The following is a 288,358-nucleotide window of genomic DNA, read 5'->3' on the forward strand; positions in this document are numbered from 1 at the left end:
TGAACAAGAAACATAAGATAAAACGTCAAGAATGGGCCAAGAAATATCTTAAGACTGATTTTTCAAAGGTTTTATGGACTGATGAAATGAGAGTGACTCTTGATGGGCCAGATGGATGGGCCAGAGGCTGGATCTGTAAAGGGCAGAGAGCTCCACTCCGACTCAGAGGCCAGCAAGGTGGAGGTGGGGTACTGGTATGGGCTGGTATCATCAAAGATGAACTTGTGAACTTGTGGGACCTTTTCAGGTTGAGGATGGAGTGAAGCTCAACTCCCAGACCTACTGCCAGTTTCTGGAAGACAACTTCTTCAAGCAGTGGTACAGGAAGAAGTCAGTATCGTTCAAGAAAAACATGATTTTCATGCAGGACAATGCTCCATCACATGCAACCAACTACTCCACAGCGTGGCAGGCCAGTAAAGGTCTAAAAGAAGAAAAAATAATGACATGGCCCCCTTGTTCGCCTGATCTGAACCCCATAGAGAACCTGTGTTCCATCATAAAATGTGAGATCTACAGGGAGGGAAAACAGTACACCTCTCGGAACAGTGTCTGGGAGGCTGTGGTGGCTGCTGCACGCAATGTTGATCGAAAACATATCAAGCAACTGACAGAATCTATGGATGGAAGGCTGTTGAGTGTCATCATAAAGAAAGGTGGCTATATTGATCACTAATTTTATTTTATTTTTTTACATGTCAGAAATGTTTATTTCTAAATTTTGTGCACTGATATTGGTTTACCTGGTGAAAATAAGCAAGTGAGATGGGATTATATTTGGTTTTTATTAAGTTGCCTAATAATTCGGCACAGTAATAGTTACCTGCACAAACAGATATCCTCCTAAGATAGCCAAATCTAAAAAAAAAACCACTCCAACTTCCAAAAATATTAAGCTTGGATATTTATGAGTCTTTTGGGTTGATTGAGAACATAGTTGTTGATCAATAATAAAAATAATCCTCTAAAATACAACTTGCCTAATAATACACAGTGTATTACAAATGAACCAGTTTATAATTTTTTTAATTAGTTTTATATTTTGTATTACTCTTATGATTCTAATAATGGTATTACTAAAATCTCTATACCTAAATCTGTTGATCCAGAAGAAGGAAAAAACCCCAGGACACATTCAGCCAATTTGCATCACGGGGAAAAATTCCTTCTTGACCCTGTCGCAAGAGGTGGATGATGATGAGACACAATTGCCAGCTAGTCAGGAGGAGGCCCAGGGAGTGTACGTGGAAGATGAGGTGGTGGACAATGAAGTCACTGACCCAACCAGGAAGGTGACATGCATAGCGAAGACAGCAGCGCAGAGGGGTAGCACTACAACATGCAGGAACAAGCAGTGGGGTGGCCACAGACACAAGGTGGGCAACTGTTCCCCAGAACACCAAGACGAGGGAAGTTGCCAGTCCAACTGTTAGGTCTTCCCAAGTCTGGCTCTTTTCTAAAGACTGTCCAGTTAACCCCAAAAAGGCCATTTGCAACATCTGCCATGCCAGCATCAGCAGGGGCAGCAAAACTACCAGCCTGATCACCACCAGCATGCTCAGGCATATTACAGCAAAGCACTCGACCAGTTGGGCCGAACGCCAGGGTCCAGAAAACGTGTCTGCGGGTGACACCACTCCCTGTTCCACTGTTGTGCGTGCATGCCAATCCCCTGTCCATGGCGCAGGCGAAGAGGCCTCCCAACCTGCATCTGACATTTCACACTTGCAGCCACCACCATCAGCAACCACGTCCTTGTCTTTGTCCCAGTGCTGCATTCAGTTGTCCCTACCACAGCCCTTTGAACGCAAGCACAAATACGCAGCCAACCACCCACAGGCCAGAATACTAAACTACCACATTTCTCAACTGCTTGCACTGGAAACGTTGACTTTTAGGCTCGTGGAAACGGAAGCTTTCCGCAACCTCATGGCAGCGGCCGTGCCTTGGCACTCAGTCCCCAGCTGCCACTATTTCTCTCGGTGTGCCGTCCCTGCCTTACACAAGCACGTGTCCCAGAACATTGCCCGTGCCCTCACCAACGCAGTTACTGGGAAGGTCCACCTAACCACGGAAGCGTGGACAAGTTCTTGTGGCCAGGGACGGTATATCTCACTGACGGCACACTGGTTTAATATAGTGGAAGCCAGAACCCTGTCGGACCTTGGGACGGAGCCTGTCGTTCTGACAATGAAGATTGCGTGCCCTGGGTCAATCAGGGTTGCCCCCACATTCTACAGCACCTGCACCTCCTCCTCTTCAGCCTCCATCTCCAAAATTACATCAGTTGGAAGCTGGAAGCACTGCAGCACTGCCTCGACCAAGCGGCAACAAGCTGTGCTGCAACTAATATGCTTAGGTGACAAACCACACACCGCTGCAGAATTGTTTAATGCTGTAACAGAGCAGGCAGATCTGTGGCTCTCACCGCTGAACCTACAGCCAGGCATGGTCGTGTGTGACAATGGCTGGAACCTGGCGGCGGCTCTGAGGCTCGGCAACCTCGCACATGTACCATACCTGGACCATGTGTTCAACTTAGTGGTTCAGCGGTGTCTCAAAACATACCGGGATCTGCCTGAGCTGCTTTTGAAAGTACGCCACGTGTGTGCCCATTTCAGAAAGTCAGCAAGAGCTTCTGCTGCCTTCACAGTTCTTCAGCAGCGTTTGCAGCTTCCAGCTCACCAACTGGTGTGCGATGTCACCACGTGTTGCAACTCTACATTGCATATGTTGGGAAGGATTTGTGAGCAGCAGAGGGTAGTTGTTGAGTACCAGCCTCGGTATTCAGGTCAGCCTCCCCACATAAGAGCTGATGAGTGGGCATGGATGTCTGACATCTGTGCCATCCCCCAAAACGTTGAGGACTCAACCAAGATGGTGAGCGGAGATGACGCCATAATTAGTGTCACCATCCCACTTCTCTGTCTACTGAAACGCTCGCCGCTCACATTTAAAGAGGAGGCATTGCAGGTGGAGCACCATGAGATGGAGCAAGGAACTATACAGGGTGATGCTATACAGCCCAGCCTCATCTCATTGCAGATTGGGTGATGATTATAGATGAGCGGTGTTCGACTAGAACTGTTCGCCAATCTCAAATTCGAGCTCTTTTGGGCGGTGTTCGAGTTGTTCGACGAACCCGAACGATTTGCAAAAAATTCGGCTGTTCAAGGTTATGTTCGATAACTGTTCGTGCACCAAAAGCGTGTCCTGCATGTCTGGCGCTATTTAGAGCACCAATCATGCAGGGATTGTCTGCCACTCACTGTAATGCCACAGCCATGGTGGTTGTGGCATTACAGTGATTGCCCAAATCGATGGGAACAGTGCTCACAGTGAAACATGAAAAGCCGGCAATTCAGCAGCGGCATACACCGGTACCCGACAATTTAGAACAGAAAGAATAAAGCATCACACATAGATTAGATAGATAGAAACATGTCAGTCACATATATAAGAAGTACAGTGACAGTGTTGATTACTGTACTTGTCATTTACTGTAAAGGATTTATTTAAAAAAATAATAGTGTTTTCATGCACCGTCTCTTTAAAAAGCCGGCCGGCATTTCAGCAGCGGTACCCGATAATTTAGAATAGAAGGAATAGAGAATCACACATAGATTAGATAGATAGAAACATGTCAGTCACATATATATGAAGTACAGTGACAGTGTTGATTACTGTACTTGTCATTTAGTGTTAAAATAAAGGATTTATTTAAAAAAAAATTGGCGTGGGGTTCCCCATAATTATAGGCTCTAGCAGAGGTTAAGCAGACGGCTGGGGCAGATGTTTGAAGCCTGGGAAGGGGATAATACCCACGGAGCTTCCCAGGCTACTAATATCAGCCCCCAGCTGAATACCTAGCCTTTACTAGCTATTAAAATGGGGGACCCCCCCAAAAAATGACGTGGGGTCCCCCCTATTTTAATAGCTAGCAAAGGCTAGGCAGACAGCTGGGGGCTGATATTAATAGCCCAGGAAGGGTGCCAAGAATATTGGCCCCCTCCCAGGCTAGAAACACCAGCCGTCAGCCGCCCCAGAAATGGCGCATCCATAGGATGCGCCAATTCTGGCACTTAGCCTCGCTCTTCCCACTGCCCTGTAGCGGTGGCAGTGGGGTAATAGGGCTGGAGTTGATGTCAGCTTATAATGCCAGCTGACATCAAGCCCAGGTTAGTAATGGAGAGGCGTCTATAAGACACCCCCATTACTAACCCCATAGTCAAAGTTAAAAAAAACACAAACACCCAGAATAAAGTCCTTTAATTGAAATAAAGACACAATTCTTTATTGTTCTAAATTAAACCATACTTACCATCACGCCCATTCCAGCTGAAGCCAATGTCTTCTGCAATAAAAATAAAATAATAAAGCAACATCATCCTTACCTTTCCATGGTTCCCACAACGGCTTCAGCTCTGCTACATTCACATAACAGGCTGGATCGCAGCAGAAAGCTGCCATCCAGCTTGCCATGCCGCACACATTGAGAAGCGCAGGCATGCTTGCGCTCCTTAGTGTCTCGCTGTGACAGCATCCAGATGAGCCGAGGTCATGTCCAATGAACTCGGCTCACCTCATGCACGTCACTGACAGCGTGGGAGAATTCTCCTGCGCTCAGCGCTTCAGCAGGAGAATTCTCTCACGCTCACCGCATGCGCAGGAGAATTCTCCCACGCTGTCAGTGACGTGCATGAGGTGAGCTGAGTTCATTGTCGGCTCATCTGGATGCCGTCACAGCCAGACACTGAGGAGCGCAAGCATGCCTGCGCTTCTCAGTGTCTGCGGGATGACAGGCTGGATGGCAGCTTTCTGCTGCGGTCCAGCCTGTCATCTCGATGTAGCAGAGCTGGAGCTGTCCTGGGAACCATCGAAAGGTAAGGATGATGTTGCTTTATTATTTTTCTTTTATTGCAGGAGATCGTTGGCTTCAGCTGGAATGGGCGTGATGGTAAGTATGGTTTAATTTAGAACAATAAAGAATTGTGTCTTTATTTCAATTAAAGGACTTTATTCTGGGTGTTTGTGTTTTTTTTTAACTTTGACTATGGGGTTAGTAATAGTGGTGTCTTATAGACGCCTCTCCATTACTAACCTGGGCTTGATGTCAGCTGGCATTATAAGCTGACATCAACCCCAACCCTATTACCCCACTGCCACCGCTACAGGGCAGTGGGAAGAGCGAGGCTAAGTGCCAGAATTGGTGCATCCTATGGATGCGCCATTTCTGGGACGGCTGATGGCTGGTGTTTCTAGCCTGGGAGGGGGCCAATATTCATGGCACCCTTCCTGGGCTATTAATATCAGCCCCCAGCTGTCTGCCTAGCCTTTGCTAGCTATTAAAAGAGGGGGGACCCCACATCATTTTTTTGGGGGGGTCCCCCATTTTAATAGCTAGTAAAGGCTAGGTATTCAGCTGGGGGCTGATATTAGTAGCCTGGGAAGCTCCATGGGTATTACCCCCTTCCCTGGCTTCAAACATCTGCCCCAGCCGTCTGCTTAACCTCCGCTAGAGACTAAAATTACGGGGAACCCCACGCCAATTTTTTTTTTAATAAATCGTTTATTTTAACACTAAATGACAAGTACAGTAACCAACACTGTCACTGTACTTCTTATATATGTGACTGACATGTTTCTATCTATCTATCTATCTATCTAATCTATGTGTGATGCTCTATCTTTCTGTTCTAAATTGTCGGGTACCACTGCTGAATTGCCGGCCGGCTTTTTTAAAGAGACGGTGCATGAAAACACTAATATTTTTTTGAATAAATCCTTTACACTAAATGACAAGTACAGTAACCAACACTGTCACTGTACTTATTACATATGTGACTGACATGTTTCTATCTATCTAATCTATGTGTGATGCTCTATTCCTTCTTGTCTAAATTGTCGGGTACCGGTGTATGCCGCTGCTGAATTGCCGGCCGGCTTTTTTAAAGAGAGCGTCTTCTGAGCAGTTTGTCAGCTTTTGAACAACTTTGAAGGTGTTTTCTATGTATTTCTATGTGTTTTTGTTTGCCTGCCATTGGTTTTAACGGTGTTCGACGAACAGTTCGACGAACATCCCGGTGTTCGACGAACCGAACCCGAACACTACGGGGGTGGCTCAACACTAGTGATAATAAGGAGGAGGAGGAAGAGGAACAGAAGCTGTTTTCCTGTGCTACAGATGGTACTACCCACACAACATTCATACAGTCTGTTCAGCGTGGATGGCCTGAGGAGAGGGAGAACGAGGAGGAGGATGAGGAGGAGAGCATGAACAGTCGTCCTCTTGGTCAGGACAGTGAAGTCTTGGCTGTTGGCCTGGCACACATGGCTGACTTTATGTTCAGTTGCCTTTCCCGTGACCCTCGCATTGTACGCATTTTGAGCAACAGTAATTACTGGTTGGTCACACTTCTAGACCAACGCTAAAAGGAGAACTTTCTATCTCTTCTTCCCGTGGTGGACAGGTCTAATAAAATGTTGCAGTACCAGAAGGCCCATGTTAAAGAATTAATAAAAAAATTCCCATCTGTAAACGCTGGAAGCAGAGGTCACAATTTGTTGGACAACCAAGAAGTACAGGCGAGGGAGACACAAATACGATGCAGCAGAGGCAGGGGAACACTGTCAAAGGTCTGGGACAGTTTTCTCAGACCCTCCCAGTGCCCGGCCCCTGATGTGCGGGGTACTCTGACATGGAGGGAAAAGTTTTGGAAAATGCTGAAGGAGTACCTTGCCGACCATACCAGTGTCATCCGTGATTCCTCTGTGCCTTATAACTATTGGGTATCCAAGATGGACACATGGCATTAACTGTCTCTACGCCTTGGAGGTCCTGGCCTGCCCTGCCGCTAGCGTTTTGTCAGAGTGGGTTTTTAGTGCCGCCGGGGGTATTATAACTGATAGGCGCATCCGCCTGTCAACAGAAAATGCTGCCAGGTTGACTCTTTTTTATCAAGATGAATAAGGGCTGGATTGGGCCATACTTCTCAACACCACCGGATGATAACAGCAGTACATAAAGTCAAAGCCAGTGGGGGTTTTTTTGGGAGGGAGTCTATTCCCATGCACCACTTCACACCCAGACATGGGTATACGCTTCATGATATTGTCTGTTTTATGTCACACTCCTCCTTCTCCTCATCCTCCACCACCAGGGTGACCATCATGCAACGCCCACATAATTTATTTTTAAGGGTGTTAATGATGCCGGTAGGAACTTTTTTTAGAGGCCTACCTCTAACATTCTGTATGTTATACAGTATGTTCATGTATAAAGTGTGTTCATGTATATCCCCAGGGGTAAATGTTTTTCAGCCCATGCAGTTAGTGCATGGGCATTACCAGTATAGGAGACCCACTCCTTAATAATGGGCAAAATGTTTTAATGATTCCCTCCTCTACATCTCTTCAAAGGGGTATTGGAGAGCATCCTAATTTTTGGCAACCCTTGCAGTCACTGCATACGCAATAACAGTATAGGAGACCCACTCCTTAATAATGCGAAGGCCAATTCAAATTGATTCCAATTCTACAATATCAACTCTTATCTGAAATTCGTGTATGGGGGAGCTATCGCACTATGGATAGCGTATTACACGCATCCAGACAGGGATAATTGCCTTATACTGCTTGATGCTGCAACCAAACAAAAAAAAACGAAAAAACTATTCTATTCCCTATTGATAGCGCTTATAGCTGCATTTAGACTAGGGACAGGTGCTAGGTATCATCAGCTGGAAATGAGTGTTCATTCTGGTCACATACATATCTTCCACAGTGCATAACTTGATTTATTTTTCCATGCACTCATTGACCGATTCATAATTTTTAACGGTGATCTGTATTCGGAAACTCATCAAAGCAGGCAGGGTTGCTTGCGTTTGCTCACAGTTTGCTGCTTACATGTACCTAAAAAATCCTTCAGGGCCGGTTAAAATCTATTTTTTATTGTCCAATATTACCTCTCTTATCTGCGATTCATGTACGGGTGAGCTATAGCAGTAGAGAAAGTGTCTTACAGCCATCTAGTCAGGGATTATTGTATTATACTGTGTGCTGCAAAAAAAAATATTCTATTCCCCATTGATACCGCTGTTAGCTGCATTTAGAATAGGGACAGGTTCTAGGTATCATCAGCTGGAAATGAGTGTTCATTCTGGTCATATACATATCTTCCACAGTGCATAACTTGATAGATTTTTTTTCCATGCTCTTATTGACCGATTCATAATTTTTAACGGTGATCGGTACTCTGAAATTAATCAAAGTTGACAGAAATTCATCAAAGTTGGTAGAAATATTTCAAATTTGACAGAAATTAATCAAAGTAAAAAAAAAAAAAAACAACCTGATTTAATGTGTCCAATCGCAGTTTCTGATCTATCCCCAAGATGCCTTCTCGCCCTATAAAAATAGTGGAGGCCATCTGCTCGCACTCTATAGATTGTGAGGGCCGTCTGCTGGACATCCATACATTGTGAGGGCCGCCTGCTGGACATCCAAATTTCAAACTTTATAGAATATATATGAAAAAGAAAATTTGACCACCTGAGATGGATACGTTATATTTCAGTAGCAATATACGCTTATGCAAAGCATAGCCGGCTGATGGCCCTCTAACAATAGTGAGGGACGACTGCTATCCCTCTAACAATAATAAGGGCCCACCTGATGGCCTTTTAAAAATAGGCTTTGTGACTTTAAGAGTCCCTCTTTCATAAATGAAACAGGATGCGTCTGATCATGTCTCACACACCACATGGCCAGATAAGACAGTAAAATGTTAAAATTACATTTATTGATTTATTATTTAGTGAATGTATTTTTCACTGTTGAAAGCAATGCAAAAGTGCAAAACCGCATTAAAAACGCTACGTGTGAACATAGCCCAAGGTGCGGAGGAGCATTTTTGTTTTTGGTTATTTATTTTGCCTTATATACAAGTCATTACCCTGAAAAGAATGTTCCTTAACATTTTTTCCAGGAAAATCCATTTTGGCTTTGTTTTTTGTATGTTTTATTGTCAGTCCGTAAAAGTGGCGTAATACTCTGACAACATTGCTCACAGCAGTGACCTGGGAGTCAGAGATGCTTCCAAGAGTCTTCCCCATGCTGTTCCCATGTCTTTTGAGCACTGTTTCTATCAATTTCACCAATTTTTATGCCCCGTCCAGAACTCCGAGGGGGTCGCCGGAAAAATGCTCGAGTTTCCCATTGACTTCCATTGGGCTCGTTACTCGGGTCAAGCACCCGAGCATTACAATTTGCTCGACCCGAGCATTTTAGTGCCTGCTCATCACTAGTTCTATCAGATTAAGGTCCGGGGATTAGGGTGGCTACTCCATAACATCAATTTTGATGGAATGGAACCAAGATTTTGCTCGTTCACTGGTGTGTTTAGGGTCGTTGTCTTGTTGAAAACCCATTTCAAGGGCATATCCTCTTCAAGTATTTTAATATATGTAAACTGGTCCATGATCCCTGGTATGTGGTAAATAGATCCGCCACCATAGTAAGAGAAACATGTCCATATCATGATGCTTGCACCACCATGCTTCACCATCTTCAGAGTGTACTGTGGCTTGAATGCAGAGTTTGAGAGTCGTCTGAAACTCTCTGCGGCCCTTGGACCCAAAAAGAACAATTTTACTTTCATCAGTTCACAAAATGTTTCTCCGTTTACTCTTTAGGCCAGTTAATGTTTTCTTTGGCAAATTGTATCCCCTTCAGTACATCTTTTTTTAACAGTGGGACTTTGCGGGGACTTCTTGCTAAGAGATTAGCTTCACACAGGCATCTTCTATCTGTCACAGTACTCACAGGTATCTTGAGACTGTCTTTGATCGTCCTGGAGCTGATCATTGGCTGAGCCTTTGCCATTCTGGCTATTCTTTGATCCATTAGAATGGTAGTATTTAGTGTTGAGCGAGCACTAAAATGCTCGGGTGCTCGAAGCTCGGGCCGAGCTCGCCGTGATACTTGGGTGCTCGACCCGAGCAAAGAGTCCAATGTTAGTCTATGGGAGACCCGAGCATTTCTGCGGTGGCACCCCCGGCAGTCTGTAGAAAGCCTAAAAAGTGCCCAAAGCGATAGTGACAATGCTCAAAAGACATGGGGACAGCATGGGCATCGCCCCAGGAAGCATTTCTGACCCCCAGGTCACTGCTGTCAACAACGTGGTCAGAGGTATTAAGTCACTTTTAAGGGCTCACAATAAAACGTTCAAAAACGAAACTGAAACGGTTTTCCTGTGAAATATGTTAAGGAACTTCCTTTCCAGGGTAAAGACGTGTGTATAAAGTAAAATAAGTAACCAAAAACAAAAATTCTCCTCCACACTTTGGGCTATGTTCACAAGTAGCATTTTTTATGCGTTTTTGCACTTTTGTATTGCTTTCAACCGTGACAAATGCATTCACCAGGAAATGTCATTTTAACATTTTACAATCTTATCTGGCCATGTGATGTGTGACACATGCATACAGTGCTGAAAAGACATGGGAACAGCATGGGGAAGACCCTGGAAGCATCTCTGACACCCAGGTCACTGCCTAAAAGTGTGCCCATCAAAAGTGATCCTTTTCGCATCAGAAGATGCAGACTTGCAACTATCCCCGTGCAAGTCCTTGTCCCAGGGCAGTGTTCAATTGTACCTCCCCCATTCCTTGCAATGCAAGCGCAAGTATGCAGCCTGCCACCCACCCACCCCCAGGCTGCAATACCATACTGCTAGCTTGTTTGCACTACCTCATGGCTGCTTCGGCAGCGAGGTATCCATACTCAGTCCCCAGCCGCCCGGAGGCCGGATGTCCACGCTTGGTCCCCAGCCGCCAGGGGGCTGCCGGGTATCCATACTCGGTCCCCAGCTGCCCCGCGGCCGGGTGTCCACACACGGTCCCCAGCCGCCTGGGGGTGGCCGGGTGTCCATAAACGGTCCCCAGCCGCCCCTATTTCTCCTTGGAACATCCCCCCACACACTTTTCTTAGCCCGGCCTGCTTTAGGGCAGCATTGGACGAGCCCACCAGAGAACCAGACTCCTCCGGTGGGCCCTGGCTTCTCCATCAGGGGAGTTGAGAGCGCCAAGGTGAGGAGCATGATGATGATGATAGGAGTTAGCATCTGCTTTGTTTTCTTGGAATGCAAGCGCATGTATGTAGTAGCGGCTAGGCCTGAGGTGGTCAGCGTTTTGGCGCATATCCTACATCCTCCGAGGATTGCTGGATGTTTTCCTGCTGCTATCCCAGTTCTATGACTCCCGTTAATACAAAGCTTCAGGTGATGAATGATGGATGAGGTGGTGGCAAAGGGGAAAGAGCAGGAGGAACAGGGACCATTCACATCAATATCAGGCCAGTCAACCACACATGTCTAGTAGGATATGTTTCTGTACCAAAAGGAGAGGTTTGGCTACACAGTTATAGGGCATGCAGTGAGTGCAATGCTTACCAAAAATTTCGAGGCACTCAAATGCCCCTTGGAAGTGACATGGAGGTCAGAGGGCCTTAACTAAACTGTTTTTTCCATTTATAGCAACTGGGTCTCCTGTGCACTGTTGGCCTAAGCAGTGAATGGAAGGCTTTCCAAAAATTATGAGGAACTGCAATGCCCCTTGAAATGGACGTGGATTACAGTATACTAAAAACCTTCTACCCATTATTGGGGAGTGGGTCTCCCTTAGTGTTCGCCTATGCATTGAAAAGCAAAAGCTGACTAAAATTAGGAGGAAATGCAATGCCTGTTGGAAGAATGGTGGAGTTCGCAGTGGAATAAAAAGACAATATCAATACCCCTTGAAAAAGTGGTGGAGGTCGCAGTAGCTTAACAAGACGGTTTTAATGCCCCTTGGAAGAGACGTGGAGTTCGCAGTAGCTTAACAACACAGCTTTAATGTCCTTTGGAAAAGTGGTGGAGGTCGCAGTAGCTTAACAAGACGATTTTAATGCCCCTTGGAAAAGTGGTGGAGGTCGCATTAGCTTAACAAGACGGTTTTAATGCCCCTTGGAAGAGACGTGGAGGTCGCAGTAGCTTAACAAGACAGCTTTAATGCCCCTTGGAAGAGACGTGGAGGTCGAAGTAGCTTAACAAGATGGTTTTAATGCCCCTTGGAAGAGTGGTGGAGGTCACAGTAGCTTAACAAGACAGCTTTCATGCCCCTTGGAAAAGTGGTGGAGGTTACAGTAGCTTAACAAGACGGTTTTAATGCCCCTTGGAAGAGTGGTGGAGGTCGCATTAGCTTAACAAGATGGTTTTAATGCCCCTTGGAAGAGACGTGGAGGTTGCAGTAGCTTAACAAGACAGTTTAAATGTCCCTTGGAAGAGACGTGGAGGTCGCAGTAGCTTAACAAGACGGTTTTAATGCCCCTTGGAAAAGTGGTGGAGGTCGCATTAGCTTAACAAGATGGTTTTAATGCCCCCTGGAAGAGACGTGGAGGTCGCAGTAGCTTAACAAGATGGTTTTAATGCCCCTTGGAAAAGTGGTGGAGGTCGCATTAGCTTAACAAGATGGTTTTAATGCCCCCTGGAAGAGACGTGGAGGTCGCAGTAGCTTAACAAGATGGTTTTAATGCCCCTTGGAAGAGACGTGGAGGTCGCAGTAGCTTAACAAGACGGTTTAAATGCCCCTTGGAAGAGACGTGGAGGTCGCAGTAGCTTAACAAGACGGTTTTAATGCCCCTTGGAAAAGTGGTGGAGGTCGCATTAGCTTAACAAGACGGTTTTAATGCCCCTTGGAAGAGTGGTGGAGGTCACAGTAGCTTAACAAGACAGCTTTAATGCCCCTTGGAAAAGTGGTGGAGGTTGCAGTAGCTTAACAAGACGGTTTTAATGCCCCTTGGAAAAGTGGTGGAGGTCGCATTAGCTTAACAAGACGGTTTTAATGCCCCTTGGAAGAGACGTGGAGGTTGCAGTAGCTTAACAAGATGGTTTTAATGCCCCTTGGAAGAGACTTGGAGGTCGCAGTAGCTTAACAAGATGGTTTTAATGCCCCTTGGAAGAGACGTGGAGGTCGCACTGGAATAAAAAGACAATATCAATGCCCCTGGGAAAAGTGGTGGAGGTCGCAGTAGCTTAACAAGATGGTTTTAATGCCCCTTGGAAGAGACGTGGAGGTTGCAGTAGCTTAACAAGACGGTTTAAATGGCCCTTGGAAGAGACGTGGAGGTCAGAGTGGTTTAACAAGACTGTTTTAATGCCCCTTACAAGAGCCATGCAGTACAGCATATTAAAAACATTATTCCCATTATTTGGGAGTGGGTCTCCTATAGTCTTTGCCTATGCCTTCCAAGCAAAAGCTGCCAAAAATTAGGATGGAGGAACTTGCAATGCTGGCAACACGGACCACGGTCACCCTGGTGGTATAGTGGTGGTGGAGGCTGAGAATAAGGAGAAGAGCAAAAAAAAGCCGAATTGAGGAAGCGTATACCCATGTGTGGGTGTGAAGTGGTGCATGGGAATACACCTCCCGAAATAACACAGTGGATTTGACTTTATTTTACTCTACTGTCATTTGGTGGTGATGAGAAGTCTGGCCTAATCCAGCCCTTGTTCATTTTGATAAGGGTCAGCTTGTCAGCATTGTCAGTTGACAGGCGAGTGCTCTTATCAGTTATAATTCCCCTAGCGTCACTAAAAACACGCTCCGATAACATGCTAGTGGCAGGGCAGGCCAGGACCTCCAAGGCGTACAGAGCGAGTTCATTCGAAGTGTCCAGCTTAGATACCCAATAATTAAAAGGCCAGAGGAATCACGGAGGACGCTGGTACGGTCGGCAAGGTACTCCCTCACCATCTTTTGAAACTTTCCACTCCATGTGAGAGTACTCAGGGCCTGTAAGCTGGGCGGATCTCAGAAAACTATCCCGGAACGTTGACAGGGTTCCCCTGCCTCTGCTGAATTGGAGTTGCGTCTCTCTCGCCTGTACGCCTTGGTTGGTCAACGAACTGTGACCTCTGCCGCTAGCGTGTTCAGATGGGAATTTTTTTAACAGTTATGCAGCAAGGGCCTTCTGGTACTGCCCCATTTTTGTAGACCTCTCCACCTCAGGAATAAGAGAGTGAAAGTTCTCCTTGTAGCGGGGGTCTAAAAGTGTCACCAACCAGTAATGTCAGTGTCACCCAACATTTTGGCAACGCAAGGGTCACGGTTAAGGCAGCGTAACATAAAGTCAGCCATGTGTGCTGTTACGGATCCGGGTGGTGGAACCTCTGTGCTGCATTGCAAGGAGGGACCCAGAGGGGCGTAACTAAGTATCAACTCGGACCAACCTAGGTCGTACGGCGGCTAAAGACTCCGTGACCAGGGAGGGACCAAGCAGAGGGACCAGGTGCTACTCTGGGGACGACGCTGTAAAAGAGCAGGTGACTCCCACGGGTCAGATGGCTGGGACTGACTGGTATAGCAGAAGGGCACAGCAGGCAGGCTGGTGGATGGACTGGCAGACACGGCAGGCAACAGGCGGGAGGCTCTAGGTAGGCTGTCAGGTGGTCACGGCAAGTGACAGGCAGGAGCCTCTAGGTAGGCTGTCAGGTGGTCACGGCAAGACAGACTGTCGGGCTAGGAAGTAGTCAGGCTGGCGGACTGGACTGGTAGTCAGGCTGGCGGGCAGGACTAGTAGTCAGGCTAGCAGAGGGACCTGAGGGCTGAAGCAGATGTAAGTACACTGTGCATCAACTATTGCTCGGGAACCTCCATATTGGAGGAGGTGCTTTAAATATGGGAGGACCTCCACCAATTGGCCGGGGACTCCTTAGGGCGGCGCGCGCGGCCCCTTTAAGAGGGAGGGAGCGCACGCGCGCGCCCTAAGCACAGTGCCCGGGAAGCTGCGTGCGCCGACAGAAGCAGGAAGAGGAGCGCTGGAGGACGCCGGGCGGGGAGCACGGCGGTGAGAGAGACGGCATCTCTGCCTGGCAGGGGGGAGAGACGCCGATGCTACAGTACCCCCCCCCCCTTTACGGCCCTACTTTTTTAGGCCAGAAAGAAATTTTTCAAGGAGAAGCGGGGCATTAATGTTCTCCCTGGGTTCCCAAGTTCTCTCCTCTGGGCCAAACCCCTTCCAATCCACCAGAAAAAAGGTCTTTCCTCTTACCCTCTTGGTGGCCAGAATGTTATCTACCTCAAAAACGTCCTCAGCGGAAAGCGGAGCAGGGGGAGTACCTGGATTGTTGGAAAAAGAATTAAACACAACTGGTTTGAGGAGAGATACGTGGAAGGAGTTGGGAATCCGTAAGGTGGCAGGGAGTTTTAACTTGTAGGCCCTGGGTTGATTAGTTTGAGGACTTCAAATGGACCGATGAACCGAGGACCCTACTTGTAGGAGGGTATTTTGAGCCGAACATGTTTGGAGGAGAGCCAAACCTTGCCTCCCGGATGGAATTGAGGCGGATCCAGACGTCTCTTGTCAGCATATCTCTTCATCCGCTCGGAGGACTGAAGACGTGCGGGCCTAGTATTTTCCCAAATGGTGGAAAATTCGCTGACCAGAGACTCCGCAGCAGGGTCGTCCACAGAAGCGGAGACGGGAAACGGAATCCGGGGATGTTGACCATAGACTATAAAGAACGGGGACTTGGAAGTCGATTCGCTCTCATGGTTGTTGTAGGAGAATTCGGCCCATGGTAGGAGGTCCACCCAATCGGTATGGTGAGCATTAACAAAGTGCCGGAGGTAGCTGGTAAGGGTCTGGTTGATACGCTCCACTTGTCCATTGGACTGTGAATGGTAAGCGGAGGAGAAATCCAGGGTGACATCCAGCAGTTTACACGTAGCTCTCCAGAAGCGTGAGGTGAACTGAACCCCTCGATCTGACACAATATGGAGGGGTAGGCCATGGAGACGGAAGATGTGAAGGAAGAAGTCCTTAGCCAGCTCTGATGCAGACGGGAGACCAGGCAGAGGGACGAAGTGGGCCATTTTAGAAAAGCGGTCGGCGACCACCCAAATGACTGTACAGCCGGCAGAAACAGGGAGATCTGTAATAAAGTCCATAGCAATGTGTTGCCAAGGGGCAGCAGGTACGGGAAGAGGCAGGAGATGACCGGCTGGAAGATGTCTGGGAACTTTGTTGCGGGCACAAGACGAACAGGCCGAGACGAAGTCTACCACATCTTTGCGCAGGGTAGGCCACCAGTAATGCCGGGTAATGAGCAGAAAAGTTGTCTTCTGACCGGCATGGCCGGCTAGTTTAAATGAATGACCCCAGTGAAGAATCTTCTCCCGATCTGGAACCGCTACAAATGTCTTACCGGGTGGGAGATGAGTCAGATCTAAAGGGGCCATACTCATCACTTTGGAGGGGTCGATGATGTGCATAGGCTCCTCCTCTAGATCGGAGGACAGGAAGGATCGGGACAAGGCGTCAGCTTTAACATTCTTGTCCGCTGGGCGGAAATGTAGGATAAAGTCGAAGCGAGTGAAGAACAGAGACCACCGGGCCTGACGCGGATTGAGTCTTTGGGCATTCTGGAGATATGCAAGGTTTTTGTGATCAGTATAGATGATCACTGGGTATAGAGCCCCTTCAAGCAGGTAACGCCACTCCTCCAGCGCCAATTTGATGGCTAGCAGTTCTCGGTCTCCTATGGAGTAGTTGGCTCAGACGAGAAGAAGAGTTTGGAGAAGAAGCCGCAGGTTACCATTCTCCCGGATGAAGAATTTTGGGTGAGCACCACTCCGGCTCCGGAGGAGGAAGCATCAACCTCCAGGAAGAACTTTTTGCTGCAGTCCGGACGGTGCAGCACAGGGGCAGAGGAGAAGGCTTGCTTTAAGGAAAGGAAGGCCTCCTCAGCTTCGGGCGGCCATACCTTGGGATTTGCTCCCTTACGGGTGAGCGCAGAGATGGGAGCAGTCCGGGAAGAGAAGTGCGGGATGAAGAGACGGTAGTAGTTGGCGAAGCCCAGGAATCACTGAATCGCATTCAACCCCTCCGGACGGGGCCACTTTAAGACAGCAGAGAGATTCTCGGGGTCCATTTGTAGACCTGCCTGGGAGATAATATAGCCCAGGAACGGAAGGGAGGTCTGCTCGAAGAGGCACTTCTCAAATTTGGCATAGAGGTGATTCTGCCTGAGCCTAAGCAGGACCTGACAAACATCCCTCCGGTGTGTGGGAAGGTCCGGAGAGAAGACCAAGATGTCGTCCAGGTACACCACCACGCAGGAATATAGAAGGTCACGGAAGATGTCATTGACTAATTCTTGGAAGACGGCGGGAGCATTGCAGAGACTGAAGGGCATCACACGGTATTCATAGTGACCGTCCCGGGTATTGAATGCCGTCTTCCACTCGTCTCCTTGACGGATCCGGACCAGGTTATACGCCCCACGTAGATCCAGCTTGGAAAAGATCCTGGCGCCCTTAAGGCGGTCAAACAACTCGGAGATGAGCGGCAGGGGGTATTTTTTTTGACCGTGATTAGATTGAGTCCTCTATAGTCAATACAGGGGCGTAGCGAGCCATTCTTCTTCTTGACGAGGAAGAATCCGGCTCCAGCCGGGGAGGTAGATTTCTGGATGAATCCCCTGGCCATATTTTCCTCAATGTACTCTGACATGGCCTGGGTTTCGGCCGACAACGGGTAAATACGCCCACAGGGTGGAATGGCTCCGGGTACCAGGTCGATCGGGCAATCATATGGCCTATGAGGTGGCAGTGTCTCTGCTTCCTTTTTGTCGAAGACATCTGCATAGGACCAGTAAGGTGCCGGTAAACCGGGTAGATTAGCCGGGGTGGGTGGAGTACAAACCGGGCGGACCGGGACCAGGCAGGTCTTATGGCAATCCTGCCCCCAACGGAGAACTTCACCGGATTGCCAATTCAGCACAGGTTCATGTTTCTGAAGCCAGGGTAGACCTAGCAATAGGGAGTGAGAGACCGGAAAGCACACGGAAGGAGATCCTCTCAGAGTGCAGCATTCCCACCTGCAGGGTTATAGGTTCTGTGACGAGCAGGATGGTCACCGGAAGGAGTCTTCCATCCACGGAGGCGACTGCCAATGGTTCAGCCAGAGGTTTGGTGGGAATGTGATATTTCTCTTCCAGGAACTGGGAAATGAGGTTCCCAGCAGCTCCGGAATCTAGGTGTGCCATTTCAAAGTAGCGGTTCTCTCCCCAGGAGATGTAGACAGACAAAGTCAGGGAAGGAGAGGGTTTACGTTTGCCTAGGATGACCTCTCCGAGCGGTCCTAGACACTGGCGTTTCCAAAGGCAGGAATGGATGAAGTGCTCCTTACTGCCACAGTAGAAACAGCTCCCCTCGGCTCGACGTGACTGTTGGCGAGATTTGACCATCTTGGTCTGGTCGACCTGCATAGGTTCGGGCGAGCGTGCCCGGGGAGTTGCTAATTGACAGGCAGGTCTCTGGAAAGTAGGAGCAAGACAAGGAAATCTTCGCTCCCGGGTAGTCTCTTTAGCACGCTCCAGGAAACGGATGTCGATCCGGGTAGCTAGCGACACCATCCCTCATCCAGGGAGGTAGGAATGTCCCGGCCAGCTAACTTGTCCTTAATCCGACCGGAAAGGCCCTCCCAGAAGATGAACACCAGGGCCTCGTTGTCCCAGGCAAGCTCAGAAGCGAGGGTATGGAACCGTATGGCATATTGGCCCTCGGTGAGACTCCCTTGGCGGATACGAAGCAGAGAGGAGGCAGTAGAGGATTTTCGTCCTGGTTCATCGAAGACTTTCCGGAAAGCAGCGAGGAAAGACAATAGATCGGACACCAGGGGATCCCCTCTCTCCCACAGGGGATTTAGCCATGCCAGTGCTTCTCCAGTGAGGTGAGACATGCCACCTTGGCCTGTTCGGAGGGAAACTGATGTGCCAAAAGTTCAAAGTGCAGCGTGCACTGGTTTATGAAACCCCGAGCTAGAGCAGGGTCGCCTCCAAAATGAGGAGGTGCAGAAAGCCGGGGACCTGGGTTGGATGCCGTGGTATTGGTGGGCAGCGGCGCTGCCGGAGCGGAAGTCGCATGACTCGAGGCGGGCAAAGGTGGAACAGTGTGTACAGGCGGGAGTTGACACTCTGCAGGAAGTTCAGGATGGTTCCCTGTTGGGATCTCTGACGAGAAACCTCCTGGTACAGGTCAGAGAGCGAAGGAGCTTGGGGGCCACCGGGTTCCCCCAAACTGTTACGGATCCGGGTGGTGGAACCTCTGTGCTGCGGTGCAAGGAGGGACCCAGAGGGGCATAACTAAGTATCAACTCGGACCGACCTAGGTCGTACGACGGCTAACGACTCCGTGGCCAGGGAGGGACCGCGCAGAGGGACCAGGTGCTACTCTGGGGACGACCTTGTAAGAGAGCAGGTGACTCCCACGGATCAGATGGCTGGGACTGAGCGGTATTGCAGAAGGGCACAGCAGGCAGGCTGACAAGTGGTCCTGGTGGATGGACTGGCAGGAGCCTCTAGGTAGGCTGTCAGGTGGTCACGGCAAATGACGGGCAGGAGCCTCCAGGTAGGCTGACAGGTGGTCACAGCTAGTGACAGCAGGAGCCTCCAGGTAGGCACGGCAGGTAGCAAGCAGGAGCCTCCAGGTAGGCACGGCAGGTAGCAAGCAGGAGCCTCCAGGTAGGCATGGCAGGTAGCGGGCAGGTGCTTCCAGGTAAGCAGGCGGGCAAAGCCCATAGACTGACTGGCGGACTGAACGGAAGACAGACTGTCGGGCTGGGGAGTAGTCAGGCTGGCGGACTGGACTGGTAGCCAGGCTGGTGGGCAGGACTAGTAGTCAGGCTAGCAGCGGGACCTGAGGGCTGAAGCAGAGGTAAGTACACTGTGCATCAACTATTGCTCGGGCACCTCCATATTGGAGGAGGTGCTTTAAATATGGGAGGACCTCCGGCAATTAGAAGGTGCTTAGAAGCATCAGGGTGAGGAGGAGTATGCGGTCGAGACTCACGGCTACTAAAACTTGACCATGTGGAAGACAGACCGGAGGTGGTGGTGCCCAGGTAACTGGAAGTATTATCTGCTATCCAATTAATAACCTGTTCACACTGATCAGTTCGCAATACTGGTGTTGTAGTGTGCTTCCCTAGTAATTCGGTCAAGAAGTGGGAGCGAGAAGATGCGTCTGTTGGTCGTGGCACATTTTCACCTTGGCCACGGCCCCGTCCTCTACACGCACCATCACCAGAACGTCCAGTTCCACGTCCCTTGCCACGCGCCTTGCCCATTGTAAATGAAGTAAAATAGCTTACACTCGCACTATCAATGGAAAAAGGGTAATAAAAAGGAGATTAGAACCGTGGAAGAGGAAAACCACAGTTCTATTTCTCTGGCCTACACCAGAATCTTTTAAACAGATTTGTGACTGAACAGACAGGGAGACACTATTACTGTTTTTTTTACGTAAAACAGGCCAAAAGCTGGATAATACAGAGATTTGAACAGTGGAACTGCAAAACCACAGTTCTAATTTACTGGCGTATACCAGACTTTTTTAAATAGATATATTTGGGGCTGAATAGTCAGCGACACACTCAAACTGTTTGTTTTATGTAAAAAAGGCCCAAACGTGGATAATACAAAGATTTGAACCGTGGAACTGCAAAACCACAGTTATAATTATGTGGCCTACACCAGAATCTTTCAAACAGATATATTTGTGTCTGAACAATCAGGGAGACACTATTACTGTTTTTCTTTACGGAAAAAATACCAAAAGCTGGAAATTACAGAGATTTGAACCGTGGAACTGCAAAACCACAGTTCTAATTTACTGGCGTATACCAGACTTTTTTAAATAGATATATTTGGGGCTGAACAGTCAGCGACACACTCAAACTGTTTTTTTATGTAAAAAGGCCCAAAAGTGGATAATACAGAGATCTGAAACGTGGAACTGCAAAACCACAGTTATAGTTATGTGGTGTACACCAGAATCTTTCAAACAGATATATTGGTGTCTGACCAGTCAGGGAGACACTATTACAGTTTTTTTTCCGGCAAAAAATGCCAAAAACAGGATAATACAGAGATTTGACCTGTGGAACTGCAAAACCACAGTTATATTTTTCTGGCCTACACCAGACTCTTTGAAACAGATATATTGGTATCTGACCAGTCAGGGAGACACTATTACAGTTTTTTTTTACGGGAAAAAATGCCAAAAACAGGATAATACAGAGATTTGACCCCTGGAACTGCAAAACCACAGTTATATTTTTCTGGCCTACACCAGACTCTTTTAAACAGATATATTGGTGTCTGACCAGTCAGGGAGACACTATTACAGTTTTTTTTTACGGCAAAAAATGCCAAAAACAGGAAAATGCAGAGATTTGACCCGTGGAACTGCAAAACCAGTTATATTTTTCTGACCTACACCACACTCTTTTAAACAGATATATTGGTGTCTGAACAGTCACAGACACACTCAATTTCTTTTTTGGGTGGGAGGGAATACCAAAAGGTTAATAAGACGCGTATTTGGACAATCTGACTGAGGAAAAAAAAAAAAGCAGAATTTAGATGAAAGAAAAAAAAATTTTTCCTGGCCCCTGAGACCGGGGTGATAAGTCTAGCAATTTGACCAACAGGAGCACACAGGACTGTAATGCAGCGTTTGCTGGTATAACCACTTTGTCTCCTATACAGCCTGCCTGCCTGATATCTGGGATGGATAATAGTCCTGAGAAGGTCTGTTTGTTTGATTTGGCAGGCTTTAGAGACCCTACACTACCTATTTCGCACTATATATCTCTCCCTAACTCAGCAGCACTCTCCCTACCCCATCTGATCCGGAGCGACTGTGTCCAAGATGGCGGCGCCCAGTTTTAAATACTCGAGGTGACGCTGTGCGGCCAGCCAATCACTGTAATGCCCACAAACAACATGGCTGCGGCATTACAGTGACTGTCTGGCAATCCCTGCATGTTCATTGGCTCTGTAAAGAGCGCCAAACGTGCAGGGCGGAGACCCGAGCTCCCGCCCGAGTAACCCGGAAATGCTTGGTGCTCGCCGAACATCCCGAGTAGCGTGATGCTCGGGTGAGTAACAAGTAGTGTCGAGCATGCTCGCTCAACACTAGTAGTCTTCCATTTTCTTCCACGTCTCTCTGGTTTTGCTTTCCATTTTAAAGCATTGGAGATCATTTTAGCTGAACAGCCTATCATTGTCTGCATTTATTTATAAGTTTTACCCTCTCCAGTCAACTTTTTAATCAAAATACACTGTTCTTCTGAACAATGTCTTGAACGAACCATATTTCTCAGGCTTTCAAGGAGAAATGCATGTACAACAAGTGCTGGCTTCACCCTTAAATAAGGGACACCTAATTCACACCTGTTTCTTCACAGAATGATTGACCTCACTAATTGAACTCCACACTGCTATTATTTTCAACACACCCCCTTTCAATTAATTATGCAAATACACAAACTCAAAAACATGCAGATCATGAGTGCTGATTCTGTTGGTTTTCTTAGAATCTACTGCACCAACTGGTAAATTGTTTGGCATGTGGTAATATAATTTATACCAAAATCCGTGATTAATCTGGTTAGTCATATTGGACTGCTACTATTTTGAACACTACTGTATGTGTTTATAAACAGCGCAGCATATGAACGGCACATGAAAGCAACTGTGCAACCCCAAACGGGTCTTTGTCAAGCAATTTACAGAGTACCAACAATCAATTATTTATAAAGAAATTTAAATCACTTCCTGACTTATACAAAAATATAAAACATTGGAGACATCTAAATGATCATTAACCATATGTGGTAAAATGTGCTAAAACTATACATGGTGTGCAGCAGCTTAAACTTGCATCATTGTATTCCAGGGGAAGGATTTACTCTCTGTGCTTCTTTACTTCCTCCACTGTGTGGAACTCACTGATTTGCCCACTCCAGATCAGCACTCACATAACTGCAAAACCTACAATAACGTGACCAAATCACATGACCCGAGGCGATCCAAAGTCTCAGGCGGCCGCGTCACGGGATTTACTATCTCGCAAGAATGAAATATACAGGCTGCAGTAATATCAAGCAGCCACAAGATGACAGTACATACAAACTATATAAGGATTTAATTCCAGTCACTTATATGAGGTTCAGCCTAACAAACAGGAAATCTCTTATGGTGTGGGCACCATGCAAATCAACACACAGAACTGAGGCTAGTTATGTTTTATTTCCATTTATTATTCATTTAATTTTACTAATGTCATATTACACATACAGTACTGTGCAAAAGTTTTAGGCAGGTGAAGAAAAAATGCTGCACAGGCTGTGTGCACACAATGAGTTTTTTACTCTGCGTATTTTCTCTGCAGCAAAACCACAGCATCTTACAGTTCCAGCAAAGTGGATGGGATTTATAGAAATCTCCTGCTCACTGTGCATTTTTTAATGCAGCGTAAACTGACCTGCGGTGCAGGTTTCAAATCCGCAGCATGTCAATTTCGTCTGCGGGTACGCTGAGTTGTATGTGCAGATTTTTCTTATAGCTTTGCATTAGGTGTGGAAAATCCACAGATAAAAAAACACATGCGTTTTTAGTGCATTTCCATGGCAGAATTAAAAGCACATGTAATTTGCATATGATTATATGAATAAAGTTCTGTCAAAGCCGAATACCAGGAAGTATCAAAAACAAAATGGCTTTATTTAAAACATGACATGACCAAAAAGAGACAAAACTTCAGCGTCAAAAGTGATAAAATCGCATGTTCAAAAAAACACACACAAAAACGCAATGAAAAACCGCAAGGTTCAGAAATGTTGCCGAAAATTTGCAGCATCAAAAACGCACCAAAAGCTTATCGTGAGAATGTAGCCTTAGGTTCTGTGCACATGTTGCATTTTTGTCAATTTTTTTCTGTGCAGATTTGGCACAAAACTTGAAGTATTTCCTAATACCAGTAAAAGTTATCCTTGGCAGGGGAAGATAGAAGGAGGAAAAAGAACAGAGAGCGCTGCCTGAGCGTAATAATTAATTGTAACACTGTGAGGGGGTGAAGTGTATGTAATGAACTCACCCAAAATGGTTGTGCTGGACAGGCACAACACTGGCAGAAAATGTAGAAGAGGACTGGAGTTTCTCCACCGGTATGCTGCTCATCCAATGCCGTGGTAGTGTGCTTTTCCTGGTCCTGAAGCCGCTCCACATGGAGGTATACAAGGAGAGAAGAACTTGGGATGGCGCTTCAGTTTGAGTGTGGAGATCAGACAGTCTATATATCCATATTAGATTTATTGGTTTTATAAGCAGATTTTTCAGTCAAACCACATTTACCATAAAAAACTTTTAAAAACACAATACGTTTCAACTTTTATGAGTCTTCATCAGGTGTAAAAGAAATAGTGACATGAAGAAACTTTTATACCTTATACTTAATTAGTTGTGGGTGGAGTGTTCCCTTTCACAAATCCCAATCATCAGTATCTAAAATGGCATCAGACACAAGGAACCAGGTATATATATTACCGAGACAATGTTATTAAACCAGAATGATACTGATACAAATATAAAATGCATAAATACATAATCAAAAACAAACAAAAGAAAAAAAAAAAATTTTGATTAAAAAAACTACCTATGTTGGATTCTCCATTTGAGTATTAAAAATATAAATATCATGAGCATTTGACAATATTTGACAATGACAACATAGACATGATGTGACTGTTTTTTTTTTTTTTTCCTGAACCACACCCAATGTGAGCATGAGAACCCTTTGGACTTAATTCCCCTCCGTTCACATTTACTTTGGTTCGATGCGACTCTTTTTCCCTGAGCCACACCAGATATGAACGTGAGATGGAATTTAAAAGGGCCTCCTTGCAAAAAATGTTAATACACAATAAAAATATTCAAGGAAATCCATTGACAGACCATACACCTCACCTAGGATAACATGGAACAAATAGTAGTAAAAGAAAGGAGGGCAAAAAGAGGAGGAAGAAAAAAATAAAAATAAATAAATAAAAAAAAAATCACAATTTTTTTTAAAATTTTTATAAGAGGTACCGTGTTTAATAATTGAGTTAGGTCACCGCCTGTCTATGGTGTCATTGTGAAATGCTCATGATATTTATATTTTTAATAACATTTTTAATAATCAAATGGAGAATCCAACATAGGTAGTTTTTTTAAGGGAATTTTTTTTTTTCTTTTAATATGTGTTTTTCTTTTGTTTTGTGTTTTATTCATGTATTTATGCATTTTATATTTGTACCAGTATCATTCTGGTTTAATAACATTGTCTGGGGAATATATATACCTGGTTCCTTGTGTCTGATGCCATTTTAGATACTGATGATTGGGATTTGTGAAAGGGAACACTCCACCCACAACTAATTAAGTTTAAGGTATAAAAGTTTCTATATGTCACTATTTCTTTTACACCTGATGAAGACTCATAGAAGTTGAAACGCGTTGTGTTTTTAAAACTTTTTTTATGGTAAATGTGGTTTGAAAACAAAATCTGTTTTTAAAACATAAAATAAATCTAATATGGCTATGACTGTCTGATCTCCACATTCAAATGGAAGCGCCATCCCAAGTTCTTCTATCCTTCTAATACCAGTAAAGTGAATACAATACCTGAAGTATCAGTGTACACGATGCTTATTTTTTCCTAGCAGATTTTTCTGCTGCAAATACTGAACATGTGTACATAACGTTACAGTTTATTTTTATCATTTGCAAAGTCATGGATTTCATAGGACTATAGTCAGGTGTATGTAATCTATTGTGGTCATTCAAAAGCTTCTCCCCCTTCTTTTTCAAATATGTTTTCCTTTATTCACATCACACACTTTATTTATTACTTTTCCTGCCTTGATTTCTACACCCTTTAAGGCCGCGTGCACCAGTATTTGTAATTCAAAATCAGAGGAAAAGTATAAGTCTGGAGTCACACTCATCAGCATATAAAAAATAGGTCAGATGTTGATCCAGAAAAATAGGACGAGTGTCATGCGAATACAATGCGATTTTTCCTCAACATGTCTATGCAATCCATATGAAATGCGTTTTTAACATCAGCTTTTACATACAGTAATTTTTTGTGTCATTTAAAGCTAGTTTTCTACAATCTTATATACAGAGATAGATAGATGATAGCTAGATAGATAGAAATAATAAATAAATAGGTTAGATGTCCTGTAGATATTTAATGCCACAAGCCCCTTTCATATAATAAACTAGCACCCTTTAGTGCCTTTTATGTGGCATTGACAGCAGCATTTAACATGATAACGCGCGATTCCAACCACAGTTGTTAAGGGCGCATGACAGCTGATCAAATCAGCTGTCATGTGCTTGGAAAGAAGTAGGCTCAGCGCCAAAGCCCGCATCAAAGAGAGGGAGACAAACTTGGATGTACCTATACGTCCAAGGTCATAAAGGGGTTCATTTAAAAAAAGGCATGGGGTCCCCCTTTATTTTTAATAACCAGCTAAGGGAAAGCAGACAGCTGTGAGCTGGAGTTATTAGTCTAGGAAGGGGCCAATATCCATGGAGCTTGTCAGCCTACTAATAACAGCTCACAGCTGTCTGCATAGCCTGTATTGGTTATTAAAAACGGGAGACCCCCCAAAAAAATGACATGGGGCACCCCCCTATTTTTAATAACCAGCAAAGGCTAAGCAGACAGCGGGCTGATATTAATAGGCTGGGAAGAGCCATGGATATTGGCCCTTCCCAGACTAATAACACCAGCCCTCAGCCGCCCCAGAAATGACGCATCCGTTAGATGCGCCAGTTCTGGCTCTTAGTTTCAATTCTTCCCGATTTCCCTGGTATGGTGGAAATCGGAGTAATGGTTTTGGGGTTGATGTCAGCTGTGTAACGTCTGCTGACATCAAGCCCAGGGCTTAGTAATGGAGAGGTGCCTATCAGACACCCCCATTACTACCATTACTAACCACGTCACATGCATGTTTTTTCTTTCACCCATTGACTTGCATTGGCAAAAAAAACCTTACTCAATTAAGCAATAAATAAGGACATATAGTCCGAAACGTGTGACCTGGATGACTTGATTTTTTTGACTTTTTCCAAATAAACATCTATTTTTATTTATCCGGATGCTGGATTTTTTCTCCTTCTCTTGATGCTGGATAATGGGGCATTTGCCTGTTTTACTGTTGATAGCTTTGGGACTCTGCATGCTCTAGGGCAGATTTATATGTACTCTCTTAATTGGTATACATGTTCCTATTTTGAGGCCTATAATACATTTGACCTTTTTCCATCATACTTTAATTGATAAAGTATGATGGAAAAAGGTCAAAAGGAATTAATGCAAATGGAATGAAATAATGAAAAATGACATTCTTTCAACTAAAATGTTGCTTTAGCCTCAATTATTTTTAATTTCACAAGCGGTCATGAGAGAAAATGCACCCAAAAAATGTGCTATTGAATTTCTAGTGAACGTGACAATACCCGGAATATGGTCAGAATCTACTGTTTGGGGACACGGCATGGTACTGAAGGAAAAGAACGCCATTTTACTTTTGGAACACAGTTTTGATTGGAATAAATTGTGGATGCCATGTTGCACCTGTAAAGCCAAAGTACTGAAATTGCACAAAACCCCCAAAAGTAACCAATTTCAAATGACGTAAATTTATAGAATTGGGACGTGAAAATAAAAAATTAAGTGTTTCAATTCCATGAATTGTTGCTTTCAGCCATTATTTTTTCTTTTCACAAAAGTAGCAGACCCTAAAATGTATAAAGCAATTTCTCCCTAATACAATAATACTTCATATGTGAAACTACTGCTCAGGCACACTGTGAAGCTCAGAATGGAAGGTGTGCTATTTGACTTTTGGAGCACAATTTTGGCTGTAAAAAATTGTAGATACCCTGCCGCATTTGTGGAGCCCCCAAATGCTGAAACAGCAGATACATCCCCCACAGTTGACTGTATTTTGGAAACTAAATCCATCAAGGAATTCATCTATGAGTGTATTGATCTTTTTGGACTCATAGGTGATTCACAAAAGTTTATAACATTGGGATACAAAATTAGGAATTAGTCCTACCGGTAATTATATTTCCAGGAGTCCATCATGACAGTGTGGCGCCCCTGAGGGTTCGACCGCCACAGGGATGCTGCACTTCTTTAATGGAGTGTAGTGTTCCTCCTCTGAGGTAAGAACAGTGTGATGGTCAGGACCCTTCCTTCACATCCAACACCACACTTCTCCCACCAGAGGGGGCTAGAATGCACTAGGTGCTGCCCTCCTGGTTACCGGGAGACTGGGGAACCAAGAGCTAGGGGAACCATTTAGTGGGTGTGGGTGGAGGACTCACATTTTAGTGACACTTAATAATTTCATATTTAATACACAGCCATCTCGGCTTTTGGTCCTTTTTAGTTCTTTTGACTGTCTTTGTATTGTGATCTCCCTCCCTGAGCGTGGATCCTGTGTGGGCCTGCAGAGGACGGAGACACGGCCCTCATACCTTAGCCTTTGGGTCGAGGGACAGGTTGCAGATAATGAATGTCTCTACCCGGTCAAGGACCATGACCAAGAAGGCCCGGAGCTTAAGAGTGTAGCTCCACCGCAAATGGATCCCAGGGAGGATGCAGACGGAGCGGTATACGCCACCTGTCCTCGCCTACCTGATATATTCAGAGTGAGTCCGGCTGCAAGAGGGGTACCGGCCCCCGACACCCGACCTTGCTACTCCATGTCCTGGTCAGGAAAGCCCGGTAGGCCCTGAGGATCCCACCGGGTATCGGAAGGAGCGGATGGAGCCGCCACCTGTGCCCCTTTTTCTGAGAAGAGCTCAGAGGGAGACCCAGCCTATCTACACACACAGACAGGAAAGGATACGGTCTGTAGTTCAGGAGTTGCCTTCCTTCTGCCATCTCTTATGTGAGTAAAGCCTTGGAAGTTCACCCCTATGGCCTCCGGACTTTCTTTAATCGGCGCTACACTGCACGACACAGACTTTCTAGACTATTACCCCCGTCATCCTGTCTCTCTGCCCTGAGGCCTTGCTCCGCCTGTGGGGAGTAGTAACATCGTCGGCTGCCCTAACACCAGGCCTCAGCGGACTGCGGCAGCGCTGGTGGCCTTCACCAGGTGCCACAGGTGGCGTAGTCGAAATCAGCCAATAAACCCGGATAAGCCCACACCATCATCCTTTTTAAATTGTGACGGCCCTGAGCATGGAGCGGGTCCGGGCCACGGCTGCACCCCAACTCTCCATCACAGGACCCGACTCCGAGTCCCCCATCTCACAGGGTAAAGAAAAGGGCTTCCGAGAAGAGGCGTCACAAGAGCACGACAGGAGGTTGTCCTTCTCATCCTCTAGGGACAGGAAACACGAGAGGTTAAAAGCCTCCCCTTCCACCACACGCTCAGTGCTTTTTTTCAATTACCACTCCAGGATGGATGAATTTTATTCTGCTTTATTGAACTCTCTTACACAAATGTTTTGAGTTGCACATACTCATAAGGAATTCGGGGAGGGAATATAATAGTTGTGTCATGATGGACTCCTGGAAATATAATTACCTGTAAGATTAATTTCCCCAGGACATCCCTCATGACAGCACGACAGGAGAAATGCCAAATCAGATGGAAAATTTTAGGGTGGGACTACAGCCTGAAGGACTTTTCTTCCGTAGGCTAATTGTTGGGTAGATGATATGTCCAACTTTTAATGTCTACAAAAGGTGTTTATATTGGCCCATGTTGCGGCCCTACAGATCTGGTCTATAGATGCTCCTGCCCTTTCTGTCCAAGAGGCTGAGATTGCTCTAGTAGAGTGTGCCTTAATATCAAGTGGAGGCTCTTCTCCTTCTAAGCCATATGCCATGGAAATAATAATGCTAAGGTTATTCTTGAAGCTTTTTGCCCCTGTTTCTTCCCTTAGGTAGAAAGGATGGGTCGAGTTTGAAGATTATTCGGTCATCCAGGATACGTAAATAAGGGTCTGTTGTTGACAGAGCCTGAATCTCTCCCACTCGCTTGGCTGAGGTTACGGCTACTAGAAAGACAGTCTTCATGGAGAGTAACCTTATATTAGTTTCCTCCTGAGGTTCAAAGGGGCTCTTACATAAGGCTCATAAAACCAGGTTTAGGTCCCATGGAGATACTAACCTTGTTATTGTAGGTTTTAACCTAATGACTGCTTTCGCGAACCTTGCTATCCAGGGATGGTCTGCCAGAGGGTAATCTAGAAAGGCGCCAAGAGTCGAGATCTGTACCCTAAGAATGCTGGGTCTTAAGCCTTTCTCGAAACCTAGCTGAAGGAATTCAAGAATTTTTGTAATGTCGAGAAATGTATGTTCTGATGTGTTAGCGGACCCTGGGATAAAGGGTCGTGTCTCTCCGGCAGGGAAAAAAGTTCTTCTATGGCCATGTGGCTTAGTAACATGAACCAGCTTCTTTTAATCCACCAAGGGGCTATCAGAAACACTGTAGCCCTGTCTTCCTGAATCTTCCTCAGAACTTTGGAAATTAGTGGAAAGGACGGAAACGCATGTAGCAGGCCTTCTCCCCAGTTCTGGGACAAAGCATCTACCCCATCGGGATCGTCTCCTGGTTTTATAGAAAAAAAAATTCCACCTTTGCATTCTTGTGAGTGGCAAAGAGATCTATCAATGGGATTCCCAAGCGGTGGGTAAGTTGGTGAAATACTTCCTGATTCAGTTCCCACTCGGATGACCAGATTGTCTTTCTGCTGAGGAAGTCTGCCACTAAGTTGTCTGTGCCTTTGAGGTGGACTGCCATTATGGAGGGAACTGTTATCTCTGCCTACCAGAATATATGTCCAGATAAGCCCTGTAAGAGCTGTCCTCTTGGGCCCCCTTGGTGTCAAATGAACGAGACAGCTGTTATATTGTATTCTTTTTTTTTACGTGTTTTCCTCTGAGGACATGTTGAAGTTGCTGGAGCACTTCCCATACTGCCCTTAGTTCCCTGTAATTGGATGATTTTCTGCTCTCTTCTGGGGTCCAAGTACCTTGAACATACTGACCCTCTACTTCCCCACCCCAACCTAGTTGGCTGGCATCTGTGGTCATGAGTATATACGGGGACTGAGTCCAGTATATTCCTCTTCGGAGATTGTTTGGAGATGTCCACCAAGTTAAAGAAGACTTTAGATCTGTGGGAATCTTCATTCCCTTGTCTAGACCCAATGGTAGCCTGTTCCAGTTCCGCAGGACTGCCTGTTGTACATCCCTTGCGTATGCTTGGGCCCACTGAACACTTGATATGAAAGATGTCATGAGTCCTAGAATCCTCATGGCGTACCTCACAGACACTGTTCCTCTCCTTTGGATCAGACGGATTCTTTTGCTGACGTCTTCCATTTTGTCTATAGGAATGGAGGACGTTTCCAGATGTGAATCTAGGAGGACCCCTAAAAATGCTTTCTGCATTTCTGAACGTAGTTTGGATTTTTCCCAGTTTATACACCAACCTAGGCTTTTTAGCATTTGAATGGTCTGGGCTAGATGTTGCTTGAGCAGTGGTACTGAGTCTGCTACCAGAAGCAGACCGTCCAGGTATGGTATGATGATTATACCTTCCTTCCTTAACCCCTTTACAGCCTGGGACGTATTAGTACGCACCAGCCTGTAACCCCCAGTTCAGTGAGGGCTCCGGCGGTGAGCCCGCACTGAACCGGGCACATGTCAGCTGATTCTTACAGCTGACATGTGCCCGCAACAGCTGCGGCTGGAATCGCGATCCACCCGCGGCTGTTGACATGTTAAATGCTGCTGTCAATCTCTGACAGCGGCATTTAACATCGCCGCGCCGGGAGCGCGTCACTTACACCGCCCATCGGTGACCACGTCACGTGATCGCTGGTCACCGATGCATGGGCATGACACCCCTGCATCTGCAGCAGACTCCAGTGGTTGTCATGAGCTGATCTCCTATGGAGACTATAGAAGCAAGCAAAAAATGAAAAAAAATGTTTTTAAAAATCATCCCAATTTCGCCCCATTCAAAATAAAATAATAAAAAAAAAAAAACACATACACATATTTGGTATCGCCGGGTTCAGAATCGCCTGATCTATCAATATAAAAAAAAAAAGAATCCGATCGGTAAACGGCGTAACGAGAAAAAAATTCTAAACGCCAGAATTATGGTTTTTGGCCGCCACATCATTGCAATAAAATGTAATAACGGGCGATCAAAACGTCGGATCTACTCCAAAATGGAATCAATGAAAACTTCAGCTTGGCGCGCAAAAAATAAGCCCTCACCCGGCCCAAGATACTGAAAAATGGAGACGCTACAGGTCTTGGAAAATGACGCCATTTTTTTTTTTTTAGCAAACTTTGGAATTTTTTTTCACCACTTAAAAAAGAACCTGTACATTTTTGGTGTCTACGAACTTGTAATGACATGTAGAATAATAATGGCAGGTCAGTTTTAGCATTCAGTGAATGTGGTAAAAAAAAAAAAAAAAAACCATCTGTGGTATTGCACTTTTTTGCAATTTCACCTTACTTGGAATTTTTTTCCTGTTTTCCCGTACACGATATGGTAAAACCAGTAATGTCGTTCAAAAGTACAATTCGTCCCGCAAAAAATAAGCCCTCACACGGCCATATTGACCAAAAAATAAAAATGCTATGGCTCTGGGAACAAGGGGAGCAAAAAACGAAAATGCAAAAAACGGAAAATCCCAGGGTTGCGAAGGGGTTAAGGCTGCTGCTATCTCTGTCATTAACTTGAAGACACGAGGTGCCGAGGATAGGCAGGCACTGGAACTGGAAGTGATGAATTTTTCCCTGATATCTTAGCACAAATCTTAGGAATGCATGGCAGGCAGAATGAATGGGCACGTGGTAATATGCGTCTGTTAAGTCCACTGTACACATTACCGAGTCCCTTTTTGTTAATGGAATGATCGTTCTTATAGTCTCCATTTTGAATTTTTTGTACTTTATACTCCGATTTAGGGGTTTCAAATTTATGATTGTGCGTAATTTTCCCGAGGTTTTTTTTTAGAGAGAAAAGAGTAGAGTAATGGCCCTGCCCTATCTCTAGAGGTGGTACTGGCTTGACTACGCTGGTTTTTAATAGACCCCTGACATCCTTCCAGAGTCTTTCCAAGGCAGCCAAAGTCTGAGGGACAGTAAGTCGATATTGATGCGGTGGGGGTGGACGAACTCTATTCTGTAGCCTATTCCCACTGTTCTCAAAATCCATGGATTTCCTCTGATGGACCGCCAACCCATGGAAAAGAACCAGAGTCTCCCCCCTACTCCTATGGCATCAGGGTCTTCATGATGGGTCTGAGGTAAATTGAGCAGATTTCCCCTTATCTCCTTTGGGATAACGCCACCTCCCAGATTTACCCTTCCCTCTGTAATCCTGGTTCTGTGATGCTCGAGGCCTATGAAAGGAGTGACATTTTCTGGGTTTCTCCTCCGGAAACCCCTTTTTTTTTAAATCCGAGGCTCTCTCTAGAATTTTATTCAGAACTGGCCCAAAAACATTGCCTCCTGAAAAGGGGATTGCACAATGTTTATTTTTGGAATGGGAGTCCCCTGACCAGGATTTCAGCCATATAACCCATCTTGCGGAATTAGATAAGACACTGCTCCTAGCTGAGAACCTTACAGATTCTGCGGACGCATCCTCCATAAACAGGGTGTTTGATTTTAGTATGGGAAGGGAATTGAGGATGACCTCCCTAGATGTATTAGATTTTATTAATGATGACAGTTTGTCTATCCAGAGAGACATGGACCTGGCTATCGAAGTTGCGGCTATATTGGTTTTAATGACATCGGCTTTTGCTTCCCAACTTCTCCTTAGGAGCCCATCTGCTTTTCTATCCATGGCATCTCTAAGGCATGATGAATCCTCAAATGGAACTGAGGTCTTTTTTTGCCACTCTGGCCATCAGAATGTTAATTTTAGGGACTTTGTCTCAAATTTTGACCTCTGGGCTAAAGGGAAGCCGGGCCCTGAAATCCCTCGGAATGGTCAGACGTTTCTCCGCATCCTCCCATTCTTCCAGGATCATGGATTTTATGTGTTCGTTGACCGGGAACACTCTCTTCCTTTGGGTTCTTTGTCCCCCAAACATTTCATCTTGTATAGTATGTGGGACCTGGGTATCCTCAACTCCCATAGTATTTCTTACGGCTTTTATTAACTCGTCCGTATTTTCGGAAGAGAAGAGATATCTCTTCCGGTCTTCAGAAGGGGTCTGCGTGGATATTTCTCCTGTTTCCAGACCCTGATCGGAATCATAAGTAAATTCTTCCTTCTCTGATAATTCCTTCATTTCCCATCTGGCTCTTTTATGACGGGATGATTCCTGAACAGCCTGAGGCGGCATAGGGCTGGAGACTGTATTTTGCACTTCATCGCAGATCATAGACCGCATGTCAGCCATAATAGTGGATTGCTCCTCCTTGAGGACTTTTGCTATACAGTCTGCGCTTCTGATAGCTGGATATTGCATGTAGGGCATCTCTTTGGCTTTTTACGGGTAGATGCACTTAATCCCAAGTTGCCCCACTCCTAAAATTTTTTAAAAGAGACAGGAGAACTTTAATAATTAAATACCCAATTATAATACTAGGGAGTATTAGAAGGGACCTCCGCTGTAAACCTACACTGCCCAGGGACTGCTCAGATTATGCCTCGCGCAGGATTGGAATCCATGGTCAGAAAAAGACACATCATACATAGGGATATGTACCCTTTTATAAGGTCTTACCTTGTTCCAGGTGGTAAGTGGAGGCCGCCATCAAGGTTTTCTTGTGTTCCACAGTGGTACGCACACTGTGCCGACCGGATGGAAGGTTCCCCTCGAAACCGGAAATGCGTTCCTGGCTGGAATGCATCCGCGACATCACTAGGTGTCCTTACCGAAAGTGCGCCCTCTGATGGAGCGCACGCCGCACGCTCGACAGAGGAAGCCTGCAAGGGAATGTAGCATGGCGCTGAGAGCCCTCCTGAGAGGGAGGTGGCGCGTTAGGAGCAACATCCCGCTCTACTGACGGGTTGAGGGACCTCTTGGACCTAGTGAGGGAAGGGAAGAGATGCATCCCCTCCGATCCGATCCCACTGGGCTTCTAGGTAGGAATCTTCGTGCTCATGCGCACCTCTCTGCGTCTGTCCTGCTAGGGACAGGAAAAACACTGAGGGTGTGGTGGAAGGGGGGGCTTTTAACCTCTCACGTGTTTCCTGTCTCTAGAGGGTGAGAAGGACAACCTCCTGTCGTGCTGTCATGAGGGACATCCTGGGGAAATTAAAATTTAGTTTTTTTCCATTAAAGTTATGCTGTAGCCCCAAATTTTTCATAGTCACAAGGGGTAAAATACACTGCTAAAAAAAATAAAGGGAACACTTAGACAGCAGAATATAACTCCAAGTAAATCAAACTTCTGTGAAATCAAATTGTCCACTTAGGAAGCGACACTGATTGAAAATCAATTTCACATGCTGTTGTGCAAATGGAATAGACAATAGATGGAAATTATTGGCAATTATCAAGACACCCTCAATAAAGGAGTGGTTCTGCAGGTGGGGACCACAAACCACATCTCAGTACCAATGCTTTCTGGCTGAAGTTTTGGTCATGTTTAAATGTTGGTTGTGCTTTCACACTCGTGGTAGCATGAGACGGACTCTACAACCCACATAAGTTGCTCAGATAGTGCAGCTCATCCAGGATGGCACATCAATGCGAGCTGTGGCAAGAAGGTTTGCGGTGTCTGTCAGCGTAGTGTCCAGAGGCTGGAGGCGCTACCAGGAGACAGGCCAGTACACCAGGAGACATGGAGGGGACCATAGGAGGGCAACAACCCAGCAGCAGGGCCGCTACCTCCGCCTTTGTGTAAGGAGGAACAGGAGGAGCACTGCCAGAGCCCTGCAAAATGACCTCCAGCAGGCCACAAATCTGCATGTGTCTGCACAAACGGTTAGAAACCGACTCCATGAGGGTGGTATGAGGGCCCGACGTCCACAGATGGGGGTTGTGCTCACAGCCCAACACCGTGCAGGACGCTTGGCATTTCCCACAGAACACCAAGATTGGCAAAGTCGCCACTGGCGCCCTGTGCTCTTCACAGATGAAAGCAGGTTCACACTGAGCACATGTGACAGACGTGACAGAGTCTGGAGACACCGTGGAGAGCGATCTGCTGCCTGCAACATCCTTCAGCATGAACGGTTTGGCAGTGGGTCAGTAATGGTGTGGGGTGGCATTTCTTTGGAGGCCCGCACAGCCCTCCATATGCTCGCCAGAGGTAGCCTGACTGCCATTAGGTACTGAGATGAGATCCTCAGACCCCTTTTGAGACCATATGCTGATACGGTTGGCCCTGGGTTCCTCCTAATGCAGGACAATGCCAGACCTCATATGGCTGGAGTGTGTCAGCAGTTCCTGCAAGATGAAGGCATTGAAGCTATGGACTGGCCTGCCCGTTCCCCAGACCTGAATCCGATTGAGCACATGTGGGACATCATGTCTCGCTCCATCCACCAACATCACGTTGCACCACAGACTGTCCAGGAGTTGGTGGATGCTTTAGTCCAGGTCTGGGAGGAGATCCCACAGGAGACCATCCGCAACCTCATCAGGAGCATGCCCAGGCGTTGTAGGGAGGTCATACAGGCACGTGGAGGCCACACACAATACTGAGCCGCATTTTGACTTGTTTTAAGGACATTACATCAAAGTTGGATCAGCCTGTAGTGTGTTTTTCCACTGTAATTTTGGGGGTGACTCCATATCCAGGCCTCCATTAGTTAATAAATTTGATTTCCATTGATGATTTTTGTGTGATTTTGTTGTCAGCACATTCAACTTTGTACAGAACAAAGTATTCAATGAGAATATTTCATTCATTCAGATCTAGGATGTGTTATTTGAGTGTTCCCTTCATTTTTTTGAGCAGTGTATACGTATGATTTAATCCACTGTTTGGACACACAGCAGAGCTTGTAAGGGAAGAAATGCTATTTGGCTTTTGAAGCGCAAATGTGTCTAGAATATTTTGTGGGTGCCACTTTCAGAGCCCTTGAGGTACTAAAACAGTAGAAAATCCACCAAAGTGACCCTATGTAGGGAAACTACATCTAGGGTTGTACTGTGCCTTTTGAACTCAAAGGTGCTTCACAGAATTTTATAATGCTGCGTTGTAGAAAACAAAACTTAGTTTTTTTCTACTAAAATGTTGCTTTATCCCCATGTTTCATATTTATAAGAGGTAATACTGGAAAATGGACTCCACACTTTATAAAGCAATTTCTCCTGACAGTGGCAATACCCAATATGTGGTCAGAGACTACTGTTTGTGCATGTGGCAGGGCTCAAAAGGGAAGAATCTCTATTGGTTCTTTAGTGCACAAAATTGGTAGTAATAGTTTTTGGTCGCCACTTACAGAACCCTTGGGGTGCCAGAACAGGAGAAACTCCTCCCAAAGTGACCCCATTTTGGGAACTAAATCCCATTTTGGGATGTAATGAACATTTTTACCCAGTTGTTTTGCCAATTTCTTCATCAGTGGGCTGTGTGAAAATGAAAAATTACATTTGTTACAATAATAAGTTGACTTAGCTCTAAATGTCTAATTTTTACCATGGCTAATATCAGAGAAGTACACAGTAATTTATTAGGCTATTACTTCCCAGTGCAGCAGAATCCTATATATACTACTATTTTAGTTTTCTTTAGCTTTTGCTATTTTTGCACATTAAAAACACTTTTTTTTTTTTGAGGGTTTGCATCAGTTCAAGTAAAGAACATGCATACAACTGTGAACATTTGTTTTTCTTTTTATTGTGAAGCAGACCACAAATAGGACAAAATAACTAAAAACTTCAGTGTGCATATCTATTGACCCCCTAAAGTCATTACTTTGTAGAGCCTCCTTTGGCGGCAATTACAGATGCAAGTCGCTTTGGATAAGTCTTTATGAGCTTTCCACATCTTGCCACTGGGATCTTTGCCATTCCTCAAGGCAAAACTGCTCTAGCTCCTTCAAGTTAGATGGTTTCCTATGGTGAACAGCAATCTTCAAGTCTGACCACAGATTCTCAATTAAATTAGTATTTGGGTTTTGACTAGACCACTCCAAAACATTTATACGTTTCTCCTTAAAGGGGTTGTCCGGGCTTTCTGTATAATTTGTGTATGTACCTTGTCTACAGAATTCTGACAGTTTGTAATATTCTCCCTGTCAGCATTCTGTATGGTGTCCTAGATATCACACCTAGTCATGTGAGCACTGCAGCTATCTCCTGATTTTGGAGAAGCTGCTCACTCCCCAGCTAACGCTTTCCTGTCTGGCAGAGACTGGTCGTTGATGTCACAACAGACACCCCTCCTAGTATCTGCCAGACCCTCCCCCTGCCTCCTGCTGCATCCTCCCTGTGCAGTACACAGTGCAAGGCAGCAGTGGAATGACTCAACTGATTGTACTAACCAGGAAGGAAAAGGCTTCTACATAGGTGAGTATAATGTGCTGTGTGCATCCCTCATCCACCCATCCCTCCCTTATCCATCCATCCCTTCTCCATCCATCCCTAATTCATCCATTTCTTCCTTATCCATCTCTCCATCCATACACACGTCACTATAGACTGAGGTTCTGCAGCAGCTGAAGTGTGTTATGTGGTATATATGTAGATATACACACATACTTACACTCTTGCACACACATATCACGATAGACTTCACTTCACAGTATTCATATGTCAGAGGTGATGTGGAGACATGTGAAGCTCTCACCACTGTGGATGTGCTGCGGAGTGCAGTGATTGTGCTACTTTCCGCAGATGAGAACACAGGACACTGCTCTGCTATTTCCAATACTGGAGTGATGATAGAGGTCAGTGTTGGGGCAGATACTGACAGCCAATGAGTGTGCAGTGGGCAGGTAGAGGACTGAACTGGACACTGAGGCCGGGTGGTGCCAGGTCTGGCTGTGAGGTTAGATAATACAGCACAGGGAGCTGTCAAGTTTGGTAGAGCCGCAGGTAAACTAAGTGGGTGCAGGGAATTAAGTGAAATTCAGGAGGAATAACAGGCAGAAATAAAAAAAAAATTATAGGGGTGTTGTATATTACAATACAGCACATTTTAGCTTAAAAAAATTGGATTTTGGGGTCAGACAACCTCTTTAAACCACTCAAGTGTTGCTTTAGCAGCATGCTTTGGGTCATTATGTAGTTGGAAGGTGAACATCCGTCCCAGTCTCAAATCACTGACAAACAAACAGGTTTTGCTCAAGAATATCCCTATATTTTGCACCATTCATCTTCTCCTTGACTCAGACCATTTTCCCTGTCCCTGCTGCTGAAAAACATCCCCACAGCATGATGCTGCCACCACCATGTTTCACTGTGGGGATAGTGTTCTTGGGGTGATGAGCTGTGTTGGTTTGGTGCCAGACATAGCGTTTACCTAGGTGGCCAAAAAATTCAATTTTGGTCTCATATGACCACAGCACCTTCCTCCATACATTTGGGGAGTCCCCCACATGTCTTTTGGCAAGCACAACACAAACCTTACAATTTTTGTGTAAGTAAAGGCTTTTTTCTGTCCACTCTTCCATAAAGGCTGCCTCTATTGACTGTACAGCTTATTGTGGTCCTATGGACAAATACTCCAGCCTCTGCTTGGGAATTCTGCAGCTCCTTCAGGGTTACCTTTGGTCTCTGTGCTGCATATCTGATTAATGCCCTCCTTGCCCCGGCTGAGAGTTTTGGTGGGCAGCCCTCTCTTTGCAGGTTTGTTGTGGTACCATGTTCTTTCCATTTGATGATAATGAATTTGATGGTGCCCTGGGGGATCATCAGAGAATGGGATATTCTTTATTTTTTTTTTATAACCCAACCCTGACTTGTACTTCTTAATAACTTTGTCCCTGACTTGTTTGGAGATCTCCTTGGTCTTCATGGTATAGTTTTGTTAGTATTGCCTCTTGCTTAATGGTGTTGCAGCCTCTGTGGCTGCAAAAGGAGTGAATACATATGCACATTGCAATTTATAATTATTTGAGCCCATAAATTTAATTTATGCCTATATTTTTCTCACTTCACTAACTTAGACTATTTAGTGCTGATGCATCGCACACAAATCAGATTCCAAAAATATTTAAACACACGTTGTAATGTAACAAAATAGGTAAAAAGCCAAGGGGGGTGAATACTTTCACAAGAACTGTGTAGGGGGCTTGTCTTTTGCAGGATGAGAAAGTTTTTAATGGTACCATTGTGGACTACATAGCATTGTTTTGATCAATTTTTTTTCTGGTTTTTGGGTGTCCAAGTAAACAAAAACCAGCAATTCATTATTTTTATTTTTTTCTTCGCCATTCAAGCAGTAAAAGGGACAAGACAATTTTATTTTGGGTCAGTGCGATTACAGTGATACCAGATTCATACCGCTTTTTTATGTTTTGCTGCTTTTGCACACTAAAAACTATTTATTACAACAAATAATTTGTTTTTGCATTGCCACATTCTGATAGTTATAACTTTTTTTTTTTTTTCTGACAGAGCCGTGTAACGGTTTTCATATTACTGGATAAGAATACTTTCTCACTGACACATTTTCTTAAATTAGTTTTTTTTATCCCTTTTAATAAAAAAAAAATTTGTGCCAGTATCATGAAAATACAGTATTTCTATGATTTTTTTTTATTTATTTATATTTTGTTTTCCGGTATTCACTGTACTTGTTAATTAGTAGGACAATTTTATAAATCGGGTCGTTCCAAACATGACGATAACAATTATGTGTACTTTTTTATTTACTTATGTTTTTCCATAAAAACAATGTTTTAGTTGGGAAAAACATTTCCATTATTTTTCGTATTTTCTTAATTTTAAAATATTTTGAGGGTTTTTTCTACCTTTTTACTTACTACAGGATTTCAAAATTCACTTGTCTAATTGCTGGTCTAATACCCTGCAATACTTGTGTATTGTAGGGTATTAGATCTATCAGTGTAAGGCTACATTCATGCAACCATATTTTGGTGGCCCGAGAGCTGGAATAACACGGATCCTAGTGCTGTTCAGATGATGTTTTTTTTTTTTTTTTATATAAAACCCAAATGTACGATTGAAAAAAACTTTCAGCATCCACTAAACTCACCTATTCAAGTCTATGGGTGTGCAAAAACTTGTATACCATATGGATCATCTGTATAACATCTAATTTTTATGGATACATTGTTATTATTAACATAAAGAACTGGTTTTGCTCTTGTAAATTTTATTCACTGCAGATGTAAAAAAAACAAATACCATACGGATAACAATACAGATGAAAAATTGTCTGATTTTCCAGGATGAAAATCAGATGTCTTTTTTTTCATAGTCATGTGAATGGAGGCATGTTAGACAGGCCACCCTAGCTGGATGACCGCAAGGCTATTGATGGCCTAGGGTCATCTTAGAAACCATCGGCACCACAATATCGTGGACTTCCATTGAGGTTATAGAAGGGACTCCATCCCTCAAATAGTAGCCATCTACAGGTGTTGTTGCTGTTGACAGTGGCATCTTAGGGGTTAAACAGTCTTGATGTTTGTGAACACAGATAACAGCCGTTGCGGCACGATGACATCCACTGATGATGAAGCGAGCTCTGCTTGAGAACCAGCAAAACTAAGGTTCATGACCAAGGAATTGAATACAAGTTTAAATAGCCCCCTTTTTTGCAACCTGAAAACAAAGGAATAAAAAAATATATTTGCTATCGCTGTGTCCATACACTCCCGTCCTGTCTATCAAAATATAAAATTAATTAACCCATATGGTTCACACTGTAAAAGGAAAAAACGTAAGCACCAGAGCTAACGTTTCATGTTACTGTTTCTCCCCCCAAAAAATGCTATCAAAAAAGATCAAAACATTATGTACCCCAAAATGGTACCTTAAGGCTATGTGCCCACGATGCAGAAATGAAGCAGAAAATTTCTGCAGCATTTCTGCATCTCCCTGGCAGAAAAAATGCATGCAGATTGTGCATGCGTTTTTCCTGCAGAATACATGCGGATTCACATGCAGATTGACAAGCGCTTTCCAGGCGATAGCATCACTTGGAAAGTGCTTGACAACTAGGTCACACTGTATAAATCCATGCAAACGGCATGGATTTATACAGTGTGAACCGTAAAAATGAAAACAAATAAAGCTATACTCACCCCCGGGGCCCCGGTGTGTGCAGCAGCGCTCGTTCCTGTCTGGTTCCCGGCTGCCGGCATATCGCAAGACAGAGCGGTGAAGGGCCTGCGGTCACATGGCTGTGACGTCACCGCAGGTCCTCAAGCGATGCCGGCATTCAGAGAAAAGCCGTCGGAAAGGTGAGTATAAACTTTATTTGTTATTTTATTCTTTTTTTACAGGTACAATGGTACCCAGGTCTGGATGAGAGTCTCCTCTCCTCCAGAACTGGGTACCATCCGCACATAGAGACGCATAGAAGCCACTTGTAAAAATGTACAGTCGCGGTTTCTATGCGTCTCAATGCAAGTCAATGGCGGGAGTTCCGCTGCGCTTCCGCAAAATTAAATGACATGCTGCGGATTTTTGTGCGCAGCATAAATGCTGCGGAAAAATCCGCAGCATGTGCATAGAACAAGCGGAATCCCCTTGGGGACCATGGGGGGCGGATTACCTAGCGTTTCACAAGCGTTTCCGCTACGGAAATTCCGCAGCATAAACGCTTGAAAAACGCTACGTGGGCACCCAGCCTAAAATTATAAGGCTGTGTGCCCACTATGCGTTTTCCAAGCATTTATGCTGCGGAATTTCCACAGCATAAACGCTTGGGAAAACGCTTGGTAATCCACCCCCCATGGTCCCCAATGACAAGCCGCAATGTCAATGCCCATGCTGCAGATTTTTCCGCAGTTTTTATGCTGCGCTCAAAAATCCGCAGCATGTCCATTAATTTTGCGGACACGCAGCGTAATCGCCACCATTGACTTGCATTGAATCGCATAATATCTGTGTCAGTACATTTGTACACACGGATATTATGCGTTTCTATGTGCGGATGGTACCCAGGTCTGGAGGAGAGAAGACTCTCATCCAGACCTGGGTACCATAGAAACTGTAAAAAAAAGAATTTAAAATAAAAAATAAAGTTTATACTCACTTTCCGATGTCCTCCCGGTGTTTGGTCCGCTCCGTCCGGTCTATTGCAATGCTCGCGCTGTTGTGAAGGACCTGCCATGATGTCACTGAGTCATGTGACCCATCACATGGCTCAATGACGTCACCGCAGGTCCTTCACAACAGCGCGAGCCGCCCAACACATTGGACGCAGCAGAGAAAACATCGGGAGGACATCGGAAGGTAAGTATAAACTTTATTTTTTTATTTTTTACCATTCTTATTCTTTTTTTTTTAACTAACTTGGTCACACTACTATAAATTCATGCCTGTTGCATGGATTTATATAGTGTGAACAAGTTGTCAAGCACTTTTCCAAGTGATGCTAAAATCGCTTGGAAAAGAGCTTGATAACCTGCATGCGGAAATGCATGCAAAGACGCTTGACAAACGCTTCTACCTGGCGGGAAAAACGCATGTAAAATCCGCATGCATTTTTCCTGCCAGGGAGAAGCGTAAAAAATATGCAGCATTTCTGCATCGTGGGCACATAGCCTAAGTCAGTATGCAAAAAACAAGTCCTCATAAGAATCTAATAACAATATGAATTTCAGAAAATGGCGGAACGTAAATGTAAACATTATACAGATTCCAGACAAGAAAAATAATTTTTAATTTAGATGTGAATAGTGAAGAAAACCACAGAGCCGAAAATCAGTAAAAGATAAAAAGAAGGAGTCAGAACAAAACACATAAATATTCATTAAAAGGTCAAAATGTAGAATATATACTGTACATACTGATTTGATCTTTATTTTCTCACTTCTGGTGAAAGATGTTTGTTTTCATGTTATGATTTAGAGTTACTGTGCCACCTACTGGCGGAAGTTTAAAATTACAGTTCTATGACAGTTACTGTCATTTTATATATTCTATGCGCTACAAAGTGTTGCCAGCCAGAAGAGTCCCGGTTCTGAGGCCCCTGATGATCAGTAAAAAAAAAAAACATCTTAAGCACGTAGCTCCTGCATGATCTTGACTTAATATTGAGCATGTACCCCACTCTGTGCTCTCTCTCATCAAGGAACTGTGGACTTCAGAGCGACATCTTAAGTGATCGGTGGGGGTTTCAGTACTTGGACCGCCACTGATCACTGCAACTACAGGCAGCACTTGTAGTATGTAAAAACTTTTATAAAATGATAGCTACCATTTAAAATCACTAAATTGTAATAATCTGTTATGGCGGAGACACAAGCACATTGTACGTTTTGTTGGCTTGTTTTCAAGCAAGATGTTTTTTGCTTATTCAACGTACATAAAAGTAAAGTTGCTTAGAAATTCTTCTGTCATAATTTTTATTAGTTCTTATTGAATTGCTGATGTTCTCTATTATTTCCATATCAATTGTTTTCTTTCTAAAACAGAAGACTATGCATCCATCTACAGTGGTTTGAAAAAGTGTATGCCCCCTTCCTAATTTTTTATTCTTTTACATGTTTGTCACAGTTAAATGTTTCAGATAACAAAATAAATGTAAATATTAGACAAAGAAAACACAAGTAAACACAAAATGCAGTTTTTAAATGAAGGTCTGTATTATTAAGGGAAAATGAAATCCAAACCTACAGGGCCCTGTGTGAAAAAGTGATTCCTCCCCCCTTAAAACATAAATTAACTATCTATCAGTCTGTAGAAGGCTAGAAAGCCATTTCTAAAGCTTTGTGACTCCAGCGAACCACAGTGAGAACTATTATCCACAAATGGCGCAAACTTCCCAGGAGTGGCCGGCCTACCAAAATTACCCCAAGAGTGCAGCGATGACTCATCCAAGAGGTCACAAAAGACCCCATAACAATATCCAAAGAACTGCAGGCATCACTTGCCTCAGTTAAGGTCAGTGTTCATGACTTCACCATAAGAAATTGGATGGGCAAAAATGGCAAGCATGGCAGAGTTCCACTGCTGAGCAAAAAGAACATAAAGGCTCATCTCAGTTTTGCCAGAAAACATCTTGATGATGGCCAAGACTTTGGGGAGAATACTCTGTGGACTGACGAAACAAAAATTGAACTTTTTGGAAGGTGTATGTCCCATTACTTCTGGCGTAGAAGCAACATATCATTTCAGAAAAGGAGCATCATACCACCAGTAAAATAGGGTAATGATAGTGTGATGGTCTGGGGCTGTTTTGCTGCTTCAGGACCTGGAAAACTTGCCGTGGTAAATGGAACCATGAATTCTGCTATCTACCAAAAAATCCTGAAGGAGAATGTCTGACCATCTGTTTGTGACGTCAGGCTGAAAGGCACTTGGGTTATGCAGTAGGACAATGATCCAAAACACACCAGGAAGTCCACCTCTGAATGGCTTAAGAAAAACAAAATTAAGACTTTGGAGTGACCTAGTCAAAATCCTGACCTTAAGGATACGTGCCCACGATCACGAATAGCAGCTCACCTGCGCTGCGTCCGAAACGCTGCATTCTACAGTACAAGCACAGTGGATGGGATTTATAGAAATCCCATGCCCACTGTGCTTGTTTTTGACGCTGCATAAACTCACCCGCGGAATGGGTTTACGAGCCGCAGCATGTCAATTTCTGTAGTGTAGATGATTGAATGTCATTACATGTCGTGGGTCCTGACAAAACAATACAGCCCTAGTACGGATTGAGATGCTGTGGCATGACCTTAAAAAGGCGGTTCATGCTCGGAAACCCTCCAATGTGGCTGAATTACAGCAATTTAGCAAAGAGGAGTCTGCCAAAATTCCTCCATAGCGTTGTAGAAGACACATTACCAGTTATCACAAATGCTTGATTGCAGCTATTGCTGCTAAGGGTGGCCCAACCAGGGGAAATCACTTTTTCACACAGGGCCCTGTAGGTTTGGATTTATTTTTCCCTTAATAATAAAGACCTTCATTTAAAAACTGCATTTTGTGTTTACTTGTGTTATCTTTGTCTAATATTTACATTTATTTTGTGATCTGAAACAATTAAGTGTGACAAACATGCAAAAGAATAAGAAATCAGGAAGGGGGCAAACATTTTTCACACCACTGTGTGAGCATTTGGCTTCAGTAATAATTGTTTTACCTGGCTTAACAACATATCCATTTTCAAGAAAGTGGGCCCCAAGCTATGTAAAATACACAAGATAACAAACTCAGCAGGTACTTACCCTCCCTGGGTTCAGCACTGTCTTCCCACCGCTGCTACTGGACTGGTGTTTTGACTGTAGCGTTAACATCACATCAACAGCTTGATTCACCACTAGCAAACATAGACCTCTGAAATATTGCCAAAAGGTATCAACAAATATCTAAAGATCATAGAGTGACAAATGTATGGCATTTACAGTTATATGAAAAAGTTTGGGCACCCCTATTAATCTTAAGCTTAATGTTTTCTTAAAATTGGTGTTTTTGCAACAGCTATTTCAGTTTGATATATGTAATAACTGTTGGACACAGTAATGTTTCTGCCTTGAAATGAGGTTTATTGTACTAACAGAAAATGTGCAATCTGCATTCAAAAAAATTTGACAGGTGCATAAGTATGGGCACCCTTATCATTTTCATGGTTTAAATACTCCTACCTACTTTTTACTGACTTACTAAAGCACTTTTTGGGGTTTTGTACCCTCATTGAGCTTTGAACTTCATAGCCAAGTGTATGCAATCATGAGAAAAGCTACTTAAAGTGGCCACTTGCAAGTTGTTCTCCTGTTTGAATCTCCTCTGAAGAGTGGCATCATGGGCTCCTCAAAACAACTGTCAAATGATCTGAAAACAAAGATTATTCAACATAGTTGTTCAGGGGAAGGATAGAAAAAGCTGTCTCAGAGATTTAATCTGTCAGTTTCCACTGTGAGGAACATAGTAAGGAAATGGAAGAACACAGGGACAGTTCTTGTTAAGGACAGAAGTGGCAGGCCAAGAAAAACATCAGAAAGGCAGAGAAGAAGAATGGTGAGATCAGTCAAGGACAATCCTCAGACCACCTCCAGAGAGCTGCAGCATCAACTTGCTGCAGATGGTGTCACTGTGCATCGGTCAACTATACAACGCACTTTGCACAAGGAGAAGCTGTATGGGAGAGTGATGCGAAAGAAGCCGTTTCTGCAAGCACGCCACAAACAGAGTCGGCTGAGGTATGCAAAAGCACATTTGGAGAAGCCAATTTCTTTTTGGAAGAAGGTCCTGTGGACTGATGAAACCAAGATTGAGTTGTTTGGTCATACAAAAAGGCGTTATGCATGGCGGCAAAAAAACACAGCATTCCAAGAAAAACACTTGCTACCCACAGTAAAATTTGGTGGAGGTTCCATCATGCTTTGGGGCTGTGTGGCCAATGCCGGCACCGGGAATCTTGTTAAAGTTTAGGGATGCATGGATTCCACTCAGTATCAGCAGATTCTTGACAATAATGTTCAAGAATCAGTGCTAAAGTTGAAGTTACGCAGGGGATGGATCTTTCAGCAAGACAATGATCCAAAACACCGCTCCAAATCTACTCAGGCATTCATGCAGAGGAACAATTACAATGTTCTGGAATGGCCATCCCAGTCCCCAGACCTGAATATCATTGAACATCTGTGGGATCATTTGAAGAGGGCTGTCCATGCTCGGCGACCATCAAACTTAACTGAACTGGAATTGTTTTGTAAAGAGGAATGGTCAAAAATACCTTCATCCAGGATCCAGGAACTCATTAAAAGCTACAGGAAGCGACTAGAGGCTGTTATTTTTGCAAAAGGAGGATCTACTAAATATTAATGTCACTTTTCTGGTGAGGTGCCCATACTTATGCACCTGTCAAATTTTGTTTGAATGCAGATTGCACATTTTCTGTTAGTACAATAAACCTCATTTCAAGGCAGAAACATTACTGTGTTCAACAGTTATTACATATATCAAACTGAAATAGCTGTTGCAAAAACACCAATTTTTATAAAACATTAAGCTTAAGATTAATAGGGGTGCCCAAACTTTTTCATATAACTGTATATAGGAGTATAATGTGGGTTCAATGTCATATTTAAATATAGCACACACAAAAAAAGGAACAACTTATCAAGAACTACTACAAAAATAGATATAAGTATACTTTATTTATTTTAATATTAAAAACAACACATAAAATCAGAGATGGCGAAAAATAGTCGGTGGCACACACAATGTACAATTAGATCAAAAACATGATGACATAAAAGAGTTGCAGTAATTAGACCATATATCCACAAGAAACAATTAATTATAATGAGGTAGTTAGTAGTGGAATATCCTTATATAATACTGGCATCATCATCACACTATATAAATCCATGCAACAGGCATCACAACCTGCCATGTGTTTTACTTATACTACTGTGGATGGAGCGCTGATGTCATGACAGTCAAACGCCACTGAGTGCGTCTGAGGGAGGAGAGATCACTGCAGAGCACCTGGGGTGCATAATCGGCAGAAACCCCCACAAGTGACCCCATTTTGGAATCTTTGGAAAATTAAAGAATTAATATAGGTGTGTGTTGACCATTTTGTACCTATGAGCTTTATAACATTTGGATGTGAAAATGAAAAAAGTTTTTGCCAGTGAAATATTGTATTAACCCCAAATTTGTAATTTTCAAAAGGAATAACAGAAAAAGTACACAATTTGTTCTGCAATTTCTCCCCAATATAGATACCCTTTATTTGGTAAAAAACTAACGTTTGGGTACACAGCAGGCTTCAGAAAGTAAAGAGCGCAATTTGACTTTGGGAGCACAAATTTGGCTGGAATAGATTGTGGACATATTATTGCATTTGCATAGCCGCTGACAAACACCTATGGCCACACTCCTTATAGTAAGGCTTATATGCATACTCCTGGACGAATCATTTCTTTGCAAAATGTGAGTCAGGTGTGATGGTCCCTGGTCTTTGATCTCTCTGACTGATACTGCCATACATATATGGGTATTATACTTTATTTTGATATTCATTGTATGCTATACATGTAATCTAGAGATGGCTTATTTTTCAGTAGTTTGCTACCTGCTCAGGCCATAAATTCTATTTTTAAGACCCACTTTAGCACATATATATGAATCGTGTATGTTCAATCCAAGCTTTATCAATTTAATTATGAGTCTGTGTACCAACTTTGGTCTTTCTATGTATCTTTATATATTTATATCAGGGGTCCCCCCTTTTCTTACCTTTGTTGTCTCATTATTTTCATATGCCATTTTTGTTCTGATTTTATGTATTCTAAATAAATGTGATGTTCTTAATATACACTACTCACAAAAAGTTAGGGATATTTGACTTTCGGGCAAAATTTCAAGATGACCCTAAAATGCACTCAAACCTTTTCAGGTGAACTTAATGTGACCTTCTCTAAACATTTGAATGCACATGTCCAACTGTTCAATGTTTCAGTACGTTTTGCACAACTTGCTTTTCTCTAACAAGGCAAAATTCACAACAAGTGTTTGATCCATGAAGCGCCCAATAAATTTTGGGGTTCAATTAGAATTGCCATTTAAACTGTCCTCCACATCACGTTGTTCACATTTTGACATCAGGAGACCAAGACGACACCTAACAATTAGTCAAAAGGTCCTCGCCATTCCGAGGCTTCAAGCAGGATGTTCTCAGACGGAAGTGGCCACTGAGCATAGAGTGCCAGAGTGTCATCAGTGGGTTGCAACAGAGATACAGTGAGACTGGAAGAGTCACAGAAAGTCATAGAAGAGGACGTCCTTTGGCCATATCCCACACTGATGACCGCTTCATTATGAACAGTGCCCATTGGAAGCGGATGATGAATGCCACACAACTTCAGGCACATTTAAGGGTTGCGTGGCATTCATCATCCCAAGTGCCACGTCGGACCATTCAAAATAGTTTACATCAACGTGGTCTGACCACACCACCAGGCACAGGAGTCATCGTCTTGCTGGACAAGAGACCAATGGGCCTAAGTGCTGTTCACTGATGAAAGTCGATTCACATTGAGCAGAAATTGTAGCCGTCAATGATCTTGGAGACGTCAAGGAGAGGAGAGCGCTATGCATCAGCCACTGTTGTCACCAGATGAGCTTTTGGTGGTGGTGCTACTGTGTGGGCAGGTGTGTTTAGCCAATACAAAACTGCCCCACACTTTGTGAATGGTACAGTGACAAGCCCCTACTACTTGAATAACATCATTAATGTAGACATTGTGCATCTGCACGAACAACACAAGCCTAATTTCATCTTCATGGGCGACAATGCTCCAGCTCATCAAGGTCACATCATTAGGGGACAGCTGCTGGAGACTGGGGTACCTCAAATGAAGTGGCATGCACTTTCTTCAAACCTGAAACCCATTGAAAACCTATCGGATCAGCTGAGTCAACGTGCAGAGGTCAGTAACTCTGTACCAAACCTAAATGACCTGAGGGCCGCCCTTCAAGAAGAGTGGGATGCCATTCTCAGTAGTAAATAACTCGTCTTATGAACAACATGAGACGTCGCTGTCAAGTTGTAATTGATGCACATGGCCACATGACAAGTTATTGAGACGTTGACATTTTTTGGGGGTATACCCACCACTGTTGTTGGCTTTTGTTTCAATAAATTGTTTGAGATAAGGAAATCACCATGGCATGCTTCTACTTTAATGCCCTACTTTCATGATAAAATATCTGTAGCGTCAGCGTCCCTGCCTCCTGCTAGGCAGGGACGCTGTTCCCCTCACCTCTCCACTCCGTGCCCGGCGTCCTCCTCCCGCTCTGCTGGCAGCGTGCGCTGCTTCCCGGCCACTGTGTTTAGGACGCGCGCGCGCTAACCCTCTCTTAAAGGGGCCGCGCGCGCCGTCCTAAGGAGTCCCCGGCCAATGGCCGGAGGACCTCACCATATATAAGGCACCTCCTCCAAAATGGAGGTGCCCGAGCAATGTTGTTGCAAAGCCTTCACTCTGCTTCAGCCCTCAGGTCCCGTTGCCAGTTACCTGCCAGTCACCTGCCAGATTCCTGCCTGTTACCTGCCAGTCACCTGCCAGATTCCTGCCAGATTCCTGCCTGTTACCTGCCAGTCACCTGCCAGATTCCTGCTTGATACCTGCCTGATATCCGTGTACCTGCTTGCAAGCCTGCGGTCCGACGGTTTGCCTTCCGACACCTGTCAGTCTGTCTATGGACCAGCCTGCCCGCTCACCTGGGAGCCCTCATCTGCTACCTGCCTGCTAGCCTACCTGGAGGCTCCACCGTCACTTGCCGTGACCACCTGCCTGTCCAGAGACTCTTGCCTGCTCACCTGGGAGCGCTCACCTGCTACCTGTCTGCTAGCCTACCTGGAGGCTCTGCCGTCACTTGCCGTGACCACCTGCCCGTCCAGAGACTCTTGCCCGCTCACCTGGGAGCGCTCACCTGCTACCTGCCTGCTAGCCTACCTGGAGGCTTTGCCGTCACTTGCCGTGACCACCAGCCAGTCCAAAGACTCTCGCCCGCTCACCTGGGAGCGCTCACCAGCCACCTGCCTGCTGTCCTTCTACCCAGAGACTGTCCCTGTCACTTGCCGTGAGTACCCGTCCTTCTACTCAGAGACTGTCCCTGTCACTTGCCGTGACTACCTGCCCTTCTACCCAGAGACTGTCCCTGTCACTTGCCGTGACTACCTGCCCTTCTACCCAGAGACTGTCCCTGTCACTTGCCGTGACTACCTGCCCGTCTTCCCTGGGAGCCACCCGCTTCCTTACAAGGACCGCCCCCTTGTATAGTTGCTCAGAGGTTCCGCCTCCCAGACCCGTTACAATATCACTGTAGTGTGAACTTTTTACGTTTTCCATAAAGTTCGCCAAAGCCAAATATTCCTAACTTTTTGTGAGTACTATATTTTGGCTTGCATTTTTTATAAATTTGGGTTATAGCCACTGACATGTAAAAAAAACAGCAGAAACCTCTAAACACACACACAACCCCATTTTAGAAACTAGACCCCTCAAGAAATTCAACTTGGAGCGTGATTAACATATTTAACCCACATGTACAGTGGGGAAAAAAAGTATTTAGTCAGCCACCAATTGTGCAAGTTCTCCCACTTAAGAAGATGAGAGAGGACTGTAATTGACATCATAGGTAGACCTCAACTATGAGAGACAAAATGAGAAAACAAATCCTGAAAATCACATTGTCTGATTTGGAAATATTTTTTTTTCAAATTTTGGTGACAAATAAGTATTTGGTCAATTACAAAAGTTCATCTCAATACTTTGTTATATATCCTTTTTTTTCAATGACAGAGGTCAAATGTTTTCTGTAAGTCTTCACAAGGTTGGCACACACTGTTGCTGGTATGTTGGCCCTTTTCTCCATGCAGATCTCCTCTAGAGCAGTGATGTTTTGGGGCTGTCGCTGGGCAATACGGACCTTTCAACTCCCTCCAAAGATTTTCTATAGGGTTTAGATCTGGAGACTGGCTAGGCCACTCCAGGACCTTGAAATGCTTCTTACAAAACCATTCCTGGGTTGCCCTGGCAGTCGGCTTGGGATCACTGTCATGCTGAAAGACCCAGCCACGTTTCATTTTCAATGCCCTTGCTGATGGAAGGAGGTTTGCACTTAAAATCTCACGATACATGACCCCATTCATTCTATCATGTACATGGATCAGTCGTCCTGGTCCCTTGGCAGAGAAACAGCCCCAAAGCCTGATATTGCTACCTCCATGATTCACAGTAGGTATGGTGTTCTTTGGATGCAACTCCACATTCTTTCTCCTCCAAACACAACGAGTTGTGTTTCTACCAAACAGTTATACTTTGGTTTCATCTGACCATATGACATTCTCCAGTACTCTTTTGGATCATCCAAATGCTCTATAGCAAACTTCAGATGAGCCCGGACATGTAATGACTTAAGCAGGGGGACACGTGTAGCTCTGCAGGATCTGAGTCCCTGGTGGCGTAGTGTGTTACTGATGGTAGCCTGTGTAATGTTGGTCCCAGCTCTCTGCAGGTCATTCACTAGGTCCCCCCGTGTGGTTCTGGGATTTTTGCTCACCGGTTTTTAGATCATTTTGACCCCACGGGGTGAGATCTTGTGTGGAGCCCCAGATCGAGGGAGATTATCAGTGGTCTTGTATGTCTTCCATTTTCTAATTATTGCTCCCACAGTTGATTTCTTCACACCAAGCTGCTTGCCTATTGCAGATTCAGTCTTCCCAGCCTGGTGAGGGCTACAATTTTGTTTCTGGTGTCCTTCGACAGCTCTTTGGTCTTCACCATAGTGGAGTTTGGAGTGTGACTGAGGTTGCGGACAGGTGTCTTTTATACTGATAACAAGTTCAAACAGGAGCCTGTACTACAGATAATGAGTGGAGGACAGAGGAGCCTCTTAAAGAAGAAGTTACAGGTCTGTGAGAGACAGAAATCTTGCTTGTTTGTAATTGACCAAATACTTATTTTCCACCAAAATAAAAAAAAATTCTTTCCAAATCAGACAATGTGATTTTCAGGATTTGTTTTCTCATTTTGTCTCTCATAGTTGAGGTCTACCTATGATGTCAATTACAGGCCTCTCTCATCTTTTTAAGTGGGAGAACTTGCACAATTGGTGGCTGACTAAATACTTTTTTTCCCCACTGTACTTCACAAAACTTTAGAACATTTAACTGTGAAAATGAAAAAATTTGATTTATCCAATATTTAGATTTGAGAGTCCTCTGTGGTTGATACCTTTTAATGGCTACCTGAAAAGATGGTAACAGGTTGCAAGCTTTCGAGACTACGCAGGCCTCTTCATTAGGCTAGTATAACCCAAGATCTGAAGAGTCACATATTTATACACAATAGGGCACAAAAATAATGCAATATATGAGACAGGTGATGAAAATCAGAGCTATTGCTATGGTAGAGATAAACATTTCTGGCTGTAAATATTTTAGCAGTTCATAGATAAGAACTGTGAAAGTTTTATTGTTTGGTGCAGTGTTGTGATTACCTCACAAGTCTGATGGGCACATTCCTTAGTTGATGTAGAATGACATAAATCCATGTGACACATTCATTCCTGCTCTGAAGGTGTCAAGGGTCACCATTAGTTTATATTCCGAGACTCTCCTTTCTCTCTGAGATTTGAAGTTACTTTTTAATACCAATAATTTCATGACTTTGATGCTGTGATCAGGGGAACAAAAATGCATGGCTACAGGTAGATCTATTCTTTTTTCTTTTATTGTGTGGCGATGATGATTCATCCTTGTCCTAAGTTTTTGCCCTGTCTCCCCTACATACAGACACCCAGCTGGACATTTGGTCCATATAATTAAGTACACTAAATTAGATGTGATACAGCTGAAAGTACCTGGGATCTTGTAGTCCTGATGTGAGTTGGGCATTATTATTATTATTAATAATTTATATAGCGCCATTGATTCCATGGCGCTGTACATAAGAAAGGGTTACATACCAAATACAGATATCACTTACAGTAAACAAACTAACAATGGCAGACTGGTACGGAGGGAAGAGGACCCTGCCCTTGCGGGCTTACATTCTACAGATCTTCATCTTGTCTGTGGTCATTATAAACGGACAGGTTTTACATTTTTTCTGGTTGCAAGGAAAGATACCTGTGGCTGGTGGAGATGACAGGGAGCTTCTGACAATGATGCTTCTTAGATTTGGGGGCTGCCTGAAACACAGAAGTGGGGGTTCTGGAAATATGGATTGTAATTGGGCATCTTTTTGTAGTAAAGGTTGTTGTTTCTGTCCAGCTCTCCTTAGCGCCTCCAGATTTCGATTGTAGGTTGCTACTAGAGGCACCCCGTTGCTTTCTTGTTTGGTTTTGTAATGTAGAAGATAATTCCTTGATATACTGGTGGCTCTTGTAATCTGGTTCTCAATTGTTCTTGGATGGTAGCCCTGATTCAAAAAGGTCTTTCTGAGGCCATCAAGGTGTTTGTCTCTATGCATAGGGTTGGAACATATCCGATTGTATCTGATGGCTTGGCTGTAGACAGTAGAGTTTTTTATGTGTTTTGGATGGAAACTGTCTCATTTAAGATATTTTGGATGGTCGATTGGCTTCCGTTACATGGATGTCTCTATTTCATTGTTCTGTAGCTTGATGATGGTGTCCAAAAAGTTAATTTCAGTACAGGAGTAGTTGAGTGTTAGGTTGATGGTGGGATGAAATCGATTAAAGTGTTCATGGAACATCTTCAGCTGTTGCTCAGACTCCATCCAGATGATTAAAATATCGTCAATGAAACGATAGTACGCCTGAGGCCTGATGGGATATGAGGACAAAAAGTCACTTTCAAGCTTGGTCATGAAAAGATTTGCGTACTGTGGAGCCATTTTACTTCCCATCGCTGTACCAGTTTTCTGTAGATATATGTTATCATCAAATTCAATGTAATTGTGGATGGGGATGAATTTTGTCAGTTTCACCACGGAATCAGCATCAATTCCTGTATTTTCCATGAAGATTTTGCCAGTAAAATTGTTTGGGATGCAAAGAAAAACCCACAAATAACATCAGCTGAAATTCAGGACTCTCTGAAAACTAGCGGTGTGGCTGTTTCAAGATGCACAATAAGGAGGCACTTGGAGAAAAATGGGCTGCATGGTCGAGTCACCAGAAGAAAGCCATTACTGCGCAAATGCCACAAAGTATCTCGCCTACAATACGCCAAACAGCACAGAGACAAGCCTCTAAACTTCTGGTACAAGGTAATTTGGAGTGATGAGACAAAAATTTAACTTTTTGGCCACAACCATAAACGTTACATTGAGAGGTCAACAAGGCCTATGATGAAAGGAACACCATTCCTACAGTAAAGCACAGAGGTGGATCGGTGATGTTTTGGGGATGTGTGAGCTACAAAGGCACAGGAAACTTGGTAAAAGTTGAAGGAAAGATGAATGCAGCACGTTATCAGCAAATACTGGAGGCAAATGTGCACTCATCAGACCAGAAGCTGCACATGGGATGTACTTGTAAATTCCAAGATGACAATGATCCAAAACAGAAGGCCAAGTCGACCTGTAATTGGCTACAGCAGAACAAAGTGAAGGTTCTGGAGTGGCCATCTCAGGCTCCTGACCTCAATATCATTGAGCCACTCTGGGGAGATCTCAAGTGCGCAGTTCATGCTAAACAGCCCAAGAATTTACAGGAACTGGAGGCTTTTTGCCAAGAAGAATGGGCAGCTTTACCATCTGAGAAATTAAAGAACCTCATCCACAACTACCACAAAAGACTTCAAGCTGTCATTGATGTTAGAGGGGGCAATACACAGCATTAAGATATGGGGTATGTGAACTTTTGATCAGGGTCATTTGGATGTTTTTGGTTGTTTTTGGTTTGCCAATAAATGGCTTCACCCAACCAATAACCATGAGTGGAGAAAAAGTTTTTTTGTTATCATTCATATTCTCTGAATCAAGGCCAAGAAAGGAAAAATTCTACCGGGGTATGTAAACTTTTGAGCACAACTGTGTATTATATTATATATACAGTGGGGGAAATAAGTATTTGATCCCTTGTTGTTTTTGTAAGTTTGCCCACTGACAGACATGAACAGTCTATAATTTTAAGGGTAGGTTAATTTTAACATTGAGAGATAGAATATCCAAAAAAATATCAAGGAAATCACATTGTATAAATTAGATTTTTTTTTTGCATTTTGCAGTGAGAAATAAGTATTTGATCCCCGACAAACCATTATGAGTTCTGGCTCCTACAGACCAGTTGGACGCTCTTAATCAACTTGTTACCTGCACTAAAGACAGCTGTCTTACATAGTCACCTGTATAAAAGACTCCTGTCTACAGAGTCAGTCAGACTCTAACCTCTACAACATGGGCAAGACCAAAGAGCTTTCTAAGGATGTCAGAAACAAGATCATAAACCTGCACAAAGCTGGAATGGGCTACAAAACCATAAGTAAGACACTGGGTGAGAAGGAGACAACTGTTGGTGCAATAGTAAGAAAATGGAAAAAATACAAAATGACTGTCATCGATCTGGGGCACCATGCAAAATCTCACCTCGTGGGGTATCCTTGATCATGAGGACGGTGAGAGATCAGCCTAAAACTACACGGGGGGAACTTGTTAAAGATCTCAAGCCAGCTGGGACCACAGTCACCAATAAAACCATTGGTAACACATTACACCTTTAAGGTTTAAAATCCTGCAGTGTCCGCAAGGTCCCCCTGCTCAAGAAGGCACATGTGCAGGCCCATCTGAAATTCACCAATGAACACCTGGATGATTCTGTGAGTTATTGGGAGAAGGTGCTGTGGTCAGATGAGACAAAAATTTAGCTCTTTGGCATCAACTCAACTTGCCGTGTTTGGAGGAGGAAGAAGAAGGATGAGTACAACCCTAAGAACATCATCCCAACCATGAAGCATGGTGGGGGAAACATTATACTTTGGGGGTGCTTTTCTGCAAAGGGGATATGATGACTGCACTGTACTGAAGGGAAGATGGATAGGTTCATGTATCGCGAGATTTTGGCCAACTACCTCCTTCCCTCAGTAAGAGCATTGAGGATGGGTTGTGGCTGGGTCTTCCAGCAAGACAATGACCCAAAACATACAGCCAAGGCAACAAAAGAGTGGCTCAAAAAGAAGCACAGTAAGGTCATAGAGTGGCCTAGCCAGTCTCCAGACCTTAATCCCATAGAAAACGTATGGAGGGAGTTGAAGCTCCGAGTTGCCAAGTGACAGCCTCAAAATCTTAATGATTTAGAGATGATCTGCAAAGAGGAGTGGACCAAAATTCCTCCTGACATGTGCGCAAACCTCATTATCAATTACAAAAAACCTCTGACTGCAGTGCTTGCCAACAAGGGTTTTGCCACCAAGTATTAAGTGTTGTTTGCGGATCGAATACTTATTTCTCACTGCAAAATGCAAAAATATTTTTCTAATTTATACAATGTGATTTTCTTCATTTTCTTTTGGGGATATTCTATCTCTCAATGTTAAAATTAACCTACCCTTAAAATTATAGACTGTTCATGTCTGTCAGTGGGCAAAATTACAAAAACAGCAAGGGATCAAACACTTATTTCCCCCACTGTAATTATATATCTCACACACACACACACACACACACACACACACACACACACACATAGTTGAAACCAGAGGTTTACATACACTATATAAAGACACATGTTTTTCTCAATATCTGACATGAAATCAGAATAAACCTTTCCCGTTTTAGGTCAATTAGGATTACCATAATTTTTAATATTTGCCAAATGCCAGAATAATGAGAGAGAGAATGTTTTAAGGCATTTTTATTACTGCAAAGTCAAAAGTTTACATACATTTCATTAGCATTTGGTACAATTGCCCTTCAACTGAATGACTTGGGTCAAACGTCTGGGATATCCTTCCACAAGCTTCTCACAATAGTTGGTCAGAATTTGGCCCCATTCCTCCTGACAAAACTGGTGTAACTGATCCAGGTTTGTAGGTCAACTTGCTCGCACCTGCCTTTTCAGCTTTGCCCATACATTTTCAATAGGATTGAGATGAGGGCTTTGTGATGGCCACTCCAAAACAATGACTTTGTTATCCTTAAGTCACTTTGTTACCATTTTGGCAGGATGCTTCGGGTCATTGTCCATTTGGAAGGCACATTGCTTCAGTATTGCCACATAATCATCTTTTCTCATGATGCCATCTATTTTGTGAAGTGCACCAGTCCCTCCTGCAGCAAAACAACCCCGCAACATGATGCTGTCACCACCGTGTTTCACAGTTGGGATGGTGTTTTTAGGCTTCCAAACTTCTCCCTTTTTCCTTCAAATGTAACGATGGTCATTATGCCCAAAATTGTTCAATTTTAGTTTCATCAGACCACAGGACATGTCTCCAAAAATTAAGGTCTTTGTTCCTGTGTGCATTTGCAAACATTAATCTGGCCTTTTTATGTTTCTTTTGGAGTAATGGCTTCTTCCTGGCAGAGTGGCCTTTCAGCCCTTGTTGATACAGTACTTGTTTCACTGTGGATATTGGCACAATCTTACCAGCTTCCGCCATCATCTTCACAAGGTCTTTTGCTTTTGTCCTTGGGTTGATATGCACATGTCGGACCAAAGCACGTTCATCTTTGGAACACAGAACCAGTCTCCTTCCTGAGCGGTATGATGGCTGGACATTCCCATCTTGTTTGTACTTGCGTATAATTGTTATTAGAGATGAACAGGGCACCTTCAGGCATCTTGCAATTGTACCCAAGGATGAGCCAGACTTGAGCAAGTCCACAATTCTCTTCCTGATATCTTGGCTAATTTCTTTAGACTTTCCCATGACACTACACAAAGAAGCAGTGTGTTTCAGGTGTGCATTAAAATACATCCACAGGTGTGTCTCTAATTAACTCAGATGTTGCCAAAAAAAAAAAAACTATCAGAAGCTTCCAAACACATGACATCATCATTTGGGCTGTCCAGAATTGTTTAAAGGCATAGTAATCTTAGTGTATGTAAACTTTTGACTTTGCAGTAAGTAATAAAAATGCCTTAAAACATTCTCGCTATCTCATTATTCTGGCATTTGGCAAATATTAAAAATTATGGTAATCTTAATTGACCTAAAAAGGGAAAGGTTTATTCTGATTCATGTTAGATATTAAGAAAAACATGCATATGTGTCTTTTTATATAATGTATGTAAACTTATGGTTTCAACTGTGAATATATATATATATATTATTATTATTTATTATTATAGCGCCATTTATTCCATGGCGCTTTACATGTGAAAAAGGGGTATAATACAAGAACAATTACAATAATCTTGAACACAATGTGACAGTGACTGGTACAGGAGGAGTGAGGACCCTGCCCGCGAGGGCTCACAATCTAAAAGGGATGGGTGAGGATACAGTAGGTGAGGGTAGAGCTGGTCGTGCAGCGGTATGATATATATATATATATACACACACACACACATTTATATTTATTAAAAATCTTGTTTTTTCACTTCAGTTGAGTGCTTAAATTTTGCAACTTTTCAAAGCTTTTATGCCAGAATTCTGTTATGAAAGCTTTGATGAATCGGTTCCTTGGTGTTTTCAAAGAAATAGTAACAAAAATAACAAAACCACCGGTGTGTTGACATAGTGGAACTCGGTGGCATAAAGATAAAGATACACACAAGAAATGTAGACTGTCCTTGCTTGAAGGAATTATATGAAAAAAAAGCTGAATTATAATATGCATTATGATCTCAAATTATTCAGAATAGAAGGTCCCGGGTGTAAGCACATAGTATGCAGGGCCAGCGTCAGCTCCCGGCGTACCCGGGCAAGAGCCGGGGCCCTGAACCATCAGGGGGTCCACTCGCTGTGGGGGCCCTGGCTGCTTCCCCGGCATCTGTGCAGGACTGCCGTCGCTATGCAAGTGCTGTCACTTTCCAGACATGGCCGCGCGCAGTGCGGCAGTGTCTGCTAGTAACGACACGGCAGGAGCAACACACAAGCACAATTAAAGGCACAGTGTCGCCCCTGCCATGTCATTACTAGCAGACACAGCCGCACAGCGCCGGGGAAAGTGACAGCACTCACACAGCGACGGGGTGGTCCTGCATAGATGCCAGGAAAGCAGCCAGGGTCCTGACAGCGAATGGGCCCCCCTGCTGATCCCAGGCCATGTCTGTGACACGCTGGCGGCCCTGCACATCCACTTGCCTGAGGAGCTGCTGGACAGGACACAGGCCGGGGACAGGTGAGCGAGCTTCCCCAATCCCCATATTAAAAATATTTCTTGTGTGTGTATGATGTGAATATCTGTGTATGTCAGTGTGTATGATTGTATATAGATTTGTGTCTGTTTTATGAGTTTTTAAGAATTTGTGTTCAAATACAGTACAGACCAAAAGTTTGGACACACCTTCTCATTTAAAGATTTTTCTGTATTTTCATGACTATGAAAATTGTACATTCACACTGGAGGCATCAAAACTATGAATTAACACATGTGGAATTATATACTTAACAAAAAAGTGTGAAGCAACTGAAAATATGTCTTATATTCTAGGTTCTTCAAAGTAGCCACCTTTTGCTTTGATGACTGCTTTGCACACTCTTGGCATTCTCTTGATGAGCTTTAAGAGGTAGTCACCGGAAATGGTTTTCACTTCACAGGTGTGCCCTGTCAGGTTTAATAAGTGGGATTTCTTGCCTTATAAATGGGGTTGGGACCATCAGTTGTGTTGTGCAGAAGTCTGGTGGATACACAGCTGATAGTCCTACTGAATAGACTGTTAGAATCTGTATTATGGCAAGAAAAAAGCAGCTAAGTAAAGAAAAACGAGTGGCCATCAATACTTTAAGAAATGAAGGTCAGTCAGTGCGAAAAATTGGGAAAACTTTGAAAGTTGTCCCCAAGTGCAGTTGCAAAAACCATCAAGAGCTACAAAGAAACTGGCTCACATGAGGACCGCCCCAGGAAAGGAAGACCAAGAGTCACCTCTGCTTCTGAGGATAAGTTTATCCGAGTCACCAGCCTCAGAAATTGCAGGTTAACAGCAGCTCAGATTAGAGACCAGGTCAATGCCACATAGTGTTCGAGCAGCAGACATCTCTTCAACAACTGTTAAGAGGAGACTTTGTGCAGCAGGTCTTCATGGTAAAATAGCTGCAAGGAAACCACTGCTAAGGACAGGCAACAAGCAGAAGAGACTTGTTTGGGCTAAAGAACACAAGGAATGGACATTAGACCAGTGGAAATCTGTGCTTTGGTCTGATGAGTCCAAATTTGAGATCTTTGGTTCCAACCACTGTGTCTTTGTGCGACGCAGAAAAGGTGAAAGGATGAACTCTACATGCCTGGTTCCCACCGTGAAGCATGGAGGAGGAGGTGTGATGGTGCTTTGCTGGTGACACTGTTGGGGATTTATTCAAAATTGAAGGCATACTGAACCAGCATGGCTACCACAGCATCTTGCAGCGGCATGCTATTCCATCCGGTTTGCGTTTAGTTAGACCATCATTTATTTTTCAACAGGACAATGACCCCAAATACACCTCCAGGCTGTGTAAGGGCTGTTTGAACAAGAAGGAGAGTGATGGGGTGCTACGCCAGATGACCTGGCCTCCACAGTCACCAGACCTGAACCCAATCAAGATGGTTTGGGGTGAGCTGGACCGCAGAGTGAAGGCAAAAGGGCCAACAAGTGCTAAGCATCTCTGAGAACTCCTTTAAGATTGTTGGAAGACTATTTCCGGTGACTACCTCTTGAAGCTCATCAAGAAAATGCCAAGAGTGTGCAAAGCAGTCATCAAAGCAAAAGGTGGCTACTTTGAAAAACCTAGAATAGAAGACATTTTCAGTTGTTTCACACTTTTTTGTTACGTATATAATTCATAGTTTTGATGCCTTCAGTGTGAATGTACAATTTTCATAGGCATGAAAATACAGAAAAATCTTTAAATGAGGCGTGTCCAAACTTTTGGTCTGTACTGTATGTGTGTATATCTGTGTACCATGTGCATGTGTGTATGTGTGTGAATGTCTGCGTACTGCGTGCGCGCATCTCTGCGTACTGCCTGCGTGCGCATGACTGCGTGTGTGCGCATATCTGCATATGTGAAGGAGGGGCAGCCTGGGCCCTGTGTTGTATACCTATATTTCTCCGCCGTATTTGTGCATCATGAATTGTGGTATGTGTTAAAGGGGCCCACAGACTCTTTCGCCCAGGGCCCATGAAAACCTGGAACCGGCCCTGATGGTATGCAAGAGAATTATGAAAGGAAGGGAGAGAGTGAGGGACTGTGAAGGGCAGGGAAAACATAAAAAGGATCATCATTGATCCCATAAAAAGGATAATAGAAAAAAGGAAATGGGACATCTTCGGGTGAAGTGAAGAATTTATTGCGAAAAGAACTGTTCTCAGGAAGAAATCGTGACATTTGGGAATATCCAAATATTCTACGATAGGTTGGTGAAGATAAGAACAGCGTTATAGTGTGCAAGTAATGGCTCAAAGCTACAGGAGAACCAAATCTTGTGCCAGCTTTATTACTTTCATGGTGTTGTACACTACCACTAGCAACTACTAGGTGTCTGGGTGCATGCATATTCTCAGAGAAAACTGCCTGGTTGGATATAACTAACAGTTTTTTTCTGTATTACCTCTTTACAGATGCCTTATCTTTGGATGCATATGTCTTCTTGTGGCGATTAACGACACTTCTCCATCTTCAATCTGATAGCTTATCTTCTTTTCCTCCCATAATGCAATACTAACACAATAAAACTATATCATCATGGATATAACTTTAGTTTGAAAAGTCGGTGATGGTCTCTAACTTCTGGCACCTTAAAGAAGTTGTACAGGCAACCCCCGAAATTACCATATTCTATATCTCTATATCTATATCACACACACACAATATCTGACTGTCCCAGTAATGAGCCCACGAACCAGTTACCTTTCTTTTCACTTTTAGGCTGTGTGCCCACGATGCGTTTTTAATGCGTTTCTGCAGCTGCGGCGGAAACGCATTAAAAACGCATGGTAGAAGGTCTGCCATGTTCCCCAATGATAATCTGCATGTGCTGTGCACATGCTGCGGAAATTTCCGCTGCGGATTATCATTGCGGAAAAAAACGCAGCACTACCAATTATTTTGCGGAAATGCTGCGTTTTCGCCACCATTGACTTGCATTAGAACGCGCCAATTCCGCAAGACTGCATCTGTACTTGTGTAATTGGCGCGTTCTAATGTGTGGATGGTACCCGGGTGTAGAGGAGAGGAGAGTCTCATCCACACCCAGGTACCATTAAAAAATCTGTAAAAAAAGAATAAAATAAAAAATAAATGTATATTTACCTTCCGGCGGCCCGCGCTGTGCTCCTCCTCGTTTCCCGGCACTTTGCAGTGGATTGAAGGACCTGCGCTGACGTCAGAGTCATGTGACTGGTCACGCAACGCTGACGTCGGCAGGTCTTTCAATCCACCGCTGCCGGCACCGAGCGAAGCAAGCCAGAGCGGGCCATCGGAGGGTAAGTATATATTTATTTTTTTATTTTTAACCACTCTCTCGGGTCACACTATATAAATCCATGCAGTTTGCATGGATTTATATAGTGTGACCTAGTTGTCACAAGAACTTTCCAAGTGATGCTAATCGCTTGGAAAGCTCTTGTCAATCTGCATGCGGAAATGTCAGTGAATAAAGCTCCATTTCCGCATGTCCCTGGCAGGAAAACGCATGTACAATCCGCATGCGTTTTTTTCTGCCAGGTAGATGCAGAAGCGCTCAGGAAAAAATCCTGAGCATTTCTGCATCGTGGGCACATAGCCTTATACTTCTCCAGCCTCCTTGAAGGTTTGCAATTGCTTCCATCCTGAACTTCCTTCCTGCTCTCCCGCTCATTTCTCTAGACCACATTTGCTGAGAGGCAGAGCTGTATATCTACAGCTCCCTCCCTCCTTCAGTGCCCCCACACTCCACCTATGAAGCACTATCCTAAGGCTGCGTGCCCACTATGCGTTTTTGCCGCGGAATTTCCGCAGCCAAAACGCTTAAAAAACGCTTGGTAATACGTGCCCCATGGTCCCCAATGATAATCTGCATGTGCGGTGCACATGCTGTGGAAATTTCTGCTGCGGATTATCATTGCGGAAAAATACGCAGCATGTCCATTAATTTTGCGGACACGCAGCGTAATTGCCGCTATTGACTTGCATTGAATCACATAATATCCGTGTCAGTACATTTGTACACACGGATATTATGCGATTCTATGTGCGGATGGTACCCGGATTTGGAGAAGAGGAGACGCTCATCCAGACCAGGGTACCATAGAACCTGTTAAAAAAAAGAATTGAAAATAAAAAATAAAGATTTTACTTACCTTCTGATGTCCCCTGGTCTGCTCCGCAATGCGTCTGGTCTGTTGTATGGGTCATGGTGGTGTGAGGACCTGCCGTGACGTCATTTAGTCATGTGACAGGTCACGCGACCGCTGACGTCGGCGGTCGGGTGACCTGTCACATGACTCAATTACGTCATCGCAGGTCCTTTCACACCACTGCGACCCATACAACAGACCAGACGGAGCGGAGAAAATACCGGGGACCGTCGGAAATTAAGTATAATCTTTATTTTTTATCATTTTTATTCTTTTCTTCTTTTTTTTTTTTTAACTATTACTTGGTCACACTATATAAATCCATGCCTGTTGCATAGATTTATATAGTGTGACCAAGTTGTCAATCACTTTTTCAAGTGATGCTAAAATCGCTTGGAAAAGAGCTTGATAACCCGCATACAGAAATGCATGCAAAAACGCTTGACAAACGCTTCTACCTGGCAGGAAAAACGCATGTAAAATCCACATGCGTTTTTCCTGCCAGGGAGAAGCGGAAAAAATATACAGCATTTCTGCATCGTGGGCACTTAGCCTATGTCTCTTATACAGATAAATTGCTGCTCATGGTGTCTTCTTCCTCCCACTTCACCTACATACCTCCCAACTTCTGAAGAACAGAAAGAGGGAGAAATTCTGTGGCACGCATAGCGCTCCATGGCAAATTTTGGCCAGGCCCCAGGCCACACCCCGATGGACACCCATTTACCAGTTCTTTCTTCTCTAGCAGATGTCAGAGGGGTGCTGGCATGGAGGGACATTCAACAGACACTCGAGACTGCAGGGTGAAGCCCCAAATATGGGACTGTCTGCTGTATCCGGGACAGTTGGGACTGGAGATGAGAGGATCAATTAACAGGTCTACGGTCCAGATCAGTGCTACCTGGTGGCTGGACAGGAGGCTGCAAATCTCTTACCTTCCGGTGTCCCCGGCACGGCTTTTTATTAGCCAGGGCTGGTGTGAAGTCTTCTGTGTGTCCTGCTCATCTCTAGTTGGGACCTGTGGATTTATTTTTTGTTTTGTACCTTCATTCAAATTCGTAGCAGCCAGAACGCTCTCATCTTTATGTAACTTCACTATATGACATCTGGCTGTTTTGTGTCTGTAAGGTCATGTTCACACGTTGCATAGATACCTGTGTTTTTTGTTTTCTGCAGATGTCCACACCAAACTACACAATAGCAATATTCTCTGATTATTGCTGCATTTTTTTAGGCTTTTCTCCCATATTTGATGATTTTTTGGTGGAGATGTGAAGCCACGTTTTAATGTTTTTTATAGTACAGAAAAGCTTTGATTCTGCACTTAAAGTAACTGCACTTTTACATGTATTTTTTAGGCTCCACATAAGTCTCCAGAGAAAAAAAAAATGCACCAAAACGCACAGTCCAGCAGTGTACTTAGAAGCACAGGGGTGCAGTTTTCATGAAATCCCATCCACTTTGCTTGGACAGTTAGGCTATGTGCCCACGATGCAGAAATGAAGCAGACATTTTCCTGAGCATTTCTGCATCTCCTTGGCAGAAAAAACGCATGCGGTTTTACATGCGTTTTTGACACGTTTTTGATGCGTTTTTCCAATGCATTGTATAGGCAAATCTGCATGCAGAAACGCACAAGAATTGGTCATGTCAGGATTTTTTCTGCGAGTAAAATCCGTGCAGAAAAAATCCTGACCATGTGCACAGAACTTGCAGAATGTCATAGGAAGTCATGGGATAAGTTATGCAATGCATTTCTGGAGCGTTTCTGCGCTGCAAATCTGCACAAAAAAAAACGCACCAAAAACGCATCGTGGGCACACAGCCTAAAAGGCAGCAGAATTTCTGGGCAAAAAAAAAGCAACAGAAAATACGCAGCATTTATGCTTCATGTGAACACTGTTTAAATTTCCAAGCAAAGTGGATGTGATTCTATAAAATCTCTGTCCTCTGTGTATCTAAACCATGGCTGAACTCGGTAGTTTTGGTGCATTTTTTTCTGTCTTTTGTAAAAAAAAAAAAAAAAAAAACACATGAAAAAAATAAAACACCGTTGCAAGTCTTTTTGGGTATATCTCTACCAGCTTTGGCATCTAGAGGCTGAAATTTTTGCCTATTCTTCTTTGCAAACTATCTCTAGCACAGTGAGATTGCATGGAGGCGTCTGAACATCAATTTTCAAGTCTTGCCACAGATTCTCAATGGGATTTAGGTCTGGACTGTGACTGAGCCACTCCATTGTAGCTCTGGCAGTATGTTTAGGGTTGCTGTCCTACTGGAAGGTGAACCTTCGTCCCAGTCTCAAGTCTTTTGCAACCTCTAACAGGTTTTCCTCCAGGAATGCACTGTATTTAGTCCCATCCTTTTTCCCCATCAACTCTTACCAGCAACCCTGTCGCTGCTTAAGAAAAGTATCCCCACAGCATGATGCTGCTAACACGTTTGGACGGTGGGGTTGGTGTCTTGAGGGTGATGTGCAGTGTTAGTTTTCCGCCACACAGAGCGTTTTGCATTAAGCCTAAAAAGTACTACTTTGGTCTTATTTGGCCAGAGCACCCTCTTCCACATGCTAGCTGTGTCTCCTACATGGCTTTTTGCAAACTGCAAACAATGGCTTGTTTTCAAAACTGGCTTTCTTCTTGCAACTTTTCCATAAAGGCCAAATTTGTGGACTATACAACTAATAGTTGTCCTGTGCACAGATTCTTCCACCTGAGCTGTGAATCTCTGCATTTCCTCCAGAGTGACAATGGGCCTCTTGGCTTTTTCTCTAATTAGTGCTCTCCTTGCTTGGGATGTCAGTTTAGGTGGATGGCCATGTCTTGATAGGTTTGCAGTTGTGCCATACTCCTTCCATTTTTGGATGATGGATTGAATAGTGCTCCATTAGATGTTCAGAGCTTGGGCTATTTTTTTTTTTTATAAACTAAATCATGCTGCAGGCTGTGCGCCCACTATGCGTTTAAGTGTTTCTGCACCAGCAATTCAGCCACAGAAACGCTTAAAAAACACTTGTTAGCAGACCTACTATTTTCTCCAATGATAATCCGCATGTGCTGTGCACATGCTGCGGAAATTTCCACTGCGGATTATCATTGCGGAAAAATACGCAGCACTGCCAATTATTTTGAAGACACACCGTGTAATTGCCACCATCGACTTGCATTGAATCGCTTAATATACGCATGTATACATGTGCACATGCGGATATTAACCCCTTTACAACCCAAGGTGGTTTGCACGTTAATGACCCGGCCAATTCTGACCACTGTCACTTTATGAGGTAATTACTCTGGAAAACTTCAACGGATCCCTCTGATTCTGAGACTGTTTTTTCATGACATATTGTACTTCATGATAGTGGTAAAATTTCTTCGATATCACTTGCGTTTATTTGTGAAAAAAATGGAAATTTGGTGAAAATTTGGAAAATTTTGCAATTTTCAAAATTTGAATTTTTATGCCCTTAAATCAGAGAGATATGTCACACAAAATAGTTAATAAATAACATTTCCCACATGTCTACTTTACATCAGCACAATATTGGAACCTACATTTTTTTTTTTATTGGGGAGCTATAAGGGTTAAAAGTTGACCAGCGCTTTCTCATTTTTCCAACAAAATTTACAAAACCATTTTTTTTAGGGACCACATCATATTTAAAGTCACTTTGAGGGGTCTTTATGACAGAAAATACCCAAAAGTGACACCATTCTAAAAACTGCACCCCTCAAGGTGCTCAAAACCACATTCAAGAACTTTATTATCCCTTCAGGTGCTTCACAGGAATTTTTGGAATGTGGAAGAAAAAAATTAACATTTAACTTTTTTCACAAAAATGTTACTTTAGACCCATTTTTTTTTATTTTCACAGGGGTAACAGGAAAAAATAGACCCCAAAATTTGTTGTGCAGTTTCTCCTGAGTAAGCAGATACCCCATATGTGGGGGAAAACCACTGTTTGGGCGCATGGCAGGGTTGGGAAGGGAAGTAGCGCCATTTGACTTTTTGAATGTAAAATTTGCTTGAATAATTAGCGGAAGCCATGTTGCATTTGGGGAGCCCCTGATGTGCCTAAGCAGTGGAAACCCCCCACAAGTGACACCATTTTGGAAACTAGACCCCTCAGGGAACTTCTCTAGATGTGTGGTGAGCACCTTGAACCCCCAAGTCCTTTACAGAAGTTTATAACATGGAGCCGTGAAAATAAAAAAAATCAAACTTTTTCCACAAAAATGATGTTTTAGCCCCAATTTTTTTTATTTTCACAAGGGTAAGAGGAGAAAATGGACCCCAAAAACTTTTGTGCAATTTCTCCTGAGTACGCCTATACCCCATATGTGAGGAAAGTTCAGTGTTTGGGCGCACAGCAGAGTTCAGAAGGGAAGGAGCACTGTGTGACTTTTCGAACGCAAAATCAGCTGGAATCGAGAGCGGACGCCATGTCGCGTTTGGAGAGCCCCTGATGTGCCTAAATAGTTGAAACCCCCCCACAAGTGAACCCATTTTGGAAACTACACCACTCAAGGATTTTATCAAGGGGTATAGTGAACATTTTGAACCCAGAGGTACGACACAGAATTTGATGACATTAGGTCATCATATTGAATAAGTTCTCATTAGTCTTGAGCGCAAGTGCTCGCTACTTGAGTTTGCATCGGGTACTCAGGTATGCACCATGTATCACGGGTGCTCAAGTGAAATGCTCGAGTCCCCGCCCGCATGTTTCACGGTTATTAGACACCCCCAAAAAAACATGCGGGGATCGCTCGTGCATGGCAGGCAATCCCCGCGAGGTTTTTTTGGCTGCGAAGCATATGGGGCGGAAACTCGAGCACCCGCGATACTCAATGCATACCCGAGCACCCGATGCAAACTCAAGTAGCGAGCACTTGCGTTCAACCCTAGTTGCCATATCGTCATTTTTTTATTTATTTTTTTACTTTTGAAAAAAAAAAACAACCCTAACCCCAATCCCAGCCCTAGCTTTTGCGTTTATTTTTTACGCCGTTCCTAGTGCGGTATAAGTGATTAGACGACCTTATTCTTCGGGTCGGTGCGACTACAGAGATACCAGAATCATATCGGGTTTTTATGATTGACAGCTGTCACACACTAAAAGACATATTTTGTAAAATCTAGTTTTTGCATCGCCATATTTTGAGAGCTATAATTTTTCCATATTTTGACCGACAGTCATGTGACGGCTTGTTTTTTGCGGGATGAGTTGACGTTTTTATTGGTGCCATTTTCAGGCATGTGACATATTTTGATCGCTTTCTATTCCAGCTTTTGGGAGGCAGAATAAACAAAAAACAACAATTCAGGAATTGTTTTTTTTTTTTTTTTCATTTTTTTATTCTACTCCGCGTGTGGTAAAATTGGTAAGGTGGCTTTATTCTTCGGGTCAGTACCTTTACAGCGGTACCACATTTATATCGTTTTTCTATGTTTTGGCGCTTTTACACAATAAAAGCTATTTTATAGAAAATATTATTTTTTTGCATCGCTTTATTCTGAGAGCTATAACTTTTTGATTTTTCGGATGATGGAGCTGTATGGCGGCTCGTTTTTTGTGGGACAAGATGACGTTTTCAGCGGTACCATTTTTATTTATATTCATCTTTTTGATCGCGTGTTATTCCATTTTTTGTTTGGCGGTATGATGATAAAGCAGTTTTTTGCTTCGTTTTTTATTTTATTTTTTTACCGTGTTCACTGAAGGGGTTAACTAGTGGGACAGTTTTACAGGTCAGGTCGTTACGGATGCGGCGATACCAAATATGTGTACTTTTATTGTTTGTTGTTTTTTTTTCATAATAATATTTATTGATGGGTACATTATATTTTTATTTTTGGTGGATTCTTTTTTTTTTTTTTTCACTTTCTGAAAGTTTTTTTTACTTTTTTACCTTGTCCCACTCTGGGACTTTCACTTTTTTTAATTCTGATCGCCTGCATAGCATAGGGATGGAGCACCATCCATGTGCTATGCAGGCAGTCAGCGCTGCACAGTGATAAGATTGTTTGGTCATGCACTGCGCATGACCAAACAATCTTCCTGCTGTCTGGTGACCCGGATGTTGTCATGACGACATCGGGTCGTCATGGCAACTCCCGGGAAGCCGCGGCAGACAGCGCTGGAGGCGGGAAGAGGTAGTGAGTATTGCGATCACCTCCCCTTAGCTACCGCAATGCTGTGATCGACTTCGATCGCAGCATTGCGGGGGTTAATGTGCCAGGAGCGGTGCGGGACCACTCCCTGCACATAATACCGGGTGTCAGCTGTGACAATCAGCTGACACCCGGCGGAGATCGCGCCCGCACAGCCTGTGGGCGCGCGCGCGATCGCGATGACGTACTAAAACGGGTCAGGCTCTTAAGTCCCAGGGCACAGAAGCGTATTAGTATGTCATGGGCTTTAATGGGGTTAAGCGATTCAATGTGCGGATGGTACCCGGGTCTGGAGAAGAGGAGACTCTCCTACAGACCCGGGTACCATAGTACCTGTAAAAAAAAGAATTTAAAAAAAAAACAAAAAAAAACACATTATACTCACCTTCTGATGGTCTTCTATCCGGTATGTCTTGGCTCCCCGGTGGCTCACGATGGAGTAAAAGGACCTTCCATGACATCATTTAGTCATGTGACAGGTCACGCGACCGCTACCGTCGGCGGTCGCGTGACCTGTCACATGACTAAATGACGTCATGGAAGGTCCTTTTACACCACCACGAGACACCAGGGAGACCGGACGCATCAGAGAAGGAAACCGGGGGCCATTGGAAGGTGAGCATATGTTGCTTTGTTTTTTTTTTTAAGCTAACTTGGTCACACTATATAAAATCCATGCCAGTTGCATGGATTTATATAGTGTGACCAAGTTGCCAAGCACTTTTTCAAGTGATGCTAAAATCGCTTGGAAAGCGCTTGACAACCCGCATGCGAAATCGCATGTGAAAAACGCGTGACAAACGCTTGTCCCTGGCAGGAAAAACGCATGTACAATCTGCATGTACAATCCACATGTACAATCCGCATGCGTTTTTTCTGCCAGGGAGATGCAGAAACGCTCAGGAAAAATCCGGAGCATTTCTGCATCGTGGGCACATAACCTTACTCTTCTCTGCAACTTTATTCCCGAGTCCTGACCGCTCTGATGTGTTCCTTGATTTTCATGATGCTGTTTGATGCTTAATGTTCTCAAACAAAGCTGTGAGGCATTCACAGAACAGCTCTAGTTACACTGAGAATAAATTACATACAGGTAGACTCAGTTTACTAATTATGTGACTTCTGGAGGCAATTGGTCACTCAGGATTTTATTTAGTCGTATGAGTCTACAGGGGGATGAATAGAAATGCATGTCACAGTTTTCAGATTTATATTTTTTAAATATTTAGAAAATCATGCATCATTTCCTTTACACTTCACAAATACAATTTCTGGGTGGTAGCTGCATCAAAAAGTCATGTAGTCATATGCAGCAGAAATTCTGCATTGCAGTCAATATAATGGGAGGAGTTTTGTGAGTGCTTTCATGTGTATTTCAATATGGAATTTGTGCCAAAATCCACCTGAATAAAACTTGTGTAAAATACCCAAATACCACACAGCCCAATGAAAAAAAATATGCTGATTGTATATGTTCATCAATTTCAAATTTTTCTGATCTTGTAGGTCTACGTTCAAAAAGTTACTCAGTTTCTAAACAAAAATAAATAAACAGCAGCAAATGCCGTAAAAAAGAAAAAAGTTAACACTGCTCACCTTTTCCATCTCTTGATGATGGAGTGCAAACGCTGTGGCAGTCCTCCTGGTCTTTGGTGGCAGGAGTCATACTGGCAGCATGTAAACAATCAGTAGACTTTACTGGCATCAGTGTTGAGTTATGAAGCCAGCAGTACAGCACCAGACCAGCTGGACCGCCAAAGTGTCTACACTAGATCAGCAGTGGATAAAGAAAAGGTGAGTGCCATTTGCTGCACTTACTTTATTTTTTTTTAGAAACTTGATACACTGGTCAAATATTAAAAGGAGAAAACCTATGCAAAAAGGAAATACAAAAAAATAAACAATATATAATTGCCAAAGAATACAAAAATCAAAGGGACAGCAAAAAATGCATTCGGAGACCAAATTATTATAGATGAAAAATCAATTTATTAGTATTGGACTACATATCACAAAATAAAACCACAATAATAAAAAAAGGAAATATAAAAATAGAGGATATCTGGGTGTATCCCTGAATGTCAAAAATATAGGCCAACATGCAAAAACCAGCACATGATAGTATTACATAAATGCTTATTGAAGTGCAATCATGTGCTGGTTTTTGCATGTTGGCCTATATTTTTGACATTCAGGGATACACCCAGATCTCCTCTAGTTTTATATTTCGTGTTTTTATTATTGTGGTTTTATTTTGTGTTGTGTAGTCCTATACTAATAAATTGATTTTTCATCTATAATAATTTGGTCTCAGAATACATTTTTTGGTGTTCCAAATATTAAAAGGGCTGAGGGCATGAGGACTGGGCTGGAGTCACTTGCATTACAGAGGGTGCCACCTTACGAACACGCTCACCCGTGCAGTGCACACTGTCAGGATACAAAGCTGAACACACTCATAACCCATTTACCACTGACATCTCCTTTAATAGCCATACAAATTTTTTTTTGTCAGAGCTCACATTTTCAGACAAAAACCATACATGTTCCCAAGTTATAGAATGAAATAAAAAAAACAGATCAGATTCATTTTAATAGAACTATTTTATATATTTATTTGAAAAATACTTACAAAAGCAAATGTTTTGACACTAAAATATTTAATTTATCCTCTAGCTGATAACATCAGTGGGTTTAAGCATGCAGTGATAACAGTCATCTGTTATGAACTTGCTACAATTACTGGAGAGAAGGAAAAAGGGGTGGGCAGGGCATTCTTCAATAACCGTGGCATTGCCCCCCCCTCCTCTCCCACCTCCCTTACAGTAGTCAAGATTTGTGCTTAACTATCTGCATGGTTAATGCTGGGTTTGCTTTTCAACTAATACTTTTAGTCCCGTGACTGCACACTTTTTTTTTTTTATATAGGGTGCCACTGGAAGACGAGCTGCCCGGGCGCAGGGTCTTTAGGACATTTTTCTCTCTGCCAGTGGTTAACTAGTCCCTTTTCTGGCAGCAAAAGCTATAAAAAGGTAAATTTAAGGGAGGACAGACTATACTATACACCCTGTAGAATTGCAGTTCATGGGTAAATTAAACAGATATGGTCCTTTGGTCGCATAGACGCCAAAAGGAATCCAACACATAACAAAAAGAATGGTCTGCTTACTCTAAGTATCACCACTGCAACATATAACTATTGCTAACTGAAGCAGGGTCTGAAAGAGCAAAGGCAATGGTTCCCAAAATACTTGGGGTGAGGCCACGATGGAGCCGAAAACCACACACACCGACATACGGTTTTATTGCAAATTGCTGCAGCTTTCAAATTTATTGTTAATGTCTTTAAGGTTTAAAATTGCTGTATATCTGCAAACTTGTGTGGCCATTATCAATCAGTTTGTAAAACGCACATTGGTGCTCGCGGTCGGCTCGGCGTGGCCTTACCCTCAGGTTTTACTCCTTACAGAGTAGTTGATAAACACCCTGTACACATTAATGCTCTCTTTTTAAGCATATTATTGCTAAATGAGCACCATACTGACAAGGTAGGAAATGAGCAGTTGTTCTCGCGGTTTGTTAAGTGGAAGAATGGTTTGTCAGCAATTCACACATCTGAAGGAGATGTGAGCTTGGAGAGTATGGACGTCTGCTAGCTCTGATGTTACTTCATTGCAAAGCCCTCCTGCACCAGTTGGGCAATCTAAAATAGTAATTACGATTCCAAATCTTGACCAAACATCTAGCACAAAGGGACTTTCCACAGGCTTATAGGTGTTAAGACAAGACTGGCGATCACACTACGAACAAATAACCTTTGCGTTACAAGACTTGGATCAAAAGTGTAAGATGCAAATCTGGCAGCTTCTGTAGGCAGGCATTCTGGACAGCTATACAAACACATTTACCTCCCATTTCTAGGCAGGGCGGATGTACCCCTCCAGCTGGCTGTACCGAACATGTCAGAGGCAGAAGAATAGGTCCGATGCGGGGAATATGCTGGATGCTGCCTCCATCCACTCATTAGAGGGGCAAAACTGTTCTGTCTCCAGTCTTCGTCTGGTGGCATGTCTACTCTCCTAGGACCCTGCACTCTAGACTGCGGAGCAAAAGCTTTTGACAACACATCTCCTCTGCCCATGGAAGAGCTACGTGGCATACTCAAGGTGCAGTACTCTGTAGATGGTGATGGTCTGCGGTTCATCTTATAGGCCTCATAACCCCTGTAACTCGATTCTTGCTGATACAAACCATTTTGTAGTCTTCTGCCTGGTGAGCCCAATAAGTTAGAATTTACCATGTTTTGGTCAGGTCCGTTCGCCTGCACTGTGTGACCTGACCACTGGTGGTAGGTTGGAATATTATGTTCCATGGCTCCTGGTTGTTGCCAAGAGTCAGGTGAAGACCTCTGTGAGGAGTATAAATTGGAACCGATCTTGGGTGCCCTTGGGAGAGTTGCATAGCCTACTGCCATATCTGAGTGTTCGGTAACTCTGACACTTTCACTCCTGTCAGGCAAAGCCAAAAGCTTTTGGACAGTCGGGTCTCCTAAAGTGAAAAGAGAAAGTAAATATCATCCATTGTTTCTATAGACTAAAAAAAGATTGCATTACTTATCTAATAAGGCAAGAGACAGTACACCAATCCTCTACAGTTCACTATTCAAGGCCTCAAAGCTTTCAAATGCAAATGTTCAATATCTAAACAAAAAAACTAATAATGCTTTAAATGACTGCCGAGTAGTGTATAAAAGGAACATATACATGATCCAATGGCGGTAGTTAGTAAGTATAGTCAAAGGTGGCACATAAGGATAGTGGATGGCAATCACAAAAAAAAGTAAAAATAGTGTTGCAAATGGTGCTAAAAACAGCCCATGTCTTACAGACACTTTCAGTAACTTTTGTTGCTTGAGCAAATCTATACAAGTTTTAAGGAATTGCCTCAATATTTCCCTATGCCACTCATTTTAGCAATAATATACATCTTTGCCATTTGGGAATGGTTATCTAAAATATATTAACACACATTTACCAAAAATGAACCATCCCTTTTAAGAAAATAAGGAGAACTAGAACTATGACATTCTTCATTTCTCCTGTGGCTGTGCTGTAGGGAGATTCCTGCCTGCAGATCACAAGAGATTGCTGAGACTCCTTGCAGCAGGAACCCTTGTGGTCAGCGCACTTCTGGAGGACTAACAAAAATAGGTTGTTTAAATAAATAAAAAAAAAAAAAGGATGAGCCCTGTATTGTTTAATATTGCAGTCACTCTTGTTAAATGGAGGCACTCAAATTATTGTGCTCTGCTAAAAATATCCACAATAGGAGAACGTTTGCTGTATGGTCACATGGGGAGGACAAACTTAAGTAGGTCTTAAATCCACAACATTCAAGTTGTGTAACATTCTGTAAATTTTCTACTGTGGGGGTCGCTGTGAATATGGATTAGTGATTCACATTGGTTAACATTGGATGTGTGATAGGTGAACATGTTCCTGCTGGTACTAGAAATGGTATAAATAGTAGGTTCACTGTCAAATGGAGTGCCGTATTTGGATAATTTTTAAAGTGTTAGGTTTAGGAATAAATGCCTACTACAGTCCAACTCAAAATATTCCAGTAAATTTCTCGTTTAAAAAGGGAACCTGTAATTTGCAAAAATGCTATATACCTGCAGATATAGTGCTAATTTGCAAGTAAAACGTGTCTAAATCATATCCTGCAGTCTTACTGGAGCAGCGGCTACAGGGAGAAAATTAAGCTTTATTCTCCCTGCAGCCGCTTCACCTCCAGTCATCGGGCAGTGCACAGTGATCTTACATTCACTGCGTTCTACACAGTGAGCAAGCTGTAATACCTCCTCAGCACTTTGATTGACAGCTTGCTCTACAGCATGTGTCTGCAGTGTATGTGTGCAATGTGTGCAGGGAGTAATTACAGTATGCTCAGTGTGTAGTGATGGGTGACAAACGACTCCCTGCACCATACAGATTGGATCCCTACAGCCTTTGCTCCAGTAAGCCAGCTACACAAGACTTAAAGTGCACCTGTCAGCAGGATTGTGCTCAGTAAACTACATACACTGTCAGGAGGGCGGCATTACACTGATTAAAATGATACCTTGGTTGAGGAAATCCGTGCTGTGGTTCTTGTGTAATCTTTACTTTTAGTTAATGATACGGTCGTGCTTCGGAGTGGCCTGTGGGGGGTGCTCTATCTGGTGCTCCGCTTACATATTCATCTATATGCTCTTATGACAGCTCACTGTGCCTGCAATGACCTGCCTCCTATTTTACCAGCCCCCCACTACTAGATGCATTATGTAAAATAGGTGGCAGGTCACTGAACGATCAGTGAGCTGTCATAAGAGCATACAGATGAATATGTAAGCAGAGCAGCAGAGAGAGCCAACCCCACAGGCCGCCCCAAAGCACAAGCATATCATTATCTCCAAACTGAAAGTAAAGATTACACAACAACCACAGGACGGATTTCATCAACCAAGGTATCATTTTAACCAGTGTAATGTTGCCCACCTGAAAGTGTATGTAGTTTACTGAGCACAATCCTGTTGACAGGTGCACTTTAAATATTAACCTGCATATTACCAACATATCCAAAAGGTAAAGAGAGTTTCTGAAAGTGACAGGTTCCTTTCAGAGCCAGAAAAAAAATTACATTTAGCATCACAGCCACCAGGTGGCACTTGCTGGCAGTAGTTTAGCTGCACAAATACAGCTGTATGCCCTTAAAGGTGTAAAAATCCATAATAAACACAAAACGAAACTTACAAGAAAGCAAGTTTTAATATTAGGTGTTGAAGTGCAGTTCCTGCCATTGTAGAAATATACAAATAACTTGTAGCTGCATTGTAAGGCTATGCATTTCTTTGCAACCATATTTTTTAATTTCTCCAATGTATTTAGAATAAAAACAAAAGCCATGTGTTACATGTTAGACATAATTAAGATATACACCGCGTGCAGAATTATTAGGCAAATGCAGATTTTGATCACTTTGATACTTTTTATACATGTTGTCCTACTCTAAGCTGCATAGGCTTGAAAGCCAACTACCAATTAAGTAAATCTGGTGATGTGCATCTCTGTAATGAGGAGGGGTGTTGACTAATGACATCAACACCCTATATAAGGTGTGCTTATTTATTAGGCAACTTCCTTTCCTTTGGCAAAATGGGTCAGAAGAGAGATTTGACGGGCTCTGAAAAGTCCAAAATTGTGAGATGTCTTGCAGAGGGATGCAGCAGTCTTGAAATTTCCTAACTTTTGAAGCGTGATCACCGAACAATCAAGCGTTTCATGGCAAATAGCCAACAGGGTCGCAAGAAGCGCGTTGGCCAAAAAAGGCGCAAAATAACTGCCCATGAATTGAGAAAAATCAAGCGTGAAGCTGCCAAGATGCCATTCGCCACCAGTTTTGCCATATTTCAGAGCTGCAACGTTACTGGAGTATCAAAAAGCACAAGGTGTGCGATACTCAGGGACATGGCCAAGGTAAGGAAGGCTGAAAAACGACCACCTTTGAACAAGAAACATAAGATAAAACTTCAAGAATGGGTCAAGAAATATCTTAAGACTGATTTTTCAAAGGTTTTATGGACTGATGAAATGAGAGCGACTCTTGATGGGCCAGATGGATGGGCCAGAGGCTGGATCAGTAAAGGGCAGAGAGCTCCACTCCGACTCAGACACCAGCAAGGTGGACGTGGGCTACTGGTATGGGCTGGTATCATCAAAGATGAACTTGTGGGACCTTTTCAGGTTGAGGATGGAGTGAAGCTCAACTCCCAGACCTACTGCCAGTTTCTGGAAGACAACTTCTTCAAGTAGTGGTATAGGAAGAAGTCAGTATTGTTCAAGAAAAACATGATTTTCATGCAGGACAATGCTCCATCACATGCATCCAACTACTCCACAGTGTGGCTGGCCAGTAAAGGCCTAAAAGAAGAAAAAATAATGACATGGCCCCCTTGTTCACCTGATCTGAACCCCATAGAGAACCTGTGGTCCATTATAAAATGTGAGATCTACAGGGAGGGAAAACAGTACACCTCTCGGGACAGTGTCTGGGAGGCTGTGGTGACTGCTGCACGCAATGTTGATCGAAAACCGATCAAGCAACTGACAGGATCTATGGATGGAAGGCTGTTGAGTGTCATCATAAAGAAAGGTGGCTATATTGATCACTAATTTTTTGGGTTTTTGTTTTTGCATGTCAGAAATGTTTATTTCTACATTTTGTGCACGGATATTGGCTTACCTGATGAAAATAATTTTTATTAAGTTGCCTAATAATTCTACACAGTAATAGTTACCTGCACAAACAGATATCCTCCTAAGATAGCCAAAATCTAAAAAAAAAACACTCCAACTTCCGAAAATATTAAGCTTGGATATTTATGAGTCTTTTGGGTTGATTGAGAACATAGTTGTTGATCAATAATAAAAATAATCCTCTAAAATACAACTTGTCTAATAATTCTGCACACAGTGTACTACTGCTTTGTGGCCACAGCTCTTGCACAGGCCTGTGTGTTTCCATGCTTAAAGACTACAAACATTTCTGGTGTTGTGCTATCTTGTAGTTAGAAAGAAGGAAGGCACAGATGGAAGAGAGTCAAACTTACCAAGTAAATGAATAAAACAGAAGGGGAGAAATGGAAGGGAGTAACGTTTGGATATATATAAAAAAAAAAATGGTTAGGATTGTGTAAAGCCTGTAAATTGGAGGGAACATACTATTATAAAACCATCCAAGCATACCTCTCATTAAATGTATGGAAATAAAATAGAAAAAGCAGAACTAAAAGCAGCCAATTCAAGACAGCACAGAGGATATAAAGGAACATGTGAATGGCTTTCAATGAAGTACAACAGTAGCATACAATAGAGAAATAAAACATGCAGGAGGGCTGTGTGCAATTACCTGGTGGTCTGTGTGCCTCACCCACCAAGCTGGGCGCCAGAACCTCATGAGATGGGTAGTGCTGGGGTTCATAGGATAAGACAGAAGGATTGTGGGTGTAAGGGTAGGAGGAGGAGCTGTGAGAGCGATGACTGCTGTCCACCAGCGCTTTCCTCTCATTGGATGCCTCCTTTTAACAAATGAAACAGAAAAAAATAAATAAATACAGCCATAAACCAGATGGTTAATGTGTAACAGGATAACATTTTGTCAGAGACCAAATACTTGCTTGGGACAACATGTGGTTAAAACATCAAGCACCACGAACAAGACCGAATATTAACACACAGCCAAAGTGAAAGCAGCCTTACAGACGGGCGCAATAAAACATGACCCATAGCAGTCCGACACCCAGGACAAAGAAGCATTTTACTGCTTAGCTAAGGCTGTAATTTGCATAATGACCCCTTTTAAATCAACCATTTACAGACATTCAGGAACAAAGCAAAAGTGATATCAAATGCAAATTAACAACCCATGCAGTGCCCAATAGTTATGTAATGGGGCAGCAAGGTGGCATCATAGTAAGAATGGCTGTCTTGCAACACTGGAGCTTGAATAAGGTAATTAACACCACCTACATGCAGACTGTTGGCGTGCCCTCACAGTGTTTTGGCGTGCCCTCACAGTGTTTTGGCGTGCCCTCACGTTTTATTTGTGTGTCCTCACAGTGTGTGTGTCTTAGTCCATTTCAAACACAGCAAAATTAGGTGTTGAGGACAGGGAGAGATATTAGTGGTGACACTCTCTGCGTAACAACGTGAAATACATTGGCATTATTTAAGCAAGAGAAAAGAAGAAATGTGCCATGATTTGAAGGGGTTGTCCTCCCACGAGTAAATGTACAGCAAGCTGTGCAGCTTGCCAGTTCCTAATGCTATGTAATGTACACACCTCTAGGTTTTGGCTCCACTTGCTGGTTCCAGCGATCATCACGCGACTGTAAGTATGTGATTTGCATGAGATCCTAGACGCAGCTGAGACTCTAGCCGGCACGTGAAAGCCAGAATGAAAATCGCATACTTGCAGTCACGTGATGATCACTGGAAGTGGCAAGCAGAGGCTAATGCAAAAGGTGTGTACGTTACAAACCATTAGGATTGGCAAGTTGCATGGCTTGCCAAATATTAACTTGGTGTTGGCAAGCACTTAAACAGTCACACTGTGCAGTGACTCTTCTCAAACATGATTGGCAACAATGTTTAAAATACAGGGTGTCCCTAAAGTCTGGACACATAGGCAAAAATACCTATTTTCAATAAATGAAGTTTATTAACATTTTATTCAACTGGAATACTAAATAACATCTGCAATATGATTTCCATTACTTGGGATGCAAAGGTTGATTTCACGAGAACTTGATGTAATAAATCCACATTTTTGTCAATTTTAGCACATTCTAGTTAATGAGAATTCCTATGTGTACAGACTCTAGGGACATCCTGTACAATTGAGAAAAGAAACTGTATACAGAAAATTACTAAACTGAGCAAAGAGTGAAGGTACCAGGAAAGTAAGGAACAAGGTGTCTGCTGGTTAGACAAGCAGAGAAGTTAGTATCGCCATAAGATCTATCCATGACTTTTTACACGACGCCACATTTTTAGTCTGTTTAGGCTTAGTGGTCTGCGATACAGAAATATTGTATCTGACTAATGTTGTCAAACATGTCAATCAAGTTGTTACTACTTACAAAACTGTGAGAAGAGACCAGAGTCTCTTCTCTGCTAGAGATGACAGTCCCACTGAGGCTCCTTGCCAGCCGCCGGAAGTTCTCTGCACTGTACAGCTCGTCTTCCTCAGACTTCCTGCTCTGGTCCCTGCCATTAGTGACCTGCAGGTGCACACACAATTTGGCAGGAATGCTTATAATATATAGCACCAATTACACTGCCACGCACTCCTAGCTATCAAAGTCAAATTCTCATTGCCCATAATCTTCCAGGGCATAAAAAGTATCCCAAATGATGGGATACCAGGGGTTAAGGTCCATGTACACGGAATGATAATTGTATAAATTAATAAGAGTGCTCAATCTCAATCATCTGCAGTTGATTGGATCATGTATGCCGCCTCCAAAATATCAACTAGAGGATGTGCTGCCGACAACATGCATGCTGTATGGGGACTGACCAATCAGATGACCGATCATTCTGTCCCCATACAATTTGATCAGCGTTCAATTATGGGTAGAAATCTGCGTGTCTAAATGGACCTCTAAACTTCCTAAAATGTAACTTCACCTTCTCCAAATACATTTGTTCTTAAATTAGAAAAAGTGGAATGAAGAAAAAGGGAACAATGGAAATGTAATTATTTTATCTTTTATCCTTAAAAAGGGGGTTGTCCACTATCATTACACAGATGACCTGTCCTTAGGTTGGTTATTATTATAAGGCTGGTGGTGATCTGACAGATGTAAACAGTGTACAGACCACAGCTGATCTGTCCACGGCAGCAGCCACAAGATGTGTGCGGAGCTGTGCTGCACACCAAGTACATCCAGCCATTGCAGGAAGTAACACTCGCCGACCGGTGGGGACACCAAACCCCCATCCATCTTATACTGATGAGCTATCTCCAGACGAGACCATCAATATAAAAATAGTGGACAACCCCTTTATTTTACTCACTTATATAGCGCCATTAATTCCACAGCGCTGTACAGACCATATCGGCACTGTCCACATTGGGGCTCACAATCTAATTTCCCTACAAGTATGTTTTTGGAGTGTGGGAGGAAACCCATGCAAACATGGGGAGAACATACAATCTGTTTGGCCCCATCCCTTACTCTGTGGATATTCTATATGGAGCCTATGTGCAGAGTTTTGATAAAGTTTGGGGTGTGGGAAAAAAACCAAGCAAAGACATACTGATAAGGAATCTGGACTGAGTGATGATGACGTCTGTAAAGATCTGTGCAATACGATGGCGCTGTACAAGTAAAATAAATATAGAAGTATCGACATCCTTCTGATTTCTACCTTTATTGCTTATTTGTCACACCTAAAGGGGTTGTCCAGGATAAGAAAGCGCGTCTTTTGTTCCAAAAAGTGTCATGTCCGATTTGGATACTTTATTCACTTAAATGAGAGTGAGCTGGAGTATAACTGCTATATAGGACACAGCCAATGGACAGACATGGATCGGATTCTGGGACTTTAAGCGATATGATGGCACATATAATATAATAATAGTAAGTATTGCATTATAGTATATAATAATTCTATTAATAATTAAGTCATTATATATTATAGGGTAAGTCTATCTTTGCAACTCTGTAATTGCAATGTATCTATAACAAAGACTTTGCAATAGATAAAAATATCCCTCTTATTTTATTTGCACCAATGCGCCTCTTTGGTAGTAGACAAATTGTGGCGTCCCTGATTTTGATCAGCAGCATCAGGAGAAAGCTGTCAATCAGCGGTGAGAGGGAGGGGTAAGAACATGGAGGACTTCAGAGCCCATGAGCATCACTAAATTCACCTCACGATGCAGCCAATAAATTGATTTTATGAAAACTACTATAAAAAAAATATAAACATAAAAAATAATAAGTAAATCTAAAACAATAAATAAAATATATAATTATATTATATTAATAATGTATTATATAATAATTTAAATATAATAAAATAATAATTTATATAATAAATATAAACTAAAAAAATATAAAAATATTGACAAGTGACACAGGAATATTATCAAGGAATTTGTCACTACTTGCTAGATTCCAAATAGGTCTGAGTAAAATTACTTTTTACTCCTTAAGTGTGTAAAATAAGCAATAAAAATGCATCTGGGAGGTGGGAGACACTTTTCTTTTCTTTTTTTTTTATTAAGCAGTATATTACTTTATGTTCATTTTATAAGGAAACCAACTTGCAGCACAGTCAATTACTTAGCAGCGATTTGCATCCATCATGAAATAAGGGTTAGTATTTATGCAGAGAGCAAGAACAGCCTTGTACAGCATACCGAGCAAATATGTTCTCTATACTTATTAATATAGAAACAAGCGCATGGAAGAAGATCGGAAGAATCTGGAAAACAACCAGCAAGATATGCCATTTCTCTGATTTGTCTGATGGATGTACTTACCCTGTAAAATACACAATGATCTGTATCTTGGTGGCACATATGTAAGGCCACATGAAAATGCTCGAAAACTGTGCAAAATGGTGTTTGGTGAGGTTTTTATTAAATAATTGTTAATGGCCTGACAATTTGAGAAAAACTGATGTTTACTTGCAAAATCATGTGTCAATATTGGATAGGCACTAAAGAGAATCTGTCAGCAGATTTTTGCTACCTCATCTCTGAGCAGCCTGATGTAGGCAAAGAGAAGCTGAATCCAATGATGTATCGCTTAGATTACTGGGCGCAGCCGCTCTGACACAATCAGAGCTTTTAGATTTAGAATGAAGCAGAGCTGAGAAAGCTAACCCCGCCCACACCAGGCTCTGTATATACAACATCCATAGGCAGTGAGCTGCTTATCACAGAAGGGGGCGTGTCGGACCAGGCACATACTGCTGTGTCCCAGCAATGATAAGCTCTAGAAAACAATCAATCACTGTAAGCAAACATAAGAGTGGCATCATTGAAATCTATGTTTTAACCCCTACAGTATTATGTTGTCTTCAGCTTACAAAACCTGTTGACAGATTCCCTTTAAAAAGGCCACACAATTTTTCAGGTATACAGCAGTTTTACCCGCAAAATCGCAAAACTGTCCTTCTTTGCTTTAGTGCATTAGCTGAAGAAATGACCAGGTATACACAATCTTGGCATAGATATACAAACACCCCAATAGCTCATATTTTTATTAATCAATTATCTCAAATCAGTCTAATTTTGATGCCACACATGGAGCAATAACAACCAAAGTCACACAATTCCGTATTTTATTCTTTTAGAAAACAATCCATCAAAAGAAGGTGACTAAATATAACATGTCATATTCTCCCCAAGTGCACGTTGAGGGAGTCCTTCTCCAATTTCAGAAATTAACAGGATGGAATATAGCAGAGATGACTTCTCGCCATACTGATACGACGTTTCGCGGATATGCCCCTTCCTCAGAAAATAAATAAATATTGAAAGAAAAATATAGTGTTTTTTTTTTTTTTTTTTTTTAGAAATAATGACTTGACTGCACTTTGTGAATGAAGCTGATGAATTAAAGGGAATCTGTCACTCATTTTACCTATCTAAACTATTAATATGGGCATATAGGTTATAGACTGCTGAGGAGAGTGATCCCTGTATGTCTCATATCAGATGCCTTGTTGTGGATAAATCATCTTTTATCACTTTATATAAATGACCTCTCCCAGGCTCTGGGGAGGACGCTGCCTGGAAGTTAACGCTGCCTCCAGAACTCGTTTTACAAGAAGGTGGCGTTACCAGTGTGATGTGTGATGGCCGCTCTCTGCTCTCCTGATCTCACTGCAGAGCCGTTGACCAGTTAAATGCCGCTATCACTGACAGTGGCATTTAACATGCGCTGGTCAGAAGCGCGTCACAGGTCCCGTCCATCGGCGCCCCTGTCACATGATCGCAGGGCGCTAATGGGTTGTCATGACAGCCTGGGGTCTTCAGAAGACCCACGTGCTTGTCATCACGATCCTCCTGTGAATGTCAGCCTGTGGCCATGGTTCATAGGAGATCGTGATTTTTGCGATACAAAAGCTATGCTATGCTGAAGCCCTGCTATGTGTAGCACAGGAAATTGGAAGCTCAGTTTCAAGTCTCCTAAAGGGACTATTGAACACAGTAAAAAAAAAATAAAATAAAATAAAACACAAAAGTTCAAAATCTCCCCCCTTTTTCCCCATTAAAAATAAAACAAAATAAAAATAAAAAATCCATATACTTTGTATTGCTGCGTTCAGAAATATCCGATCTATCAAAATATAAAGTAAATGAAACTGATCAGTAAACAGTGTAACGAGAAAAAAAATCAAAAAAGGCAGAATTACATTTTTATGGTCGCAGCAACATTGTAATAAAATGCAGTAAGAGGTAATCAAAACATTGACATTGTATCTACCCCCAAATAATATCAATGAAAATGTCAGCCCTCACCCAGCCCCAGATCCCAAAAAAGAGAAAAACACTATGGGTCTTGGAAGCTGGCGAAAAACGCAAAAACTTTTTATACAAATTTCTGAAATTTTTTTTCACTACTTAAATAAGAAGAATAAACCTATACATGTTTGGTATCTGCATACTCATACTGACCTGAAGACTCATACTGCGAGGTTAATTTTACCATATAGTAAGTGAGCATGGTAAATAAAATACAACTGTGGAATTGTACTTTTTTTGCAATTTCACCGCACTTGGAATTTTTTTTCCAGTACACTATATGGCAAAATCAATGGTGTCATTCAAAAGTACAAGTTGTCCCGCAAAAAAACAAGCCCTCGTACAGCTATATGGACAGAAACAAATAAAGTTATGGCTCTTGGACTCTTGGAAGAAGGGGAGGAAAAAACAGAAAACCGCCCAGGGTGAAGGGGATAAAACAAGCTCTGGAGGCACAGATCTCTTCAAGGCAGCATCAGCCCCAGAGCCTGGAAGAGGTCATTTACATAAAGTGTATAAAAGAGGATTTCTCAACAACAAGGCATCTGATATGAGACATACAGGGAGGACTTTTCCAGCAGTCTAGAACCTGTATGTCCATATTAATAGTTTAGATGCCAAAAAGCTCTAAGGCTGCATTCATACATCCATGTGACATCTGGTGCTCTCCATTAGTTTTCTCGGACAGCACACAGTTTCATCGATCAAGACACACATCAGTTTTAAAAATGGATCAGTGTCTCTGGTCTGTCATACTCAGAGCAGATCCTATTCTCATCCGTTTCGCGGATCAGACTCGTCTGTTAAAGTCTAAGGGAATCTGTATAAAATACGGAAAACATCCTTTATACGTCACTTTTCCAACCGAGTTTCATCCATTTTTAAATAATCAATTGCAAAGAGTCCATGCGTAAAAAAACGTTTAGACAGTCTACCTGCTTCAGTGGTAACACACGGATGTGTAAATGCAGCCTTACTTGCTCAAAGATGCTCACACTTGGCTACAGTATGCACATCTATCCTCTCTAAGCCTAATATTAGGTTTGCTTCCTACATACCTTAGACACAGGTGAATGTGTGGTTCCACAGAGACTGCGTTCTATCTCAGCTGTCGGTGTTCTTGACAAACCTCTACCGACAGCATGCTGCATTTTTCTTGTAGATGTGTTGTCCAAAACTTTTGCGGAAATTTTTGAGAAAAATCAAAATATTAATAAATCAAACCCTTCACAATTGTGCTTATATAAAGCAATTACTGTCTGCAAGTGAACATCAAAATTACGCATATTTCCTTTGTGGACTAAAGTCTCAAATGAACTTGCTTTTTATGCAATGCCCAATACCAAATCGTAGAATGTGGTTTGGGTTTTCTGGTGCCAAGTGTGGATAAATGGGTTTTACTTCAATATCATACCATTTCACATACTGAATTTAGCAGTGCTCACACACTTAATGATCATTTGGCTCACATAAAACCACCTGCGATGACCTAATGGATTTCATAGACTGAGCACAAAGTGTTCAATAGACATTGCCACTTACTTGGTTTTCCGAATGTCTGTCTGGGGTTCTCCGATCTCCACTGCAGAGTCCTGCTGCCTGGACAAGCCTGAAGGCTGGTGTTATATAAGGTATTCAACTCTGAAACGTCATGCTCAAATTCCTGCTTCCACTCCTGCCGGAGATCAATTGAGCTCTTTGATAAGCCATACCTTACAGATTTTCGATTAGAGGAGAAACTTGGACGAAGACGGTGTTCCATATCTGTGTCATCCACTTGGGCATTATAATATCTGCTAACACTATCAACCCACTGGTTCATGGGCACAGAGGCTGGCAAATGCACTGTGCTTCCAAATTTCACCTTTTTTTCAGTTTTGTAATAAAACTTGCCACGGTTAACACTGTCAGCCATGTCTTCTGGTAGCACTTCCTTAATTGACATGGCATTATGGTTGTTTAGATGGTTAATACTGGATCCATTTATATTACATGACCCATCCTCAGAATCTGGAGACGTACTTGCTTGATCTGTACTGACAGATTTATTCTCTTGCATGATTTGAGGCTGTGAACCAGATTCGGTTTCGAAAAGGTTCAGTGAATCGTGCATATGCCCCACTGGTGAAGACTTCTGTTCAGAGTTGTCTATTCCAGTAAAATTCACGCCAAAACTGCTTCTCTTTGGTGAGCCCCCCTGTAGCCTCTGGAACTGTTCTGCGAGAGAACGAACCAACCCTTTACTCTTAGGCGCCTCTACTTTGCTAGTCTCAAAGATGTTCAAGTCACATTGTTTGTCTAGTAAATTGTCCTGGCTGTTAGTTTTTGAGGAGACGTTAACAGGATGGACATTAACACTGTTTGTAACAGTTGGAGAGACTGGTGGGACAATGCAAGAACCAACCTTTTCTTCACTTGTATGGATTTCTGTACTGACAGATTTGTTACAATGGCTGGGTTGGCTGTTTTTATCTGGAGACTGTACTTGTGTCCGACGTGCCCAGGGAAACAACAACGATGGCAAAGAACCAGATTTAATGCCATTGAGTTTCATCTTCCGAACAGGTAGCGGACCGTCTTTAGCTTCATGCTCCTCAGTCACCTTTCCATTATTAGGGCTTCCAGCAGTCGCTCGATTGCTTTTTGGGTTTTTGATTTGTAGGTCTGGACTACAATCATCCACTCTTAAAATTTTATCAACTGTGCTCTGTGTAGGAGTTGAGGCACTCTCTGGGGAACTAGGACCTGAAGGAGCACGGTAATTAGAAAATGATTTGCTACATGGGCAATGTTCAGAGGCTGACAAGCCGGAAGACTCCGCAGACGATGGAAGCAACTCATGGCTAGAAGCAAACGGGTGTGGTAATGGAGTGGATGTGAAGTCCTCCTTTGTGGTCGTCTCTGCCATTACCTGACGGTTCACTGAAACTTTGTCCGAGATAGCCTGGTCACTGCAAGGAGGCGAGATAGCATTTGCCAAATTATTTGAAAATAAAATTAAAAAGGAAATTTAGGCCAATTATGAAAAATATATAAATTCTAGACATCTGCCAACTCTGCAAAAATACCTTTGTATTTTCTTTAGTACCTTAGTCATACAGGAATTAATTACATGCACAATTTAAAGAGGTGTATATATATATATATATATATATATTTCAGGTGTTATAGATGTTGGCAGAATGTACCGAATTTGTAAGCAAAATATATATTTTTCATATTTCAGACCACTAAAACGTGCATTTGATTCAAATCGAAAATGACAGCACGTCACACATGTAAAAATCAGTTAAGCACTTACAAATCAACAAATGCAAGTAACAGTAAAATGACTAAGCCGCAATGGAATCAATGCAGAAGAACAAATATGAACTTCTCCAATGTATTAGCTTGGAAGGCTTCTGGTCTCTTTGCAAAGAATATTCACTTTCTCTATACATCAATTCATTTCAATACTTGGAATGGCTAAATAACACTGCTAAAGAGATGGTATATGTATGGAGATTTATACTTTGACGCTTTTCTGTCCAAACAAGAGGTTTCAACTCAAAGGAAGACTATACCTCAAAAAAACAAAATAAAATACACTAGCGTATAATGATCAGCGCAGCAGGGAAAAATGAAAATGGTTTTGGTTTTGTTCATTTTTTTTTTATTGACCCAATGCACCCATAATAAAAATGAAGCAACTTTGCAAATTTATCTACAACTCCTAAGAAAAAATAGGGGCCGGATGTCAATCCCTGTAGGACTCTGATCCCATAGCCATACCCAGTCTGTCCTCTACTGCTTATGTCTCTATGTTAGCAAGATGTAAGGACAGATGAAACAGATCAGCTTACATAAGGTTTGACAGGTCTGCAATCGAGAAGTAGACACAAAATAGTAGGGCATCATTAATCAAGATAATCTGCAAAGTGGTTCATTTCCCCACAGTCCATTGTCTTGGTCTTTGCGATCTAAATGTGAAGTTCATCTTACACTGAGTTCACACATGGCGTATCCATATTAAAACACTGGACAACAGAAATCAAAGGGGTTTTGACAAAGTCCACATCACATGCAGTTAGTCTTTAGTTTGCAATGAATTTCATCCATTATAATGCAGAAAATGAAAATAAAGTTGAAATTTGCATGTAACAAATGCTAATTTTTGAGAATTTAGAGGATTTTGCAGAAGATTTACGTTGTGTATGAACTCAGCCTAAGGACTAAGAGTATACTTTCCCACTGCTTTTCAATAACTAGAGAGTTGGCAGCAGACAGAGTGGCATTAATACAGGACCCCATGTTGATCAATATACAATCAATTTTTATTTTATATATAGTATTCCTTTAAATGATTTCTAAGTCATGTTAAGAGCAACAGTTCTGTAGTTCATTCCTAGTTAAGGAAGTTTCATGGCAGCTACCTTGTAGATTGGTTTATAGCTCCCCCTTGTGGATAGGGGTAAGCTGGTGGCAGCGGTTGAGGAATTGTCGGCAGCAGCATGCGGTCCTGAAGAGTCCGTGCCTTTCGTAAACACATTTGCAACTTCTTATCTGCTAGGGCTCTGCAGTGTGTGCTAGATCTGGCATCATGCATGGCAAGTCTGAATTTAGCTAAAATGCAAAAGAAAACATAGCAGAAACAAATGCACGCACACAAACCAAAAGAATAAAAAATAGGATGCCAAAAAGAGCATAACGTGGAATCATGCAATACAGAGGGGAAACAAAACATAATGCATCCTAAGAGTTATCAACAATGCACATGTATGTAAGCAATGCGCCAGAGCATGTTAACTGAGCCAACAAAACTGGTATGAAAGACTGGCAGCAGGAACAGGCTCATCTCTAGCGGCATACCTTCCAATGCCAGCGTCATCACCTTTCCTACAGACATTACCCCACTTATTCATAATACGGATGGTTTTCTTTTAAATCTAGGAGTTTGTACAACCTGGACGCACGGAGGTAATATGGGAAACTGCAGCAGATCATTATCAGAGGGTGCAGTAATGGAGAATTAGATAATTATGTATACTATTAGAATACATAATGCAATCAGCTTGTGTTACTACTTTTATTAATTATATTATACTACATCGAGGAGAGATGAGGTTTATAATGATTTAGACATTTCTTATTTTTTATATTGGACCTAGGAGGGGGTGGATTATATGGTTGGGTATTTGCATATACCCATATACTGTATTTCCTGCATAGACAATAGGGCAAGGTGTGTCTTTATGGAAGCTGTAATAAATGGCAGTCAATCTCCAGGGATTGATGGAATATACCCCATAAAACAGAGGGTGAGAAGAGAGATGCATACAAAGCAGGAGATTGCTACCACCCAACATCTGGGGCACACACATCTCTACTTTCAGCGCCCTGTGAGAAGAGCAGAAACCCATGGTATAGTATGAAGCCAACTGGCCACAGGTAACCTTCCCTACTACTGTATTTACCAGCTCATAGCATGCCAGTGTTGATGGCGTAATGACGTCATGGCATCACATGGCCTGCAAAGAACTGATAACTACACAGATCCCTGAGCTCATCAGTGATCCGTGTTCGGTGAATATTAGATTTTTTTTAATGGGGTACAAAAGACAGCAATTTTTTACTGTGTTGGACACTCAGGAGGCATAAATAAATGTTAAGGGGTCACACAGCGGGCATTATGTCTGTCAAAGCAACTCACAGGGCATTATTACCTTCAAAAGGGGTATTATTACTTTTTAGAGTGCATTATTATTGTCTCAATAGCCAAAAATAGGGCATTAATACTATGTGTGGCTACAAAAGAGGCATTATTACTGCATGGGAGCACAAAGGGGGACTATGAGGATCATCATTCCTGTATGGGAACTCTGAAAAGATCAGACACTTCTGTTCAGGGTATAAACAGCAGCGAGGCACTATTATTATTTGTGGTACAATATGGAGAATTATCTGTTTGGCATCATTAATTTTAGGGGCAGAATCTATTTGGCACTTCCGTATGGAAGGCAATATTTTTGGGGGCAATTATAGAAGGGTACCATTATTTGAGAAGTACAATATTTGGGGGAGCTGTGCCGTAGAGCAGGTGTAGCAATAGGGTTACAAGAGGTAGCAACAAGCACAGATTTGGGAGTAGCAACAAGAAGCGGATTGAGAAAAGATAGGGAGGGTAGTAGAAAAGTGAGGAGTCAAACTGGTCTCTGTAGGCATGAGTCTAGGCTACAAGAAGTCATCAAAGAAGTCTGGGCCAGATGGATGAGAAAGGAAATGCGAATGACTACAATCAGAAAGGACATCTCCTGCGTGTCACTGAGAGGATAGAGAGCCTTGTCTGTGTATGAAAATGGCATCTTACAGCACCTCTCTAATCAGAACGAGATGACTCTGCTATGCTGCACAGCAAAGCAGAGAAGTGAAATACAAGAACATGATGCAAAAGGGTATTTTGACTGCCCTTTGAATAAGCTAGAATATTTCAAGATTTGGTTTTGTGGAAAGTCACATAGAAATAAACACAAAAAATAGTTTGCAATCAAAAAACCTGATTTCCCCCACCCTCCCATTTTCAGCTGTTGGTTCAGAAAAGGAATGTTTTTTCCCGTGGGAGATGAACTACTACCAGAAGAGCCTGAAAGTGGCTTATTTCCCTCTCCCCATTAAAATAAAATGCATGTTCAGGAAATAATCGTGGGAGTAAGGCTTCAACGTGTCCTAGAATTTTATAATGCCTGATATCAGGGGCATTAATGTCACTCTGGGCTCAAAATCCTGATGAATTTGGCCAAGAAACTGAACAATGCATGACCTTCAACGGGGAGGAAAAGTAATTAAAGTGTCCATTCTGATCCATGCTACACGCAGATGAAAGATGTTTTGTTACACTTGTCACATAAAAAAAAAAAATAATTGGAACCAAGAGCACTGTTTCCACACTGCAAAGTCTCTTTTGTAGAAATGTGGGCAAAGCAACAAAAGCTGGAATAAAGCAATGAAGTATTTTTTTATTTGAGTTAATAGCAATTTGCGAGATTCTGTTGAAATAGAGAGACAAAGGTCACCTTCCACAGCCAATAGCTGAGCCACAAAACGTTACGCATGCCATGTTAAACAATACAGGACTGAAAGCAGAGTCAAGCATTGGTTAGGAGTTACTTACAAATAGCTTCATTACACAGTGCCAAAGCTGTAGTGTAATCTCCGTTCTGCTCCAGCCTCATTGATTGCTCAAAGACAGAGTCGGCCTCCTGTATGGATCGCTCAAAGCTGTCACTCCTCCCTGGAATAGCCACACATAATGGTCCATTTCTTAATTGCTTCTTATATGGCTTACATCAAAATCTAACACCTTCCATCAGTTATTTTATAGTTGCTACGACCACACGGAGCTTCTGCAACTGCCCATACAGCTTGCCTGGCAACTGCATTGCATAAAGCTAAGGTTTTCAGAGGAGCTTGTGCCAGTCACAATAGATTAAAACGCCTGCCAAGTAGAACTGACACTGATCATTGTGGTGTTAGCAATTAGGAAATAAAGAAAATGCTTGTTGTGAATGTGGCTTAGAAAGCCCAGAACATCCACTGACCAGATCTCAAAATACTGGCTTTGTCTTGGTATAATGTCAGACACGCTGTCCTGTACCATACTGCGGTGTGACATTGTTTCAACAGTATAAGTAAGGCGTTCTAGCATTCCATTTAGCACTTAAAACCATATTACACTGGCATTTTACAAAACACACAAACCTACAAAAATCGGTCTCGTGGGTTAAAGCAAAATGTATCTGCTAAATCATGGTGCCCAAACAACGCTGCAGCCTTTCAGAGAAAAACAGAATTAAATTGGCACTAGAGGATGACCAATCCACTTTCCAGGAAACTGTTCATGTAGGAATGCTATGACCTGACACCCATAATGTGGTGGTGCACCATCGTGTTGGAAAAACTCAGTTTCCTGGAAAGTGGATTGGTCGTCGTGGGTCAGTTGAATGGACAACAAGGCCTCCCGATCTGACCCCCTTAGACTTTTATCTTTGGGGTCATCTGAAGGCAATTGTTTATGCTGTGAAGATACGAGATGTGCAGCATCTGAAACAACGGATACTGGAAACCTGTGCTAGCATTTCTTCTGTGGTGTTGCTATCAGTGTGTCAAGAGTGGGAGAAGAGGGTTGCATTGACAATCCAACACAATGGGCAGCACTTTGAACACATTTTATAAGTGGTCATAAACTTGTAAAATACTCATGACAGAATAAAGTTACGTTAAAACCAAGCACACCATTGTTTTTCTTATGAAATTCTCAATAAGTTTGATGTGTCACATGACCCTCTTCCCATTGAAAAAAATAAAGTTGGATCCAAAATGGCCGACTTGAAAATGGCCGCCATGGTCACCACCCATCTGGAAAAGTTTTCCCCCTCCCATATACTAATGTGCCACAAACAGGAAGCTGATATCACCAACCATTCCCATTTTATTTAGGTGTATCCATATAAATAGCCCACCCTGTATAATAAAAATATGAAATACTCATTATACTGTAAAACTGAGAATCAATTATGTGCCTCTTGAAACATTAAATGAAATTTATGCTTAAAGTAATTGTTGTAGGTGATCGCTCTTATCCACCAAATATGAATTCGCAATCTTCAGAATTCTTGGCACCAACACCTGCTGCTCTGATACTTTAATTCTCTGAAATGAATTACATGAATCCTGTAAAGTCAGTTCTACAGCGGGGTCCTCTGTGCACGTCTATAGGGGACAAGCAGTGACTCCCCAGTAATTTACCAGCTCAGGAATTTTAGAACAGTAGGAAACTAAATATTACATGATCATTTGGAACCAGAAATTTCTCAGATGAGGATATGCAAGAAATATAGAAGTGATCAGAAGATAAAAATTACCCTGGTTCTGTAACTCATCCAAATCTAAAAACCGCCGAGGTCGTGGGTTAAATCCCATGGCTGCCTCAACCTCTTTTTCACGTTTCCAGCGCAACTCCTGCTCCCTTGCTCTTCTCGATACTTCCTCTTGAAGTTCATCCAATTCACTCTTCATGGGTCCTGGACTTTCGGTTGCTACAATTATAACACAGAAACATGCTGAACAAGCACAAGAAACAAAATTATTTATTTAAGGGAATCTGTCAGTAGGATTTTGTTATGTAATCTGACAGCAGCCTGGTGTAGGAACAGAGACACTGATTCCAGCGATGTATCACTTAGTTTACTAGTTGCTGCAGTTGTGATGTAATCAGTTTTCTTAGCTGCAGATCTAGCAGTGCTCGGAATGCTGACTCCTGTATAACCCCGCCCACACTACTGATTGACAACTTTCTGTGTACACTGTATTTGGAATTAAAGTGCTAATCTGTGGTAGGGGCAGTGCTGGACCAAGAGGCACGATTCAAGGATATATAGAAAATCAGACAACGATGCCTGCTTGTGAACACTGTGGATCTCTTTAGAAAAGACAGAATGTCTTACCAACATGAGAGGGATGGACCTTAACCCAGACACTTGAGGCAGAATCTGCCATGTCTAACGCGCTGCTGCTCTGAGACTTTGGGATGTTACGCCAGGTAGGAGCTGGAGCGGTACCGGGACTTTTCCTTGAATGATATTCCCTTTTGGAAAAAAAATAAACAAAAAAATAATAACAGAATTACACAGCAAGATATCGAGAAGGGTGAGAAGCCTTTACTGCAGGAGTAGAAAGAAGGTTCTTTGTCTTCACAAAGAAAGCAGCATTTTTGCATAGTTTATGCAATATTTTTTTTCTCAAATTCGTGACTCATCACTTATTACATTGTTCAGCCCTGTTCTCCAGTGAAATAATGGTCCTCCATAATTAGGCCTTCTGCTTTCAAACTAATAACATCAATTTAGGCAGAGTAGTGTACTTTAATTATCTTTTTTCTATGAGGGCTGCTTTAATGAAAAAAAACACTTTTTTTTATAAACAGCTAAATCACAATTAATTAATAAAACCGTGTAAAAATATGATTTACAGCATACCTATTGTTTTCATTTTTAGTTAAAGATAATAAATATTCTCTTATCTTATTAATGGGGTGGTCCGAAACTAACATTTATTTTAATCCTAAAGGTCTGACTATTTAATGTAATAATCTAATATTTTTTCGAATGTACTTTAATAAAAAATTTCCCTACGCCTCTCACTACTCTGCTTTATTTTTTTTACTACTTCCTCTGTGACAGTTCGCTTGAGAACCCCAGTGCATGCTGGGATACTCAAATGAGACATCATCAGGGGGCAGAGGCTGTGGTCATTGCCACAACCTCTGCCCCCACCCTGAAAAGAAGCATCATCAGTGACATACATTTCAGGGGCTGGGCTAATCCCTCCTCTAAGGAGCATGTGACAGTTGTCAATTCCCACATACGCTCAGTAGGATCTGGTCACTGTGCAATATTCTTTTTAATGCACAGTGACAGTGCGCTCCCTCACTGGCTCTCATGAGAAGTGACGAGCCAGCAAGAAAGCGCACTATCAGTGCGCATGGTAAATGGATTACCAGAGACCATCCCCAGCCCCAACCCCACACGTGATATCACTTTCGGGTGCGGGGCTGGTCTCTGCTTTTCTTGCACCATGGGTAATCTCCTAAAATGTGCACTGGCACTGTGTGGTGCATTACCTCTGTGTGTGGCAACCTGAAACACTGATTGATTAAGACACAGAGGACAGCTGCACATACACTGTGTGAAAAGCTAAGGCAGGCTTGGGGAAAGGATGCAGTGCCCGTCTATTTTACAGAGTGAGCCTGAGTAGTAACATTATTCCTGACCTCAATTGATAGTTTATTGTGGCAAATAATATGGAATGTATTACAGAAATGTTAAACAGGCAGGGTTCCCTTTATTAATCCATGTTGTCCATGCTGTGTGCTTTACATGCATGCGGTTATTCTAAAACATGTTCTGCTATGTAAAATATGTGTCTTTAATAAATAATCATACAAAGTATTTACCGAAAAGCACTACAATTCTCTGACAAAGGCAAGTCCATGCTGATGGGACTATTGCTGTTCCGTTCACTACTTTCATAGCCGGACTCCATCCTTTGGATAAGACGAGGCTGCTGCTGATCCACCAGGTGAGGAGGAGTACCACGTCCAACACCCCAACTTCTATATTTCACACATGGATGCTTCTCCTTTGTATCAGGATTGGCAGTTTCCCTCCGATCACTGACCGAAAGTTCCTTGGCTTTTATAGAAAATAATTAAAATAATTTCAATCACCATATTTCACTCCATGAAATCCTTAAAAAGGTGAAGACATGACTATTTTTAACATCAAAAGCCCGCTCGTCCCTGTCCATGTGTGCTAGATTAGTGGATGTGAAGTCAGAAGGATGGTATATCACGCCACAAGCAGGGATATGGACAGCTGCAAACAAGGTTCATGACATATCCTAGAAGCACTTATATCTTAGCTACTGTTGTAGGGAATACATCAGACAATGACCTTTTTTTTTTAATCAGATTTTTGCATTAATTTATTTTTGAAAAATTTTTACACTTGCCACTTGGGGTGTTTTAGACTCTACTTATACTTCCTGTTCCTTATAGAGGACTTTTCAGAAATCTTATTACTATCACAGGCAAGATTTCACTCACAGGAATACCTGTGCACAAAGCTGATAAAATAGGATTCACCATTCACAACAGGAGACTTCACAGTTCCGGTCTCTTCACCACGAGAGTTTGATTACATGGACTGGCCGGCTACACTAACCTACTGCCGATCAGTAAACTTCTCTATCGGTGGTCGTTTAACAGCCGGTTTACACAGGCAAACCAAAATAAATGATGTGCACTAAGCAATCTATACTAGATTGCTGAGGGTGCCAAGGCAGACACTGTTCTCAGCAGCGCGAGTCTTGTTTTCACAGAATGATGCACCGCCGAGAATGATGATCGGAATATCATGTCACCAGATAAATGAGTGTCTTGCTCATTCATCGAGTGATCAAGATCCTGTTTACGTGGAACAATTAACGCTTGTGCACGATAATCTTTCAGTGCAAATCCACCCTGATCTTTGCACACACTTATTAGAGGCTTCAGCACAAAGGACAGAGACTGAATCAGTCCATATTGCCTAATGATTATTTCCTGAAAAAACAGGTAGTATTGGTCTACAAAAGTATATTACAGGGACATTAGTCCCTGTACATGAGGTATTTACACCAAAAATAATTGAAAATATTTTTATTTAAAATTTTGGAAATATCAATAAAGTGTCAAGCATATGGGTATCTCAGATAAGTAGCAAACAGGCACATAACAATCAGATTTCCATCCTTCCAAAATTTCTATGCATTATCGCATGTAGAAGTAAGCTTATATCCCAGATGTATCAGTGAATTTATGTAAAGTGCATGGTGCTCAATATATCTAAAAAATACACCCAACATTTTATATATGGCAGCCTCTTAGAATTTATAATGCTCACAAAGCAAAAAAAGTCATATCAAAATGTACATGTTACAAGGAGATTTAATGGTGATCAAGGTGCTGTAGTGCAATAAAATAGGGTATGAAAAGCAAATGCTTAGAGCAGCTCAAAGGTTCTCTCCGTTACAGACATGAGGCATGAGTTATTTCAAGTCTTTAGAAACATCAGACCTAAACCATGCAGGTTACTACAAGGTGTATGTCAGAAAAGACGCAAAGGTAATCTGGAGCAATGTAACTTACATGTGTAGCAGTGTAGGTCAGTATGTACCTGGGCTACCACCCCAGTGACTTGAAATAACTCATGTCTGTAACGGAGAGAACATTTGAGCTGCTCTAAGCATTTGCTTTTCATACCCTATTTTATTGCACTACAGCACCTTGATCACCATTTGCTCACCTTTGTGAGCATTATAAATTCTAAGAGGCTGCCATAAATAAAATGTTGGGTGTATTTTTTAGATATATTGAGCACCATGCACTTTACATAAATTCACTGATACATCTGGGATATAAGCTTACTTCTACATGCGGTAATGCATAGAAATTTCAGAAGGATGGAAATCTGATTGTTATGTGCCTGTTTGCTACATATCTGAGATACCCATATGCTTAACATTTATATTTTTGGAAATATCAATAAAAAGTATTTTTAATCATTTTTGGTGTAAATACCTCATGTACAGGGACTAATGTCTTTGGAAGTGGTAATATACTAAGATTTGGGAGGTGTGTTTATTATTAGGACATAGTGTATTAAATTGGTCTACAATAGGTCCAGTGTAAAAATTGCAGGTATTCTATTTTTTTTTTAAATTAAATGATCAAAAATGAAAACAATTACAACAGTAGGTCATTTTCAGATTATATTTTTCCTTTAAGGCAAAAGGAAAAATGATGTATCAGTATGTTTCATAATTAATCAACCTACATGGGCCTTATAGATGCCAAGTCATCACATCATCAAGATTTCCATTGCAAAAAAAAAATACATAAGGCATCACTTTTTTTAAACCCCATGGTCAGCATTTTTACTGTTGCTTTAAGGTTGTCTACAATTGTAAAAACATACTTCCCTTCATTCAGGCAGGTTTCACACATCGCCAACTTGACAAACTCAGACATATACAAGTCTCTTATATTCGGGTCAGAATAAACACAGTTGTGTGAAACCAGCATTAAAGATCACAACACTTGGCGGCAGGTTGTATCGGCTACGGCAGCTCAGCTTTACTAGAATTAGTTGAGCAGAGCAGGAGTACCACATAACCTGTGTACAGGTGTGATGCCATTTTAGAAGAAAGAAGCCATAGTTTTCTAATCTTGATAAATACCTTTAAAGGGCTCTTTCACCAGGTTTTTGTTATGTAATCTGAGAGCAGCATGGGGTAGGAGCTTAGACCTGGATTCCAATGACTTGTCACTTGCTGTCATTTTGATACAATCAGTGTTTTCTCTGCTGCTAACCCCACCCACACTACTAATTGTCAGCTCTTGTGTACACTATATATTGACAGAAAGCTGCTAATCAGTGGTGGGGGCGGGGTTACACAGAGCGGTTTACTAGGAGGTACGAGACATAGTCCTGTAGTGATAATTTCCTGCTAATAAAACACTCATTTCATCAAAACAGCAACACACAGCCAAGTGATACATCATTGGTATCAGGGTCTCAGCCCCTACATTATGCTGCTCTCAGATTAGAAGACAAAACCTGCTGACAGATTCCACTAAGAAACTTAGTCTGTAAGAACACAAACACATGCAAGGTATGTACATCAGAATGCAGCAGATAAAGCCACAAGTCCTGACATACCTTCACTCAAAATGAAAATAGGACAAACCACACCTCGCTAAATCTACAGAAACCTTTGGTGAGCCTAGTTATAACCATTACAGCTAAAATGTATATGTGCCTGATGTAAAACCAGGTTTATGGGCTGTTTCACTATGAAAAGCATTCTCCTCTATAGGACTATCATTCAGTGAGACAAATATGGACATTAATGAGGAAATAAGATTGACAAGGTCTAGCTAAGAAAGGAGAATAGAGGACTTCAAGATGAGCAAAAGAGCATAAGATGCTTAAGGAGGACATCATCTTACCAGCTTCTTCTGAGAAGGGACTGAGTGGACTGTATCCTGTATTTTTTCTCTTTTCAGTTCTGAAAACACTATCAACATTTAATGGCTCACGTGTTGGACGCCAAGTGGGCCGATACCTGCCGGATAACCCAGATTTCATCTCACTGCTGTTATTTTCCATTTCCCAGTCCCTCGGTCTTACGGCTAAACTTGAGGGTGGCTTGATTTCGGCTTGATCCACTGCACTTCCAACATGATGTATGCTTGGTGTGGTTTGTGATGCTTGCGATGGTCTACTGTGAATCATATTGCTAACAGTTGTTTTAAAGTCTCTCAACCTACTGGAACTGCTGGACAGCTTCAGGCCTGCTCTTGGAGCCTGCTTCTCCTTTAAGGTTTCACCTAATACAATGAACAAGCAATTAAAGAGAAAGCCACATATTAAAAACGGAAGCAAAGCTCACTGAAGAAAGGAAAAAGTGATATGAAGCAGGACCACTAGTAAAAGTGCAGGTCAGACCTTCACTGTGATAACCTGAAGATTGGGACTCATCTCCTTTTCTCCGAGGCCGACTGGAACTTCGTTTTCGGTCAGTTAAGGGTCCCTTCCTTGAAAAATGTCTCTGACTACACTCACTATCTGTCAGGTGTCCTGTATACAAGAAAGTACACCATAAAACCCTAGAAAATGAGGATACCTGCACAGCAACCTTAAACCTCTTTATAATAATGTACATCATGGAAACCGCGAAATACCTAATGTGATATCACACGTTGGCTTTCTTCAGAGTAACTGAGGCATAAATTCCCACAAATGTGAGACTCATGATGATAACAGCTGATCTCTGAATCGGTTTGCACGCAATACAATGCTTGGTAAAAGCGTTTGCAACGATAATGCTTCTATTGGTTACATCAAAGGAGAAAGAAGAATATTTACATCCATTCCAGGTAAAATAAATCAATCAGCACCTTGAAGCAAAATTCCACCTTAAATCTATAATCAATTTCTGGATATTATTTAGAAGTTAAACTACTTGCTATATAATGCTTCTAGGGCAGCCATGAACATAGGCATAGAGCTTGCGGGCAGATGAACAGACGCTTCAGCTCGTCACACATCGAATCACTGCCAGAGCCTAATGATTAAAGGGAACGATAGAAGAGAGGTTGGCCGGACAGAACAGGGCTACATGAGTCCGGCTTCCGGGACAAGGAGCATTTTATACGCTTATAGCTCTCAATGTACTTAAAGGTGTTATCCGGTACTTTTATATTGCTGAATCATCATTAGGATAGGTCATTAATGTCAGATTGGTGGGGCTGTGACACCCGGCACTCCTGACGATTAGCTGTTCCTGGTGCTGGCAGTAGCCGGTTGTGAATATCAGCAGCGAAGAGGAACAGCACTGTATAGTAGCCGCAGTGGGCTACTGAAGATCCAATCCCATTCATTTAAATAGGAGTGGATGTGTAGTACCAGGCCACTGCCACTATACAGTTGACGGAGTTGTGCTGTTCTACTCGGCAAGTGATCACATTGGGCTGCCACCGGCACCAAAAACAGCTGACTGGCAGTGATGCACCCCCACAATCTAGTATTGATGACCTATTCTAAGGATATGTCATCAATGTAAAAGTACCAAACAACCCCTTTAAAGACCATGCATATTTTTTTTTTATTATTATTATTTGTGTGCTGCTGCATAACGTCTTTATTTTTTTGTTGATGTAGTTATATAGGAGCTTGTAATTTTGTTGTACTTTTCAATGCCACCATTGTGTGGAATATAAAACATAACAGTTACCGCTTTATAAGGACAGAATAATAAAAAATTCTGTCATACTTTTCCGGTTTTAAATCTACACTGTTTGTCTTTTTGTACAAATAAGGTATTAGCATCTTTCTTTGCATTGGGACTTTTATGTCTACACCAGATTATGTTTTACATAAAGTGTTAACTTTTGTTTAAGGGTTATTAGGATCGTAACCAAATCATATTAGGCATATGGATTAAAAAAAAAAAAAAAAAAACACTTTTTATGAAAAGAAAAAAGTTGTTTTGTTCCTCCCTTCTGTGATTTTTTTTTTTTGTAAAGACTAACTTTTTATATAAAATAACTTTTTTTTTAGTCCCAGTAGGTGACATCCCAATGCAATCTACTGATCGCCTTTATATCATTTTGGTATACTGCATACAACAAGGCATTACTGCCCATCAGTAATAAAATGAAAGGCAGTCTATTAGGCCTTGCCTGTAAGCATATAGACTTAACATCCCTGGGAGCCTCAATCGCCTCATTCCTTTTAAGCATTAAGAGGAGGTATCTTTCAGCAGGTTTTAACTGTTCAATCCGAAAACAGCCCAATGTAGGGGCATAGACCCGGATTCCAGAAATGTGTCACTTATTAGGCTGCGTGCTGTAGTTTCAATACAGTGTTTTATCAGCAGGAGATTATCACTGTAAGACAAAGTCTCATGTGCAGGTAAATCAAACTAATCTGTGTAACCCCACCCCCACCACTGATTGGCAGTTGGCTGACAGTAAGCTGCCAATCAGGGGTGTGGGCAGGGTTTTAAATAGCTCTGCATTCTAACCACTACAGCAGAGAAAACAGGGATTCTATCCAAACTACTAAGCCAGCTGCCCAGTAAAGTGACACCTCTGAAAGCAGGCTCTCTGTCCCTATGTCATGCTGCCTTTAGATTACATAGCAAAAATCTGCTGAAGAATTTCTTTAAAATAAGATTGACTGTGGCATCTAAGGTGTTACACTGCGAGGATCAGAGCATTTTCTCTTAATAATCACAAGGGCACAGTATAGTACTTCAAGGTGCCCTAACTATTCTCAGCACTTTTAAATTCAAGATAAAAGGAATTACCTTCTGGGTTTCAATATAGAAAATCAATTATATCAAAATCCATTATAACCAGAATTTGATTAAATGTTTAAACTGGAATTATTTTATTTTTAAGTTGCTTAGATTTTTAAGTTAAATTTTATTATGGATGTTTTTTTTTTGTTTTTTTTTTAAATATACCTGGTAGATTTAATAGAAAGAGAGAGAACAGAATAATTTAAAAATGAGACGTATGGAGTTGTGGTACCTGTGTCTCTACTGCTCTGTGATGCCGCATCGTTCTCCAGGTTGTAGATGACTGTGCCTTGGGAGTCGGAGGAGAAGTGGCTCACCACAGATTCATGATGTGAGTGTTTGTAGTGATAGCTGTCGGTAGAAGAGTCCGTCCTGGTGTCACTGGAGATTGAGGGCTCACGGCCTGAAGAACAAGTAATTCATAGCTGTGACAGGCTATTCAGGCAGCGAATAGATAAGGAAGCGGTATATACAACAAAGATGGATACTATCATAAAGCTCATAATTCACCAGAACAATCCTGCACGTAGATTTTATTCAACCCTTACACAATACCTAGTGCAATACTTTAAGGAAAGGCAGTGTTAGATAAAATGGTGTGTAATTACCAGAGTCTTCACTGTCATAGCATGTTCTGCTATACTGACGAATATCCATCTGAGACAAAACATCTGGAACAGACACTGGAGTACCTCTGGGATCGGCATACAAAAGGAGTAATGGCTGATAGTGCCCCTTTATGCATTTTGTAACCACATCTTTCCATTTTGGACCAATCTAAAATAAAAAAAAATATATAATAAAAAAAACAAATATAAATGTTAGAACATAAATGAAAACACATTGCAGGGAGATCAATTATTCTAAATGCGCCAGGAAACTCTCTTATATGACTTTCACCATATTTGTATTTGAGACACTTTTTGCATCAAAGAAGAAAAAAAAAGCAACAAATTTGGGTGCAAATTTCTGGCATAAATTAAGCCAACTAAGGTATCTAAATGTTGTAGATTTAGACTACACTGGAAAAGATGGATCCAATTGATCAAAACAAGGCTTCAGTGCAATTTTAGTTTAGGGTCGGCTTACATTAGTCGACCTGTGGTACTTGTTTGCCGATCAGCAGTCGCTTAATAGCATGTTTACACAGGCAGAGCACACAGAACCATCTGTAATGGATTGTCCTGTGTAAACAGGGCCTGGGCTGCCGAGAACAATGTGCTGCCAAGAACGATGATTTTTAAAGCTTGCTTCAAAAAAATAACTAGCATTTTGCTTGTTCATTTGGCAACTAGAAGCTGGTTTACAATGAAAGATCATTGAGAAACACTTGTTCAGGATTATCTTTCAGCATAAATGCACATTCTACTAAAAATTAGACAGCATTGATAAATGTGCCCCATTGTTCCTTTACAAGTCATTGTTGGCCTTTTATACAGCGTAAGCTTTCAGTACAACTTGTAAGAAACTGTAATTAACATGCACTACTATTGGTCACCTTATGTGAAAATGTGCCTCAATTTCAGACAATGCAAACTAAACATTTTTGTGAACCATTTTTCATCTAAAAATAAGTAAATGAGCTTTCCTCCCGAATAAAAGGCTGCCTCTATAGTGCCACCTATTAGTAACTGCCCTGTTTGATCCATTAAAACATCTGCCCTACCAGAGAGCCATCTGTAGAAAGCTCAAGACCGATACCTTCCTTCTGGAGAAGAGCCAATTTACATATTTCTCCCAGGAAGCATTGCCTATGACACTCTCTATGTAATTTGTTTCTTCTAATTAGCATAACAATAGTTCAATACAGTTAAAAACTCTAAGTGGGTGGATTCACCTTTCGCACTTTATGTGACTTTTCTTTTTTTGACTTGTGGTATTTGTTGTCGTTTTGGTGTCAAATACGTGCATGAGAGTTGAAAAATTTTACACAAAATGAAAGATGGGCCTTTTTTTGTTTCACGTTTTTTATTTTTTTAACCTTTCTGCAGTCACACTATCCCTGAAAATGTCACGCTAGTCTTTAAAAAGAAATCTAATAAAATAGTTTTTTAAAAAAGGAGACAGATTGTGTACTCTGCTAGGGTATGGAGTACAATTGCGCAAAAATGAAAAGAAAATTGTTCATTATGATTTAAAGGGACATTACACAGGGGAACATTCATAAAAGATTCTCAGCACAGGAACATTTTTTAAACACATCTAATTGTGGAAATTATTATTATTCCAAGATCTATTGAGTAAAATTAACTTTTTTCTTGGAAAAAAACCCTTTAAGCTAAAACATCTGGATAACCCCAAAACCACTCCCACAATGTCAAATTCTTTGGTCCAAAAACAGTAAAATTAACTTAAAGGGGGCAAATTAAATAATAAATAAGGTACAAATAAAAAAAAGGTACCAACAGCAAAAAGGTGCAAACAAAATAATGAATGGGGGGGGGGGGGGTCCAAAGTATTTAACTCTTCACAATCAATAGTCAGGGAAATAAGTAAACCATTGTCCACCACAACCATCTCATGAGCAAATCCCTGCTGCCCAGTATCCTGGGTGAGCAATGTGAATGGCACATCTTAGTGCCGGAGCGATCCTGGGATTAACTACTGTCACACTGTATTCAATATGGTCATTCCCAAAAAACAACACAAAAGGTGAAATCCATAGTGACTGGCATGACCAGAACACAAACCTCCTATACAGTCAGGGACAATTTTGATGGTTTGTGGTGAACCATGTAATGTCAAATACAAGTAGATTTATTACTTGGATTACCTCTTTTACATGGGCATCATCGAAATACATCCACTTGCGTATTTTGGTTTGAAAGAAGAATGTGGAGTAATGTTTGCCATAATAACAGATCATCCCGACCAAGTACAGCTCCGAGTGTTTCGCTCTGTCATCTGTGACCCTATAGAATAGCTGAGAAGAAAAGAAGCAGACAAACCAATAATACTAGAGTTAATATGGTGTTCAGCAATGCAGACAGATTAAATGTTTTTTTTCATTTTTAGAATGAATAAGTGAAATATATCAGGATATCATTTCTATAGTTCTATAAAATGTCAAAGGTTGGCAATAACAAAGAACTAAGCACATTACAGAAGCAAGGTTGGATGGGACAAGGACACTATATGAAGCAATTATTTTGATTCGGACTAGACGATCAATGCATACAGGCCATTACTCCTTTATTGGTTGCGGTTAGATTTTAAGACCGGAAATGAGGCTATATCAATCAGTACGATTGTCTGGTCTGGAAATTCAACAACGTATAGAGACACTTACATCCCCGAGCTTCAAGCAAGTCCCAAGACTGTGAATGACATCCTCAGCAAGATCAGAGTGGTCAGAGTCCCACACCAGTCCTATCGTTATGATCTGGGGGGCGTTCATGAGTACTCGACGGATGCGGATTTTCTCACCACAATTACTCTGTAAAGTTAATGTCACTGTTATAACAGAGTACAAACATAGTACAGAAAAAATAAAGTACATTTTCCATTCCATTCCATTGGAAGGGTTGAAGGGTTAAATAAGCACAATATTGAGTACTCACAGGACAATTCCTCAAGTCTCCCATTGTACTCGCTTTTTGAAGTAATTCTCCAAACATATCAGGGGTTGGCTTTTCTCTCCTTTCCAACATACATATTGCCTGGTTGCTAGCGTGCAAGTGGGAAAAAATAATAGTGTCATTTAAGGCATTACTGCTCAAATTATGCATTATCAAAAACAATATAAAAATGATAACACTTCTTGGCATCCACAGCTCTTCTTTTGATTAGCCGGCCTGGCGTGACCTCATCATTGCAGCGTGATGCACATGTGACCTCATCATTGTTACAGTGTGATGCACATATGACATTGAGCCAGGCCAGCTAATCAAAAGAAGAGCCAGCAGGCGGTTGTCAGGGCTCGACACTGCCGGTGGACTGGGTCCAGTGAACCGATCTGCACCAATTCTATTAAGGCCTAGTGCAATTTTTGTCTGTCTGTTCCATATTTGATATTACGGTATGTATGCTATGCAAACCTAAGTTAATATTTCTAATAACAGATAATTGCAAGGTCTGTAGCCATCAGTTATCAATAAATATGATACAGCTTTTATCAGGTCAAATAGAAAGCTCTGAAATTTAGGAATGGGTAACAAAGGCCAAGACTGAAGGTTTGCATACAACTAAACCACAACGTTCTGTGTTATATGTATTTAATATTGGAGCATATACTTAAAAATATACAAACATTTTATTCTATGGCTATAGCAACACTATGAACACTATGCTTTATAACAGCAACAAGGAGGAACCTGTGATCTGGAGACAAGTAAATGCCTCCTATGGGAAGATGTTCTGACTGCTCTCTAGGTACAACCGTCACTGACTGTCTAATATGATAAGAGATAGATATGGGAAAAAAAAAACCTTACCAGAGAGCAGTAGTAGAGATATAATGCACCATCTGAATGAAAGGCAGCGGGTCTGATGTGGCACCACAGCTGGTACAAACACACTGCAAAAGCAGATTAAATTGCTGAACAATGGAAACAGAGGGAACACCAGAATAGATGATAACAGAACCATGGCAGATATGTCAGATCAGATTTCCTACCAGTGAACCCCAATGGACCCCACTGACTTTAATGGGGTGTGTGAACGTTTGATGAAAAGAATAAAGCTGTAGGCTGCAGTGCGCCAGGAGCTTGACCGTGAGCCCTGCGAGTGAACTAAAAACGGCCACAAAAGTCCAGCACATGATTTTTTGGTGCGAAAGCTGTTACCGCACTAAGCACACAAAAGTTTGACTAAAGTAACGGAACTAAAACTGGTAAAGAAATGACCAAAATACCTGCTCAAATAAGGTCATTGCAAACTTTTGATGAGAAATGCAGTGCTGGGCGGTGCAGATATCTTCTTTGGATTCATCTGCGATGTGAATGTGGAGGCGAATCAGAAGATTTTCCTGCAAACCAAAAAATAATAGTTCTTCTGGTGAGCAAGAATCGGCATATTACAAAAACACTACTACTGAAACGTAGTCAGACTGACAAAGGAAGAATTGATCAACATTTACATTAGAAAGCCTATAGGATATAACCATGGACAACCCCCCCCCCCCCCCCCCCCAAAAAAAAACCCTGACATTAGAAAGCAAGGAACTGTGCTAGGAGTCAAATGTAACATGCTACCAATTACCGTAATAGTCCTCTGTATACGTAGAATATTATAATATTATAAGTGGCAGAATTATTTCACTGGTATAGTGATTCTGGTGACAACAATGTCTGAATGGTTTTGGTGCTGATTAAGAATATGCCTTCGGTTTTTCCAGATTGGCTCTAGTTTCTAAGATATTTAATAGTTAATTAATTACAATAGAATTTTGGCTTCAAAAAGCCGCTTTTATAGCATTGTAAGCCTACGAATTGTAATACAAAATAATTATATGGGATATTTCATTACCTAAGACACTGCTAAAGAGTCAAAAGACCAAAAGCCATTGCATTTATTATCACACACAAGTCGCATTGGGGAAATGCATTATTTTCATGGATGAATTCTCAAAAACTAGAACCAATTCAGCAAAAGTAATGGGATTTTTGAGTTCAGCACCCTCAACATTCCCCAAACCATTCAAAAACCCTTGGTACCTGGAAAAAAATAATTTGTAAACGTGTTTTAATCTAGCATAAAAAAATAGGTATTCCCACTAGTCTCCAGCCACAACTCTTCATAGAATAAGCTAAAGTAGGGAGCTGGTGTTCATGTTCCCAGACTTAAAACCTACCAAATTATTGGGGTATTTTTATATATTTATTGTACAGTAAATATAGGTCGACACCAATATAAAAATAAATGATAATTCTATGTACATGTATGGATATATAAAACTTACAAAACATTCTGCTGCATCATCCATGATACCCAGTTGGAAACGTTGCTCATCTTGAAAGGTCTTGGCAAGGGCACTGCGGAGGGCGTCCGACGGTAACACCTTCTCACTGCTACACTGAAACTGGTTGAATATACCCTGTGTAGAGAACAGATTTTGGCCAATGAATAAGTTACACATCTTAAAACAAAAAGTTCTTATAAAAGTGCTTATAAATCCCATAGAATGCACTGTACAAACGCCCCAAGGACAACATGCTAAACAAACTGGAGTCCATGAAAGTCATACACCTCGTGCTCGGTACCACGATGTTTTATCGGATAGCACTTGGCCCAATGCTATATCATGGGACAGTGCAGATCTGCGATCTTTTTCTCATGCTGAATCGTCATGAGGAAAAAAAAAAAAAAAAGTCGCAGCATGCTGTGAGTGGCTCCGCAAATCGGATCATCCACACCCATTCAAATCTTTGGCTGCGTGTAAAACATTGGACTGCACTTGGATGCCATCCGAGTGCAGTCCAATTTACGAATTTACATGGTCACAGACAATTGAGAAGATGGAGAAATTAAGTTCTCCATCTTCTCATGGGAGAGAATCAGATCACAGTAAGCTGACGCTTGGCTAAAACTCTGACAGTGTCATTTACATAGTCATGCAGATTCTCAGATTGTGTGACCCCGGCCTTAGATTCTTTCCTCGCTGATGTTTGGTGGGGACTTCTAGCTTCTGAAAGCACTGAAGAGCCTTATTGGTGGCACACAGATGGCATTTTTGTGGCTGGTAAAGCAGACACCTGTGCCTTGTCTGCATCTATAAGCAATGCTTACATTGTAGGATTTCAACCCTATTTCCCCTCTTCTTTCGCTTAGACCCAGGAAAGGTTTAGTTTGTTTTGGTTTTTGTGTTTGCAATAAAATGTTTCAATAAAAATAGAGAAAAAACAGAAAAACACAGACAAACATAAGCACAGCTTATCATGCCTGACCTGCTGTGTATTTTGGCACAGATGAGGCCCATGCTGCAGGACAAGGCAGCTCTGTTAGCAGAACAAATGAAGCCTTCATCCCACTACTGAAACTAATATCAAGCATGACCCCTGCCACTACAAGAGATGCTTTATTAAAAGGTAACGGAAGAAATCTTCCATGCAGAACTCCAGATTTACATTTATCAAAATAATTGCTTCCCATCCTCAAACGCACAATGAAGGGACAGTTTAAGAGTTTTCTGAGCAAACTTTACCACCTTTGATCTTCGTATTATATGGTTGTATAATATTTAGATATAGTAATAATGTGCTATACATTTTGGAAATTTACATCCTGCATATTCTCAGTCTGGCAATTCTCATACATTCATTCAATCTTAAAATATTGTTCACAAATAGTTTGCCACTTTCCATTGGATTCACCCTATGGCGTTATCTGAATCATTATGTGTTTTTGGTGAAAATAGCCTTGTAGCATAATTGCCAATACATTTTCTATTTTCCCGGTCTATGAAAATACCTATTGCCTGGCTAGTAAAAACAAATAAAAATGGCTACAGAGGTGGAATTGAGGTGGAAAGTCTACAATTATCGGCTTACCCCTTCTAACAGGTCTGGTAAATCACATCTATCTAAAACTTCTGCCTTCTTGCCAACATTTTCAATTAATTTGTAACACACGACAATCTGTGCGCACACGGGCTGCGTATCGGGAGCGAAAAGCTGCCTCTTTCCAGTGTGGCGGATGAGATTCTACTCAATGTCACCTGCAGCGTCCATAGAGGAGTGCGGCGACATCCGCGACCTGTCAAATTACACTGCGGATTTTCAGAGCGGATTTTACCCTTTGCAAAGCCAATGGTGAAAATGGCACTAAAACAGCTGCATTTCTGTAACAAAATCTGCATCAATTGCTGCGCAGAAGAAATGAGTTGTGTGAACACACTCAAAGCATTTTGTTGCTGGTTTCCCTTATTTCCAGAATGCAGCATGTTGTGAGTGGGATGCTCTTTAGGGAATAATTTAGTCAGAGACATCAATTTTAACAGAAACTGGACCAAAAACTATGACAGTCTGTATGGTCCATGTGCCTACATTCTCACAATGAGTTTTTGATGCCGCAGATTTTCTGTACATATTAATTAGGTTACATGCGTTTTTGCACTCTGTTTTGGAGTGCATTTTTTTCGCGTCTTTGACTCTGCGTTTTTTGTCTTTTCTTGGTGTGTCATGTTTTAAATAAAGCAACTTTGTTTTTGCTAGTTTTTTGTATTTGGCTTTAACCAAACTATTAATATTGTCATGTGCAGATTACAAGGGCTTTTTTATTTTTATTTTTAATTTTTTTAGGCATTTTCGCCACAGAAACGCACTAAAAACGAGTGTTTTTCACCTGCAGATTTAACACATCTAATGCAAGACTATGGGAATAAGTTGCATGTAAAACCCAGCTTAGAGAAGTTGACATGTTGTAGATTTGAAACACGCACCCCAGGTCAGTTTACGCGAATCCCATCGACTTTGCTGGAACTGTAAGACGCTGCATTTTTGATACAATAAAAATATGCAACGTCAAAAACTCACCAAATACTCATTGTGGGCGCACCGCCTAAATGTTCTGGTCTTTTCTGAACATTTTTCACAATTAGGCTAACATTTTTTTTTCAGCTCACAAGTGCAATATTTTTACTTTCATTTGCCTTAGCCCCTTCACGACATATGACGTATATTTACGTCATATTTCGTGTCCCTGACTTTGATATGGGCTCAGATTCTGAGCCCGTATCTTTCCCTGCACTTGATGGCTGAGGGAGTCGAAGAGTCTGTGTCCATTTTGGTGGAGTTGGTATAAAATGGACCGACTCCTAAAATATATAATAAATTGGGTACAGTAGTTGAATGCAGTTTGTGGGGAATATTTTTTTCATAAGAATTTGGGAAAGTTATGAAATGTCCTATAAATGTCTGTCCTATTCCTGATCTAAGGGTCTAGACTTTTAGCTGTGATGAATCTGTGCTATAGTAAATTTATCACTTAAACATGAGCCATGTAGGAGGGAGTCGGAGAGTCGGTGTCATGGAAATTGAAGAGTCGGAGGTTTGGCTTACCGACTCCACAGCCCTGCCTTTAACAGCCATGGGTGGATCCACCTGCGGCTGTTAACCAGTTAAATCCTGTTGTCAATCTCTGACAGCGGGATCTAACGCGCGCCAGCCGGAAGGCAGTCACAAATCCCGCCCATCGGCGCCCCTGTCACGTGATCGCGGGACCCCAATGGGTTGTCATGACAGCTGGGGGTCTGCAGAAGACCCATGTGCCTGTCAGTACGATCCTCCTGTAAATGCTGGCTTGTGGCCGGCGTTCACAGGAGATCGTGATTTCTGCTGAAGAGCTGCTATGTGTAGCACAGGCAATCGGACGATCACAGCTTCAAGTCTTCCAAGGAGACTATTAAAAAGTAAAAAAAAAACGACAAGCGCAAATCACCCCCTCTTTTTCCCCCATTGGAAAAAAAAATACACATTTGTTATCGCTGGGTTCAGAAATATCCGATCTGTCAAAGTGTAATTGAATCCGATCAGTAAGCAGCATAATGAGAAAAAAAAAAATCAAAATGCCAGAATTACGTTTTTTTGGGGGGTTTTTTGGTCGCCGTAACATTGCAATAAAATGTAATAAGAGGCGATCAAAATATTGTGTCTACCCCAAAATGGTATCAATAAAATCGTCAGCTCAGGGCCAAATAATAAGCCTTCATCCAGCCCCAGATCCCCAAAAATTAAAACGTTATAGGTCTCGGAATATGGCAACAAATGAAAAAACTTTTGTTTCATATAAATTTCGGAATTTTTTTTTCACCACTTAAATAAAAAATAAAACTATACATGTTTGGTATCTGGATACTCGTACTCATGTTGGCAGACAGTTTTACCATATAGGGAAGATGGTAAATAAAAAACTATTGTGGAATTGCCCTTTGTTTTTAGCAAATTCACCTCACTTGGAACTTTTTTCTCCGTTTTACAGTACATTATATGGTAAAATCAATGGTGCCACTCAAAAGTACAACTCGCCCCGCAAAAAAACAGGCCCTCATTATGCTACATTGATGGAAAAATAAAAAAAGTTGTGAATCTTGGAAGAAGGGCAGGAAAAAATAAAAATGAAAAAAACGGAAAATGGCCTGGGGGTGGAGGGGTTGACAAGGATTAGGAAAAAAGAAAGTTGGTCTTTCTTCCAAAAACTCCACCACCCCAGACCACAGGTTGTACCTCAGCTCAACCACAATCAATTCAAAGGAGCATGTCCGGTGTGACATGGCATGGATTTAAAAACAAAAAAAACCTGAACAATCATTTTTAGATCCTATACAAGTATTAAAAGGTTGAACTTCTTGGACAAAGTTGTGCGTACATGAAGAAAAATACTACACAATATGGCAAAAGGGAAAATGGAGGTAGAAAATACATACCAGATTAAGGAAAGATATTTTAACAGTATAGAGTTCAGAAATTCCTAATAGGGGGGTTAATGTATGGGCTTTTGTGTTACAAAATTTTCTTGCATGGTTTTACCATAATTTTCATATGACTAAAGTCATGGACAAGGAGTATTGTGCGTCCCTGATTCCCATTTTCAGTACGTGGTAATGCTACACTACAGACCATCCATGGGGTAAACAGATGTAGCTAAACTACATGGCCTCAGAAAAAAACTTACACATGTCTAAGAAACCCTGCATTTTCACCAGACTTGCACACTATAAAGGAAAAGAACGGGACACTTTACACAATGTGCCTCTACAAGTGAAGAAATCCTTTTAATGGGCACACACTTTACCTCTTCACGAGTGAGAAACATCCATTTAGAAAATGAATGGCTACATGGCACACACATTCTTTCAGCTATTGTTTTAGATCTGAAGAAAGACGCCCGGATTAGTCTGTCGCCGAGTTTTAATTAACACACAGAAAGAAGGTTCCATGAAAGATTTCCACAGAAGACTTCTGGCTCATACTCGCTTCTAAACTTTATTGTAACAGCATGGAGGGAGGTGGGCTACAAACAAGTCAGAGATCCATAATGAAAAAATAGTCCAAGTAATTTGGCATAATGGGGATGTCAGAATCCACAACCTTTGCACCATTCATGGTGACAGCTTACCAATATTTTAGGCCAAATGAAACTATGTCTAAGGGTCACCCACATACAAAAATATTGGCCCTACATCTCTTTTTACTTGAGCTAAGATTCTAGAATAGAGGTGTCAATCACATATCCACAAAGGTCTCCTAAAATAGGTTTAGTGGTAAAAAGCCAAGTTGAGGTATTGTACTCAACTCAAAGCAAACCATCTAAATGGACTTAAATCCAGAAGGCTATCGAGCTTTCCTTCCAGACGTGTGCAGAGCGGCACAGGCGGGAAGGCGCGTGCACAGCGGCACAGGCGGGAAGGCGCGTGCAAAGCGGCACAGGCGGGAGGGCGCGTGCACAGCGGCACAGGCGGGAGGGCGCGTGCACAGCGGCACAGGCGGGAGGGCGCGTGCACAGCGGCACAGGCGGGAGGGCGCGTGCACAGCGGCAGCGGCGGGAGGGCGCGTGCACAGCGACACAGGCGGGAGGGCGCGTGCACAGCGACACAGGCGGGAGGGCGCGAGCACAGCAACACAGGCGGGAGCCTTGTGTCAAGAGTAACTGGGAAACCTTTGAAGATGGCCTTAATAATCAATGCTCAAACACAAATCAGAATCTGAATTTAGTTTTGCAAGAGTAAAGTCACTCTCCACGTTACCGTCGTAACACTGCTGGTAAACAACATAATAGCCCAAACATACCACCCATGTTATTTTGCATCAGATATCAACCCTTTAAGAAGGACCAGGGAATTTCTCATTTTTCTCCCAGCCTTCTTCTAAGAGCCATAACTTTATTTCTCGGTCATTCTCTTCTTTTTTTGGGGCTGTGGGGGAGACAAACTGTAATTTTGAATGACACCTTTAATTTTACCATACAATGGTCTGTAAAACAGGGGAAAAAAGTTTGAAGTGGGAAGACATGGTAAAAAAAAATGAAATTCTGCAGTCTGGTAAAGATTACGTAAAAATCTGATGGTCTAGGTCAGTGCAATATATATATATATATATATATATATATATATATATATATATATATATATATATATATATATATATATATATATATATATATACATACAGTACAGACCAAAAGTTTGGACACATCTTCTCATTTAAAGATTTTTCTGTATTTTCATGACTATGAAAATTGTACATTCACACTGAAGGCATCAAAACTATGAATTAACACATGTGGAATTATATACTTAACAAAAAAGTGTGAAACAACTGAAAATATGTCTTATATTCTAGGTTCTTCAAAGTAGCCACCTTTTGCTTTGAGGACTGCTTTGCACACTCTTGGCATTCTCTTGATGAATATATATATAATTTTTTTATTTATTTTTTTGAGTTGCTATTTTCCGAAGACCAGTAACATTTTTATTTCTCTGTTGTTGGAACAGATTGGGGGCTTGTTATTTACATGGTAAACTGATAAATTTTATTGATACCAAATTGGGGTACACACAACATTTTTGATCACCTTTTATTACATTTTTTAAGGCATCTAAGGTGACCAAAAATAATATTTTTTTTAATCTTACGGTATTTACCATAGAAGTTAAAGGGAACCTATCAACTGATTTATACTGTAGAAATGACGAACAGCATGAATCAGAGCCCGGTATGCACGACTGTAACCAGGTATATATAGTATTTTTCTATTTTTCTCTGAAGCACTTAGGTGCTTCAGAGTGTTTAGCTAGCAGAACCAGCCGAGGACTATAGAGGATGTGAGGGGGAAGGGACCTGATTAGTCTGGCTCAGTCCCGGTCGGCTCTTCCCAGGGCTGCTGCAGGTGACGGACAGAACTGTCTCTACTGTATGTACACACATTGGAGAGACCGGTCAATAACCTTTCTGTGGTGCTGGGAGGGGGGACTGTGGTGAACTAGCCTCATCTCTGTCTATGGTACCCACTAGATCTTCTACACCTTCTCTAAAATGCTCCAGCATTTTAGAGAAAGGTAAATCAGGCTGCTATTACGCAGTCAGTCGCTGACTTGTGCTGCCCACATTTTGCGCAACATTAATCAGGTGACAAGTTCCCTTTAATTCTAAGTTTGATAGATCTTACTTTTCTGGTCTTTATTTTTAAGATGGGAAGAGGTGGGAGATTTGAACCTTATTTTTTTTTTTTAAACCTTTATTTAAAAACATTCAGAAATATTTTTTTCACATTATTTTTTAGTCCTCTTGAAGGGGTTATCTGGGACTTTTATTTTTTTCATGGGGGCAACAAAAAACTGACTACCTGCCTATTCTGCCCGGTGACGGTTCAGAGCAGACACGGACTGCTCCTGCCAGCGATTCTGCTAATTTGACCTCAAGTCAACAGAGCAGCTCTATCTCTCCCGATCTGCTCTGTCAATGGGAGTGACTGATCATTTCATGCTGATTGACAGCCGGCTCCCTGCAGTTAGGCTCATTGGGCAGTACAGGGGAGACATTCCATAGCTCACTGGGCAGTACAGGGGAGACATTCCATAGCTCACTGGGCAGTACAGGGGAGACATTCCATAGCTCACAGGGCAGTACAGGGGAGACATTCCATAGCTCACAGGGCAGTACAGGGGAGACATTCCATAGCTCATAGGGCAGTACAGGGGAGACATTCCATAGCTCATTGGGCAGTACAGGGGAGACATTCCATAGCTCATTGGGCAGTACAGGGGATACATTCCATAGCTCATTGGGCAGTACAGGGAATACATTCCATAGCTCATTGGGCAGTACAGGGAATACATTCCATAGCTCATTGGGCAGTACAGGGGAGTCATTCCACAGCTCACTGGGCAGTACAGGGGAGACATTCCATAGCTCATTGGGCAGTACAGGGGAGACATTCCATAGCTCACTGGGCAGTACAGGGGAGACATTCCATAGCTCACTGGGCAGTACAGGGAATACATTCCATAGCTCATTGGGCAGTACAGGGAATACATTCCATAGCTCATTGGGCAGTACAGGGAATACATTCCACAGCTCACTGGGCAGTACAGGGGAGACATTCCATAGTTCATTGGGCAGTACAGGGGAGACATTCCATAGCTCATTGGGCAGTACAGGGGAGACATTCCATAGCTCACTGGGCAGTACAGGGGAGACATTCCATAGCTCACTGGGCAGTACAGGGGAGACATTCCATAGCTCATTGGGCAGTACAGGGGAGACATTCCATAGCTCATTGGGCAGTACAGGGGAGACATTCCATAGCTCATTGGGCAGTACAGGGGAGACATTCCATAGCTCATACTGCCTACGTTTGTGATGTTTGTGTTTTCTTTGCCCTTGTTCTTTTCAAGTCATTGAGGAAACCATTTCATATTATAACTGGGTTTTCCATATAAATATTTCTATTATCACGATCCAGATTTTATAGAAATGGCATGCAATATGACCATGGATTTTAAGAAGGTCTCTTTAAATCTATAGGTAACAAGAAAAAATAAAACATCCTGGAGACGTGTAATTATGATGTAGACAAAGAACAAGTCACAGTACAATTATCTTTAATTCCCATAAATCTCTTTTTATAACTAGTCTTACATTCCAGCATCCAGCCTGGCCACATTTTCAGCATAATGTCTTCATTATCATATCATTATACACGCGCTGCTTTGTACTTCTGATTAGTCAGACAGGTACAGCTTTTACTCACATTTAGGCCATGGATTCAAGGCCACGACCGACACCTGATCAAACCTATGCACCATTTGACAATAGGTTTTAGTTTTTAGGTCACCTAATATCGGATTCCTTCCGCAACCCTCAATAATGTTTATGTTACATGATTATTAATTCCTGTTGCAATCAGATTGAAAGAAGTAGGTCAGGACAACACAATGTATTATTAGTATTAAAAGCAGAGTTCATCTCCATCTATATGAAAGGAAAGCACTTAGCAAGTAATCGCCTCATCAGTCACATCTAATGACCGGTCTCCACCCCCTATCTTTATATAATGAGAACTGGCGGAGTAATGATCTGCTCTGTAGCCTTCTATCTCATACTCCAACATCATTGGGCCCACGCAATGTGAAACCTTTACAATAGGTTGGTATGATCTGAGCAGCAATGGCTTTGCCCCAGTCTGTTTGCCTGCCTACAGCTGCACTATTATCAGAATGTACTCATTTGGAGTACAGATGATGGCAGTGGTAAGGTCAGCTCAGCACCTGTCTCCTCCTCTGAGGGTTCTGTTTATCAGAACAAGCTGCTGCAGCAGCTTCTCCCCAGAGTTAGTGAGACAGAGGAGCTGAGCTGACCCAGTCACTGACATCATCTGTACTCCAAATATGTTCTGATATTAGTGCAGCTAAAGGCTAGCAAATAAACTTGAGAATAGTAGGTACATGGAAGCCCCTTACATGCAATTTTTTTTGTATAGGAATGAACACAAATCCCCTAATAAAGTTATTTACAAAGTTTTATAACTTACCATGCTGGACAAAATTATTAAAAAAACAAAAATAAAAGTTCAGCTAATCTTTTAAATCCAATAGGTCCAAGCAGCGCAATTAAATAAAACACACACACACACACCAAAACTATACCTGCCTACAGGACCAGCACTGCTTCTATGCACTCTGTACCCGGTCAGCTTCCTGACACCAACATTTGACTAGGAGTGTCATGTGACCACCACAGCCAATCAGTGGCTGCCTTCACCTTCCATTTGAACAGTTTCTTCCTGCTGTAACAGAATGTGAAGGCTGCAGCAGATAAGTGGTCTCCGATTAGCTGCAGAAGACATGTGATGCCCCCTCCCAACCATCTCCTGCCAGATGTTGATGTCAGGAGATCGGCGGGAAATCTATGAGCAGAGGTGGAACATCTGGTGACAACCAAGATGTTAATTATGGGGACTTTCAGTAGGCCCTGGGTTATTATAGTAACCCATTAGTTCCCCACGATCACACTGCGTGCAGCCAATGAGAGCCAGTGCCCACACGCACCAGCTAGAACATCATATCAATGCTGCTTTTAGAGGCTGACAGTGGCATTTAAAGTGGTTGAAGTGCAGCAATCAGAGCTAGCTCTGGTCGCTGCACTTACAGGCAGATGGTGGCCATGTAACACAGCCAACATCTGCCTAGTATGAAGCTGGCTCAGCTCTTCAGCCTGGTTTGTACTTTCCCTAGGAATCTATGACAAAAATGTATGTTATAGGTCATTAAGGGCTTAAAAAAAATATATAAAACCACTATTTTAGTAACCATAGTCTGAGAGCTACAACTGTTATTTTTTTCTGTGTAATGAGCTATAGTTTTTATTGGGACATACATTTTTGGAAAATTGTATTTATTTGTGGGCAGGATGAACTAAAACAGCAATTGTAGCATCATTTTTCACCATTTTTTTTCTCTTTTCAACAGCTCTCGCTTTGGGGTATAAGAAACAAATTAGTTTTATGCTACAGAAGTCGTGATACCAAATGTGGACTCTTATGGGTGTTTCTTTCAACCTCCCCCTCTCACCCCCGTCCCTCATGTACCAATGCCATCCCTGGAACATATCCCCAATAAGGAGAGTTTCCTAAAACGGTTTCTACTAGAAAACGCATTGATTTGGATCGCCTCAAGAAAACTGTGTGCACATACCTGTATACAGATTCTGTCCTAAATAAACCAGCTGGAAGGGCACATACTAAGAATGGTGCTACACAGTGACTTTGTCCACAGCACCGGTCACGCAGTCAGAGTTTTCTAGATGTCTGTGCTACATAGCAGCGCAATAAAGGTGAATAGGGTTGCATTGCAACCATGGAGGTACTGGGACAAGTGGTAAAAAATCCAACACGGCTGGACTTTTTGCTTGTCGTGGTCACAGCACTCTCAAGGTCACAATACAAGCCACTAATTTTTACTGCACCGCGATGCAGTAGCTACACCTAGCAAACTTTGGCTGAGTGACAAGTGTCATGGCCAAAGGCTATATGTAGCCTCAGCATAATGCAGACATAGTAAGATAATAACGCTAAAAAGACAGGGAATATCTAATCTGACGATGAGCCTACAATACATATGAGTGGATGGCCCACTATGCAGTCAGCCAATATTGATAGACTTGAATGGCAAGATTAATCAGTGCTCAATACTTATGTCACAAGTGCAGTTTTGGATTTTATAATTTTACGCCTCCTATATCATTACTGGCATTGGACGTGACTGTACAATAATGTGTAAATTCTTCACATGAATACACTAGCTGTACCCAAGCTCATCTGCACACACATAATATAATATACATGTTTTTTAATTGTATATATTGTGAGTGTGAAGGTAAAGGTCTCTAAGAAATAAATTGATGGCCCATTATCACCTACCTTGAGTGCACAGAATATGCAGGAGTCACCCATACATTTGTGAGTGGTTAACTGGCGGAAGCTCCGGCGGAAAATATCAAGGTGCCACAAAACCTGTGGAGAATGATCACAAATTCAGGGTAATACAATGGAAAGCAAGACCAACATGGCAACTGTATAATGTAGTCATCAACTCAAGTAACAAAACCATTGTCCAAAGAAAGCTGAGCAGATAGATATGTAGTTCTATGGAATGTACAGATAAGTGGATCAGTAAATGACGTGGTATACTGAATTATCACTCCGTCCATAGTGATCTTTGCACACACACAGGGAAGGCCATTAATCATCGAGTTGGACCACCCAATGGACTCCTAACCTCACAATGAGATCAATAAATGATAAATTATATTGACATTTTTCACACAAACTATATTAGAGATTGAGATGTATAGATAGATGTATCTGTATCTCAATCTTTGGTGCAGATTTGTTGTATAATGTGCTGCCTACACATAGGACTAATTAAAAGGTAACTTTTCCACTTTAAAACAAACAAGCTTGTGTCCAAACGCTTTTATACATATATTACAAATCACAGATGGTACTCACCCACCCCAGCTCCAGCACTGATTCTTCCCCTCTGCTTCAGTCTCTGCGTATTGACCACAAAAGGTGATCTCACGACTACAGTGCACATCAACACTGCAGCCAATCACTGAGCACAGTGGTTCTAGTGATGTAGACTGCGCTGAGCTCAGTGATTGGCTGCAGCAGTAATTTGCATTATAGTCCAGAGGTCACCACTACAGCCAATAAACAAAGACAGGAGCAATGGTGGAGAGCTGACAGCGGCCTGTGGGGGGCGCTCTATCTGGTGCTCTGCTTACATATTCATCTATATGCTCTTATGACAGCTCATTGTGCCTTCACTGACCTGCCTCCTATTTTACATAATGCATCTAGTAGTGGGGGGTAAAATAGAAGGCAGGTCAGTGAAGGCACCAGATAGAGCCCACCCCACAGGCCGCCCAGGAGCACGGGCATACCATTATCTCCAAACTGAAAGTAAAGATTACACAAGGACCACAGGACGGATTTCATCAACCAAGGTATCATTTTAATCAGTGTAATGTTGCCCACCTGACAGTGTATGTAGTTTACTGAGCACAATCCTGCTGACAGGTGCGCTTTAAAGAAAAACTAACAGGTCTGTGAGAGCCAGAACTCTTGCTGGTTGGTGATCAAATACTTATTTCATGTAAAAAAAAATGCAATTTAATTATTTAAAAATCATACAATCCGATTTTCGGGTTTTTATTTTTAGTTTGTCTCTTACAATTGAAGTATACCTACGAAAAAAATTGAAGACCTCTCCATTCTTAGTAGGTGGGAAAACTTGCAAAATTGTTAGTGCATAAAATACTTAGTTTTCCCCACTGTACATGATATGTTACCAGGTATGCATTTTCTAAATTGGCATTACACATTTGCCCTTTACGTTAGGCTACACAATGGTGTTACAGCAGTTGGATCAGTTATGCTTGGTTCTCTAGAGCCGCTCATACACATTTCAGGGGTCTGGTCTATTGCAGCAAGATCAGCCCTCAATGTAATATGTACAGCAGCTTCCTAATGATGGACTGGGCACATTGTATGTCAGACAGTAATCCATATCGCTCTAGTTTCTATAACATTGTCACTACGATAGTTGTTTTAATGGAATATCTGCCATTACTAGACAAGAAAAGTGAATATTACAGTTTTATATAAAAAAATTCTAACCAAAAAACATATTCCACAAACAGGTCTCTAGTTATAGGTATTCTGATCACAGAAGATGGATAATATGTTAAATAACCACCTTTATCATCCATATCCTGTCCGGTGTCACTTTGTGTCCGAAATACTGCCACCATGTGGTTGGATGCAAGCATGACATGCTAAGGCATTTATATGTGTGGCCAACAGAGGACTTGACACCTAATTGTTTACACTGTAGAGCAGTGATCCCCAGTCCTCAAGAACCATCACCAGATCATGTTTTCTGGATTTCCTTAGTACTGTACAAGTAAGAAAATCCCCAAAACATGATTTGCTGGTGGCTCTTGAGAACTGGAGTTGGGGGAACACTGCCAGTAAAGGACGCTGTGGCCCGCACACACCAGCCTGGGGAGGGAGAATAATGCTGCACCACCTACTCACCAGGGTAGAGGAGAGCGGCTCCTGCTATACCGACAGCACTCACATCAAAGCACAGTACAGGAATGAAGCGCATGATCGGAGCAGTAGTAAGTGGGGGAAGGAGTTGCCGACATGGAGGCACTGCACGGGAATGTACGGTGTGATGTGGGAGGTGCAAAACCAGCAGAGCGGCTCCTGCTACAATGAGGGTATTGCACAGACCTCTACAGTGGTTTGTTCTGGGGATTTTATACATTGGAAATAGCTGATGCTTTTGCATTACAGTCATTTTCATGCATGGATATTTGTATACTTTAGATTACAGTTGTTGTCATTAAAGGGGTTTTCCTACGAACGAAAGTTGATTTTAATCAATAGATCTTGCAATAATAATAACTTCCACAATTGGATGTGTTTGAATAAAAAAGAACCTGTGCAGAGATAATCTTATAAATGTGCCCCTGCTGTGTACTGTGTAATGGCTGGGTCTGACTGTGTACGAACACGGTCTGATCATACCATATCTCCTGAACAGGGGAGGAAGCAAAAGAGTATACAGATATTACAGCAGGGGGATCACAGCTGATTCTTTTGGGAGGTAAAACATTTCCCTGTCTGTTTTTAAACAATGTTTTACTTCAAAAAAATAATCAGCTGTGATCCCTGCTGTAATGTCTGTATTGTCTTTTCCTTCTTCCCTCTGCCCAGGAGATGTGGTATGATCAGACCATGTTCTGTACGGACACATCCATTACACAGTACACAGCAGGGGCACATTTATAAGATTATCTCAGCACAGGAACATTTTATTTAAATACATGCAATTGTGGAAATCATCATCATTTCAAGATCTTATGATTAAAATGAACTTTTATTCGTGGGAAAACCCCTTAAAGTGGATGCATTTTCTGTTACACACCATCCTAAGACGAGCTCTCTACTAGTTTACACAAGATGTACTTTCCTAACATTATCACATCTTTAAATTTCCTGGAAATCCAGGGTTGTGGAGTCGTTAAGCCAAACCTCCGACTCCTCAATTTCCATGACACCGACTCCAACTCAGACTCCCTCATACATGGCTCATGTTTAAAGGGAACCTGTCCTATCTACTAGCTACACTGCCTCCATTGCTTTATTAGTGATGCAATGTGCATCACTAACAAGCTGTTTTCATGAAAAATCGGTGATAGTATAATGATGTTATAACGCTTTATATACTTTGTCCTACCTGCTCGTATTCAGTCATATGGGTGTGATTCGCTCATTCAGTCATGGGCGGTCGCCGCATTCAGTTAGTGCTGGCGCCGCCCAGGACATCTGAATACTGCTTCTGCTTCTGGCAAGCGCTATGTTTGTGGGGCGCATGCGCATTTGCACACATCGGGCCGCTGATCCGGCGAGTGCGCAGAGGCTGTGTGATTACCAGCTTCAGTGCGCACGCGCTGTGTCCTGTGGCTCCCGGCGCGTGCGCAGTCAATGTATCTTGCGGTCACTGCTGCAGTGTCCTACGGATAGGGCATCAATGTAAAAGTAGTGGACAACCCCTTTAAAAAGAAAACGTTCTTACTTTAAGAGGGACCCTGTCTAAACGATTTTCCTGAACTAATATGGCTGTATAGGTTGTACAACATGTAAGAGGATACCAGTCTTGCAGTAGATAGATGTGCCAGCCATACGACCACTTTGACTCAAAATATCATCCTGACAGGTTCCCTCTAGTATTTTGTTACTGTAATGGGGTAGCAGTGATAACCTGAACATAAAACATTGCTGAGAGATTTTACAGCCAAATGCCGCAGGTTTTGAAGTTTATCCAAGACCAATCAAGTTTTTTCATGAGGATTGTGGTAGGATATGTAAAAACATGCAAGATGATACATTTTATTGGTGGAGAGAAGAGAAGCTCAGACAGGTATTTAAACACTACACATTGGAGCCTATAGGTGACTGATGCCACTGTATGCCTCCAGGTGTGTATCTCTGATGGGCACTGCAAAATGCAGAGTGAAAGCCGCCAAAATAGGAAGCACAAAGACGCACATTCCTAACGGGACCCGTAATTAGTTCTCTAGTCAGGGACACGCCTACAAAATCTTCAAGATCCTGGAAATCGCCATCAGCACCATTTCTCCTTAGTGACGGTGCCACATGGAAAGTATCTCGGCCCAGGGAAAGTCTAAATTCCTAAGCTCATCACTAACGATTGGGCAGAGTGCTCCTGAATCGCTCAGTCTGATCAGAGGGAACTGAGCAGTGACAATTAAAGGGGTTTTCAAACGATCAAAAGTTATTTAAAGTTGATTTTAGATCTTGGTATAATAATTTCCACAATTGGATGTGTTTTAAAAAAAAAAATGTTCCTGTGCTGAGATAATCTTAAAATCTTAAATGTGCCCCTGCTGTGTGACTATGGACGAACATGGTCTGATCATACCACATCTTCTGGGCAGGGGAGGAAGCAAAAGAGTATACAGACATTACAACATGGGATCACAACTGATTCTTTTTGTGAGATAAAGCACTTCCCTATCAGTTGTTAAAAAATGTTTTACCTCAAAGAATTATTTGCAATCCCCTGCTGTCCTGTCTGTATACTCTCTTGCTTCCTCCTCTGCCCAGGAGTTGTGGTATGATGAGACCATGTTCCTGTACGGTCAGACACATCCATTACACAGTACACAGCAGGGGCACATTTTTAAGATTCTCAGTACAGGAACATTTTATTTAAAATACATCAAATTGTGGAAATTATTATTATTCCAAGATCTATTGATTAAAATGAATCTTTATTCATGGGAAACCCCCTTTAAAGCTGTGTTGTCCTCTACTCCCCTCCCTGCAATCATACTAATGATCTGTGCAGGGAAGAAACAAAACTGAAGAATCAATGTTCAGCATCTGGTAACAGTCAGGAAAATATAGGAGCATGGAGAGACGAGTAATCAGCTGACTCCAGGTATGAGGTACCAACTCCTCCACCAGAGGGTTTAATATGACCAGTTGACTGTCCTAGACTACCAGGGACACTAGAACTAACCAACCTCCTGTCCTAGACCACCAGAGATATTGACATGAACCTTTTCAGGGTCTTAGATCACCATGGATGCCATACATGAGAAACCCACATTCGCCTCTCTCACCCCCCACCCACTCACAATCACATTCACACTCAGTAGGGGCTGTTTATGCGTTTTCAACAGGGAAACAATAGACACCTGTGGTAGTGGATTATGTCCGGACACCAAAAGAAGGGGGCGTTAAACTCCATCAGGACACATGAACAGAGGTCAGAGAGGGTTGAGAGGTCAACCAGATCTGCAGAAATTGGCAGGCTGGGACAATTTTCATCTAATGTGTATAGAGGCATTAGAAGGATTTTTGCTTTAACAAAAGTTGTCCCCAAATGCTTATACACGTGTGGTAACATCATGTGGTGTAAGGCAGAGGGGTGTACAATGTGCCTCATGGTGGCCAAGCTTTCTGTCACAGTGAGCCGCTTCCACTCTCGGATTACACACACACATGGTTATACAATACATAAAAGGACAAGGGATATAATAGTGCGGGATGGTCCGTTGCTTCGGCAGATGCCTATAGACTGTTTGAGGTGGGCTCCTGGTGAATCCCAAATCTGCGCACATCAGAATAGGTAATGTGGAGGATGAAGGTTTGCGCAGTAGGGGCCTCTTTAAGTAGTGGTTGATGATGGTGGTGATAGTAGTTTGTGCAACTAGGCCCCAATCATGAAGAAGCCGTGAGAACTCAAACAGAGCAGTCTCTTTACTAATGATAAAGGGGCACGTTATTCTTTACACACAGTAGGGAATGTGCTCAGGTTTACACTCACAGGTGAGGATCGGCTTATACCTGCGGACAGGAGATCTGGGGGACACTTGTTTCATCAGATCAGGATATTTCTTCCTTAGACCTTTGCTTCTGCCCTGAGGTAGTTTTTCCTTCTAGAGGTGCAATAGGAATTTTCCTGATATGAAGGCTGTCGGCTCCCCTTATTTTATTCGTCCCTTTTTTGACCCAGCAGTCATGTGTGGGGGGGGGGGGGGGGGGGGGACACACGTTCTGCTACAAAACGGCTTCCTCTTCTCACAAAATGTCTGACCTTCACTTGTCGCCTCAATTCTTAACTACCTCACAGGATTTAGCTCCTCCCACTCATGTGACTCTTACAGCTGCAGTCATTGGCTGACTGCCCAGGGGCATTTGTTCCAGAAGCTTCTGCATAGTTAGGGATCACATGATCAAGCCTATGAGGGGGAGATTAACCGTTTTTGTGCTGCCTGTCAGCAGGTCTCACAATGTGTTTACAGGTGTATGGAGCACAGTATACATCCTGTATCCCATGGAAATGGCCACTTTGTGGGATAGCACACATGGAAAATAGCAAACTGAGCAGGAACTTGCCCTCCATGGGTCCTGCATGTTATGATCTGCAACATGAACTAAGGAAAGATAGGGGAAGGCTGTCCCTACAGTAAGACTAAGCCGAATCCCTACGATGTAGAGGGCTGACTGTCCCTAGCGAACAGACCAGCTTTAGTCCTCAGCTAATCTGAACGAAGACCTATAGCATTAAGGGAGGGGTCCCTAAAAGAACTAAGGACTGGGACAAAAATGGGACACCTCCTAAACAGAGAAGTTGTTGCAGAACACAAAAAGACAAACTGACAAAATGTACTAAACGTCCAAGAAGGACCAAGCGAACTGAGAGAGAAAGGCACAGAAGCACCAGGCTAGAGAAACAGTCAAACACTGAAGTCCAGCACAGCCAAAAGGGCGGAGCTGGAATATAAAGGCAGATGGTCACGTGACCGCAAAACACAAGATGGAAAAAACAAACAGGAGGGTTCCAACACTGTGCTGCCTCACCTGCTGGTTGTTATTTGACAAGCATGAAAGAACTTGGGGACCACTTTCATTACAACAGGAGTTTGATTTTGGCTTGGATTTCAACCACACATGGCAAGACCCATGCTTTACCTTTGTCTATCTGATGAAGCTCAATCTTCTCATTATTATTATGTATTATAAATACAGATTTTTACAAAGGTGTATAATAATCACCCAGTAAAAAGAAGGAGTAACAAAAGAAGTATTAAAATGAATATTTTATTTGAAACATGTTTAAAAATCACTAAAAAAGATTTTTCGATACTCCACTTTTTATCGGAGAATTCACTTCGGTAATTGGCATGTCAGTTAGAGGGGAACCATGTATATTCATTGGCTGTGTTAGCTTATGTGCATAAGGCACGAGGACACCGCTGTTTCCCTCACCTGACATGCCGTTGCCTGTGATTTAACCCGTTATGTGGAATATATAGGTCCACTTTGGTGTTCCTTTGTTTTTCATTGATTGATCAAATTATGTTGGAATGCTCTGGATTGTATTTACAAATAGTACTGTTGTGGAGATATTTTCCACCATGAAATTTTGATGAAGTACAATTTAGCCCAATTTGCATTATTTTTCATCTGATATCCCTCCCTAAGATTAAAAAGCTCCTATTGTGTCTTCCCTTGATTGGTACCTTTCCCTTTTATCTTTTTTAGTGATTTTTAAACATGTTTCAAATAAAATATTCATTTTAATACTTCTTTTGTTACTCCTTTTTACTGGGTGATTATTATACACCTTTGTAAAAATCTGTATTTATAATTGATATTGGGAGTACTACTATTTCATTATATATTTGGACTACTTATGTGAAATTCATTATTATGTATACAGCCTGCTGGGTGCCCATTAGTGCACAGGCATTTAAAATAGTTTTCCAAGTATTAAACAAATTACTATAAATGAAGCATATGTTCTAAAATAAAGTTAAACCTCCGTACTGTCCTATTCAAACCCCTGATGTCCCCACACAAACTCCAGTGGTCCTAGGAGCGATGATCTGACGGGCTAGCATGTGCCTGTCACAGGCATCAGTGATGTGCCGCACGACTGATGACAACCGCTCTTCAGAAACCCCCTTTAAATATCCGGTACCTGCCCATATAAATAGTGTCTTATATTCGGAAGTGCTGTAAAACCTCTGCACATATGGGACCTGACAGCTGCCACAGTACGAAAATAGCCATGAAAACCCTACTGTAAGGCTGCATTCACACAGAGCAGTGCAGTCTCCTGCTAATCTAAGGCTATGTGCCCACGTTGCGGACCTGAAGCATATTTTTTACGCTTCTCCCTGGCGGGAAAATCGCATGCGGATATTACATGCGGTTTTCCCGCCAGGTAGAAGCGTTTGTGAGGCGTCTTTGCATGCATTTCCGCATGCGGGTTATCAAGCACTTCTCCAAGCATCACTTGGAAAAGTGCTTGACAACTTGTTCAGAATGGTAAAAAATAAAAAAATAAACTTTATACTCACCTTCTGATGCATTCTCTGCCCCATCCGGAGTCTTGAGCGGCTCACGCTGTTGTGTGCAGGACCTGCGGTGACGTCATTGAGTCATGTGGTGGGTCACATGACTCAATGACGTGGCAGGTCCTTCAGACAACAGCGCGACGGAGGGAAAACATCAGAAGATAAGTATAAACTTTATTTTATTCTTTTTTTTACAGGTTCTTTGGTACCCAGGTCTGGATGAGAGTCTCCTCTCCTCCAGACTTGGGTACCATCCACACATTGATTCCGCAGCGCTTCCGCAAAATTAATGAACATGCTGCGGATTTTTGACTGCAGCATATACGCTGCGGAAAAATCCGCAGCATGGGCATTGACATTGCGGAATGCCATTGGGGACCATGGGGTGCGGATCTACATGCGTTTTTCAAGCGTTTACGCTGCGGAAATTCCGCAGCATATACGCTTGAAAAACGCTACGTGGGCACACAGCCTAAGAGGGGTTTTAGGCTGTGTGCCCACGTAGCGTTTTTCAAGCGTATATGCTGCGGAATTTCCGCAGCGTAAACGCTTGAAAAACGCATGTAGATCCGCACCCCATGGTCCCCAATGGCATTCCGCAATGTCAATGCCCATGCTGCGGATTTTTCCGCAGCGTATATGCTGCAGTCAAAAATCCGCAGCATGTTCATTAATTTTGCGGAAGCGCTGCGGAATCAATGTGCGGATGGTACCCAAGTCTGGAGGAGAGGAGACTCTCATCCAGACCTGGGTACCAAAGAACCTGTAAAAAAAAGAATAAAATAAAGTTTATACTTATCTTCTGATGTTTTCCCTCCGTCGCGCTGTTGTCTGAAGGACCTGCCACGTCATTGAGTCATGTGACCCACCACATGACTCAATGACGTCACCGCAGGTCCTGCACACAACAGCGTGAGCCGCTCAAGACTCCGGACGGGGCAGAGAATGCATCAGAAGGTGAGTATAAAGTTTATTTTTTTATTTTTTACCATTCTGAACAAGTTGTCAAGCACTTTTCCAAGTGATGCTTGGAGAAGTGCTTGATAACCCGCATGCGGAAATGCATGCAAAGACGCCTCACAAACGCTTCTACCTGGCGGGAAAACCGCATGTAATATCCGCATGCGATTTTCCCGCCAGGGAGAAGCGTAAAAAATATGCTTCAGGTCCGCAACGTGGGCACATAGCCTTATGCTGCAGTTGTTAATCTACACTGGAAACGTTAAGAAGCTGGATTCCCCATCATATAACGTATAGCGGGAGTGAATGTGCTCCGCTCGGTTGCAGTATTTCAGCCATGTTATGTTGCCTTGGAGAACCACTGTGTTTTCTGGTTATCTTTCAACTTTTTTTTTTTTTTTTTTTTTTTTTTTTTTATACAGAATACAGAAGAACACATTAAGAACTATTTTGCTCCTGCAGCAGATATCACCGCCCCTTGTAATTATTAGGTGGCAGTGGCGCTTCCTCTATAAAGGGCATGACACCCCGCTACAGGCACCAAAGGCAGGAGACAGGAGAGGAATAGGCATATGGGTAACGTTTTCTTCAAGTTCCTGATGTCGTCTAACAACAACCCGACGCCCCTTAAAGAAATGGTCTTAAATAATTTGTAGTTAAAAAAGTTTTATAATACAGAAATTTTCACAACACGAAATCAACACCTCATCGTTAAAAGGGAAAGAAAGAAAAGTCTCTGTTTTCTCAAAAAATACTGTACATTTTTACCAACCAACGTGAAGTGATATGAAGGGACCAGGAACATTACGACAGCCGCACTACCGCAAATATTTAACTTGGAATAAGCCTCGCACTGACCACGCAGCGCTCCTAGGCAAGCGGATTCCCACGAGCTGGAACAATATTGTTTTATTGCAGGGAGTGGAACGAGAACAGCTTGTCTCCAAGAAGCTCGCCTTTCTCCAAGGTTACCCTCCAAGTAGGGAAATATTTAAGTGGCCAGCTGAGCCTCCCATCCACCCCACTAAACCTTAAAGCTATGCGAATAGAAATAGCATCACAGATATTATAATTACTGTGTTAGTCAGAAAACCACGTTATTAAAATAGCAGTGACATTAAGAATTAATGCGGTAACCTCGGCGCAGCCCAATAATCCAAGATTCCTTGACAGTGAGTCAAGTGCTTGACAAGCATCTACAAACATACACATTAACTATCTAAGTAGTTACCGGTATATGAAAAATTTTTGCTTAGAAACTTGAAAAGTATTTGGAGAGTGAAACGTTCGGTATCTCAGGCCTCCAAAAGCACCATCAGCCTCTAGCGCAGGACGGTGAGAGGTTTATAATCATCTCCTTTTTGATCCATTTCTTTTTCCTATATTTTGACTGATGAAGCAAAAACACATCAAGAGCTATATAGTAAATGACCTCAAAAAGGAGTCATGTGGGTGGAGCCATGTAAGAAACGCTCCTCTTCTAGGACTCCTTACAGGTTAATAAAATATAGCACAGTTTTCTAACTCTAGGGTGCTCATGTATGCACCAAGTATTGCGGGTGCTTGAGTGACATGTTCCAGTAGCCACGCTCGCATGTTTCGCGGCTGTTAGACAGGGGCAATACACGCATGTTTTGTGGCTGCCTAACAGCTGCAAAACGCATGGGGAATCTAACATGTCACTTGAGCACCCGCGATACTCTGTGCATATCCGAGCACCTTAGGCAAACTCGAGTAACAAGCACTTGCACTCATCACTACTAGTTTTTCTTCCTTTAACAAAATGAGAATCATAGAAAATTAGAGAAAAATCGGTATAAAAGAATCTACACAATCTTTGTCACTTACCGTAGTTCCCATCACAATATTAAGTGCAGCGATTATTGCAGTTTGTGATTGTGGCAGACCAAAGTGCAATGTTGAGCTTTGGTGACGCCAATACTGGTTTCGGTATTTTAAATAAAAATGTAACTAAAGGATGAGCCACAGTTTTCACTTTGCCTTCTTGTACATTGAGATACTGATACTCCTCAACAATGAAATTCCAACAACAATCATGGAATTATGGAAATCACAGGACACACATCTAAATAATATGCAAATAATAAAAAAAAATGGAAACAAAATGTAAAATAACTCGATTCATTCAGTATGGAATGGGAACACCAGGCACAGAAATCCCTGCACTTACATGCCTCTGCTGTTATCAATGAGGTTATTAATCGTTGTCTGAGGAACGTTCTGCTGTGCTGAATGCACTTGGTTAAATCATCTAGATCCCTTTGTAGTTGACGACCCATGACGTCCCAGTTGTGCTTGATGGGAGACCAGTCCAGAGACAATGCAGTTATGGTAGCACACTTAGGCCATGCAGGCTGTTAGCATTAGCGTGGGCAAAATGCGGCCTGGTGTTGAAAAACAGCTCCTCGGACACTTTGGAAAAATGGCTGTACCACTGGTTCCACCACCAAATCCATGTAATGCTGAGCTGTTAGTGTACCTGGAATGGAACCTAGAGGGATCTGGTTACTGTGCATCATGCCACTCCACACCATAATATCATTGAATGCAATAGGAGGAGATTGGCATGGAGATCTTGTGGGCAACGCTTTGTAGGGGCCTTCACGAGGGAACGATGCTGGGAAAGGAAGTTGTTACTGCGCTCTCTGGAGTCACAACAAACCACTAGTATGGATAAAAATATAGGTTTACGGTCTACGCATTTCAGAGTCCACCGACTCCTTCCTCAGGACAACAATACATAAAAAAGGGGTAATCAACATACATGGCATAAACACACAAAAAAAATTAAAATAAAAAAAGCCACCAAAGAAAAGAGGGAGGTGTGTATGCAATCACATGCCTATTACAGGTTTAGAACAAACCATCTGAAGATATGCAGATTGCAAGTATTTTCTACTAGGTTGGGAAAATGAATACTTGCAATCTGTATATCTTCAGATGGTCTGTTCTAAACATGTAATAGGCATGTGATTGCATACACACCTCCCTCTGTTCTTTGGTGGCTTTTTTTTTTTTTTTTACTTTTTTTTTGTATTTATACCATGTATGTTGATTACCCCGTTGTTATGTAGGGTTGTCCTGAGGAAGGAGTTGGACTCTGAAACGCTTACACTTGCGCTCTTGCATTTTATCATAATTCACGAGGGAACGTCACTCTCCACATTATGGTGAGGGGTAGCATAATGTACAGTTGCGGGATCCCTTACGTTTTCATTCCAGGTACACCAATAGCTCGGTGTTAGGCTATGTGCCCACGATGCTGAATTGATGCGGATTTTTCTTGAGCGGTTCTGCCGCTCCCTGGCTGAATAAACGCATGCGGATTTTACATATGTTTTTTCTGCCAGGGAGAATGGTTTTTGCATGCATTTTTGCATGCGTTTTTTCAAGCGCTTTTCCAAGCGATTTTGAGCATCACTTGGAAAAGTGCTTGACACAATATAACCGACATGCATTTATATTGTGTGACCAACTTAGGCTGCTTTAAATGCAGCATAAATAGTAAAAAAAACAAAAAAAGAAAAAAAAACAACACACATTATACTTACCTCTCCAGTGGCGTCCTCTGTGTCCCGCGGTGTTCTGAAAGGACATGCGGTGACGTCATTTAGTCAGCTGACAGGTTACGCGACCACTGACGTCAGTGGTCGCGTGACCATCACATGACTAAATTACGTCACCGCATGTCCTTTCAGAACACCGCGGGACACAGAGGACGCCACTGGAGAGGTAAGTATAATGGGTTTTTTTTATTATTATTTTTTACATTTTAATTCTTTTTTTACTAATGGTACCCGGGTCTGGAGGAGAGTCTCCTCTTCTCCAGACCCGGGTACCATCAGCGCATTGAACCGCATAACATCCGCATGCATACATGTATACATGTGGATGTCATGAGGTTCAATGCAAGTCAATGGCGGTGAATTCGCCAAGATTATGCACAATAATTGGTACTGCTGCGCTTTTTTCCGCAATGATAATCCGCAGCGTAAATTTCCGCAGTATGTGCACAGCACATGCGGATTATCATTGGGAAACATGGCAGACAACTTAAGCGTTTTTAATGCGTTTTCGCGGCAGTAATCGTAGGCACACAGCCTTACATTGGTTTCGTTGTGGAACCAATAATTCAGCCATTTCTCCAAAGTGTCCCAGAAGCTGATTTTGTAACATGGCAACCTGCTATCTTGGTCTGCATAGTCTCCGGACTGGTCACTCACCGCGCACATCTGGGACGTCACTGGTGAGCAATTAAACAGGGAGCTGCCAGCAGTGGATCTTATTGCTTTATGTGCCCAAGTGCATTCACATTCCTCGACAACTATTAATAACCTCTTTGATAGCAGATAGCAATTTTGTGTAAGTGCGGGGATTTCTGCACATGGTGCTCATACTCAATACCGAATAAATTGAGATGTGAAAATGTTGGTTCCTATTTTGCATATCATTAACATGCCTATCCATCCTGTGATTTCCATAATTCCATGACCTTTTCCTTCCTGATGTTAAAATTTCAATGGTGAGGAGTATATAACCTGTGTAGACTTGGCTTCACTGACTTCTCAAAGGGGTGCATGATTTATAAAAAATGCTAAATAAATCATCACATCTGCTCAGGACTTCCATGGGTGGTCTTAAGAAAATGTTAACATCATTCTAAATCCCCAATTACACGAAGGGATTAGATATGTCCTTGCTACAGATGCCCTTTATGCAAACAAAAAATCCTCTGCCTTTTTAAATAGTTTGAACTACGCTGATAATTACTGAAAACCTTTATCCATCCATCCATCCATAGATGTATAAAAGGTTTTCAGCAATTGTCAGCATAGTTCAAACTATTTAAAAACGCAGACACATATGTACATATACACATACATATACCGTATACACACACACACACACACACGTGGTCAAAATTGTTGGTACCCCTCGTTTAATGAAAGAAAAACCCACAATGGTCACAGAAATAACTTGAATCTGACAAAAGTAATAATAAATTAAAAATCTATGAAAATGAACAAATGAAAGTCAGTCAGTGCTTTTCAACCCTGCTTCCACAGAATTTAAACTCATGAAATAGGCCTGGACAGAAATGATGGTACCCCTGAAAATAATGTGACAAAAGGGACATGATTAATCAAGTTGTGTCCACTAATTAGCATCACAGGTGTCTACAATCTTGTAATCAGTCAGTGGGCCTGTATATAGGGCTACAGATACTCACTGTGCTGTTTGGTGACATGGTGTGTACCACACTCAACATGGACCAGAGGAGGCAAAGGAAAGAGTTGTCTCAGGAGATTAGAAAGAAAATTATAGACAAGCATGTTAAAGGTAAAGGTTATAAGACCATCTCCAAGCAGCTTGATGTTCCTGTGACTACAGTTGCACAGATTATTCAGAAATTTAAGATCCATGGGACTGTAGCCAACCTCCCTGGACGTGGCCGCAGGAGGAAAATTGATGACAAATCAAAGAGACGGATAATATGAATGGTAACAAAAGAGCTCAGGATAACTTCTAAAGAGATTAAAGGTGAACTTCAAGCTCAAGGAACATCAGTGTCCGATCGCACCATCCATCATTGTTTGATCCAAAGTGGACTTCATGGGAGACGACCAAGGAGAACACCATTGTTAAAAAAAAAAAAAAAAAAAACACATAAAAAAGCCATACTGGAATTTGCCAAACTACATGTTGACAAGCCACAAAGCTTCTGGGAGAATGTCCTATGGACAGATGAGACAAAAATGGAAGTTTTTGGCAAGGCACATCAGCTCTATGTTCACAGATGGAAAAATGAAGCATATCAAGAAAAGAACACTGTCCCTACTGTGAAACATGGAGGAGGCTCTGTTATGTTCTGGGGCTGCTTTGCTGCATCTGGCACAGGGTGTCTTGAATTTGTGCAGGGTACAATGAAATCTCAAGACTATCAAGGGATTCTACAGAGAAATGTGCTGCCCAGTGTCAGAAAGCTTGGTCTCAGTCGCAGGTCATGGGTCTTGCAACAGGACAATGACTAGTGTTGAGTGAGAATGTTCTGTTCCGAGTATGCTCGGGCCGAGCGCCGAGTATTTACAGCTGCTCGGTGTTATGTTTGAATCGCTCCCGTGTGCATGATTTGCGACTGTTTGACAGCTTTAGTACATGTAAGGAATGTTTCTTTCTTACACATTCCTCCCATGTATTAAAACTGTCAAACAGTTGCAAATAATGCACACGGGAGCGATTCAAACATAACACCGAGCAGCTGTAAATACTCGGAGCTCGGCCCGAGCATACTAGGCGAAAGGGTTAATAGAACATACTCAACACTAATAATGACCCAAAACACACAGCTAAAAACACCCAAGAACGACTAAGAGGAAAACATTGGACTATTCTGAAGTTGCCTTCTATAAGCCCTGACCTAAATCCTATTGAGCATCTTTGCAAAGAGCTAAAACATGCCGTCTGGAAAAGGCACCCTTCAAACACGAGACAACTGGAGCAGTTTGCTCATGAGGAGTGGGCCAAAATACCTGTCGAGAGGAGCAGAAGTCTCATTGACAGTTACAGGAATCGTTTGATTGCAGTGATTGCCTCAAAAGGTTGCTCAACAAAATATTAAGTTAAGAGAACCATCATTTCTGTCCAGGCCTATTTCCATCTCCAAAAAGTCGGCAGAAGGAAGCATGAAGTGCTCTAAAATTTCCTGGTAGACGACTGCGCTGACTTTGGTCTTGATAAAAAACCATAGACCTACACCAGCAGATGACATGGCTCCCCAAACCATTTCCACTATTCCTCCAGACTCTGGGACCTTGATTTCCAAATGAAATGCAAAATTTACTTAGCATTTACTTAGTGTCAATGACTGCCTTCTGGACATCTGTGAAGTCAGCAGTCTTCCCCATGATTGTGGAGCCTACTGAAACAGACTAAGGGACCTTTTTAAATGCTTAGGAAGCCTTTGCAGTTGTTTTTTTGTTAATTATTCTAATTTACTGAGATAATGACTTTTGTGTTTTTATTGGCTGTAAGCCATAATCAAAAACATTGATCTATTTCAAGTGTTTATTTCTGTTACTCTGTTTGTAATGACTCTATATAATATGAGTTTCACTTTTTGTATTGAAGAATTGAAATAAATTAACTTTTTGATGATATTCTAAATTTAGTGAGATGCACCTGTATATAAATACACACATTTTTTATAATATATTATATATATATATATATATATATATATATATATATATATATATATATATATATATATATATATATATATATATATATATATATATATATATATATATATATATATATATATATATATATATATATGCCCCGTCTCATGCTGCACATAACACATCTGCATCTCTGGCTGCTATGGGCATAAAAGGGGACAAACTTATGGTGTGGCACCCATGCTCCCCTGACCTCAAACCCATTGAGAACCTCTGGAGCATCATCAAAAGGAGTGTCTATGATGGCGGGAGGCAGTTCACATCTAAGCAACAGCTCTGGGAGGGTATTCTGTCCTCATGCAAAACAATTGAAGCAGAAACCATCCAAAACCTGACAAATTCAATGGACGAGAGAGTTCAGAAGCTCCTTTCGAACAAGGGGTCCTATGTGCAAATGTAACATCACCTAGAATAAAGTTTTGAGTTGAAAACTGTTTGATTTCAGTTTGTAATAACCTGCTAATGCTTATAATTTCAAAAATGACCATTTTTTTGTTCTTTATTAAAATGAAAAGGTTGAAAACTCTGCTGTGCATAATAATTTGGAACAGGCATTTTGAGTGCAGTTTGAGTTTTGTTTTTTTTTTAAATATACTGTTATCATAGGCAGATTGTACAAAAACCTTTCAATTGTACTCTAATAGTTATTTGACTGGAAAATTACAATGACTGCAATTCATATAGGTAATTTGGGAAAATCTGAGAAAATATTATTTGCATAATAATTTGGAACACACACACACATACATACATTATATATATATATATATATAATACAGTACAGACCAAAAGTTTGGACACACCTTCTCATTTAAAGATTTTTCTGTATTTTCATGACTATGAAAATTGTACATTCACACTGAAGGCATCAAAACTATGAATTAACACATGTGGAATTATATACTTAACAAAAAAGTGTGAAACAACTCAAAATATGTCTTATATTCTAGGTTCTTCAAAGTAGCCACCTTTTGCTTTGTTGACTGCTTTGCACACTCTTGGCATTCTCTTGATGAGCTTCAAGAGGTAGTCACCGGAAATGGTCTTCCAACAATCTTGAAGGAGTTCCCAGAGATGCTTAGCACTTGTTGGCCCTTTTGCCTTCACTCTGCAGTCCAGCTCACCCCAAACCATCTCGATTGGGTTCAGGTCTGGTGACTGTGGAGGCCAGGTCATCTGGCGTAGCACCCTATCACTCTCCTTCTTGGTCAAATAGCCCTTACACAGCCTGGAGGTGTGTTTGGGGTCATTGTCCTGTTGAAAAATAAATGATGGTCCAAGTAAACACAAACCGGATGGAATAGCATGCCGCTGCAAGATGCTGTGGTAGCCATGCTGGTTCAGTATGCCTTCAATTTTGAATAAATCCCCAACAGTGTCACCAGCAAAGCACCCCCACACCATCACACCTCCTCCTCCTCCATGCTTCACGGTGGGAACCAGGCATGTAGAGTCCATCCGTTCACCTTTTCCGCGTCGCACAAACACACGGTGGTTGGAACCAAAGATCTCAAATTTGGACTCATGAGACCAAAGCACAGATTTCCACTGGTCTAATGTCCATTCCTTGTGTTCTTTAGCACAAACAAGTCTCTTCTGCTTGTTGCCTGTCTTTAGCAGTGGTTTCCTAGCAGCTATTTTAGCATGAAGGCCTGCTGCACAAAGTCTCCTCTTAACAGTTGTTGTAGAGATGTGTCTGCTGCTAGAACTCTGTGTGGCATTGACCTGGTCTCTAATCTGAGCTTCTGTTAACCTGCGATTTCTGAGGCTAGTAACCTGGATAAACTTATCCTCAGAAGCAGAGGTGACTTTTGGTCTTCCTTTCCTGGGGCGGTCCTCATGTGAGCCAGTTGCTTTGTAGCGCTTGATGGTTTTTGCAACTGCACTTGGGGACACTTTCAAAGTTTTCCCAATTTTTCGCACTGACTGACCTTCATTTCTTAAAGTAATGATGGCCACTCGTTTTTCTTTGCTTAGCTGCTTTTTTCTTGCTATAATACAAATTCTAACAGTCTATTCAGTAGGACTATCAGTTGTGTATCCACCAGACTTCTGCACAACACAACTGATGGTCCCAACCCCATTTATAAGGCAAGAAATCCCACTTATTAAACCTGACAGGGCACACCTGTGAAGTGAAAACCATTTCAGGTGACTACCTCTTGAAGCTCATCAAGAGAATGCCAAGAGTGTGCAAAGCAGTCATCAAAGCAAAAGATGGCTACTTTGAAGAACCTAGAATATAAGACATATTTTCAGTTGTTTCACACTTTTTTGTTAAGTATATAATTCCACATGTGTTAATTCATAGTTTTGATGCCTTCAGTGTGAATGTACAATTTTCAGTTATGAAAATACAGAAAAATCTTTAAATGAGAAGCGTGTCCAAACTTTTGGTCTGTACTGTGTGTATATATATTATATATATATATATATATATATATATATATATATATATATATATATATATATATATATATATATATATATATATATATATATATATATATATATAGTTTTTTTTTTTGTAGTTTTCTTATTTTGGGGAGGGGGTGGATCTGGCGAGGCAATGCTTGAATATTAAATTTTTTGCTCCACTGTAAAATAAGAATCATTCATACATGTATAGTTAAGTACTGCAATCCAATGTCAATGCAATCTTAGATGTGATTGGAATAAAGGGCCCTTCCAAATCGTAGGAACATACCATTATATATTCATGAACAAAAGGGCTCCACAGGGTGCATAATAAAGGGTCCCATCAAGGTATCCTCTGACAGCTGATCAAAGTGGGTTCAGCACTAAAACCAGCTATTATTGGCAGGAAAGTTATGGCTTTGGAGGGAACTGTAGTTTTACATAGAAGTTTTAAAGAATGTACAACCGTATACTAGGCGGCAGGGCTATGTGGTCAAGCCTTTTGCAGGTCCAATGAAATGTCTATGGTTCACTAGAACACAAAATAATATGAATAAGCATGTGGTGTCCAGATGAGAACAGGAAAGGCCCAAAACATTGTGTATAACATTGGTTAAGTGAACAAGATGGATTATTTCCTAAAAGATGATCATTTGGGGTAGAAGTGTTATGTTTTTCAACTTCATGCCTATTGGGGAACCCGTTCATAAAAGGCATGGATCGCAGTTTAGAATAAGTCAAATTCAAGCGAGAGAATTTCCTAAATCTTTTGCACATCCAACAGGATGATTTTATAATTCTTTTCCATTGTTATGTTTTTAGAAGGATTTGTGGATGGATATTCTCACTTCCAAGAAAAGCATCTGTTATCAAGCTGACGGGGGAAGCGAAGAGGTATATAAACATTATAAAAGAACATTCAAATATCTTCTAACAATGTATCACAGAACACTTCAAACATTCTGAGTAATTTTCAATCACCACTTAGATTGACCTGACTCTTAAATATCCATGGCGGACCTCCTTACCCATTTTGTTCACTCAGGCTCTTGTCCTGCTAAAGGGAGACGGTTATGTATAGGAATTTCTGATCAGGCGCTTTATACACATACTAATGCTGCGGTGATTGAACAGTCCTGCAGAGTCCCATGTGCAGATAAGGACTACACCAGTGGGGAGTTTCTTCTACCCGAATAGTCCTACCTCACATCTTCTATTCAAGCCTGCCTAGGAGTGATTGACAGTCTTCATAAAAGTAAAACCGAGGTAATACCTGAAACACGGTCACAATATAGAAATCCCCATGCATAATGCCGTACTTTTACAGTCAGGACAGTCTAGAGACCTGATAGGTTCTCTGAGCCAATCCACAAAGTGTACACATTGTCCAAAGGGATTGCTCAATAACAAGTAGCACAGCAAATGCAATACAAGGGGGAAGAAAGCAGATTCAGGCCATTGCCAGTGTACTGTACCACTGACATCTTCTGAACCAGAAGTGAATGTTCATTTTAGCCATTATGATAAACAATTTAATAAAAGCTGCAGGAGTCTTTCAGACAGCCACAACACAAGCCATTACCCTGTGATGCACAGCACTTATAAGATATACACCATAACCAAAGACGCCAGTTGCAGACCTATATCTGCACAATCTCCTACAGAACACATGACATATGGATATTCCAGTATGCTACGTAAATTCAGCTTGCCTAGAAGAGACTTTAGCTTCCTCAGACAACCTGACAAGCCCTCTGCACCACAGCTCACAAATCTGCCAACCTATCCACTGGAAAAATTATATTTAATGGAGATCAAGACAAATACTGGTTAAGATTATTCAGCATTCACTTTGATCTTCACTGGCATTTCTCCTCTTTCAATGCTTGAACAAACAGGACACACTAGGACTTAAGATCAGCAATCTTTAGCACTCCAATTGCTGTGAAACTACAACACCTAACATGCCCTGTCAGTAGTCTAACAGCTTGACACTTTTAGGGAATGCTAGAAATTGTAGTTTCACAACAGCTGGAGTGCTGAATGTTGTGGATCCTTGAACTATGGCTTCACACACTTGTGGCACATTCATGAAGCGCCGTGGTGTCCCAAAACAGCACTGACCCTTTCTGAACTGCCAGCAGCATCTCAAGGTCACTGCTAAGCTGATTAACTGGAATCAGGTATGCCCCCTAACCCAGTGTGCCTTAACTCCAGTCCTCAAGACCCACCAAATCACATTTTCAAGATTATCTTCGTATTGCACAGGTTGCTTTCCTTAATATTGTACGGGTGATGGAATGATTACTTGTGTAATTATGAGGAAAGCCTGAAAACATGATCTCTTGGCGGGCCTTGAGGACTAGAGTTGAGGGACACTGCCCTATGTCAATTACAAATGGCTGTGAAAGGATCCACGTCACCACCATTGGGCTCATCCAGCGCACAATATCTTTGCCATTCCTTCGTAATAAAAGAACCACCTTCCTCTGGTGAAGCTGCTCATGGTATCACAGCCATGCAGTTTCCTCATAAACCCAATAGGCCTTGCTAACTTAATCCATGTGACAGAAGAGCACCGCTCATATCAGCGATACATTCTCACCAATCACAGAGGCCAAAACAGCCACAAAGGACATATCAAAAAAGCACATAGACCTCTCCACATGCAGCATGGTGTAGACCAGTGATTCTCAACTCCAGGCCTCATGGCCCCCATGTTTTCTAGATTTCCTTAGTATTGCTCAGGTGATGGAATTATTAAAAAGGCATCAGAAATTGCCACAGGTTCTATAATTATATAGATCACCCACAAATTATGACCTGTTGGGGGGCCTTGATAAATTGAAAAATACTGGTCTAGACTAAATCACAAGGTACCCTGACCACTTAATTGAAGTCTTGGTGCTAAAAGTACCTCTGCCAGATAATTTCACCTTCTGTCATAGTTGCCAACAAAGAGGAAATTTCAGTCTTTTCAATGGCCCCAAGACCTGCTACAGCTCCACTACTAAGCTTGGTCTAATTTGAGATCCTCTTAGCTCAAGATGCAAGGAAGCATCAATATTCCAAGAGTTGGTCCCCCAGCCTCACTGCTCAAGAGGATAAGCTGGCACAGAACTACCAACACCTAACACCTCAGCCTTACTCCAGTAACCAGGTAGCCCCCTGCTGTGCCATTTCCTCACTGAGGCACCACCTCCTCCTATTAGGACCTCTTTCAATTAACTTCTCTCCAGAAAACATTTGCCTGCTGACTTGAACGTGATCTACTCACCCACCCTCCCATCACAATCATGTCTGGTCCTCCACAGCTGCGACCTGCTCTGGTCCTCTCCTCTATAGACCTGTTGTCCTGGTCTCTGGAGCATACAGATTTTACACAGTCCAGTTAACAGATCAGAACAATCTTGTTGATGAGAAGGCCAATTCTACTCAATAATCCGGTCGTCTATTACTGGTATATCAGGTACAGTAAGTATGGCTGACAATCTTTGGCAATTATGAGCTTTACAGCACAAATTACTGAACGCTTATGTGATTATCCCTTAAGACTGCACATATATTTCTTTATTATATGCTAGCTATTACTGTTACTATAGTACACAAATTCCTTAGAGATCCCGGCCATCCAAGACCATGAAATGCAAAGGCTGTACAATCCATGAATAAAATATGCATTTTTTGACAACCAGTTTTATACAGTTCACAGGGATCTGGGCGCTACCGTCCGGCAGATACAATTCATTTATTAATAACTTTTCACACATATATGTTTTAGGAGCTACACTCGGGATGTGGTTTAAAAGCAGAGTAACCCCAAATCTAGGATCTATGCTGCCTATTAGAAGCACGCCATAAGCACAGCACATGTACGGTCAAGACCATCATGGCTAGTGACATTCACCCCACTGTGAACAATGACTATTATCACCACCACCATGTCCCTCTACGGTACGTATTCGCCCCACTAAGTGCACAATATGCTTATTTGAGATTCCTGCTAGTCTTCTATAGACTATCTGATGGACAGACGATTTTTGGAGAAAACAATAGCCATATCCAAAATTATTTATAGGATCTGAAAGAACTGGTTTCATATAACGTTAGCTGAACAGAGGATCACAACCGCTCAGGTCTTGTAATGAATGCTGTGTAGCGGTAGTACTAGCCAATCCTAAAAACTTTCCCATTTTACAAGTTAAGCCAACTCATTACAATAAAACATATGAAGATTTATAACCCATTATTGCACAGAAAAGTAAATGACTGCTCGGTGAGGGTAGTGGGGGAACTCCGCGTCAGGCCATGGTGATAAGCTGACACTGGGGTTGGACAGTTATTTCTTTTATGTAAACAAAGGAAACCATTGTCCTAATCACCTACATATTCATCCGCTGAGATTTAGGAGCTTCTTTTTTTGCTTCCAATCTCCCATTTGTTTCACCTGTGGCGATTTGTTAGGTGACACTCCACAAACTGTCAGAGGACGACGTTCCTTTTATACAAACACACGGTTGCAGTGGACAAATACTTCAGTTTTCCTTTGCTAAAATTTCATATTCATCAAGCAGAAAACAGGGATTCCTGTGTGAATGGCGTGTTAGGCTGTCTGCACACGTTGCGTTTTTGCCACTTTTTTTCAGCATGAATTTGTCACAAAACCTGAAGGTTTTCCTGATGCCATCAAAGTGAATGAAAATCCCGGAGTCTCTTGTTTTGCTATGGATTTCACCCATACTCGGGAAAAATCTGTACCAAAAACGCATGTAAAAAATGCAAATATTTTACTCTGCATTTTGATTGCCTAGACATGCAGAAATGGTGTCGAAATGTATGCACATACCCTTATTGTGACCACTACCTCACGTACTAGGCTGTACTTAGCTACTACCACCATCTGTCCAATAGACTGTGAATGGAGCAGAGGTCAATCGTGTGCACTACCGCTCTATGCACACAGAGGACTTGGGGACCCTTGTATTCATGATTGGTGAGGGTCCCAGTGGTCAGATTCAGAGTCATAAGAAACTGATCATCCATCCTGTGGACACATGAAGTTGAGATTAATAGAACGTTATAATCTTTTGCTTTTTCATAGCAGGTCATGTTTAGTATCCTTCCCTCCACAGTAACAGTGCCTTTTTGCAGCTAACATGATGGCAGTAATCATAATGACCAATGTCGAAGCGGTCGTAGTCAGGCACTTCCTGTGCGGTTGACCTTCTGAAGTAGGGAGTCAGAAGAGGGGGCATAAGTATTATCTTTCGATGGAAGGATTAACTTTTTTTTTTTTTTTTTTTTTTTTTAAATCACACCTACATGTAAAATAAAAATCTAAAAAACTGAATATAGTTTAAAGCTACAGTAACAAGAAGAAAAAGAAAATGCAGGATTGCAATCAATCCTTCTGGAAGAAATTTACGCTCTTCTACTTGCATCAATCACTTTTGTCCCCTTTTTGGCCACTTCACCTTGGAAATGTTGACAGATTCTTGTAGATCAAGATTTTTACAGTTAAGCAAATAAGTAAAACATTCAAGACAATAATATGCTGTAGGTTTATCTACTTTAAAGCAAAAAAAAAAAAAAAAAAGTTTCTAGGAAATTTCACTTGCTCATTTAGCATGGAATGAGAGAATAAACCCATATTACTGTATATCTCACTATAGCTAGAGGCATTGCTTGTCCACAATCTCATGTACAACCTGGAAGTTGTGAAAAGCACGTAAAGTAAGAAGACTTGCACCTCCTTACCTGCAGCGCACTGTTAAGGAAGCAGCTATTTTGTCCTGGTTCATTAATCAGGCCCTTGCTTGGGGCAATAGATATGGAATTGCGTGGTGTAAACATCTCCTGTACTCCTCCTCGACCCGTAGAAAAATAATTTCTCTTCCAAGACATCATAGGGGTTCAGTGCAAAAAGAAATGAAAATAAATAAAAGCCAACAGGGGTTTAACCCACCCGGGATCCACAGGGATTAAAAATCTGAAACAAGTCAGAAGGATCAAATAAATAGAGAAATGTTCCTTTCAGTTCCACCCATAAGAAAGAGCCAAGTATACAAGCAATGCTGATGCTGGAGTACACAGAATTTGCTGAAATCAAAGAAAAACTTGTGAACCACTTAATAAAGAGAATTCTCCAGGGAAAAAAACAATAGGAAATAAAATGCTGATTTTCTATTAGTTGTCCAGGATAGTGTTTAGTAACGTCCAGCAGAGTCCAGTGCAGCAAATGGATCTGTCTTAATTCTCTCCAAAGGGTGAAGCAGAGCAGAAACGTAGGAAAAAAAGCTGAAAGCAACTCCTACTCACAGAGCACCAAATCCTCACATGACTAGGTGCCCCCTGTGAAGTATAAGGGGGAGTAGCCGAAAACCTCACTCCAGCAGGTTGCAGCACGATACTAAAGGAATCTTTTGTTTGTTTTGCTTTTCTTTCCAATTCCAAGACACTCCTAATAAAAGCTTTTAGAAATCCAAGCTCTAGGAGATGCTCATCCCAGCCCAGCTCCTTTATAAGTGGAAATCCCAAGCAGCTGAGAGGTTTATATGAGAGAAGGAAAAAAATGCAAAGGGTTGCGTCACTTAATTACTGAGCTGCATTGTTTTGTGGTGCGCTGCCAAGTCTGGCAAACCTCACCTCCCACAGTAAACAGCAGCCTTTGGAGAAGACGTTAGAGGGGGGGGGGGGGGGGAGGAGACAAGGAAGACTGTAAACTCTTTAAAAACAGACGGGATTAAATAATATCTGGGATGGTTAGGGAAGGGCAGGAGAACATCCTCAGCTTTAATTCCACTAAACCCAATGGAATCAGATCTCGATCATACTTTCTTCCAGCTCGAATAATCCACCACAGTGATCACTTTACTGAAGTTGATGGCTGGTGTAATGTGACATGTTTCTGAAAGCTCTCCATGATTTTCAAGGTTCCTTCCCACCGGTAAATACATGCCCTTTAAAGCACAGGCTTGATGTCCAAAATAGCAAGCTGTTCCATAGATGAAGTGGTTTCGCCAAGTCTCCACCTTTTAGAGAGCATCTTCCAAACGTCAGGCACCTGGTAAACAGAAAAAAAAACAACAAATGATGGTTGACGTTCTTAACTTGAAGAAACGTGTTTTTCAACTTACATTTTGACTACACCCTGTGTTACAAAAGTCGTGCACGTATCAATTCTCTCTTTCACCTTAGAGGAAATCTGCAATTATTGAAAAGCATAAAAGTCATAGAACGTAACCCCACCCCAAAATCATAATTCCCTCATAAAACAATATAGTTCATACATTCAAACATCCCTTGCTCATATTTTCCCACAGTAAACTACCAATGGCAGGAAGTAGTGACAATAAAAAAAAGTGTCCAATGTTCTAAAATTATAAATGAATTAAATCACCGAATAAATAAAAACACACACAACCAATTGTGCTACTATAGTGCGTGATTCTTGACCAGGTCTATTATATACATTCAAAATCTGAGCGTCTAATACAAAATCAGTGTGGTGACCACCACAGCTCACAACAGCCTGACTCGTGTGTCACCGATGTACTGGCCTCTTCTGGGGCATAACGGAAGAAACTGGTCCTTGGCAAAACACGAGTCAGGCTGCTGTGAACTGTACTGATTAGCACACAGATTATATACAACGTACGTGTATAATAAAACTTGTCAAAAATTGATTTTTACTGATGAGAGATCTGGTGCAATCCTATGTCCATTTTTTATGTTTACAGAACACTGAAGTGTTCAGTTTGTTGATCAGATTCAATGACTTGGGCCGAGTATGATGCATCTGCCAACTAATCTAAGACTAACGTCCTCCATAATCTGAACCTCCCATTTCCAGCTCCAATACTTCTCCTATGCTGCGCCAGTTTTCTGGAATGCACTACCCCAGAGGCTCTGAGTAATACCTAGTCCCACATTTTTAAACGTGCTTTAAAAAAACATGTCTTAGACAGGTCTATCACCTCACTTATCTAACTCTCCCCTGCTCCCCCTACCAATTTTTTCCTCAGAATCTGGTCCCTCTTATTCATCTGTCTCCACATCCTCCATGCACCCAAAAGTCCTTAGTAACTGTACTTACACAGATACTGGCTGATGACCGGATCATGCAACTTTATTGTTTATCATAACCCCTATTATAACAATGGCTGCACCATACATGACAAGCACGTTCTACCTATTGTGTCCCCACCATCTCCTTATAGATTGTTAGCTTCAACAAACATTGTTAGTTTCTGTACATATGGGTACAATGCAACAAGTTTTTATTTTTAAACATGATTCCCTTATCTCTTGTCAATTTATTGCTGGGATTCCTTGTGCAGACACACAGAAATAGCTGGATGGTTATCATTGGAAAGGCTTGTCACATTCAAAGGGGTTATCATTTTCATATCAAAATCTGTTAAATAGGGTTCTCCGGGAATGAAAAAAATAAATTACGTAGAATGTAATTATTTGCAAGTTCCTAAATACCTTTAAGTAGCAAATCACACTCATTTTGTATAGTGAGGTATCTCTTCAGAGTTAAAATGGCCACTATTTTGAATAATTTACAAAGACAGCTGTCCACCTCTGTCCCGAATACTGAGCAGCTGCTGTGACCCGGAGATGCCTACACCATGCACTGTGAGGCATCGGCAGTAGAGATGAGCGTTGTTCTACTCGAACTGTTCGCCAATCTCAAATTCGAGCTGTTTTGGGCGGTGTTCGAGCCCTTCGGCGAACACGAACAATTTGAGAAAAATTCGGCTGTTCGAGGTTATGTTCGATAACTGTTCGTGCACCAAAATCATAACTGGATTTTTTCTCAGTAATGATGAAAATTAATGTTAATACGCAGTTTGAGTGTACAGCGGGGTGGGGGGAGGGGCAGGGGATGGATCTCTGCAGGAACAATGAAGATCTCCATTTTTTTTTCTCTTTCCCGCATTTACAGTGGGGAGGTGCAATCTGTCAGCCTATCAGCAGCACACACACGGAGCGAAGTGCTTTTTTTCACACAAGCAAGGGCATGTGTCATTGGCAGTGTATGTCACATGTCCTTGCCCTATAAGACCAAGCCATTTTCCGTCGCCACCATTTTCTCACTGCTGCAGCTGCGTGTTAGACGGCACCGCTGTTGCTGTGTGCGCTATACCTTGTTAATTTCAAGCCAATTTTCGCACAAATCTACAGATAGCTTGGGAGTAGGGAATAGTTTTGATTGCAGTCCTTTTAAGGACTAGGTTACAGCATTTCCTACGACTTATCAGGCAGGTCTGTGCTCTTAAATAGATAGATTGTGGGAGTAAAGACTAATTGTAATTGCAGTCCTTTTCAGGACTAGGTTACATCAGTTCCTATCAGTTTTTGCCAGGCAGGTCTGTGCCAGTGCTGTGCAAGTTTTTTTCACAGCATTTGGCTGAATCTAGCAAAGCTAATCCTTTTTGGCCTATTGCAGAGTGTGTTAGTCAGTGGAGTAGCCTATCTGTGTTGCAAGATATACCACCTGTGTATAGAATACCAATTTTTTTACTGCACCTAGTGAAGTAAAATCTTTTGGGCATAGCATCATTCTATTAGTCCATCTATACTGACCTCCATCAGGTTGCAAATTGAATATAATTTTTATCTGCATCTACCTCTGAAAAAATATTTGGGCTTCTAGCTGTGTGTGGGACTTGTTCTATTAGTCCATCTATACTGACCTCCATCAGGTTGCAAACTGAATATATTTTTTTCTGCATCTACCTCTGAAAAAATATTGGGCTTCTAGCTGTGTGTGGGACTTGTTGTATTAGTCCATCTATACTGACCTCCATCAGGTTGCAAACTGAATATATTTTTTTCTGCATCTACCTCTGAAAAAATATTGGGCTTCTAGCTGTGTGTGGGACTTGTTGTATTAGTCCATCTATACTGACCTCCATCAGGTTGCAAACTGAATATATTTTTTTCTGCATCTACCTCTGAAAAAATATTGGGCTTCTAGCTGTGTGTGGGACTTGTTCTATTAATCCATCTATACAGACCTCCATCAGGTTGCAAACTGAATATATTTTTTTCTGCATCTACCTCTGAAAAAAATATGTGGCCTTCTAGCAGTGTGTGGGACTTTCTCTATTAGTCCATCTATACTGACCTCCATCAGGTTGCAAATTCAAAATAATTTTTTGTCTGCATCTAGCTCTGAAAAAATATTTGGCCTTCTAGCAGTGTGTGGGACTTGTTGTATTAGTCCATCTATACCAGGGGTCTCAAACTCGGCTGGGTATATGGGCCGCACATGGAAAAAATTTGAATTTGGGGGGCCGCATTCTTTGTTCAATGTGACATTTTTAGTGATACCATTTTTTTTGTATACACCTTTTGAACATTTTTGCCGTGTTTATTTTTTTATGGCTTGGGTCGTTATGGATGTGGCGATAATAAACGTGCACTTTTTTGTGTTTACTTTAGTTTACATATAAAACAGCATTTTTAGTGCCCAATATTTTTTCATGCTTTATTTTATTTTTTATTTTTTTTACAATTTTATTTCCCCCAATTGGCCACATACAGTAATATTGTCTTACAATTAGCATCATATAGTAATAATGGAAAACATCTTGTAGTAATGTTCCCCATCCAAGTCCCCATCTTGTACTAATGTGCCCCATCCAGGTCCCCATCCTGTGGCAATGTGCCCCATCCAGGTCCCCATCCTGTGGCAATGTGCCCCATCCAGGTCCCCATCCTGTGGCAATGTGCCCCATCCAGGTCCCCATCCTGTGGCAATGTGCCCCATCCAGGTCCCCATCCTGTGGCAATGTTCCCCATCCAGGTCCCCATCTTGTGGCTCTGGTCCCCATCTTGTGGCTCTGTGCCCCATCCAGGTCCCCATCTTGTGGCTCTGTGCCCCATCCAGGTCCCCATCTTGTGGCTCTGTGCCCCATCCAGGTCCCCATCTTGTGGCTCTGTGCCCCATCCAGGTCCCCATCTTGTGGCTCTGTGCCCCATCCAGGTCCCCATCCTGTGGCAATGTGCCCCATCCTGGCGCCCATCTTGTACTAATGTGCCCCATCCAGGTCCCCAGCTTGGGGCACATTGGGGCTATGTGCCCCATCCAGGTCCCCATCCTGTGGCAACGTGCCCCATCCTGGCGCCCATCTTGTACTAATGTGCCCCATCCAGGTCCCCATCTTGGGGCTATGTGCCCCATCCAGGTCCCCATCCTGTGGCTATGTGCCCCATCCAGGTCCCCATCTTGTGGCTATGTGCCCCATCCAGGTCCCCATCTTGTGGCTATGTGCCCCATCCAGGCCCCCTCTTGTGGCTATGTGCCCCATCCAGGTCCCCATCTTGTGGCTATGTGCCTCATCCAGGTCCCCTCTTGTGGCTATGTGCCCCATCCAGGTCCCCATCCTGTGGCTATGTGCCCCATCCAGGTCCCCATCTTGTGGCTATGTGCCCCATCCAGGTCCCCTCTTGTGGCTATGTGCCCCATCCAGGTCCCCATCCTGTGGCAATGTTCCCCATCCAGGTCCCCATCTTGTGGCTCTGTGCCCCATCCAGGTCCCCATCTTGTGGCTCTGTGCCCCATCCAGGTCCCCATCCTGTGGCTATGTGCCCCATCCAGGTCCCTATCTTGTGGCTATGTGCCCCATCCAGGTCCCCTCTTGTGGCTATGTGCCCCATCCAGGTCCCCATCTTGTGGCTATGTGCCCCATCCAGGTCCCCATCCTGTGGCAACGTGCCCCATCCTGGCGCCCATCTTGTACTAATGTGCCCCATCCAGGTCCCCATCTTGGGGCTATGTGCCCCATCCAGGTCCCCATCCTGTGGCTATGTGCCCCATCCAGGTCCCCATCCTGTGGCTATGTGCCCCATCCAGGTCCCCTCTTGTGGCTATGTGCCCCCTGTGCTGTTCTTCACACACATAAAATAGAAAAAAAAAAAAGATGATTCTCACCTGTCCTCCGTTCCCTCGGCGGCCTTCCTGCAGATGTGGCCCGCAGGCACCACAGAGTCCGACCCCTTGACGATCCCGACCTGGTCCAGGAGGAGCCGCCGACAGCAGCGCTGCATTGCCGCACAGAGACTGTCTCCCAGCACAGCATTTTCAATGTCAGCCGCCGGCCAATCAGAGGCCAGCAGCTGACATCTGCATATGGCAATGACGTCATACTCGCTGCGCCGACACGCAGATATCAGCTGCTGGCCTCTGATTGGCCAGCGGCTGGCATTGGAATGGCATTGGAAATGCAGTGCTGGGAGACGGTCTCTGTGTGGCAATTCAGCGCTGCTGTCGGCGGCTCCTCCTGGACCAGGTCGGGATCGTCAAGGGGTCTGTGCCTGCGGGCCGCATAAAGCAGCCTCAGGGGCCGCATGCGGCCCGCGGGCCGCGTGTTTGAGACCCCTGATCTATACTGACCTCCATCAGGTTGCAAATTAAAAATAATTTTTATCTGCATCTACAGTACCTCTGAAAAAATATTTGGGCTTCTAGCTGTGTGTGGGACTTGTTCTATTAGTCCATCTATACTGACCTCCATCAGGTTGCAAAATGAATATAATTTTTATCTGCATCTAGCTCTGAAAAAATATTTGGCCTTCTAGCAGTGTGTGGGACTTTCTCTATTAGTCCATCTATACTGACCTCCATCAGGTTGCAAAATGAATATAATTTTTATCTGCATCTACCTCTGAAAAAATATTTGGGCTTCTAGCAGTGTGTGGGACTCATTGTATTAGGCCATCTATACCAAGCTCCACCAGCTTTGAAATTAATAATAATTTTTAGCTGCATCTAGCCCTGAAAATAATTTTTCCCAATAGTGGTAGCAATAGAAATATGGGGCGCGTGCCTGGCTAACAAAAATTTACGCTTCATAACACAAAACACCAGCCTAGCGCACTGCATTAATAAGATGGCATCATCGTCTCTCCCAGTGCTAGGCCTACTACGCAGGCTAGCATTCCTGTGCCTAAAACACAATGTATGGGTCCGCGCTAGCCACTATGCTGAGGGGTATAAAGCTGCTGCTAACGCTTTATAACAATTCAATTGGCAGATTTTCACAGAGCTCTTCCACAACGCCCACCCATCAGGCAACAGTTGCCCACCCTCCCTATGGGATCTAGTGGCGAATAGTTGATGCCATTAATCAGAGCGTCAGTTGCCCGATCAACGTGGCAAGCATACGGTAAGGCATGGGAAGAGTGGACACGACTAGTAGCAGGCAGACGGGTTGACCAATGTGAACAAGCCAGATCACAAGTCACCATAGAATTTCTCCACCAGCTAATGATGAGGGGCATATCAGGGGCGTCAGCGCAGCGGTGTCTGACCGGAGTAGCATTTCACTTCCAACTACTGAATTGGGGAGATGTGACAAAGATTCATCATCAGACAATCCATAAAAGGGTGGAAAAGGGGTCAGCCAAGGCAGGAATGTAGACGTCCCGTCCCGTGTCACTAAAACTGATTTCTCACATCTTATCCCTAACACCATTAACATGACACTCACAATTTGAAGCAACACTAATGTCTACTGCATTTGTGATCGCCTTCTTCGGGGCGCTATGTATAAGCGAATTAGTCCCTCAATCCAAAATTACCACCAGTGGAGGCTTATTACACCAGGACGTAGTCATAGCCAATAATGCAATACGTGTACGCATACACCAATCGAAAACGGTTCCAGCGGGCAGGGGTACTTGGGTACTTCTACAACCCACAAACGGTACACGGAGTCGGGTAACAATAGTAAAAACATATCTAACCATCAGATCACAAAGTAATTTCTTCGTATCACACATTGATGGAACGCCATTATCAAGATACCTGTTCCAAGCTATATTTAATAAATGCATAACATCGGCAGGGAACCACCCCAAAGATTACGGGACACACTCATTCCGCATAGGTGCGGCCACGGAAGCAGCAAGAGCAGGACTGTCAGAAACGGAAGTTCAGAGGATAGGGAGATGGCGATCCACGTGTTTGGCGAGATACATAAGACCGGACTTGTTATCCTAACGTGGTTTGTTTCTTTTACAGGTGACGCTAAGCCAACAGTGTGAGTGATAGGCCACTCGTATATATATTGGGCACAAAAAAGGGCGAAAGTCCGCCCAGGCAGGAGGAAATTAGAGTTTCATAACACATATTTCAACTGGAGAGGTATTAGAGGCCTGCTATGGCCACAGGTACTAATGGAGGTAATCAAGGTAGGGAGAGAGGCAAGAGGTCCGGTCATCTTAGTTATACAGGCCGGGGGAAACAACCTAGGTCATCACAAGAGCGCATAACTAATGGCAATAATGAAACTAGACACTGAGCGCTTCAGAGAATTTTTCACAAAATTAGCTATAGTATGGTCAGAGATTGTGCCGATAGCGGTATGGCAAGGTGCGCGAGACATCACGGCCATCGAATGGACAAGGCGGGTAATAAATATTCGGATGGCAAAATTTAGAAGAGACAGAGGCGGTGTAGTGATACGACACCGACAACTGGAAGGAGATAAAGCAGGCCTCATACGGCCCGACGGTGTTCACTTAATAGATATTGGACTGGACATATTCCTGTCAGGACTCCAGGACGGAGTGGAACAAGCGTTAAGAGTGATGGGTGGGGGTCAGAGTCCTGCATACGAGTACGCTGGATCCTCCGTGGCCTGGAAATAGAAAGGACATGTTGGAGAGTTACACTTGTTGGCCAACTTGCCGGAGTGGGGACCCAGGGCATGCTGCAACAAGCTGAATTATTTTAGAAATAAAATGCCTTTCTAAAGGAATGAGTATAAAGAGTTAATAAAGCTGCGACCGATCCTCACCCATCCAGTTGTAAGAGTTACATTATTGGGTTGTCCATGAAAGGGGGGCGGTAGGGGGGCTGAGCATCTGGGTTTGGTTGGGGGTCCCCACAGTCTGCCTAGGCTAGATTAATTTAAAAATTCTTATTAGATACACAGGCGGTGCAGCTTGCTTCGCAGCTGGGCTACTACGCCCAAAGTATTGCCTAGGCTAGATGCAGTTAAAAATTCTACGCTGACTAGCAGACACTGAAGATTTGGAGCAGACCTCAGAGTAAACAGCTCTTCAGACTCAACCATCTGTGTTACCCCAAGCCATAGTGTATGTAGTTTCTTACAGTTAAAAGGGGGGGGGTGCGACCCAACCCACCTGGAATTGACGATGCCAACGTCACGTAAGACACAGCAAGGGGACTCCCAAAATTGTGGCACAGACACCACTTAACCCTAGAACGCATACCTGTGGCCTTGCAGGCCCGCCCAGTTAATTGTTTTCTATTTTCTGCAAGATTACTTTAGTTAGAATTTTGAAACTCTAGGTATTCTTCATGTATATAGTTGTTTGTCATTTGAGTTTGAGTTATTCCATGTTATTTGCACATGGGCCTAAAGGGCCCCAGGTATGTGAAAGTGTAGATTTTTATGGTCATGCGTTCTAGGATTAAGTGGCATCAATTGCCCCACTGTTGCTTAAAACGGTTGGTGAGGTGATTTTACCAAATCCCCAAGCTTTTAGTCTCCCAAGGATGACACAGGGGTAGAAATGTCCTTGCGAATCCATGATTTGATCATCTTTATGAACGTGAGTCTGTCTACATTCTCAGTGGACAGCCTCGTGCGCTTATCTGTCAGCACACCACCAGCAGCGCTGAACACACGTTCAGAGAGAACGCTGGCTGCATGGCATGACAAGATCTCCAAGGCGTGAGTGGCGAGCTCCGACGATTTTTCAAGATTGGAATACCAAAATGAGCAAGGGTCCAGTGACACAGTCATGGCTTCGATGTTCACTTGGAGATTCTCCTGTACCATCCTCTCTAGGCATTGACTATGTGTCAGACTTCTTGTCTCCTGTGGCCTTGCAAAGGATGGTCTAAAAAAGTGGTGAAACGATTCCACAAAATTGCTGTTACCAGCAGATACTGTGTTACTGTTACTGTTTGAGTGATGAAGACTCGACAGTCCCACCGTTGGCAAGTTAGAACTGTGAGATTCACTACGTGCACCACTGGTGTTTTGTGGAAAAGCACATGTAAGATTCTGCAACAGATACTCCTGCATTCGTCAATACCTTTTTATGGCAGGAATTATTTCGGCAAATATACTTTTGTACCGGGGATCTAAGAGTGTGGCAACCCAGTAGTCGGGATTACTTCGAATTCTGACAATCCGGGGGTCATGTTGCAGGTAGTGCAGCAAGAAGGCACTCATGTGTCTTGCGCATCCAGAAGGACCAAGTCCTTGTTGTGTTGGTAGCGAGGTAAGAATCATGCTTCCTTCCTCTGCCCTCTCCCTCCAACCTCGCACAACAGAAATGTGATCAAGGTCTCCCTCATCTGATGAGTCTTCCATGCCCATTGCCAGTTCGTCCTCCACTTCTTCCTCGGCTCCTGCACCTTCCTCAACAGTTTGGCTGCTACCATGCGCCCTGGTTAATCCCTCTCCCCCACCCTCCCATGCCTGCCGCCTTGGTGCTGCCAACCGTCTGGACCTTGGAGATGTTATCCCTTCCGCATACGACTCCTCCTCTACTTCCTCCACCTCCTCTTGTCCCACCACCTGACTCCGAATTCTGTTTAACATGTGCTCCAGCATGTAAATCACCGGAATAGTCATGCTGATAATGGCATCGTCAGCACTAAACATCTTCGTCGCCATTTCAAGACTGTGCAGAAGGGTGCATAGGTCCCTGATCTGAGACCACTCCTCCAGCGTGATTTGCCCCACCTCTGGATCTCGTTGGCCCAGGCTATACGTCAGAACGTATTGCACCAGGGCTTGTCGGTGCTGCCACAGTCGCTGCAACATGTGCAGAGTTGAATTCCACCGTGTCGGCACATCGCATTTCAGCCGGTGAACTGGCAGGCCCAACGACTTCTGTAGAGATGCAAGTCGTTGAACTGCGGGATGCGAACGGCGGAAGTGAGCACACAGCGACCGTGCCCTCTGCAGAAGGCCATCTAGTCCGGGATAGTGGGCTAAAAATTGCTGGACAACCAGGTTCAACACGTGAGCCATACAAGGCACGTGTGTGACATTGCCCCGGCGAAGTGCCGCACCCAGGTTTGCAGCATTGTCGCACATGGCCTTCCCTGGTTGCAGGTCCAGTGGAGACAACCTTTCATGAAACTGGGTCTCCAGAGCTGACCAAAACTCCTCAGCTGTGTGACTCACATTTCCCAGACATTTCAAAGTAAACACTGATGCGTTGAGCCCTGCTGCCAGCATAGTAAGGAGGTGTGCAGGATTCCTTCTGCGCAGTTAGAAAGCAGGTGGCATTACCAGACAGGCTTTGGGTGCAGGTGGAGGACCGAGAGGAGGCTGAGGAGGCAGAAGCAGTGGAGGAAGTTCGAGATAAAGAGGATTAACACACAACTCGTGGGGACGGTAAGACTTGGACAGCAGCCCCTTGTCCTGCTGTCACCATAGTTACCCAGTGCCCAGTCAGCGACATGTAACGCCCCTGTCCATGCCTTCTCGTCCAAGTGTCTGTGGTGAAGTGCACCCTGTCACACACAGAGTTTCTCAAAGAAGCGGTGATGTTGTGTGCGACATGCTAGTGGAGCGCAGGCACACCTTTCTTTGAGAAGTAGTGCAGACTGGGCATCTGGTACTGGGGCACTGTGACGGACATAAGGTCTTGAAAATCCTCTGTGTCCTCCAGGTGGAAAGGCAGCATTTCTGTAGCCAACAGCTTGCAGATGGTGAAATTCAACCTCTTAGCTTTCTCATGGCTAGGAGGAAATGGTCTTTTACTTTTCCACATCTGAGGGACCGAGGGCTGGCTGTTGTGCTTAGACGGTGTTGAGTAGGGTGTCCCCGGCAACTGCCGGTCTGTGAGGAAGATGCAGGCGGACATGTTAGGTTGCCTTGATCCAAAGGTGGTGCTCTCGATGTCGGAGAGCGCTCAACACTAGCAGGTGTTTCCACTTCCCAATGAACTGACGACCTGCCAATCACACTGGCTGTTGCGGGTAAAGAGGTGGCAGGTCTGCGTCCAAAAACATGTGTGACTGCTGTCCCCCCAGTCACAGAGGATGTGTTATGCACACGCCCGGGCTAAGCGGCGTGTGCGTGTGATTGGTAGTGATTCCACTGGACCGTGCCGGAGAGTGAATGCCTGGAGGGGCGTGACTAAGTATTCACCCGATCCGACCAGGGTCGCACGACGGCATACGACGCCAGTGCACCAAGGAGGAACCGAGCAGAGGGACCAGGTGCTACTCCAGGACAGACCCCGGACACGGCTGTTGACCCACACAGGGAAATACAGGAACAGGCTGGTAGGCTGGCACACAGACTGGAGGGTATAGGCAGGCACGACTGGTATGCAGGCAGGCGGGTATGCAGGCAGGGGGGTACAGGCAAGCACAGCTAGAGTGCAGACAAGGCTGAGCAGGGAGGACAGGGCTCTGTTCACACGGAACAGACAGGAAGGGAAAGACAGAGCCAGATACTCACACAGTACTTGCAGAAGCAACAAGCAGGAGTTAGGTACGAGTTCAGACTCTGCAGAAAAAGGAAGGGAACGGACATAGAGGCAAAACAGGTAAAGGACAGGAGAGAGTTCAGACTGGAACTGAGTGTACGGAGGAGACCGACACTGCAGCGGGATACAGGAGCGGGTCTGGGAATACGGCCCCCAGAGAGGCGGAACGAACAGGCAAGGAGCGTGTTCAGACAGGACAGACCAGAAACAGGAGCGGGTCTAGGAAATCGGCCACTAGAAGGCGGAACGAACAGGCAAGGAGCGTGTTCAGACAGGACAGACAAGAGAACACAGAAAGGACTCAGTTCAGACACGGGAACTAATACCGCAAAGCAGGAGACATACAGGACACAGTTCAGACACGGGAGCTGATACCGCAAAGCAGGAGACATACAGGACTCAGTTCAGACACGGGAACTGATACAAAAAGCAGGAGACATACAGGACTCAGTTCAGACACGGGAACTGATACAAAAAGCAGGAGACATACAGGACTTAGTTCAGACACGGGAACTAATACCGCAAAGCAGGAGAAATACAGGACTAAGTTCAGACAGGCCTGGAAATACAGCCTCCAGGAAAGGCAGACAAGGAAACAAAGATGGGACCTGGCACCTTCAGAGTGCAAGCACACACTGAAGGAAAACACTATGCTCAGGCAGGGATAGAAGGGAGCTGCTGAGCTATATACCAAGTGTCAGACAGCAATAGGCTGAGGACGCACAAGGGGTGTGACCCACAGCAGGTACAAAAAGCAGGAAGTGATCGGGCGCCGCCCTTAAGCAGCAGAGACAGACACAAACAGACAGCATGGAGGGAAGCCAGAGAGACATTCCGGACAGGAGATCAAGTGCGCGCTCCTGCACAGTGGGAAATGGACCACTATGCAAGGACGCCGCCAGGTATGTTACAGTACCTCCCCCCTTACGCCCCCTCTTCTTCAGACCTGCCAGAATCTTCCGCAGGGAATTCGAGGACCAGTCGTTCACTGGGTTGGAGGGGGACAGAGACTTGAGGGTAATCTCTGCTTCGAGGTACATCTTGTCAAGCTCACAGGAAAAAATAGACGGGTTATCAGGTACATAATGAGGAAAAGTCACTGTCTCTTTGTTATCTGGTGGTACCCCGGAGGATTCAGGAAACAACTGGAGGTCCTCCGCCGGGTCAGAAGAGTGCAGAGGCTCAGAGAAAACAACTGCTTCAGAGTACACTAGGTCGGACTCACTGGAGGAAGCAGGCGAGGTATCGGGTACCGAGTATAGGAAAGTCTCTGTCCATTCACCACCAGGTGGCACCCCGAAGGGTTCTGAACACAACTGGAGGTCCTCCGCCTGGTCGGAGGGGTGTAGAGACTCGGGAGTAACCTCTGCTTCGGAGTACACTAGGTTGGACTCACTGGAGGAAGCAGGCGAGGTATCGGGTACCGAGTATAGGAAAGTCTCTGTCCATTCACCACCAGGTGGCACCCTGAAGGGTTCTGAACACAACTGGAGGTCCTCCGCCTGGTCGGAGGGGTGTAGAGACTCGGGAGTAACTTCTGCTTCGGAGTACACTAGGTTGGACTCACTGGACGAAGCGAGCGAGGTATCAGGTACAGAGTATAGGAGAGTCTCTGTCCTTTCGCTACCAGGTAGCACCCCGAAGGGTTCAGGAGACAACTGGAGATCCTCCGCCTGGTCGGAGGGGTGTAGAGACTCGGAGGTAACTACCACTTTGGGGTACCCATTGTCAGGCTCACAGGACGAAGCGGACAAAGTATTGAGTACCGGGTGTAGAGAAGTCTCTCTCCATTTGTCATCGAGTGGTATCCCGGAGGATTCAGGAGGCAACAGGGGATCCTCCGCCAGGTAGTAGAGGTGCACAGACTCAGAGGAAACCACAGCTTTGGAGCATCCTTGGACATGCACACCGGTTAAAGAGAGAGAAGCATCTGATGCCGGGTGCAGGAAGTTCTCCTGTGTGGAGTCTGGATGGGCAGAAGTCTCTTCGGGCAGGAGAACTGGTGCACTACCCACGCACATTACCCATTGGGGTTTCTCCGGGATACAGGGAGATGAAGCTTCAGTAGGGACTTCAAGGTTGGGGTCAGGAGGTCTCAGGGAGGACAGACCCTGGCGTGACGGCTTGCCTCTACGTCTAGCACGTCTGGACTGCCTCTTGAGGTTGAGAGAAGTATTCCGGAAAGCGTAGTCACCCTGTGAGGATTCTGGGTGGGCAGTAGTCTCATTGGGCTGGAGGACTATTGCGCTACCCACACACATTACCCATCGGGGCTGCTCCGGGATATTGGGAGGTGAAGCTTCAGCAGGAGCCTCCGGGTTAGGATCATCGAAGACCATTAGAAAGGCCACCAGGAAGGCCATTAGGTCCCGGAGGATCGGATCCTGTGTTTCATATAGGGGGTTGATCCATTCCAAGGCATCACCCGCCAGGTAAGACATCATAAAGGCCACTTTAGCCCAATCGGAAGGAAAGTAGAGAGGGTAGGCCTTAAAGTGTAGCATGCATTGCTCCACAAATGCACGACACTGTCTTGGATCCCCATAGTAACGTGGCGGATCCGCAGGAACGAGAGCTGATAGATCCATCTGGACGGTGCGTAATTTCGCCTGGAACTCAGCTAAGAGAAAAAAAAATTTATTTATTTATTTTAATGCATATATTCGCTGGAAAACTTCTCAGAGGGCGAAGGCCGTGGGGCTCAACGGGAACCATGGCCTGAGCATGCTGTTATGCACACGCCCGGGCTAAGCGGCGTGTGCGTGTGATTGGTAGTGATTCCACTGGACCGTGCCGGAGAGTGAATGCCTGGAGGGGCGTGACTAAGTATTCACCCGATCCGACCAGGGTCGCACGACGGCATACGACGCCAGTGCACCAAGGAGGAACCGAGCAGAGGGACCAGGTGCTACTCCAGGACAGACCCCGGACACGGCTGTTGACCCACACAGGGAAATACAGGAACAGGCTGGTAGGCTGGCACACAGACTGGAGGGTATAGGCAGGCACGACTGGTATGCAGGCAGGCGGGTATGCAGGCAGGGGGGTACAGGCAAGCACAGCTAGAGTGCAGACAAGGCTGAGCAGGGAGGACAGGGCTCTGTTCACACGGAACAGACAGGAAGGGAAAGACAGAGCCAGATACTCACACAGTACTTGCAGAAGCAACAAGCAGGAGTTCGGTACGAGTTCAGACTCTGCAGAAAAAGGAAGGGAACGGACATAGAGGCAAAACAGGTAAAGGACAGGAGAGAGTTCAGACTGGAACTGAGTGTACGGAGGAGACCGACACTGCAGCGGGATACAGGAGCGGGTCTGGGAATACGGCCCCCAGAGAGGCGGAACGAACAGGCAAGGAGCGTGTTCAGACAGGACAGACCAGAAACAGGAGCGGGTCTAGGAAATCGGCCACTAGAAGGCGGAACGAACAGGCAAGGAGCGTGTTCAGACAGGACAGACAAGAGAACACAGAAAGGACTCAGTTCAGACACGGGAACTAATACCGCAAAGCAGGAGACATACAGGACACAGTTCAGACACGGGAGCTGATACCGCAAAGCAGGAGACATACAGGACTCAGTTCAGACACGGGAACTGATACAAAAAGCAGGAGACATACAGGACTCAGTTCAGACACGGGAACTGATACAAAAAGCAGGAGACATACAGGACTTAGTTCAGACACGGGAACTAATACCGCAAAGCAGGAGAAATACAGGACTAAGTTCAGACAGGCCTGGAAATACAGCCTCCAGGAAAGGCAGACAAGGAAACAAAGACGGGACCTGGCACCTTCAGAGTGCAAGCACACACTGAAGGAAAACACTATGCTCAGGCAGGGATAGAAGGGAGCTGCTGAGCTATATACCAAGTGTCAGACAGCAATAGGCTGAGGACGCACAAGGGGTGTGACCCACAGCAGGTACAAAAAGCAGGAAGTGATCGGGCGCCGCCCTTAAGCAGCAGAGACAGACACAAACAGACAGCATGGAGGGAAGCCAGAGAGACATTCCGGACAGGAGATCAAGTGCGCGCTCCTGCACAGTGGGAAATGGACCACTATGCAAGGACGCCGCCAGGTATGTTACAGGATGAAGAGGCTGCGGATGCACACGATGGGGCAGACGGTGGTTGGCCCAGCCGGCTAGGCCGCATTGTAGCACAGTGAGCTTCCCACTGCAACTTATGCTTCATATCCATGTGACGGTACATGCATGAAGTACTCAAACTATGTATTTTTTGGCCTCTACTTAGCTTTTGCTGACAAATATTACAGATAACACGAGTTGGGTCATCCTTATCGATCTGAATAAATGCCCAGGCTATGCAAGGCTTAGAGCCCATGTGACCTGAAGAGCCACTACGACTTGTGGTCAGAGGCAGAGTTGTGGTTGAGGATGCAGTTGTTGACGTGCTTCCAGTACTCAGTCTCTGTTCAGGAAGGCACAACCTAACCTCGTCGTCAATAGCATCTGTGATGCCCCGCTGCGCTTGGTATCACAGATCCTAGAAGAGTGCATTGATGGAATCCTCCACAAGAGGCCCCCATAAACATTCACACATCTCCACCTTCCACCTCAGACCAGCAGAGGGAGCCCGTTAGGGATATAAATAGGGAAGGTGGAGCTAGGCAGTTCAGTTCCTCTGAAGAGTTCGTGCAGTAGAGAAGCCTAAGAGAGGTCAGTCTGCAGTGGAGCTCAGTCTAGTCTAGAGAACGCAGTTAATAGTTCAGCAGTGGAGCACGAGGCTCCTGCTTGCTAGATTCAGGGAGCCCAGATAGAGCTTAAGGTGTGCCGGTGCCGTAAGATCAGTGAAGCGCGGCAAGCTGCCGTTAGTGTGTATAGCCTAGTGAGGGCCCGAGTAGGCCGAAGGCGAGTGGCGAGTTAGTACATAAGGGGCAGAGGAGCTTAACCAGCTCACCCCGAAGCATTTACCGGACACAGGATCCGAGCTTACCGGTATCTCTATGACCCAGTAAGGCATAACCGGAATCCCTGGAGAACTACAAGTCCCAGGATCGCTAAGGTGCTGATATGTAACAGAGCCAGGAGACGCTTAGGCCCCGCATACTGGGAGCGTGAACTCCAAGAGAAGGCCCTACCACAAGGTCAGCCAGCGCAGGACAGAGACAAAGTTAGGCCTAGCTCCAGGCAGGTCAGAAACTTACTACGCAGAGGCAAGAAACAGGAGGCCCTACACCCGCTCATTGGGGAGGATCCTGATATGCACCCTTCACCCTACAGTGCTCCGGGATGTGCCTGAATTTCCACCAGTAAAAGGTACTGAAGTGACTACCGTGTCCGTTCCCGTTCTTGCTCTGACCCAGCTGGGTCTCGCCTGTCCTGCATTCCCCCTGCATACGCTGCCCTGAGACCTAGCTCCACCTGTGGGGAGCTATACCATCGAGCTGCCTTATCACCAGCCTCAGTGGACTGCTGCAGCGCTCGTGCTTGTCACCAGATACCACAGGTGGCGTCATGAACTCTTATAAAATTAACAATTATCCACCCTTTTAAAGAGAGACCCCAGGGTACGGGCCAGGGAGCCGACCACCGCGACATCCCCAAGGCCAGGCAAATGCCCGGGTACCGAGTCATCCCCATCCCCAGGGCTAGTCACATCCTCCTCCACCTCCTCTGCTGACCTCATCGACTGACTGTGGGTTGACAGTAAGTGGGATCTCCAACCTCGTCATCATCACCCTGTGTGTTATCACACCCGTCGCCCTCAGAGCCAACCTCTTCCTGCCCTGACCGAAAAGTCAAGTTGTCGCTCCAATCAGGTATTTGAGTCTCATCATCGTCTTCATCATTGTCTCCACCAACAGGAGTTACAGTTTGGGAACAAGGGTCTACATTATGCTCAGAACCTTCTTCATCTGGTCCTGGATCCAACTTATAAAGATTCTGGGCATCGGATCAGATCATTTCCTCATCTGGATTAACAGAAGCTCTGGAGCAGACCTCCGTTTCCCAGGCTATAGTATGAGTAAACAGCTGGGCAGACTCAGCCATCTGTGTTACCCCATACTCAGACGGGCAGCTGGAGACTTGGGAGCTGTGAGGAAGCAAGTGCGATTGGGGTGACACCTCTGAGGACTGGAATATTTGTGATGTTGAAATTGAGGTGATTGAGAGCCCACTTGAAGGAGCACTTGATATCCGTTGAAGCACCTGCTGTTTTTGTGCCTCATCTAGAATTTGTAGCGATGGGCGTGTCCGTAAGAATGGGATCGTATCACATTGTCCACGAAAAGAAGTCGACATCTTAGTTTGGCTGGAAGATGGTCTTTCTTCTGCAGATGTTACTCCCCCCCCCCCACCGTGGGGGGCCTCGACCCACCGGCGGACAGGCACCAGTATTGGGATAGGGGGGCTGGCCGTCAGGGTCCACCGCGGCTCTGGCACAAACCCGGCGACACAGAGGTGGCACAGGCAGGAACGGACTGGCCGTGTCGGCTTCTCACTTTTTGGATTTTAGAAGGGCATGACATGCCTATATCTGTGTCTCCCCCTCCTTTTACTCCTCCACCTCTTTTCTTTTCGCATGACTATATGTACTTGTCACTTTTCCATGTGTTAGTTGTGTCTTCTGAGCAGTTTGTCAGCTTTTGGACACCTTTGAAGGTGTTTTCTATGTGTTTCTATGTGTTTTTGTTTGCCTGCCATTGGTTTTAACGGTGTTCGAAGGTGTTCGACGAACAGTTCGGCGAACAGTTCGGCGAACACACGGGTGTTCGACGAACCGAACCGAACTCGAACACTACGGGGGTGGCTCAACACTAATTGGCAGGTCACAGCAGCGGAGCTTCCTGCTGCACATGCTCTTAGGCTCCTATTAACATTCTAGGAAAGGTTTCTGGCAGTGTAACCAGACTGCGGGCATTTTAATGTATTGGTGATTACCTCCCTAGACAAAATTAGCATGATTCAATAATTAAGTGTATTCAAAAATGTATTTAGATGACACTACCTTTAGTTATTTTTTTTTTCTATTCCTGGAAAATCCCTTTAAAATAGTTGTTTAAAGTACGCTAATGTTTCCAACATATGGAATGGCTCTGGATAAAATAGAAAAATAAAGAGTGGAAGTGACAGTGCTGCTGAAGTATAGGGAGGCACTGGCTCAGTGCAGAAAATGCCAAGCCCTGTTTTATAGAATCACGAATAAATGCTTTGAAAGGATACTCAGAATGCAAGCTATTCTTCAGCAACGCTGTATTAATCCTGCTCTTTTATATTTTTTAAATCATCATTTGATTCCATGACAGCATCCATCAGCTGAAACAGTTGTGCCTGGAAATAGCACATCTGGTACATGTGAGCATACTGCCTCCAGCATCCAGTTTACCCACATATCATCCTTTTAGTTACAGACAGTTCTGCACTATGGAGCACCCTTTTCTTTTTCCTTTCTACTGGATAGAATCAGTCTCCTTCCACCTCTGGAAGCTAAAGTTAAACAGATAAACAGCCATGCTACTTCACATGTTTTGCTTCTTCCCTGGCAATAATGGTTGTTCTGCAGTGAACAGAGTAACACTATGCAGAGTCCTGGTTTTGGAGGGAGTGATTGTGCAGATGTGTAAAAAAAAAAACACAAGCACGATTGAATATATTTTTGACACTGTGCAGTTTGTGGTGTAATCACCACCCATCTGGAAAAGTTTTCCCCATCCCATATACTAATGTGCCACAAGCAGGAAGTTGATATCACGAACCATTCCCATTTTATTTAGGTGTATCCATATAAATGGCCCACCCTGTAGTATCGAGAATTCCCATCCATACAGTATGGAGTCACTGGCCTATTTCAGAACAAAACATTTCTTGGATTAAATGTATTTTTTGCACTCACTGAATATTTCATAGGACATAGTTCACAAGGTTGCAAGTCTCAGTGAGGCTGTTAAGAATAGAAAAAAAAATGCAGTATTATGCATTAGTATTTGTAAACCAAAACCAGGAATAGACCCCAAACAATGGAAAAGTGTATTGGAAAGAGGAGAATGTCTTCTGTGAATTGGACCCAACCCCTGGTTTGGGTAAACGGGCTATAAGAGAATATTTCTTCTCCCAGAGGTAACTTTTCCATCCTAACCTTATTAACGGCTGATATGTTGGCACCAGGAACTATGGCCAGGACCATCAACCTATACAACGAGGTCTGGCAGATCAATCACGCTGATCCAGCAGGGACAAGTCAATGACAGGCTAGATAGGTAGGTGAGAATTTGGGACAAACTCTGGAAACTTAAAGTGAAATTATAGACTGATCCTCTTTCTCAGTCTCATTTAGAAAGGTCAATGTCCATTAACCTGGTTACCCGGAGGAAACCTGCTCAAACAGGGAGGACATCCACCCGACATTCAGATACTGCGAGCCAGCTGAGGCTATGTTCACATGTGCAGTAATGATCTGTTAGAACAGATCCAGCAGAAATCCGTTAAGGAAAAAGTTGTGCGGACAGCTTTTTAGTCCATTATTCACTAACTGATTTCTGGTGGATCCAATTTAAAAAAAAAAAAAAACATCGGAGTCAATCTGTTGACGTCTTTTTCTAATCAATCCGGCAAGAAAATTTTTTTTCCTAACAGATCATTACTGGACGTGTGAACATAGCCGTAGACAACCACTGAGCCACGGCCCTTCCCATTGCCACTATATACAGAGATAACAGGCCTAATGCAGAATTTAGGCAAGTAAAGCAATGCAAAGCTTACAAAGACCTCTGTGTTAATATTTGACTCTATAAGATCTCTATAATTACAGGGATATGACAGACCCTTACCCATAACACACATATGATATGCCTATATTTCCTATGCACATGAATGAATATCTAAACCGACAACTATAGACAACCAGTCAGTGACTATGGCCTAAATATTATGACAAGTCTCGTCTGCTGGCCTAGATACTCCCTTTCTAATCTCACTGCTGCTCCACCAAAAGTCTCTGCAAATGTGTCACAAAATCCTTAAAAAGCAGCTTTCCCACCCCTGACAATTTTTCATACGACGACACAAGAATTCCATAATGACAGCTATAGCACATCACAAGAAAGGCCCTTCTCAAAATTAAAATCAGATGAAGCCTCCCATTTTGCTGGGATTGGCCAACCCATCTAATGTGTATGGGAGTTGCCCAGTCTTTTCATGCTCTCCAGCATGCACTTGTTTGGGGAGAGGGTCAGCAATGAGTGTTTAGCCAATGACCATATATAGTATTTTACCCTGGGCAGAAAAAGGTACAAAGATTATCATAGCCAACAAATAATCAGAGGAACTGTACAATCGTTTTAACATATTAAAGTAGCATTGTCGCTATATAGGAGCTTGTTCCTCTAGAAAAATCTTTTTTTTTGGGAGACATCTGATTTGCCAGTCATGAGAAACCTGGTGTAGAAACCTTTTGCAAACGTAAGTGCACTGGGGTGGGACGATGCACTTGGACTGCTTTTTAACGTGCATTGACATACCCCAGTGCACTTCCAGCCTGTTTAGCATATGGAATCTATGCTAGATTTCTCATGACTGGCACATGGGATGTCTACAAAACAAAAAGTGTCTATAACATTATTTCCATAGGTAAAAATGTTCTTAAGGGATTCTTTTTTAAACAGACTATAAGCAAAGGATAAATCTTTGCCAAATCCCCAGATTTTGTTGAAATCCGCTAACAATCTAAGGCCAAGGCCACATGACCATAGATTTTCTCATGTCGAGAATCAAGTTGATCATGATAATGACACTGATCAGAGTTTGATTCGAGTGTCACCATAGTGTAATCCAAATCTGTTGGATGAGAGAATTGTATCACACTGTGAGGAGAAGTAGCAAGAGATGAATGAAATACAGAATATTGTTCAGGAGGCCAGGGCCAAACAACGGATGCAGTGCCGACACCTCTTCTGTCACTTGCCCCTTACCACTTCTCCCCTTGGTTTTAGCCATGTTCAGTCCACTAAAGTTTTATTTCTATAAACTCTACTGCACCTTACAATTAGAGAGATCATAGAAATGATAATTGTAACAACAGAGTATACATCCAGAATGTGAAGCGGATGATACCACACAGACTCTCTGAGAAGGAGAATGCCCTGTTACATCAACAAAGTTTGAGAACTGCAAACAGCAGGTGCCCAAGCCCCCGAATACAAAGAGAGGTCTGTGTGCCCCGTGCAGAGCTGTGCAGAGCATGGTACATGCTCCAGACTTACACGGGCATCCCACCACTTGTTCATGCCGTGGCAGGCTTGTAAAACAGAACTTACATAATAAAGACACTCTGTGCGGCATGGTGAGGAGTTGTGTCATTGCTAAGTAATTTGGAAAACCAGAACATATAGGCAATCACACCCTCGTAACTTGGCCATCAACCTCCACCCAAGATTACGGAAGTGATAACTCAGCAGTCCCATCTGCATAAATAGTCTAAGAATAACATGTTCTGCCATTAAACTGAAAATAATAATTTGCAACACAAGTACATTTTATATTAACTCCTTAATGGTGTGAATGAAAAAATGATCACCTATCTACTGGGCAGCAGATAACTTTTAGATTGTGGCAGGTGCAACAGCTGGCACCCAAATCAATTGCCAGAACCGGGGTCCTGTTCTCCCTCAGCGACAAGAACAGAGAAGGGAGATCAATGTAGCCCTATCCTTCTATGGCATGGGCACGGATGGGAGGAGATCAATGTAGCCCTATCCTTCTATGGCAAGGGAACGGATGGGAGGAGATCAATGTAGCCCTATCCTTCTACGACAAGGGCATGGACGGGAGATCAATGTAGCCCTATCCTTCTATGACAAGGGCACGGACGGGAGGAGATCTATGTAGCCCTATCCTTCTATGGCATGGGCATGGATGGGAGGAGATCAATGTAGCCCTATCCTTCTATGGCAAGGGAACGGATGGGAGGAGATCTATGTAGCCCTATCCTTCTATGGCATGGGCACGGATGGGAGATCAATGTAGCCCTATCCTTCTATGGCAAGGGAACGGATGGGAGGAGATCTATGTAGCCCTATCCTTCTATGGCATGGGCACGGATGGGAGGAGATCAATGTAGCCCTATCCTTCTATGGCAAGGGAACGGATGGGAGGAGATCTATGTAGCCCTATCCTTCTATGGCATGGGCACGGATGGGAGGAGATCAATGTAGCCCTATCCTTCTATGGCAAGGGAACGGATGGGAGGAGATCTATGTAGCCCTATCCTTCTATGGAATGGGCACGGATGGGAGGAGATCAATGTAGCCCTATCCTTCTATGGCAAGGGAACGGATGGGAGGAGATCAATGTAGCCCTATCCTTCTACGGCATGGGCACGGATGGGAGGAGATCAATGTAGCCCTATCCTTCTACGACAAGGGCATGGACGGGAGGAGATCAATGTAGCCCTATCCTTCTACGACAAGGGCATGGACGGGAGGAGATCAATGTAGCCCTATCCTTCTACGACAAGGGCATGGACGGGAGGAGAGCTATGTAGCCCTATCCTTCTATGACAAGGGCATGGACGGGAGGAGATCTATGTAGCCCTATCCTTCTATGACAAGGGCATGGACGGGAGGAGATCTATGTAGCCCTATCCTTCTATGGCATGGGCACGGATGGGAGGAGATCAATGTAGCCCTATCCTTCTATGGCAAGGGAACGGATGGGAGGAGATCAATGTAGCCCTATCCTTCTACGGCATGGGCACGGATGGGAGGAGATCAATGTAGCCCTATCCTTCTACGACAAGGGCATGGACGGGAGGAGATCTATGTAGCCCTATCCTTCTACGACAAGGGCATGGACGGGAGGAGATCTATGTAGCCCTATCCTTCTATGACAAGGGCATGGACGGGAGGAGATCTATGTAGCCCTATCCTTCTACGACAAGGGCATGGACGGGAGATCAATGTAGCCCTATCCTTCTATGACAAGGGCATGGACGGGAGGAGATCTATGTAGCCCTATCCTTCTATGGCATGGGCACGGATGGGAGGAGATCAATGTAGCCCTATCCTTCTATGGCAAGGGAACGGATGGGAGGAGATCAATGTAGCCCTATCCTTCTACGGCATGGGCACGGATGGGAGGAGATCAATGTAGCCCTATCCTTCTACGACAAGGGCATGGACGGGAGGAGATCTATGTAGCCCTATCCTTCTACGACAAGGGCATGGACGGGAGGAGATCTATGTAGCCCTATCCTTCTACGACAAGGGCATGGACGGGAGGAGATCTATGTAGCCCTATCCTTCTATGACAAGGGCATGGACGGGAGGAGATCTATGTAGCCCTATCCTTCTACGACAAGGGCATGGACGGGAGGAGATCAATGTAGCCCTATCCTTCTATGACAAGGGCATGGACGGGAGGAGATCTATGTAGCCCTATCCTTCTACGACAAGGGCATGGACGGGAGGAGATCAATGTAGCCCTATCCTTCTATGACAAGGGCATGGACGGGAGATCAATGTAGCCCTATCCTTCTACGACAAAGGCACGGACGGGAGGAGATCAATGTAGCCTTATCCTTCTACGACAAAGGCACGGATGGGAGGAGATCAATGTAGCCCTATCCTTCTATGACAAGGGCACGGACGGGAGGAGATCTTTTTATGAATAAAGTCTATGGCATTGACAAATATAGCGCCTCCCTTTCCAACCATCTACTATATAAATGGGGGTGACCCACCTCCTACCTACCCCCACTGCAGATGAAAGATGAATCAGTCAAGTTGGATTTAACATGTCAGATCCCTTCTTCTCACAGGAGATAGGCTGCTGCTGCCGCCAACTTATTCCCCTCCCTCAGTAGAGAAGATGTGCACGTCCAATCAAGGGACAAATATAAAGCAACATTGAAAATCCTGTTCTAAGGAAACTGTCAGTGTCCCTGCCTGTTACACATGTAGATTTCGTTAATATATTAAGGTGTTTCATGGGGCTTACCAACACTGAAATCTGTATAAAAAATTGCACTTTTTCCCAGCATGTATATGCCAATGAGGAAGGAATAGTCCGCTGCGCCATCTCTTCCAGAAAAAGTCTGGTCACGGATTTCTTAATCACGTCTCCCTGGCACATGATTGACAGCCTGCATGCAATGCTCTTTACGGTAGGACAGCCCATGTAGGCATTCCCAGGGAGATTTGAAGATTTGAAGTAGGACTAGACCTGGGGGAGAAGCGCCCCACTGGACTACTCCTGCCTCATTAGCATATATGACGCTGCATGATAAGGACATGCGACGTCTTTCTCAGGCGGTCAAAAACGTTCATTTTTTAACCAGAAGATGCTTCAGGAATCCCTCTCTCTGTCTTTTACTATCAGTTTTATGTTGCACGGTGTGTGTGTGTGTGTGTGTGTGTGTGTGTGTGTGTGTGTGTGTGTGTGTGTGTGTGTGTGTGTGTGTGTGTGTGTGTGTGTGTGTGTGTGTGTGTGTGTTTTGGGTCCTTTTACAGATTTTTTTTTTTTTTTTTTTTTTTTTTTTTTTTAAGCAAAAACGCTCAAAAAAGACACTGGGGTATTACCGTATATTCCGGCGTATAAGACGACTTTTGAAGACTGAAAAATCTTCTGTCTAGTCTGGGGTCGTCTTATACGCCGGTAATGCTTTTGAACTTTCAGAAATTGACATGCGGGGATACTCTGGGGGTGTTAATAAGCTGCCGTGGCCGTATCCCTGCCATGTCGGAGTTAATATAAGGTGGAGGGAGTTAAAATACGGCGGCGGTAGGTCCAGACAGTCAGCGCTTCTGTGCTGAAACTGACACATCGCTGCGTATTCCCAGCTCCGAACACAGCGCGGGGCTTCTGTGCCGACAGCTTTCACTTGTCACAGAAGCGCTGCGCTGTGTCCGGAGCAGGGAAGTTCGCATCGCTTCTGTGACAATATATGAAAAGCCGGCAATTCAGCAGCGGCATAAGCCGGCACCCGACAATTTAGAATAGAAAGAATAGAGCATCACACATAGATTAGATAGATAGAAACAGGTCAGTCACATATATATGAAGTACAGTGACAGTGTTGCTTACTGTACTTGTCATTTAGTGTAAAGGATTTATTAAAACAAATATTAGTGTTTTCATGCACCGTCTCTTTAAAAAAGCCGGCCGGCAATTCAGCAGCGGTACCCGACAATTTATAACAGACAGAATAGAGCTTCACACATAGATTAGATAGATAGAAACATGTCAGTCACATATATAAGAAGTACGGTGACAGTGCTGGTTACTGTACTTGTCATTTAGTATTAAAATAAAGGATTTATTATTAAAAAAAATTGGCGTGGGGTTCCCCTTAATTTTAGTCTCTAGCGGAGGTTAAGCAGACAGCTGGGGCAGATGTTTGAAGCCTGGGAAGGGGGTAATACCCACGGAGCTTCCCAGGCTACTAATATCAGCCCCCAGCTGAATACCTAGCCTTTACTAGCTATTAAAATGGGGGATCCCAAAAAAATGACGTGGGGTCCCCCCTATTTTAATAGCTAGCAAAGGCTAGGCAGACAGCTGGAGGCTGATATTAATAGCCCAGGAAGGGTGCCATGAATATTGGCCCCCTCCCAGGCTAGAAACACCAGCCGTCAGCCACCCCAGAAATGGCGCATCCATAGGATGTGCCAATTCTAGCACTTAGCCTCGCTCTTCCACGCTGCCCTGGTGCGGTGGCAGGGGGTAATAGGGTTGGGGTTGATGTCAGCTTATAATGCCAGCTGCCATCAAGCCCAGGTTAGTAATGGAGAGGCGTCTATAAGACACCCCCATTACTAACCCCATAGTCAAAGTTAAAAAAAACACAAACACCCAGAATAAAGTCCTTTAATTGAAATAAAGACACAAATCTTTATTGTTCTAAATTAAACCATACTTACCATCACGCCCATTCCAGCTGAAGCCAACGATCTCCTGCAATAAAAGTAAAATAATAAAGCAACATCATCCTTACCTTTCCATGGTTCCCAGGACAGCTCCAGCTCTGCTACATCGAGATGACAGGCTGGACCGCAGCAGAACGCTGCCATCCAGCCTGTCATCCCGCAGACACTGAGAAGCGCAGGCATGCTTGCGCTCCTCAGTGTCTGACTGTGACGGCATCCAGATGAGCCGACAATGAACTCAGCTCACCTCCTGGACGTCCGTCACTGACAGCGTGGGAAACTTCTACTGCGCATGCGGGGAGCAGGAGAATTTTCCCACGCTGTCAGTGACGTGCATGAGGTGAGCCGAGTTCATTGGACATGATCTCGGCTCATCTGGATGCCGTCACAGTCAGACACTGAGGAGCACAAGCATGCCTGCGCTTCTCAGTGTCTGCCGCATGGCAAGCTGAACGGCAGCGTTCTGCTGCGGTCCAGCCTGTCATGTGAATGTAGCAGAGCTGGACCGGTCCTGGGAACCATGGAGAGGTAAGGATGATGTTGCTTTATTATTTTACTTTTATTGCAGGAGATCGTTGGCTTCAGCTGGAATGGGCGTGACTGTAAGTATGGTTTAATTTAGAACATTAAAAAATTGTGTCTTTATTTCAATTAAAGGACTTTATTCTGGGTGTTGTGTTTTTTTTAATTACTTTACTAGAAATTCATGGTGGTCATGTCTAATATTGGCGTGACCCCATGAATTTTGGGCTTAGGGCCAGCTGATAATGCCAAGCTGGCCCTAACCCCTTTATTACCCAGTGAGCCACCGCACCAGGGCCCTGGATGAGTTGGGTACAGCGCCAGAAGATGGCGCTTCTATGAACGCGCCATTTTCCGGGGCGGCTGCGGACTGCAATTTGCAGCGGGGGGGCCCAGAAAGCTTGGGTCTCCCTGCGCTGCAGATTCCAGCCCCCAGCTGCCTAGTTATACCTGGCTGGACACAAAAATAGGGCGAAGCCCCACGTATTTTTTTTTTTAATTATTTCATGAAATAATTAAAAAAAAAAGGGCTTCCCTATATTGTTGTGTCCGGCCAGGTACAAATAGGCAGCTGGTGGTTGGGGGCAGCCCATTCCTGCCTGCTGTACCTGGCTGGACACAAAAATATGGCGAAGCCCCACGTCAACATTTTTGGGAAAAATTAATTACAAAATTAATAATTTAGGGACTGCATCTTTATTAACCCCTCAATTGTCATTTAGTGTTAAAATAAAGGATTTTTTAAAAAGAAAATTGGCGTGGGATCCACCATCATTATAGTCTCTAGCGGAGGTTAAGCAGACGGCTGGGGCAGATGTTTGAAGTCTGGGAAGAGGGTAATACCCACGGAGCTTCCCAGGCTACTAATATCAGCCCCCAGCTGAATACCTAGCCTTTACTAGCTATTAGAATGGGGGACCCCCCCAAAAAATGACGTGGGGTCCCCCCTATTTTAATATGTTTATGAGTGACAGTTTTCCTGCTATATACCTGCATGTCATAAGAATTTAAATTAAAAAAGGACCATGTTAAATTCAAATCTGTTTTTTTTTAATTTTTACCGGTGTTTGGTATGCGTTGGAAAAGGGGTAGTCTTATACGGTGAATATATCCTAAACTCTATATTTTAACAGGAAAGTAGGGGGGTCGTCTTATACACCAGGTCGTCTTATACGCCGGAATATACGGTATATTAGCCTTCCATCGACTTCCACTGTAAAGTATTGAGCGTTGAAAACGCCTAAGAATGGTCTGCTCACTTCTTTTAACAGCTTTGCTTTTTTGGAAACCTGAAGCCGTTAAAATATCTTCAAAAGTCTGAGCATAAGAGCTCCAAGTCACTTACACATAGAAATGATTAGAAAGACTTTTTTTTTACGTTTTTTTGAGCATTTTTTCCAGGCGGTTTTCAGCGTGGATCCACTTTAAACACCCCTGAAAAAAAAGCTGTGTGAACATATCCTAAAAGGTACATTTTTTCCAAAGACTATTAATCCCCCATTAAATATATTATCAAAATAAAAGGTATCCCATGAATGGAGGTATATTAGCCATTTGGACAGTCAGGGGATCTGACAGATTCCCTTTGAGTGGCAAAAATCTGACTCCCTTAAAATAAGTTAAAACACATTCAGCATTTAAACATTTAGCTGTTAAATATGAAGAAATCAGATGGATAATTGGCGGAAATGAATGTACTCCAACCCATGGCTGCTCAGTTGTTGGACGGCAGCACAGTCCACAACTGCTGGAAAGCTACAAGTTTTGGCGACTGGTCTAGACCATAGCCTACAAGACAACGAAAAAAATAGAAATGTCCATTATCACTTTGTTCGAACAGGGAAAATATTTTTGCTATGTTAAAGAGGTTTTACAGTTATACGTTTTTAAATTGGCTCGCTCGTGTTAAAAGGAGTTTTACAGTTTAGAAATTCCCTGTCTCCTGGCTGCAGTGTTTTTTTTATTAAAACAAACACACAACAAATTACGCTTTACTCACCCTCCCCGCTTTCCGTGCGGAGTCCCCGCCACTACTCCCGGTGTCTGTTATTGTCTGCAGCACTCACATCACATTGACAGCGCTGCAGCCAATAGCGAGCTCAGCGGCTCTAGGCGACACGTGCCTTCTACGTGCCTCGCAAGTTGTTGGCTGCAGTGCTGTAGACAATGACAGACACCAGGAGCAGCGGAGAAGACTCGGAGTTGAACCAGGGAAGGGGAATAAAGGCCAGTTTGTTTTCATAAAAGTAAGAAAACCCAAGATAGAAACAAAATGAACATATACCCTGCTGTAAATAAATAAGTAAAAGCAATAATGCATATAAATAAGGTAGGGTATTTCATACTGGTTTTGATAAAAAAAAAAAAAAGCATAAAGCCACCCCACCATCGTCAAAGTGTACCACATTCGGGATGGTTCTAACTTCTAGTATTAAAACCATACCATGTGTCAAAGTGATGTCAATGTGAATAAGGACCAGGTCTTGAATGGACACCCAGCAAATACGAAGCTATATAAACATTCTGTCCAGCTCAAATAAAGAAAGTCCTCACCCTTACCTGCTCTAAATGAAGAAACCTGATGTTAAACCGAAAAAAATTTAACTGGAGTACAAGTTGGTAGCATGCAAAACGTTCTGCTCTGCCCTTATTCACACTGACGTCACTTTGACACATGGTAAGGTTTTAAACACTTGAGGTTAGGACCATCCCGATTATGGTACACACGGACGCTGCTGGGATGGCCTTTAAGCTTTTTTTGATCAAAAACAGTGTTTACTAAATACCCTACATTATTTATATACATTATTGCTTTTACTCATTTTCTTACAGCAGGGTATATGTTCATTCTGTCTCTGTCTTAGGGTTTGTCTGTTTAATGGCCAGTGTGAACATACTCCTGTTTTGCATACACGCTCCAGTTCAGTGTTTTCTTAAAACTGCAGACAGTGGACAGGTTCTCCGAAATAAGAAAGTCCTTTTAACAAACTCCACTTTACTCACCTTCTCCTGCCCAAGTGACACCACTGCTCTCAGTCTGTGTTGACAAGCAGCAGCAATGTCGTCACAACTACAGCGTATATGACAACTGCAGCCAATCACTGGGCAGAGCGGTCTCCTCACTGGCACCATCACTGAGCCCAACAATGTGCGAGGGCTGGGTGCGGGGGTGGGGTGGGGAGGTAGGGGCAATGCTAAGTTTATTACTGATAACAAAAAGGTAGCCGTTAGGAGTTAAAAAAAAAAAAACAATTGTTACTGGAAAACCATACATCTGACAAGGAAGAACCAATTGTAATGAAAGGGGTTGTTGACCTGTAGACCTTTTTGTTCTTAAAAGGGTCAAAGGTTGCCCATTAAAGAGACAATTATTCCCATTAGCTAGCTTTCATTTATCAGACACTCAACACTTGTGACACCACACCGGCCTGTTACATTTTACAATCTTCCTTACAGTGTAAAGAGATTGAAAAAGCATTGAAATTTATGGACAAATTCATTTGCTGAATATCTATTAGAAACTTTCAGAAAAACGTCAGAAAGGTGAACGGTCAGAAAAAGCAATCTACGTCTGCAAGTTCTTCTTAAAAAGTTTGTCTAAGGCCATGTTCACACGTTCAGTATTTGGTCAGTATTTTACATCAGTTTTCGTAAGCCAAAACCAGGAGTGGTTGAAAAATACAGAAGTGGTGACGTGTTTCTATTATACTTTTCCTCTGATTGTATCTGTAAGTCAAAACCAGGAGTGGAACAATCAGAGGAAAAGTATAATAGAAACACGTCACCACTTCTGCATTTATCACCCACTCCTGGTTTTGGGTTACAAATAATGTGAAATACTGACCGAATATTGATCATGTGAACATGGTCTAAGACTTATCTCCGTACAGACACTTTTGTAATTGAGGTGACGAGAAAAGAAGCAAATTTTAGCACAATTTTGTTGCACGTCATCATTTACAACATTTTTTATGCCCGTTTTGCTTTTGTGAGCGTCCGAGCTCAAGGTTTTTTTGAGATTAAAGCCTTAACCCTTCGTACTTCAGTTTCTAAATACCCTTAAACCTCTCTCAGATGTCCGTCTTTGGAGTACGTATTCTATCTATAATTTCCCATTATAGTCTATGGGGCTGTTCACATCTCCGGGTTAATTTGTAGACCTAGTGGTCAGCAAATCAAAAAGCTAGAAAACAGCAAAGTGTCTGAGCCCCAACACTGAACTAGGGCTTCTTTTCCAGTGAAATAAGTCCATGCTCAGTTAGTGTTTCCCAGCTTTAATTGCTATCCTCATTAGCTGCTGTAGATCCTGACGTGGCTTTTGGTATTTTAAGTCTGTACTGACATTAACAATGTTGCCGTAGTAGTAGTTATGTTGACCATTGCCTCGCTTGTTTTATACTGTATATTATAATATACATTTTCTGCATGACAATAACGACACGTCAACCCCTCTCAAGATGAGATTATACAGCCTGACCTAAATTTAAACCTGAAGATGTGCAGACTACCCTGGGCGTAGCTCCTGAGCTGCCCGGCAGTTATCACTGGTGCAAGCAAAATTGCACCAGCAATGAATGGCTGACCATTCAAAACATAAATGAGCCTGGTCTGCCTGTGCAGGGGCTACGGATACTTAAGGGGCTGTCTGGTGAAAACGTGTTGATCGGTGGAAGTTCGACTACTGGCGCTACCACACTGATCGGCAGAGGCTGGAACTTTTATTCCCGCTATAACGGAGAGGCAGTGCGCATGTGCAATCACTGCTCCATTCATCCTCAATGGGGCTGCTAAGCTATGCACTCAGCTTTTTCTAGCACTCCCATTAAGATTAAATGAAGAGGCATTTGGGCAACCAATACTTTGCACCATTTTGTAAAGGGGATCAAAGTTCCTCATCAGGGATAAAAATTCCCCGATCTGCCACTTGGTGGGCGTCCCAGCGGTGGGATGCCCACTGATGAACAAGTTATTTCCCATCATGTGGTTAGGTAACCGGTTTTATCTGGACAACCCATTTTTCTCTAATCTATTTTAAAGAGAGTTTAATTGGTAGATTTCTTCTTCAAAATGGAAACCAACGAAGAAAAAAAGTTGGAAATTTCAAAAGGCTTATTTGCCATCAGTTGTTGGGATCTTTTGGCTTTAGGCTGAAGCGACACCATGTACCTTGACTACATACAGATGCAAATACTGCATATTATGTTCTGTCTATTAGCGTTAAACAGAATGTCTCACAGACATTTATGGAATATCCGCAGGATGTGTAACCTTGCATCTCTTAAACACATATCTTCATATTGGAGGTCCCACGATTCCTTGCAGCAGTGACAGGAAAGGTGGTTGCACATGTGCAGCACTCTCCATTCACTGATATCAGAGATTTGAGTACCAGAAGAGCACTTGGTCTGGTGAATTTGGAAATGCCACAGTAGTGGATGGGGAGCACTGTCACACGTGACTATCTGTCAATGGCGCCGGGCACCAATTGGAACAGGGGAACAAGCAACCCCCATTCTGGAGATAGATGGGACAGAGTCTACAACTAATTTTGGCATATCCTGGGGATATCCCATGAATGTCCATCATAAGACATCACCTTGAATTGTACCGTAAACTAGCAATCTAAATGCCAAACACTAGAGTTATACATTACTTATAAGACGCTGCTCATCAGCCTATTTGCTGGACTCCTCAACAGCATGAATGCTCCGATCAATAGAGCATCCATGTTTATTAGTCTAGACCAGGGATGTCAAACTCAGACACACAGAGGGCCAAAACGAAAAACTTGGACAAAGTCGCAGGCCAACCAGTATACAGTATATAATGGGCCCCACATAGTCCTCCATACAGTATATAATGGGCCCCACAGAGGTGGCTGTTCTGGTGTTGCGGGACAAATATAACCACACTGCGGGCCAGAGTTTGACATGAGTGGTCTAGACGGAGGGAGATCAGCAGCCCCAGTGGTGTCTGGCAGCAGTTTATCTCCCTGAGACCCAACATGCCCAATCCTGGGGATCATCACTGAATCTCCTTGACCATACTTTGTTAAAAGGCAACACTTCCCAAAACTTTCTAGACACCAAAGAGGACCGAGTACACGAAAAGGGGCTCTATACACAATATATAAAGATAATGCTATAGAACTAATTAGATTTTCGGCCTTATCTAAAAGGTTAAAGTTCAGAGTCACACACAACTCTGTTCATTAAGTTACCATAATAAAACCAGGAGAATCATTGCCAGTGAGGAAACAAAAAAAGATGTTTATTTTGTATCACTAAATAAGGTGTACGGTTGAGGAGAATACAAATGATTCATTGCTGCAAAGAAAGAAAGAAGATTCCACCAAGGCCAGCGCAGAGCTCGTATCTATAGTTTCATGACAAGCCGCAAAAAGGGCAATCCTGTAAATAATAAAAAAATACATCAACCTGTTCTATTACATAACGCCCTACAAATCCCCGTCAGTGTAAAATGCAGCTTATAAATCACTTATGCAATGATGTAAGACTGACAGGGAGGATGACAATGAAAGCTCACAACCAAGGAAAACAAACCCGAGTGGTGACAGTATTAGTCATCAAGGATTTCACAACACGGAAACTTATATCTGGTGAGCACATTTTATAGTAAATCTATCACTCAGAGCTAAGTACACAAACGGGGCTAAAAGACTAATGGGCATTTAGAGGGGCCGAGAATCCATGAACGAGCAATCTTAGGAAGCTCATTCCGGATTATCGGCCCATGTACAAAATGTCAGCGATCACCTGATTAACAAGCAAAATATTTGATTTTGAGCGACTCATTTGCTGGCAAAATATAATTGTTAATGGCAGCACATTCGCCCACTCTACTAATTTTCAGCTTTTTATGTACACTGTATATTGACTGTAAACTGCCACTCAGTGCTAGGGGACATGGCAGGACCAGGAGGAACACAGGCTGCTAACCCAGCTGTGATAATCTCCTGCTGATAAAATACTGATTGCAACAAGATGTGCGAGGCCTCGCTCAATTCACTTGTATTGAGCGAGGCTGCGCACGTCTAGTTGGAATGTGGCCGAGAATATGCACATGGCATGCTTACGGTCACGTGATCATCCACAACCGCTAAATTGAAACATGATGAGGATTCGAAAGAATGACTGTAGACTTTCCTTCCAAACCTGGACAACCCCTTTAAAAGGGAATTTGTCACCAGGAGAGATTCCATCGATGTACTACTTATCAAGTTGCTTAGTGTAGACTTTATAAAATCCCTGATTTTACTAGCGGGGTGCCTCAAGGGTCTGCCTTGGGCCCTATATTATTTAATATATTTATTAATGATCTAGTGGAAGGGTTGCATAGTAAAATAGCAATATTTGCAGATGATACTAAACTTTGTAAAGTAGTTAATACAGATGAGGACAGGGCACAGCTGCAGGAGGATTTAGATAAATTGGGGAGTTGGGCTAAAAAATGGCAAATGGGGTTCAATGGCGATAAATGTAAGGTCATGCACATGGGAAAGAAAAACAGCAGTCACCCATACATATTAAATGGGAAACCGTTGGGGAAATCTGACATGGAGAAGGACCTGGGCGTCTTGGTTAATAGCAAATTAAATTGGAGTGCCCAGTGACAGGCAGCAGCTGCGAAGGCAAATAGAGTCATGGCATGCATCAGAAGAGGAATAGGGGCATATGATGAGAACATTGTTCTTCCTCTGTATAAAGCACTGGTAAGGCCGCACTTAGAATATTGTGCACAGTTCTGGGCTCCGGTGCTCAGGAAAGACATATTGGAGCTAGAGAGGGTACAAAGGAGGGCGACTAAGGTAATAAAGGGAATGGAGGGACTAGAATACCCAGAGAGGTTGTCAAAATTAGGCCTATTTACATTGGAAAAGAGAAGGCTTACGGGAGACCTCATAAACATGTATAAATACATCAGTCTCTACCATGACCTGTTTATACCAAGGATGGTGACAAAGACGAGGGGGCACACTATGCGTCTGGAGGAAAGGAGGTTCCTGCACCAGCATAGAAGGGGATTCTTTACGGTCAGAGCCGTGAGACTCTGGAACTCTCTGGGAGAGGAAGTGGTGATGAACAACTCACTTAATGAGTTCAACAGAGGCCTGGACGCCTTTCTTGAGAACAATAAAATTACATTTTATGCTTAGTTAATTAATCCAGGGATTTAATCTGACTGCCAGATTGGTGTCGGGAAGTGAATTTTTCCTCAATGATGTAAATTGGCCTATACCGCATGATTTTTTGTTGCCTTCCCCTGGATCAACGCTGCGGAATAGCTGCAGTGCACAAGAAATAGGCTGAACTGGATGGACGCTTGTCTTTTTTCGGCCTTATAAACTATGTAACTATGATTTATCAGCAGAAGATCATTAGGAGGTTAAGTAAACCTGCTGCCATGTAGTCCTCCATATTCATGAGCTCTGTATAACCCCAACCCCACAATTGACTGGCAGCTTTCTGCCTATGCACAGTGTACACTGGCAATCAGTGGTGGTGGTGGGGTTATACAGACCTCAGTATTACAGAACTGACAGATATGCAGCAGAGAAAATAGGGATTTTATCAAAACTGCAGCAAGCAGAACAGTAAGTTTTACATCGCTGTAATCAGGGTCTCTGCTCATAAATCATGCTGCTCTCAGATGGAGTAGCAAAAACATGGTGACAGATTCTCATTAAAGTGACTGTTTAGCGCTAAATGGCCACTAATCACAAAAAGCAGACTCAAGGGGTTATAGCCTAACCTTAAGACACCCAGCACTCCCACCGATCAGCTGGTTTTTCCTTAGGCAGCAGCCGGATGAAAAAAAACTTTGAATGCAGCTCTACAGCGCTGCTCCATTCAACGTATAGTGACCATGTATTGCAGATCAGCACTTCTGGATAGCTCATCAATATGCTGTGACAAGGCAAAAGGCTGGAATCCCTTGTGCAGTTTAGGTTATATTCACACCTCCGTGTGACAAGTCCTAGTGCTGCCCGTTTTTTTTCCTACAACAGCACACTGACCCATATAGATTCATTGAGCCATACACACCTCCATTTAAAAAATGATCCGCAAGACTCAGATTAGGTACTATTCTCATCAGATTTTGCGGATCAGCCTCAGCCATTAAAGTCTATGGAGATCCATGAGACATGGATGAAAATAAAAAGAGACTTTATGCTGCAGTTTTCCATCCGAGTTTCATCAGTCTTTAACCGATTTGTTGTGAAGAGTCAATGAATAAAAAAAAAGTCAGACAGTCTACCTGCTTCACTTAAAAAAAAAGGAGGAGAAAAAAAGTCAAGTTTGTCTTGGATGGTAAATCACAGGGATGTGTGAATCTAGCCTTAGATGCAGTTTTCTTGAGTCAAGGCCAGAAATGGGATTCAAAAAGGAAAAATAGGTGGATGATGAGGTAGTGTTGTTTTCTTCCCATTACTAGAGTCTAAGGTTGAAGGGTACAAAGCTCAAAGACTTATGTCCCCCACCCCATTACCCTCACAAAAAAAAAAAAATTATATATATTATATATATATATATATATATATATATATATATAAAACCAAAAGTTTGGACACACCTTCACATTTAAAGATTTTTCCGTATTTTCATGACTATGACAATTGTACATTCACACTGAAGGCATCAAAACTATGAATTAACACATGTGGAATTATATACTTAACAAAGAAGCGTGAAACAACTGAAAATATGTCTTCTATTCTAGGTTCTTCAAAGTAGCCACCTTTTGCTTTGATGACTGCTTTGCACACTCTTGGCATTCTCTTGATGAGCTTCAAGAGGTAGTCACCAGAAATGGTCTTCCAACAATCTTGAAGGAGTTCCCAGAGATGCTTAGCACTTGTTGGCCCTTTTGCCTTCACTCTGCAGTCCAGCTCATCCCAAACCATCTCGATAGGGTTCAGGTCTGGTGACTGTGGAGGCCAGGTCATCTGGTGTAGCACCCCATCACTCTCCTCCTTGGTCAAATAGCCCTTACACAGCCTGGAGGTGTGTTTGGGGTCATTGTCCTGTTGAAAAATAAATGATGGTCCAACTAAACGCAAACCAGATGGAATAGCATGCCGCTGCAAGATGCTGTGGTAGCCATGCTGGTTCAGTAGGCCTTCAATTTTGAATAAATCCCCAACAGTGTCACCAGCAAAGCTCCCCCACACCATCACACCTCCTCCTCCATGCTTCACGGTGGGAACCAGGCATGTAGAGTCCATCCGTTCACCTTTTCTGCGTCGCACAAAGACACGGTGGTTGGAACCAAAGATCTCAAATTTGGACTCATCAGATCAAAGCACAGATTTCCACTGGTCTAATGTCCATTTCTTGTGTTCTTTAGCCCAAACAAGTCTCTTCTGCTTGTTGCCTGTCCTTAGCAGTGGTTTCCTAGCAGCTATTTTACCATGAAGGCCTGCTGCACAAAGTCTCCTCTTAACAGTTGTTGTAGAGATGTGTCTGCTGCTAGAACTCTGTGTGGCATTGACCTGGTCTCTAATCTGAGCTGCTGTTAACCTGTGATTTCTGAGGCTGGTGACTCGGATAAACTTATCCTCAGAAGCAGAGGTGACTCTTGGTCTTCCTTTCCTGGAGCGGTCCTCATGTGAGCCAGTTTCTTTGTAGCGCTTGATGGTTTTTGCAACTGCACTTGGGGACACTTTCAAAGTTTGCTCAATTTTTCGGACCGATTGACCTTCATTTCTTAAAGTAATGATGGCCACTCATTTTTCTTTACTTAGCTGCTTTTTTCTTGCCATAATACAGATTCTAACAGTCTATTCAGTAAGACTATCAGCTGTGTATCCACCAGACTTCTGCACAACACAACTGATGGTCCCAACCCCATTTATAAGGCAAGAAATCCCACTTATTAAACCTGACAGGGCACACCTGTGAAGTGAAGACCATTTCCGGTGACTACCTCTTGAAGCTCATCAAGAGTGTGCAAAGCAGTCATCAAAGCAAAAGGTGGCTACTTTGAAGAACCTAGAATATAAGACACATTTTCAGTTGTTTCACACTTTTTTGTTAAGTATATAATTCCACATATGTTAATTCATAGTTTTGATGCCTTCAGTGTGAATGTACAATTTTCAAAGTCATGAAAATACAGAAAAATCTTTAAATGAGGTGTGTCCAAACTTTTGGTCTGTACTAATATATATATATATATATATATATATATATATATATATATATATATATATATATATATATATATATATATATATATATATATGAAAAAAAACTGCCAACCCTTTTAATACAGAATTCAGGTGCTACAGTACAGATTTATTTGATATATTCGTAGGTGCTGCTATTACTGAGGCTAGGCACCACACATTAAAGCGGATGTCTAGGTTTACAATATTGCTGACTTAGCTAAAGGATAAGTCATCGATATCAGATTGCCGGGGGTCTAACACCCCTACCAATAGACTTTGCAGCTCTAGCAGCAAACTGTAAGCAGTGAACGGTCCCGGAAAAGCACTGGCTCATGTGGAGAAAGGTAGCTCATGTCCTGTTGATTTGAATAGGAGCTACACTGCAGCGTGGAGACCTTGAGCAGTGTTCTGATCCAACCCCAAATGCCGTCTACATCCAGCTGCTGCAGGAGGTAAGAACAGCTGATCGGTGGGGATGCAGGTGTCAGATTCACTGCTACTCCCTATCGAATATCGCTAATCCTAATGACAGGTTATTAATATCATAAGCCTAGATACACCTCAAATATTATTATAGCGCCATTTATTCCATGGTGCTTTACATGTGAACATCCAATGATAGTGCCCACTTTAGACACCCCAACAGTAATGTCTCCTTTAATCCCCTCCCCAAGTTGTAATGGCTGGGACTTCACATAGATTAGCCTAAGAGCTTCAATTTCCCTTGAAGCACCAATCACAAACGACTTTTTGCATCCGTGTCTGTCTTATGAGACATTTGTTCAGGGACACCCACCCATGAATATCTCAGGAAAGTGTCATGTATCCGATTCATTGACTGTCGCTATCTCAGCACTGCAGCTATAGTTGCCTCTACATGGAAACAAGAGGTTTACAATTCATGGACAGCAGGCAGAGTTCTTGAAAATAATGGAGAATGGAACCATAAAATATGTAAAGAAAAAAATAGTATTAATAAAGTTTATAAAGTAAAAGCAAATCATTAGAGAGGGTAGTGTGTAGTAAGAGAATGGCTTAATAGCACTATGTCGCAGTGTATTGGGACCTTAGCTGGACCTGATGGTTACAAACGCATATGAAATAATGAGATACCATAACTGAGACCAGGCACATGACTGACATTTTCTACACAGAGTTACACAGGCAGATTGAATCCATTTGTTCCAGCTTATTTCTAATATCACCCTCCCTACCAGGCCATGCTTCTCACCATTAACCCGCTCCCTGTACTAAACAAGGAGGGCTTTCCTGCCACTTAGGACTAGCACTTGACAGCGCCCTCTCCACTATGTACTAACTTTTGCATTTTTGCTATACAATGTAAAATTACACTGAATCTGAAGATTTAAGTCAGGTTCACAAGCAGGAAGAACGCTGCAGATTTTCTTTTTGAATTTTAGGGACAAGAGTTATCCTGCAAGGTGAACACTAAAAACACAGAAACAATGGATGCAAAGGTGCACAAAGCTTTTAGAGCTTATTCACATGACCCTACAGAAGTTGTAATTTTTCAACCAGAATTCCAGGCCTTACTGTGTGTGAGTCTTGTGACTCTAAACTAATAGCATCACAGTAGTGATGAGCGAGCACTGAGCTCAAGCGCTAAGCGCAGGAGAATTCTCCCACGCTGGGATGGCATTCTGATGACAGGCTGGATCGCAGCTGAGCGCTGCCATCCAGCATGCCATCCTTCATAGACACTGCAGAGCGCAGGCATGCTTGCCCTCTGCAGTGTCTCTGAAGGATGCCAAGCTGGATGGCAGCGCTCAGCTGCGATCCAGCCTGTCATCTCAATGCCATCCCAGCGTGGGAGAATTCTCCTGCGCTCACCGCATGCGCAGGAGAATTCTCCCACGCTGTCAGTGACGTGCATGAGGTGAGCCAAGTTCATTGGACATGAACTCGGCTCATCTGGATGCCGTCATAGCGAGACACTGAGGAGCTTCACTGAGAAGCTTCTCAGTGTCTGCGGCATGGCAAGCTGGATGGCAGCGTTCTGCTGCGGTCCAGCCTGTCATCTATATGTAACAGAGCTGAAGCTGTCCTGGGAACCATGGAAAGGTAAGGATGATGTTGCTTTATTATTTTACTTTTATTGCAGGAGATCGTTGGCTTCAGCTGGAATGGGCGTGACGGTAAGTAGAGTTTAATTTACAACATTAAAGAATTGTGTGTTTATTTCAATTAAAGGACTTTATTCTGGGCGTTTGTGTTTTTTTTAACTTTGACTATGGGGTTAGTAATGGGGGTGTCTTATAGACGCCTCTCCATTACTAACCTGGGCTTGATGTCAGCTGGCATTATAAGCTGACATCAACCCCAACCCTATTACCCCACTGCCACCGCTACAGGGCAGTGGGAAGAGCGAGGCTAAGTGCCACATCCTATGGATGCGCAATTTCTGGGGCAGCTGACGGCTGGTGTTTCTAGCCTGGGAGGGGGCCAATATTCATGGAACCCTTCCTGGGCTATTAATATCAGCCCCCAGCTGTCTGCCTAGCCTTTGCTAGCTATTAAAATAGGGGGGACCCCACGTCATTTTTTTTTGGGGGGGTCCCCCATTTTAATAGCTAGTAAAGGCTAGGTATTCAGCTGGGGGCTGATATTAGTAGCCTGGGAAGCTCCGTGGGTATTACCCCCTTCCCAGGCTTCAAACATCTGCCCCAGACGTCTGCTTAACCTCCGCTAGAGACTAAAATTACGGGGAACCCCACGCCAATTTTTTTTGTAATAAATCCTTTATTTTAACACTAAATGACAAGTACAGTAACCAACACTATCAATAGAATGCTCTATTCTTTCTGTTCTAAATTGTCGGGTACCGGTGTATGCCGCAGCTGAATTGCCGGCTTTTCATGTTTCACTGTTGGCACTGTTCCTATCGATTTGGGCAATCACTGTAATGCCACAACCACCATGGCTGTGACATTACAGTGAGTTGCAGACAATCCCTGCATGATTGGTGCTCTAAATAGCGCCAGACATGCAGGACGGGGACCCGAGCTCCTGCCCGAGCATCGCGCAAGTACTCAGCGAGCTCCGAGCATCTCGAGTACTGAGATGCTCGGGCGAGTACCGAGCATGCTCGGGCGAGTACCGAGCATGCTCGCTCATCAATACATCACAGTGATATATGATGCCGTTATTTGGGGTCTCAAGAGACCCACAGTCAGGCCAGGACTTGCAGCCATAATAAAGATGAAAAATACGGCCACAAGAAAGTCTCTTCAATTAACCCTTAAAGGGGACTTGCCATGTTGAAAATGGTGTCTGATCTGCAGGAAACAGGTTACAAAAGAGTGTGCAGCTCAGCAGTATAGATTCATGTGAAACTATTCAGAATAATATGTACTTTTGTTTAAATCCTTGCTCATTCTATACTTAGGAGTCCAGAGGGAGGTCTAACAGTGCAAACAGAGATAAGTGCCAATCATTACATGGCCATTCCATTCTTCTGTTAATGAGAAATCAGCACATCAATTCAAACACTAATGAGGCTGAAGAGATAGTATAGATCTGAAGACTCTGTCACTCCAGCTCTATTCTCTCTCCAGCACCGCCTCCTCCTGCTTGACTGACAGCCTTTATGAGGTGTGACTTCAGGCAAATGAGCGGTCAGTCAAGTAGGAGGAGGCGGCACTGGGCCTCAATTACATGTCAATTCACTAATTGTCAAAACACTCATTTCACAGTAACGGAGTGGCCATGTAAAAGTATTGATGGACTCGTCTTTGAAAGAGCTACATGCGCTTATAAATAGTTTTGGGGGGGTGGGGAATGGGGGGTGAAATCCTGCTGACAGATTCCCTTCAAGTAAAACTGACATTTCACTTATATTATTTACTGCATATTTAAAAGCTAAAAATATAATGAGAGTGCATCAAAAATAAATGCCACATTGAGCATCAGGAGTCCTAAGTCTAGCCCTCACCCCAATTCAGTGAGTACATGGAAGGGAAGAGCTAATGGAGAAGAGCTTACACTTCTCACGACCGGTCTATGAGCTGACGGACACAACACACACCAAATGTTGTAATGCATCAGCGCTTATCACAAATGTATGGCATAATCTGTGATAATGGTATAGATGTTTAAAGTGGTAATTATATAGGCTATTATACACACACAAAATATAAGGAAAATATATATTCTTGTACAGTGTTAGCCAGTAGATAGAAAAATATTTAGATTTGAGAGTCCTCAGTGGTTGATACCTTTCAATGGCTAACTTGAAAAGATGGTAACAAATTGCAAGCTTTCGAGACTACGCAGGTCTCTACATCAGGCATAGTATACCACAAAATCTGAAGAGTCACATATTTATACAGAATAAGACACAAAAGATTTTGTGTTATACTAGCCTGATGAAGAGACCTGCGTAGTCTCGAAAGCTTGCAATTTGTTACCATCTTTTCAGTTAGCCATTAAAAGGCATCAACCACTGAGGACTCTCAAAATACAAGAACACTCAGCAATGATTGTGTAATGCTGCGAGGCTATAATTAACTACCAGAATTATTGGGTTATTGTCTGATCCCGTTCTAAATGCTCTGGCTAATTAAAAGGCATTTATGTCAATTGATGACGGGGCCGCAGCGGCCATATCTGCACTTTAAATGACGAAAGTCAGAACTTGTTGTAATTTGCTGACATGCATTACTCTTCCACCATCACCACATGTCAGTGCAGAGTTTACATACACTCGCTTTATCAGTCAGTCTCTTAAGGGGTTGTATAAAAGTAGGAAATAAAAAGGTAATAAAGCTGTTCTCTTCCAGAAACAGTGCCACACCCATCCACAGTTTGTGTCTGGTACTGCAGCTCAGTTTCACTGAACTGACTGAGACAAATTTGCAGTGTTACATACGATTGATGTGTATTCAGCAAGGTTAGGCTATGTGCACACTGACTACTTACAGCAGATTCAGTGTTAGCAGGAAAAACACGGTGTAAAATACGTGCATTTTGGTTACGTTTTTACTTCTGTTTTTTTTTACATATTTGAAAAAACGGTTTAATGGCTCAAATCTGCAAGGAAAAAAGAAATAGGCAGTGTATCCATGAGATTTTAGAAATCTCATTCACTTTGTTGGTACTGGAAATTACAGCATTTTTTTCCCACAACAGGTAAACAAGCGCTTACAACTGAACTCTCCTATACATTAATATAGCAGGAGCAAACAGCACACTAAGGCTTCATTCAGAATTCAGCACAATAAAACAAAATGAAACGATTTCCATTAGTGTTTGCTTGGTGCGTGTCATAACATAATAGTAAAATAGGACCAATCTATAAAGTCATCTCTTGAGAGAAGAAGTCACCCTCAAATTGAGGATTGAAGCATGGCTTCGTCAAATTAAAATGGAAAAAAAGAGCCAAGACTCCATCTGAAGCCAGTTGCCCTATAACTTTCTGCTGTGAACAGGTAAAGGAAGTAGGTCATCTGATGGAGAGAAGACAAGAAATCCTGACAAAGTCTGTACAAGAGGATGGGAGGTGTGACTTTTCTCACCTGTGGAAATAAGTTTCCTCTCTTCAAAGCCACATTTGGCCAAGAATGTCAGACGCTCTGGCACCGATGTCCTGTTATGAATATTGGGTTTTTTTGTGACAGGCATAGGTCCTATAGTTATGGAAGCCATATTTTTGGCATCGTGGCAAACGTAATGCATTTACTTACATCACTGTGTGGTCTGCGCATCAGCCCCGAATTAATACCAGCCAGATGGACAAAGTTGGATATGCCATGTTTCCCATCTATTGAAACCTAACCTCATGATAATAAATATGGCATTAATATCTCCCACCTGGGACCTCAAGAGGAGCAGGTATTCTGAATGGGGGGAGGGGGGGAATCTCCTAATTTTTGGGGGACATGAGCTGTATTTCATTGACCAGTCCCATCTGAGGTCACCAAGAGGGAGGAGGTATGTAGGAGTGACTTAACTGATAACAATGACAATAATTCAAAATCTGCTTTTAAATGCTAGGAGATACAGCTTGCTGTAGGACTGTGCAATTTTTCAATTGCAGCGCTCCCTTCTGCAAAGATCTGCACAATAAGGTCTAGTAATTTTTTTTTGTTATCCCCTTTTATTTTAGGTGATTGTATATACTGTATTGTTTTGTCTCCTTTTGTAATATCTCTTGTATATTTTTATAAATACTGCCTACTTTTCAGATTAAATATATACAATTTTATAGCTTTGTTCCTCTTGCTCTATAAACTGCATCATTGAAGCCCAGTGAGGTCATACGTTACCAGAAATGGGCGTCCAAGCTGCCTGTATAAACGGTTGATGGGGGCATTTCGTTTTCTTGGGTTATTGCAGAGCTTAACGTGAAGACCTGGGCTAAAGCATCCAACTACTGGACAGTCTGTGGTGCAACGTGACGTTGGATGGAGCGAGACATGATGTCCCAGATGTGCTCAATCGGATTCAGGTCTGGGGAACGGGCGGGCCAGTCCATAGCTTCAATGCCTTCATCTTGCAGAAACTGCTGACACTCCAGCCACATGAGGTCTGGCATTGTCCTGTATTAGGAGGAACCCAGGGCCAACCGCACCAGCATATGGTCTCACAAGGGGTCTGAGGATCTCATCTCGGTACCTAATGGCAGTCAGGCTACCTCTGGCGAGCACATGGAGGGCTGTGCGGCCCTCCTAAGAAATGCCACCCCACACCATTACTGACCCACTGCCAAACCGGTCATGCTGAAGGATGTTGCAGGCAGCAGATCGCTCTCCGAGGCGTCTCCAGACTCTGTCACGTCTGTCACGTGTGCTCAGTGTGAACCTGCTTTCATCTGTGAAGAGCACAGGGCGCCAGTGGCGACTTTGCCAATCCTGGTGTACTGTGGCAAATGCCAAGCGTCCTGCATGGTGTTGGGCTGTGAGCACAAACCCCCATCTGTGGACGTCGGGCCCTCATACCACCCTCATGGAGTCGGTTTCTAACCGTCTGTGCAGACACATGCACATTTGTGGCCTGCTGGAGGTCATTTTGCAGGGCTCTGGCAGTGCTCCTCCTGTTCCTCCATGCACAAAGGCGGAGGTAGCGGTACTTCTGCTGGGTTGTTGCCCTCCTACGGCCCCCTCCACGTCTCCTGGTGTACTGGCCTGTCTCCTGGTAGCGCCTCCAGCCTCTGGACACTACGCTGACAGACACAGCAAACCTTCTGGCCACAGCTCGCATTGATGTGCCATCCAGGATGAGCTGCACTACCTGAGCAACTTCTGTGGATTGTAGAGTCCGTCTCATGCTACCACGAGTGTGAAAGCACAACCAACATTCAAAAGTGACCAAAACATCAGCCAGACAGCATTGGTGCTGAGATGTGGTCTGTGGTCCCCACCTGCAGAACCACTCCTTTATTGAGGGTGTCTTCATAATTGCCTATAATTTCCATCTATTGTCTATTCCATTTGGACAACAGCATGTGAAATTGATTGTCAATCAGTGTTGCTTCCTAAGTGGGCAGTTTGATTTCACAGAAGTTTGATAAACTTGGAGTTATATTCTGTTTAAGTGTTCCCTTTATTTTTTTGAGCAGTATATACAACTTTATTACATGTGAGGAATGTCTGCTTCTTACACATTCCTCACATGTAATAAAACTGTCAAACAGTTGCAAATCATGCACACGGGAGTGATTCAACTATATCACGGAGCAGCTGTAAATACTCGGAGCTCGGCCAGAGCATACTCGGACAGAACATTCTCGCTCAACACACACACACATAAAAGCTGGGGGACTCGCACAGAGATCCCACTTCTGCCACCAATTTGTCAAGAACCAGCACTCCTCTGCCTCCAATCGTCAGGACAATTACATAATTGACTGACGAAGCCATGACTCCTTTCGCTACTAGGCAGGCTATTGAGCTCTTCCCAGCGAGCGTATAGTACATGCATGTCCAATTCCAACACATGAGATAATAAAAAATATATATATAGACTGCAACGGGTATGAGATTTATCTGTGAAAAACATGGATCAAACTTTTACGTGATAAACTGACATCAACCAAAGGTAGTGCCAATGTCAAATGACACGCTGTGGGAAGTCACACAGATGTTTTCTAATAATATATAACTTTCTGTTTACAGAATGAAGTGAAGCACTACAAATTAGCATGTCAGCAGCACAAATATATGGAGGTTTTTTTTTTTGTTTTTTTTTAAACTACTTTATGCATAACTGTAGACACCAAATCACATTATTTGAATCCAGATAGATACTGAGTGACAATGTTCATGGGGAACCTAGAAGCATTTTTCCATTATGGCCATTATTATTATGCATTGCTTATATAGCGCCATCACATTCCACCGCACTTTACAGACATTATTATTACAATCTACATTCCCTATCAGTATGTCTTTGGAGTGCGGGAGGAAACCGGAGAACCCAGAGGAAACCCACGCAAACATGGTGAGAACATACAAACTCCTTATAGATGTTGTCCTTGGTGGGATTTGAACCCAGGACCCCAGATCTGAAAGGCTGCAGAGCTAACCACTGAGCCACCGTGCTGCCATAAGCGTATAGTGCATCCATGGTGGTTTATTTGAGGCCTGCCATCATGTGATTAATCCTAGATCCGGTCTCTTATATTGGGATGGATTGGGGGACAGAACTTGCCTGTAATGTGCTGCTGGCATGCTGTGTAACTGGCTGCCCCTGTGATTATTTGAGGACTGGATAGTGGTGCAGTTACTGGGAGCTCGCTGTCCAGTCTTTGCGTAGTCTGTGGTCCGCTATTGCTATGGGAGATTTCTTACCCCTGTTCACGGGCAGGTGCCAGGTCTGTTTTGCTGAATACCTAGCATATAGTGGGAGGTAGTGATCCTCCATGGCAGGAGCCGGCCCGTTAGGACGCCGTTATTAGGTGCGAATATGCTGTGACCTCAGCACTCACATAGCGGCACCATATACGCTGTGGAGGACGGGCAGGGAACCGTGCAGTGCGGGGTATACTCTCTATCGGAATTGTACTAAAGAAAGTCATTTATTTCTCCACATGTAGATTTTTTTATCTTCATTTTTATTAGTAACATGGATTTGTACATTTTGTAATGTGGGGGTGTCTCAATTTTGATAGTATAAGTGTCTGTGTAGGAGATATTGGTTACCTTGAAAAAGACCAGACAGGACGAAACGCTGCTGCTGTTATTATATGGAGGAATAAAGAACTTACATATGTACCTTCCTAAGGAGCGCTGTCTTCAATTGGTTCTATAGAATGGAGCAATTCCTGTGAAAACCATGTGGCCATTCCAACTGCTAAGCCAGCCCCCTCCTCTGTTTATGCACTGTGACATAAGGGGACTGGCTTTATCATTAAGATCAGCCAGCATCCTTCACACACAGCACTGGTGATGTGTGGACACTGGAAGCTCTCCCATATCCAACATAAGTCAGAAGTGCAGCTGCCATTAGCCAGGACTGCTGCTTTCTGAAGGCAGGGGCATCTTTGGAATTACAAATATACTAATAAATAGTTTGTACTTGATAAAAACAAGATCTTTAGATGTGCTCCTAAATGAATAACGCCTTTAAACAGATGGTGAAATGCATGAAATAACACATTACTGATCTATAAGGGAAGGTTATGCTGAAATTCTTCAGTGAAAATATTCCAAATATGAGGTTTTATGGTGTTTTCCATTATAAAATATGTAACATCTTTGGCATATGCAGCATTCTCACGCCTGCACATAATCTCCCGATACGGATATCATCTACAGCCTCCCTTCACACAAGACTGTATTTCGTCTATCACTGTTCCTAGCATATGTTAACATTACAGTGTCATGAAATATTAGGTAGGCAGAAAAACATGTCTGTAGAGCCTCGGGGAGCTGATGGCAGAAGACTGCAGGCTAGACGGCGTGCGCCAGTTGGTGAGGAAACCCTCAGCTAGGTGATGGCATAGAGCTTTATATAGATTGTCTTAATGGATATTATGCTTATACATTTCATGGTCTATAAATTCTTCCCTCTTGGGCAATTTTCTGGGTTTCTTACGTTTGTTTTTTCCTCCCCCAATTCCAAGAGCCACACGTTTCTTATTTCTCCATTCACAGACGTATGAAGGCTTGTACTTTTGTGGGACAATTAGTAGTTTTCAATGACATTCTTCGTTTTACCACAGCATGTACTGGAGAAAATATCCAAGTGCTGTAATATGGTAAAAAAGTCACCCAGCAACATGATTCTCTAGGTCAGTATGATTACAGCGTTGCCAAACCTTAAACGATGTTTGGACTTGTGTGCAGCAGGTCATTTTTATATGGAAATTCATATGTTCACTCTTTAGTGTGCTTATTTAGTGTCTTTTCAGGCAGGTTACAGACTGGACCTTCCAGCAAAAAAGATGTGTGCACATACCCTAAACTCCATTTCACCATTCATGGAGCTTCATGAGGGTGTGTTTTTTGGGTGGCAGCGAGCTGACGTTTTATCGGTTACCATTTTGGAGACACATCAATGTTCTGATTGCTTATTTCATTTCCTGGGGGAGACGCAAGATAATTAAAGACACTAGAACTGCAGTTTTTTGGTTATCTTTTCTCTTAATGGCTTTTACCCTGCTAGCTCATTTTATATTTTGATAGCTTGGACTGTTACGGATGCAGCGATACCAAATGTTTTTTTTTTTTTTTTTTACTTTATATTTAAAAAGGGAAATAGATGGGCGATTTTAAATACTACATTTTCTATTTTTTACTTTATTTTTTTTTTCACAAAAAAAGTGATCACTTGTTCTATTATACTGTAATACCACAGTACTTACTCAGCCTCCTGTGAAGCTCAGTCTTCACAGAAGTACCCAAATGACAGCCATAGGGGCATTTTAACAGGCCCTCAGCTGCCTTGGCAACCCATTGGCACCCCATGCGTTAAATGTCAGTGTCAATGATTAACAGCAGCATTTAAGGGGTTAAGAGCAATGATCGGACCTCAGCTGTTACAGGCAGATGCTGGCTGTGTAATACAGCTGACATCCCACAGGTAAGATGAAGGATTAGCTATTAAGCCTGCCCCATACACAGATACCCGACATACTGTAAGATGTACCAGTTCGTCCTTTGTAGTGAAGGCGTTTGAGGGAACCAGTCTGCTTAAAAATGTTGTGCAACCTAAGGGCAGCATGTTTTACAGCAGAGCTGATTGATATATAGGTTTGTGGACAAAAAAATTCTGTATAAGTTGTATTTTATTAATTTGATTCCTGCTTATTCTGAGCGCAGGAATCATGGGGGCAGTCCTAATCTTTGCGTGTCACCATTCCTGCATCAGTGTGCATAGAGCAATAGCTGTCACACCACTAAGACAGACAATGCCGGAAGAGAGGCCAAATGTAGTCTGCATCAATGTACTGAACAGCGCATTCAGGCTATGTGCCCACGATGCAGAAATGCTGCATATTTTTTCCGCTTCTCCCTGGCAGGAAAAATGCATGCGGATTTTACATGCGGTTTTCCCGCCAGGTAGAAGCGTTTGTCAAGCGTCTTTGCATGCATTTCTGCATGCGGGTTATCAAGCGCTTTTCCAAGTGATTTTAGCATCACTTGGAAAAGTGCTTGACAACTTGTTCACACTATATAAATCCATGCAAACGGCATGGATTTATAGTAGTGTGACCAAGTTAGTTCAAAAAAAGAATAAAAATGGTAAAAAAATAAAGTTTATACTCACCTTCCGTTGTCCTCCCGGTGTTTTGTCCGGTGTCTTGCACTGCTCGCGGTGGTGTGAAGGACCTGCGGTGACGTCATTGAGCCATGTGATGGGTCACATGACTCAGTGACGTCATGGCAGGTCCTTCACAACAGCGTGAGCAGTGCAGACACTGGACAGAGCAGACAAAACACAGGGAGGACATCGGAAGGTGAGTATAAACTTTATTTTTTATTTTAAATTCTTTTTTTTTTTACAGTTTCTATGATACCCAGGTCTGGATGAGAGTCTCCTCTCCTCCAGACTTGGGTACCATCCGCACATAGAAACGCATAATATCCGTGTGTACAAATGTACTGACACGGATATTATGCATTTCAATGCAAGTCAATGGCGGCGATTACGCTGCGTGTCCGCAAAATTAATGGACATGCTGCGGTTTTTTGAGCGCAGCATAAATGCTGCGGAAAAATTTGCAGCATGGGCATTGACATTGCGGCTTGTCATTGGGGACCATGGGGTGCAAATTCCGCAGCATAAACGCTTGTAAAACGCCACGTGGGCACCCAGCCTCAGGGTTCCATCTGGAACACATTTTTTCAGGGATGAGGACAGAAACAAAGATGCAGTGCTCAGTGTAAAGCACAGGATAAACCTAAATCCAGACTAATATACTGCAATGTGCAAATGTGATCTTGCAGAGAAAGATGTATAAATGTAACATTTTGTATGTTCAGCTAACGGGGTCTCTGAGAGGTCTACTCTCAATTGAGGGTCACACAGTTTTTTCACTGCTGGAATATCATATCACTATGGTGTTTTGCTGAAGCAGTTAAGACATGCAAAGTGTGCAATTACTTCTCTGTAATTATCCATGTTGCCTCTTCAGAGAGGAAGAGGACTTGAACTCTATAACGCCACCTGTTGGCAGTAGCAATCCTACACGTCACTATCGACCCTTTAACGAGTCGTGCAATAGGACTTGGGGTAAAAGCCAAATCAGAATCTCAATTTGCAGACAGTGTTTCGGGCTGTTGGCCCTCATCAGTGCAAAGTATGAGAACTGATTTGGCTAGGTGAGAGGCTCTGGACTGAGGTCCTTTCTGATTTGGCTTTTATCCTAAGTCATATTGCAAGACGCGTTAAAGGGTCAATAGTGACTTATAGGATTGCTGCTCCCAACTGGTGGCACCATATTCAAGTCCTCTTTCTCTCTGAAGAGGCAATTTGCATATTACATTTCCCAGAGGAGCATTGCACGGTGAATAAGCCTCCTTACCTTGGCATGCCAGAGCGGTATGTCACTCTGCACAATGATAAATGTTACCCCTTAGGCTGTGTGCCCACGATGCGTTTTTGGTGCGTATTTTGATGCGTATTTGCAGCGTGTAAACGCTCCAGAAATGCATTGCATACCTTATCCCATGACTTCCTATGACATTCTGCAAGTTCTGTGCACATGGTCCATATTTTTTCTGCGCAGATTTTACTCGCAGAAAAAATACGGACATGACCAATTCTTGTGCGTTTCTGCATGCGTATTTGCCTATACAATGCATTGGAAAAACGCATGCAAATACGCGTCAAAAACGCATGTAAAAACCGCATGAGTTTTTCTGCCAAGGAGATGCAGAAATGCTCAGGAAAATTTCTGCTTCATTTCTGCATCATGGGCACTAAGCCTTAGACTGTAATTATGTAAGAATTTTGACATTTTAAAGACTTCTATTTTATTCTATTTTTCCCGTCGCAATTTAATACCCACATATTAGGATCTCAATGTTTCTAGGATCTTCTGATTCATGACAACAAATCCATCCACACTGAGAATATCAGATGCCCATGAAGACAAGAGGGTATTCTATTTTCAATTTTTTATGCTTAATAACTTCAGATTAATTAAAATCATAGTTAGTAACCCTTTACGGGTCTATCCTCTCTGCCACTGCCCCTCAATCTTTGTTAACAGCCTGCAGCGGTGACTTCACAACTGCAGTGCACGTGACTGCTGCAGCAAATTACTGGGCCCAGAGATGATGCTGATGTGGACAGAACAAGCAACTGATCGCAGTGATTGGCTGCAGCATTGTAGTATGCTGTAGACATGACATTGCTGTTGCAGCTGGACAACAAAGACTATAGGGATAGTGTTGGAAAGGATGGACCTGCAGTGGGTAAACTCTGATATCATAATTTTCCCTAACGCAACCTAATAGGCATAAAATATGTGAAAATGGAAAAGTGGGTTTCCCACAACAGATAGACATTTAACTCTTATCCTGAGTGTATGTTGAAAGAGAAGCTGAAGACAAGGTTAGTCCAGCTCTAACCCCGGGAGCTTTTTCCGAGCTATGCTTGGGAGATTGACAGGTCTCTACCACAGTGAGATACCTGTCAATCATTAAATCTAGTAAAGCCGACAGAAGCCACTCGGGAGCAGCACCGGCTATTGTCCCCAGATCTTTAAAGTATATTTTCTCAGAAATGCAGAAGAAAAATAAACTTGGCTGCAATAATGCAGCTAGGCTCTGATTCATGCTACCCGTGGTTTGGTCAGCATTAATCATCTGACAGGTTCCCTTTAAAATTATTTGCTTTAGTAAATACTTATATTCCTCATAAAATGACAATTCTGGATATTTTTTTTTATTAGAACCCTGCATTGTGACCTTCCTCTGTTATTCCTAATGGAAATAAATTGACAATTGGGTGTTACTGTTCACATTAGTAACAATCTCATGTCAGTAGGTGATAGCTGTCAATTTATTCCTACAGTTCCAGGTGAAATAACAGAAAATGCTCCTGAATTGTCATTTCATAGGGTATAGAAGTATTTCTTAAAACCGACATGTCAGGAATGGCGACAAGTCCTCTTTAATTAATAGGAACAAGAATCTAAAGTCCCTGATACCAATTACACGTTCCCCAAAGGCTTGGAATCCCCCCAACAACTTATGTAATGATACACGGAAAAGGAAAAATATATATTTTTATATGTACACTTCCTTTTCAGTGTATGATTGCACATAGTTAAAAAAAAAAAAAAAGTATATATAAAAATATGTATTCTCCCTTTTTTCCTTTATGCATCATTACATACACATAAAAACAAAATGATATAGATATAATGTTATTTTTTACATGTTCTATGATATGATTTTTATATACACCTCCTTTCTATGTGTGTGGGAGTAATCATCCATAGGTAAAGTGTATACCATTATTTATGGGTTGTTTTTTTAAAGTATATTTAGGATACTCCCCCCTTCATGTGAAGCTAGCCTTACCTGACAATGCAGGACGTCAGCCAGGAAGCACTTGTGTGTTCGAGGTCTGCGACAGTTCACGAGATGAATCCCAGTCTCGGCTCATCAGATTGCCTTTATTGATTGTTCTGTTCCGTTTCGGTTGAAACAATCAATAATCAGGACCATCATTGCATGAGCGAACCAGGAAACGCAATATTATACATAATATTGGATCATGACACTGGTATACAGATATAACAGTGTGCAATACAAATATATATACATATGTCTCCTAAAAATAAAACCACACCATAGACATCAATACATACAAAGTTTTCCAGGATCAGCTGCATACGAGTTGGCTGAACAAATCAAAGCCAATACATTAGCATATCAAGGCTGAAGCAAATTCTTTGTTTTCATGACAACTTACGACCATTCCCAATTCGCTGCACTCTGATTGGTTGGTGCGGCCTCCTGATTTGCCATAAAGATTATTCTGCTAGGGAAAAGCAGGCTAAATAAAGACGGCTTCAGAGAGCGGCGCTCTGGCCCAGGACTGCAGTCCCCGAGGCTGAAACAACTGACAGCTATGCTAATGATAACGCTGATATCCCACGAGCTGACAGACACACGAACCAGCTCCGCTGTACTGGCATCAATGAGAGCGGACACGCTTACACCTGTTCCTTTTATTTTCTGCTACAGCAGACTGCAACAACGTAGCTGGAATTGTCTTCGGGAGGAGGGGGGGGGGGATGAAAACCAAGCAAACTGCATGTATCTACAATTATACAAGCAAACGTTACATACGTGAATAATTCTATTTACCTGTGCATTACATTGTACAGCTATACACAATATCTGATTACATGTCTTCCCTTTTCTGATCTAGAACACAGTGCAGCATCCTCCACGGGAATCTCTATTCAAAGTATTATCAGCATCACACCGAGCAATAACCGTTATTACCTAAAATAGTCCGCCAATAGGAGGCCGCCTCTTCTCCCCTCCCTCCTCGAGTATTAACCATAGCCGTTCTGATCATGGCAGCTTTAGACAGCAATGGATTAGCTGTTTCACCCATGCAGGCAGCTGAAGTTAGAGACACGGTGCCGCCTTTCGCTTTGCAGTAAGTGGGTCACCAAATGGGAATATTGGAGAGGGCTTAGGACCACGTGACGGAGGCGCACAGGCTTCTGCACAACATGCTCCACCAGTCAGGCCTGCAGGATTTCACACCACAATTCTGGATTTTATCGTTTTTTCCAGAGGAAATTTTAGCAATGAAACAAGAAGACCGAATATTTTTGCACATTTTTTTTTTTTTTTAATTAACTGTGCATGGAACCAAATGATGCATATCAAATATATTTTACCCTGTTAATGTCAAGGTGACATTATTACATTTGTCAAGCTACATAAGGTATATAGGAGATGGATTGAAGACTACACAAAAGGCCTTATAGGAAACCCTTTTCAGGACACGTTTTTATGAGGCTGCATTGGGCGCCTAGAATAAAAAGAACAATCAAAACGTCCCCTTTCGATTGTGCAGAGATTGGTTCTTGATGAAAAATGACAGATGGGAGGACAGATCTCAGTGTGAATGCATGGTAATACAGTCATATGATGGATCTGTACAGCACATAGATGAGTTATGGGTCCATCCTATAATTAGGGAGTAACCTAACCCAACAGCAAAGCTCACATGCACCAGCAAACAGAGAGCTTGTGGCTTCATGTACCTGTAGGCAGTGACGTACCCATTGGAGGTTGTATCCGCTATACGTAGGGGGAAGAGCATGATGGGAACTAATGTGCCACCTAAATAAGTGTTGCAGTTAATACATACTTTCTTTGCTTAAAGACACCGCTTTACATCCAGGGTGTCTGCATAAAAATCTTATGAGGTATTGTCAAGAGCTCAAAAGGAGCTTTAAAGTCAGGGAGAAAGCATATGGTCCGGGGTCAACACTTTTCATTATCTGGTTTAGAATCTTAATTTGTTTAGGGATCTAATCGGGGGTCCGAGTTTATCTGTGTTGTCACAGACCGTGTGGATCACTGCAGTGGTGAGGGCTAAGGATTTTCCCTTAGGGGATTTTGATAACGCTGTCTAGGAAGAAGGTAAAAGGAGGAAACATAAAACAGTTTGAAAAAAAAAAAAATCAGAGACGACATCATCTGTAAGTAATAACTGTAAGTGATACATAATTGAAGCGAGTGTTTTATGAATCTGTACAACACATAAGCCAGCTAGGCGCCTGTCCTTTAATATGGAAGTTATCTATCCAATAAACATTGCTCGCAGACACAACAAGAAGTGTCTATGGCTCTATAATATGCCTCTGTATATAATGATGTGAAGGTTGGGCATCGGAAGACGTTCTGATCCCAAAGTCTTCTGACCTGAGCCAACTGCTACTTTTGCGCCTATGAAGCTGTTAGCTCTGGTCGTCAGACCTGGTGATTGGGCTATGTATTCACGGATCTGTCAAACCGGCCCCTTTAAACAGGATGATCCAGGCCGTCAAATGTCTGCCAAACAACTATATACAAGCTGATTGGTGGTCTTATACTGGCCTGTTCAGAGGGGGTGCTAATCGTTCTCTGCCCATAGGATATCATGTTATCGGAAGCACATCTACTGGGGGCGATATGCTGCGGATTTTGAGGATTTCAGGCTGGCATAAAAATCATTGCACCTGACGATCAAACATTTTGCTTGTTCGTCGGGTGACTTTCAGCCTATGTGGATGAGACAATAGTTTGCCACAGCAACAGATCCTTCACTGCAATGAAAAAGTCTGTGCCCCTTTGGACATTTTAGCAAAGATTTACGAGAATGCAGAGATGAAGAACCCCTTTCTCTGGGTGGTTTGAGGCAACAGTTTTCAGGAAACCTTGCCCATTAACAAACACGCATTAGTTTTCCTTGGTGCAGTGTATTGGTGTTATCATGTTCTATTTTTACATCATGACAGAGAATAGAAAAACTATATCAAAACATACTTTCCACTCACCCCTGCCAGATAAAATATCCTGTAGGCTGCCGCTTATGGGAATGTGGTGAGGTATGAATCCTATAGCTCTCTTGTACCTGATCCAATGGGAACATTCACATCACATTTCCATCTGGATAGACACCTACTCACCGAGCTCCTCTAAAACCTTGTTTATCAATGAATGCCAACCGCAAATTTTTTCTTCAGTACAGGAACAAAAGGTGCTGCCATGTGATGTACTGATTTGGAAAAATGCGGTGTTAAGAAATGTTACCCTAACTATAAATAAATTCAGATTATCTTATTTATATCAGATGTGGATGAGGAGGCGAGTCAGTTACATTTCTGCTATGCCGCGTCCGGGAGACATAGCAGTCAGCCAACAATTATCTGATGTGTATGAACTATGTTAATAACTAGGCTACAAGTGGAAAAGAGAATATAAACCTTAAAGGGTCATCCCCGCCTTATAAAGCTATGGTATCTCCACACAGGATGTGCCATAAATGTATAATAAATGTGGGTCCCAACAATAGGAACGCACTTGTTTGACAATTTTCAGAACTCCCATACAAACGACTGTAGAAAGCCTTGCATGCACTTCAATAACATCATGAGGGACTCAATCTTCAGAAATATGTGGGTCCTAGCATCTATCAGAGATTTAGATCATATCTTGAGTTTCATGTTTACAAAAAAAAAAATCCTGTCTCCAGGTGCAGTTTGCTTTAATAAACAGTGTTTTACTCACCCTCCCCAGGTCTCTGCTGCAGCTCTCACATCACAACAACATTGCTGCAGCAATTGGGCACTGCTCAGCAGCTCTGCCGAAGTTGACACTCAGTTCACCGATTGGCTGCAGCAATATCGACGCGATGTCAGCGCTGTAGACAGTAACAGACATTGGGAGCTGCAGCGGAGGCTCAGTGCGGAACCTGAGGAGGGCAAGTAATACGCTTTCTTAAAACAAACTTCACCTGGGGACAGGGATTTTTGGAAAACAGAAACCCCCTTTAAACTCATTTTTCTTTCATAATCGTGTCCAGCGTTGAAAGTTCTGGCACTTTGCAGTGTACTTCATTAGGATATTTAGCTTCATTTTTCTAGCAGTCACATCAAGGTGGCCTCCAGACCCTTGCTTCTCCCCTGTGCCTCTTATATTGACTCCTTATCCATACTCCGTTTGTATGTACTTGGGAGTACAGATTCTGGCCGTTAGGGGTCAGCACTTTAGGAGTGTGCTCGCTCCCTAGATAAGTACTGTGGTCACAGGAGGAGGAGAGGGCACCTATCCCACAATGCAGGAGCCAGAGCGCCAACAGCAACACTTTGGGAAAGTCATGTGACTACACAGGGGCCAAACACACACACAAAGTGCCGATTCTACACAGCCAGAATCCATACTCCAAAGACATACAAAGGAGTATGGATAATGAGTCAGTAGAAGAGAAGGCAGGCAGAGTTCAGAGGCCACTTTGCACTGCATTTCATTTGATGTTATTTTTCTGCAAATCTTCTAAGTGTCATAACCATCAATGCTGGATACAATTATGAAAAAAATTATAAGTTTACATGTTCTTCACCTCTATTGTGGAGGGAAAGTAATGCTTTTTTTTTCATTTATTTTCATTAAAAATACGACAACCTACAGAGATTGCTCCACACGTTAGATGAATGATGGGCAATTTCAGCAGGTCCAACCAAATATCTAATGTTTACGTTAGTGTCCCATTTCTCCATCAATAGCAGACGTCGAACATCTTGGATTTCAACTTGAGCCACAATATGGATCTGTACAACACAGAAGTAGTGTGTCCTAGTAGTGAAGCTCACACCGACACTACATGTGCTGTATGGCGTGTATGTGTCCAGAAAACATACCGTAATAGGTTGGGCTGGGGCTTAGACATACAAGCCTTTGGCTGTGGGGTGGGGGTAACTTGATGCAGTAGATAATTCATCTACTGCTTTTGGTGCAATGGAAACCAACAAGATAGTGTTGTCCCCTTATGACATTTCAGCAAAAATTTAAGAGAATCCAAAAGATGAAGACTCCATGTATATATGGGTGGTTCTGGTAAAAATGTATTTAGAAAGTCTTGCAGATTAATAAACATGGAGCTCCATGTTAGCAGATGTCGGGCATGTTTAATATGATGCTTTGCTCTTAGGGAAATAAAGTCACCACCACCAGAGGTATCCGGCAGAGTCGTATTCCTCTCCCTATTGAGAATACAAGCTGGAGAGGAGCATCCATATGTACTGGGGGTCAGACAGTAGCTATAAACCAAAAAAAGCATTCAGCCGACAGCTATCGGAAGAATATGGCGCAGGTTTCCATTACAACCAACTATTTTAAATTAACGCGTTCTCCAAGTTCTTTTACTGAATGATGAGCGACAAACACATAATCCACCAAAAGCTATAAAATGTTATAGCACAGTTTCTTAACCCCTTCAGGACCCAGCCTATTTTGACCCTAAAGACCTTGGCATTTTTGTCAATTCTGACCAGTGTCCCTTTACGAAGTAAAAACTCTGGAACACTTCAACGGATCCTAGCGATTCTGAGATTGTTTTTTCGTGACATATTGGGCTTCATGTTAGTATTAAATTTAGGTCGATAATATTTGCGTTTATTTGTGAAAAAATCAAAAATATGGGAAAAAATTTGAAAATTTTGCAATTTTCAAATTTTGAATTTTTTTTCTACTAAACCAGAGAGTGATGTGACACAAAATAGTTAATAAATAACATTTCCCACATGTCTACTTTACATCAGCACAATTTTGGAAAAAAAAAAATGTTGGCAGGAAGTTTGAAGGGTTCAAAGTTCATCAGCAATTTATCTTTTTTCCAGCAAAATTTACAAAACCATTTTTTTAGTTACCACATCACATTTGAAGTCCCTTTGAGGGGTCTTTATGACAGAAAACACCCAAAAGTGACACCATTCCAAAAACTGCACCCCTCAAGCTACTCAAAACTACATTCAAGAAGATTATTAACCCTTCAGGTGCATCACAGGAACTAAAGCCACATGGAAGAAAAAAATGAACATTTTTATTTTTCTAACAAAAATTTTCTTTTAGCCTAAATTTTTTAATTTTCACATGGGTAACAGGATAAAATGCATCCTAAAATGTGTTGGTCAATTTCTCCTGAGTACGCCGATACCTCATATGTGGTCATAAACCACTGTTTGGGCACACGGCAGGGCTCAGAAGGGAAGGAGCGCCATTTTACTTTTTGAATGGAAAATTAGCTCCAAAAGTCAAATTGCGCTCCTTCTCTTCTGAGCCCTGCCATGCGCCCAAACAGTGGTTTATGACCACATATGAGGTATCAGTGTACTCAGGAGAAATTGACCAACACATTTTAGGATGCATTTTATCCTGTTACCCATGTGAAAATTAAAAAATTTAGGCTAAAAGAAAAGCGGCTCTCCAAAAGCAACATGGTGTCCGCTAACAAATTGTCGGCTCAAATTGTTAGAAGACACCATGTTGCGTTTGGAGAGCCGCTGTGTGCCCAAACATTGGAGCTCCCCCACAAGTGACCCCATTTTGGAAACTAGACCCCCCAAGGCACCTATCTAGATGCATAGTGAGCACTTGGGACCCCCAGGTCCTTAGCAAATTAATCCGTAAAAATAAAATAGTGTTTTTTTTTTCACTTTTTCATTTTTATCAATCAATTTGTGAAGCACCTGGGGGTTCCAAGTGCTCACTATGCATCTATATAGGTGCCTTGGGGGGTCTAGTTTCCAAAATGGGGTCACTTGTTGGGGAGCTCCAATGTTTGGGCACACAGGGACTCTCCAAACGCAACATGGTTCCAATTTGTTAGCGGACACCATTGTGTAGTGCATGTCAGGTTGGTGTGCGGTGTGGTATATTGTAGTGCATACACCACACACACACACACAATCTTGGGGGGAGTGGCGGCAATACTTACCGCTGATCAGCGGTGGCGGCGGCAGACGCGATCCACAGGGTCCGCAGCAGGGGGTCCGCAGCAGGGGGTCCGCAGCAGACGATCTAGGGTTGGGAAGGTGCTGGGAGGTTTCAGCCATCCCTCCATATCTGATTGGGGCTAGTATCCATGTGACGCTAGCCCCCCAATCAGATCTGGGGGGAGGGGGGGAACAGAGGTGACACTCCCCCCAGCCAATGGCTGATGCTGTAAGCATCAGGCAATGCCCAGATTTAAATATTACACCAATTTTCATTGGTGAAATATTTAATTCATACCGATTGGCAGTTTCACTAAAAGTGAAAATGAAACAGCCAATCGGAGGGGTCCCAGGCACGGGGGGGTCAATCCACCCCCCGGGGGGTCGACTTCAGGATGTCCAGTTGCAGTAGCAACTGTGACACCTGAGCGACCCCGCTCGCAGGCGCTGCAGGGGCTCTTTCCCTCCATGTCACAGACGCTGTGACATGGGTCGGGAACGAACTGTTTTCCATGTCACAAACGGTGTGACACGGGTCGGGAAGGGGTTAATAAATATGGGACGACCACTTTATAATGAGCCCTTTGGGTCTTTAAAAAGGTGTTACATAGGTTGAAAAAAGACCTAGGTCCATCAATTATGCATTTTTTGGGCAGTAAATTATCTATAACCCAAGGCTCTCTATAGCAACTACATCTCCCAGCATGCCCGAGTCTCCAGAGTCACAGGCTGGAGACCACAGAATAAGGTGGCATTCATTGCTCAACTTCCCCGGGTAAGAGGAATTGATTTTGGTAAAGACAAGGCATCTTATTCCTTTGATAGACAATTGCTACAATGCCTTCCTGTTAAAAGTCATCTGTGTCTTCTGGATCTTTTTCATGTGTTTAGTCTGGAAGATAAATTTACCTTATTAGAACATATGGTAACTTTTCATGGTTGGAATCCAGTTTTGGAATCTAAAATGTTCATCTGCTTCGGAGAATTTCTCTCTTATCGTTATTACACAAATGTGAAAGGCAGAATAAAATAGCAATTCCCTACCGCAGTCCACCACGTTGGGGGGATCATCTGCAGTATCTGAAGACATCTGCTGCAACAGAAGCAGCGACACACAGACACACACTGACATACACTATACCCAAGTATCACCGCTGCCAAATGTATGCTGGATTATTATTAGGATGGAAGAACAATGTGCATTTTTGAGGAGAGAATAGAAAGCCTGGAATACAATAAGGCAAATTTATAGATGGGAAATATATTAATACACGTTATGCTCTCGGGAGTGCCATACAATATGTATTAGCTATATCTGTTCCTAGATAGTCGTAAATTTTAGAGAGGGTCGGCCTAATATCCTTTAAAAAAAAAGGGACCTGTCGCTGGTTTTTACCCCCTGAATTGGTCCCACAATGCTCTAGGTCATGTAAAACCCTACAGAATGTATCCTCGTTCTCCCTAAATATCAGTCCTGTGTTTTATATAAATGAGGTCTGAAGTGTCTGTAGGACGAATACTCAGCTTGGAAGTACCCGATGTTTTCAGCTGACTGACATGGATGATGCCTACTGTGGTCACCTCGCAATCTAGCACTGGCCCAATAAGGCAGTAAACCATTGGGAACTTCCTGTTAATAATTGCCTTCTGCACATGCGCCTAACATGGGTGTACTCTCTTTTGCCTGGAGCAGCTCATGTGAACACACTAGTCACTGTTGATTGGCTAAGAAACAAAAAAGAAGAACTAGGAGTACAATTGGCTTACAAAGAGAAATTATTTATTAATCAATAGGTATACAGTACCAAATTTAACATATTAGGAGACAAAAAAGTGCAAAGTGCCTACCAAAAGCCCCCAAGATGTAATGCGCCCCATCCCAATACGATCAAGTCATTAGGGTCACCAAATAGCCTACATAACTAGTCAGGAATATACATATAGAGTGCTCCTGTCAACATTGGATCGCAAGCATCACTAAAGTAGTGACCTGAGCAGGTATGAAAGAGACTCAAATGGTCAGGTGGCTGAAAATATTGTACTCACCACAGGGACAAGACCAGATTGGGTGGGAACTCAAGTAAGGGGGAGGCCACCAGGTAGCAGGCGCACCTCGAAGCGTGTTTCGTGGTCACAGGGCAGCTTTCTCAAGAGGAAATGCATTCCCACCCAATCTGTGTCCACAAACATCTGATGAAAATACACATTAAACGCTATAAACAAATCAAAGCGCAAAAACTGCAGTTTTTCCAGTAACCAGCTGTCCCTAAAAAAATACGATAAAAAGTGATCAAAACATCATTTGTATCCCAAAGGGATAATAAAAACAAAACAAAAAAAAAGTTATGGATCTCAGAAAATGGTGACACATAAAAAAAATAATATTGTAATGTTCTGATTTTATTTAACCACTAAAATATAGAAGTCACACAAGTCTTGTATCGCCGTAGTCACACTGACCTAGAGAATCACATTGTCAGATCATGTTTACAGCACAGTGATCCCCATAAAAACAAAACCTCAAGACAATGGCGCAATTGAGGGTTTTTTCACCCCAATAGGATTTTTTTCCCTGTTTTCAGTACATTATATGCTGAAATGATTGGTCCTCATACGGCTAAGACAATGGAAAAATAATAAAAAGTGAAGGGGAGGATAAAAATGAAAGCTATCCGGCTCCGACATGGGGCATTGTACGAGGTTATGGGGCATTGTACGAGGCTATGGGGCATTGCCCGAGGCTATGGGGCATTGCCCATCTCTGTGCCAACACGCTATGGGGCATTGCTCATCTCTGTGCCAACACATGGTAAATATTGCTGACGAAATGGAAATATGGGGCGCACACTGATCAGGAACAGATGGCAGAGAGCACCCCGGATGCTGGAGTGGTCTTTACATCACCCAGCTTTCCTGCATTCCTGAATGGAAGCGATGCCTTGTGTTGCCGCAGCCGTACATGACAAATCCCATATGGTCGTGTAACCAGGTAGTCCTGGCAGGATAAGCCCAGTGACACCCGTCCTCACCGCAGTAATGGTGACCATGTCGGCTGTCACTCAGCTTTCCCAGATACAGATATCACAGCTGACATGGCTGAGGAAGGAGACCGAATTGTCATTTCCTACAGGATTACATTACAAAATCTTCCCTACAGTTATGTGCAGCTGCTGTAGTACTACTAGTCCCAGCATGCAGGAACGCTACAGGTTGCACATGGGCACAGCAGGGCCTTCAGGACTGGCAGAGCCCTTCTCCTCCATCAGTACATGCCCTGGTACAGCAGTGAGGCAGCCCTCCTCCTCTTCCTCCTCCTCCCAGCGCCGCCTAGTAACATGGCTATATATATGGCAGAAGTGACCAGCAGCATGGCAACTCGCTGGGCATCCCCGTGTCCGGCTGCAGACAGGACTGCGGCAGGGCAGGGGCGCAGGGCCCGGCGGGCAGTGCCAGTGCTGGCTCCGGGGCTCCGCTCTGCGGCCTGCAGTCCTTATATAAGAAGTTGTGTGTCACCTTCATGAGGGACGAGCACAGGCGGGAACTCACCGTCAGCGACCCCGAGCGGCTCCTCATCCCCCCATCCGGAGGGTGCAATCAGGGAGAGCTCCCGCTCTGCTCCGTCTGCTCCGTCCTTCCTCCTCCTCCCGGGCAGGTCTCCTTACAGAGATGACATCATCAGTTCTTCAGCCGTGCACCTGATTGTCAGGACGCGGCCCCTCCTCCCACACACAGGTCATTGTGCTTCTTAAAGGGGCTGCAGATCTGACGGGTGAGCGAGCGTCCTCTGTGCCGCAGCTCGACAGGGACAGTGAGGCTGAGAGTGCGGGGCAGACCAGCAGTTCTGCGGGAGGAGGGAGGGGGCGCTGCTGCTGCAGGCGGGAGGACGGGCTATGTCCCCTCACAGGACCTGCAGGAGGACGGGCTCTGTCCCCTCACACAGGACCTGCAGGAGGACGGGCTCTGTCCCCTCACACAGGACCTGCAGGAGGACGGGCTATGTCCCCTCACAGGACCTGCAGGAGGACGGGCTCTGTCCCCTCACACAGGACCTGCGGGAGGACGGGCTGTGTCCCCTCACACAGGACCTGCAGGAGGACGGGCTCTGTCCCCTCACACAGGACCTGCAGGAGGACGGGCTATGTCCCCTCACAGGACCTGCAGGAGGACGGGCTCTGTCCCCTCACACAGGACCTGCGGGAGGACGGGCTATGTCCCCTCACACAGGACCTGCAGGAGGACGGGCTCTGTCCCCTCACACAGGACCTGAGGAGGACGGGCTATGTCCCCTCACACAGGACCTGAGGAGGACGGGCTATGTCCCCTCACACAGGACCTGCAGGAGGACGGGCTATGTCCCCTCACACAGGACCTGCAGGAGGAGGGCTATGTCCCCACACAGGACCTGAGGAGGACGGGCTATGTCCCCTCACACAGGACCTGCAGGAGGAGGGCTCTGTCCCCTCACACAGGACCTGAGGAGGATGGGCTATGTCCCCTCACACAGGACCTGCAGGAGGAGGGCTATGTCCCCACACAGGACCTGAGGAGGACGAGCTATGTCCCTGACGCGCCCCTGGGCCTGAGTTGCGCAGCGTTGCGCACGCGGGAGCCTACCCGGAGCCGGATCTGATAGGGATAGTAGTCTCGTGGCGGTGACCCGGTCCGTGCCCAGGGAGTCAAGCTGAGTGGCAGAGTTTAGCAGAAGATGGTACGGTGTTCGACTACGCCACCCGTTGAATGCGGCTATGAGGCCGCCGCTGCAGGGCAGACCGCTGAGGCCGGTGGTACGATTGTGCAGCGTAGATGGTATAACCCCCAACGGGAGGGGTATGGCCTCAGGGCAGCCGACGTGTTTGAAGGGGGTAGCAGAATAGCATGCAGGTAGCAGGAACCACTCAGGGACGGTGCGGTGTAGTTCAGGGTCTTTACTGATGACAAAGGTAGACCCTCCCGGAGTACTGGCTAGCGATCGGGGCCTGGTCAGTCCGTGAGCAGATGGGATCTCCCCTGGCCAGGCGGAGTTGTAGGCCTCCCCAACTAATTGTACTCTTCTGGCTACCTTGCTAGAGGCGGGTAAAAGTAGCCCACGTCCCTGAGTGTACCGTGTGGTGCTCACCCGTATGGCCGGTGACTCGTGGCCTTCTGGTAGCTTCCGCTCCACGACGGCGGTGCTGGTCCCTTGCGTGTGACCGTGCCTTCGGGTTTCTTGGCCAGAGGACCTGAAATCCCCTGCCGGTCGGTTTCTGCTGCTGGGTAAGGATTAGTCCCCACAGCCTCGGACTCCGGGTCCGGTGAGAACTCTTCAATCAGGTCGAGCTCTACAGCTTCTAGCCCCTGACTCCTTTTAGCACTGCTCCCACTGAGCTCCTGATCTTTCTTTCCTATAGCTGCTCCTCTCCAGACCAGATTATTTCTCTGTCTGGGACTCCTCTTCTCCTCTTTTTTCCTAACCCTGCCTCAGCCCCAGTCTTATATATAGGGGAAGTTCTTCCCCTCCCAGGACTGGGCAGGAGGTGTGGCATGCATTGGATTCCTGGCCAGGAGACCTCCCACCTGCTCTCAGACGTAATATTGCTATTACTGTGGAAACCAGACCCCTGGGGTGCCACATTCCCCCCTAGTGAAATTTAGTACTCCGGGACTAAACATACTTTTGTAAATATAACAAGTTATAAACAGAAACAGTACAATAAAGAAAAACACATTAGGATGGTCACGGCGTGTCCGCAACCGGGTGCAGTTTTTGAAGAAAACAAGGGTGTCCATTCCACCAAAGAACAGGGAGCCGTAACCAGGTAGGGGTCTGTCCTGCCCCGAGTCTTTAACAGTCTTTAGTCCGTTCCTGGGTTACGCTCCAAACATATGTACAAAGGATTCCGGATAATCCATAAACGACACCTATAAAATAACTAGAAATGCACAATTATTCACAAGCAACAATAAACAGGTAAATACAAATAAAACAGTTTGAGCACTTTAAATCCTCCAACGTACGGGCAACTGGCCTCTAGTGACCCTAGTAGACCTACGGAGCTGACTGACTGGTCATGAGTTACAGGGTGTAGGGGCTGTCAAAGGTAAACTGGGCAGCTGTCTACGAGCTCTTTGGCTCACTAGGGGCACGGCAGGCTCACTATAAGCAGAGGGTTGATCCTCCTGGTCTGCTTGTGTGGGGTCTTCTGCCTCCTGGACCGGCTGCTCTTCCAGCTCTACCTGTTTCTCCGTAGGTACTTGAGATGCTGGTTGGAGGAAGGTGAGGACGGGTACCACAACAGCGCCATTGACTTGAGTCCAAGACCGAGGGAAGTCTCCGAGCACAGTACTGACCATATCTTCCCTTTCCTCTGCGGGTCGAGGGTCTTCCTGTTCTCCTTCAGGGTTCCGTAGCTGTTCGGGACACTTCAGGTGATCTCGGGATACAATGGCTGTGGTTTCTCCTCCATCCTTACTGATTGTGCAGACTTTCGGGTTCTCATGGCTTGAGGGCAGTACGGTGTACGGGTCCTTCTCCCACTGGTCGTCCAACTTGTGGAGCCGTCTCTTCCTCTTCAAGACCTGCTCTCCAGGTACCAGGGGAACAGCGGGAGCATACTGGTTGTAAGTCTTCTCCTGTCTTTCTCTAGCTTGACAGAGACTTCGCTCCACGCTCTCCTGTACTTTCCGGTACTGCTGCTGCCTCTCTGTGTCCCAGTCTGCTTCTGGTGAAGTGTCCTCGGGTGTCAGGACTCCCATATCCAGGTCAACAGGCAGCTTACCAGGTCTTGCTCTCATTAGGTAAGCCGAGGTACAGTTGGTAGAACCTACAGGGATGTGGTTGTATAGGTCCACCAGATCAGGCAGTTTCTCAGGCCACAGACTGCGTTCTTCCAGGGGCAATGTTTTCAAAAGGTCTATCACCACCTGGTTCATTTTCTCGCAGAGTCCATTGGTTTGTGGATGATAGGGTGTTGTTCTTATCTTCCGGCAGCCATACAGAGTGCAGAACTCCTGGAAGACCTCCGCTTCAAAGGCAGGTCCCTGGTCCGTCAGCACCTGCTCTGGGTATCCGTGTGGACGGCAGAAGTGCTGCTGGAAGGCTCTAGCTGCTGTTTGAGCCGTTAAGTCCTTGACGGGGACGACAACCAAGAACCGGGAGTAGTGATCCACGATGGTTAACGCATAGACGTAGCCACTTCTGCTGGGGGTCAGTTTTACATGATCCAAGGCTACCAGTTCCAACGGCTGCTTGGTGACGATGGACTGCAGGGGAGTCTTCTGGCTAGCACGGTCCTTCCTTCTTAGGTTGCATGGGCCACAGTCTCTGCACCACCTCTCGATGGTTCCTCTCATGCCCACCCAATGGAACCGCCCGCGCAGCAGGAACTCCAGCTTCTTCCATCCGAAGTGCCCAGCTCCGTTGTGGTATGCCTCCAGTACCATAGCCGCGTCTCTTCTTGGCACCACTACTTGCCAGATCAGTTCATGCGTCCGGGAGTTAACCATTCTGCGGCACAACTTCCCCTTGTAAAGGAACAGTCGACTCTTCTCAACCCACAGTTGCTTGGCCTCCTCCGGAGCGTCTGGGTCAAGGCGGGCATCTGGCTGAGTCGGCATCTCCTTCACCAGTCGGACGGTGGGGTCACTGTCTTGCGTTTCCGCCCAGTTGTAATGAGGTAAGGGGTTGAACGTAGCAGATTGCTTACCCCTTACACGGTGGGAATACTGGATAGTCCCATGACGGTGGAACGCGGGGAGTTCAACTTCTTCCAGTTCCTCTGGATCTTCCCCTACGTCCGGTAGGTTTGGCATTCTGGACAAGGCATCCGCGTTGGTATTGGAGCGTCCTGCCCGGTATTTGATCGTGAACTCATAGTTGGACAGGCGGGCCATCCATCTCTGCTCCAGGGCACCGAGTCTTGCAGTGTCCAGATGTGTCAACGGGTTGTTATCCGTGTACACGGTGAACCGGGAAGAGGCAACGTAGTGCCTAAAGCGTTCGGTGACTGCCCACACCACTGCCAGGAACTCTAGCTTGAATGAGCTGTAATTCTCAGGGTTTCTTTCGGTGGGTCGCAGTTTTCTGCTGGCGTAAGCAATTACCCGTTCTTTCCCCTGCTGGATCTGGGACAGTACGGCTCCTAGCCCGATGTTACTTGCGTCGGTGTAGAGGATAAAGGGCTGGCTGTAATCAGGGTACGCCAGGATTTCATCCCCCGTGAGGGCCATCTTCAGCTGGCGGAAGGACTCTTCTTCCAGCTTCTCCCATTTGAAGGGTGGCTTCTGGTTCTTGGCCTTCCTGGACTGGCCTATCAGGAGGTCCTGCATAGGAGCTGCCTTTTTGGTGAAACCGGGAATGAATCTTCGGTAGTAGCCTACCAACCCGAGGAACTGCCGCACTTCCTTTACGCTGGAGGGGCTTGACCATTCCTTAATTGCGGTGATCTTATCAGGGTCGGGAGCCACTCCGTCAGCACTCACCACGTGTCCCAGGTACTGCACCTTTGGTTTCAGGAGGTGACACTTGGAGGGTTTCACCTTTAGGCCGTAGTTTGCCAGGGCTTCGAACACTTCTGCCAGGTGTTTCAGGTGGTCCTCGTAGGTCTTGGAGTAGATGATGACATCGTCCAGGTATAACAGGACCGTCTCGAAGTTTCGGTGTCCCAGACAGCATTCCATCAATCGTTGGAAGGTTCCTGGTGCGTTGCAGAGTCCGAACGGCATGCAGGTAAACTCGCTAAGTCCCATCGGGGTGGTGAATGCGGTCTTCTCCCGGTCCGCCTCTGCTACAGGAACCTGCCAGTACCCGCTAGTGAGATCCAAAGTGGAGAAGAAGTTAGCAGATTTTAAAGCAGCCAAAGACTCCTCTATCCTTGGTAAGGGGTACGCATCTTTGTGTGTGATACGGTTGATTTTCCGGTAATCTACACACATTCTCATGGTGTTGTCCTTCTTTTTAACCAAGACTAGTGGAGCTGCCCAGGGGCTACAGCTATCCCTGATTACTCCAGCCTCCTTCATGTCTCTAAGCATCCCCTTGGCGTGTTGGTAGTGTGCAGGGGGTACGGGTCGGTATCTCTCCTTTATGGGAGGATGGTCTCCCGTGGGGATGTGGTGTTCTACCCCCTTTACTCGTCCGAAGTCTAACGGGTGTTTACTAAACACTCTCTCGTACTCTTGAACCACCCGATAGACTCCCTGTTTCTGGTGTGAGGGAGTGGAGTCAGTTCCCAAATGTAGTTGCTGACACCAGTCCTCCATTGGTTTCTTAGAGCCGTTACCTTCCTCTGGGTGAGATGGAGGCAAGGGTTCCACTGACTGTACAGAATTTTGGTCGATGGTATACAATTTGGCTAGCGTGGCATACCGGGGCAGGTATACTTCCCTCTTCCCGATATTTATTATGCGAACGGGCACCCTCCCATGGCGTACATCAACCACCCCCCGTGCCGTCAAAATGGTGGGCGTACTGTCTGAGTAGACTGGTTCTACCATTGCCTGGTAATCTCTACCTCTCAGACCAATAGCTGCCCGGCACCAAATCATCATTTCACTTTTCGGGGGCATGGCAATAGGGAAAGGGTCACACATTCTTACGCTTCCTATCTCACCACCGGAGAGTTCCACCTGTTGCCGCCGCATCAGTGCCCGGATCTCTTTTTGGAGCACTCGCTGCTGGCCGGAGCTGGCGTTCTTGGCAACCTGCTGTAAAATGAAAATCACCTCTGCAAGACAATTTTCAATCACATTAGTTCCTAGAGTTATCTTTGGGTGACTCTCGCGCTTGTCAATGTCTACAATGATCAGTCCCTGTGCTGCCAGTTCGACTCTACCGATTTTAATGGTCATCTCTTTAAATCCGATCTGTGGCACGGGCTGACCATTGCTGGCAATGATACTCAAGTCGTCGTCAGGGTAGCGGGTTATATCCGAGTCATTCCAATACTGCTTGAAGAGCACGTACGGGATGGTGGTGACCTGTGACCCGGTGTCAAGTTGGGCACTCATAGGAATGCCATCCAGTACCACAGGCAAGACTGGACGTCCTCCCACGTATTTGTCACGCCAGTTCGATGGGCCTGGTGATCTTATTCCTAGGGGTTGGCCCTCTACCCCAGGTTGTGCCAGTTTAAAGGACAGTACCTTGCCATATGTCCGGGTTGATTGCAGCGGCGGCAGATGGGTTGTCCGTCCTCGTTGTATCGGTCGCTGGGTCTTCCTCTGGCCGGTGGGGTCCTCCTTGGTCGACGCCACGGGATGTCCTCCGGTCCGGATGCCAGCTGGATCTTCCCTGGAGCAGAAACCTGTAAAGACTGCACAGTTCGGGTTAGCGCAGCAACGCTTTTAGCTAGCTCTTGGACCTGATGGTGCAGGTCTGGAGCCGGGTCATTGTTCAAAGCCTGCGCGTCAGCTCCCACAGGCCCTGCCAACAAGGGCGCCGCCTCCTGGTGGTAAGCGGTAGTAGGGCGCCTGTGGGTCACCACGCCACCCGGTGCCGGTTCTCGAAGCACCCGGATGGCTCTGTCCTTGAACTGTGCAAAGTCCAGATGAGGATCCTGTAAGGCCATTGCCCGCAACTGGGTTCGGTGGGCACTGCAATATAGTCCCTCTATAAATTGTTCGGTCAACAGCCTGTCCTCGTTTCCCACGCCGTCAGGGTCGGTCTGCTTAATGGCTCTCAGGGCCTCTTGTAGGTTTAGTGCATAGTCCCTTATATTCTCATGTGCTCGCTGTTTGCACCCGTAGAATCTAAGCTTAATCTCGGCTGAGGTGCGGGTATCAAAGGTGTCCTTCAGCCGGGTTAATATCCCTGCGACAGTCCTCCCCCCAGGTGGCCAGGACTTTACCTCCCTTTGGGCTGCCCCGGTTAGTTGGGCCACCAGTATGCTCACTTTTTGCTCTTCTGTGAGGGGGTACACCTGGAAGAGGCTATCCAGCTTTTCTCTAAAGTCATTCAGGGTATGTGACTCCCCTGAGTACTGGGGTAGCCAGGCTGCCCCCGGGATATAGGGCATGGTGAAAGGCATGACCGCAGCAGCGGCGGCGCTGGCGGTGGCTGTGGCAGTGAAGCTCTCCTCCGTATCCGACATCCTCCTCCCCCCTAGTGGACCGTGGCCTACCTTGCGATGATCCTCTTCCGTAGGCCGCGGTTCCACAGTGGATCGTCAGGGTTGAGGACCTTCCGTCGCGCTCCTGTGACGTCGGCGTCTGCTGGGCTCCTTCCAGGACCTTACGCAACGTCCTGACGTGAGGCGGGGCTTCAGTTCTCGCGCGCTTTCAGAGTCCACGCCCCTCTTCTTCCCGCGCGGCGTCTTCAAGATGGCGTCCAACGGCGGGAAAACTCCACGGATGGCGGGAAGAAGGCAGAAGATGGCGCCGGATGGCGGGAAAACTTCACGGATGGCGGGAAGAAGGCAGAAGATGGCGCCGGATGGCGGGAATCTTCACCACAGGTAAGTTTAACAGTCTTCTTTCAGGCACGCAGTACCCGGTGGTTGCGGGCACGGAATCCTGCCGACTGCGCCAAAGTTGACGCGCCCCTGGGCCTGAGTCGCGCAGCGTTGCGCACGCGGGAGCCTACCCGGAGCCGGATCTGATAGGGATAGTAGTCTCGTGGCGGTGACCCGGTCCGTGCCCAGGGAGTCAAGCTGAGTGGCAGAGTTTAGCAGAAGATGGTACGGTGTTCGACTACGCCACCCGTTGAATGCGGCTATGAGGCCGCCGCTGCAGGGGAGGCCGGTGGTACGATTGTGCAGCGTAGATGGTATAACCCCCAACGGGAGGGGTATGGCCTCAGGGCAGCCGACGTGTTTGAAGGGGGTAGCAGAATAGCATGCAGGTAGCAGGAACCACTCAGGGACGGTGCGGTGTAGTTCAGGGTCTTTACTGATGACAAAGGTAGACCCTCCCGGAGTACTGGCTAGCGATCGGGGCCTGGTCAGTCCGTGAGCAGATGGGATCTCCCCTGGCCAGGCGGAGTTGTAGGCCTCCCCAACTAATTGTACTCTTCTGGCTACCTTGCTAGAGGCGGGTAAAAGTAGCCCACGTCCCTGAGTGTACCGTGTGGTGCTCACCCGTATGGCCGGTGACTCGGGGCCTTCTGGTAGCTTCCGCTCCACGACGGCGGTGCTGGTCCCTTGCGTGTGACCGTGCCTTCGGGTTTCTTGGCCAGAGGACTAGAAATCCCCTGCCGGTCGGTTTCTGCTGCTGGGTAAGGATTAGTCCCCACAGCCTCGGACTCCGGGTCCGGTGAGAACTCTTCAATCAGGGCGAGCTCTACAGCTTCCAGCCCCTGACTCCTTTTAGCACTGCTCCCACTGAGCTCCTGATCTTTCTTTCCTATAGCTGCTCCTCTCCAGACCAGATTATGTCTCTGTCTGGGACTCCTCTTCTCCTCTTTTTTCCTAACCCTGCCTCAGCCCCAGTCTTATATATAGGGGAAGTTCTTCCCCTCCCAGGACTGGGCAGGAGGTGTGGCATGCATAGGATTCCTGGCCAGGAGACCTCCCACCTGCTCTCAGACGTAATATTGCTATTACTGTGGAAACCAGACCCCTGGGGTGCCACATCCCCTCACACAGGACCTGCAGGAGGAGGGCTCTGTCCCCTCACACAGGACCTGAGGAGGACGGGCTATGTCCCCTCACACAGGACCTGCAGGAGGAGGGCTATGTCCCCTCACACAGGACCTGAGGAGGACGGGCTATGTCCCCTCACACAGGACCTGCAGGAGGAGGGCTATGTCCCCCTCACACAGGACCTGAGGAGGACGGGCTATGTCCCCTCACACAGGACCTGAGGAGGACGGGCTATGTCTCCTCACACAGGACCTGGAGGAGGACGGGCTATGTCCCCTCACACAGGACCTGCAGGAGGAGGTCTATGTCCCCCTCACACAGGACCTGCGGGAGGACGGGCTCTGTCCCCTCACACAGGACCTGCGGGAGGACGGGCTCTGTCCCCTCACACAGGACCTGCAGGAGGAGGGCTATGTCCCCACACAGGACCTGCAGGAGGAGGGCTATGTCCCCACACAGTACCTGCAGGAGGATAGGCTATGTCCCCTCACACAGGACCTGCAGGAGGAGGGCTCTGTCCCCACACAGGACCTGCAGGAGGACGGGCTCTGTCCCCACACAGGACCTGCAGGAGGATAGGCTCTGTCCTCTCACACAGGACCTGCAGGAGAAGGGCTAAGTCCCCTCACCCAGGACCTGCGGGAGGACGGGCTGTGTCCCCTCACTAAGGACCTGCGGGAGGACGGGCTGTGTCCCTTCACACAGGGCCTGCAGGAGGAGGGCTATGTCCCCACACAGGACCTGCAGGAGGACGGCTCTGTCCCCTCACACAGGACCTGAGGAGGACGGGCTATGTCCCCACACAGGACCTGCAGGAGGAGGGCTATGTCCCCTCACACAGGACCTGCAGGAGGAGGGCTATGTCCCCACAAAGGACCTGCAGGAGGATAGGCTCTGTCCTCTCACACAGGACCTGCAGTAGGAGGGCTATGTCCCCACACAGGACCTGCAGGAGAAGGGCTGTGTCCCCTCACACAAGACCTGCAGGAGGACGGCCTCTGTCCCCTCACACAGGACCTGCAGGAGGACGGCCTCTGTCCCCTCACACAGGACCTGCAGGAGGACGACCTCTGTCCCCTCACACAAGACCTGCAGGAGGACGGCCTCTGTCCCCTCACACAGGACCTGCAGGAGGACGGCCTCTGTCCCCTCACACAGGACCTGCAGGAGGATGGGCTATGTCCCCACACAGGACCTGCAGGAGGACGGCCTCTGTCCCCTCACACAGGACCTGCAGAAGGAGGGCTATGTCCCCTCACACAGGACCTGCGGGAGGAGGACTATGTCCCCTCACACAGGACCTGCGGGAGGACGGGCTGTGTCCCCTCACACAGGACCTGCAGGAGGACGGGCTCTATTCCCTCACACGGGACCTGCAGGAGGATGGGCTATGTCCCCACACGGTACCTGCAGGAGGAGGGCTCTGTCCCCTCACACAGGACCTGCAGGAGGATAGGCTATGTCCCCTCACACAGGACCTGCAGGAGGATAGGTTTTGTCCCCTCACACTTGATCTGCAGGAGGACATGCTATGTCCCCACACAGGACTCGCAGGAGGATGGGCTATGTCCCCTCACAGGACCTGCAGGAGGATGGGCTATGTCCCCACACAGGACCTGCAGAAGGAGGGCTTTGTCCCCCTCACACAGGACCTGCAGGAGGATAGGCTATGTCCCCTCACACAGGACCTGCAGGAGCATGGGCTATGTCCCCTCACACTTGACCTGCAGGAGGACGGCCTATGTCCCCACACAGGACCTGCAGGAGGAGGGCTCTGTCCCCTCACACCGGACCTTCAGGAGGATAGGCTATGTCCCCTCACACAGGACCTGCAGGAGGAGGGCTATGTCCCCACAAAGGACCTGCAGGAGGATAGGCTCTGTCCTCTCACACAGGACCTGCAGTAGGAGGGCTATGTCCCCACACAGGACCTGCAGGAGAAGGGCTGTGTCCCCTCACACAAGACCTGCAGGAGGACGGCCTCTGTCCCCTCACACAGGACCTGCAGGAGGACGGCCTCTGTCCCCTCACACAGGACCTGCAGGAGGACGACCTCTGTCCCCTCACACAAGACCTGCAGGAGGACGGCCTCTGTCCCCTCACACAGGACCTGCAGGAGGACGGCCTCTGTCCCCTCACACAGGACCTGCAGGAGGATGGGCTATGTCCCCACACAGGACCTGCAGGAGGACGGCCTCTGTCCCCTCATACAGGACCTGCAGAAGGAGGGCTATGTCCCCTCACACAGGACCTGCGGGAGGAGGACTATGTCCCCTCACACAGGACCTGCGGGAGGACGGGCTGTGTCCCCTCACACAGGACCTGCAGGAGGACGGGCTCTATTCCCTCACACGGGACCTGCAGGAGGATGGGCTATGTCCCCACACAGTACCTGCAGGAGGATGGGCTATGTCCCCACACGGTACCTGCAGGAGGAGGGCTCTGTCCCCTCACACAGGACCTGCAGGAGGATAGGCTATGTCCCCTCACACAGGACCTGCAGGAGGATAGGTTTTGTCCCCTCACACTTGATCTGCAGGAGGACATGCTATGTCCCCACACAGGACTCGCAGGAGGATGGGCTATGTCCCCTCACAGGACCTGCAGGAGGATGGGCTATGTCCCCACACAGGACCTGCAGAAGGAGGGCTTTGTCCCCCTCACACAGGACCTGCAGGAGGATAGGCTATGTCCCCTCACACAGGACCTGCAGGAGCATGGGCTATGTCCCCTCACACTTGACCTGCAGGAGGACGGCCTATGTCCCCACACAGGACCTGCAGGAGGAGGGCTCTGTCCCCTCACACCGGACCTTCAGGAGGATAGGCTATGTCCCCTCACACAGGACCTGCAGGAGGTGATAACTCGTTTATTGTTGGGGTCCGACAGCTGGGACCTGCTCTGATCAGAAGAAAGGGCAATATTTATCCCCCATCTGCCACTCAATACCCTATGGTGCTGAGAAGAGTTTTGCTTGGCTTTTTTCTGCAACACTATAGAGAATGAATTTAGCAGTAGTCAGGCATCCGACCTACCGCCCCATTCTAACAAAGAAAAGTGCCCTATTGAGGATAAAATGTCCTTCATCGGCTGAGTGGTGCCAGCTGTCGGACTTCTACCAATCCTACATTATCACCGATCCTGTGGGTAGATGATAAAGGTTTTGTCCGGTGAAAACAAGTTAATTATTAATAAATAACTTTTACTTATCGTCAAACATAGGAACATGCAGCACATATGGTTGGCACATACACATTTGTGACTGTGACCAATGTATGTAGACCCCCCTCTCCATACTATTGTAACAGGTGTATAAAGCCCAACACACAGCAATGCAATCTCCACCAGTAACAGTATGGGTCGTACTGAAGAACTTCATGACTTCAAACATCGCACTTTCATAGGATGCCACCTTTGACATTGTCATTTCTACCTTTCATTACATACTACTGAGTTCCAAACTGCATCTGGAAGTGTCATCAGCCCAAGAATTCTGTTAGGAGCTGCCCACAAGACTAAGATCATCAGGCGCAATGCCAAGCATCCATTTGGAGTGATGTAATGTAATAGATGCTGGCATTAGCTCTGGAGCAAAAGAAATGTGTTCCTCCCAGACACTGGTAATATGTGGCCTGCAAAGGAATTAAAATCGTTCAAACCCCTTTTTTAGCAAAACTTACAAACTTTCTGTTGTTTGCAATAAACCAAGCAAACAAAAACTATATAAGTCAACACAAATAATATAACAAGTGATTTCTCCAAATTCAACACAAAATGCCACTTTTGCTATCTCCTGCAGTCTCCAAATTATTCAGACACTTCATAAGTGTTTTTAGCATTTTGTAGAGCTGCCCCTTTGGCTGTTATGACCTGCAGCAAAAGTAATACATAGTTAGACATTACCTTCTGTCAGTGTCCCTGAGGAATCTTAACGTATTCCTCTTCAACAGCCTTCAGTTCACCAATATTCTTGGGTTTGCAAGTAGCAATCGCCATCAATAAATAACATCAATAATTGTTGCGTTGAAAGGTCCAATAATGCCAATCTTCAGCTTCCTCACAGAAGGCATAATGTTTTCTCATAGGATTTCTGGATACTTCATTGAATCCATTTTGTCCTTCACATGCTGTAGGTTACCAGTGCCAAAAGAAGCAAACTAGCATCAGAGCATCACCAAGTCACAGTAATGGTTAACTATTGGGATCACCGAGCCACCATCATGCTTCACTGTAGGCATTGTGTTCTTTTCAGCGTATACTTCATTCTACCTCCTCCAAACATACTACTGATACATAGACCTGAAAATTTACAGTTTTGTTTCATCACAACACAGAAAAGAATCTAAAAAATTATGTGGCTTATTAATATTTTTTAGAATAGAATGGGAGCTGACTTTTCTTGTGCTTTTGGGTCCTTTGAGCTGCACATCATGCAATTCGGGTATCAAGACTTTCAGCATTTAGTATGCACCTTATTATGCAAACTGACACCTCAGTGTTTCTTGCCTCCAAATCGTGCTTGGTCTTTTGCAGTCCCTCAATTGATTTTATCACCTGCCTCCTCATGAATCTGGTGACACCCAGTGATGCCTTCCTCTTTCTGCCACATTCAGGTAGTGTAACCAGTGCTCCTTTAACTTAGAACTTGCAAGCTCTGCTTCCAAGTGTAGGAACATTCCATGCCTTTGCTATCTTTTTCTATCCTTTTCCATGTTTGTGTACAGTTATCTGAACATTTTGGACAGCACTCTTGACTTACCCTATTTGTTTACATGCAATCAAATGTCACTGTCTATAAACCCCCTAGCCACTCCTAATGCAATTAATGAAGCTTTGATTAGTTGCATCAGAGGTGCTTAAGACAGCACATGGTTTGCCATCTGTATGCTCCTAGACCTCAGGCTTCCATTTTTCATGTATGTGCTCTGTAGAACATGTACTCATTAGAGTCTGTGGTTCTGCCATTGCAATGGATAGAAGAAGCTTTTCAATTACTATTCCATTATTATTTATTATCACTGATGAAGCACTGATGGTATTGAAATTGTTTCCGTTTGATTGGCTCATTAAAAGCAGATATTTTGCTAGTAAACTTAATTTCCAATAGAGTTTGAATATTTTTTATTATAACTGTAGGTCCTCAAGATGGAAGCCTTCCATATATTTGACCTTGAGGCTAAATACAAAGCCTTTGACCCTCATGTGGCTGTCACTGCACTTCTATGAAGCCAAGGCTGTAACGATCGCTGTCGCACAGGGTGCTACCGGGCCCATGCAGGAGGGGAACCTGCCTATGCCAATTTTACCTGGATGTGCCTCCTCATACACACATTCAGGTTAAATGTATTCTGTCACAGAGACTCATCAGCCCACTGCACTGCAATACATGCTACCAGCCAATCAGAAGCCGGCAGCTGACATCGGCTTGCCGGTGACGTGCGGCGCATAGCAGTGACGTCATGTGCTGCCCGTGCTGGCAAACCGAAGTCAGCTGCCAGCTCCGGCTAAAGAAGAGGATGCGGCGGAGGAAGGTAAGAATAATTTTGTTTCTTTTTAAAATGTGCTGGAGAAGAACGGAAGGGGCCCAGGATGGGAGACAATATACCAGAAAAGGAACAATATACCAGAATGGGAATATTATATAAGAATGAGGACATTATACCAGGGTGGGAACATTATACCAGAATGGGTGACATTATTGCAGGATGGTGAACATTTTACCAGAATGGGGGCATTGTACCATGATGGGGCATTGTTCCAGGATGGGGACATTGTACCAGAATGGGTGACATTATTGCAGGATGGTGGACATTTTACCAAAAGTGGAGAAATTATACCAGGATGGGAGAAAATGTTTTAGCATGGAGCCCAGGATGGGGACAATATTACTGGAAGGGGCTCAGAATAGGGGAGATTATTACATGAAGGAGCAGGGACAGGAGATATTATAACATGGGAGAGCAAATATATATGTCTGTATAGGGTCTAAAATGCTACGACGACCATTACATCTGACCAACAGATGGACTTATCGGACTCCAGTTACTCGACTGTGTGAATCCCTTTTTTGTATTTTGCTCTGTTGGCAATATTTCTAAGCAAGAAAACTTTCAAAATATGCCATGTTATTAAGCTAGTCACAATTTTCTTCATAGACACATGAAGATGCAATTTGGACCCATAGAATGCTATGGGTGCTGTGTGTGTGCCTGTGTGTTTATTTTGCCATAGCTGGGAACTAAATGTATATAAATACAGGTGCACCTCACTAAATTAGAATATCATCAAAAAGTTAATTTATTTCAGTTCTTCAATACAAAAAGTGAAGCTCATATATTATATAGAGTCATTACACACAGAGTGATCTATTTCAAGTGTTTATTTCTGCTAATGTTGATGATTATGGCTTACAGCCAATGAAAGCACAAAAGTCATTATCTCAGTAAATTAGAATACTTTATAACAACAGCTTGAAAAATGTTTTTAAAATCCGAAATGTTGGCCTACTGAAATGTATGTTCAGTAAATGCACTCAATACTTGGTCGGGGCTCCTTTTGCATCAATTACTACATCAATGCGGCGTGGCATGGAGGCGATCAGCCTGTGGCACTGCTGAGGTGTTATGGAAGCCCAGGTTGCTTTGATAGCAGCCTTCAGCTCGTCTGCATTGTGGGGTCTGGTGTCTCTCATCTTCCTCTTGACAATACCCCATATATTCTCTATGGGGTTAAGGTCAGGCGAGTTTGCTGGAAAATCAAGCACAGTGATACTGTTGTGTTTAAACCAGGTATTGGTACTTTTGGCAGTGTGGACCGGTGCCAAGTCATGCTGGAGAATGACATTTCCATCTCCAAAAAGCTTGTCGGCAGAGGGAAGCATGAAGTGCTCTAAAATTTCCTGACAGACGGCTGCACTGACTTTGGTCTTGATAAAACACAGTGGACCTACACCAGCAGATGACATTGCTCCCCAAACCATCACTGATTGTGGAAACTTCAGACCTCAAGCAGCTTGGATTGTGGCCTCTCCACTCTTCCTCCAGACTCTGGGACCTTGATTTCCAAATGAAAATTGGAACTCTGGGACATTGTGGAGTTTGTCAATGACTGCCTTCTGGACATCTGTCAAGTCAGCAGTCTTCCCCATGATTGTGGAGCCTACTGAAACAGACTAAGGGACCTTTTTAAATGCGTAGAAAACCTTTGCAGGTGTTTTTTGTTAATTATTCTAATTTACTGAGATAATGACTTTTGTGTTTTCATTGGCTGTAAGCCAAGATCATCAAAATTAACAGAAGTAAACACTTGACATAGATCACTCTGTAATGACTCTATATAAAATATGAGTTTCACTTTTTTTATTGAAAAACTGAAATAAATTAACTTTTTGATGATATTCTAATTTAGTGAGATGCACCTGTATATACTAATGTAACCATTATACAGTCTTGTCCCTGAACAAACAAAGTGTTCTGTAGAAAAGTTATCAGCACTCTTACTGATGGAGATGTCCTTCACTCCTCCCCCAGTTTCTGCTGTGGAGTTTCTGGTAGAAAAAGCTCAATAGTTAAATGTGTAGAAATGAAACTGCCCTGTGCTGTGTCATGGACAGTACTTAGAATAGAGGCAAACCAGGTGCTTTTTTATTATTCTTGTATTTAATTCCTGATGGCAGAGCTATTCAAGTGTTAGAAATTGAAGTTTAATGGTTTAGCTTTGCCTTGCAAATTGCCCAATGATTTTCAAAATCAAGTCCACTTAAAAATCTTCACTGCCAGGAATAAAAAAATAAAAAACAATTGAGGTACAGAAAAGTTGCACATTTGCCATATAGAAACATATGCTGAAGGCCTTATACAGAATTTTTTTCTGTGGTGTAAATGTTTGAGGTCTTGTTATGTAAGACAGATTTGAGTAATGTTGCTTCTGTGCTGTACATATACAACTATTTGCCTTAGGGCTCATTTACACATTAGCTTTTTTTGCACATGTGCCATCTGTTATTTTCCGGATAGATCATGGACCCATTACATTGAATGTGCCTCTTTACATGTCTTTTTTTTCTTGCAGACCAATTGAGAGACATGTCCTACTTTGATCTGTGTTGTGGCTCAAACTCGTCAATGCAAGTCAATGACCCCTATGAAAAAATAGGTACCACACGGATGTCACCTGTGTGCTGTCTGTGTTTTAATGGGGGTAGGAGAAGCTAAGATTTTTATTTTTTTTCATACAAAAAAAACATGAAACAACGATTGTAAAAATTAACACACTGACCAAAAATGGATCCAGCACTGAAAAACTGAAAAAGACACGGACCATATTTTTTTACAAAACATCAAGATGCCTAGACTGACATGTTCATGTGGCCAGGCAAGCAAAGTGGACACTCAGAATTATAAATACCAAAAATATATTTTATTGACAAATACAAAATATACAAATTACTAAACATAATAATTAAAAAGGTGCCTCACAATGTGAGGGACATATAAAATAGACCTAACTAACACGCTTTTTGCATTAGAATCGGTGCTGTAATCTTTTGTAAAATCCACTTTATATATTTATATCTTACTTGCTCATTTAGTCATAGGGGTGTTCCTTTCTTTATTCAGTCCTGCTTGTCGCCGTCCACTCAATTTGAATTGTCCCCGGTTTGCGCCAACGTCACATGAATAGGCTTGTTGTGGTCCCGCGCTTGCGCACTGTATGCTGTCACCCACTCTTACGCAATGTGTATTATAAAGCCGCGTGCAAGCGTTGGTGGCAGCATACAGAAAGGAACACCCCTATGACTAAACAAGCAAGTCAGATATAAGTATAAGTTTAATGAATAGAAAATTGCAAACTTTCTTGTCTTTATAATCACCACTCCAGCATACCCTCTAGGAAAATGAGAATAACCCTTCAGCAAGCAGGTGTGCCCTCCATGGTCCAGGGCCGGGTGCTGGCGCCGGCTCTGCTTCCATTGTGTGATACAGCTGCATATGTCTTTAACCACAGTTGGCTACATTTCTGGGCTGAGAGGGAGAGAAGAAATTTTTCAGAAACGGTATACAAAATGGTCATATATACAATTAAATTTTTTTGTTACCTATTGCTTGATTTTACTTCACATATCTAAGCTATGTTGTTTCTGTGGCAATGGTTGTAGCTGACGTTACAGCTGCCACTGTAGAATGGTATCCGGACTGTGTAATGCTGCACTATTTCTACTGGATTTCTTTTAAAAAGAGAAGTTAAAGAACGTGAAATACCTCATCTTAGCTGCTTCCAGAGCATACAGGAAAAAGTCACGTCCTACTGCTGTTAGGTGAAACAATGGGAAAAGAATGCTGATACTAGACAAAAAGCTTCAGTGGTAAATCAAGTCAATCATTGCCATTGTTCATGCCGCTGTACTTATGTGTCAGCCCATTCATATGAGCATTTGTGCTAGAACATTACTAAACCAAGTAAAGTTCAGCTGGTCATGCACAGAGAAAGTCAGCCAAACCCACCATATGTGGGCCATCAAACTCTCAACATGGCACATTAGAGAAAGACTGTTGTGGGCATTTGTCTTTTACATGCAGGTTCTTGTTTCTCCATGGGAGATAAACTACAGCCAAAGTGATCTGTCATATCTGTGGCTTATTTGAATATTACCATTGAAAAAATACACTGTGCATGTACTGTATGTTCATGGTGGAAACAGAAAAGAGTGTTTGACACTGAAAGGGAAGTTTGGAAGTTGTTCCCTATCTATAACTTCCTAATCGCTGAATGTCCAACCGATGGGATCACCACGGATCCTGAGTTCAAGGCTCTAAAGAGCCCCGTCTGAATGGAGCAGAGACCAAGCATGAGCACCTTCTCTCCATTCATTCTCAATAGGAGCGCCAGCGATGGCTTTTATGCACATGGTAAATATGATAGGACATGCTTAAGGTCTGGATGATCATAATGTAATGCTTATTCATTTACAGCAACAGTTGTCTTTGTCATCCTATAGGAAAATATGCATTTTGGTGAAGTTAGGGTATGCTAACTGCAAGGAAATCATTTTGCATCCTAGTGTCCACTTAGCCTTTTCACTCATGCACACGGCCAAGCCATGTGCATGGAGCCTGTATAGCAGAGCATGGAGGCATACAGAGGTACAATAGAGACTTGTGGTGCATCTGGGACTGAAGATCACAGAGATTAGCTGATCACTGGTCCTCTTTGGAGTCTACATGGCCATTCACATGAGTGGTGAAGGTTAATTGTTTCTTATGGTACGGAAGGGGTTAAGAGTTTCTACCCTGAGCCTGACTTCTCTGGAGACAGGTGTTCCTGGAGAAGCTGTTGTATCTTCCACTGAAGCTGTGGAGTTCTATTTGTATGTGTGTTTTCCCCTGATTGTCTCCTTCCCGCTGTTGTCTTGTCATAGTAGTAAGACTAGTGTCTTGGTGCCCATCTCATTAGCCAGGGCAAACCCCAGGGACAGCTGGGGCTTAGGCACGGGGGAAGGACCTGTCTAGGGCGATAGGGAGAGCACTAGGTGAGTGTTGAGGGGTCACCATCTCCCTCTCTCCCTATCATCAGGGCTCTCCCTTTCCTGTTTCCCCCTCTCTTTTTGCACCGTTTGCCGGGCATCTCCCTGCCCTAGCGTGACACTTACGTTCCTTTGTGTCAGTAATATTATATCTATGTACAAAATTATTATTATTATTTATTATTATAGCGCCATTTATTCCATGGTGCTATACATGTGAAAAGGGGTATACACACAAAACAATTACAGTAATAGTAGATAAATAGTAGATAAAGTAGATAGTAATAGTAGACAATAGAAGTCGCTGACTGGTACAGGAGGAGAGAGGACCCTGCCCATGAGGTCTCACAATCTACAAGGGATGGGTAGGTCTTCAGGTTCCTTTTGAAGGTTTCCACGGTAGGCGAGAGTCTGATGTGTTGGGGTAGAGAGTTCCAGAGTAGGTCATTTAGTAGGTCAAATTAGGTCATAATATGTAACTGTGCATGAGCTTCACACACTGAAATTGTTAGCATTAGTTTTAAGCTTTTAGTGGGGGAAAATAATTCTTAGACAGCAGAGAACAAAATCTATATTGCCAAAATGCTCACAAAGATTTTTGGATAAAGTTATATGGATAGCGTTTATGATGGTTTGTTAGCTTTTTAGCTCCCAATTACTCTTGTATCCTGGCACTAACAAACTTGATAATCACTGCCTTATCCTAACATGCCCTTTCCCACGGCCTATCTCTAAACCCCTCCCTGCAACCTGAAGCTAACCTCCTTGATCCTCATGACTCCAAACATTCCCACTTAATCTTATTTGTAAGTAGCAGCATAAAAAAGCAGAGAAGAGAGGAGGTACAGCTCAGGTATGGTTCAGAAGAACAAGCTGATGACTAGGCTGGTAGGCAAAAAAAGAGGGGCAGCACAAAAACATTCAAATGACCAGATTTAGTGCCAAGCCCGCGGACAAGGTATGGCTAGTATCTCAGCAGTGAACAGAAATTGTGCAACTTTTTTCTAGTAAAAATAAGTTTGGACCATTCGCATCAAAGTAGTCTCATGGATATGTAAATATGGATCATGGAAGCAATATCTGCATAGCGCTTGTATATTCCATCCACATTTTGGTTTTGTTTTTGTTTTTCCTGGAGTACACCAATTTCTTTCCACACCCAAAACATTATACTGGTATGTTACTTGTCTTCCTATGAAGTTGGTTTTAGTGCATGTATCTGTCAATAGGGAGATTAGATTGTGAGCCCTATTGGAGATAATGAAAGATCTAAGGGATTATGTAATGAAACAGATCAACACTAAGGAGTGTATGTTGTTCTATAAATAAAATAAAAATAAATAATATAATAGAATATATTATTCTCTTTAAAGCAATGTTTTTAAACGGACATTGCTATCTGGTCAAATGCCTATTCTTCAGTTGATTTTCAGGACAGAAATGCTGTGTTTCCTGTGAAGATAATGAGAGTCTGGCTTCAAGACACAGGAAATTGACACTGATCTTAAAGCTGCACATAATCGTGTTTCCAACACAATATAGAGTAAAAAAAAAAAAAAAAACACATTAAAAAATTTAAAAATTGGCGTAAAGTGTATAGATATTAAAATGCAAATATTAAAGCCACTAAAAAGGAGCAAATTACTCCAGAAAACTGGAGAAACGGCAATGATAAATCAGGGCCAAGAACTTGTAAAAAGTAGGAAGAAAACAAGAACACAGAGCAACATATCGTAAAATAATACAATTACAGGTTAGGTCTTGGTGTTCTCATGACAACGGGTGAGCTAATCATGGTTTGGTCAAGATGAGAGAACAAGTAACACAACCAAGTGAACTGCATTTTCCTTACAATAGAGTCTACTAATCCTCAAAGAAAAATCATTATGCCTAAATGTGTTTTTTCTGGGTCTAGATGTTGCTACTATGGGAAGTTATATGAGGTTACCCATCAGTAACAATTGACTTTTATTTTGCGATGTTTACATAAAGGAAACACTCGTACAAAAGATAGCCATGGTAATTTAATAGAAATCAGCTGGGGTGCATACACAGGGAGTGAATTTTGGGATATTTACTGCTGCACAACATGCCACGCTACTGTCTTCACATGCAGCACAATATGTAGGGCCTGGTCATACTACTGTATTTATTCTATTACTAATGTCAGTTCTGCCACAGTTAGTGCTCTGCTTGAAACTTTTGTATTTGGGTTGTGGCACAGAGGTGTGAGGTGCTAACTAAATTGTTTAGGCCTATAAGTACAACTGTGAACATTTGGTTTTCTTTTAATTGTGAAGCAAATAACAAATAGGACAAAATAACTGAAAACTTCAGTGTGCATAACTATTCACCCCCCTAAAATTAGTACTTTGTAGAGCCTCCTTTGGCGGCAATTACAACAAGTCTCTGAGCTTTCCACATCTTGCCACTGGGATTTTTGCCCATTCCTCAAGGCAATACTGCTCCAGCTCTTACAAGTTAGATGATTTGCTCTGGTGAACAGCAGTCTTCAAGTCTGACCACAGATCCTCAATTGGATTAAGGTCTGGGCTTTGACTAGGCCACTCCAAAACATTTACACGTTTCCCCTTAAACCACTCGAGTGTTGCTTTAGCAGTATGCTTTGGGTCATTGTCTTGTTGGAAGCTGAACCTCCCAGACTGAAACAGGTTTTGCACAAGAATATCCCTGTATTTCTCACCATCCATCTTCCCCTCGACTCGGACCATTTTCCCTGTTCCTGCAGCCAAAAAACATCCTGTGACAAAGTCACTGGCAAAGTACTGACGGGTTCCCCTTCTGTGTCATGGGAGAAGAGGAGAAAGTAATATCCCCTGAGGCAGACTTTCCTGAGATAGGGGTGACCAGAGAAAAATTTGGGTTCACCCAAATAGGTACCTATCTCTAAAAGAAGCGTTTAATAAGGTAACAGTCATAAACGGCATAACACAAGAGTCGGGGGCTGACACCAGGTTTCCCTATTTCATGTTGAATGGAGACTTATTGTACTGGGTTACTAAGGTAAGGGAGGAGATAGTGGAGCAATTGTTGGTACCAGGACCCTATAGAAAAAGGGTATTGGACAGAGCCCATTCACATGTCTTGGGTGGCCAGCTGGGGGTGGATAAAACTCAACAACGGGACATGCGGAGATAGATGAAATCCTAAAATATTGCAAGTCCTGCCCCACCTGCCAGTTAACCGCTACCACCTCTCCCTTCCAAAATCCTCTCATGCCGCTATCCATCAAGGCAGGACCACAGAGAAACCACGGTGAAACTCTATGTTGGCTGGACAGACCAGAAGAGGACACTAAGGATATCACCGTGGCAGAGACACTGTCACCAGCCCAGGAACTTCCAAAAACTGCTTCTGCGTAACCGGGACATTTTTTCAGAGTTGCCAAAGCGTATGCAGGTTGGTGAACATGGAATCCTGACAGAATCACATGTACAGGTGAACAGAAAGCCATATAGAATCCACGAAACTGGCCACAAGGTGATTTCGAAGGAGGGGACTAAATTTGACACGTATCCGATCCCCCGCGACAATGAAATTATAGAAAGGTTAGGGTCAAACAGATACATCACCTCTCGGGACATAGCGAAAGGTTACTGAAAAATCCTCATCTCTTAAAGTGTCAAGAAGAAGACGACCTCTTTTACACCTGACGGTTGCTTCCAGTATACCGGAGCCTCAAAGAGACCAGGGCTACCTTCCAGAGGGCCATAGACCGGCTCTTAGCCCCTCACAAAAAGTTTGCTGCAGCTTACATCGATGATATTCAGCCCAGATTGGGGAAGTCATCTGCTGAAGGTCCAGGCTGTGCTGGATGCACTGAGGACAGGGGGGTTTACCATAAACTCAAAGAAGTATACCTAAGGGAAAAAGAAGAAAAAATACCTGGGCTACATCGTCAGGAGAAGCAAAGTAAAGTGAATAAGATGGAGACAGTCCAAAATTGTCCGAAACCGGTCACCAAGGAACAGGTTCGGACAACCGGCATGGATTTATATAGTGTGACCAAGTTATAGAATGGTAAAAAATAAACATTATACTCACCTTCCGATGGCCCCCGGTCTCCTCCGGTGCGTCCAGTGTGTTGGACGGCTTGCGGTGGTCTAAAAGGACCTTCCTCGACGTCATTTAGTCATGTGACAGGTCACGCGACCGCCGACGTCAGCGGTCGCGTGACCTGTCATATGACTAAATTACGTCATGGAAAGTCCTTTTAGACCAATTTGAGCCGCCGGGAAGCCAGGACGCATCGCTATGGAGACCGGGGGCCATCAGAAGGTAAGTATAATGCATTTTTTTATTTTAAATTATTTTTTTTTACAGTTACCATGGTACCCGGGTCTGGAGGAGAGTCTCCTCTTCTCCAGACCCGGGTACCATCCGCACATTGAATCGCTTAATATCCGCATGTGCACATGTAGTCATGCGGATATTAAGCGATTCAATGCAAGTCAATGGCAGCAAAACGCTGTAATTACGCAAAATAATTGGCAGTGCTGCGGATTTTTCCGCAATGATAATCCGCAGCAGAAATTTCCGCTGCATGTGCACAGCACATGCGGATTATCATTGGGGAACATAGCAGACCTTCTACCAAGCATTTTTTAAGCGTTTCTGCAGCGGAATTGCCACTGCCGAAACGCTTAAAAAATGCATAGTGGGCACACAGCTTAAAGGCCACCTGTATGGCTTATTGTGGTCATATGGAAAAATATTCCAGTCTCTACTTGCGAACTCTACAGTTCCTTCATGGTTATTTTTGGTCTCTGTGCTGCCTCTCTGATTAATCCACTCGACTGAGAGTTTTGGTGGGCAGCCCTCTCTTGGCAGGTTTGTTGTGGTACCATGTTCTTTCCATTTGATGGCAATGGATTTGATGGTGCTCCAGGGGATCATCAGAGATTGGAATATTTTTATTATAGCCCAATCTTGACTTGTACTTCTCAACAACTATGTCCCTGACTTGTTTGGAGATCTCCTTGGTCTCATGGTGTTGTTTGGTTACTGGTGCCTCTTGCTTAAAGGGGTTGTCAGGTCCAAATCGATAAGTCTGCAGTCACTCTGTGTGACTGCAAACTTATGAATCCCACCAGTGCGCTGCAGGGATTCGTTGGTATCTGAGCCGGAACTGGAGGGTATGTATGCGTTATACATTCTCCCGGCCAGAGCCCATCCAGTGGGCGCGGCCTCGCTCCATAAACTTGCAACACAATTAGTGATGTGGCCACGTCCACTGTACGTACTCTGGCCTGAAGTCTGTATAACGCATACATACGTTCAGAGACCGGCAAATCCCCACAGCACACACTGCGTGCACTGGGGGGATACATAATTCTGCAGTCACATAGAGTGTGAAAACAGGTGCTGATTAGACACAGAAGTATACTGAGACAGGTTCAGATACTGGTAATACATATGGGGAAGGATACAGACTAGATACAAACAGGATAAGAGTCAAGTCCTAATTCAGACTACATCGGACACAGGTACAGGGTTCAGGCCTGGGTATACAGCCCTCAGAGTGGCAGACACAGACTAGAACAGACACAGGTACAGGTTCAGGGAACAAGCCTGGGCATACAGCCCCCAGGGTGGCAGGAGTTGACCTGACAATGGACTTAACAGCTTACAGGCAAGCAAGACACTAAAATCCTTGATGTTGAACTGGCACCTCCCAATGGGGGAGGGTGCCTTAAGTACCAGATGCCTCCCAGGAATTGGCTGGGGACATCTTAGGAGTGTGCATGCTCCCCCTTTAGGAAAGAGGAAGTGCACGCGCACACACTAGGCAAGATAACTGCAACAGGAACTCGGCCAGGATGGTGAGTACGCCGGCGTCCCTACCAGGAGGACAAGGAGTCACGCAGGGACACTGGCATTACAGTGATGCTACAACTTCTGTGGGTGGAGGAGTCACAACAGAGATTAAAACTATGGTCATGGTGGTTATACGGGCATCTCGAGTGTGGGAATTTTTTTCCACATTTTTGGATGATCAATCTACTGCAATGTAGACTGTTGCAGCTGTTCTATCACCCATTTTTCTTGTAGCCAGGCCGCATCCACAAGTAGTGGCGGGTCATTGTCATCACAATGATACTCATATACTGTGGGTCGTAACCGTATGCACCAAAGAACAGTGACCTGCCAGTCGATTCTTGATGATGATTATTAATGGCAAATTCTGCCAGCGGTAAGTAGGATGCCCAATCCTCCTGATTTTCGGAGACGAAACACCTGAGGTAGGTCTCCAAATTCTGATTGACACGCTCGGTCTTTCCATTCGACTGAACAGAATGCCTTCCAGAACTTGGAAAGAAACTGGGTCCCCCGATCTGACACTAAATCAGAGGGAACCCCCGTGAAGCTTCACAATCTCATTTATGAACACCTGAGCAAGTGTCTTGGCATTTGGAAGTGCAGGTAATACGGCGAAGTGAACCATTTTACTGAACCTATTTACAACCACCAAAGCCACCGTTTTGCCTGCAGAAAACGGTAGGTCAGTAATAAAAATCCATGGACAAGTGTATCCATGACCTACTAGGGATAGGTAGCGGAAGAAGAGTATCAGACGGATGGGTATGCAAAACCTTAGAATGCGCGCAACTACTACAAGCAGATACATGTTCAGTCACATCCCAATGCAACCCTTGCCACCAAAAACAACGAGAGAGGAGGTCCGCAGTTGCCTTACCACCTGGATGACCAAGCACAGAGTTATGATGCTCCTTAATTACTTTGCGGCACAGATTAGATGGCACAAAAAACCTTCCTGAAGGGCAGGGCGTCCCCCTGAGCCTCCAACACCTCACCCTCCAGTTTACGATATAATGCCGAAGTGAATACCCCCTTCTGAGGTATCGGGGCAGGGTTCTCATGGTCACCACCACCAGGGAAGCTCCTGGACAAAACATCAGCCTTGACATTTTTGACCCCTGGATGGAAAGTGACAACAAAATTGAACCTAGTAAACAGGGACCATCTGGCTTGCCTAGGGTTGAGACATTTAGCTGACTGGAGATATGACAGGTTTTTATGGTCGGTAATAACAGTAATAAGATGAACAGACCCCTCCAACCAATGTCGCCATTCTTCGAACGCCAATTTGATCGCCAAAAGTTCCCTATTACCCACGTCATAATTTCTCTCAGCCGAAGACCATTTTTTAGAAAAGAAAGTGCATGGACGCCATTTACCAGGGAATGGACCCTGAGACAACACAGCCCCAACCCCCACATCTGACACATCAACTTCTACAATAAAAGGTTGGGAAACATCGGGTTGACTGAGTATAGGTGCAGTAGCAAAATAATTCCTTAGGGAAGAAAAAGCCTGGAGGGATGCATCCGACCATTTGGAAAAATCAGACCCTTCTTAGTCATGTCAGTAAGGGGTTTCACAATTACTGAGTAATTTTGGATGAATTTCCGGTACAAATTAGTAAAGCCCAGAAAACGTTGTAGAGCCTTCAGGTTCCCGGGACGGTCCCAATCAAGGACTGCACACATCTTCTCTGGATCCATCCGAAAACCCGAAGATGACAACAAGTACCCCAAAAACTGCACCTCCTGAACTGCGAAAACACATTTCTCCAGTTTGGCATAAAGTTTGTTATCCCTTAATATCTGGAGCAACTGTTTAACATGCCCCCGACGTGTCTCAAAATCAGGTGAGTAAACCAAAATATCGTCCAGATAGACCACCACAAACCTCCCCACCAAATAATGGAAAATATAATTTATGAAATGCTGGAATACCGCAGGTGCATTGGTCAAACCTAAAGACATAACCAGACTCTCACAAATACCCTTCAGGAGTATTGAACGCTGTTTTCCATTTGTCCCCTTCTCTGATTCTAACCAGATTGTAGGTTCCCCTTAAATATAACTTGGAGAATACCTTAGCTCCCACAATCTGGCTGAACAAATCAGGAATCAGAGGAAGAAGGTATGGATCTCGGATGGTAATTTGATTTAATTCCCGGAAATCTAAACAGGGATGTAGACCTCCATCTTTTTTCTTCACCAAGAAGAACCCTGCCGCCACACTCGAAGAAGTCCCTTCTCCAGACTTTCTGCAATGAAATCCTGCATGGCTTGTCTCTCAGAGCCAAAAAGATTATACAGTCTGGACTTCGGTAGTTTAGCTCCGGGGGTCAGGTTAATAAGACAGTCGTATGCACGATGAGGAGGCAAATCCTGGCACCCCCTCTCAGAAAAAACATCCTCAAAACCATACAGAAAAGCAGGTAATATTTCCCTAGAAACAGTAGCAAGGGAAATATCTAAACAGTTCTCATGGCAGTAATCTCCCCATTCAATAATCTCCCCGGTTTGCAAATCCACCAACGGATTTTGTTTCACAAGCCAGGGGAGACCCAAAACAATTGGTGTGGAAAGACTGTCCAGGACATAGCAAGGGATTATTTCACAATGAACCGACCCCACCCTCAGTTTTACAATATGTACAATCTGAGTAAATGCTTTCTGTGCAAGTGGCGCCGAGTCGATGGTGAAGATGGAAATAGGTTTAGCTAAAGTACAGCAAGCAATACCATGAATTTTCACAAACTCAGCATCAACCACACTGACTCCAGCTCCACTGTCAACAAACACAGAAATTTTCTCGGTTTTGTTCTCTAGCACCACCTCTGCTGTCAGGACAAACCGGGAACTGCAGGTTGGCAACAAATGCACCCCTTTCTTATCCAACTCCAGACTACCAAGAGTTAATCGAGTTTCCTTTTGTTTAGGAATTGAATGACAGGTCACAATAAAATATCCCTTATTCCAACAACAAAAAAACATACGCCTTTTTTCTTGCGAATCTCCGGGGAAACGTATGATGTAAAGGCACCCCCTAACTTCATGGGTTCCACCACCTCCCCCCAGTACTGGTTTACCACTCCCCTGGCAGAGGTACATAACCCTGACCAGAAGGCCCTGGAGAAGGTGGTCTCACCCGTCTATCCCGTAGGCGTCTATCAAGACGTATGGCCAATGACCTGGCAGCCTCCAAGGACTGAGGGGTTTCATATACTGCCAAGGCATCTTTCAATCTTTCAGTAAGACCCTCACAAAATTGACTTCCAAGGGCTGAGTCATTCCATTTAGAATCCGTTGTCCATCTACGGAATTCAGAACTGTATGTCTCCACTGACCGATTCCCCTGCTGAAGGCGACGTAGCCTAGACTCAGCCAAGGCGACTCGGTCAGGGTCATCATAGATGAGGACCAGAGCCCCAAAAAACCCCTCTACAGACTGGAGACAAACCGAATCCTACGGTAAAGAAAACACCCACGATTGAGGATCTCCCTTCAGTACAGAGATCACAATTCCAGCCTGTTGCTCCTAATTTCCAGAGGAGTAAGGAGAAAGTTTAAAATACAGTTTGCAGGCCTCCTTGAATACAAAAAAAAATATCCCCACCTCCTGAAAACCTGTCCAGGAGGGAAACCTTGGGTCCAGGCTGGACAGGCCTACCTGCAAAGACCCCCACATTAACAACCTGTAGCAGCTGATGCTGTTGCTGAACCTCACAGCGGAGGTCATTGACCTCCAGAGACAGACTGCTCAGCCTCTCTGCGAGCTCTGCAACTGAAACCATACCAAGGAAGAAAAAAAAAAAAACACACACGAAAAAAAAACAATTAAAACCAAGTGTCAGTTTTTTTTTTTTCTTTTTCTAAATGTGCATGGCTGGTGATAATGTCACGCACAGTGTAGGAAAGACAAAGTGCGAGACAGACATGGGGGAAGTAGCTTAGCTTGAGTTGACTTCAAAAAGATGGCACATACATCCTCTTAGCACCAGAGAGGAAGTAAGAACTGCACTTGCTCCAAGGCTTCACAAGGGGTCATGTGAATATCACCGGCGCCTCCCTATTGCAGACTGAAAGTATTTAAACAACCAGGCAAGGGTGTTAATTAGCAAGAGGAAGGTAGCTGCTGGATCCTAGAGTGAGACAGATCTAAGAAGGTGTCTGTAATGCCAAACGAAGAGATCTTCTGCAATCAACTGCAGGGCGACTGTCTGTCACATCTGACACACCCGTGACAATAAGCCTCTCTGTAACGTCTGCCTGAGGCCACAGGCTCAAAAAGGTGCCTTGGACAGACTTGGCACATGCCACTCTGTCTTGCAAACTCCAGAGAAATCCCAATATCCTTTAACCCATGTACAGAGACCTGGTTTTACCATACGACCCAGTGAAATGCTACAATGGAAGGGCTACCGTCCAGAGGTAGGAATGGTTGCCAAGCAGGATCACGTCAAGAGGTTACGTCAATGTCAAAATCAGGATCCGCAATAATATTCAGAAACAAGCCAGGGTAAAAACAGGAAAACACTAAACAAACCAGGAGGAAACGATGCACACTTAGCCAGGAAACACTAAGCAATATCTGGCAGCTTCCAGCAGCAAGCTGGAAACTTTAGTAGGGTGTGGTGCTCTCCACTTGGACACCCATACTCTACAGGTCCCAGCCACTCTAACTTTAGTGGCTGAACAGAGCCTGCCATCCGGAGCTTCTGGTTCTGATATTTCCATCACCAGCGCCACCCACAGAGTGAATATGGTGGCGCCTGGCGACAGACGTAGAAGTCACAGGAGCAGGTTCTGGTGGAGATGTGACACTCTCCTTGGCCAAAAGCCTACAGATTTAAAGGGCAGGTAAAATCCAGCACTAATGAAAACAGCCTTAGGCCAGGGTCACACCTTTGTATAATACCGGTACTGGAAAAAAACGGTACCGATGTTATCAATGTTTTGGATCAGTGTGCCATCCATTTTCCGGTATGGCTTAAGAAAAATCAATTCCAGAGCTTCTCCTATACTGAAACACAAACAGCACACTGATGACACATAGATGCCATCCGGATGTTTACACGGACCTATAGACTTGCATTGGCCTTTGTCATCCATGCTGCTGGTAAAAAAACGGACATGTCTTGGTGTGGTTTGCATATACACATGGTCCGTGCAAACACACGGACATGTGTGCAGCGCCATAGATTATAATTGGTATGTGTGGTATCCGTGAAAAAAAACGGATGCCTCACGTACCTGAAACACGGATATGTGAAGGGGGCCTTAGACTGATGAGAGGAGTGTTCAGTCAGAAAAGGAGGCAATCAAAACCTACAAAAAACTGACCAATACCTCTGAATAGAATAAATCAAGTGTGAACAGGTGCAAGCTGCTGTTACTGCATGATATATAGACAAACTAATACAGCAGCACACTGCAAGCGTAAGATGTAAACAGGGAGCATATGAAATTATATTCTTACCCCTTGCTTTATTTATATATAATTTATTCACCCTCTTATCATTTGTTGCTGTTCAGTTGTGATCTTATGTTTTCCTTTTCTATGTGATTTTATCAATACAGTGGGGAAAAAAAATATTTAGTTAGCCACCAATTGTGCAAGTTCTCCCACTTAAGAAGATGAGAGAGGACTGTAATTGACATCATAGGTAGACCTCAACTATGAGAGACAAAATGAGAAAACAAATCCTGAAAATCACATTGTCTGATTTGGAAAGAATTTTTTTTCAAATTTTGGTGGAAAATAAGTATTTGGTCAATTACAAACAAGCAAGATTTCTGGCTCTCACAGACCTGTAACTTCTTCTGTAAGAGGCTCCTCTGTCCTCCACTCTTTACCTGTAGTACTGGGACCTGTTTGAACTTGTTATCAGTATAAAAGACACCTGTCCGCAACCTGAAACACTCACACTCGAAACTCCACTATGTTGAAGACCAAAGAGCTGCAAAATTGTAGCCATGCACCATGCTGGGAAGACTGAATCTGCAATAGGCAAGCAGCTTGATGTGAAGAAATCAACTGTGGGAGCAATAATTAGAAAATGGAAGACATACAAGACCACTGAATCTCCCTCGATCTGGGGCTCCACACAAGATCTCACCTCATGGAGTCAAAATGATCTGAAGAATGGTGAGCAAAAATCCCAGAACAACACGTGAGGACCTAGTGAATGACCTACAGAGAGCTGGGACCAACGTTACACAGGCTACCATCAGTGACACACTGCGCTGCCAGGGACTCAGATCATGCAGTGCCAGATGTGTCCCCCTGCTTAAGCCATTACATGTCCGGGCCCGTCTGAAGTTTGCTAGAGAGCATTTGGATGATCCAGAAGAGTATTGGAAGAATGTCATATGGTCAGATGAAACCAAAGTAGATCTGTTTGGTAGAAACACAACTCGTTGTGTTTAGAGGAGAAAGAATGCTGAGTTGCATCCAAAGAACACCATACCTACTGTGAAGCATGGGGGTGGCAACATCATTCTTTGGGGCTGTTTCTCTGCCAAGGGACCAGGATGACTGATCTGTGTACATGAAAGAATGAATGGGGCCATGTATCGTAAGATTTTGAGTGCAAGGGCATTGAAGATGAAACGTGGCTGGGTCTTTCAGCATGACTATAATCCCAAGCACACCACCAGGGCAACAAAGGAGTGGCTTTGTAACAAGCATTTCAAGGTCCTGGAGTGGACTAGCCAGTCTCCAGATCTAAACCCTATAGAAAACCTTTGGAGGGAGTTGAAAGTCCGTGTTGCCCAGCGACAGCCCCAAAACATCACTGCTCTAGAGGAGATCTGCATGGAGGAATGAGCCAACATACCAGCAACAGTGTGTGCCAACCTTGTGAAGACTTACAGAAAATGTTTGACCTCTGTCATTGCCAACAAAGGATATATAACAAAGTATTGAGATGAACTTTTGTAATTGACCAAATACTTCTTTTCCACCAAAATTTTAAAAAAATTTCTTTCCAAATTAGACAATGTGATTTTCAGGATTTGTTTTCTCAATTTGTCTCTCATAGTTGAGGTCTACCTATGATGTCAATTACAGGCCTCTCTCATCTTTTTAAGTGGGAGAACTTGCACAATTGATGGCTGACTAAATACTTTTTTTCCCCACTTTATGTATCCATATAATTGAATAAAATAAAAATACTTATATTTACTACATGTGTTATATACCTTCTTGTGGATAGATTTTCATAAGGCTGTATTTACATTACAAAGCTGCAAAAGAGGTTGGCACAGTACTAGGAGACCTCTGAGTGTTACACACGTGTTTTTAGGGAAATTTGAGGTTTTACAGTATTTGCGATTTGCTGCGTAGCTGGCAAATTAAAATGACAAAAGAGTTGCTCATTTATAATATGCAGTATATTTGATATGTTCAATAATTATCATAATTATTTTATTTGGTTTCATAAGTAGGAATAATTTTCAATGGTGTAAAACACTGTAGCCACCCCGCACATATTTCTTTGTAGTCCAATTATGAAACATCATCATAAATTTAACACCAAATCTGTTCTTTGTCTCAACTTTGACATCTTATTAGAGGTAGGGTATGAGGAGAATGGCTTTTAGTGTTGAACAATAACTTGAACAGAGGGGAACCCAAATTGTGACTCTTCTAAGAGTTGGAAAAGGGCTTCAGCAGGCCGCTCAGGCGTCCACCTCCCCCAAGTAAAATATTTGGGTACGTTCTGGAAAGCAGGCAGCCACATACCGATCTCATGAGTAAAATGACCTACTTCCTACATTGATCCAACTGGTTGGCAAAGAAAACACTGTCTTGCAATGGTTCATTTAACATTTATTTATAACATTGAAGCAAACTCTTAGAACAAACTGAAAGATGTTAAATTTAATTGGTATGGTCAGAATGCACAAACCATGATGCTATTTTTTTCTCTGTAACAAGAAGTAAACCGTACATATTAAATGATCACTACTGTACAAGAAAGAGTTCATGAATAGCCAATATTGTTTTTTTCATTTCATTTTTTTTTTTAAGGAGCAGACTAGCTGAGTCTTAAAGAAGCACTCCCATTAACATTTTTATTGTTTAAATACATGTGCATGTAATGTAGTGTGAGCTTATTAATATACTCACCTACCGCCGCTCTCTCCGGTGTCCAGCGCCATCCTTCTGCTCTTCTGAATGACATCACCACTCTGCAGACTTCTCTGCTCTGCGTGACCCGAATATGTCTTTTTCATTGTAAGCCTATGGGGAGTTAGAACGAGGATCCATTGGCTTTCATTATAACAGCAACTTCTGTCTCACACATAGAGTATAGAGTTAGCCGGCAGGTCTCATTTGCGGTGAAGTCAAGAGCAGAAGAACGACACTGGATACCGGAGACAGCGGCAGTAAATGAATGTATTAACACACTCACACTACATTAGATGCGCATACACACACATGTAAACAATAAAAATGTTCGTTTTTAAGCATGTATGATGCAGTTACAAAGTATCAGACCAAATTAACAAACTATTGACTTTCTGTTAGTTTTTAATTAGAAGAGCTGCAAGATTTTCACTCCTCATTTTCAAAAATTAGCTTATATAGGAAAATTATGTTGGAAAAAATTAGTTAACTCTATTTTACCCAATCGCTTTCTGATAGCCATAATCTTACTAAGCACTAAAGTGGCATAATTACTTGTTAAAGGGATCACTTAGAGAGCATTATTACTTTTTAGGAGAGCACTAAGAAATTATTACTTTTAATAAAGACAGGGCTACCTTCAGGGCATTACTGCCCTTACTGGTGTATGGGGCCCGGAGAGCAGAAGCAAAGAGGGAGGGTCCGCGCCCCCCTCCTTTACTTCTGCCCACTAGACCCTAGGGTATAATAATGCATTGTGCGACGACAGGACGCTGTTAGCGGCGCACATCTCTGGGCTGGGAGCTTTCCTGGAGCTCCACAGCTGTCAAAACAGAATGGCCGTGCAGCTCCAGGGGAGCTCCCTTCGCCTCTTCTTTGACACGCTGGTGACGGCGCCTACACGATGCACGTAGTCGAAGGCATGTATGCGCGCCAGAATACCAGTCCAGAAGTGGAGCTGCAGGTGATTATGAAGAAGTTTTTAATAAAATTAATTAAATGGATGTGGGGGAACAAATGCTGATGTATTGAGGGTGGTGGACTGGGGTCAGCAAATAATGTATTCAGAGTGGGGGACGAGGGACAGCAAATGATGTATTGAGGGTGGGGGACAGGGGACAGCAAACGATGAATTGAGGATGGGGGATGGGAGACAGCAAATGATTTTTTGAAGGTGGGGGACGAGGGACAGCAAATGATGTACTGAAGAAGGGGGATGGGGACAGCAAATGATGAATTGAGAGTGGGGGATGAGGACAGCAAATGATGTTTTGAAGGTGGGGCACGGGGGACAGCAAATGATGTATTGAAGGTGGGGGACGGGAAGAGTAAATGATATATTGAGACCGGGGGATGGGGGACAGTAAATGATGATGAATTGGGGGTGGGAGACAGCAAATAATGATGAATTGGGGGTGAGGGAAGCAAATAATGACAAATTGAGGATGGGGAGAACAAATAATGCTGTATTGAGGTTGGAGGAGACCAAGTGATGATGAATTAAGAGTGGAGGATAGCAGTTGATAATCAATTGAGGGTGGGGTGGGGGAGAGAGAGGACATGACATAATGAATTGGGGCTGAGGGAGGCATGTAAATATAATGAATCGAGGGAGTGGGAGGTACAGAGTGGGTGGCTTTGAGGATGCAGGAGTGTGACTGGTATTGAATTGAGGGAAAGAGTACAGGTGCTAATTAATTTACATATTTATTTGGTGGGGAAAGTGGTTATTTATAGTTAGTGGGGGCAGAGTGGTGGATTACAATTTTCATTTGGAATGGCGGGTTGCATAATAACTAATTGTATATTAATGGTAGGTATTCAGGCTGCGTAGAAGTTGGGGAAAAAGTGGGGAATGTGCTCTGGAAGCGGTGCTCTAGATAACTGCATTATTTTCTGCAGAGACAAGTCCGAGCTGGAAGAAATGATGGCGGTCTGTGCTGGATGAAGAAGAAAAGCGAAGATGAAGGACTTTACCTAGAGATTAGTGTTGAGCGAACATGCTCAACACTACTCGGTGCTCGCCCGAGCATCTCACTACTCGGGATGTTCGGCGAGCACCGAGCATTTCCGGGTTACTCGGGCGGGAGCTCGGGTCTCCGTCCTGCATGTTTGGCGCTCTTTACAGAGCCAATGAACATGCAAGGATTGCCAGCCAGTCACTGTAATGCCGCAGCCATGTTGGTTGTGGTCATTACATTGATTGGCTGGCCGCACAGCGTCACCTCGAGTATTTAAAACCGGGCGCCGCCATCTTGGACACAGTCGCTCCGGATCAGCTAGTGTAGGGAAAGCGCTGCTGAGCTAGGGAGAGATTTATACTGTGAAATAGTTAGTGTAGGGTCTGTAAAGGTTGCCAAATCAAACAAACAGTCCTTCTCAGGACTAATATCCATTCCAAATATCAGGCAGGAAGGCAGGCAGGCTGTATAGGAGACGCAGTGGTTATACCGGCAAACGCTGCATTACAGTCCTGTGTGCTCCTGTTGCTGAAATTTCTGGACTTAGCTCCAGGTCCTGGGGGGCCAGGAAAAATCCTTTTTTTTTCCCTCCTTCACACTATACAAATACCCGTCTTATTAACCTTTTGGTCCCCCCCCCTCCAAAAAAAAAAAAAGTGTGTCTGTGACAGTTCAGACACAAATATATCTGTTTAAAATAGTCTGGTGTAGGACAGAGAAACAGAAGTGTGGTTTTGCAGTTCTACGGTTCAAACCTCTGTATTATCCACTTTTGGGCCATTTGTACCTAAAGAAAAAAAACAGTTTGAGTGCGTCGCTCACTGTTCAGCCGCAATTATATATATTTAAAAAAGTCTGGTATACACCAGTAAATTATAACTGTGGTTTTGCTGTTCCACGGTAAAAAATCTCTATTATCCTGCTTTGGCATTTTTTGCCGTAAAAAAAAAACTGTAACAGTGTCTCCCTGATTGTTCAAACACAAATATATCTGTTTAAAATAGTCCGGTGTAGGCCAGAGAAACAGAAGTGTGGTTTTGCAGTTCCACGGTTCAAACCTCTGTATTATCCACTTTTGGGCCATTTGTACCTAAAAAAAACCAGTTTGAGTGTGTCGCTCACTGTTCAGCCGCAAATATATATATTTAAAAAAGTCTGGTATACACCAGTAAATTATAACTGTGGTTTTGCTGTTCCACGGTAAAAAATCTCTATTATCATGCTTTTGGCATTTTTTGCCGTAAAAAAAAAACCTGTAATAGTGTCTCCCTGATTGTTCAGACACAATTATATCTGTTTAAAATAGTCTGGGGTAGGCCAGAGAAACAGAAGTGTGGTTTTGCAGTTCCATGGGTCAAATCTCTGTATTATCCACTTTTGGGCCATTGGTATCTAAAAAAAACAGTTTGAGTGTGTCGCTCACTGTTCAGCCGCAAATATATATATTTAAAAAAGTCTGGTATACACCAGTAAATTATAACTGTGGTTTTGCTGTTCCACGGTAAAAAATCTCTATTACTCAGCTTTTGGTATTTTTTCCGTAAAGAAAAACAGTAATAGTTTCTCCCTGATTGTTCAGATTGTTTGAAAGAGTCGGGTGTAGGCCAGAGAAATAGAACTGTGGTTTTCCTCTTCCACGGTTCTAATCTACTTTTTATTTCCCTTTTTCCATTGATAGTGCGAGTGTAAGCTATTTTACTTCCTTTACAATGGGCAAGGCGCGTGGCAAGGGACGTGGAACTGGACGTTGTGGTGATGGTGCGTGCAGAGGACGGGGCCGTGTCCAAGGTGAAAATGTGCCACAACCAACAGCCACATCTTCTCGCTCCCACTTCTTGACCGAATTACTAGGGAAGCACAGAACAACACCAGTATTGCGAACTGATCAGTGTGAACAGGTTATTAATTGGATAGCAGATAATACTTCCAGTTACCTGGGCACCACCACCTCTGGTCTGTCTTCCACACGGTCAAATCTTAGTAGCCGTAAGTCTCGACCGCATACTCCTCCTCACCCTGATGCGCCTTCCTCCCACCATGCCGAGTGTCGTCAGACAGCAACTGATCCCACACTTGGACACTCTGAAGAGCTGTTCAGTGGTCCATTTCCAGATTTGTGCCCCTCGCCTGCTCCGCTTGAAGTGGTGGAAGAGGAGATCCCATGTAGCGATGCCCAAATATTTGAACAGCCACGGCCACAGGAAGTCGACGCTGGCAATTTGTCACAAGAGGTGGACGATGACGAGACACAATTGCCAGGAAGTGAGGAGGAGGATCGTGGTGCGCAAGTGGAAGTGGAGGAGGTGGTGGATGATCTAGTAACTGAACCAACGTGGCAGGAGGACATGCAGAGCGAGGCCAGCAGCACACAGGGTGAAGGAGGCAGTGTACCCCAACAGGCAGGAAGAAGCAGTTTGGTGGCCACACACAGAAGGCAGGCAACAGTTCCCCGTAACACCAACACGAGGGACGTTGCCAGTACAACCTGTAGGTCTTCCAGAGTCTGGAATTTTTTTAAAGACTCTGCTGATAACCCAAAATGGCCATTTGTACCACCTGCCATGCCAGCATCAGCAGGGGTGACAAAGCTACCAGCCTGACCACCACCAGCATGATCAGGCACATGGCAGCAAAGCACCCGACCTTGTGGGGCGAACCCCAGGGTCCACGACCAGTGTCAGCGGGTGTCACAACTGCTTCTTCTGCTGTTGTGCGTGCAATAGAACCCCCTGTTGTGTGTGCAAGGCAATCCCCTGTCCATACTGCATGCAAAGATGCCCCCTCCTCTCAGTCTTCACTTGTTATGGCGGTTTCTCAAGAAACAGCATCAACGTCCACGTCCACGTCCCACCGCTGCGTTCAATTGTCCATATCCCAGACCTTTGAACGAAAGCGGAAATTCGCAGCTAACGCCCACAGGCCACAGTCCTAAATTCGCACATTTCACAACTGCTTGCTTTGGAAATGCTGCCTTTTAGGCTGGTGGAGACGGAATCCTTCCGCAACCTTATGGCGGTGGCCGTCCCTCAGTACTCGGTCCCCAGCCGACACTATTTTGCCCGATGTGCCATCCCCGCACTACACAAGCACGTGTCCCAAAACATCTGCCGTGCCCTCAATAGCGCAGTTACTGGGAGAGTCCACCTGACAACGGACACGTGGACAAGTGCTTGTGGCCAGGGACGGTACATCTCCCTGACGGCACACTGGGTAAACATAGTGGAAGCCGGGACCCAGTCGGACCTTGGGACGGTACACATCCTCCCCACACTGGGGATTGCGGGCCTTATGTCAGTCAGAGTTGCCCCCACAGTGTACAGCTCCTGCGCATCATCCTCCTCCTCCTCCTCATGTTCAGCCTCCATCTCAGATATCACTACATCAGTTACAAGCTGGAAGCACTGCAGTACTGCCTCCGCCATGCGGCAACAGGCTGTGCTGAAACTCATAAGCTTAGGTGAGAAACCTCATACTGCTTGTGAGTTGTGGACAGCTGTGAAAAAGCAGGCAGATCTGTGGCTGAGACCACTGAACTTCCATCCAGGCTGCCTTAACCGTGACCCTCGCGTTGTCAAAATGTTGGGTGACAGTCATTACTGATTGGTGACACTTTTAGACCCCCGCTACAAGGAGAGCTTTCACTCTCTTATTCCTGAGGTGGAGAGGTCTACAAAAATAGGGCAGTACCAGAAGGCCCTTGCTGCAGAACTGTTAAAAAAATTACCATCTGAACACGCTAGCGTCAGAGGTCACAGTTCGTTGCCCAACCAAGGCGTACATGCGAGAGAGACGCAACTCCAATCCACCAGAGGCAGGGGAAGACTGTCAATGTTCTGGGACAGTTTTCTCAGACCCTCCCTTCGGACAGACCCTGAGGCGTGGGGTACTCTCACAAGGAGTGGAAAGATTCAAAAGATGGTGAGGGAGTACCTTGCCGACCGTACCAGCGTCCTCCGTGATTCCTCTGTGCCTTTTAATTATTGGGCATCCAGGCTGGACACTTGAAATGAACTTGCTCTGTACGCCTTGATGGTCCTGGCCTGCCCTGCCGCTAGCGTGTTATCGGAGCGTGTTTTTAGTGCCGCTGGGGGAATTATAACTGATAAGCGCACTCGCCTGTCAACTGACAATTGTGACAAGCTGACCCTTATCAAAATGAACAAGGGCTGGATTGGGCCAGACTTCTCATCACCACCAAATGACAGCAGAGTAACATAAAGTCAAATCCACTGTGTTATTTCGGGAGGTGTATTCCCATACACCGCTTCACATCCACACATGGGTATACGCTACCTCATTTCGGCTGTTTTATGTTCTTCTCCTTATCCTCAGCCTCCACCACCACTATACCACCAGGGTGACCGTGGTCCGTGTTTCCATTATTGAAAGTTCCTCCGTCCTTATTTTTGTCAGCTTTTGCTTGGAAGGCATAAGCAAAGACTGTGGGAGACCCACTCCCCAATAATGGGAATAATATTTTTAAGATGCTGTACTGTATGACTCTTGGAAGGGGCATTAAAACAGTCTTGTTAAGCTACTGCGACCTCCACCACTTTTCCAAGGGGCATTAAAACCGTCTTGTTAAGCTACTGCGACCTCCACGTCTCTTCTGAGGGGCATTAAAAGCGTCTTGTTAAGCTACTGGGACCTCCACGTCTCTTCCAAGGGGCATTAAAACCATCTTGTTAAGCTACTGCGACCTCCACCACTTTTCCAAGGGGCATTAAAACTGTCTTGTTAAGCTACTGCGACCTCCACCACTTTTCCAAGGGGCATTAAAATCGTCTTGTTAAGCTACTGTGACCTCCACCACTTTTCCAAGGGGCATTAAAACCGTCTTATTAAGCTACTGTGACCTCCACCACTTTTCCAAGGGGCATTAAAACCGTCTTGTTAAGCTACTGCGACCTCCACTTCTCTTCTGAGGGGCATTAAAACCGTCTAGTTAAGCTACTGGGACCTCCACGTCTCTTCCGAGGGGCATTAAAACCGTCTTGTTATGCTACTGTGACCTCCACCACTTTTCCAAGGGGCATTAAAACCGTCTTGTTAAGCTACTGCGACCTCCACGTCTCTTCCGAGGGGCATTAAAACCATCTTGTTAAGCTACTGCGACCTCCACGTCTCTTCCAAGGGGCATGAAAACCGTCTTGTTAAGCTACTGCGACCTCCACCACTTTTCCAAGGGGCATTAAAACCGTCTTGTTAAGCTACTGCGACCTCTACCACTTTTCCAAGGGGCATTAAAACCGTCTTGTTAAGCTACTGTGACCTCCACCACTTTTCCAAGGGGCATTAAAACCGTCTTGTTAAGCTACTGGGACCTCCACGTCTCTTCCGAGGGGCATTAAAAGCGTCTTGTTAAACCACTCTGAACTCCACAGCTCTTCCAAGGGGCATTGAAATGTTGTTTTTAATTAACTCTAACCTCCACGACTCTTCGAACGGGCATTACATTTCCTCCTTATTTTTGGCAGCTTTTGCTTGGAAGGCATAGGCAAAGACTATGGGAGACCCACTCTCCAATAATGGGAATAATGTTTGTAATATGCTGCACTGCATGGCTCTTGTAAGGGGCATTGCAAGTTCCTCCATCCTAATTTTTGGCAGCTTTTGCTTGGAATGCATAGGCAAAGACTATGGGAGACCCACTCCCCAATAATGGGAATAATGTTTTTAATATGCTGTACTGCATGGCTCTTGTAAGGGGCATTGCAAGTTCCTCCGTCCTAATTTTTGGCAGCTTTTGCTTGGAAGGCATAAACAAAGACTATGGGAGACCCACTCCTCAATAATGGGAATAATGTTTTTAAGATGCTGTACTGTATGGCTCTGGTAAGGGGCATTAAAACCATCTTGTTAAGCTACTGCGACCTCCACCACTTTTCCAAGGGGCATTAAAACCGTCTTGTTAAGCTACTGTGACCTCCACCACTTTTCCAAGGGGCATTAAAACCGTCTTGTTAAGCTACTGCGACCTCCACGTCTCTTCCAAGGGGCATTAAAACCGTCTTGTTAAGCTACGGCGACCTCCACGACTCTTCCAACGGGCATTGCATTTCCTCCTAATTTTAGCCAGCTTTTGCTTTTCAATGCATAGGCTAACACTAAGGGAGACCCACTCCCCAATAATGGGTAGAAGGTTTTTAGTACACTGTAATCCACGTCTGTTTCAAGGGGCATTGCAGTTCCTCATAATTTTTGGAAAGCCTTCCATTCACTGCTTAAACCAACAGTGCACAGGAGGACCCAGTTGCTATAAATGGAAAAAATGGTTTAGTTAAGGCCCTCTGACCTCCATGTCACTTCCAAGGGGCATTGGAATGCCTCTAAATTTTTTGTAGGCATTGCACTCACTGTATGCCCTATAACTGTGTAGCAGAACAGCTCCTTTTGTTACCGAAACATATCCTACAAGACGTGTGGTTGACTGGCCTGATATTGATGTGAATGGTCCCTGTTCCTCCTGCTCTTTCTCCTTTGTGTGTCACCCTACCTGGATGCCACAAGTGTAATTAAAGCTGTGTCTGAGAGCAAGGGGGAGGTTCTCTGGTTAGGGGAACATTAGCATGCAATGCCTCCTGTCTCAGGCCAGTAGGGGGAGCAGGCTGCCCCTATAAAAGCTGGTACTGGGGACAGGGTTAGAGAGAACTGGATTGCCTGTCTCAGCTCTGAGACGTGTCCCAGAGTGGAGCAGGGACAGAAAGTTGCATTGTAACCTAAGAGGAAGTGTGGCAGGAGGAGAGCCACAAGCCAGAGACATGAGGCGAAGAGAGCCGGTCTTGGCAGAGAAAAGACTTAACTTTACCAGACTTTGGTGTCTGAGGCTGGAAGGATTCCACATCCCCCAGCAGAGAACCAGTTCGCAAGGGACTGTACATTCCTTGGCCTAAGAAGCCTGGAGGCCCTGCCACAACCGAAGGGACCAGTAAAGCCGTACAAGGCTGGGAGCAGAAAGGAACCCACGTCGCAGGCCATATAGGCGAGAAAGCACGGAAAGCTCGGAAACGTGGGCTGTTACCCTATAATGAGGAGATAGCCAGAAGGAGCGCAGAAAGCACGGTAGGCCTACACCCTCACCCTGACCAGGGCCAATTTCCCCGTTGCTCTCAGACATCCAGGTCCCCTCCTAGCTGGGACTGTTTGCGGGTCAGTTTTCCTGTTTAGTAAAGACCCTGGACTGCAACCTGTTGTCTGTGTGCTCCTTGCTCCTCCAGCACTATCAGCACTGGGACTCTCACTACCATCACTCCCACCATCCACTATACTGCCCTGGGGCCGCACTCTTCCCGTGGGGAGTCACATTACCCTAGCTGCACACCTCATCAGCCCCAGCGGTCTGCATGCAGCGGCGGTTCCTAATAACCGCAAATCCACGGGTGGCGTAGTCGGACATTATCAGCAGGACATAGCAGACTACCATTGGCCTGACCACCCTGAGCCACGGAACCGGGTCGCCACTACTACCCCCATCGTCTCCCTATTGCCCGGATCCGAGTGCCCCACGGCCCAGGGGGCGAGTCAGCTTTGGCGTAGTCGGCAGGATTTCGTGCCCGCAACCACCGGGTACTGCGTGCCTGAAAAAGACTTTTGTAACTTACCTGTGGAGTCGTTTCCCGCCATCCGGAGCCGATTCCCGCCATCAGACGCCATCTTGGACCGTTTCCCGCCGTCTTCTGCCGTCTTCCCGCCATCTGCAGCTGTTTCCCGCCATCGGACGCCATCTTCAGGACGCCGCGCGGGAAGAAGAGGGGCGTGGACGTCAAAACCGCGCGAGATCCGAAGCTCCGCCCCACGCACCGACGCTGCGCAAGGTCCTGGAAGGGAGAGAGAGCGACGCTGACGTCATCAGGACGCGACGCAAGGTCCTCGTCCAGAGCAGCAGCAGCGGAACCCCGGCCTACAGAAGAGGATCGTCGGAAGGTAGGCCACGCTTGACTAGGGGGGAGGAAGATGTCGGACACAGAGGCCCCCACTACCACCAACGCAGCTGCAGCAGCGGTTATGCCCTTTTCCTTACCCTACATCCCGGGAGCGGCCTGGCTGCCCAAGTACTCAGGGGAGCCCCATGCCCTAACTGACTTCAAGGAAAGGCTATACAGTTTGTTCCACGTTTATTCCCTGAAAGAGGAACAGAAGGTCAGCATATTAACAGGGCAGTTAACTGGCGCAGCCCAGAGGGAGGTAAAATCATGGCCCACTGAGGAGAAAAGGACTGTGAAGGGTATTCTGGCCCGGCTGCGGGGTACCTTTGATACACGTACCTCCGCTGAGATTAAGATGAGGTTCTATGGATGTAAGCAGCGGGCACAGGACAGCATCAGAGACTATGCCCTAAATCTGCAGGAAGCCTTGAGGGCTATTCAACAAACTGACCCTGGCAGTGTGCAGGAAACCGATAAGCTGCTAACAGAACAATTCATAGAGGGTCTGCTGTCCAGCGCCCACAGGGCCCAGCTGCGCCTCATGTTCTTTCAGAACCCCGACCTGACCTTTGCCCAATTTAAGGACAGGGCCATAAGGGTGCTCCGTGAATCTGCAACCAGTGGCGCTATAAACCCCCGGCGCCCTGCTATCACCTACCACCAGGAGGCGGCGCCCTCCTCTATGGACTCCGTGGAGGTTGATGCACAGGCCCTGAACCAAGCCCCGTCGAAAGGCCTGCACCACCAAGTCCAGGAGCTGACCAGGAGCGTCGCGGCGTTGACCAGGACCGTCCAGGCGTTGCAAGTGGACCCGTCAAGACCCATCGAGCTTGCTTCAAGTCCGGAGGATGTCCCGTGGCATCGACAGAGGAGGAAACCGTCGTTCCGAGGGAGGCCCACAGACCGATACGCAGAGGATGGACAGCCCATTTGCCGTCGATGTAACCAGCCCGGACACATTTCCAGGTACTGTAATTTAAACGGGTCCAACCTGGGGCAGAGGGCCGACCCCCAGGCATAAGATCACCAGGCCCTTATAATTGGCGTAATAAGTACGTTTGGGGGCGCCCGGTTTTACCCGTGGTGCTGGACGGTATCCCCATGAGCGCCTTGCTGGATACTGGGTCACAAGTAACCACTATCCCTTATGTACTTTTTAAGCAGTATTGGACTGATGCTGATATCACACGGTATCCAGACAGTAACTTGAGCATCATCGCCAGTAATGGCTTACCCGTGCCGCAGATGGGGTTCAAGGAGATGACCATTAAAATTGGTAAAGTTGAACTGCCGGCACAGGGAGTGATTATTGTGGACATTGACCGTCATGAAAGTCACCCTAAAATAACTGTGGGTACTAACATAATTTAAAATTGTCTTTCAGAGGTAATTGTAATCTTACAACAGGTGGCGGTGAATGCTAGTTCCAGCCAACAGAGAGTCCTCAACAAGGAGATAAAAGCCCTGATGAGACGGCAGCAGGTAGAACTGTCTGGTGGTGAGATCGGTAGCGTAAGACTCAGTGATCCATTCCCCATTTCCATGCCTCCCAAAAGTGAAATGATGATCTGGTGTCGGCCTGCAATCAGGTTGAGAGGTAGAGACTACCAAGCCATGGTAGAACCCGTGTACTCAGACAGCAGGCCCACCATTTTGACAGCCCGGGGGGTGGTTGATGTCCGTCATGGGAGGGTGCCCGTCCGCATCCTCAACATTGGGGAGAGGGAAGTACACTTACCCAGGTACGCTACACTCGCCAAGCTGTTTGTTGTCGAACACCAAGCTATCAGGGCCGTGGAACCCTTGCCTCCATCTCCTCAGGCGGAGGGTAATGGCTCCCAGAAACAAAAGGAGGACTGGTGCCAGAAACTCCACGTGGGTGCTGACTCCACTCCCCTGCACCAAAAACAAGGAGTCTACCGGGTGGTACAGGAGTACGAGAGAGTCTTTAGTAAGCACCCGCTAGACTTCGGCAGAGTAAAAGGGATAGAACACCACATCCCCACAGGGAGCCACCCACCAATAAAAGAGAGGCACAGACCTGTACCCCCTGCACATTATCAGAACGCCAAGGGTATGCTAAGGGAGATGAAAGAAGCTGGGGTCATTAGAGACAGCTGTAGCCCCTGGGCAGCCCCCTTGGTTCTGGTCAAAAAGAAAGACGGCACCATGAGAATGTGCGTGGACTATAGACAAATCAACCGTATCACCCACAAAGACGCATATCCGCTGCCTAGAATAGAAGAGTCTTTAGCCGCACTAAAATCTGCTAACTTCTTTTCTACTTTGGACCTTACTAGCGGGTACTTACTGGCAGGTTCCTGTGGCAGAGGCTGACAAGGAGAAGACCGCCTTCACCACCCCGATGGGACTGAGCGAATTCAACTGTATGCCTTTCGGGCTCTGCAACGCACCAGGGACCTTCCAGCGGCTGATGGAATGCTGTCTAGGGCACCGAAACTTCGAGACGGTCCTCCTTTACCTGGACGACGTGATCGTCTATTCGAAGACCTACGAGGACCATCTCAAGCACCTGGCTGAGGTGTTCGAAGCCCTGGCAGGCTATGGCCTGAAGGTGAAACCATCGAAGTGCCACCTGCTGAAACCAAAGGTCCAGTAACTAGGGCATGTGGTAAGTGCGGAAGGAGTGGCCCCCGACCCTGACAAGGTCACGGCAATCAAGAGCTGGCCAAGCCCCTCGAACATCAAAGAGGTGAGACAGTTTCTCGGGTTGGTAGGCTACTACCGAAGGTTCATCCCCGGGTTCACTAAGATGGCAGCTCCTATGCAGGACCTCCTGATCGGACAGTCCAAGTCCAGAAGTCAAAAGCCACCCTTCAAGTGGGATAAACCGGAAGAGGAGTCCTTCCGCCAGCTAAAGATGGCCCTCACAGGGGATGAGATCCTGGCCTACCCTGATTACGGCCAGCCTTTTATTCTCCACACTGACGCCAGTAATGTGGGACTGGGAGCCGTACTGTCCCAAAACCAACAGGGCAGAGAACGGGTGATCGCATACGCCAGCCGGAAGCTGAGGCCCACCGAGAGGAACCCGGAGAATTACAGCTCCTTCAAGCTAGAATTCTTGGCGGTGGTGTGGGCCGTGACGGAATGCTTCAAGCATTACCTGGCCTCCGCAAAGTTCACCGTGTACACGGACAACAACCCGTTGACACACCTGGGCAATGCAAGACTGGGTGCACTGGAACAGCGGTGGATGGCCCGTCTCTCCAACTATGACTTCGTGATCAAGTACCGGGCAGGCAAAACCAACGCCAACGCGGACGCCCTATCAAGAATGCCTCACTTACCTGAAGGTGACGAAGACCCAGAAGAGCTGGAAGAGGTAGAACTCCCCGCGTTTCACCGGTATGGAGCCGCTGAACACTCTCACCGCGTGAAGGAGGAGGATCTAACAACTGTGATGATGAATCCCCTACCTCACCACAGCTGGGCCGAAACCCAAGATAGTGATCCTGCTGTCCGCCTGGTGAAAGATCTGCTGACCCGGGAAGACGCCCGCCTAGATCCAGATGCCCCAGAGGAAGCCAAGCAGCTGTGGAAGGAGAAGAGCAAGCTGTTCCTCTACGAAGGCAAGTTGTGCAGAAGGATTGTCAACCACCGGACGCACGAGCTGACCTGGCAAGTCGTGGTCCCAAGGCGGGTTGCAGCTATGGTCCTGGGGGCTTACCATGACAGAGCGGGACACTTTGGTTGGAAGAAACTGGAGTTCCTGCTAAGAGGAAGATTCTTTTGGGTCGGCATGAGAGGAGCTGTAGAAAAATGGTGCAGAGACTGTGGCCCTTGTCACCTGAGGAGGAAGGACCGCACCAGCCAGAAGACACCCTTGAGGCCCATCGTCACCACGCAGCCTCTTGAGCTGGTAGCTCTGGACCACGTCAAATTGGCTCCAAGCCGGTCTGGATACATCTATGCTCTGACAATCGTGGACCACTATTCCCGTTTTCTAGTGGTGGTCCCGGTAAAGGACTTGACAGCCCAAACAGCGGCCAGAGCCTTCCAACAATACTTCTGCCGTCCTCACGGGTATCCGGAACAGGTCCTGACAGACCAGGGTCCAGCGTTCGAAGCTGAAATCTTCCAGGAGTTCTGCAACCTCTATGGCTGTAAGAAGATTCGGACAACGCCTTACCACCCCCAAACCAACGGGATGTGTGAGAAGATGAACAATATAGTCATTGATCTCCTGAAGACGTTGCCCCTGGAGGAACGCAGCCTGTGGCCAGAAAAGTTGCCGGACCTGGTAGACATGTACAACAATATCCCGGTGAACGCTACAAACTGCACCCCGGCTTACCTGATGCAAGCCAGACTGGGTAAGCTGCCCGTAGACCTGGAGATGGGAGTCCTAATACCTGAGGACATCTCCCCGGATGCGGACTGGGATACGGAAAGGCAACTGCAGTACAAGAAGGTACAGGAGAGTGTGGAGAAGAGCCTGGCCCAGGTGAGAGAGAAGCAAGAAAGACTCTTCAATCAACACGCCCCTGCTAGTCCCCTAGAACCTGGTGAGCAAGTCCTAAAGCGGAAAAGAAGGCTACATAAGTTGGACGACCAGTGGGAAAGGGAACCCTACACCGTACTGCAGTCTGACCACGACAACCCAAAGGTGTGCGTAATCACCAAGGACGGAGGAGAAACCACTAGTGTCGTCTCCAGAGACCACCTCAAAAGGTGCCCCGAGCAACTCCGTAGTGCAGAAGAGGATCAGAGTGACCGTGAACCCGCAGCGGACAAGGAAGAAATGATCAGCACCGTTCTCGGAGAGTTCCCTCAGTCCTGGACTCGCATAAATGATGCTATAGTGGTACCTGTCCTGCATTTCCTGCAACCGGCACAGCAACAACCAACGCCAGAGCCGGAAGGTGAAGAGGAGCAAGCGGTTCCAGAGGCAGAAGAGCCTGTACCAGCAGCCCAGGAGAGTCAACCCTCTGCTGACAGTGAGCCTGCCGTGCCTGCGGTAATCCAAAGAACCCGCAGACAGCTGCCTGCCCTACCTGTACACCCAGCTGGTAGCTGTAACCCTAACGCTAGTGGGGAAAGCCAGGTTGGTCCACCACCAGACAGTGGGTTAAGGAGGTCAACCAGGAGCACAAAGGGACAGATACCCGCTCGCTGGAGAATATAGAGTGTACTAAATTGTAAATAACCTTGTTGCCAAATGTTGAAATGTTTGCCAAGTTACCTGCATGTTTATTGATAGTGTGTTTCAGTCTCTTGCAGCAACCGTAAGGACTCACAGGTTATGGACTTTTTAAAACCAGGACCTTGTATGGACTGCATTCTGAGCCTAACCCAGGAATGAACTAAGACTGTGAAGGACTTGGGGTAGGACAGACCCCCACCTGGTTAAGGCTCCCCGTTGTTTTGGTGATATGGACACCCGGTCACAGACCACACTGTGACCTTAAGAACTCAATTTGTGCGTCGTCTGTCTATTAATGTTTTATTGTTGTGCATAATGTCTTTGTTTATTGTTTAGTCCCGGAGTACTAAATTTCACTAGGGGGGAATGTGTCACCCTACCTGGATGCCACAAGTGTAATTAAAGCTGTGTCTGAGAGCAAGGGGGAGGTTCTCTGGTTAGGGGAACATTAGCATGCAATGCCTCCTGTCTCAGGCCAGTAGGGGGAGCAGGCTGCCCCTATAAAAGCTGGTACTGGGGACAGGGTTAGAGAGAACTGGATTGCCTGTCTCAGCTCTGAGACGTGTCCCAGAGTGGAGCAGGGACAGAAAGTTGCATTGTAACCTAAGAGGAAGTGTGGCAGGAGGAGAGCTACAAGCCAGAGACAAGAGGCGAAGAGAGCCGGTCTTGGCAGAGAAAAGACTTAACTTTACTAGACTTTGGTGTCTGAGGCTGGAAGGATTCCACATCCCCCAGCAGAGAACCAGTTCGCAAGGGACTGTACATTCCTTGGCCTAAGAAGCCTGGAGGCCCTGCCACAACCGAAGGGACCAGTAAAGCCGTACAAGGCTGGGAGCAGAAAGGAACCCACGTCGCAGGCCATATAGGCGAGAAAGCACGGAAAGCTCGTAAACGTGGGCTGTTACCCTATAACGAGGAGATAGCCAGAAGGAGCGCAGAAAGCACGGTAGGCCTACACCCTCACCCTGACCAGGGCCAATTTCCCCGTTGCTCTCAGACATCCAGGTCCCCTCCTAGCTGGGACTGTTTGCGGGTCAGTTTTCCTGTTTAGTAAAGACCCTGGACTGCAACCTGTTGTCTGTGTGCTCCTTGCTCCTCCAGCACTATCAGCACTGGGACTCTCACTACCATCACTCCCACCATCCACTATACTGCCCTGGGGCCGCACTCTTCCCGTGGGGAGTCACATTACCCTAGCTGCACACCTCATCAGCCCCAGCGGTCTGCATGCAGCGGCGGTTCCTAATAACCGCAAATCCACGGGTGGCGTAGTCGGACATTATCAGCAGGACATAGCAGACTACCATTGGCCTGACCACCCTGAGCCACGGAACCGGGTCGCCACTACTACCCCCATCGTCTCCCTATTGCCCGGATCCGAGTGCCCCACGGCCCAGGGGGCGAGTCATTTGCAACCACCTCATCCATCATTTATCACCTGAAGCTTTGTTTTAACGGGAGTCATAGAACTGGGATAGTAGCAGGAAAACATCCAGAAATCCTCGGAGGAGGTAGGATATGCGCCAAAACGCTGACCACCTCAGGCCTAGCCGCTACTACATACATGCGCTTGCATTCCAAGAAAACAAAGCAGATGCTAACTTCTATCATCATCATGCTCCTCACCTTGGCACTCTCAACTCCCCTGATGGAGAAGCCAGGGCCCACTGAAGGAGTCTGGTTCTCTGGTGGGCTCGTCCAATGCTGCCCTAAAGCAGGCCAGACTAAGAAAAGTGTGTAGGAAGGTAACAGGAGAAATAGGGGCGGCTGGGGACCGTTTATGGACACCCGGCAGCCCCCAGGCGGCTGGGGACCGTGTGTGGACACCCGGCCGCGGGGCGGCTGGGGACCGAGTATGGACACCCGGCCGCCCGGTGGCTGGGGACTGAGTATGGATACCTCGCTGCCGAAGCAGCCATGAGATAGTGGCCATCTTCGGCCTCCTCCAAACTAAAAGGCCCCATTTCAAGTGAAAGCTAGCAGTATGGTATTGCAGCCTGCGGGTCGGTGGGTGGTTGGTTGGCTGCATATTTGCGCTTTCATTGCAAGGAATGAGGGAGGTACAATTGAACACTGCCCTGGGACAAGGACTTGCACGGGGATAGTTGCAAGTCTGCATCTTCTGATGCGGCAAGGATCACTTCTGATGGGCACACTTTTAGGCAGTGACCTGGGTGTCAGAGATGCTTCCAGGGGTCTTCCCTATGCTGTTCCCATGTCTTTTCAGCACTGTATGCATGTGTCACACAGCACATGGCCAGATAAGATTGTAAAATGTTAAAATGACATTTCCCGGTGAATGCATTTGTCACGGTTGAAAGCAATACAAAAGTGCAAAAACGCATAAAAAATGCTACTTGTGAACATAGCCCAAGGTGTGGAGGAGTATTTTTTTGGGGTTATTTATTTTACCTTATACAGTCTTTAACCTGGAAAGGAACTTCCTTAATATATTTCACAGGAAAGCAGTTTCAGTTTCGTTTTTGAACATTTTATTGTGAGCCCTTAAAAGTGGCTTAATACCTCTGACCACGTTGTTGACAGCAGTGACCTGGGGGTCAGAAATGCTTCCTGGGGCGATCCCCATGCTGTCCCCATGTCATTTGAGCACTGTCACTATCGTTTTGGGCACTTGTTAGGCTTTTAAAAGACTGCCGGTGGTGCCACCGCAAAAATGCTCGGGTCTCCCATAGACTAACATTGGGCTCGTTGCTCGGGTCGAGCACCCTAGTATCACGGCGAGCTCGGCCCGAGCTTCGAGCACCCGAGCATTTTAGTGCTCGCTCAACACTACTAGAGATGTCACTGGTGAATCAGTGTGTTACCTGTACACTTACACTATACACTGTATAGTACAGGTGCATCTCACTAAATTAGAATATCATCAAAAAGTTAATTTAGTTTAATTCTTCAATACAAAAAGTAAAACTCATATATTATATAGATTCATTACAAACAGAGTGATCTATTTCAAGTGTTTATTTCTGTTAATGTTGATGATTATGGATCACAGCCAATGAAAACACAAAAGTCATTATCTCAGTAAATTAGAATACTTTATTACAACAGCTTGAAAAATGTTTTTAACCCCTTTACAACCCAATGTGGTTTGTTCGTTAATGACCAGGCCAATTTTTACAATTCTGACCACTGTCACTTTATGAGGTGATTACTCTGGAACGCTTCAATGGATTCCCCTGATTCTGAGACTGTTTTTTCATGACATATTGTACTTCATGATTGTGGTAAAATTTCTTTGATATCACTTGCGTTTATTTGTGAAAAAAATGGAAATTTGGTGAAAATGTTGAAAATTTTGCAATTTTCAAAATTTTAATTTTTATGCCCTTAAATCAGAGAGATATGTGACGCGCCCCCTGGGCCATGTTCAAGGGGATACCCGGAGCCGGATCTGGATAGGGGTAGTAGTCCTTGTGGCGGTGACCCGGTCCGTGCCCAGGGTGTCAAACTAAGTGGCAGTCTATGGCAGTAGATGTTAACTTGATTGTCGACTACGCCACCCGTTGATTTGCGGTCAATACGGCCGCCGCTGCAGCAGGGTCCGCTGAGGCTGGTGGTGCTTGTGCAGCTCTGGTAGTATAACCCCCAACGGGAGGGGTATAGCCTCAGGGGGTCAGGTGTAGAGGATGGTGGTAGTGGTGGTGCAGTGTGGATGTTAAGAAGACTCCGAGCCGGGCTGTGCAGTTCAGGGTTTTTTACTTACTGCTGTTCTTGTGGTCACTCTGGCCTTAAGTGACCGCCCGAGCCGTGCTGCGTCCACCAGGTCTTGGACTCGGCCAACCCCCAGGTGATTCTGGAGCGTGGTCCTGAGCTCCCTTTCTGACTTGTCCTTCTCTCTGGCCTTCCCCACCAGGGATCCACCTAAGTCCGGCTCCCTCGGGCCTCTTGTTGGTAAACCCTTGTCTCTGGGTTCCCTGACCCTATTCTTGGTTTGCCTTCTGGGTGGATTTAGTGGGTGGTCGTGGCAGATCCTGCCCACGACCTCCGGTCTCTGGCTAAGGTGTGCTGTAGCCTCCACCAGCTTGGGATCCGGTACCCTGTTGCCAACTCTTCACCCTCTGATCTAATTTTGGGTTCTTGGAGTTCCCTCTTCTCCCCCTTCTGGGTCCTTCTTTCTCCTCTCTCTCTGCTTCTCAGGCTCTCTCAGACTGACCAAACCTCTACAAAAGACTGACGTCTCACAGACTGACCCTGATCTAAGATGGTGCCCACCTTATATACTCCCTCTATGTGTGAGCTCAGGTGACCAGCACCCAATGAGCTCCTAGCTTTACCCAGGCTGCTCCCCCTATCTGCCCCTACACTACTGGGATGTTCCACCCCCCTCCCACTCCAGCCAGGAACAGACACTGTCGTACCTGCACATTTCTCTAGTGGGAGTACCATCGGTCTGTCCCTCGGAAATGGGATGTGTGTAGTGCATGCAGCTAACTGAGCTCAGTTCCACACTCCATCCTTACCCGGGAGTGGAATATCACACCTCTGGGTTGAGGTGCAATACCCCTGTAGCAGCCGAATCCTCAGGGTGCTACATTCCCCCCTGGTAAACCACAGCACGTCCTCGGGCTGTAAGATAACAAAACATCAAAACATACAATTTTTTTTTTTTTCATAAACATCAACATATAAAACATCATATATATTATCAGCTATCAAACTTTTCATATAAAACTTTTCATAAATAACATTCTTGTTCCTCCGGCCACGGTGCAACTTGTGACCGGGTAAGGTGCGACAGTCTCTCTTGGAAGAAAACAGTTCCCTATAAAACCGGTAGGGGGCGCTTTAGGAAGCGCAACTATATACAAGGGAAATATGGCCGCTCTCAGTCCTCGGCCAGGTATTAGGGAGGAATGATCGCTCTCAGTCCTCGGTCAGTGGGAATAGGGACACACAGGTTTCAGTTCAATTGGCTGGTCCCAACGGGGACTATATTTTAACTAGAACAGTTCTTATACCCTGACGGGTAACTATGTACAGTCTCTCTCTACCGTACTTCAACGACGGCGTCCTCCTGCTCCTTCTTTAGATTCTTCAGACCCGTCCGGGTCCTCTTGCTCCTCCTCACACCGCAGCTCCTCCTCTGTCAGGCGATGCACATGGAGGGCGTAGGGTCCTTTGGCACACTTGTGCCGGGTGAAGGTGACCTCGTCCCCTACGTACAGGTCACGACCTCTGTGTCCCTCCGGCAGATGGCTTTCTACGTCTCTGCGGGTGACAAAGACGTCGCCGGGGGTGTGATGGTCTCTGATGAAACCCCAACCGTGCTGCAGTTGGAATTTAATTACAGTCCCGGTGGCACGGGGACCGTGGGCTGCACGGGGGTTCCTCCTGGTCCGGCTCTTCTGCTCTGCGCTCTGTTCCTGCAGCCGCTGCTCCCGGACCCGCCTCTCTTTCCTCTCCCGGTCGAAGACCTCTAACTGCTGCCGGCAGCACTCCGCACGTTCAGCTGCGGCCGCCCGTGTTTCTTGGGTGAATCCCATGAGGTCTCCTCCGGTGGGGTCCCACGCAAACTGCGCTTCCTCCAACGAGAGTGGGGTGATCTTAACGGGCTTCGGAACCGGAATCAGGGGCTCATCTAGGGGTCTTTCTTTTTGGAGCTCAAGTTGGTAATACTCCGGTGGCCATATAAAGGGCTGCCCATCCGGGCACGTATGCTGGGCGAACAGGTCTTCACCCAGGTGCGGCACTCTAGATGTTGAGGGCGCGGAGGTGGTAGCGGCGCCCAGGTTTACCAGGCCTTGCGACCAGGCTTGGGGCACCCTGAAGGTGAAGGGCACCGTAAAGACGGCGGCGCCCGGGTGTTCCTGGCCCTGCGACCAGGCCGGTGGCTCCGCGGAGGTAGGGGGCGCTGTTGGTATTGCGGCGCCCGGAGGTACTAGGCCTTGCGACCAGGCCGATGGTATTTCCTGCTTTGCCGCGCTCAGGGTCGAAACGCGTGACGTCACAGGGGTCGCGGCCACGGTTACTGCTTGAGGCCTAGTCTGCGGCGGTGACGATGCAGCGACGGGCACGGCAGGGGGAACGTCGGGCTCTGCGACGGGGAGCTGGGGCAGGTACACGGTTTCTCGGCTCGGGGTAGAGACGTCCCCTTTACCTGCCTCCGTCCGTTCAGCTCCCTTCTCGGCGCCGTCTCCTGCCTTCATTCCTCCTGCGCCATCCTCAGAGGCGGTCTGTCTCCTCGTCTCGGGCGGCGTGCTCCGCTGACGGGTTCCGGTCTGCTGGGCCATCTCTCGGCTCCACTCCGCCAACGTCTCCCGCTGCACCCGGGCCATCCTCCGTGCGAGGCCCTCCAGCGCGTCTGTGCACACTCCCGGTCTCGGGGGAGCTGTGCCAGGATCTCCACTAAGCCTAGTGGGGTTGTTGCTTGCAGCAGGCTCCTGACCACTGGGTCGGTGCTGCCTGTCTCTCCCTCCATCTCCGGGTACGCTCTCTCTGGACTCTCCTCCAGACGTCTTGTCTCCGGGTGCGCTCTCTCCAGACTCCTCCAGGCTGCACCCATCTTCGTTCTCTTGTTCTGTCTCCGCCCACATTGAGGATGGTCCCGGGGCAACTTAGTGATTGTCAGTTCCAGGGGCAGTTCTCTCACGCTGATGGACACTTCCAGCATCACAGTCTCTGTTGGTGGGCGCGGTTTCCGCTTTTGGCGCCATTCTTCGACCTGGCCCACGATGGGAGGTGGCCTTTTGCCACCCTCTGGCACGCCCATAATGGCGTCCGCTCCCCCAAGGCGGGAAATCCTTGGAAATGGCGGGAATCGTCTCCCAGTGGCGGGAAACTCCATGGATGGCGTGAAAAAGCTGCAAATGGCGGACAACCGGCGGGAAACGACCTGTGATGGGGTCCGTTGGCGGGGACCCTCCGGAACCGGCGGGAGACTTCTTTTTGAGGTAACGGTGAACTTTTCTTCAGGCACGCAGTACCCGGTTGTTGCGGGCACGTTATCCTGCCGACTACGCCAAAGTTGACGCGCCCCCTGGGCCATGTTCAAGGGGATACCCGGAGTCGGATCTGGATAGGGGTACTAGTCCTTGTGGCGGTGACCCGGTCCGTGCCCAGGGTGTCAAACTAAGTGGCAGTCTATGGCAGTAGATGTTAACTTGATTGTCGACTACGCCACCCGTTGATTTGCGGTCAATACGGCCGCCGCTGCAGCAGGGTCCGCTGAGGCTGGTGGTGCTTGTGCAGCTCTGGTAGTATAACCCCCAACGGGAGGGGTATAGCCTCAGGGGGTCAGGTGTAGAGGATGGTGGTAGTGGTGGTGCAGTGTGGATGTTAAGAAGACTCCGAGCCGGGCTGTGCAGTTCAGGGTTTTTTACTTACTGCTGTTCTTGTGGTCACTCTGGCCTTAAGTGACCGCCCGAGCCGTGCTGCGTCCACCAGGTCTTGGACTCGGCCAACCCCCAGGTGATTCTGGAGCGTGGTCCTGAGCTCCCTTTCTGACTTGTCCTTCTCTCTGGCCTTCCCCACCAGGGATCCACCTAAGTCCGGCTCCCTCGGGCCTCTTGTTGGTAAACCCTTGTCTCTGGGTTCCCTGACCCTATTCTTGGTTTGCCTTCCGGGTGGATTTAGTGGGTGGTCGTGGCAGATCCTGCCCACGACCTCCGGTCTCTGGCTAAGGTGTGCTGTAGCCTCCACCAGCTTGGGATCCGGTACCCTGTTGCCAACTCTTCACCCTCTGATCTAATTTTGGGTTCTTGGAGTTCCCTCTTCTCCCCCTTCTGGGTCCTTCTTTCTCCTCTCTCTCTGCTTCTCAGGCTCTCTCAGACTGACCAAACCTCTACAAAAGACTGACGTCTCACAGACTGACCCTGATCTAAGATGGTGCCCACCTTATATACTCCCTCTATGTGTGAGCTCAGGTGACCAGCACCCAATGAGCTCCTAGCTTTACCCAGGCTGCTCCCCCTATCTGCCCCTACACTACTGGGATGTTCCACCCCCCTCCCACTCCAGCCAGGAACAGACACTGTCGTACCTGCACATTTCTCTAGTGGGAGTACCATCGGTCTGTCCCTCGGAAATGGGATGTGTGTAGTGCATGCAGCTAACTGAGCTCAGTTCCACACTCCATCCTTACCCGGGAGTGGAATATCACACCTCTGGGTTGAGGTGCAATACCCCTGTAGCAGCCGAATCCTCAGGGTGCTACATATGCCACACAAAATAGTTAATAAATAACATTTCACACATGTCTACTTTACATCAGCACAATTTTGGAACCAACATTTTTTTTATTAGGAAGCTATAAAGGTTAAGCAATTTCTCATTTTTCCAACAAAATTTACAAAATCATTTTTTTAGGGACCACATCACATTTGAAGTCACTTTGAGGGGTCTTTATGACAGAAAATATCCAAAATTGACACCATTCTAAAAACTGCACCCCTCAAGGTGCTCAAAACCACATTCAAGAACTTTATTAACCCTTCAGGTGCTTCACAGGAATTTTTGGAATGTAGAAGAAAAAAATGAACATTTAATTTTTTTCACAAAAATGTTATTTTAGACCCAATTTTTTTTATTTTCACAGGGGCAACAGGAAAAAATGGACCTCAAAATTTGTTGTGAAATTTCCCCTGAGCACACAGATAACCCATATGTGGGGAAAAACCACTGTTTGGGCGCACGGCAGGGTTCGGAAGGGAAGGAGCACCATTTGACTTTTTGAATGTAAAATTTGCTTGAATAAAAAATAAATTCTGTAAAAACCAAATCAAGGCAGCAAAGATTGAGGCAGAGAGAATCATTGCCAGAGAAAGTAAAAATAACCCCAAAATATTATTTAACTACATAAATAGTAAAAAACTAAAAAATGATAGTGTTGGCCCCCTTAAAAATAGTCTGGGTGAAATGGTGGATGAGGATGAGGAAAAAGCCAATATGCTACAGTGGCATGTAAAAGTTTGGACACCCCTGGTCAAAATTACTGTTATTGTGAACAGTTAAGCAATTTGAAAATGAAATGATCTCTAAAAGACCTGAAGTTAAAGATGACACATTTCCGGTGTATTGTAGGCAAAAAAATATGTATATTTCTATCTTTTACATTTTATAAATTACAAAAAGGAAAATGGGCCGAAGCAAAAGTTTGGGCACCCTGCATGATTAGTACCTAGTAGCGCCCCCTTTTGAAAGCATCACAGCTTGTAAATGCTTTTTGTAGCCAGTCAAGAGTCTTTCAATTTTTGTTTGAGGGATTTTCATCCATTCTTCCTTGGAAAATTCTTCCAGTTCTGTGAGATTACTGGGTCGCCTTGCATGCACTGCTATTTTGAGGTCGAGCCACAGATTTTCAGTGCTGTTTAGATCAGAGGACTGTGAGGGCCATTGTAAAACCTTCAGCTTGCGCCTTTTGAGGTAGTCTATTGTGGATTTTGACGTGTGTTTAGGATCATTATCCATTTGTAGAAGCCATCTTCTTTTAAACTTCAGCTTTTTACAGATGGTGTTATGTTTGCATCAAGAACTTGTGGAAGTTTAATTGAATCAATTCTTCCCTCTACCCGTGAAATGTTCCTCGTGCCATTGGTTGCAACACAACCCAAAAGAATTATTGATCCACCCCATGCTTAATGGTTGAGGAGATGTTCTTTCCTGAAATTCTGTGCCCTTTTTTCTCCACACATACCTTTGATCATTGTGGCCAAAGAGTTCTATTTTAATCTCATTGGTCCACAAGACTTGTTTCCAAAATGCATCAGGCTTGTTTCGATGTTCTTTTGCAAACTTCTGATGCTCAATTTTATTGTGAGGAAGCAGGAGAGGTTTTCTTCTGATAACTCTTCCATCATGGCCATATTTGTGCAGGTGTCTCTGAACAGTAGAACAATGTACCACAACTCCAGAGTTTGCTAAATCTTTCTGAAGGTCTTTTGCAGTCAAGTGGAGGTTATGAGTACCACAACTCCAGAGTTTGCTAAATCTTTCTGAAGGTCTTTTGCAGTCAAGTGGAGGTTATGATTTGCCTCTCTAGTAATCCTATGAGCAGCTCTCACTGACATTTTTCCTGGTCTTCAAGACTTTATCTTGACCGCCACTGTTCCTGTTAACTGCCATTTCTAAATTACATTTAGAACTGAGGAAAGGGCAACTTGAAAACGCTTTGCTATCTTCTTATAGCCTTCTCCTGCTTTGAGGGCCTCCACCATTTTCATTTTCAGAGTGCAAGCCAGCAGCTTAGAAGAACCTATGGCTTCTGTGGCTTCTGTTCTTTGGCACAAGGTTAGAGGAGGCTGGGTTTTTTGCATCACCTGGCCTTTCCTAACGATGATATTGATAGTGATGAAGTCATAACCCTAAAAGGCTAATTAATGTCTGGAACCTTGGTCAAAGTTATCTGAGCACATAAATCTGCAAGGGTGCCCAAACTTTTGCATTGGCCGATTTACCATTTTGTAATTTAGAAAATGTAAAAAATGACAATATAAATATATTTTTGCCTAAAATACAAAGGAAATGTGTCATATTTAATTTTAGGCCTTTTAGAGATCACTTCATCTAAAACTTGCTTAACTGTTCACAATAACAGTAATTTTGACCAGGGGTGCCCAAACTTTTACATGCCACTGTAAATGATTTTTTTTCAACCGTATTTACACAAGAAAATCGCATGACAGAAAAAATGATTAGTGATAACAAAAATTCTCCATTAAATGTCACTTGCTTAACCCAGCAGGAAGTACGGCGACGTCTAAAAATCACTAAAGTTGACAAATCCCCGGGCCCGGATGGGATACACCCGCGAATACTGCAGGAATTAAGTAACGTCATAGATAGACCATTATTTTTAATCTTTAAAGATTCCATAATAACAGGGTCTGTACCACACGACTGGCGTATAGCAAATGTGGTGCCAATATTCAAAAAGGGGACAAAAACTGAACTTGGAAATTATAGGCCAGTAAGCTTAACCTCTACTGTGGGAAAAATCCTGGAGGGTTTCCTAAGAGATGCTATACTAGGGTATCTGAAGAAGAATAACCTCATGACCCAATATCAGCATGGGTTTACGAGGGACCGTTCCTGTCAAACTAATCTGATCAGTTTTTATGAGGAGGCAAGTTCCGGACTGGACCAAGGAAATGCAGTGGATGTTGTGTATATGGACTTTTCAAAAGCTTTTGATATGGTTCCACACAAAAGGTTGATACATAAAATGAGAACAATGGGGATAGGGGAAAATATATGTATGTGGGTTAAGAATTGGCTCAGTGATAGGAAACAAAAGGTGGTTATTAATGGAAAACACTCAGACTGGGTCTCAGTTAACAGTGGGGTACCACAGGGGTCAGTATTGGGCCCCCATTCTTTTTAACATATTTATTAATGACCTTGTAGGGGGCATACAGAGTAATATTTCAATATTTGCAGATGACACTAAACTCTGCAGGGTAATCAATACAGAGGAGGACAATTTTATATTACAGGAGGATCTATGTAAACTAGAAGCTTGGGCTGATAAATGGCAAATGAGCTTTAATGGGGATAAATGTAAGGTAATGCACTTGGGCAGAGGAAATAAAATCTATAATTATATGCTTAATTGTAAAATACTGGGCAAAACTGTAACTGAAAAAGACCTGGGTGTATTGGTGGACGACAAGCTCACGTTTAGTGGCCAGTGTCAGGCAGCTGCTGCAAAGGCAAATAAAATAATGGGATGCATTAAAAGAGGCATAGATGCTCATGATGAGAACATAATTTTACCTCTATACAAGTCATTAGTGCGACCACACTTAGAATACTGTGTACAGTTCTGGTCTCCGGCGTATAAGAAAGACATAGCTGAACTAGAGACGGTGCAGAGAAGAGCCACCAAGGTTATTAGAGGACTGGGGGGTCTGCAATACCAAGACAGGTATTACACTTGGGGTTATTTACTGTGGAAAAAAGAAGGCTTAGGGGTGATCTTATTACTATGTACAAGTATATGAGGGGACAGTACAAAGTCCTGTCTACTGATCTTTATACTCTGAGGCCAGAGACGGGGACAAGGGGGCATCTTCTACGTCTGGAGGAAAGAAGGTTTAATCATAGTCACAGACGGGGATTCTTTACTGTAAGAGCAGTGAGACTATGGAACTCTCTGCCGCATGATGTTGTAATGAGTGATTCGCTATTAAAATTTAAGAAGGGTATGGATGCCTTTATTGAAAAGTATAATATTGTAGGTTATATATACTAGATTCCTTGATAGGGCGTTGATCCTGGGAACTAGTCTGATTGTCGTATGGAGTCGGGAAGGAATTTTTTTCCCCAATGTGGAGCTTAGTATTTGCCACTTGGGTTTTTTTTTGCCTTCCTCTGGATCAACATGTTAGGCTATGGGTTGAACTAGATGGACTTAGTCTTCCTTCAACCTTAAAAACTATGTTTCTATGAATAATTAGCGGACGCGATGTTGCGTTTGGGGAGCCCCTGATGTGCCTAAACAGTGGAAACCCCCCACAAGTGACATCATCTTGGAAACTAGACCCCTCAGGGAACTTATCTAGATGTGTAGTGAGCACCTTGAACCCCCAGGTGCTTCACAGAAGTTTATAACATTGGGCCGTAAAAATAAAATTTTCACATTTTTCCCGCAAAAATGTTTTTCAGCCCCCAATTTTGCATTTTCATGAGGGTAGCAGGAGAAATTGCACCATGCAGTTTGTTGTGCAATTTCTCCTGAGTAAGCAGATACCCCATATGTGGGGGAAAACCACTGTTTGGGCGCACAGCAGGGTTCGGAAGGGAAGTAGCGCCATTTGACTTTTTGATTGTAAAATTTGCTTGAATAATTAGCGGACGCCATGTTGCGTTTGTAGAGCCCCTGATGTGCCTAAACAGTGGAAACCCCCCAAAAGTGACACCATTTTGGAAACTAGACCCCTCAGGGAACTTATCTAGATGTGTGGTGTGGACCTTGAACCCCCAGGTGCTTCACAGAAGTTTATAACATGGAGCCGTGAAAATAAAAAAATCAAACTTTTTTCTCAAAAATTATCTTTTAGCCCCAAATTTTTTATTTTCACAAGGGTAAGAGGAGAAAATAGAATCTAAAAACTGTTGTGCAATTTCTCCTGAGTACGCCAATACCCCATATGTGGGGAAAATACTGTCAGAACCTTGCTCTTAGGTTTTTTTTCCTTTGCTGGTCACATGACCTTGTTGGCCTATTTAATCCTGCTCCGCCCTTCTGGCTTTGCTGGACTTCATTGTATATCTACTTTCTGGCTAGCCTGTGCTCTGTGTCTTGCTCTGTTAGTTTGCTTGGTCTACTGACCTCTATGTTCTATATATTTTGTTTGTTCGTCTGTCTGCTACTATTTCTGTTAGGAGGTGTCCCATATTCCTCCCAGTCCTTAGTACTTGTAGGGATTCCTTCCTCACATCTATAGGTCTCCGTACAGACTAGCTTAGGACTTTAGCAGGTCTGATCGCAGGATCAGGTTCCCTGTTACATCGTAGGGATTAAGCTGAGTTCAATCGTAGGGACAGATCTCCTCTCTTTCCTTAGCTCTGGTAGCAGAACATAACAGTAAGTCCAGCCAGCAAATTCTCTAAGGAAAGATTTTTCTGTTCCATCATGGTGTCGGTTCAGGATTTGGTTCATCGCCTGCAGGGACTCTCTCTGGAGGTGGCCGAGCTCCGTCAGCACGTGAGTAACTGTCCTGGAGCACATTTCTTGGAGCCTAAGGTATGTTTGCCGGATTTATTTTTTGGTGAACACCGAGAATTTTTTTCATTCAAAAATGCTTGCTTATTGTATTTTCGTTTGAGACCTAAGTCCTCTGGGGATGAATCCCAGCGCGTAGGGTTCATAATGTCACTTTTGCGCAAAGAGCCTCAGGAGTGGGCCTTTTCTTTGCAACCTAGTGATACATGCTTCAGATCAGTGGATAGTTTTTTTTCTGCTTTGGGACTATTATATGATGATCCTGACCGTGTCGCATCAGCTGAGACTGAGTTGAGACGTTTAAAACAAGGATCAGGTAATGTGGAAAAATATTGTACTCATTTCCGTCGTTGGTCTACTCAAACAGGGTGGAACGATTCTGCTCTGAAAAGTCTATTTCTTGCTGGGCTCAGTGAAAGGGTTAAAGACCTGCTAATTGCTTATCCTACACCTGAAGATTTGCAACAGGCTATGCAATTAGCTATACGGGTGGATAGAAGACTGCGTGCAAGGGTTAATGAGAGCAAATCCTCTGCTATGTCAGTTTCTGGTTATGAGAATGTGTGTACTAACAGTGGTGAACCGATGGAGATTGGATCGGTGGCACCTCGCTCTCAAGAAAAAGACCGTCGATTTTTTGAAGGCTTGTGTTTCTATTGCGGAAAATCTGGTGATTTGATTAAAGGCTGTGAGCTTCGTATGAAGAAAGAAAAAAAAATGGTCAGTCATGCCCGTATTGCCTGTTTAAATTCCAAGGGTGTATTTTTAGCTGCTTCCACGATTGTTCAGGAAAAATTAATGGAATTTCGGGTGTTTGTCGATTGTGGGTCTACTCTGAATGTTATTGATGGGGGATTCGTGGAAAGACTCAATTTAAAACCTGAACCTTTATCATCCCCCATTGCTGTGGTTTCTGTGGATGGTTCCCCTTTGAAGAATATTACTCTCAAGGTCTGTGAATTTCCTCTCACTATTAATGGTGTTCACCATGAGAAATTGGATTTGGTAGTGTTGAATAACTTGCCTTCTCCAGTAATATTGAGATTGCCCTGGTTAAAATTTCACAATCCTGTACTGGATTGGTCTACCAGTGAAATTAAATCCTGGAGCCATAAATGTTATGACAAGTGTTGTAATGGGCGTATTGCAGCTTTGGATAGGGGAGAATTGCCTGTTCCTATTCAGGATTTTTGGAGAGTTTTTTCTGAGAAGGAATCGCAGGTTTTGCCTCCCCATAGAGACTATGATTGTTCTATTGAATTTGTCCCTGGAGCGACTCTTCCTAAAAGTCGTTTATTTAACCTTACTATTCCTGAGAGGAAGGCTTTGGAGGAATACATACAGACAAGTTTGGCCGCCGGTCACATTAGGCCCTCTAAGTCTCCTGTGGCGGTTGGATTTTTTTTTGTAAAAAAAAAGGACGGCGGTTTACGTCCTTGTCTGGATTTTCGTGAGATTAACAAAATTACTGTACGCAATCCTTACCCACTGCCATTGATTCCTGATCTGTTTAACCAGTTAATGGGGGCCAAGTGGTTCTCTAAAATTGACCTTAAGGGGGCATACAATCTGTTGCGCATGAAGTAGGGTGACGAATGGAAGACTACTTTGATAGGAAACGACAGGAGGTTTTGTTCGCTGTTGGTGACATGGTTTGGTTGTCCTCTAGGAATCTGCGGTTGAGGATTCCTTCAAAGAAATTGGGTCCCAAGTTTGTAGGGCCCTTTAAGGTGCTTCAGGTTGTCAACCAATCTGCTGTTAGGTTGGAGGTTCCTACCTCCTGGAGAATTAATCCGGTATTTCATGTCTCTCTGTTGAAAAAAGCTGTTGTATCGGATTGTGACGCCTCTGCCTCTGTTCCTCCGGTGGTGGAGGACGGGGAATATGAAATTTCTCGCATCCTTAACTCTAGACGGTATAGAGGTAGTTTGCAGTATCTTGTGGCCTGGAAAGGTTTCGGTCCCGAGGATAACTCTTGGGTGAGGTCGGATGATGTTTCCGCGTCCAGACTTATCAGAGCGTTTCACAGGAGATTTCCTGATAAGCCTGGTCCTAGGGGATCCGGAGGATCCTCTTAGAAGGGGGGGTACTGTTAGAACCTTGCTCTTAGGTTTTTTTTCCTTTGCTGGTCACATGACCTTGTTGGCCTATTTAATCCTGCTCCGCCCTTCTGGCTTTGCTGGACTTCATTGTATATCTACTTTCTGGCTAGCCTGTGCTCTGTGTCTTGCTCTGTTAGTTTGCTTGGTCTACTGACCTCTATGTTCTATATATTTTGTTTGTTCGTCTGTCTGCTACTATTTCTGTTAGGAGGTGTCCCATATTCCTCCCAGTCCTTAGTACTTGTAGGGATTCCTTCCCCACATCTATAGGTCTCCGTACAGACTAGCTTAGGACTTTAGCAGGTCTGATCGCAGGATCAGGTTCCCTGTTACATCGTAGGGATTAAGCTGAGTTCTATCGTAGGGACAGATCTCCTCTCTTTCCTTAGCTCTGGTAGCAGAACATAACAAATACGCTGTTTGGGCGCACGTCAGGGTTCAGAAGGGAAGGAGCACTGTGTGACTTTTTGAACGCAAAATTGGCTGAAATCAAGAGCGGATGCCATGTCGCATTTCGAGAGCCCCTGATGTGCCTAAATAGTGGAAACCCCCCACAATTTACTCCATTTTGGGAACTAGACCACTCTAGGATTTTATCAAGGGGTATAGTGTACATTTTGAACCCAGAGGTACGACAGAATTTGATAACATTAAGTCATCATATTGAATAAGTTGTCATTAGTCTTGAGCACAAGTGCTCGCTTCTTGAGTTTGCATCAGGTACTCGGGTATGCACCATGTATCACGGGTGCTCGAGTGACATGCTCGAGTCCCCACCCGCATGTTTCACAGTTGTTAGACACTCAAAAAAAACCATGCAGGGATCGCTTGTGCATGGCAGGCGATCCCAGCAATGTTTTTTTTGGGCTGTGAAGCATATGGGCATGCCCGGGCACCCGATGCAAACTCAAGTAGCAAGCACTTGCTCTCCACACTGGTCGCCATATCGTCATCATTTTTTTATCTCTACATTTGAAAAAATCCCAACCCTAACCCCAACCATAACCCCAGCCCAACCCTAACCCTAGCCCAACCCAGCCCTAACCCTAGCACAACCCTAACCCTAACCCTAGAGTTTATTTTTTACACCGTTCCTCGTGCGGTATAAGTGATTAGACAACTTTATTTGGGTCGGTGCGATTACAGCGATACCAGATTCATATCAGGTTTTTATGATTGACAGCTGTCACACACTAAAATAAGCTTTCTTTTGCAAAGACTAGTTTTTGCATCGCCATATTTTGAGAGCTATAATTTTTCCATATTTTGGCCGACAGAGTCATGTGATGGCTTGTTTTTTGCGAGACAAGTTGACGTTTTTATTGGTACCATTTTCGGGCATGTGATATTTTTTTGTCGCTTTCTATTCCGATTTTTGGGAGGCAGAATAAACAAAAAAACAGCAATTCTTGAATTGTTTTTTTGTTTTTTTTTATACTGTTCCGCGTTTGGTAAAATTGATAAGGTAGCTTTATTCTTCGGGTCAGTACGTTTGCAGCGGTACTGCATTTATATCTTTTTTTATGTTTTGCCGCTTTTACACAATAAAAACTATTTTCTAGAAAAAATATTTTTTTTTTGTATCGCTTAATTCTGAGAGCTATAACTTTTTTTATTTTTCGGATGATTGAGCTGTATGGTGGCTTGTTTTTTGCGGGACAAGATGACGTTTTCAGCGGTACCATTTTTATTTACATTCGTCTTTTTGATCGCATGTTATTCTATTTTTTGTTTGGCGGTATGATGATAAAGCGTTTTTTGCTTCGTTATTTATTTCTTTTTTTTACCGTGTTCACTAAAGGGGTTAACTAGTGGAACAGTTTTATAGGTCAGGTCGTTCCGGATGTGGCAATACCAAATATGTGTACTTTTATTGGTTTATATATTTTTTTTCATAATAAATAAATATTATGGGTACAATATATTTTTATTTTTTGGGGATTATTTTTTTCATTTTTTTAAAATATTTTTACAATATTTTTTTTCCACTTTCCTACACTTTTTTTTACTTATACACATTGCCCCACTATGGGACTTTCACTTTTTGCAGCCTGATCAGCTGTATAGCATTGATGAGCAGCAGCTCTCTATGCTATGTAGCCTGTCAGTGCTGCACACCTGGAGACTTTACTTTGGTCATGCACTGCGCATGACCAAAGTAACTTCCTACCTCCTGGTGACCCAGATGTTGTCATGACGATATTGGGTCGTCATGACAACATCTGGGAGCCACCGCAGACATCGCTGGACGCCGGAGAGGAGGTAAGTAATGGCGCTTACCTCCCCCTTTGCCCCCACAATGCTGTGATCGTGTGCGGCCGCGATCGCATTATGCGTAATAGTACGTAGCTGGTCCATAAGTCCCAGGGCGCAGCTACGTACCATTACTGACTTGGTCCTAAAGGGGTTAATAATACACGCTGGGGGAAATGACCTGGGTGTTAGGACTTCCAGGGACTTTATCTGTAACATCAAATTTGATTGCCTGCGACTCATCTCCTCCCACCCCGGTCTGGTAATAATATGGTCCGACATTATGGCCCCCTTGCATGAAAGCATGGTCGGTCCATCGAGCGTTTGAATAAGGCACTTATCAAAGTCAACAGGGAAGTAGCTCGTTTCCTGTCCAGGAATGGAACCATTGTAATTAGGCATCATGTGTTTGAAATTCATTCCCGGAAGCATCTTCGATGGGATGGGGTTCATTTCTCACCGATAGGAATTGATATTTGGGTGCTGGCTTTAAGTGATGGCTTTGAAAAAGCAGTCAGGATTTGGAGGAACATGCATGCATAAGTTTTCATGCCTGTCATGGCAGGAACAGGTCTTTGGGAAGCCAATTGGTGGTATGGAAAAGGGAAAGTAGAAGACCCGTTTTGGTGGGTTCAATCTCTTTCCCTTCCTCTTTTATAAGTGGTAAGAAAATTCTCAGGGTCCCTCAGGGTTGTCCTTAGGCGGACAATTTTATGGGAGGGTGCCATTCAACAGGAGGGCCCCCGAATTGGCGCAATGCGGCTAGGGGCAGAGAGGAGCAGCTGATGGCGCTAAATTTTATTGGAGCTTCCATTGACACTTTCCTTGTGTTCTGGTTAATATGTTAATGTTATTTAATAAAGGTTGCTGTTGCCAATTTATCCAAGCCTGCAGTGTTTGTCATTATTGACAGGGCAAGGAGAAGGCGGAAAAAGTAGGGGGAAAGTTACGGGGGAGGGGAGTTTTGGTATAGTTAGCCTGAGGTCAGCCATTTATTAGTCAAGTAGGGCCCATACTGCAACCTCAAAGGGCTGAAAGGGATGGTCACATGACTAGGATGCCTGCCAGGCCCAGGTTATTATGGTGGTTTACTGGGATAGGTTTTATTAGAGGAACCAAGATGGCATTTTAGAGGTTTAGGGGGAGAGTCGCAAGGAAAATTGGGTTGGGGACCAAGGGAGTGTCTTCCCAGGGAAACTTACCTGATTGTAGGGAGGCGCTGAGTATATAGGGAAGCCAGGGCGTGGTAGTGTCACTCCGTTAGTGGATCCACGTCCCACCCACCCTCCTGTTAAAATGGTTAAGAAACGAGTTAAGAAAATGTTACAATGTGAGTTCAGTATTGTTGGCTGCTTGGGTTTAACACTCATGTCATGGCAGTTGGCAGGAGCGGGTCTTTGGAAAGCCAATTGGTGGTATGGAAAAGGGGGAATAGTGAACTCCTTTTGGTGGGGTCAATCTCCTTCCCTCCCCCTTTTATATGTGGTGAGAAAATACTTGGGGTCCCCACTGAGCCACGGTTTCAGGGGAACAATTTTATGGGGGGTGTCAGTCAACAAGAGGGCCCCCGAATTGGTGCGATGCGGCTGGGGGCAGAGAGGAGGAGCTCATGGTGCTAAGTTTTATTGGAGCTTCCACAGACCCTTTTCTTATTTCTGGTTAATATGTTAATGTTATTATAATAAAGGCTGCTGTGGGCAATTTATCCAAACCCGTAGTGTTTGTCATTATTGATATAAAAGTTAAATAGACATTATCCTGCTGCAGAATAACTTTGGAGCCAATCAGACACCTCCTGATGGTATTGGATGATGGATAAGTATATGGATAGGTAACTCCATTTGCTGGAATGCAGATCCAAACCTCCAAGGAAACCCCACCATGCTTCACTGTTGCTTGCAGGCACTCATTATTGTACCTTTTTTCTCCAGCCCATTAGCAAACAAACTGCCTTCTGTTACAGCCAAAAATGTCAAATTTGGACTCAGCAGTCCAGAGCACCTACTGCCATTTTTCCGCACCCCAGTTCTTATGTTTTTGTGCATAGTTGAGATGCATTGCCTTGTTTCCAAGTGGAAAGTATGGCTTTTGGCTTCAATTCTTCCATGAAGAACACTTCTGGCCAGACTTCTCTGAATAGTAGATTCAGTTTGAACCGATTCGCTAACCTCTAGTAATAATACAATGCTATATATACAGTGGTGGCCAAAAGTATTGGCACCCCTGCAATTCTGTCAGATAATACTCAGCTTCTTCCTGAAAATGATTGCAATCACAAATTCTTTGGTATTATTACCTTCATTTAATTTGCTTGCAAGGAAAAAACACAAAAGAGAATGAAGCAAAAATCAAATCATTGATCATTTCACACAAAACACCAAAAATGGGCCAGACAAAAGTATTGGCACCCTCAGCCTAATACTTGGTTGCACAACCTTTAGCCAAAATAACTGCGAACAACCGCTTCCGGTAACCATCAATGAGTTTCTTACAATGCTCTTCTGGAATTGTAGACCATTCTTCTTTGGCAAACTGCTCCAGGTCCCTGATATTTGAAGGGTGCCTTCTCCAAACTGCCATTTTGAGATCTCTCCACAGGTGTTCTATGGGATTCAGGTCTGGACTCATTGCTGGCCACCTTAGAAGTCTCCAGTGCTTTCTCTCAAACAATTTTATAGTGCTTTTGGAAGTGTGTTTTGGGTCATTGTCCTGCTGGAAACCCATGACCTCTGAGGGAGACCCAGCTTTCTCACACTGGGCCCTACATTATGCTGCAAAATTTGTTGGTAGTCTTCAGACTTCATAATGCCATGCACACGGTTAAGCAGTCCAGTGCCAGAGGCAGCAAAGCAACCCCAAAACATCAGGGAACCTCCGCCATGTTTGACTGTAGGGACCGTGTTCTTTTCTTTGAATGCCTCTTTTTTTTTCCTGTACACTCTATGTTGATGCTTTTTCCCAAAAAGCTCTAGTTTTGTCTCATCTGACCAGAGAACATTATTCCAAAATGTTTTAGGCTTTCTCAGGTAAGTTTTGGCAAACTCCAGCCTGGCTTTTTTATGTCTCGGGGTAAGAAGTGGGGTCTTCCTGGGTATCCTACCATACAGTCCCTTTTCATTCAGACGCCGACGGATAGTACGGGTTGACACTGTTGTACCCTCGGACTGCAGGGCAGCTTGAACTTGTTTGGATGTTAGTCGAGGTTCTTTATCCACCATCCGCACAATCTTGCATTGAAATCTCTCATCAATTTTTCTTTTCCGTCCACATCTAGGGAGGTTAGCCACAGTGCCATGGGCTTTAAACTTCTTGATGACACTGCGCACCGAAGACACAGGAACATTCAGGTCTTTGGAGATGGACTTGTAGCCTTGAGATTGCTCATGCTTCCTCACAATTTGGTTTCTCAAGTCCTCAGACAGTTCATTGTTCTTCTTTCTTTTCTCCATGCTCAATGTGGTGCACACAAGGACACAGGACAGAGGTTGAGTCAACTTTAATCCATGTTAACTGGCTGCAAGTGTGATTTAGTTATTGCCAACACCTGTTAGGTGCCACAGGTAAGTTACAGGTGCTGTTAATTACACGAATTAGAGAAGCATCACATGATTTTTCAAACAGTGCCAATACTTTTGTCCACCCCCTTTTTTTAGGTTTGGTGTGGAATTATATCCAATTTGGCTTTAGGACAATTCTTTTTGTGTTTTTTCATTGAAGACAAATTAAATGACGATAATAATACCAAAGAATTTGTGATTGCAATCATTTTCAGGAAGAAACTGAGTATTATCTGACAGAATTGCAGGGGTGCTAATACTTTTGGCCACCACTGTACATGCAAATTACCAACTACAGTTGATAATACCATGTAGAATATTTACAATATATTTGTGCTTTGCTTGATCCAATGTACTCAATCATTTGTATTATTTACTATTTATGAGAGTTTTTTCCCCTCTTTTAACATATCCTCATAAAAATTGCAAAAAATCTCTGGGGACATTCAGATTTATTTTTGCAATGCAGACCCACACAGCAGTTCCTAGACCCTGAAGTAACTTGGGATTGGTAAACTGTGTGACAGAGTCAATGGTGATGTTTGTGAGGGGAGATATGTTTCACTGTGGCTACTAGCTTCAGTGAACTGAACCTAGAAGTTTCTTTAGGATGTTAGCTGCGGATGAAGTTAATCAGCCATTTTAGGTCTGGTTCTTTGTGAGTAGGTGGGAGATGGGTGTGACGCCTACTCACCATATCTCCACCTCAAGGGTGTGGCTGGAGATGTTAAATGCTCAGCCACTGTTTTTTTTCTCTCTAATGTGGTTTGGAGAAGGAAGTCTCCAGATTGTGTGTGAGGAAGCCAGAGAGCCGCACAGAGGAACTTTGCGGTGAAACTTTATTGTGACACCCGGGGCGGGCAAAACTCTGCTCACCTATGAACTGTACTATACTTTATCTTTTTGTTTCCCGTTATCCCAAAGAGGCCATGTTTATTTTGTGGAACCCTGCAGTGGTTTATGCCATGTATTAATAAACCAGTAGGAAGTTAACCAAAGAAGTGTTTCCTGTGTCTGCCTCTCTGAGAGCCAAGCAAGTCGCTTTACCACAACTGTTAGAGGGAGAATCTGGTTGGCACACAAAATTGTAAATGTCTTTAATTGATGTATTATTTCAGCTTCTAAATGATTTCCCTATTTCCTCACAAACACTGAAATCTCTTTTTAAGCAAAATACCATGACTGAATATTGCAAACAGTAAATAATAATAATTGTATTTATATAGTGCCAACAAATTCTGTAGCACTTTATAAATTGAGTGGAGACATGTACAAACAACAAAAACATCACAACGTAACACATAGTTCAACAATACAGGAGGAGTGAGGGCCCTGCTCGCAAGCTTACAATCTATAAGGAAATAGGGGGGATACAATAGGTAGAACGTGCTTGTAGTGTATGGTCATGAGAGCATTTAAAATAAGCTACATGAGCCGGTCATTAGCCAGTATCTGTCTAAGTACAGTTACCAAGTGCTATTGGGTGCAAGCAGGAAATGGACACAGATGAATAGGTGGCACCAGATTCTGCGGAGAATTGGGAAAGAGGGAAGAGGGAAAAGTTATATTAGTAAAGTGAGGTGATAAGCCTGTCTAAAGAGATGTGTTTTTAAAGCACACTTAAAAATGTGGGGGCTGGGTTTTAGTCGGATCGTCTAGGGTAGTGCATTTCAGAAAACCGGCGCAGCACAAGAGAAGTCTTGGGTACGGAGGTGCGAGGTTCAGATTATGGAGGATGTTAGTCTTAGATCAGTTGCAGAACGGAGAGCGTGGGTAGGGTGATAGACAGAGACGAGGGAGGAGATATAGAGTGGTGCAAAACTGTGGAGTGCCTTGTGGGTTAGAAACACAAGTTTGTATTGTATTGAATAGGCAACCAGTGCAATGACTTGCACAAGGTGGAGGCATTGGTTTAGCGGCTGGACAGAAATATGACCCTGGCTGTTGCATTCAGGACGGATTGGAGAGGAGAAAGTTTGGTTAGAGGGAGACCGATCAGTAGAGAGTTGCAGTAGTCCAAACGAGAATGAATAAGATTGACAGTAACAGTTTTTGCAGTTTCATAGGTGAGAAAAGGTCGGATTCTGGAGATGTTTTTAAGATACAGATGGCATAAGAAAGTGAGCGATAGAATAAAGGGATAAAGGGAATAAAGGAAAGTTCTGTGTCAAGTATGACCCCAAGACAGCAAGTGTGCTGTTTGGGGGTTATGGCTGAACCACCAAAGGCAATTGCAATAATGGGTATAAATATTGGTGCTGAGGCTGCATAATACCACCACACTGAGGACAAATACAATTACCAAGCCTTGACTGGATGATACCACGCTACTCTGACTGAATGTCACCCTATGGTGAGTGAATAATACAGCCATACACTGACTGAACAATACCAGCACATTGTGATTGAATAATGCTGCCATACACTGACTGAACTATTACAGCCAATGACTCATAGTGGACATCTTCTTCAAGACTGTGACATTAGGCAAAAATAATCCCACTATCCGAATACCAGGAAATTGCTGATTGATATAGACTTTTCAGGAAATCTATGTACCCTGCATAACCAGCTCATAGGATTTGTGTAGTGAAAATGTACTACATATGACATACAATTTTTACATTTTTCTTTATAATATTTTTTTTAGATCCTGTTCACACATTCGTAAATCAGTCAGGGGTTTCCTACTGAACCTCAAAAAATGGGATTGAGCGAAGTCCTTGACTATAGCGAGACAGACCAAATTATGCCACGCAATTGCACAGTAGACTGCGTTTTTTGGGTCCACTTAAAGAGTCAGGCACCACCGGAACGAAGATCAGACTGAGTGCAAAGTGACTCTGTGTGCCTCATTATAGTGAAGGGCTTTTCCAGGGACATGTCTGAATGTTGGGGGGATCAGAAGGAACTTCCAAAGGAGTCACAATGTGTGCCCTAAACGTGATGTGAATAAGCCTTTAGAAATCAGGTGTCCTGTCACGCGCAAGTCTTGTTTGTTACACAGGATGCACATGAATTACTGTTCTGTACTGTAACGTGTATAACATCTTAATAAAGGCGCAGACACACTTTATTGCTTCATAAAAAAATGAGCTGCATGTGCAACATGTGCAAAGATACAGACTCACTCACACAACATGCAAAACAATAAAAAAAAATCTCCACGATGGTGAATGTGTTTCACATTAACAGATACAAGGATTTGGCAGTACCAGCCGTTTTGTAATTCCTTCCAATTCCGACGTATTCCACTTCACTTACAAAATAAGGTTCTTTTTAGGAGACATTTGCTCTTTTGGTATTTATTAAACAGTTGGCGGATTTTGTCGTCTTCTGTTGTAATTAAAGTTCGCAGTCTACTTTTACAATCCATTTCCTATTTATAAACAGCATGCTTTTCATACGCCATAATTACAATTGAGCGAACATAATCCATTGCAACTGCTTACATGATGCTGGAAATCATGACAGGAATGATGGCACAAATTAAAGCAAAGCATCCCAGCACTTAGTTATAGTGGGATGAGGTGCTAAAAATGTAATCTCATTAACAGCAGGATGTTAGGCCAGATACTCCCGTCTCCCGGGATGCAATTGGGACATTACTGAGATCCATTCCTGCTCCAGAACATGAAACTACACACATATAAACATTTCCTAAAGAAGTGAGTGAAGATGAGCAGATAATGGGTCACTGGTGGTTAAGAGGTGGCAATTCAAAGCCAAGCTTATGACGCGCCCCCTGGGCCGTGGGGTACTCGGTAGCCGGGCCGGTCGGTGCTGATGGTGTCACAGTGGCAGTGACCCGGTCCGTGACCCAGGGCGGTCAATAAAAGGGGAATAAAAGAAAACGGAAATAAAGTTTTTATATATAATGTTTGTGACGCCACCTGTGGTATGCGGATATATGGAGCCGCCGCTGTGGTGCAGATCCTCTGGAGCTGATGGTGACGCAGCAGAGTTGGTACAGCTCTCCACAGGCAGAGCTAAGCTCCAGGGCGGTGCAGTGATGATTAATGAGGTAGATGTTGCTGTGCAGTGTAGTGCAGATGATGGCGCAGATAATAATTCTAGGACACAGTGGGGCTGCAGTCTTCAAGGTTTAGTCACAGTTGTCAGACTCTAGGTTACCAGCGCTAAGGTAACCTCCGACGCCGTCCTGTGTTTACCAAGGCAGGGGTTTAGCAATCTCCCAGGTATTTCAGGAATACATAACTGGACCCCATTCTGTGTGCCTTCCTCGATCGTCTTCCTGCGCTGGCTCTCACCCTCCTGCCCTGCACCTCGCAACCAGTGTCCCAAGCCGGTAACCTCAGATTTTGGCGGGCAACGTGCAGTCCCCTGAATCCTATGCGGCTACCTTTTTAGCGATTTAGTTGCGGTTGCGAGCAGCTGCACCCGGAAAGTAAAGTAGCCTCCGGTTTCTAGCTGAGCCTTGTAGTTCTCCACTAGTTAGGGGCCGGTCCCCTTTCTGGGGCGGTCCCATGGCTGCTTGCTGTCGGCCACACCTGGGGACGGCTTCCCCAGACTGATGGACAGGTCTAGGTATATGGCCACAGGCGCATGGGGCGGGCTGCGCTATTGGCGCCATTCTGGGACCCGGCCCACGATAGGAGGTTCCTTGTTTTCTTTTACCACGCACATAATTGCACCCGTTCTTCTGGGGCTGGCGCCACATTCAGTATACAACACAGTCTCTAGGTGCACAATACCCGGTTACAACGGGTTGGTTCATATCCTGTTCGTGACGCCAAGTTGACGCGCCCCCTGGGCCGTGGGGTACTCGGTAGCCGGGCTGGTCAGTGCTGGGGGTGTCACAGTGGCAGTGACCCGGTCCGTAACCCAGGGCGGTCAATAAAAGTCAAATAAAAGAAAAGGGAAATAAAGTTTTTATATATAATGTTCGTGACGCCACCTGTGGTATATGGCTATATGGAGCCACCGCTGCGGTGCGGATCCTCTGGAGCTATTTGTGACGCAGCAGAGTTGGATCCCCTCACTTCTGGAGCCTTCCCACTGCTCCCGTCCTCTTCCAGCCTGTCCTCCTGGGCCTCTAAATTTAGGCCCGCTCCTCTCTCCTCTCCTCTGGGCAGAGCTCCTCCAGAGCTCCTGCTTCCTGCTCTCTCCTCAGACTGACTCTCTCCTCAGACTGACCTGTCTCCCTCAAGATGGTTCCCTTCTTATACTCCTACTGAAGTGCTCCCCTGTACTGCTTCCTCCAACCACACCCACTATATGGTTCCCCCTCACTCGGTTCCCCCCACTTCCAACCAGGGACAGGGCTCAGCATAAGCCAGTGCATCTTGCCCCGCCTGCTGGTCTGGAATGGTGTAGTGTTGGATGCAGGTGGGTGGGTCCCGGGCAGTACTCCATCCTTACCTGAGAGTGGGGTACCACACCTCTGGGTGAGATGCAGTACCTCTGTGGTGACTGAACCCACAGGGGCGCCACACTTACTTTTTTAAAACTTTTTAAAAGGCCATTGCTTTAATAATGAGGATTTTTTCAAGTCCTGCAGATTGACCAGAAGAAATGTCATAGGCCGATCTTGCTAGTTTTTGAGAAAAAAAAAGCCTTTGGTCCTAAAAATGGCACCAAAAAAACAAAACACAGTGGGGCACATTTCATGAATACAGTCTAAAACTTAGTGCAAACTTGGGCAAGATTGTCATAACATGTTATAGAGTTAACATAGTGATTCAAATCTGGCTTATTTTTAGATGTTTACACCTATTAGGCCCCGTGGACACGTTGAGTATTTGGTGAGTTTTTTTACCTAAGTATTTGTGAGCCAAAACCAGGAGTGGGTAAAAAATGCCGAAGTGGTGACGTGTTTCTGACGCGCGCCCTGGGCCGTGGGGTACTCGGCAGCCGGGCCTCTGGTAGCTGGGGGATATCACGGTGGCTGGCCCGGTCCGTGACCCAGGGCGGTCAGTGAAAAGGGGGACTTCTATTATATGGGATTTTTGGGATTATTCGTGACGCCACCTGTGGAATGCGGCTAAGGGGTGCCGCTGCTGCGGAGCAGTCCTCTGAGGCAGATGGTAGGGCAGCTTGTGATGGAATGGCTTCCCACAGGTGGAGCGGGCCTCAGGGCAACGTGGGGTGGACTGGATGGTGGTGCATGGGAGAGATGGCAGGACGGTCCCGGAGGAAAGACGGACACTCACACGGGGGTAAGCTTCAGTACCTTTACTGGTGATGCTGAAGGCACGGTCCAGGGTACTCCAGGTGAAGGGTGCACTTCAGGACTCTCCCCAGTGAGCGGGTATAGGGCCTCCTGATCCGTTGCTTTATTCTCTAAGCTTCTGGCCTGCCTGGAGCTAGGCCTAGCTCGGTTACTGTCTCTCCTTGCACCTGCTGACCTGGTGGTAGGGCCTTCTCCTTGGAGATCACTCTCCCTGGATGCTGGGGCCTCCGTGACTCCTAGCCCTGATACTATAATCAGCATTTGGTGAACCTGGGACCTGTAGTCCTCTAGGGGTTCCGGTGGTTCCTACTGGGTATAAGGCGTCTCTGTAGGCGCGGACCCGGTGTCCGGTATATATATTTGGGTGAGCCTGGTATGCTCCTCTGCCCCCTCACTACTTCTTCCTTCTCCTCTCGCCTTCGGCCCACTCAAGGCCCTCACTAGGCTTCCACACGTGCTGTAGGCCTTGGCTCGCCTAAGCACAGCAGCCAGCGTGCTGCTCTCTTCGCTGCTCTCTGAGCGTCAGCACGCTCTCTGCTCAACTCTGGGCTGTGCTCCTCTCTGTGTCTGGACACTCGCTAAACTCTCACTCTAGACTAAGCTGCCTGTCTCCACCCTCCCTATATATATCCCTAACGGGCTCCCTCTGCTTGTCTGAGGTGGTAGGGTGGAGGTGTGTGAATGTGTGAGGGCATCTTGTGGAGAAGTCCATTCATGCATCCTTCTGGGTTCTGTGGCACCAATGCGTAGCAGGGCGCCTCATTTCTACTGGTATTTTTACATCAGTATTTTGTAAGATAAAATCAAGAGTGGCGCAGTCTGAGGAAAAGTATAATAGAAACACGTCACCACTTCTGCATGTTTCACACATTCCTGTTTTTGGCTTACAAATACTGATATAAAATACTGACCAAATCCTGAACATCTGAACGTGGCCTTATACTTTTCCTCTGATTGTTCCACTTCTGGTTTTGACTTACAAATACTAAGGTAAAAGAATTACCAAATACTCAACGTGTGCACGTGGCCTTAGGCTACGTTCCCATGATGAGTTTTTGATGTTGACGATTGTCTGCTACATTTCTGCACCTATTAGATAAATTAGGTCACTAGCATTTTTTTAATTGCGTTTTTGACTGTTTTTTATAAATGGGTTTTTATCATAGAGACTCGGCGATGCTGATGAACGGCGTAGTTACAGATGTCACAGCCGTTCAGAGCCGCCGGGTCTTGCGGGAGCCAGCAGCTCTGATTCAGTACTGCAAGCATAAGTTACTCCCGAGTCCCGGTCATGTCTCACATGCG

General features: G+C 44.3%; 1 protein-coding gene and 1 long non-coding RNA gene across 7 annotated transcripts; one reads left to right on the plus strand and one right to left on the minus strand.

Annotated features, from left to right (window-relative positions):
• Positions 1–73,666: 73,666 nt before the first annotated feature.
• USP54 (ubiquitin specific peptidase 54) lies at positions 73,667–211,026 on the minus strand. 6 transcript variants are annotated; one of them, XM_073685781.1, is made up of 23 exons: positions 210,714–211,026; positions 145,908–147,213; positions 120,959–121,051; positions 109,506–109,640; positions 108,459–108,572; positions 108,040–108,122; positions 107,167–107,272; positions 106,896–107,042; positions 106,380–106,529; positions 104,215–104,383; positions 103,839–104,009; positions 101,263–101,379; positions 100,749–101,129; positions 97,152–97,389; positions 95,644–95,783; positions 95,062–95,235; positions 93,312–93,431; positions 90,577–90,766; positions 87,707–89,115; positions 87,223–87,341; positions 81,759–81,899; positions 80,027–80,195; positions 73,667–75,625 (listed from the first exon to the last, which is right to left on the minus strand). In XM_073685781.1, the coding sequence occupies exons 2-23, from the start codon at positions 146,055–146,057 to the stop codon at positions 74,982–74,984; spliced, it is 5,160 nt and encodes a 1,719-aa protein (XP_073541882.1). In that variant the 5' UTR covers positions 146,058–147,213; positions 210,714–211,026; the 3' UTR covers positions 73,667–74,981. The 6 variants fall into 6 exon arrangements, with proteins under 6 accessions (XP_073541882.1, XP_073541881.1, XP_073541883.1 ...); XM_073685780.1 differs by having other exon boundaries at positions 101,248–101,379; XM_073685782.1 differs by lacking the exon at positions 101,263–101,379.
• LOC141273651 (uncharacterized) lies at positions 80,380–85,131 on the plus strand. Its single transcript, XR_012322112.1, has 3 exons — positions 80,380–80,628; positions 83,081–83,264; positions 84,084–85,131. It is a non-coding gene; the product is annotated as an uncharacterized lncRNA (long non-coding RNA).
• Positions 211,027–288,358: the final 77,332 nt, after the last annotated feature.

The sequence above is a fragment of the Phyllobates terribilis genome, unplaced genomic scaffold, assembly GCF_046119375.1.
Source record: "Phyllobates terribilis strain yellow unplaced genomic scaffold, ASM4611937v1 Scaffold_5__5_contigs__length_657084704, whole genome shotgun sequence".
In the NCBI taxonomy this organism is placed as follows: domain Eukaryota; kingdom Metazoa; phylum Chordata; class Amphibia; order Anura; family Dendrobatidae; genus Phyllobates; species Phyllobates terribilis.

Bases quoted from the DNA above. Each gene is read 5' to 3' on its own strand.
- USP54 (XM_073685780.1), bottom strand. From the start codon at position 146,057: ATGATGTCTTGGAAGAGAAATTATTTTTCTACGGGTCGAGGAGGAGTA. The intron at 109,641-120,958 runs GTAGGTGATAAT...TTCTCTACACAG, and splicing joins GCATATTCTGTGCACTCAAG to GGTATATTCAACCAGTTTCA. The intron at 95,236-95,643 runs GTAAGACATTCT...TTATAATTGTAG, and splicing joins GGTCCATCCCTCTCATGTTG to CAACCGAAAGTCCAGGACCC.